This window comes from Xenopus laevis, chromosome 3L (assembly GCF_017654675.1).
Source record: "Xenopus laevis strain J_2021 chromosome 3L, Xenopus_laevis_v10.1, whole genome shotgun sequence".
NCBI classification, from domain to species: Eukaryota; Metazoa; Chordata; class Amphibia; order Anura; family Pipidae; genus Xenopus; species Xenopus laevis.
In genome coordinates, this window is record NC_054375.1 from 143,580,762 (window position 1) to 143,869,119 (window position 288,358).

Sequence of the window (288,358 nt, forward strand, 5' to 3'; positions counted from 1 at the left end):
TAATCACACATTCCACCTATGAACACAGATTAAAGGGGAACTAGAACTATTGCGGAATGAAAATTTAATATAAGGTTCATCATATTAAACTCAAACGTTTTTAAATGCAATCAAACATCCTGCATCGTTTCTGCAATAATCAAGTTTATCTTCACTATCCCTTTCTCAGCATCTGTTTCTCTTCATTCTCTCTTCATGCAGCAGTTGGGTGTCAGACAATCATCGACAGTTCGATCCAATATATCTCAAAGCCGGGCCTTCTTTTCCTAGCAGACGAATTAGCTCACTCCAGTACAAACAAAAGAACTGCCTTTTGCACAAATCCTGCATGAAGAGAGACATGATGTCTGGTGATTTTAATAGAGTGACCTCTAATACATCTTCTAGGCAAAAGGAGCCGCCCTATAAGATATATTGGATCTAACTGTCAATGAATATCTGACACCCAACTGCTGCATGAAGAGAGAATGAAGAGAAACAGATGCTGAGAGAGGAATAGTGAAGATAAACTTGATTATTTCAGAAATGGTACAGAATATTTAAAGGAGACATTTTGTTTAAAAAATAAGAATGTACCAGTGTGTTATAATTTAGATATAGAAGAATTGTGCTTAAAAATGTAGTGTTTCAGTCTGATTTGTTGAATATTTCTACAAAAACCCTAATCCCTCCCGTCTCTTCCTCCTCCCTGAATTCGAAGGCTGTGCAGGGGAGCCTGCGGCTCTCTGCACTGTAGGACAGGAACCAATCAGCAGCTAGCAGGACCTGATAGGGAACTGAAGTCTGTCTGTGATTGTGTGACTGCAGGGCTGTGATTGGCTGTCCACCCTACTGTGCTTCTGGCAGGGACCGTTAGGACACGCCCACCCCTCATTTGAAACAGACAGGGACCAGAGAACATCTATAGGGAGCTCCAATAAAGGGGCTATTTTTGAATACAATATTAATTTTTAACAGCAACACCATATATTACTTATAATGGACTACAAAATGAGGGTTTCTTCATTTATCCTATATGTTACCTTTATTTGATTGTATTTCTAAAGTTTCTTATTGAGTATGCTGAAGCTTATTACATTTTCGAGATAGTTCCCCTTTAATAAAGATGTAATGAATTCTAGGATCTTTTTTTCTGGAAGCACAGGGCTCACAACTATGATACTAAGCAGCAGAGAAGCACTGAAAGGGACAAGTGAATATTTCAGGTATTAACATGCAACCCTTGCACGCATGTTAATGTATGTTTTAGAGGCTGAGGACATTTATGCAATTTATTAAAATTGCGTTGGCAAATGTATCAAATGCAAACATTATTTTAACAATAGAATATGCTAAAAATCCCCGCATATACGTTAAAGGGGTTGTTCACATTAAAACGTACTGTATAATAGTCTGAGACAATTTGCAATTGGTTTGCATTTTTTATTTGTGGTTTTTGAGTTATTTAGCAGCTCTCCAGTTTAATTTTGGCAATCTGGTTGCTAGGGTGCAAATAACCCTAGCAACTATGCACCAATCTGAATAAAAAAACTGGAATATGTATAGGGGAGGATCTGCATAAAAAATAAGTAATAATACATTTGTAGCTTTACAGAGCATTTGTTTTTACACAGGGTCAGTGACCCCCGTTCGAAAGCTGGAAAGGATCAGCAGAAGACCGCAAATAATTAAAAAACAATACAAAATAAACAATGAAGACTAATTTAAAAGTTGCCTAGTATTGGTCATTCTATAACATATTAAAAGTAAGTTCAAATATGAACCACCCCTTTAAGATCAGTTATCTGGAAAACACCAGGTCCTGAGCATTCTGGATAACAGCTCCCATACATGTACTAGAAAATAGAATTATATATTCTCTCATTAAGCAAACTTGTATTTGTTTTTAAAAAACTTTATATAGTGAATAAAATACCCCCTACTATAAAATATAAGGATATTATAAGTCACCGAGGAGTTCCATGATCATATAAAAAGCACAAGGCCGAAGGTTTTTATAGAGGAAGGTTACTTCCAATATACTCATTTTCCAACAAGGGCTACTTTATTTATTATAATACACACGTTTTAGTGAGTCATGTAACAAAAATGACATCCGTTTATAACTGATGACATCATTAGTCACCGTTTATAAGGACATAATTTACAAGATATTCATGGATTTTGTGTATTATATATGGACACACGCAGTCGAATGTCCTGAGTCTGCCAGGAGACCAACTCTGGGTACAAACAACAGCTCGGCGACAGAGAGGCTTGGTATAACCTGGGACGTACCATAGTTACTCCAAGGGTGCCCAAAAGGTAGATTGAGATCTACCTTTAGTTGGTGATCAGTAGATGTCAAGACACTGTCAACAGCTTGTCTAAATTATCCTCGTTTTATTCTTTTCATTCAGATATTTATTATGTTACGGTAACATAATATTTACCGTAGTTTTTTTCTCCAAATATAGTAATATCAATTCTTTTATTAATCAATATAATATTTTCCATGGAACAGAATGCCAACAGTGATAGTATGGATGTAGATCACAATGGGATAATATCACTAAAAGTAGACCTCGCATTAGTAAAGCATGGGCACTCCTGAGTTACACTGTGGAGGTTAGTGGGAAAAAAATAAAGCCACTCACCATCTGGCAGGTCCTCTATACATTCAAAGGTAATTTCAAATTGGAAAGGGTTGTGGAAGGGGCAGGGGTTATCCAACACCACCATGTTGAGGATCTGTACTTTTGCCATGATGCCTCTCAAGCCGTAAATACCAGTGAAGTTCTGTCACTAAGGCTAAAGATATAAAAAGTAGGTTTATTATTCACATTAAAACAGTAAGAGAGAGAGAGACTTATAGACACTTGCCACCAATATTTCAGCAAGGGTAAAGCATTAAGTAAGAAACAAATAGGAAATTAGTTTGACTATCAGCAGAGAGAGATAGGCCTGCAACGCTTTGCTCTTTCAAAGATATTAAAATATGTTCCTTATATGATTTGTTTAAAAGAAAATTATACCCCCCTCGAACAATGTAGGTCTCTATAAAAATATACTGCATAAAACAGCTCATATGTAAAACCTTGATTCATGTAAAAAAAAAAAAAAAGTAGGGATGCACCGAATCCAGGATTTGGCCTTTTTCAGCAGGATTCGGTCGAGGTAAATGTTTTCCCCCTTCCCACCAATAATTTGCATATGCAAATTAGGATTCTGATTCGATTAGGCTGGAGCTTTCGTGAAGGATTCAAGGGTTCGGCAGAATCCAAAATAGTGGATTCGGTGAATCTCTAAAGAATTATTTTTATAATATACTTTTTAGTAGTATGTGCCATTGGGTAATCATAAATAGAAAATTGCCATTTAAAAAAATAAGGGCCGCCCCCTGGGATCGAACAATTCACTGTGCACACAAACTATACATGTTAGGTCACATGAGCCAATTAACAGACAGTTCTGTCTTTTGCTTCCTCACTTCTTCCTGTTACAGAGCTGCAGTATTTCTGGTCAGGTTATCTCTGAGGCAACACACAGACCATCACAAAATGGTGGCTCAAGGCAAGAGATGCAAAAGTGATCTTTAATTAATTTGTTTAAAAATAAATAAAGACAAGAGTTCTTTCTGCAAGAAACTCCATTCTGAATTGCAGAATTGAACTTAAAGCAGTTATTTTCTTCTGTCCCATCCCACTTCAACTTGAATAAAACAAACTAAATACCTTTACGCTACAAAAACCCTTTCCCCTCCTCCAACTCATCCTCCTCCATTTTGAGAGCCACATTGGTCATGCACCCCAGAAACCAAAGTCTTTGAACTACCCAGTTTGTTCAACAGGGGGTCCCTCTATATTTCTTACAATAAACCTTCCCCCTCTCATTCCTCAGAATCAGTTGCAGAGACATTACTGGGGAGATCCTGCCATGCTTGCTTAGTAGGGGATGCATCGTATACATCATGTTTTGTTTTGGCCAAATGCAGCTAACCCAACAAAAACTTGACCTATTCTAAACCAGAACTAAAAGAAAAATGCAAACTCCATCTGTAAACTAGAAACAGTTGCCACGTTCAATTGACCAGAGCTTTAAAGGGCATGTAAAGGCGAAAAAATAAAATCCCATTTATACTTTCTTTAATGAAAAAGAAACCTATCTCCAATATACTTTAATTAAAAAATGTGTACCGTTTTTATAAGAAACCTGACTGTATGCAGTGAAATTCTCCCTTTATTTACTGCTGTGGATAGGAATTGTCAGATGGTCCCTAACTGCTGAGCAGGGAAACAATCATACTTATGAACAGCAGGGGGAGCCCCCGCCTTACTTCCCAGCCATGCAGAACTCAAGCAGCTTTGTTTGTTTCCCTGTAGAGCAGTCAGCGACTTTATAGAGATTTGTAATGGATTTTATTTTTGCCTTTAAAACAGATAAACTGGAATTTTATTTGGAGGATTTTTTGCTGCAGCCACTGGTTCTGCAGAATTGGAGAAAGTTCATATTAAACAATACAAAACCTATAAGATTAGATTACTATAAAATCCAGATTACTATTTTACTTGACAACACTGGACTCAGTGCAGTCTGCATATTCTGATTATTAATCAGTCTTGCTGCATCGACTTCTGTCAGATATTATTTGACTTGTGCTGTTTTGATAATTTATGACGATCCCTAAGCAGCCCAGACCACACTGAGCATGTGCACAGTCTTAGTCTTGCAAAGATGTATAACAAAGTTACAAGGTGGTGACCCCCTGTAGCCAACTTTGAAAGCATAAATTATGTTTGATTAGGCTTGTGGTGCAGTAAGTTCATGTTTATATTTAGTATACAAAATACAGCATTTCTACCCTTATTCTATTTTACACTTTACTTCCTCTTTAATGGCCCATGGATTTAAGGATTTGAATTTGATCTGGCTTAACACTTATGGATTTAACGGAATCCTGCACTGAACTATTGCTAGCGAAGGCCACAATACGAAGGGACTCGCTACATGAAGGCAAATCTGAATTTGCTTATGCAAATTAGGGGTGGGGAGGGAAATCGCGTGACTTTTTGTCTCAAAACAAGGAAGTACAAAATGTTTTCCTCTTCCCACCCCTAATTTGCATATGCAAATTAGGATTCGGTTCGTTATTTGGCTGAATCTTTCAAGGCGAATCAAAAATAGTGGATTCGGTGCATCCCCACTTTTTAAGCCACTGCTTTACTTGGAGATGGATCTCACCATACCTGAATTGTGGCATAATTACACACTACCCTGTTCCTCTCCATCACCCATTGCACAACAGCCGTTGCACTGAAACTCCCAGAACCGACAGTCATGCTAGAAGCTGTACTCAGTCTTACTACAGGGTTATGGAAGACAGTTCATAGTACAAGCTAATTCAAAAACTGGTCTAATTGCATCTTAGGAGTCAGGAAGGAATTTTTTTTTGGAGAGGCTTCAAATAGGGGTTTTCATCTTTCTCTGGATCAACTGGCAGTTAGGAAGGTTATATATGGACTTAAAGGGCATATAAAGTCTAAAATAGAATACGGCTAGAAATGCTGTATTTTGTATACTAAATATAAACATGAATTTACTGCACCACAAGCCTAATCAAACAAATAATTTATGCTTTCAAAGTTGGCTACAGGGGGTCACCATCTTGTAACTTTGTTAAACATCTTTGCAAGACTAAGACTGTGCACATGCTCAGTGTGGTCTGGGCTGCTTAGGGATCATCATAAACAAAGCTGCTTGAGTTCTGCATGGCTGGGAAGTAAGGCGGGGGCTCCCCCTGCTGTTCATAAGTATGATTGTTTCCCTGCTCAGCAGTTAGGGACCGTCTGACAATTTCTATCCACAGCAGTAAATGAAGGGAGAATTTCACTGCATGCAGTCAGGTTTCTTATAAAAACGGTACACATTTTTTAATTGAAGCATATTGGAGATAGGTTTCTTTTACATTGAAGAAAAAATGGGATTTTATTTTTTTTGACTTTACATGCCCTTTAAAGGGCAACTAAAGTCTAAAATAGAATAATGTTAGAAATGCTGTATTTTGTATAAACATGAACTTACTGCACCAGAAGCCTAATAAGACAAATTATTTATGCTCTCAAAGTTGGTGCAGGGGGCTGTCATCTTGTAACTTTGTTAAACATCTTTGCAAGACCCAGACTGTGCACATGCTCAGTGTGGTCTGGGCTTCATTTGGGAGGTTAAGTTTAGGGATTGTCATAAATTATCAAAACAGCACAAATCAAATAATATTTGCCAGAAGCTGATACATCAAGACTGACTGATAATCAGAATATACAGACTGCACTTGGTCTGCGGATACAAATCTCTACAGGCAAACAAAGAGCTGCTCGAGTTGTGGGAAAGTATGGTTGTTTCCCTGCAGAGCAGTTAGGGACCGTCCTATTCGCAGCTGTGAGAGCAAGTATAATGAAGGGGGAATTACAGTCAGGTTTATTATTAAAACTGTAGACATTTTTTAATTAAAGTGTATTACAGATATTTATTTTTCATTTAAGAAAGTAAAAGTGGGGTTTTATTTTTTTGCCATTACATCCCCTTTAAATTAACTTTTAGTATGATGTAGACCGTGATATTCTGAGACAATTTGCAGCTGGTTTTTATTTTTTATCATTTGTGATTTTTGAGTTATTTAGCTCTCCAGTTTGCATTTCCAAATTCCCCTAGCAACCAAGCACTAATTGGAATAAGAGACTGGAGTATGAATAGTAGAGGACTGAATAGAAAGACGAGTAGTAAAAAGTAGCACTAACAATACGTGTGTAGCCTTACAGAGCATTTGCTGTTTAGACGGGGTCAGCGACCCCAATTTTAAAGCTTGAAAGGGTCAGAAAAAGGCGGCAAATCAATTAAAAATAAATAATGAAGACCAATGGCAAAGTTGGGCATTCTAGAACATACTAAAAGTTATCACGATGAAGGTCAACCACCTGTTTTACGGTTGAACTTGATGGACGGGTGTCTTTTTTTTTTCAACCTAACTTGCTATGTATGTTTGTATGAGGCGCAACTGCCATATTGCACCTGCCAGGGAACTGCCAATATCTATTTATATCAATAGCTATCTATAATAAATACGTATATATTTTTTCCAGGGTTCTAATCAGAACCAAATGGGACTTTAAAGTTGTAGGAATGTGTATTTTTGATGTGAATAAGCCACTGATGGCCCAGATGGGGGTTCAAATGAAAGTAATTGGGGGGGGGTGCTTACAAATGAGACATATTAGCCACGCCCATGTTGTAATACACCAGATAAAGGCAATAATAATAATATTAATAATAGAAGTTGCTAGACAGAGAGTACATGCCGCCCAGCCTGTGGCCCTTTCAGTTCAAACACTACAGAGAGTTAGAGCTGAAGGGCCACACGTTGGACACGAGACATTTGGAAGCGTCCAAAGGTGACAGGGAAGTGAGGTATAAACAGAACAACAAACAGCAGCCAATCACCTTTTTCCGTCTCTCCTCCTTGTCCGGTATCCCCCGTTGGTGCGCTAACACTCGGTGCAGCTCTCTCACACACACCCCGCTCCTTCTTTCCCGCCCTCCGTTTTGTCTCCCGCGCGCGCCGGCGCCTCACTTCCAACCCCTCTCCTAACGCGCACCCAAAACCCGCCCCCTCTGAGCCGGAAGCCCCTCCTTCTGACTGACTCGCCAATGAGGTGGAAAAGGCGGTGCTAGGTACAGGTCAACCAGCGTGAAACGCATTACCACCCACTTATCGAAACAAGCTTATAAACAGAGGTATAAGGGTTCTACCAGAACCTTACACAAATATCTATGACTCCGCTTTACAAAACCAAGTCCATTAAAAAGGTCTTCGATGTCTAAAAGCCAACATTTATTCCATAACCACATTAAAGATGGCCGTTAGATTATACTGCTACGATCACGTGGACTGGGACACGCAGCAGCTCTTACTTTTGATTGGATAATCCTGTTTTCTTCCCGCGCGGCTTGACGTTTGTTGCCGCGTCAGGTGTTTTTTTTCCCCCTGTTCAGGCGTACGCACTTCCGGTTAAGGGAGTATTGCGCGGGAAGTTAGAATAAATGTGTGTGGTGGGAAGCGGGAAGAACAGGACTGTAACTATAGAGGAGGCAGAGGGCACTGCTAATCAATTATTGATTAGTATCTTTCATTTACGTTTATGAGAAGTGTCTTTTGCCAATGTTTTAGAGGCAGCGGCATTGATCTGGGGCTATTTTGAGTGGGCTGAAGATACTATAGCAGAGGATTCAGTTTAAAGGGCATGTAAAGGCAAAAAAATAAAATCCCATTTTTACTTTCTTTGATGAAAAAGAAACCTATCTCCAATATACTTTGATAAAATTTTTTTATAAGAAACCTGACTGTATGCAGTGAAATTCTTCCTTCATTTACTGCTGTGGATAGGAATTGTCAGACGGTCCCTAACTGCTGAGCAGGGAAACAATCATACTTATGAACAGCAGGGGGAGCCCCCGCCTTACTTCCCAGCCATGCAGAACTCAAGCAGCTTTGTTTATGATGATCCCTAAGCAGCCCAGACCACACTGAGCATGTGCATAGTCTTTTGGGCACATTTACTAAGCTCGAGTGAAGGATTCGATTGAAAAAAACTTTGAATTTCAAAGGTTTTTTATGGCTACTTCGACCATCGAATTGGCTACTTCGACTACGACTTCGATTCAAACTAAAAATCGTTCGACTATTCGACCATTCGACTACCTACTTCGCCAACTAAACCTACTGAGCATCAATGTTAGCCTATGGGGACCTTCCCCATAAGCTTTCTAAGCATATTTTGATCGAAGGAAAATCGTTCGACCGATGGATTAGAATCCTACGAATCGTTCGATTCGAAAGGATTTAATCGTTCGAACGAACGGTTTTTCTTTCGATCGAACTAAATGTGGTAAATCCTTCGACTTCGATATTCGAAGTCGAAGGATTTTACTTTGATGGTTGAATTAACCCTCGATATTCGACCAATAGTAAATGTGCCCCTTAGTCTTGCAAAGATGTATAACAAAGTTACAAGATGGTGACCCCCTGTAGCCAACTTTGAAAGCATAAATCATTTGTTTGATTAGGCTTGTGGTGCAGTAAGTTCATGTTTATATTTAGTATACAAAATACAGCATTTCTAGCCTTATTCTATTTTAGACTTTACATGCCCTTTAAGCAAGTTTTATGTTTTTACCAAGCCAATTGGAGAAAGTTGCTAAGGAAATCATGTTTTCAGCTAAATGTAGGGTCGCCACCTATTCTGGAAAAAAAATACCGGCCTTCCTATATATTTATCTTTATTCCCTTTTAATAGCATTGGGATCAACCATCATTTTTACTGGCCAAACCGGCAAAATACTGGCCTAGTGGCAACCCAGTTGATTCCAATGTTATTTATAGGGAAAACGGATAAATATATAGGAAGGCCGGTATTTTTTTTTCCAGAAAAGGTGTCAACCCTAGTTGGGAGGTATGCTAGTGCTGTGTGGGTTGGCTTGTGTTACCTACTCAACCCCTATGTGCTTGAACCCAGTTATTAATAGGGAAAATATCTAAATATATAGGAAGGACGGTATTTTTTTTTTTTCAAAAAAACGTGGCTACCCTATTTCCGCCACGTGTTTCAATGTCACGGTCTCTCAAGATAAAATTGGGACGTCACAAGGCAGAGTATATAATCCAGCCTGCCTTCAGAGCTGCTAATGTTCATGATTGTGGAGATAAAGCTGGTGTGAAGCTCAGACTGAGTAACAGGGGGACATCAAGAGAAAAACAGTGTGGATAGTTGAAGTAGTAGCCCTTGCGGGCAGTGGAGGAACTGTGGAACACGAAATAGAATGTGGAAAGCAACAGAGAGGGAAGATGAGAGATAGAATAGAGCTTAAAGCAATACCGACATGTTCCTATAAAAATCATATGAATGTGTCAGTATCAAGTAGTTGCTGCACCCGGAATATTTTCCCTGAAAGCTGCCCCCAGCCTTGCAAACCTGCTTTGACCCGACCCTCTGACACGGCTAAAATACCTTCTGTGCAGTTTCAGTGACGCTGGGCTGGGGACAGAGCAATCCTTCAATAGGCTAGAGGCTAGAGAGGAAGAGCCAAGCTTAAAGGAGAACTAAATGTTAATGAAAAATGTAGGCTAGAAATGCTGTACATTATGATTTGTGCTTCTGTACCAGCCCAAGGCAACCACAGCCCTTTAGCAGGGAATATCTGTGTCTCCAAAGATGCCCCAGTAGCTCCCCATCTTCTTTTCTGCTGATTCACTGCACATGCTCTGTGCTGCTGTCACTTACTGAGCTTAGGGACCCACTCAGTACACATAGAATAGAAATGTCACAATATAAGGCTGATTAGTAATTAATACCGATAATTACTTAAAAATTCCCAAAACGCAGATAAAAAAAAATGGAAGCAGACTACTGTGACTCTGCCTAGAAAATGCAAACCAACAATACTCAGTGACCAGGTAAGGAAGGCATAGAAACAATCAAGTCCAATGGTAACTCTGAAGGTGGTTGAAAGAACCACAGCTACGATAGGAGCACCATCCATGGGACAACCATAACCTGGACGCTGTAATTTATGGAGCATTGATGAGAAGAAAGTCCTTTTATTTCAAGGCCTGTTGGGTTTTGTCAAAAACTGTCCCCATTAAACCTGACAGATCTGAAATTTTTGCTAATAATTGTTCTAAAAACTCAAATTGTTAGAGGTATTAGGGATATTCGTTTTTTTTTCATTCAGGGGCATATTTATCAAGGGTCGAATTTCGAATTGAAAAAACGTAGAAATTCGAATTCAAAAAGGCCAAACTAAATAAAGTCAAAGGTTTTTTTTGGTCAAATAGGTCAGTTTTCGATCGAATAGATCTGTATTCGGCCGAATTGAATCATTCGAAGGAATAGGTCCGTATTTGGCGGAATTCAAATCATTTGAAGGAATAGCGCATTCGATCGAATTTGATTCGAAGTTTTTCCCCAAAAAAATATTGACTCCATATAGGATCTAGGAGGTCCCCCATAGGCTAAAACATCAATTAGCCAGGTTTTAGATGGCGAATGGTTGAAGTCGAATTTTTAAAGAGACAGTACATCGAATTTGGACTATTCCCTAGTCGAAGTACACAAAAAATAGCTCGAAAATCTTTTTTTTTTAAATCTGCCTCAGTGTTTTTTTCCCATTCATACTTTTTTAATTTGGATCTTTTAAAAACTTTCATGGCATTCTTGGTTTTAGAGAAATTGAGTTTAATCGTGGTTTCAACAAACTCTAATACCACTAAAATTCATCCTATAAAATATGGGCCTCCATGAACCAACCTGCATAGCTAGGAGAAGAGACATGAACATTAGAGTGCCCGTTTGCCGAGACCACTATAGAAAATAGAATAGAGAATAATCACAACAAATCACAATAGCAACTGTGTGAAAAATCCCAAATTGTTTTGTCTCAATTGAGTTCTGTTGCAGAGGAAAACATATGATTGCAAAAAATGCTCTTGTTCATAGCAACTTTTTTGCTGTGAACAAGAGCATTTTTTGCGATCATGGTCGTGAACTGACTTCATCGGCTTGAAAATTCGAAATAAAAAGATGCCAGTGGTCTGGGTTCAATGCCCGAATATAGGTCCTTCTTGCTAAGAGTTCCCGTTTGTTCTAAATTGTTATTTTGATTTACTGGTTTCTCTTACTTTGATTCTGACTTTGCTATTATCCGCCTGCCCTGATCAGGCCTGGATTTGTGGCAAGGCAACAAAGGCCTGGGCCCAGGGCTGTGCATATTAAGAGGCGACATGCCGCCCAGCCGCACCTTAAAGGGCATGTAAAGTGTAAAATAGAATAAGGCTAGAAATGCTGTATTTTGTATACTTAATATAAACATGAACTTACTGCACCACAAGCCTAATCAAACAAATAATTTATGCTTTCAAAGTTGGCTACAGGGGGTCACCATCTTGTAACTTTGTTATACATCTTTGCAAGACTAAGACTATGCACATGCTCAGTGTGGTCTGGGCTGCTTAGGGATCGTCATAAACAAAGCTGCTTGAGTTCTGCATGGCTGGGAAGTAAGGCGGGGGCTCCCCCTGCTGTTCATAAGTATGATTGTTTCCCTGCTCAGCAGTTAGGGACTGTCTGACAATTCCTATCCACAGCAGTAAATGAAGGGAGAATTTCACTGCATACAGTCAGGTTTCTTGTAAAAACAGTACACATTTTTTAATTAAAGTATATTGAAGATAGGTTTCTTTTTCATTAAAGAAAGTAAAAATGGGATTTTATTTTTTTGCCTTTACATGCCGTTTAAGCTTGCATGGGGCACTCAGGTCTAGGCGCACAAGAAATCTCCTGTGCTTCCTGTCTTGCGTCAAATTGATTGGTGTGCATGCGCAGGGCCGCCATCAGGGGGGGACAGGGGGGACAAGCGTACCGGGCCCGGGCATGAAGGGGGGCCCGGCAGCGCTGCATTTTTTTGAAGATCCGGGCCCCCCTTACGAGTGCCCGAGCCGTACGTCTTGCCTCTTCAGTGCCGAATGCGGAAGTGCCGAAAAGCCGAAGCCGATGCGACGAAAAGACCCGAAGTCACGGAAAAAGCCGAAGTCACGAAGCGCCGAAAAGACCCGAAGTCACGAAAACAGCCGAAGCCGAAGTCCTGAAGCAGCGCAAAGACCCGAAGTCACGAAAACAGCCGAAGCCGAAGTCCTGAAGCGGTGAAAAGACCCGAAGTCACGAAAGGAGGCGAAGTTGAAGTACTGAAGCCATGAGTTCAATTCTACTGAACACCAGTTTGTGTTTTTTTTTTTTTTAATCCCCTGGCCACCAATGTATTATTTTAATATTCTATAGGCCCCTGCCACCAATCTTTTTTTTAAAACTTTTGTTTTTGGGGCCCCAATTTTTTTTTTAACTCGTAAGGGGCCCCTTGCCACCATTGTTTTTTTTTGGGTTTTTTTTTTTAAAAAAAAATTAATTTTCTTTTTGGTGGCCCCAAATTTTTTTAACTTGTAAGGGGGCCCCTGCCACCAGTTTTTTTTTTTTTTCAAAAAAAAATTATTTTTTTTTTAAATTTTTTTTGGGGCCCCAATTTGTTTTTAACTTGTAAGGGGGCCCCTGCCACCATTTTTTTTTTTTCAAAAAAATTTTTTTTTCAAAAAAATTTTTTTTTGGGGCCCCAATTTGTTTTTAACTTATAAGGGGGCCCCTGCCGCCAATGTTTTGTTTTTTTTTCAAAAAAAAATAAATTTTTTTTCAAATTTTTTTTTGGGGCCCCAATTTGTTTTTAACTTAGAAGGGGGCCCCTGCCACCAATGTTTGTTTATTTTTTAGTTTTTTTTACATTTTTTTTTGTTGGGGCCCCAAGTTTTTTTTAACAGGGGGCCCCTGCCACCAATGTTTTTAAAAAAAAAAAAATTTTAATTTTTTTTTTTTTGGGGCCCCAATTTTTTTTATAAGGGGGCCCTGACCATCAATAGCTTTTTACAACTTGTGTGGGGGGGGTTACTTTTTTAGCGCTGATGTCTGTGTGGTCTTTTAACTGCGATGTGGGCGGGATATGGGGCGGAGCTTGGTCGTCAGTGTGGTCGGGGCCCAGGGGGCCCCAAAAATTTTGTTGTACGGGGCCCCGTGATTTCTAATGGCGGCCCTGTGCATGCGTGTAACTGGACAGGGGAGGTGGCCTCTAACAAGAAATCTGGCCCTGATCTTTTGCCTGCAAATCAACTGTGAACTCTTAATCCCTTGAACACTGTGAATCGGACTTTTCTATATGCAGCTTCCTCCATGGTTTCTCCTTCAACCCTCCTGAGCCCTTAGGCTACTGCCACCTTTGAAAATGACTACGGGAAAATCGATGAGCTCGTAGGTTTTCTTATCCAATCACCTATATCAAGGGTGTCCAACCTGCGGCCCGAGGCCCAGGATGGATATGAATGATGCCCAGCTTGAAACGCTCAGTTCCCGAAGAAACGTCATAATAATGTAATAAGTCTATTTATTATCCAGGTGTCCCATATTACAGTGTAGAGCTCCATCTGGTTATCCAACTGGTATTGTAGTCCTTTTCTGTGTATTTTCTTTCCTTTTACAAATCAAAAGTGTTTGTGTATTTCATGTGAGGCCCCAGACAATTTTTCTTTTTCCAATGGGGCCCAGGGAAGCCAAAAGTTTGGACACCCCTGACCTATATCCTTTATATCCAGCATGCAGAAGTGAATTATTGTGCCTACAAGACCCTTGAAATTGAAATTTTGCAATGTACATTCATTATTTATTTTCTTTTTATTACAAGATATTAAAGGAAACATGTGCTGTTAATATGTATGAATTTGGTTACAGCGCCACCTGCTGGCCATTTTCTGACCACCAAGTAGTCAAGGAAGTTGTCATGAGAAAGAAAGAAAGGCTGCTCTGATGTTTTTCTCCTTAGGAAAGATTTGAGAAAGGTTTCTCATTTTTTTTCCCAAGCAAAAGAACATCAGAGCAGCCTCTTTCTTTCCCCTGACAACTTCCTTGACTGCTTGGTGGTCAGACTGGTCAGAAAATGACCAGCAGGTGGTACTGTTGTAACAAGATTAATTCATATTAACAGCACATGAACGATTTCTCGAATGTAAAAAACTCGAATCAGTGTAACTGCCAATAGGCCTATGGTCTCCCTGCGGGGAGTAGTCAGGACCAAGGAGGAAGCTTTAGGAGTAAAGTCCAAGATTGCAGTACAAAAGGGTTCAGGCAAAGTCATGATCCAAATCCAGGCAAGAGTTCTAAGGCAGGCGGAATAAATCAAGGTCCAGGCAATATCAAAGTCCAGTAATCAATCCAAATAGAATTATAGAGCACCCAGGAACGTTAACAAATAGAACCTATACATGGGCATTGAACTGGCGTCCTAGGCGTTTTTTTATTTTGAATTTGGCACTGGACCGCATGATGTCATCATGCCGGCGTCACCGCACCGGCGCAGTTGCTGCTCACGTGGTGACTATGGACGCCACCATCTTGGTTTAGGCGCCGCAGGGAATAGACGCGCCTGCAGGCGCTCCGGACAAGGTTCGTGACAGAAACAACCCGAAAACTCAAATTGATTGAGTTTTCAGCGAAAAAAACCTCTAATCGATCGAGTTTTCAAGCGAAACCCACTGAAAAAAACTCACATGAAGGCTATTAACATCTTCCACTGGTTCAAGGGACCTCTACCATTGACTTCTACATGACCTCGACAGGTATTAGATGATATATTTTCAGATTCAAGCTATTTGTAGCTTCGGGGTATAATGAATCTTAAAAAAATAGTTATTTTTCAAGTTTTTGTTTTAACCCAAAATTTCAAGATTTGTCTGAAAAATACCCTTGAAAACTCGAATTTAAAAAAACAGCTCGACCTTCAATAAATCTGCCTCTTAGTATGTTATAGAATGACCGAATCTAACCAACTTTTCAATTGGTCATCATTATTTATTTTTTAAAAGTTTTTAAAATATTTTCCTCGGTTTTCTGACTTTTTTCAGCTTTCAAATAGAGGTCACTGACCCCTTCTTAAAGAAAAATGCTCTGTAAGGCTACAAATGTATTGCTATTGCTACTTTTTTTTATTACTCGTCTTTCCATTCAAGCCCTCCACTCTTCAAATTCCTGTCTCTTCTTCAAATCAGTGCATGGTTGCTGGGGTAATTTGGACCCTAGCAACCAGATTGCTGAAATTGCAAACTAGAGAGCTGCTAAATAAAAAGCAAAATGGCACAAAATACACAAATAATAAAAAATGAAAACCAATTGCAGATTGGCTTGGAATTTCAATCTCTACATCATAATAACATTTATTTCAAAGATGAGCTAAATTCTTTCCCTGGTGCCAGAATCTTTTCCTATTGTCAAATATGGCTGCAAAATTAAAACGGATTAGATTTTGCTGCATTTCTCATTTGCTCCAAATTACTGATAAATAAGGGCACTCATGTTTGCCATGACTAGCTTTTCATTTCAACTGCTTGATATATAATATATCACTATTGTCAGTAATCTATAGTGGAACACAGGCCCTTTTTGAGAGCTTCTCCGTTACTGACGTTAGACTTTTAGGTTGACAATTCCCTAGTTTCCAGCCTTCCTTAATTACTGTCTCAGCATCTGCTTTATGCTATTGAGAGTCCATGTAAATGAAAAGGAAGCGCCTAACAGTTGTGAGTTGTGTGCTTAGTCTTGGGTGAATACCATCTGTCCCAGGGGCCTCATTAACTTTGCCATTATTTAATTGTTTGAGTATTTCTTCCTGTGAAAATAAAGTGTCTAAGGGATTCAGCTGGTAATTGTACATTGCACTATGGTTTCTGACAATATGGTGTATGCCGTTGAACATAATCGAGATTATTATATTTATAATGTTTGAACCCAGGATGCTCCTTGCAATTTACTAATTAGGCATTAAAGTTTGTCCCCACATTCAGCACTCCTTAGAAGTCCAGTAAGCGGGTACTTTTTGTTTTGATGGTCGACAGAGGACGCGACCTAAAGACTGGATCTCGTTGATGCCGACATGTCGATCCGTTTCAAGGCTCAGTAGAAATGAAAGTGCCACCTCCCCTTGGGGCGGGGGAAAAAAGGTAAATATCTGTTCATTTTTAAAATAATATTTGCTACTGTATTTACTATACATGGGTCTCTCTCAATTATTTTTGAATCAATCCAATTTTGGTAAACCTGGAACTGGGGTTTGATTACGAGACCATATGGGGCGTTTACATTTCCTGTAACTTAATATAGTGAATAAAGTACCCCCTCTTGTAAAATATAAGGATATTATAAGTTACCGAGGAGTTTCATGACCATATAAAAACACGAGGCCGAAGGATACAGGTCCTCATATTTTGCAACAGGGGGTACTTTATTTATTATAATACACACGTTTCAGTGAGTCATGTGACAGAAATGACATCACTACTCACCGTTTATAACTGATGACATCAGAACTCACCGTTTATAAGGATATCATTTACAAGATATTCATGGCTTTTGTGTATTATATATAAATTTTTTTTCAAGAGCAGGAATGCACACTATTTTTGTTTATTTGAAAAAAGGTAGATGCCTTCATTCAAAAAGCATCACTTTTAACACTCTTGTAATACAGTTGAACTGCTGAGTCAAACCTGTAAAGCCTTCTGCCTTATAATAATCAAGTTGCTGATGCTTCCTTAGTGCAGCCGTGTAATTATCTCATATTATTTACAGCTAAATCCAAGGGACAGTTTATCTTAAAGCGATCTGATATTATGCTGTAAACCAAGCCCGGACTGGCCAGCTGTGGGTTCTGGCAAAATGCCAGGGGGGCAGATTTAAGATGTCACTATTCATGGGGTTGGCAGGGGGCTGTTTGGGCCTCTGTGTACCCAAAATGCCAGGGCCTATTTTGAATAGAGATTTATATTATGCCTACTCCTATTAAATTAGTACACATTGCAGTAAAGACCCTCATTACCTCCTGACTGAGTAAGTCTGCTGTTGTTCAATAGTTGCATCTGGTGGGTTCCATAAATGTAAGGAGGTCGTACATCTCCAGTAGTTTTCCAGTGCAATTGGAATAATGGCCACTGGGTGGCAGCTCAGGACAAGAACACACTTGCGTATTGACCAACTCAAATAGAGGTCCGTAAGCCGCGCAATGCGCATGACAGTTCTAAACATTAACAGCCATAAAGGCAGGGCCGGATTGTGGACAGGCTACAAAAGCCCAGGCCTAGGGTGGCAGAGAGCTGGCTTGTATTTTACTGTCCTGGCCAGTATTAATGATGGTTGATCCCAATGTTATTAATAGAGAAAAAAGACAAATATATAGGAAAGCCAGTATTTTTTTCCAGAAAAGATGACAACCCTAGCTGGGGGCGGCATGCCACACGCTGGCTGCATCTGAATTGGGGACTGGGCGGGAGATTTTGGCAGTTGTTTGAGTCTCCAGGCGGCAAACACGGAGCTGCGAGGGCAAGGGGTGAGCAGTGGTGGGGAGTGGGTGGGGTATGGGGGAGCAGGTCGTAAGCGGGTTGGTGTAGTAGGGGAGAGGGTCGGTTGCGAGCGGAGGGAGTGGGTCGGTGTGGGGGGAGTGGGTTGGGTGCAAACAGATCGGGTCGGGTGTGGGGGGAGTGCGTCTGGTATGGGGGGAAGTGGGTTGGGTGCGTGGGGGGCTGAGAGGCCTAGGGCACAGTTTTTAAATGTGGTCCAGCAGAAAGGGTGAAAATCGTTTATCTATTAATACATATGATGAATGGTATGTTGGTAACAGAGTTGGGTTATGGAGGGAACCAAAGGGTGCCTAGCGAAGGTTTCCTGGGACTGGGAGGAGGGGTGGCTGTATGGAAGCTGGGATTTCTGGGTAGCGTAATCCTGAATGGGGATTGGTAGGCATCGGAAGGGGAGGGTTGTTATAAAGAATAGAAGTGCCTTACCCTCTTCCCTTCTGGATCCTGGAGCGCTGGTGGAGCTGCCCACCACCCTCCCGTCAGTTATGGTTGTCAATATTCAATGTTACTTTGTATGTATGTATTCTGTTACAAAGAAAAAAAATATATATATATATATATTTCCATGGTGGTTCCTAAGTGGTTGTATTTGTTTGCACAGCTGGCGGGGTAAAAAACTGTGACCTTGCCATTTGTTATCGATGCTGTATTGGCTTTACTTACATGCCCATCGCGGCCGCGGTGGCTGGCATTTGGATAATTGATGTTTGGTGATCTAATGGCAAGTTTTTTGGTTTATGGTAAACGGAAAGAATAATAACATGTTTAAAATAAAAGCTGTGGCCGACGCTCACCCATTCAAATGGAAGTCTTTGTCTCCGTGTGGTACTTTATGCCTTAGCTTTAAGAGTAGTTACTTGCACACAAATCACTCATGCCTCCTAACAGTTAAAAAAAAGTTGGGGCCCCAAAAATTATTTTTTTTAAAAAAAATTGGTGCTAGGCTATCCCTTACAAGTTAAACAAATTGGGGCCCCAAAGAACATTTTTAAAAAAAACATTGATGTCAGGTTCCCCCCCTACAAGTTAAAAAAAAATTGGGGTCCCAAAGAATATTTAAAAAAAAAACATTGGTGGCAGGGGCCTATAGATTATATAGATTGGTGGCCAGCGGATTAAAAAAAACAACAAAAAAAAACACACATTGAACTCGTGGCTTCAGAACTTCAAGTTCTTTTCGTGACTTTGGGTCTTTTCTTTGCTTCAGGACTTCAACTTTGGCTGTTTTCGGGGCTTCGGGTCTTTTTGCCGTTTTGGCTTCGGCTATTTTCTTGGCTTCGGGTCTTTTCAACGATTCGAGACTTCATAACTTGCGGCACTTCCGCATTTCGGCTGTTTGGGACTTTGGCTGCTCAGCCTTTCGGCACTTCCACATTTCGGCTGTTTGCGACTTCGGAAGGAGGCGGCACGCTTCGGCGCTGTCTTTCGAAAAGTTCATCACTGCTGGGCCCCCATTCAGGCCCGGGCCCGGTACACATGTACCTCCTCTGCCCCCCTGATGGTGGCCCTGTGGCCAGTACAGTGCATTCCAACTATAAACATATTTGTACTGAGTTTCTTGGACAGGTATTTTGTCTAACATCATGCTTGGGTTGCCCTGGATCTCTCCTATAACACTTGGGTTTAGGTAAGTGTCTAATACAGGGGAATCTCATTACTGAGATTCAAAGTGGAATTCCCTATTAAGACAGGAAATAATTTGTTAATAACTTGTGATACATTGGCGAGGAGTTTGCAGTCTGGGACCATTAAGCATTTTTGACCCTCCTGTGAGATTAGCAACCACATTAAAATGTCCAAGCCAACGTCATCTTGCATTAAAATATTGTGTGTTATCTCAACTGAGTAATATTATCAGACCTGTTATCCAGAATGCTCGGGATCTGGGGCTTTCTGGATAATGGATCTTTCTGTAATTTGGATCTTCATACCTTAAGTCTACTAGAGAATCATGTAAACTTGAAATAAACCCAATAGGCTGGTTTTGCTTCCAATAAGGATTAATTATATCTTAGTTGGGATCAAGAACTGTTTTATTATTACACAGAAAAAGGAAATCATTTTTAAATATGTGGATTATTTGGATAAAATTGAGTCTAAGGGTCACTTTCCGGAGCTTTCCGGATAAGGGATCCCATAACGGTATCTTGTATTCCCATCCTCTATTATTCATCTAGTGGCCTGGTATTCAAACCAACTGATTGCTGCTATCAGCCACCCAAACAGCCAACTTGATCTTAAAGGGGTGGTTCAACCTTTAAGTTAACTTTTAGTATGTTATAGAATGGCTAATTCTAAGCAACTTTTCAATTGGTCTTCATTTTTCTTTTTCTTCTTTTTTATGTTTTTTTAATTATTTGCCTTCTTCTTCTGAGCTTTCAAAGGGGGGGTTCACTGACCCCATATAAAAAAACAAATGCGTTGTAAGGCTACAAATGTATTGTTATTGTTTTTTATTACTCATCTTTCTATTCAGGCCTCTCCTATTCATATTCCAGTCTCTTATTAAAATCAGTGCATGGTTGCTAGGGTAGTTCAGACCCTAGCAACCAGATTGCTGAACTTGCAAACCAAAAAAAAAAGAGCTGCTAAACAAAAAAAGCCTAAACACTCAAAAACCACAAATAATAAAAAAATGAAAACCAAATGCAAGTTGCATATCACTCTCTATATCATACTAAAGTTAATTTAAAGGTGAACAATCCCTTTAAACTGGGCAGCTGTGGAAAACGAAGAGCTAAATGACTAAATGACACTAAGGGGGTTATTTATCAAAGTACCATTTTATCTCAACATTCTCTGCTATAAACTCCACTTGGGTTTTTTATGCTTATTTATTATTACATTTTCCAGAAAATTTGCATCGCATGAAAAAATCAGATTTTCACGATTTTTTTGATTTTTTCACCCTAAAACTCAGATTTATTATGCTTATTTGCCGGAAAAATCAGAAAACTTCAGGGATTTGCACGAAACCTAGCGCACATGAAATAATCATTGGGACTTCTCGCATTGACTTATATGCAACCCCGACAGGTCTGAGATGCCGGATTTTCTAATTCTGACTTCCATCCTTGGGGTTTAATAAATTCCGAAAAAATTGTGCTTTTTTAAAAGTTCGATTTTATAAAAAAAAAAATCATGAATTTTTTTGGGATTTTTGCATTCAGAGTTTAGTAAATAAACCCCTTAAAATAATAAATGAAGAGCTGGAAACTGTGTACATCATGCCAAAGAACGAATACCCCCTTAAGAACTTTGTTTTCTACACAGTGCTGCTAATACAAGATTATTTACCAAACATGGCTTCCCAGAAATGCAAAACAATGGAATCCCAGACAAGCTCCTGTCTCCAGTCTCCCAGTTACTGTGTATGGGTTTATATAATTATGTGAGCAGATTGGGAACAGGGGATGACTGCTAGACAGAGAGCACATTATTACTAAATCAACAAAGAAACTGTTGAACGCCAGATGCAGCGCTTATTCAGAACTCACCTGCAGCACATATTTTCAGGATGCCCTCACTGTAGCACAGATGGATCTGTTAGGGCAGAGACACACGGACTCGGGGAGATTAGTTGCCCAGCGACAAATCTCCTCTTCTTCGGGGCGACTAATCTCCCCAAACTGACTTCCCGCCAGCTAGAATGTAAATCGCCGGCAGGATGGCACTCGTATTGATTTGTTTTCGGAAAATGAAGTGATCCGAGAGCCATCCTGCCTGCAATTTACATTCTAGGCGGCGGGAAGTCAGTTTGAGGAGATTAGTCACCATGAAGAAGAGGAGATTTGTCGCTGCGCTACTAATCTCCCCGAATATGACCATGTCTCTGCCCTTAGAGTTACCTGACCACTTATTGATCCACCAAACAGTGGCTGTGCCAATCCATTAGATCAGTGTTTCTTAACCTTTTTCGTAGTCGATCAAATTAAAGGGGTGGTTCACTTTTAAAGGGCATGTAAAGTCTAAAATAGAATAAGGCTAGAAATGCTGTATTTTGTATACTAAATATAAACATGAACTTACTGCACCACAAGCCTAATCAAACAAATGATTTATGCTTTCAAAGTTGGCTACAGGGGGTCACCATCTTGTAACTTTGTTATACATCTTTGCAAGACTAAGACTGTGCACATGCTCAGTGTGGTCTGGGCTGCTTAGGGATCGTCATAAACAAAGCTGCTTGAGTTCTGCATGGCTGGGAAGTAAGGTGGGGGCTCCCCCTGCTGTTCATAAGTATGATAGTTTCCCTTCTCAGCAGTTAGGGACCATCTGACAATTCCTATCCACAGCAGTAAATGAAGGGAGAATTTCACTGCACACAGTCAGGTTTCTTATAAAAACTGTACACATTTTTTAATTAAAGTATATTGGAGATAGGTTTCTTTTTCATTACAGAAAGTAAAAATGGGATTTTATTGTTTTGCCTTTACATGCCTTTTAAGTTAACTTTTGGTATGTTGCAGAATGGCCAATTCTAAACAACTTTTCAATCAGTCTTCATTATTTTATTTTTTTATATTTTTTTAATTATCTGCCTTCTTCTTATTTTGACTCTTTCCAGCTTTTAAATGGGGAGTCACTGACCCCGTCTAAATATCAAATATTCTGTAAGGTTACAATTTATTGTTATTACTACTTTCTATTACTCATCTTTCTATTCAGGCCTCTCCTATTCATATTCCAGTCTCTTATTCAAATCAATGCATGGTTGTTAGGGTCATTTGGACCTTAGCAACCAGTTTGCTGAAATTGCAAGAGCTGTTGAATAAAAAGATATTTAACTTGAAAACAACAAATAATAATGAATGAATGAAGACCAATTGCAAAAATCTTGGTTGGAAAGCCAATGCCGATCTCTTGTGGCTGGGTAGTTTCAAAAGCCAGGGCTCCTTGGGGATTTGAACCCAGGACCTCCCACAAATGAAGCAAGAATCATACCCGCCTAGACCAACAAGCCTATGCTGGTGTCTCGGCATGCCTGCTTTGACCACGCTGCCCACCAAACAATGTCCCGTTGCCTGAAGGTGGCTACTAGATTTCTCTCATGGCTCTGCTTTGTTTTAGTCAGGATTTCAAAGTACCACTCAAGGTTAATGAAGTGCATAACCTGGCCTATCCTTTCCTTCTGTTCACTATTAGCGACCCTTGTATTTCCATGTCCTCCCAGCTTGGCAACACATCTGGTGTTAGATAGAAAGCCTATGGCGATCTACATTGTCCGCGTCTTTTTAAATTCCAAGGCTTGTCTGGGCTTTATTCCCCTAGAGCAGGTATCCCCCAACCTTTAAAACCCATGAGCAACATTCAGAAGTAAAAGGAGTTGGGGAGCAACACAAGCATGAAAAATGTTCCTGGGGTGCCAAAAAAGGGCTGTGATTGGCCATTTAGTAGCCCCTATATTGGGGATCACTGCCCTAGAGTAATAATCCAGCATTGGTTATATTATGTATAATGGCCCTTATGGCTTCATTCCCTAAAGTGCCTCATTTCCCTGTTGTTGGGTTAAACCCCATGTAACGCTTTGTAACTTATTTACATACCCAATTCATTGGCCATAGGCTGATGACCACATCGTGCATCTCTGTAACAAAGTGCTTTGCAGGGAGAGGTCCTTCCTCTTTGGCTGCAGCAGTTGATCTGGGTGGTTGTTTCATTGAGCCTGGAGTCAACAAGGCCCCAGAAGTGTTTGGTCCTAAAGGGACAACCCTTTTAGTGAAGTCAGGGGAACAGGGACCCCATGAAAAAGAGTAGCTTCAAGCTCCACCAAGGAGGATTGACGAAAGTAGCTCTGGCCAGGCTCTGCTTTGCCTTTAGTGAAGGGACCACAGTACTGACAAGGGAAACAGGTTTATGTTCTATCCCTGTTCCACGTCTATTGTAGGGATCCAGACCACATGAGGTACTGACACCCTGGAAGGTGATACTTCAACTCCCCTGCTATTCCTTCAGTGGTGCTATTTAAAGGAGAAGAAAAGTCGCCTTGCGCTTGGGGGCACCCCAAGTGATTGTATTTACTTACCTGAAACCCCAGGCCAGTGCTCCTATCAGCAGAAAACTGCACCGGCCCAGGGTTCTTCCAGCGAGCACCACGGAGCGATCCTCTTCCGGCTTCTTCTTTCTTCAAATTTCTTGGGGCAAACACATGCACAGTTGAACGAAATAGCTAAAGTTCGGCTTTTTGTTCTACTGCGCATGTGTAGCCGCACTTTGTCTGCTTCTCCTTTAAATAGCACCAGCTTTGTCTGCTACATCTAGAGTTGCCACCTTTTCTACATTTGGAATCCGGCAGGTGGCTGTACCCATGACGTCAGAGGCAGGCTGATGACACAAAGGGGTGGGCCAGTGGCATTAAGGGGTGGGCCTCTGATGTGCCAGCCCGTGATTGGCCAAAACTGTCAGGAAGCAGGGAACAGGCTTACTCGGTTTTCAGACTTCTGAAAACCGGGCAGGTATTTTCGAACCGGACAGCGAGTGTAAAAACCAGACAAGTGGCAACCCTAGCTACAGCCTTCATTGTACCTGGCATTTTTTTCGGACTGCCTCATTTGTGAGTATATTATATATTATAAAGCCTGTTCTATTGTTTTGCAAAAACCCACCTTTTCCACTTTTGGCAGTATAGAGGTGTGGTTCAACAACACCCTCACATGCTCTTTCCACTTAGCGAAAGCCCATCCTGGTGGAAGAGGGCCCAGTGTAGCCCATGCTCTACCCCTCTAGTTGGTGTTTGTCTATTTAAGTTAAACTAGGGTTACACCTCATTTGTCAGTCTAGCTTTCATGTCTAACAAGTGTAGGACTGGCCCACTGGGATACCCGGAGAACTCCCATGGGCTCTCTTGCTTCTAATCATTTAACCAATTTTATAGTCATTCCCTATTTCCTTCTTTATGGGAAAAAATGCTTAATAATGAATAGATATAAAAAACTAGCAGAATAAAGAGGTTCAGCGAGGAGAGGAGGAATAATAGTTTCGAAAGTGGCCCATGGTCCAAAGTTTTCTGGTAGGCCCCTGACATCCCAGTTCGACTCTGTGGTGTAGATTTATCAAAGGTTGAATTAAAAATTCAAATTTTCGAGTTTTTTATATGGTCAAAACCGTCAAATTAGACTACGAAGTTTGATTCGATTTTCGAGATTTATCTTACTCTGGTTCTTTAAGAACTCAAATTCAACTTTGCACTTGGACCAATGATCATTGTAGATAAGTACATGATAACCCCATAGCTCATCTGTAGTTTATATTCTGAAGTAGGGGGTTACATTATATTTGCTATTGTTTCTGTTATGCTTTATTCATAATGTATAATATTTTCTGGTGTAAAATCATGCTTTGTAAAAAGCTTGAGGGGAAGTTGGAGGATTATACAGTTTAAGAGCCAGAAGCCTGTGCAGCACAATGGCCCTACAATAATTTGCACTATATTTATGGCTCTTTTGTATTATATAATAAAAATATACAGTGCTTAGTGATGTCATCAGTCACAATCAGTGGTGGTCGGTGATGTAATTTCTGTCACATGACTCTTAATATCACATCAGGCTTTAAGGTGTGTGAATGTTGCAGTGAAAGGTGGCCGTACAAGTTACAATTACGATCTGGTTAGCAGGAAAGATCGTTTTCATTATAAACTTTAAGATCTGAATCATCAGATATACAGGACAGGTACAAACAAAAGAATTCTTCCTCTTTGTGACGATTCAGCAGTTTCGATGTTCGGGAGCCTTTTCAAAAATTTCCATCTCTGCCGATCAACAAGATGACCGATATCCAAGTATTTTGCCGATATCGGTCGCCTCTTCTGCCACCATACATGCAGGGCCACCATCTGGGGGGACAGAGGGTACAACTGTACCGGACCTGGATGATTTGGGGCATTAAGGGGGGCCGGCCGCGATGCACTTACTTGGATAGCCAGGCCCCCATTGTCAGTGAGCTGCAGACTACTGAAGGGAAGGCAGGCGGTACCTCCAGTGCCTGCATATTTTTGTAACTGCTCAGATTTGCCAGTGAAGTGTAAGCCTCTGTAAATCCATATGGGTATTGGATGGGTAAAGTTTGAACCTCCAAAGTAATGTAATGGGTACACTCCAGGCCTGAAGTTTTCTCACTCACATCAACTTTTCAGGGAGTAAAACCTCCAACTTGTAGGGGCCCTGGCCACCAATGTTCAATTTATTAATAAGTTGTAGTAGAGTCCTACGTGGAACCAATTTTTGATACCCGAACCCAACCCACAACCTACACGTTGGACCCACTACCTGACCTGCAAGTGCCTTATCTGCAACCCGATCCACAACCCGCTGACCATCAAGAAACAGGAAGTTCTGTTTTTTGTATACTGGAAGTGACATCATTAGAAGTAGGTGTGGTCAGTAAAAAACTTTTAAAACATATTTAAAGGAATAAAGCTACTGATAAGATTTGAAACCCAACCCTCGACCTGCAGAACTGCCAACCCGTGTCTATACTTGCCCCCGAAAGTTCTACCTGCAACCTGCAGGTTACCTGTTTTTTTGCTGGTAATCCGTGGGTACTAGAGTCTCTGCAGGACTCTAACTTGTAGGGGCTCTGGCACTAATTTGTTTTAATAACTTGTATGGACCCTGGCCACTAATGTTCTTTTTATTCAACTTGTTGGGGCCCTGGAGCTAATTTGTTTTTATAACTTGTAGGGGCCCTGGCCACCAATACTCTTTAAATAACTTGTAGGAGGGACTTGTCACCATTGTTTTTTTCTTTATCTTGTAGGGGGCCCCGTGATTTATGATGCCAGCCCTACATACACGCACCGAATATCATATGACGCTTAATCTCGTACGGTAATATCTGTGCATTTGTAGCCACCTTTACAGTTGAAGACTCAATCAAGATCTGATACTAAAGTCAATTTGCAGCAAATTGGTACATCACCATTAGTTTATTAATGGAACAGAGTCCTGTGCCTCTTGCATTCAGCATGTTATTCAGGCAGATGTGTACTAATTATCCTGAATCCCTTATCTCATAACATTGTCAGTCTTTCAGCCATAGCTCCAAGAATATATAGTTGAAGAGTATCTAATTGACTTTCAAGCTGAGTTTCAGGCTTCAAAGTTTGGCAACTGCTGACTTATACTGACTCCAGATCTGGTATTGATCTTCCTCTAATAGAATGGTATTTTTCAGTTCAAGGCCCCTTGGAGACTTATCGTTTGCCCAGGATTTGCCTAAAGCCGGCCATAGACACAAAGATCCGATCGTACGAATCGAGGATTCGTATGATTTTCGGACCATCTGTGAGAATCACAAAATTTTTCGTTTCGGTTGTTTAGTCGATCGGACAGGTTAAAGGATTTCTGTCGGCTGCTGATAATATCTCTGCATGTATTGCCGATCTTACGTTTTTCAGTGGGAGACTGTCACCAGCTTTGTCAGACATAAAATTCATTGATGTCAGGGGCAGAACATCGGCTGATCTGCTCTTTTACTACTTTATTTGATCGGAATGGTTAGTGGCAGGTCGGGAGATGGGGAAGTCCGATCGTTTGAATACCATCTTTGCGTCTATGGCCAGCTTTATCTTATAACAAGGATAAACAGGAAAAAACATTGATATGTCAAATATTCAGCCTTAGTGCCTAAAATATCTAGGACACTGCTGTCTAACTTCTGTGCTACCAAGTGGAATTTTTCTTGCCTACATGGTGGAGGGCCGTTAATGAAAGCCAGTGTTGACCGCTCCCTGTTTTTACACCACACCCACTTTAAACCACAACCATGTTACCACAAGAACTTTTAAGATCATTTGCACTAGTGATGTGCAGGTCAAGAAAACCTCCTCTCACACCTGACCCAAACCCGTCCGCAACCAATCCTAACCCACCCACAACCAACCCAAACCTGCCTGCAACCAACCCAAACCCACCCGCAACCAACCCAAACCCACCCGCAACCAACCTAAACCCACCCACAACCCACCCCAACCTGCCTGCAACCCACCCAAACCCACCCGCAACCAACCCAAACCCACCCGCAACCAACCCAAACCCACCCGCAACCAACCCAAACCCACCCGCAACCAACCTAAACCCACCCACAACCCACCCAAACCAGCTTGCAACCAACCCAAACCTGCCTGCAACCAACCCAAACCTGCCTGCACCTGCCCTGCTCTATTTTTAGACCTGCTCTTTTGGTTTTATTGGCGCATGTGCGCATATAAAATCGGTAGCAGGAAGCCGGCAGTGTAGGGTTATAGTTGGGGAGAACAAGCAGAAGAGCTAAACCCAAACCTGCCTGCAACCCACAAAAGGTGTGCTGGCCTGCACATCACTAATAGGAAGCATAGGGCAGGCAGAGTATGGCACACACAAGGAGCATAGTGGAGGCAGAGTGTGGCGCACACACAGGGAGCGTAGGGCAGGCAGAATAGAATAGGAGACAGGGAAACCTATCAGGACAACTCTAAGATGAACAGTTCATATAGTGACACAGTGCTGGAGTGGATCTGACTCCCTGTGATTGTCTATGAGGGGGCTGCCATAGTCGTGCAGCAGGAGCCCATTAGCATTAGAAACTTTAACTGACAGGCTGAGATGGGACAGTCACATTTAGGAACTTCAACTAACAATTACTTACAAAAACAAACCTCTCAGGAAACAACATGACCTATACGTAACTTTTAATGTACATTAACATTTTAAAAAGTAGTTTTTTTAATGTCAGTATCACTTTACACCTGGACAGCACTGGTCCAGAACATCAAATCTGTTTTTAAACCTCTTCCAGCTGGGCTTTCAAGTGTATATAGAAGGACACATCTCCCCAAATCTCACCCTAACTGGCTTTCTGGCTGAGTCTAGAAACTTTTCATTTTATTTATATATATCATTATCCCACTGGTGCCCTGTAGTTGACTGACATCTCTGCTATGCCTTGTTTAGACAGTTCTGCTAAGATATAATAAATCTTACAGTAGCCTTCTTTGTGTAAGGCAGGTATTTTAGCACGAGCAGCTCTGCCTACAAGGACAGCAGGTCATGTGAGTGCAAGTAGGCCTGGCAGGCTTATGGCCCCTGATAATGGCCGCAGATGCTTGTCAACTGTATGTGCCTCTACTCACCTAGCTCTCCCCTTGAGCATGCTGACCTGAACAGCAACCTGAGTTAAGGCAGCTCAGGGCTTATGTGCTTGTCCTGCTTGTTATCCCAGTGACTGCTAGATACTGCTCTCATATTAACAGCATCTGCTGCTCATCCTGTCTATCAGTCTCGTAAACCGTCGGTTTGGAATAAAGACACAAACTCAGAAATCAAAAGGATTTTATTGGTGTGTTTTTTTTTTTTCACTCCACAAGTTGCGATATTCATTTTTTTTTTTTTATTGTTTCTTTTTTTTCTGCCTTTTTTTTTTGTAGAATTTTCCTTGCACGATTTCTGCTTTTCAGTCTTTCGTACGGTATTTGTTTTTTTTTTTGTTTTGTTTTTTTTTTGTTTGTTTGATTTTTGTTCGCTTGTTGAATGGCGTTTCGACCCATTTCTGGTTTTGGCATATGAAAAAGAAAACGAAGGAGGGAGAGGGAGAGAGAGAGGAGGGGTGAAGAGGTATTTAACCCTTTGCTCACGTCGGGGTCAGAGGGCGAGTTGGCAGACGATCAAAAGTAAAGAAAAAAACATCGGAAAGTAACGACAGTGGAAAAAGTACAAAACAGATATTTATGACAAGCGTATTTCGCAGTGTTGATATGCTGAGTGGTATATGAATGTTCTTCAGAATAAATATTTAAAATAGTTTACTTTGTTTTAATGCCCTTTCATTGTCATTTGCTATTTTATCATATCGTAGGAGACATAGGGGCAGATTCACTAAAGTGGGACGTGGCCGTTGCTAGCGACAATTCGCCATAAATCTCATCTGCAGGGACATCAACAATTCACTAACAGGCGTAGAGGACAATTCGCTAGCGAACGAGACCAACGCTATCGTTCGTTCCCACCCTATCGACAGGCGACTTTTCGCTCTGGCGAACGGTCGTTACTCCACAAATTCACTAAGATGCGAATTTTACTGAACTTCGCCCGATTTTACTTTGCCACCTCAACCAGGCGAACTGATAAAACAAAGCTACATCTTCCTTACTTATATGTTAGTGACATCCTATCCCGTATGCCGGAAATACATTCAAATTTTAAAAAACGCTGGCGACTTTTTTTTTTTTAAAGCAGGATTGCCTTCAAAATTCCACACTATTAAAGATTTTTATATGAGGAATTTTTTAAAAATAATTTGAGGGGCATGCCACATTTGTTTTAGGGTGGGCTCATGTCTAGGGCATTAGAGGATCTCTTTTGTCTTTATTATGGCTCATTGGACATGTGTTTAAAAAAGTGGGCACTTCAAGCATTTGCACCTACATTACTAATAAAGACGTCCATATGACTTTTAGGTACCCGCCCTATTCAAATCAACCTAAGCGTAAGAGTACTAGCGAAGTTTTGCTAGGCAATTTGCTCTGAAATGCTCGCACAGCCGGAGTAACGCTATCGAAAATTTGCCAGCTTCAGGCTGCAGAGACACAACTTTGCCTATTAGTGAATTAGCCAAGTCGTAATGAATTTGCACCTGGTGAAGTGGCGAAGCGGTTGCTGGCGAAAATTTGCCCTTTAGTGAATTTGCCCCTAGGAATTCAGAAATGTGATACTCGGTAAGAGTGAATGATGTATCAGAAGTAGTGACCCCCCCAGTCCAACACAAGTATTGTCCCCAGCTAACACCAATGAGTGGCTCTGGGTGTGACATCACAGTAGGGGCAGCCAATCAGACTACAATGGGGCTTGCACACCAAACTTGATTAGTGGTACCAAGCATCACATCCCATAAGCCTGAAATATCTCTCACTTTTTTTAAGTGATCTCTCCTAGGAACCCTACTTCTGTAGGCCAATGTCATATATAGCACAGTAACAAGGCCGTGCTCACTTGCCTATTCTAGAAACTGGCATGTCCATTACTATAGAGCTTCTGACCACTCCCTACCAAGGACAGAGACCCAAATAACGGGCAGTGAGTAACGATCTGTTGCGATAATCATTTATCTTTAATCCGTCCTCATGACGGAAGTTTCTTTCCTTCACAATATCTCTCTGTAAATATATATTTATGTATATATTTCTATTATTTAGAGCTGTATCTACCTGTACAGGCCAAACAGAAACAAGATATAGTCTATCTGTAGGTTTTGGCTTTAGCTGCGCGCTTAGTGACCAAACGGCAAGCAACGTCTATTCAGTTAATAGCCAAGGTCATACTGAGATATCGCTGCTGAATGAGCACTGTAGGGGCCTGCTCTTCAGTTGTGAATAAATGGCCCTAACCTAGTGCCCTATTGCACCACCCCCCGTACTTCATGGCCTTCTTTTAGCAGCACCGTGCTGTGTCTCTCTATTGTCAACATCATTCTGGAATTACATAAATGCTTTCACTTTTAGTTTAACAAAATACCAGTTAATTTGATCCCTTCTGTCTATTTTGTATAGTTGGGCGGTGACATATCTACGTCTCTGTCTATGCTCCGACCCTTCAGCTTATAAAAGTTCCTACTGACGTCTGTTGGCTCAACTGTGTAAAATGATGGTTGCCGTGCCTCCCTTCCATGGACTAAATAAATTAAGACGATAAAGTTACAAATACGTTTAAAAAAAAAAACACACAGAAATGCTGGGAGCGCGACGTTTTCTTTGGGCATGGCACAGATTAATCATGATCCTGCAGCAACATGGAGGGATAGCTTATGGCGGACAGGCCATTTTGGAAGCCAAGAAGCACTGCAGAAGGCAGATCAATATAAAAAAAAAAACAGAAAAACACCCCTACTGACCAGTTCTGCACCAGTGATAATTCTTGGGGGAATGTTCGCAGTAACTCCCCTGTTCTCTCCCTTCTCCCCCCTTAAGAGAGTTCGTTATTTACAGTTGTCGGAAAAGACACTCGCCTCCCCCATTGTTAAAAGTTCCCATGATCCTCCCTAAAAGAAAGGAAGAGGGGCGTTTTTTTGTGCTTAAATAAAGAATATGCAGGGCAGTTGCAGTCCATATTTCAGCCCAAACCCCCCCCCCATTTCCTTTTTTAATTTTTGTTGTCATCCCTGCGAAAGGGAAGAAGCTGTGGCCACACACTTCTTTTTTTGTGTGTGTGTCAATCAAAATCCATCCTAGCCTCGGTGACACAAGAGAAAAAAAAACGTCCTTCCCTTTCGAATGCGGCAAGTGGAGGCGTTTCGGGTGAGGAGTGGAAGTTGTGAGGGGCTTCTCTTTTCCAAAAAAAAAAACCTTTCAAATAAGAAGTTCAGTTCTGTGCATAAATCAAGAGCTAAAACATTTAAAAGGCTTCAGAAACTCCTTTCTTCCATTTTTTTTCTTTTTTTTTTTGCAGTGTGGAAAAAGATGGTCTTAAATTCGTAACAAGTACATATTTCTTTTCTGATTTCAAGACGAGCCACCCTCTTCGTATTCTACATCTATACTGCAGCCTCATCAGTCATTTGGCACCGCATTCCGTATTCTAATGGCTCCTTCAACTTTTTATATTATTGGTTCTTTGAGATATATATATATATACTTTCTATTGGCTGCTGATTCTCACTCTTTTTTTCTGGTCTTCTCTCTTCCGTTCGTATTTTCATTGGCTGGGTAGCAATACTGTGATACTGTCACCATGAATCCAAGGTTAAATCAGTAAGCTTGGCTAAGCTTCTTGGGATATGTGGTTATCGTGAAGAGGGGCATATTTTGGCACCCATAGCCTCTTGCCAAATGTGACCCTCCCTCGTCTACGCACACGCAACTTACCCGCTTACTTACTCACAAGGGCAATAAGAGGAAGTCCAAGTATTTTGAATTAATATTCTACCTGGTTTCCATAATGGTCCATGAGGGAAAACAGCAAATTGCCCTCACCCGGCCCCAACAATATAGCCCCTAAATACATGCCCCTCTCTCCATCTGACCCTGCTTTCTTCTATAGTAGAGAGAGAAAGGGACTGTATTTGATTGACAGGGGTGCTGGGGTTAGTGTCAGGGGCGGGCGAGTAAGTTCAGAGGCTGGTGATGAGCTGCATCTGGCCGTCGCCCTCGGGCACTGAACCCTCCAGGCCCAAAAACCCCTGGGGCATTTGGTAGAATGCCTGCAGCTGTCCCCTGGGCACTGACCCCAGCCGGCCAGGGAAGTACATGGCATCTGACCCAGTTGGTGGAGGTACCGCCTGATGGCATGGCAACATTTCCCCAGAGGGGGGAAGGCCAGTCTCAGGGCTGCTGTCTGGGTATGGGGAGTCTCTGAGGTTGGTCATGCTTGTATAGAGTGAGTCACGATTGGGGGAGTCACGGGGAGCAGCTTCAGCCTCTGACTCCTCCAGGTCACTCTGGTATAGGATAGACTGCGCTCTTTGTAGTAGGAGTGGCTCTTCCAAAGCCTTATACATGCGTTCCATCTCCAGTGTAGGCACCTCACCACCTTCTGGCACTGCTCCAGATGTGACTTCCTCTTCTGCTGTCTCTGCTGTTCCCCCATGTGATTTTCCTCGCAAGTTGCTATGCACTAGCTCGGAGATGATCATTTTTTCGAATGCTGCTGCATCCGCCAAATTTCGTCGCCCACCAAGAGTTCCTTCTGCCAGCTTGGAAGGATCAGGGGGAAAATCACCTGCCCGGAGGGAGTAACTGTTGTTGAAGTTGCCATTGAGTGGGAGTGGGGGGAGTGCGTCTTTTCCACACGGGTCCCGACTTAACGTATGCTCTGCAGATTAAATAGAGAGAGAAAGGCTTAAAAAAGGTGGAAGGTGCTCTCATATTACAGCTGTTTGTAAAAGTGCCTTGACTATTGGTAGGCGTGGATGCTTTATTCATGCACAACTCAAAGGATGCTTAGATATATTAACGTTTGTTTGGAAATCTCAATTATTTTGTAGCAGTTACATTGCCAGGGTATATATCAGATATACTGTATCAGGCCACTAGTGAAGAAGGTGGCAGCTTATGACTAAGTGTCAGATGGACACAAAACGTGTAAAGCTGAACATGGCTGTCTAAATAAAGATTTTGTTACCTTTTAACTGATGCTCTTGGTCTGATCTGCAAGTGACTTCCAGAGTGTCCTATACCTGTTATTGTTTCTAAACGGATTGATCGCTCCCTTGAGCTGAGGACCTGGGGCAGGAGCACCTGGGCCACTGTTTCACCTTGGTGAGTCTTTGACTTGAATTTTATATTTGTGTTCTGGAAGGTGGCGGTCAAACTTCCCACCCAGAGAACTTTGGACTAGTTTGGGAATTAGTTAGTCCAGTTGGGGTTGAAAAATGTCTCATTCATTGCTACAGCCATTAATAATCTGTTCCAATGCCTTTTTACTCTTATAACCTTTGAGACTGAACTTGTGTAATTCAGCAGTGCTATGAAAATGTATTGTTTTAATGGCCTCCCAACCTGTATGGAATCTGTGAAGTCAATGTCAAGGAGAAAAGAAAGAACAAATTTCACTGCCCGACCCACTGTAAAGGTAATCTCCTTCCTTCCCATATATCAGCTGTGTCAATAACATGTACTTCTAAATGGGTATTCTATACGTTATAATTAATATTCTGATTACTTTATTTATAGTTTAGACTACTGAAACTTTTTGACATTATAACCCATGGTACATAATTCTCTGAAGCGCATTATGGATGATGCAAAAAACAGATGACACAGAACAGGCGGCATTTAATTAACAGTTTGAGAAGTATTCCAGGGCCATTTGCTGTGCCCAAAAAAACAGTTTTATATGCTTGCCTTAAAGGAGAACTAAAGCCTAACTAAAGGAGAAGAAATGTTGTACATTATGTTTTGAGCTTCTGTACCAGCTCAAGGATCTGTGTCTCCAAAGATGCCCCAGTAGCTCCCCATCTTCTTTTCTGCTGATTCACTGCACATGCTCTGTGCTGCTGTCACTTACTGAGCTTAGGGACCCATTCACAATATACAGTACACATAGAATACAAATGTCACAATATAAGGCTGATTAGTAATTAATACAGATAATTACTACATGGCAGCACAGAAACCAGTGCAATTAGCATCAGAATTTAATAATCAGCCAACCTGTAGCATCAGCTTATATTACAGGGGAAGCTGATTTTCTGCTGGATAATTAGTGATGAGCCCTAAGCTTAGCTTCTCAACAGCCAATCAGAGCCCACTGAGCATGTGAGTGTCACAGACACTTTCAAAGATGGTGACCCCCTGTGACAAGTTTGAAGTCCTGGATCATTGCTGCTATTGACAAGCTGAAACTTTAGGCTGGTGCAGTAAGTTCAGTATATAAAATATGGCATTTTTAAGCATATTCATTTTAGGGTTTAGATCTCCTTTAACCCTCAAGCTTTTAATACAATATATGGCAAATAATAATGAATAATGATTTGAATAAATTCCTGTCTCCAACTCTACATTGCACTACTAGTGGGTACTCCTTTTGCCCCCTTATGCTCAGAAAGATAGAAATATACTTACTAGGATCCCGGAAACTTCCTAAGGTGAGCAGTACAGAAGGAGAAGAAACGGAAGAAGAAAGAAAAATATAATGATAAACGAGAGAGGCATAAGAGGTTTTGTAGAGAAAAGCTTTAGCCCAAGCCCAATAATGAAAAAAGTACTGAAATATTGGACTGGTACAAAAGCAAAATATTTGAATTACAATGAATTATAAAGATCAGGCAGGTTTAGAAGATCACCATAAAAATGTTCAGCAATTCCTAGTAGTTTTACAGGTCCAAAGACTTGAAATCATAGAGTTATTGAGCAAAACTACACTTCTCTAATCAGATACTAACACAAGGTGATGTAGAATAGTAATAATTCAGATTTTGGCTGTGCAAGTTTAAGTTTTGGCACCTTTTTCACCATATGTTAAGCAGTTGTGTGCAAGCCACATGCGGCACTTGGATGTAGGAACACACTTATTAACGCACAGTAAGAAACTAGTAGTAGTAGCAGCTGGTGACATTTCACACCTGGAAGATTTCACGTCAGTCTAATACACAGGCAAATTATACTTCTGCTCTAAGGTGTAATATTTGCTGCAGGCGTAAAAAAAATATCACCCTAAACTCCTTGAAAATTTATACAGCGTTTCGGAGAATTCTTTCCTAGCTAAATTTGTTAACACCACAAAAATAGACAAATTTGTTTTCACTGAGAAGATAAATACAAAAAAAAGGTAAAAACGAGTTGCCAGTTGAACTCCTCACGGGGGGCTCGTTTACCGTTGTGGCCGCGTAAAAAAAACGGATGCATTGGTTGCGTGTATTGACTCATGACCAAAGACACTCTCTACACTTCCCTACAGTTGCCTTAGTCTTGCCTTGTGAATCTCGTGCAAGTACACCCTCAAGCTTATCATCATTCCAGGGTGTCCACTGTGGGATGAATCAAGACATGCACCAGACTTGTGCCCAAAGAATCAGACATAGACATCATTTCGAAGCCAAGTGGGGGAAATGGCGGCAACAGAAGGCAAGCTCAATAGCTTACATTTTAAAACGTTTGGTCAACTCCTCGTGTCTACAACTGCACTGCCCTTGACTTCTACAGTATCAAGCAAACTAAAAACAAAATGGTTCATATGAAATGGACAAATTTGGGGATATCACTATCTCTAACCCCAGAGATCTACCCACTAGTGATGAGCGAATTTATTGGCCAGGCACGGATTTGCAGTGAACTTCTGTACTTCGCCTCCTTCCCATTTTTTTGCGAAACTGTGGCAAAAAAATTGCTACGGAAAAATTAGCTGTGACAAATACGTTTCGCGTGTAAAACAAACAACTTTGCCGCCCATTGCCTTTAATGCAGTTGGACAAAAAAGTCGCCACTACAAAATTGTTGCTGAGAAAAAAATGTTGATGCCTTTTGACTTTAAAGGAGAAGGAAAGGCTAAAACTAAGTAAGCTTTATCAGAAAGGTCTATATAAATATAGCAGTAAATCCTCAAAGTAATGCTGCGTTGAATCCTCTTTCTAAAGAAACACAGCATTTTTTCCCTTCTATTGTGTACTCATGGGCTTCTGTATCAGACTTCCTGTTTTCTGCTTAAACCTCCAGGGCAGGGCTTGAGCATGCTCAGTTTGCTCCTCTCCCCCTCCCTCCTCCCATCCCTGCTGTAATCTGAGCTCAGAGCTGTAAGTGAGTAGGGAGAGACTCAGGCAGGAAGTGATGTCACACCAAGCGTATATGGCAGCTGCTTTCCTAAACAAACAAAGACTAGAGCTGTTTACTCAGGTATGGTAAAGCATTCTGCAGAATAAATATAGCATTCTAGCTTGCACTATTGTGGGCTAATCTGTTGGCAATAAACTGTCACTGGCACATTTATCAAAGCTCCAATTTCAAATTTCATGTGAGTTTTTTTAAACTCTGATAAATTTCAATATACTCTAAATTTGATTGGGAGGTTATTTAAGGAAAAAATCGAATATCTAAAACTCGAACAAATAAACTCGAAAATGCTAATCAAATATTTTTTTCTCTCTCGAAAAACCTTGAATGTCAGGAAGGCTAATAACATCTTCAAATTGGTCACTGGACCTCTCCCATTGACTTATACATGAACGTGGCAGGTTTAAGGTGTCGAATTCGAATTATTCCAAGGGTATAGGTTTGATAAATCTCGAAATTAAAATTCGAATTGAGTTTGGATAATTCACAATTCGAATTTGAGAGTTTTGACCAAAAAACTAATTATAAAATTTGAATTTCCTATTCGACCCTTTATAAACCTGACCCCTGGAGTGAGAAAAAATGGTTGCGTGCATTTTTGTTTTCTGGATTTTCGCAAATTTTTCGCCGAAACGGGACAGATTCGCCTACCCACACCTTTAAACTTTCAAATGGATGTGGGCATCTTTCAAGGCACATCAGAAAAAAAGTAAACAAAAAATCTTTATATCATCAATGACGTTTTGCTCTTGGCGCCACTTTTACTCAAAATAAGGCGCTGCATTTCAAACAATGTCAATCGACATACTAGTGAAGTTGCGTAGTCTGCGTTACTGCATTGCCTGGTCACATTACTCATATTGATGTTTATCACAACGTAGAAATAAATGCGGGATATTGACACTAAAAGCAGCAAAACCACAAATGATATCGTTCGCCACTGAATCAAATAAAATTTAAACAACAGACGAGTAATTGGGAAGAGGCGTAAATCGGCTTGCTCCTTTTGTCTCTTTTTTCAACCTTCTTTATTATATTATTAAATTATAATTGGGTAGCTATAATTGTAGGGTGCCTGTGTAAAACATCTGAGTGTAGATTAATTATTCATTCTTTTCCAGAATGGTAATAAACCTCATGGAGGAAGCGTTGTTTCGAGCCTTGAGCTGTAATTCTTTCTCTTGCAAACACAGGGTAACATAAGACAAAAACACATATGGCTGTATGAATACAAAACGCTATAAATATACACAATATTTACACCACAGAAGCTTCCACATGTCGTACCGGTTGCGTTGTATCCTGGGGAGGAGGGGCTGAACCCCACAGATTCAGTGATCAGCGTGTTGTATGGGCTCGTTCCCACGCGACTCTGCAGCACTGGGTTTGTCAGCAAGTGGTTACCCATAGTGCCTTGGGGGGAGAAGAAAAGTTAAAAAGTTAAAAAAAAAATCACGATGCCTCTTCCGATTCAGGCTGTCCTAATATCTAATTCTTTTTTTCCTTAATTAATTAATTCAGAGTACAAACCTCTATTCAGCGTTGGGGTACTGTTAAGGTCTCCGGCGATGAAAGAGGACTCTGTTTGTTTCCTGACTGTATCATTCCACATTCTGCGTATTCGACTCTGGGTATAGTAACGGCTATTGACAGTAGATTTTAAGGTCCCATGTTCTGCCCCTGGACCTCTAACACAGCAATAAGAGTGTCTCAAACACTTACTATACTCCTTGTGCACCTGCAGGGAGAGACTCATGGTGAGAAAGAGATAGCGGGCAGGACACAATGATGGAAAAGATACTGTGCACGAAGGTGTCAATTCTTATTTTCCACACCTACGAAAGGTCATCAATCCTGCTTTAGATCCTTCAAGTAGAAAATCAACACAATTATCTGTTTGACTCAGCAGAGCTCCTTTATTACAGGGTCATGGAATCATTCTTTTTAATTTTATCTTTGTGTTAATTAATGAAAATATTAGAAAGGCATTGTATAATTATGTTTCATCCCTGCTGTCTGTAAATGCCTTATCTTGCCATGGTTTTTTTTCATGTTACCATTCTGAAGTATCTCCTCTAAGATGAGCTTTTAAGGGTAGCACAGGATCATGGTTTTATTCAATGCTATACAGATGGGATCTCATCCGAACTGACTACTTTGCTGCAGCTCTTGAATCAGCGACCCCACTTAATTATGTTTAGTGGAATAATCAGCAAAACTTGCATCAAACACCGTAGTTGTAACTAGAAGGTGTTGTACACGATGTTGTAGTGATAGCACTTACAACAGTGTGGGCTGTGACACAGAACTTACCTTCTTCTGCAGAGCACAATGAAAGATGAAGATGAAGAGCCCTTGAAGAGCATTGAAGGTGGTGAAGAGATAAGCCAGAACTAGAGACTCCTTATTAATGAAGAGGAAACCGAAAGCCCATGTAAGGCCAAGAAGGAAGAGCAGAGTGACTGCTCCAAGGGCCCAGGACCTGGGACAGATGAGAGAAAGACACGCAGGAGTAAATCAACTCAGGATTGAACAATTAGGGTGAATATCTAAGTAAAATTTACTGCAAGTCCTTACTTAATGTTCTCCAGGCGGCTTGAGTCTGGTTTAAGCACCGAAGAGGAACGGAGCATCTTATGGAGTGTAACCAGGAGAATCAGAAGGTTGACCTAAATAGACAAAGAGAACATTTTTGGGAATTGAATAATGTGATTTAGTGATAAAGAGTGTAAGAGAGAGAAGGAAAGATTTTTATGAGTAAGGGATTGAGATGATGCTTGAGAATGTTGGGTGAAGCAGTGTTACTGTACAAAAACATTTAAATACAGGTAGTTTGCGATCTGTTATGCAGAATCCTTGGGAAGTGGGTTTTTGCAGCAATGTGCCGTATGAGCTGCAGGGGTATGTTACCCTGCACAAGTCACTTGTGTTTCTGGTGTTTAAGAGATGGCTTGCTAGGAGGAATAGTGATAAGTAGGATGCTGTAGAAGACAGAGCAAAGCATTGTTTGTTTGCACCAGCATCCACCCACCAGGTCCAGAGCTACAGGGAAAGCAGCAACTAATCCTTGGGAACTAAGGAGAGATCTTTGTCATAAATAATTAGATCTTTTACTATAAAGGAAAACTATTGCAGATTAAACTGTTCAGTTTAGCATCCCACACAAATGGGAGGAGGGATAGGGCTGGAATGAAGGGGTAAGGGTAAGAAAGTGATCTCCGTGAACATCACTGTGTGGGGAGAGGGTCCTGCATCATATTTAATATCCAATGAAATGGCTCTCAGGCAGAGAAACATACAACAAAGATGTTTGAAGGCTGACTCTGGACACATGGCAAAGTAACCAGCCCTCCACAATTTATGAATATCAGAAAGAAAGGGTAGGTCAGAGCATCAATTTACGTTGCTTTTTAAAGTTGCCCAGTAGGTTCTAGTTAGAATGTAGAGCAGCACAAGGAGCAGAGAGAGTGTATATCAGAAAGTAAGACTGAAATTAGCATTTTGTGCTAAAGGGAGAATGCATAAATGTGTGAGGGGAAGAAGTGTTAGCATAGTCAGTAAAACAGAAAGATATTTACTCACCACAATAACAAGGGAAACAGGTCCAATGAAACTCCAGATGAAATAATTATCAACCCGCAACCAGCAACTGAAATCAACACATTGGAATAAATGGGAGAGAAATTCAGAACAGAGATTATGAATTGAAACAGTGAGGACTAGGGGACGGGAGGCAGGAAAGGAGGATAGCCAAGAATAAATGCAATGAGAATTGTAGAGTAATATGGATACTTTAAATGCACAGTACTACATGCAATATGATGGAACACGTCTGCCACAGGTTTTACTTACGCTTTGTCCGTCCCATAGCTCCTGTAGTCTATGGCCGCTGATATCCCTACAACAAGGGCCGGGAAAATATAACCACAGAGGTAGTAATATTTGCGTCGAGAGTGCTCGGTTTCAAACACCTCAACCAGCATAAGGTAGAGCTGCACTCCTTCCAGGCACAGCCAGGAAAATGCAGAAAGGCTGAAAAAATGCAGCAGACCGGCCAGGATAGGGCATACAACCTGGAAAATCCAAGGGAGGGTTTATATAGGTTAGTCAATACAAATGTAGAAAGATGGAGGCAAATGGGCACATTTACTAAAGAGAGGATTGTGTTGTTTGATAAATTTCAGCTAAAAAGACTGTTAGTGGAATACCTTATCACTGGAGAACTTTCGCTGCATTTCGACAGGCAAATTTTCTTTTTTGTAAATTCACTTATTTATCAAAGTTACCCTTTTTTATCAAAATCTATTTCGCCAGGTTCTCACTGGCAAAATAATACGATGAAGCTACATCCTCAATGACATCATATCGTGTATTCCAAAAAATCTCATCAGCAAGAAAAAACACTGGCTTTTTGTTATATTTAAAGTGGGATTATGTTTACAAGTCGTAACTGTTACATCTTATTTATACTTTTTTTTTAACATTTGAAGCTCATGCCACATTTGTTTTAGGGTAGGCACATGGCCTAGGTCAATAGAAGATCTCTGTCTTCCTTTTGATTTCTTGGACAGGCACTGAAGGTAGTAATTAAGAAAAAAACACAAAAATACATAAAAGAAGAGCGTATGGATAGAGATAATTTCAGATGTTTGTAAGAATTGAACATATAGAATTTTGTATTCTAGAAAGGGGAAAGACTAAAAACGAAGTCATGGAAGTAGTACGTCTCAAAGTTGTAAGTAGTAGGTCACCTGGTACTGAGTTTTGTCGATGCCGGTGAGGAAAAGCAGTTCAGCGAGGAAAAGGCTGATGCATAGGTTTTTGTGGATGGTGTTTCTGTCTGTCTGTAGACCTCTCAGGAAACAAAAAGTGGATATACAGATTCCAAGACAGACCAAGGAGATCACGATGCCCACCCAAGAGATGACGGAGAGCAGCAGGTCATTGATACGACCTTGATACTGAGACATGGAAAAAGAAAGAAGCACAGGTTGAAGGATTGTCATTCAGCTATGGATAAGCGAAAACTAATATGGATGAGATACCGACATATTAATATATTATGGTATATAAGAACAGAAACGGCAGAGAAATGATAAAAGCATATATACAAAACATTGTTCATCCTTACCATGTCTCTGTGGGCCATCAGCACAGCAAAGTTAGTCAAGTGGCTGCACGCACAGGTCGTGTGAGTCTTGTTGGTTTGAACCAGCCGGCAGCCCTGGGAGGACCAATAACCCAGCATAGATCGCTCAGAATAATTCCAGAAAGTACAATTGGCGTTGAAGTGATTCTTGGTCTGAGAAACAAGAAGAAGTTGGTCAAGACATCATTCACCCTCAGTCAAGCTTATCCTCCATGCTAACGTCATATCATCATGTGTCCAACTCATGTCAGGAATGATGGCAGGACGTTAGGTACGATGTCGGAATAACTAAACCAATATTAAGATCAGACACAATGAATAGTATGGATATAACAGACGTGTCTAAAACAACCAAAGCATCTGCCATTTTCCTACTTTACTTTGACATCAATATTTGATGTAAGTTTCCTGGGTAATACAAGTCTTTCTAGATTTTTCTATACTAATAAGTTCTTTATAGACACGGACAATGTCCATAATGATACCCTTTGTCATGTATTGCTAAGCCTTTTCTTTTTCTTAGGAAGTTTCCATGAGAAGTATTAAATCTTTCCTTTAGGTATGTACCAAATTCATTATTGATTATGAAGCAATTATTTTGTTCAAACTTTGTAGAGTTTTATTTTCCCTTTAATTTAATATGCAAAGTACAATTCAGGCACGGTTCAGTTTTCGGCTGAATACTGAACTAAATCCAAATCTTAATCTGTATATCCAAATATGAGGAAATTTTTAAAAATCCACAGAAAATTTGCAAAAGTCATAAGTCCAGAGCTTTACAAGTCACATAACTTAAGGGTTTGATCGGTAAGACTGAAAACGAAGGGGGAGTTTATTAAAGTTTGCTTTCCACGAAAATTCAAGTTTTTAAAGTTGTATTTTTGGTAAAAACTAACATTTTCAGGTATAAAAAAAACTAGAATATACACCATCTATATCCTGCCATGTAGGAGTCAGTGGCAGAGCTCTCTTGAACCATGAAGATGTTAACAGCCTGTTTGATGTTGGAGTTTATTTAGGAGGATTTTGACCAAAAACTAGAATGATTCAAGTTTTTTTTCCGCCACCAGCCAACCGAGGGAGTTCATGGTCCAAGAGCTGGTTGTGTCAGCCATACTGGGCTAAAGGCATCATAGTCCTAATTTAGGATGAAATAAAAGTTCTAACTTATAAAAAAGTTGTGCCCCCCTCAGCATAACTTACAGAACCAGCTCTCTGTGCTCTAGTAAAGTAAATGGTAAACCTTCAATTTGAGGAACATGTTTCATTGTCAAAAATAAAGTAACCACTGTCTACCTCCCCCCAATATAAGAGTTGAATATTTTAATTAACGTACATTCTTAGGAATTCATTTGGACCTTGAATTAGTTATTTATATTACTTTTTTTCAGCACATTAAGCCTTCGAGTTTTTATGGAATGAGCATATGTAGGTACAATCAAATTAGTCCCTGTATCTTCCCTGGAATTTTCAAGTTTTTGGCAATTAGATTCAAATGATTATCAATAGGAGGGTAAATCAAAGGCTACACTAGTTAGGCTACTGAAACAGACGATGATCCCCATTTGATTTTTCAATAGGCTGGCGAATTACAGGTCAGTATTTAGTGTCCAATGAAAGGCAGTGCTCCAGATCATGGTTGTAGAAAGCTGAACATTTCTAGCTTCTTCGGCTCTTGATCATCTCTCTAGCACGGCAAATAAATAATTAAAAATTGGGAATTCTGCAGACATCCTACCCCCCCCCATACTCGTATACATATACATCTAGGCTTTCTCACACCAAAGCATTTACCTAAGTAAACATCTCAGTAGCCGACACCTACAACGCTCAAACAATCCTTCACTCAACAGGGACATTCCTCCAGGGAAGCAGCTTATGAAATGAGCTACAAAAATAGCTACACAGCAGATTCTCCAGCACAAGGACAGACAAACTATGAATCACAGCGCTGACATATAACTGATCACAGTAAAGCACCAAGGACATTCGCATTTGTAGCGTTACTCGCTGAGCGCTCATGCCAAGTCAATTACAACATGCCTAGGTCATTAATTATTTCTGTGTGGTTACAAAAAAATATGAAAACGCTGGTGCTATAGTTCCATGAATGTCTTTAGCCGTAAAAATGTCTTCTCTCCAAATCTTACTCCAACCAGCTTCCATACTGAGCTACAAAGACATTGCTTTAAAATGCAACCATTCATCCCAAATGGCTCTTGCTGGCATCATCCAATGCTTTGGTCTTCCCTAAGGGGACATTCTTACAATTTCAGTAACCATGTTTTAGAATGACTGAACTTAGATATAAATATATATATATGATTTTAACTTTGTTAACCCCCCAATTTCTATGAAGGTGTTACTCATCATTCCAATTTAGTCTTGCATACCATTGTTTTTCTCTTACTGCATGACCACAAACCTTCTAACTTCTAAGAACCCTACATAATAGTCCTCATACCTTCTCAGTAAGTCAACGGTTGACATATCATATCAGCTAAAGGTGCATAATTGGGTTTATGACCTGTTAAAATGGTAAATGGAAAAATACGCAGATAGACAAGCGTAGCCTCCTAAGTTTGGCTTCAAAGAAATGCAAAGAATCCCAAGCCAGCCCTGATATTTCCATTCACTAGGCCCAATTCAGCAGGGAAATATTGATTTATGGCAGGCCTTCAATATCTAAAGTTGTAGTTGCTTGAATACCTGTATTTAAGGTCGGAATGTGCAAACAGCTTTCGGCAAGTGTGCCAATGAGGATATTATATTTGTGTCACAAACGGCACCCTAAATCCAGAACCCAAGCTAAGCTCCCTGGTGTCGGCTCTTGCTTCTGCCTTTAACAGCCGCCTTTCACATCGAGAGGAGCCCTCGGCTAAATGGATGCTGCCAGGTCTTACTAAGAGAGGAGCAAAGCTACAGGTTCTGGAAGAGCAAAGGGGCACGATCGTCTCACCAAGGATACTGGATGGAAGAACACAACTTGGAAGGCAGACCACAGCGTGGAACAGGCAGGCCGGGCCATCACAAGCAGAGTTAGAATAGTCAGACAGGCCGGATCAGGATCGGAGATACGGCGGACGCCCCCGCCGAACACTAGCCCACCAGGGAGGGCCACTGGACCACCAGAGTAAGCTCTATTCTTTACAATTTGCAGTTGAGAAACATTATTTATTTGCCTATATAAAATGGTGCGTTGTATGAGAGAACTAAAACATTTGACATGATTTCATGCCAAGAGCTTTGGAATCTTGGGGTATTACACAATGTCCACTTTATATTTACTAAAGCAAGTAGTCATGTCTGTTTCACCATGATTGTGGTTTTCAGTAGAATCCACTAGGATAAACAGGATGTTTCCCTCAGAAGTTGATTAAGACTTGTCCATGCGGATGATTCGATTGCAGTTTTGGGCAAAAGGCCAAACTGAACTGAATGGAATCACATATCCAGAAGAAAATAGGCGAGATTTGTTATAAACAGATGCAAGCAGTCAGATCCAGTCTATATGTGGAATCTGCTGACTATATGAATGCCCCCGGTGTTTAATGCCTCCTTCTAATTCTGAGGTCTAAATGGAATTCATCTGCCTAAGATGAAATAAAACCATGCTTTTATACAATCCAATAATAAACTACTCCTGACTTCCTTGTTGCCTCTATTCTGTAGATCAGAAGGCAGAATATATGTGACACTATTCTTTTTTACTTTAAGCATTCCATGGCCATTCTAAGAAAAACCTTTAGCTCCTGAGTGGAAGCATTAGTAACCTGACTGAGGGCTACTAACGGTTTAATAACCTCATCTTTGACTTGGTGTATTGGCACTAGTACATGACTAAAGTCACATAGGGGCAGGTTTAATAACATTGGAGATAAATATCTCAGGAGATATTGCCCATAGCAACCAATCAGATTTTTGCTTTTGTTCTTTAGTTTAAATCTAATTGCTATCTCCAGAGATATTTATCTCCAACGTTAGTGAACATGCCCCCATGGTCTTGTGACAATGAAGGGCTGTCAATGCTTTTGCAGGGTACTTCCTCGTCAACACACATAATGAGCAATGCTTGTATCTAATGGATATTATCCACAACATCTTCTCAATTGATACAAGGGTCTCAGCTTTTGTAGGCAGACACTTAGGCCCATTTATCAAAGGTCAATTTCAAATTCATGTGAGGTTTTTTTAACTGTAATAAATTCGAATATACTCGAAATTCGATTGGGAAGTTATTTAAGGAAAAATTAGAATACAGTGGAACCTCAATTTTACATCCCCTGATTTTAAGTTTTCCCTCATTTTACATTGTTGTTTTGTGATGCCACATATATATTATAAATAATACATTTCCCTGATTTTACATTTTTCTTGATTTAACACCATTTTTTTCTGGTCCCCTTGAAAAACATAAAATGGTGGTTCTACTGTATCTAAAACTCGAATGAGTATTACTGATCCGAAAAGTCGAATCCAATTTGAATCCAATTTGACTTAACTTGAATCCAGTTTTTTTCTCCGAAAAAAACTCGAATGTCAAGAAGGCCACTGGACCTCTCCCGTTCACATATACATGAACTCGGCAGGTTTTAGGTGGCGAATAGTTGAATCAAAATTATTGCTAGGGTATAGGTTTGATAAATCTTGAAATTAAAATTAAAATTCGAATTGAGTTTGGATAATTCCCAATTCAAATTTGAGAGTTTTGACCAAAATATATATTTTTTTTTTAGAAAATTTGAATTTGAATTTACTATTCGACCCTTAAAGGGCATGTAAATTCTAAAATAGAATAAGGCTAGAAATGCTGTATTTTGTATACTAAATATAAACATAAACTTACTCCACCACAAGTCTAATCAAACAAATGATTAATGCTTTCAAAGTTGGCTACAGGGGGTCACCATCTTGTAACTTTGTTATACATCTTTGCAAGACTAAGACTGTGCACATGCTCAGTGTGGTCTGGGCTGTTTAGGGATCGTCATAAACAAAGCTGCTTGAGTTCTGCATGGCTGGGAAGTAAGGCGGGGCTCCCCCTGCTGTTCATAAGTATGATTGTTTCCCTGCAGAGCAGTTAGGGACCATCTGACAATTCCTATCCACAGCAGTAAATGAAAGGAGAATTCCACTGCATACAGTCAGGTTTCTTATAAAAACGGTACACATTTTTTAATTAAAGTATATTGGAGATAGGTTTCTTTTTCATTAAAGAAAGTAAAAATGGGATTTTATTTTTTTGCCTTTACATGCCCTTTAATAAATCTGCCCCTTAGTCTGAGCAGTCTTCTTGTGGTCAGCTTCCCATCTTTAGATCATTGTCTCCTTAATCTCATACCATAATGTATCAAACCCGACCAAAAAACAAAAATAGTAAAGAAAAGAAAAGGACAATCGCTAAATTCCATGCTCGTGCACACAGGGTTCTCAAAAGATCATTACAATTCTCACAATAACATTACAAGACATCTTCCAAATGATGTTAAGTCCATCATCCTGTTTGAGATACTTGGTTGCTTTTATCCATTTCTCTACACCATCCTTTCTGCACCTGGTTTGGCTTTTACAATTTTAGCAGAACCACATGATGCATTCTAGCACGAAACGGCTTCTGGTCTTGCAGTTATTACTCTTTCATTATATGAAGTCAACACTTTCTAAAAAAGTAGTTAAAAATGATAGCATCCAATGGGGGATTCTCGGTATGGGTGTGAAATATATCAAGCTATCCATTTAATTTCTTTGTGTTTAGTAGTTCATGTAGGAACGGCCATGGTTAGCTGCAATTTGGTATCTTTTGTAGTTTCTGCTTTTCATTCTGTTGTCTTTTTTTTTTTTAGAGACGTGCTATTCTTATTTCCATGTGCCTCATTCTGACCCGCTTTTGCCATGTTTATATCCATTTTTCTGCCATTTCTTTCTAGAAATATATTTTTCTACTAACTTTTCCCATGGCCATGGTTTCTTTGAAGCCTAATCTGGTCAATAAAGTCTGCTCTGTCTAAAAGTACCTCCTTTTATTCTCCCATATCAAAGTGCTTCCCTTTCTCCACCATTACCTTGTCCCTGAAGCCTAATATCATTCTACAGCCCATGAAATTCCAATTTTCTCTATATTTAAATTAGTCCCTCTTCCTGTTTTAGTTTGTGCCATAGTGGTCACTTGTGGTTTAAGCTTGTTTCTCTATCATATTCCCCCTTCCAGTCTTTGTTCAAGTTCGTCTCTTTGTTTTACCTGTAGATGTGGCAGCGTAAATATAACTGGGTCCATTAGGAAGACTCTGCTGGACTCTTTGTTTATCGAAGCAGCAATAATCTGTGAGTTCACCACCAGAGGGTGTGCTGTGGAGCTGCTCTCTCCTCCGATGCGGACAGTAGAGTTCTCAGTGGACAGAAACAGACCCAGATTGTTGTAAAGGACAAAAACCACCTTCACCACCCCTATGGAGAGAATCATAAAAATTAAAAGGCTTGGCTAGATAGCATGAAGTAAATAAGTAATTAGTACAAAGTCTTAGGCAGAAAACACAAAAGCTTTAGATTGAAAGTTTAAGAACTAAGAAATATAGGAGTCATGGAGAGGGAAAAGCAAGTAAAACATTTGAAAAGGCAAAAGAGGAGAAAAGAACAAAAAATGGGGAGAGGAAGGTAGAAAAAAAAAACCAAACGAGAGAAAGGAGAGAATTAGAGAGAGAAGGTTAAGCAAGAAGGCAAATTGAGAGAGAAGAAATTATTTTAAAAACTAAAAGTTATTTGTGGGGCCTGAACAATGGAATGCACCATCTATTGTCTATGAATGATAAACAGCTGCAGCACTTGCTATTGCAAAGAACCAACTCTTAAAAAGCAAACATGAATCAAATATTAAAAACAGTTCTTTTCCTCTTTATCTACAACAGAGGAGTCTGAGTTACAGAAGCCACGTTGTAGCAGTATAGAAGGCTCAGCTCAAATAAGTCGTGATATGGTATTTGACTGTTTGGATAAAGCTACTGTGAATGGGGCTTGATGAGTACTTGGCTACTTAATTACCTTGGTTTAATGTTAGCCGAGCAGTTATTTCTGATTTTCTCAGACTTCCTCTCCAAATGGATTCATGGAAACAAACTGATGTCGTTTGGAGTTTTGTTAAGAGATTAAATTCAAAATGATGTTCTGGAGAATGGCATTGTAAGTAGTAATCAGCATGGCTTCATGCGGGACAGACTATGTCAAACATTTGTAGGTGCTTTTTATGATTTCATGGAAATTAAACGTTGGATGTGATGTGATCTGCTTGGATTTTGCCAAAGCTATTGATACAGCGCTGCATAACGACTGCTTTCTAAACGAAGGTCTGTTAGTGTTAATGATGTTGTTTGTACTTGGACTCAAGAACAGAGAGTCATTATCGGTGATACAATCTCTAATTGGACTAGGAATCAGAGGTAGTCCTCAAGGTTCTGTATGGGGTCCACTTATAGTTAATCTTTTTTTAATGTCTTAGATGAAAGGGATGGAAAGTACTGTAGTGTTTAATGGTTACACAAAGCTGTGTAGGACATCTGAGTCCATCTAAGAGGTGTCTTCTTAACCGAGGATCTTGACAACCTGGGCAGCTAAATGGTTGATGTAGGGTTGCCACCTGTCTGGATTTCACCCAGACAGCCCAGTTTTTGGAAGGAAATTAGGAAATCCGGACAGGACACTGAAAATAATGACGAGCCAATCACTGATTGCCACATCACCAGCTCCACACCTGACATCACCAGTCCCGCTCTGTCACTGGCCCTGTCCCATCACTGATCCGATCCCACCTCCGATGTCATCAGCCCCTTGCCCGATTTTGGGCAGTATAAAAGGTGGCAAACCTAGATTGATGATATTTAGGGGGTTATCTACTAAAACTCATTTTTTTTCTCATATTTTACTAGAAACAAACTCGACTTAACTCCCATCCACGAATTTGGCTAATTTGCCAACAATTAAACTGGAAAAAAACGGATCGAAAAAAAACCTCAAAAAATTCCAGTTTTTAGGAATACCTCGTATTTTTTAGTTTATAGATTCTAGAGAACACCCCAACTCCAAATACACCCAAAAATCATGAAGACAAAAAACATCTTCAAAAGGTTAAAGGGACGTCTGCCGTTGACTTTTACATGAAGGTTTTAGCAGGAGTATTTTCGGATTCCGATTTTTTGCTCGTTAGCGGCATAACAAATCTCTAAGGATTCAGGTTTTTTTCCCCTCTAATAAATCGAGTTTCTATAGTGAAAATTTTTTTTTTTTGAGAAAACAAAACTTGACCTTTAATAAACAGGGGTAGTGGTGGATAATAAACCAAGCTGTAACAGCAGTGCCTCTCAGCAGAAGCAAGGGCCAGGTATTGACCAGTATTAAAAGAGATATACTGTATATTTATGGGAAGAGATGATAAATAGTCTGCAAAGACCCTAGACACAAGGGCTAGAGCAATAAGGAGTATAGAGTTTCTCTCATTCAATAAACACTTGTTCTTTCTTTGCTCCTTCCCCCCAACACTCCCTTATGAATACAGTGCTGGTGAATGAAGGCAGCTCTGTATTCATCAGGGAAGAACAAGTCCATATTTGCTCCAAACCACCTAAGAATAACATGGCACTTTACACCTGTTTTTTATGCATTGCCCCATGAAAATCCCTAAGGGCTTTCATTGAGGTGCAAAAAGGTTTTTTGTTTACGTTGAGCGGTAAAATTGTGAAATTCTTACTTAACTTTTAGTACAAAAGAGCTAATCCAGGAACTAGTCCAGTTTGCAATTGTACAATAAAGCTAGAATTCTGTGGAAAATGCTGCACTGTGACTTTGTGCACTCGTTTAGTAAATGAGCTCTACTATCAGTAACATTCGTGGCTTTCTAGAGTCACCTCTTTAAAACCTTTGGCAAGGCAATTTATCTCTCTTAGGCATTCTATGTTTCAAGGTCTTCCCGTGTCTAAAAATTCATGCAATGCATTATTAGTGTTTTGTTATTTACAAACTAAAAGCTAAATCAGCACCTGGAAGCCAGTGCCCTTATATATCAGTGCGGTACATTCCTGACTCCCAAAAAAAGTTCTGCGCCTGCATTCCCACATCTGCTCTAAGGAACACAGTGCAACCAACAATATGAGTAAGAAAAATGGTTCACAGCCATTAATGTGATCTGAAGAGATAGTACTACTGTATGGGGTGGGGAGGATGAAACCTTAAAGGGGTTATTTCTTAAATCCAAATTTATTTCATATTTTATTATTATATAACCACGACCAAACTACCATGCCTGATTTTAGCTTAGTTATTAATAAAAAAAACGCAGTTGAATCGGATCGTGGAAAAATTCGATAAAATCAAGCGAATCGCTGAATGTTTTTGGCTGATTCGCTGGAAGTTTTTAAATTTTTTGCTCGAAAACTCCAAAAAGTCGGATTTTCGGGCTAAACCCAGCGCAGACCACTATAACTTCAAATTGAGAGTGGTGCCTTTCCATTGACTTATACACTATCGCGATGGTGGATTTTCAGATTTGGGTTTTTTTCAGCATCGGGGTATATTAAATCTCAAAAAATTTGAGGGTTTTTTTCCTCTAAAAATTTGAGTTTTCCAGTGAAAAAACCCCCCAGATTTTTGGTGATTTTAACATTTGTATTTTAATAAATAATCCCCTATATGTATGTACTGTTTATATGTTCCTCTATCTTATTAGCATGGGAGGGGAGGCAATGCTTTTAACATCACACAGAGCCACATGGAGGAGGTTAAAGGAGAACTAAATCCTAAAATGAATGTGGCTTAAAATGTCATATTTTATATAGTGAACTTATTGCACGACGCTAAAGTTTCAGCTTGTCAATAGCAGCAATGATCCAGGACTTCAAACTTGTCACAGGGGGGTCACCATCTTGGAAAGTGTCTGTGACACTCACATGCTCAGTGGGCTCTGATGAAAATGAGCTTCCCCTGTAATATAAGCTGATGCTACAGGTTTGCTAATTGCACTGGTTTCTGTGCTGCCATGTAGTAATTATCTGTATTAATTACTAATCAGCCTTATATTGTGACATTTCTATTCTATGTGTACTGTATATTGTGAGTGGGTCCCTAAGCTCAGTAAGTGACAGCAGCACAGAGCATGTGCAGTGAATCAGCAGAAAAGAAGATGGGGAGCTACTGGGGCATCTTTGGAGACACAGATCTTTACTGCTAAAGGGCTGTGGTTGCCTTGGGCTGGTACAGAAGCACAAAACATAATGTGCAACATTTCTAGCTACTTCTTTAGTTAGGCTTTAGTTCTCCTTTCGGGGGGGGGGTTCAGTTGATCTGCATAAAGGGATATAACATTACGAATGTTCTTTTCCCCTTCTGTCTGATGGGTCAGTGCCTAGTGCTCATCATATAATACTAAATGCCATGGTTTGCTTCATGTTCAAACAAGGTTATATACATTGTCCCAGGAGAGTGCAAGATAAGGGGTACAAAAGCTCATTTTGTAAATGCCATTATACACTGGGCCTTGGTCACAGCAAACAGTTCCATGACAGAAGAGATGTTCATATAAATGACCCACCCCAAGACACCTGCAATAAGCTGCCAAGTATCCGTGGTAGAATAACAGATACAGACCCATATGCAGCTCTTGTCTTTTCATGCGTAGGCCTATGGAAAATGATTACTCAGAAAATATTTAGATCACAAAACAAAAAGGCTGCTCATAAAATATAGAGGAACGCCATTAAGAGCTCTCAGAGATGCCTCACAAAACACAGGGACACAGGAAAAATGAAACCAAACAGGCACAAAATGATCAGACACCTCACAGTGTAGCTAGAGACCTCTCATAATATATATATACAGGGAGAGAGGCATTTCAGACAGGATCCTGACATTGAGAAATGTGTAGGAGCACTTGAAAGAATATACAGAGACTTCTTACCCCATAAATATACTCTTTGGGGCAAAGGCCTTTTATTATTTGTGTCATGAATTCTCCTCACTCTGGACTTTCCTTCTGCCCATAAATTATCCTGTGTCCTTTCTATATAGTGATGTGCCGCTTAACAATAATTACACAAATGCACTTTACAGCTTCTTTGGAGACACATTAGGGTAAGGGCACACGCTAAGATTCGGGGAGATTTAGTCACCCAGCGACAAATCTCTCTCTTCTTCGGGTTACTAATCTCCCCCCAAAAAGCCTTCCCGCCAGCTAGAATCGAAATCACCGTCAGGATGGCACTCAGAGCGCTTTGTTTTCCCGAAGTCATCTGAAGTTGCCTCACAAGGAACCGGGCGACTTTGTAAAACCAAGCACTCCTAGTGCCATCCTGCCGGTGATTTAGATTCTAGCCGGCGGGAAGGCTTTTGGCATTAGTTGTCCGAAGAAAAGGCAATTTGTTGCCGGGTGATTAAATCTCCCTGAATCTTAATGTGTGCCTTTACCCTAAAACGTACAGAAATATCTCAGGCAATTGAAGGGACCTCCTGGAATCTTTCAAAGATGTCCGACAAGATATTCAGTGTGACAAACTACAGTTTAGCCAAGTATATTGTCTATATCAGTGATCCCCAACCGGTGGCTCTCCAGCAACATGTTGTTCGCCAACCCATTGGATGTTGCTCCCAGTGGCCTCAAAGCAGGAGCTTATTTTTGAATTCCAGGCTTGGAGGCAAGTTTTGGTTGTATAAAAACCAGATGTACTTCGAAACAGTCTCCTGTAGACTGCCAGTCCTCATAGGGGCTATTAAATACTCAATCACAGCCCTTATCTGGCATTCCAGAAACATTTTTCATGCTTGTGTTGCTCCCCAACTCTTTTTACAATTGAATGTGGCTCACAGATAAAACAGATTGGGGATCCCTGGTCTATACGGTATCAAGAATCAAAACTCGCTTTTCGTGGGTATTATCAAAAGAGACAGCCCACCATGCAAATGTAATCTGATGATTTTTTGGCAGCCAAACAGGTCACCGAATACTCAGACCCAATCCACCTAAGACTTGGAGGAACAGCTCAGAAATGATTATGAGGGCTGTCACAATATAACTATATAAGACATACTGCAATTCTTGAAAACTCTGGTTGCTAGATGTTCAGATGCACAGATCATAAAATACCTTACAGTTGCCCTAATCAATGTTCATGGCACCATCCTGGCATCTTTAGGATTCATAATTCCACAGTACATTTTCCTATAAACATTTGCAAGTTGTAGGCAAATCAAAGCCCAACCTGAACGCCAGTGAGGGTGAAGTTTGGATCAAAAATGTATCTACACTAATCTATACTTTGATATTGTTGGAAAACAACTTTCCTATTTCCACATGCTTGTTATGAGTGATGGAGGTCTTGCCTAACTATTGGGCCAAAATGGGGAGCTTGGACTCTAAAAAAAAAAGAAATCACACGATTTGTGCCCCAGGTTGTTTTACTTGATAACTTGAAGAAGAGACCTGCACTGGTCTGTTTTTCTAAGGCCCACACCCAACTCATACCTGTGTACCATAAGCCTAACCCTGACACACTTACCCACCTTCTCAACCGCTGGATTTCCACCTGACCCCCTCACCACAGTGATCGTTGGAATTTACGATCACAACGAATGATTTTTACATTAGGTAGCTTAGTTTTTCATCCATTACCCCTTGAATGGCCGCCTGTAGCCCACCCCACTGCAGCGGATCTGGCACTCACGGGCTTCCTGCACAGTGACCACATGAAGTATAATCCGGTGAGTCCAATCACATTGCGGGTATTCCGCGGGTACCCGACCTGATGCAGGTCTCTAACTTGAAGTTCATTTAGATGCACTCTTTATTCTTCATTTCTTGTGAGGCTTCAGTTTTATTGTCATGCTTAAGTTACATACCAGTTACATTTCCGAGCCCAAAAAACTTTAATACAAAAATAAATTATTCAACCCTTCCGAATTACAAAATAAGGATTAACTGCAATTTGGGATATCCAACTGACTGGCCTCCAACTTCTATTGAAATACAACTGAGAACAACCCCTTCAATATTGCTTTTGGGGGCTGCTGGGAGATATAGAACAGCAATAGCTAGAGGGCCATAGCCTCTTAGAGATGCCTGTTAGGAAGAAAAGGTATGAATAGAGAAAGCTTAGATTTTTCAATCACCAATCTAGTTATTAATGTATTTTTGCTCAAGTTTTTAGATTTAGTTCAAGTGTAGAGCCACACTTTCAGCACACAAAAAGAAACAATAGTCTTGACTATCAAGAGACCAAGCGCAGGCTATCTATTCAGACAGCCCAAAGGCAATCTATCCAGCCCACGGGCTATCTATCCTTATAGAATATTCAGAAAGGCCGAGCCAGTTATACCCAGAGACATGTCTTAGAGAATATTCAGAGAGATGGCGCCCAGAATATCCAGAGACACCTTATGAAATAATTAGAGAGAGACAGCAAGCAGAATATCAACGAGGAAACTTAAAAGGGCTCTCATGCTATTTATCCACAGGATCATAACAACGACATTCCACATGGATTCAACCAAACTTGAAAAACCCATGGCGGCTCCATGAGACGAGCGAATGAGTTCACTGAATATCCAGGGAGGGGGCACATCACAATCTATTTACAGGCCAACCTCACAAAGTTCTATCCTGTCTCATAGATCACCACGTCCTAAAAAGTTTGACAATTCTTTTCCAGATTACGATGGAGTTTCTATAACACAAGGTTCCTAAATTGTGGAACTTGTCCCCCAGGAGTGGCTGGGGGATTTTTTTTTATATCTCTGTAGCTTTGTATTTTGCCAAAAATCATCGATACAGAACAAAGACCTTTCCTGGCAACATATTAAAGACATTAAGACAGGCTTAAAGGGGTGGTCCGCCTTTAAGGTAACTTTTAGTATGTTATAGAATGGACATTCTTAACAACTTTTCAATTGGTCTTCATTATTTATTTTTTATAGTTTTATAATTATTTGCCTTTTTCTTCTGACTCTGCAGCTTTCAAATGGGTGTCACTGATCCCTTCTAAAAAACTCTATTAGGCTAGAAATGTATTGTTATTACCACTTTTTTATTACTCATCTCTCTATGCAGGCCTCTCCTATTCATATTTCAGTCTTTTATTCAAATCAGTGCATGGTTGCTAGGGTAATTTGGACCCTAGCTTAAAATGCAAATTGAAGAGCTGCTGAATAAAAAGCTAAATAACTCAAAATCCTTAAATAATAAAAAATGAAAACCAATTGCAAATAAAAAAGAATGTCACTCTCTACATCATACTAAAAGTTATCTCAGAGGTGAACAACCCCTTTAAAGGGATTGTTATGTTTTACTTTTTATTTCTAAATTACACTGTTTACATTGCAAATAATTCACTTTACTTATGTTATTTTTGAACTAACAAATGTATTTTGTTAGCTGTAATATTAATGTGGAGACAGCCATCTCAGTACATTGTGACTGATCCTGAGCTTTGAGAAGGAACCAGCACTTCAGGATGGAACTGCTTTGTGGCAGCTATTGTTTCTCCCCTTAATATTCCCACCTAGTGGTAGACATGAGAATAGCACCCAAGCAGGAAAAGAGCAGGGGTTTTTAGCAATGCAAAGAAATCCTTCAGCAGAGGTGTCAGATAGCTGTTACCTGGTTAGTTGCCAATTGTTCGGTTGATAGGCTACTAATTGGCTGCTGCAGCGCAACAGTAAAGAGTGACTGAAGTGTATCAGAGCACAAGTCACATGACCTGAGGGCTCCTGGAAACTAACAATATGTCAAAATGTCTAGCCCCATGCCAAATTAAAAAATTAAATATAAAATAATCTGTTTGCTCTTTTAAAAAATGGATTTCAGCACAGAATTGTGCAGAAGCAGCACTATTAACTAGTGCAATTAAAAAAACAAACGTTTTACCGCGACATTATCTTTTTCAAAACAAACTGGGATCACTACCTCTCTTCATCACATTCATATTTATACCAAGCATCAACACATTCAGAAGCCTCTCTTGTCAACATAGTCACTCACACCTTAGTAGTGAACATTTAAACTAAATCCTCTGTGTAGTAGTGATGGAAGAATTTGTCCTAAAAAATTAGTGAAACGTGAATTATGACGCCCGCGTCAATTTGCGTCAATTTTGACACCCGCATTAAAGTCAATGGGTATCATAATAATGTTGACGCGCAACAGTTTCTGATGCGCATCCAAATTTTTTTGCCGCTGTCGAATTTTCGCCTCGGCTTTGCAAATTTATTTGCTGGTGGCGAAACGTGAAAATTCGCCGCAAATTCTCACCTGACGGATTCATTCGCCCATCACTAGTATCTAGTATAAGTAATTCTAAAACAACTGGATTTGCTGAGTAACACTACTCATCCGAGCAGCTTCTTCAGTTGAACTGTGAAAAGTCTTCAATGATTAGTCAGCCAGTCTAGTTATTTTAAAATTACTTATACTAGATATCCCATGGCCTGGATGAATGGACATCTTCATAGTCACTCTGTGTAGGATGTCTTATTCTTTTATACTATGGCCACAACTAAATTAACTTTGGTCCAGTAACGGTTTAAAGTAGTAAGTAAACCTTTAAAATAAGTGAATATAAAATTGATGAGAGTACTATTCTAAGTTCTTATAAAATGTAGATTTATTATTTATTTCTTTTAATTCCAAGATATTAAGGGATACATGTACTGTTAACATGAATTAATTTTGTTACAACAGCGCCACCTGCTGGTCTGTTTTTGACCAATCTGTCCACCAAGTAGTCAAGGAAGTTGTCAGGTGAAAGAAAGAAAGAGGCGGCTCTGATGTTCTTCTGCTTAGGAAAAAAATTAAAAACCTTTCTCAAATCCTCCCTAACCAGAAGAAGTTCAGAGCAGCCTCTTTCTTTCTCCTGACAACTTCCTTGACTACTTGGTGGTCAGACTGGTCAGAAAAAGACCCGCAGGTCTAAAATAATAAATCATGAGTTTATATGGTGAAAGTGCTTAGAATAGCACCCTCATCAATTTTACATTCCGTTATTTTAAAGGTTTACTTATCCTTTAAGCAAGCATTTTCCATATTTGAATCCAAGGCTATTTCGTTTTACTCTACAACCCACCATCAACGGGATATGTAAACCAAATGTATGCAAAGAGATGCTTAATGGCTCACCAAACATTTATAGACATCTCACATAATATATAAAAATAGAGACGGCTCTCTGGACTTAACTGGAAACCAATACTATAGGGATAAGTGAATCATAGTTTGTTTAGCAGAAAACTTGGCTGAGCACAAATCTCTCTTGAGGATCGAAATGCGTCAAGTGCTGCTATAATAAACCATTATTGGATTCTTCTAGATTCACGAGTTTTCCCTACTTTATTGCTTTATCACAGAACTTTTCAGATATGCAGTATATAAAATTGCACAAAAATGTGAAGGAGCTGCCCCCCATTTAGCTACAGAGCCAGTTCCAGTGCCAAGTTACATAAAACGAGAAAGTCTTAAAGGAGACCTATAGTATAAGTGAACCCCTTCCCTAATCTTGCAGGTAATAATCAATAATATATGGTGCTGGTTTCACTTTGGTCTAAAAGTTAATATCTTTAAACATGGCCCCTTTATTATAGCCCCTATCAATCTTTACTTGGTCCCTGTCCGTGTTTTCAAATGAGGGGTCAGGGGTGTCCTAACGGTCACTTTCAGAAGCACATTAGGAGGGGGACAGCCAATCACAGGCCTGCATGCACACAAGCAAAGATATGCTTCAGTTTCCTATCAGATAAACCTAGCTGCTGATTGGTTCCTATCCTACAGTGCAGTGTGCTGCAGGCTCTCCTGCACAGCCTGGGAAAGGAGGCAGCAGGAAGTGGAACAGATGGGCGGGTTTTAAGAAATATGCAATAAATCAGCCTAAAACACTAATTTCTAAAACACAATTCTTCTACATTAAAAAGAGTGTAATACACTGGCACATTCTTGTTTTTAACAAAAAATTGCATTTTATAACTAACCGCCCTCAGAAGACAGTTTTACTGTCAATAAAACCTTTCTCATGACGGATAAAGGTCAGGCTGGGAATGTATTTGCCTTCCTTGTAGTGATTTATTTTTCTTACCAGGCTTGCTGACTAAATTCAACAAATGATAAATTTATCCCAAGAAAATTTCCACCCATTAAAGGGGATGTTCACCTCCCAACACTTTATTCAGTTCAGTTGGTTTCAGACAGTTCACCAGAAATAAAGACATTTTTCCAATTACTTTCTATTTTCTATGTGTGAAAATGTTCTAATTTCTAATATTGAAGTGTAAAGTTTCAATTTTCACCTTCTAAAGCAGCTCTGGGTGGGGGGTCGCCGACCCTTCAAATTGTTCTAAATTGATACATTTAGTTGATACATTCCTTCTCTTTGTCCCTGCTGAGCAGAATCTCTGGGTTTCATTACAGGCAGCTGTTAGAATTGATACAATAGTTACTAATACTCCAAAGATGACGCTGAGAAATGGATCAACTAAATGTTGCAAAATTGTGACAGTTCAGAACTTTGGTCTTCTTCTGTAAAGCACCGCTGACACTGAGCTATTTGGCGAATGCACAGTTGGAGCCAGGCCGTTATTCGTGCAAACTGCCAGGTGACAAAAATTTCGTTGAAGGGAAGAAAGAGGATCCAAAGAAGACTGAATATACGGAATATGGCACCCATGAACTCCTCTGCATGGATATGTGAACATGATATTCAGGAATCCTTTTTGGGGAGGAAGCAGGGAGGGGGTGCTATCTATTTTAGTGAATGGGGCTTTTCTTATTGGGGGGATTTAATGCTCCTTTAAATTAAGATTTTTGAAAAACAGTAAAAAGCAATCGAAAAAAAAAAAGTCTTTATTTCTGGAGAACAATCTAAAAACAACTGAACTGAAAAAGTGTTTGGAAGGTGAACAACCCTTTTATAAACAAACAACAACAAAAACGCTTGAAAAGGAGAAATGTGTAGCCCTAAGACACTGTTTTCTGGGGGGGAAATAAGACACCCTCACCTGTAAGCTAAAAAGCTAAAATACTGTACATAAGGATCAAAGATGTACTGGATATGTTCTTGTATGGCATGACTTGATGATTGCTGTCTGTAATTGGTAGTATCATGTCCTAGTACAATCTCTACTGCATTCCTTCATGCTGAGCTGGGGGAGTATGACAATTTGAGATGCAAGGTACTAACCCCTGCCTGGGGTTCTGGTTGGTTGAGACCAGAGTTCACCCCCCCCCCCCTATTTGTACATAGTAACTCCTATATCAGAGGTGGACTAAAGCATACTATAAAGCAATAAGCAGAACTGCTAGCTGGGACATTTTGCTTTGCAGATAACAATCTATAACAGTGACCCCCAACCAGTAGCTCATGATCGATATGTTGTTCACCAACCCATTGGATGTTGCTCCCAGTGGCCTCAAAGCAGGTTCTTATTTTTGAATTCCAGGCTTGGAGGCACGTTTTGGTTGTATAAAAAACAGATGTACAGAACCTCCTGTAGGCTACCAGTCCACACAGGGGCTACCAAATAGCAGTGTCAGACTGGGATGCCAGGGGCCCACCAGAAAACCTTAAACCATGGGCCCACTTTTCACACTATTATTTCTCCTTTCTCCACTCAACCTCTTTATTCTCCTAGTCTTTTATATCTACTTACTATATTCTTCCATTACTATGCATTTTTCCGATAGATAAATAAATAGGGAATGACCACAAAATATGGTAAATGGATAGAAGCAAAAGGTCCACTGACACCAAGGCCCAACGGGAGTTTTCCTGATCTCCCGGTGGGCCAGTCCGACACCAAATAAGTGCTGTGATTGGCTATTTAGCACCCCAGGAGTGTTTTCATGCTTGTGTTGCTCCCCAACTCTTTTTACATTTGAATGCGGCTCACAGGTAAAAAAAGGTTGGGACCCCCTGATTTAGGCAACTTTGGGCGACTACTGAAAACGCATCGCCGCGTGTGCATTAGCGCAGGCGATTTTGCGGCGATGCATTTTCAAAAGTCGCCCAAAATTGCCTCAGTGAGGCAACTTTAGGCGACTATTGAAAACGCATCGCCGCGTGTGCATTAGCGCAGACGATTTTGCGCTGTAGCCTATGGGGAAAAGACGCTGAGGCAGTTCGGGGAGATAGTCGTGCAAAAGACGTGGCGATAAGTCGCCAGGCGACAAAAATCTCACCGAATCTCCTCGTCTGGCCTTACCCTAATACAGGTGTGGGATCCGGTATCTGGAAACCCGTTATTCAGAAATAATGGAATCTGCTATCTCCCACAGACTCCATTTTTATCCAAATAATCCACATTTTTAAAATGATGTCCTTTTTCTCTGTAATAATAAAAAAACAGTAGCTTGTACTTGATCCCAACTAAGATATAATTAATCCTTATTGGAAGCAAAACCAGCCTATTGGGTTTATTTAATGTTTACATGATTTTCTAGTAGACTTAAGGTATGGAGATCTAAATTACAGAAAGATCCGTTATCCGCGAAACCCCAGGTCCCAAGTATTGGGATAACAGGACCCATACCCGTGCCATTAAAATTTGACCTGTAATAGATTGGCCTCCCATTGTTGTATGTTTATCAAAGAATAAACAGAATATTCTGGAAGAGACCACTGTTTATTTGGAGTTCCCTTTCTCAGCATATTGTGGTGAATTATACAGTCACAAATATGCCTCCTGGTGTAACCATAGCCAGAGTAGTTGGTTAGGTAAGGCAGCTATTACCTAACTTCAGTTTGAGTCTCTTAGATACTGATTAACTTCGCTAGTTATAGATCGTATACAAGATTACTGAATGGAGCATATAGAAAACAAAAGTCTCTCTTGGTGGCAATAAGAGGAGATTAGTATGAAACTAGGAAAGTATTTATACAGAAGGTATGGGGTGCACAGAGAGACATTAGTACAATACTCCCACGGGCTCTTTATAGGTTTCACACAATAACATTCCCCAGGATTGAATTTTTAATATTTTATAACTGAATTATATGAAAATACATTGCAGCACATTGAACATTGTCACAATTCAATATGTAAGATGTGCAGAACTACAGATTTCTTTTTCTGCCTTTATCTTTTTATAGTCAAAAGTTAGACACACACTGAAAGACCCTCTCATATGATGCGGTTGGCAGACGAGCAGATTTTTGCCTGATATTGCCACCCAGATGGTGGGTCAGATTGAGATAATTGGATCACTTAAAGGAGAAGGAAAGGCCTATTTACTTGGGGGTGCCAAAATTAAGGCACCCCCAAGTGATTGTATGTACTTAACTGAAACTCCAGGCCGGTGCTCCTATCAGCAGAAAACTGCACCAGCAGTTATTCCAGTGAGCTCCACGGAGCGATCGTCTTCCTTCTTCTCTATTCAAATTTCCTGGGGCAGACACATGCACAGACTTCTTTGTTAAAGTTCCACTTCTCGCGCTACTGCACATGTGGACCAACAAGAAGAAAGCAGAAGAGTGCAGGACTGGTGCAGGACCGGTGCAGTTTTCTGATGATAGGACCACCAGTCGTGTTTCAGCTAAGTACCGTATATACTCGAGTATAAGCCAAGTTTTACAGCCCCCAAAATATGCTGAAAAACTCTACCTCGGCTTATACTCGGGTCAAGCGCAAAAACGGTTGCCAGAGTCTAAGAATAGTCGCCGGCGTCCAAGAATAGTCTCCAAGAATATTCACCGTCGTCCATGAATGGTCGCCTGCATCCAAAAACGAGACGCCGGCACCTCCAATGGGAGCAGAAACCCTCAATTTTTTGATTGAAACTTACCAGAAGCTGCTGCATTTCTCACCCTAGGCTTATACTAGAGTCAATAAGCTTTCCCAATTTTTGGAGGTAAAATTAGGTACCTCGGCTTATACTCGGGACGGCTTATACTCGAGTATATACGGTAAGCACAATCACTTGGAGGTGCCTTATTTTGGCACCCCAAGTAAATAGGCGTTTCCTTCTCCTTTAACCCCTGGCCCAACTGTTGGATCATCAACTTCCCAATGCGGTCTGGGATTTTCAAACTGATGACCAGAGCCTGAGGCCATAGTTTTGGCTCCATATAATATCTCCATATAATTTCCACTAAGCTGTCTGGATATGATAATTGTTTATGAACCTACTCCAGGAGCCAAAAGGTTCAGTATCTTTGTAACAGTAATGATACAGGCCTTCAAAGTTCATTATTAAGTTTATTTATTAGTTTAGTAGAAGTGTCACAACACCACACATGCTCATTGTGCTCTGGGCAGCCGTCGAGAAGCAAAGCTTAGGGTTCATCTGAAGTCATCAAGCAGGAAATGAGGTTTGCCTGATGCTACAGGGCTGAATATTAAATTCTGAGGCTAAATGCATTGGTTTCTGAGCTGCCGTGTTATGATAATCTGAATTATTACGTAATCAGCCTTGCTTCATGACATTAATATACTTAAGTCTGACCCTAAGCACAGGGAACTGACAGCAGCCCAGAGCATGTGCTGTGATTCAACAGAGAAGAAGATGGGGAGCTACTGGGACATCTTCAGAAGAAAAGATCTTTATTGATAAAGGCCTGTAGTTGACTTCTGCTGGTATAGCACCTCCCAAAATATGTACGGCACTTCTACCCTGCTTCTTTATTAAGCATGATTTCTCCTTTATAAAATAACAATTTTAGTTTTTCTCTGAAAAAAATGTTATGCCTAAATTATCTCTAACTGTATTTTATTTTCCCAAAAAGTTGAACATAATAGACATGTTTTTCTTCTGTTTAGATGCATTCCTATGTGTTGGCACCCAGCTAGAATTAAAGACAATATATATATGGCACACAATGCTGTAGAGAAACATCTCACCATTTCGACTGTTCTGCTTGATGGAGTTAGCAGAGAGCTGGATGGAGCTGAGACTGAGATTGTCCTGAGGAAAGATCAGCTCAGTGACCGAACCCTCTGTATTCACCACCGAGACTTCTAGCACTGTAAGAATGCAAAGAGAGAGAGCAATGAGGATGTTGAGCAAAGAGACAAAACACAGAGTATGACAGAATGCAAGAAGAAGGAAATCCCGAAGGAAAAGTCAAAAAGTTGAAGAAGTAACAACATATATCAGAGTTCAGAGCATGAAAAGAGATTCAAAGTGAAGAGATACACTAAAGGGAAGTGCAGGAGAATGAAAGAAAGAGTGAATGAGCAAAAGGTAAGAGAGAATAGACTCAGAAGCTAAAACACATGATCAAGTTAGGTTGGCTTTTGCTTGTATGTTACTGAAACAACCACGGTATCTTTTATTAAACTCAATGGATCTAAAGAGGTCCCTCTTCCGCCTGTATTTCCACAATTGGATAATTCTGTCTCACTTTAAGCACCTATTTAATTTTTTGGACATCTCAATACCATGCAGCTTTCTATATCCTATGATCTCAAAAGTGCAAATCTCACTGCCCCCTCTCTTCGATTATTTCCGAATTAGACATACTTGTAAATAGGGATGCACCGAATCCGGGATTCGGCCAGTATTTGGCCTTTTTTAGCAGAATTCAAATTACATATGCAAATTAGGGGTGGGGAGGGCAATCACATGACTTTTTGTTACAAAACAAGGAAGTAATTTTTTCCCCCATTTTTCCATTCCCTGCCTCTAATTTGCATATGCAAATTAGGATTCGGATTTGGTTCGGTATTCAGCAAAATCTTTGATGAAGGATTCGGGGATTCAGTGCATCCCTACTTGTAAAGCCCACTTATTGAGACATGTAAACATCCGCACTCTCTGTGCATCTAAATGAATCTTCAAACTATATTACAATGTCAATAATTCCCCAAACCTTTAAGATTGCCCGGGTGTGTCCCAGGTTGTACTTCCTAAACTTTCTCAGGAGGACTAAGCTTACCAACATTGGTAGGAGATTAGATGTGGGTCTTCCACTGGTTCTTGCACATGACTTGGTCGTTCTTGCTAATTATGAACAAACTGATCTCAGAGATCAGATAAACTCGTGTTTGATTTGGGCCTCCCTAATGTACTGTCTAGATTTTTGTCTTTTGCCCTCTTATGCAAAGAAAATGTTTTTATGCGTTGGTCAATAACATCCTCACCAACCAGAGATGCCGCATAATTGTATTTTGATTCAACCACTTAGCCCCATAATCAGCACTTTATTTAACTCTTGCTCAACTCTTGTCCTTACTCAATATGTTGGAAGACTTCCTATCATCCCTAAATGACCCTTACCCACGTTGGGCCTAGCAGTCTGAAAACGTGCAGGCTCCTTGACATTGTCAGCCAAGAGGAAGGCTCCTTCTTCCAGTATGTCCAACAACATGGTCGCAGCATGTTCCTGCTCAGTTACATTCATGTCCCTCCATGATGGCAGCGCCTCTGGACGCAAGAGGTTATCAACTGTTTCTACCACTGCCTGTGAGAGTGAGAGACATAAGAGTTAATAGTGCTGCTCCAGCAGACTTCTACACTGAAATCTGTTTTTCAAAAGAGCAAACTGATTTATATTTAATTTTGAAGTCTAGACATACTGTCAGTTTCACAGCTGCCCCCAGTCATGTGACGTGTGCTCTGATAAATTTCTGTCACTCTTCACTGCTGCACTGAAAGATAGAGTGATATCACCCACCTCCCTTCACCCCCAGCAGCCTACCTTGATATAATCCTTGCAAGTCCGCTCTCTTTTATGCATCTGTAATATAAGAAGATGGTCTATTAGATTGTCACAGGGTTGCAGTGACTGCCTATATGGTGAGAATGTGGTGCGCATACCCTGTTGTAGTTCTTTCCGGCACTCTCTCTCTCCACTGGTCTTAGGGCTTGGAGTTGAGCATCCAGAATGTCTAAAAGTTGGTCCAGTAGACGCACGGATGATGTGACATCGCCGGCATATATCTGCCCCCGGGTGTGACGGGCCAGCTCCCCTGCAATATTAGCTGCATTCTCTCCACTCTTTATCTAGGGAGCATAAATAAGTGATATGAGAGAAGAGGAACCAGGGAGCAGTAGGCAGACTTAGTCTAAGCTTCCTTCCCATACTAACTCTAAAGTGCCAGCTATCTCCACATATATTGCCATAAAAACATACACCTCACACATTCCAACCACCTCCTTACCTTCTGTGCCACCTGGTTTACCCAAGGAGAGGTACAATTACTTAGGTCTGGACCACGTGGATTCCACACACCAAGTGTAGGCAGACAGAGAAAAGAAGCGGTACCTAGAGAGACCACAGAGTCATTTAGCAAATGTACAGATCACAGCGGAGCTATTATCACTTATACATGAGGAGCTTGCACCTTCCATCATCAAGCTGCTGAAATGCACCTCCAAACACCTTGGAATGCTTGGCAATTGTGGTGGCTACTTTCTAACCTTGGGGGGGTGATGTAGTAACATGTCATGCAGTAGCCATTTTATTTCATAACCTTTATAGTTTATGTATTTAGGGAGCTACAGGTAGAATGTCCATAAGATATAAAATATGGAGGTTATTTAGTAACATGGGCAATGCAGATGGCTTCCTTCATTATTCTTTCTGGATAGATAAACTGTTTCATGCACAAAAGTGGTGCCTCTTTAGGGACTGCACAGACCCCCCCCCCTTCTTATTTTTATATGCTGCTTTAACTCTTATTCAAAATGCACTAGACCAATAACCCTAACTGCAGACTGGTTGATATGGAGACCAGAGAAGTCTTAGGGGCTTATTTATCACAATCCATTTTTTCAGATTTTTTTAAGTAAAAAAAAGTCAGACCAAACTAGAATCCACGATTTGACCTTATTTACCATCGAAAAAACTTGATAAAATCGCTTCAGAAATAAAACTGAAAACATTAGTGTTTTTGCAAATTTTTCAGGTTTTATGGCCGAAATGCTCTAATTTTTAGTGAAATCGCTCGAAACCCACAATTTTTTTCGAATTTTTGGCTGAAACTCAGCACAGACCATGATATCTTCAAATTTGAAATAGTACCTTTGCCATTGACTTCTACAGGACTCCAACAGCTTGGAGATGGAGTATTTTCGGATTCGGACTTTTAGCAACCTCGGGGTATAATAAATCACGAAGATTTCTAGGTTTTTTTCCCTATAAAAACCTGAATTTTTTGAGTTGATTTCATTCGGAGTTTAATAAATAACCCGCTTAGTCTGTGTTAGTACATAACGCAATTGCACGTATGCTTTTGTAGTGCATAGATAAAGACATGAATGTTGATTTGTGTGTGCAGCTGTAATGAAGTGGCGCATAACAGAGTTCGGACCTTGATTGGGTCTAAAATTTCTAGTGAAGCCTTCGGTACGAGTGAGATAAGCTGGATATTTTGATAACGTTGGTTACCACTTTTGTAAATTCCAGGCTATCATTTTAGACACCTTTTAATTTGCAATACTGGGATATAAATACAGAGGGCTTAGGAGCTTTGCCAAAATAAGAGTGACAATGTGTGCTTGTCCCCATGGTTCTACATCATTACCCACCATCAGGGTTAGTGGCATAGACAAGGAGCTGTTATTGTTAGTTCATTGGATATGGACAATAACTATTTTCTGCAATGGACCCCTTTCCCAAAACTGTTTAGCCTAGGCAGGTGTTACTGCTGCTTATCATTATCTGTGGCCCTGGCACTCTACTTCCAGCATCACCAGCTGTACCAAAGTCCATTTCATGAGAGCACCAGCATGTCAACTCCAATAACATGTGGCAGGTTCATAAGATTTTAATGAGACAGCATGTCTACTTCCCTCCTGCCAGTGTCATGCATATATTTATACCTTGCCAGTCATGAACAATGTGATTATAGCAGACTGCTCTTATCGGCCCACTTCTGAATCCATACTTCCCTGGCAAGTGAAGGTCTAACCTTCAGTGCCTACTAGAGTTCTATCTCACTATGGAACCCATAACGAGCACGGAAAGTAGGTTTCCCGCACGCTTTATCCACTTTGATGAACAGACCCCCATACACTGGAAACGACTGAATTAGCAAATATATGAATTATGCATTAAAGAAATCTTGTTTTGCCCATTTCCAGCTGAGCATCCAAGAGTGTGTCGCTCGCGAGTAATACATGAATTAAGCGCATAAATAATAGATTGTGTATTTACTGGGAAACATAATCAAGAAATGTATATGTCTGATGATTGCTTCTACAATGATTTGTATGGAAAAAGTGGAAATACATTGAGCTGCAATAATAATAATAATCAAGTTGCTTCATCATGGGGTTCCCTGACGGTACCTGGGCTTCGCTGGAGAAATGCGTAGGCCATGGTTGGTCAATGAAAAGCCTTCTTTATGTCTCTTAACTACACTAGCCCTACCAGGATCCACATGAGGTTTAATGATAAAGCAGACCTAGTTATGAAGATAATTATTGTCCTTCTGCAGAGGATGAGACATTTTGAGAGTGTGGACTGCAATTTTGTGAAGGTTCATGTTTAAGCACATTTTTAGTAGTGTAAGGGGATGGGTAGTCTGGCTTGTGAAAATGATGTAAGTATGTACTGTATATTCATGTATGTAACTCTTGGGGTGTTCTGCTTACATGATTTCTCTGACTCAAGCCAACAAATTACTTGACCATAGAAGTCCACCATGTGATATTACAAATTGACGTCACTTAAGAACACACGACACCCTAGGCAAAGCAGTACTTCTGCTACCAACAATCAAGTTTTTGCTAATGAAGGCTCCCACCCTCTCACTCTAGTGAGTTAACATTTGGGTGGGATATCTAGTATAAGTAATACTAGATATACAATGACCTAGATGAATGAAAATCTTCATAGTCATATTTGGGTGGGATCTTTTGGATTTCTATTTTTAACTATATGTTTTTTTTTAGGTGGAAAGTCCATTTTGCATGTGTCTTTTCATCTTAAAATGAGGACCCAAGGGCCTCCACCTAATGGGAACTTATCTGTGAAATAAATCAATTTTTTTCTATATTCACTTCTAAATGGACCCACTGAACCAAAGGCAATCCTGCCTTCTCCAAGGCTGTAGCAAGGCAATTGTAAATTGGGTGGGGTGTAATTGAACAAATATATGTGACATGAAAAGTGCAGGAGAATTAGCACGAGGCTTAGCCAAATTAACTGCTGAGCTTATGTGTGAATTATAGAGTGCATAGATAAGTGTGGAATTGTGTTGCAGCTAAACAGTATGTAAATTACAGATTGCGATGTTGTGCCAAAACCTACCCTGAAATTAGAGACGGGAAGATTGCAGTAAGAAAGCAAACCAAATGGAACAGAATCATTCAGACTAATGGTTATATTCTAGCCACCTTGTACAGTTCATGCCAGTCTTCCATACTGTCCTCATATAACAATGATGGAAAAGCATGTGGAATGTTAGATGGGATGCCTTTATAGCTTTACCTCGTGTTCCCTTTGGACATGGTCTCTCTACTAGCATGCCTTGTTGTGCAGCTGGCCACTGGACCCGTCTCTCCTCACGAGGTGGGCAGTAGATCTCTGAGTAAGAATGCTGGTTGGAGGGAGGTGGCCGACGGGTCCCAGGTGTAGGTAGGTCAGGTCCTATAGGGTTTATCACCCCTACGGGGTGCGTTGTTAGAGGAGGGTGACGAGCTGTGGTAGTTATAGAGGGGGGAGTAGTAACAGTTAATGGAGGCTGAGGCAGTGTGGCAGTGACCAAAGGTGGGGTGGGAGTGACTGGACCTGTAAGACAGTGAGAGAAGAAGAGAGTCTAAGGAAAAGTAAATATCAGAATCCCAAATATTGCAAAAATAGAAGTGTATAAGAGAGAGACTAACATTTGCAACAGTAAACAATTAGGTAAAAAAAGTTGAAAAGAAAGTATTGCACGCCATTCCAGGTGACGAAATGAGTGTGGTTTTACTGGATCCATGAATGTATTACTATGATACCCGCTAAAATGCCATGCCATCGCCCAAGGGTTGCATACATGGCCTGTGGCCGACTATATTTTTCAAGCATAGTTTTGAATGGCTGAAAGTTGGCTATCCTCTAAAATGTGGTCATCTACATATTTAAAACTGTCAGTTTAGTGTTTTTCTCATTGTATGATGCAAGTACCAGCTTACCTTCAGCTGGGTCTGGAGGGCCAAACCTAAGTGCATATCGCACCAAAAAGTAATTGTTCCATACGTATAGCTGCCCATCTCTTGGATTGTAGTCCACTGAAGACACAAATTGGTATGGGTTAGGAAAATCCAGTCCAGTTCCTCCATTGCCTCCTAAAGGTTCCTCACGATTTGTGTGTGTGTTGAAAGCATATTCTACACGGTTCCCAGCTGATTCACTGTCGTCATCCACATACACTGACCTCAGAACATAAAGGACACCACATGCCATAAAAGCATTAGAAGCTGAACGTTTATCATATGCTGTTTCCCAAGTGCCTTCAAATCGTAGTGTGTAGGGGTTAAGCTGGCTGATCACCATCCTTCCACTGTTGCCTTCAGTTGCGTAGATAACCCACAATCCATTCTCATCCACAGCTAAGTCAATATCAGTTTTGCCACCCCATCGATAGGGTGAGGTGTCATGGTAGTTTGCTGTGGATATTATGGCCTCTCCACTCTTGATCCGTGTTCGCAAATCAAACTTGACAATATTGCGTGTACGTTCTTTGTTGTAGAAGGCAGCTCCATCATATACCACAAAGCCTGTGCCATCCACTCTGCTAGGTAGTCGATATGTTGTGGTGTGGCGACCTGCGGCATACTCCTCCCATGAAGCATATTCTGTTAATGTGTCTGTACGGTAGGGGATCCATGGCATTACATAGAGACGCTCACCAGCCTGCAGGGGATCTCTACACCATGCTCCTGATTGGTGTTCAGACTCATGGGTGGATGTGGCCTCCAGTATTTCCTGTAGGGTTCCCGGGCAGACGAAAACTGAAATAATGGGAAAAAGGGGGACAGGAAAGAGGGAGGAAGAGAGATTGATGGAATATGTAAATATGTAAGTCAAGGGGAAATGGATCAAGGGTAGATTTAGCAAGAGGAGATGAAATATCGAATAAAGAACAAAATACAGATGAGAGAGATTGATAGGAGGCAGCAGAAGTAGGCAATATTGAAGATGAAAAGAAATTAATTTGAGCAATAAGATGGCAAGAGATTAATGAGAAGGAATTGTGAAAGAGTGAAGAGAAACATGAGGATGGTGAAATGAATACCGTGAGAAAGTGAATCATGACAATTGAAGAATGTGGAAGACACCACATTGGATTTAACAAAGAAGAAAGGTAGAGCAAAACAATGAAGCACAATAAATGGGGTTGAAATAGAATGCAAAGTCAGGTGAAAGGATAGGAAAGGTGAAATTTGGGGGGTAGAGACAGGGAAAGTGGGGAGAAGATAAAAAGATTATGGTGAGCTTTGTGAACATTTTGCACCCCTGTAGTTTCCCTGTGATAATAGGAGAATGGTTCTGGGAGGTGATAAGGGTATGACAAGGGGAAGGAGAATTAGAGAGAGAATCAGAAGAGAAAACCCTCTCCTAATATCCAACCCACACCATACACAATGGCCTCTCTAATGGCCTGTTATTTCCAATCTTCTACACTCTCTCTAACTTACAGACATGAACACGTCTCCTACATATGCTTTTCATATACTATTTTGGCCACACCCACAACAGCTTATTTATTCATGCAACTTTTAGAGCAATGGCAGATGGGGCTGGTTTGGGTGCTTTTATTGCGCATTTTTAAGTAGCCCAAAAATCATTGTGCCCAGAACAGTCTCACGTGCCATTACCCTTACATAATGCAGCCCTTTCTCATCCGATCATACTGATTAAACATTTCTCTGCCCCCCTATTTTCCACATTACTGTGGTGTTCTCCCATTTCCATTTTAACATATATAGTTGTTGTAACAATGCTGTAGTGGTAGAAGGTTAAAAAAAAGCAACAAGTCACAAGACAATCTTTTAAACAATCACACAGTGGAGGAACCTCCACTGAGAAGCTCCACTGCTGGATCCTGCAAGCTAATTGGACAAAACAAAAGCTGTTTACTACAGCCAAACAAAATCTGCTTTTTAATTCAGTAGATGAATGTGATTGGTGTCCTCTGTAGATGCAGATTATTTAGCAAAAATCCACATGAAGGCCCATGTTTGCACCATATGTGATCAATGGCATCCTTTCAAGGAAAACTCCATATATTTGCATTAATAATGTTTTATTCTTGCTGGGATATGCCCCATCATATCATAAGCTTTCCTGTGGTTCTACTTGCAGAATGGCTGTTAGGATTTATAGGAACATAATTCTTCTTATACAATCAATACTCTATCCTGGATTCTTTCACCCACATGAATAGGGGAACCTACGGCTCACCCATCTTTAGCATTTGTTTTGTTCAAGCTGCTATCTCACTTGAAGAACCTATGGATGATCTTTACTCTTCTATATGGCTGGTAGAACTGCAGATACACTTCATTTCACCATCAACCATCCTTGGGTTCTTTCTGCTGTGTGGCTGAAGACCCTTAACACCCCCTGTCTTCTTCTTCTAGATTCAAGACTGGGTTGTGCAGTGCCCCACTTTTTTGCTTCTAGAGTTTATCTTCATTGGGATTTTTGACCCAAAATTTCAACATCAGTCTACTCTTTTCATAATAAAACCTTTTTTTTAACATAATATAGTCATCCCACTGCATCACTTTTCAGTGCCCTATATTTTATATCATTATTTTTAAAGGGTTTATTTCATCACAAAGAAATCCTATTCAATGGCCTATCAAACAGCCTCTACTGTCAGTCCAAAGGAATGGTAGGTTTTTAGTGCCTCCCATAGAAACGACTATGAGTTCAGAATGTTTCTTTGTGTCTTTCTGGAAGTTTTTGGTAGAGAAATAATTAATTTCCCTGAAATAAACATTATAGTCAGTGATGACTGTGTAGATATTTTCTCAGTCGCTAACCTCCACAACCCTCTGCATATTTTTATATGGCTGATCTCTTTAAGCCATTGCATCACTGTGAACACAGTTCCTATTGCCAAACACTGCCGGGGCACATTCTGGTCAGAAGGACCACTAGCTAAAGTTTCTGGATGTGGTTGAGTTTGTTTTAATGATGCATATTTCCCACCATATCTCACTGAATGCTTAACTCTGAACGTAAACCAACTGGTATGCCAAATACCCTATTTAGTTTCTCCTGATCTACCATGGTAGGAGATTCTTCTATAGGTCATCTAAAGAAAACCTTTTCTTTCTTCTGCCTGCAAATTTATTGGCAGCTGTGGAGAGATCTTCACAATCCTCTTAGGAATCTACTAATTTTTCCATGGTTGATGGTTTATGACTACATTCTCAGAACTTCAGGTTTTAGCCCTCCCTTCCTTAGACCGTTATGGCCATTTCAGGCATCTACTGCATATGATGAGTCCCACATTGTATACCCTACCAATGGATGTTTAGAACATCATCTTCAGGGCCTAACATTTCCCAAGAATGTGGTCACTCTCTTATTGTTTTTGCCCACTGCACACCAGATAAAAAAATTCAGACTCCTTTCTCAAAACATAGATCAGAACATAGCACCCAAAGCACGGTAAGACTCAGTCTTTTTATTTTGCCATACTAATACGCAGAGCTGTGTTATGAGAACACTTCTGTTAGAGTTCTATCTTCTTTTGTTTCACAGTCCCCATGAATAGCTTCCTTACGGCTATTGTTTTACAAATTAAGAAATTTTGATGCACATATTGGAAAAATATATATAGATAAAATAGATAGCATAAGGGTAATGATAGACGATATCTTCCAATAAGTTGACTGCCCCTGTAAATGTAATGTAGAGGCTTGAGCATTTTAAATATTCTCGGGGTGTTCTTGTAACAAGCTCTGCTTTTTTATTAGACATCTGAGAAAATGGAAAAAAGAAATGAAGTTAATTTCAGAAACCTGTAGAAAAAAAAAAACAATTGTGTAAGTTTCACAAATGGGGCGACGTTTGGTGAGTTAGATTCTGTCCGGTCACAAAGGAAGCTGTTAAAGTGACTGAAGTTGACATTAAAAATTTGTTAGATGCTGAGACACAGGAGAAACAGTCATGCAGTATCTGTCACTCCCACCTCGCTGAGTGAATGAGGCAGGCACACAGAGGGACGAGTGTTAGGGGCCACTTTTAGGTAGAAATTCGATATGGAACAACATTTTGCGATATCCCACCTTGGTTTACGAAGTAAGAGGCCTTACACTTTGAATTAAGGGGATGAAATTTATTGGCTATAATTAGAGTATAACAAACAATATAGGCATATGGCATTAAGGGGGTTGGGTATAGAATCATAAGGCAAAAGGAAAAGTTTCAAGGAAAAGACAACTGGGAAAAGAAGAGGAGTTATAAGGAGGGGTTATATGAAACAATTGGAGGAGTTATTAGGAGCAATAAAATATGGGGGAAATATGGAGCAATAGAGGGGCTATATGGAGGTGTTATTTAGAGCAATAAGAAGAGTTATAGGGAGCATTTTATGGCACAATAGGGGTTTTTAGGTACGACTATATGATTAATAGATTTGGAGCAATAGGAGGAGTTATAGGGAAGATTATATGGAGCAGTAGGAGGAACTATAGGGAGAATTATATGGAGCAATAGGAATAGTTATAGAGAGAGTTATATGGAGCAATAGGAAGAGTTATAGAGAGGGTTATATGGAGCAATAGGAGGAGTTATAGGGAGGAGTTGTATGGAGCAATAGGAGGAGCTATAGGGAGAATTATATGGAGCAATAGGATGAGTTATAGGGAGGGGTTTTATGGAGCAATAAGAAGAGTTATAAGGAGGGGTTATATGGAACAGTAGGAGGAACTATAGGGAGGGTTATATGGAACTATAGGAAGAGTTATAGGGAGGGGTTATGTGGAGCAGTAGGAGGAGGTATAGGGAGAATTATATGGAGCAATATGAATAATTATAGAGAGGGTTATATGGAGCAATAGGAAGAGTTATAGAGAGGGTTATATGGAGCAATATGAGGAGTTATAGGGAGGAGTTGTATGGAGCAATAGGAGGAGCTATATTGAGAATTATATGGAGCAATAGGATGAGTTATAGGGAGGGGTTTTATGGAGCAATAAGAAGAGTTATAAGGAGGGGCTATATGGAACAGTAGGAGGAACTATAGGGAGGGTTATATGGAACTATAGGAAGAGTTATAGGGAGGGGTTATGTGGAGCAGTAGAAAGACTTATAGGGAAGTGTTGTACAGAGTAATAGGGGGAGTTACACAGAGGTTAAGGTTGTACAGAGTATCAGGTGGATTAAAATGAATTAAAAGATACCTGTCCAAAACTTTTATAAGAAGCAACAAAAGCACCTGAGCATTTATAGGACAAGTCTCAAAAAAGCACAGGGTCAGGAAGAGGCAATATCTATACAATATCCATACTTCAAGTTTTGCAGTAAAGGTGACCGCTATAGATGGAGTTAGAGGCAGCAGTTATACACGTAGCAATAGAAAACAAATCAGCAAACATCAATCCCCCGGCCCAGACAAAGCCCCGTTGTCAATGATTTCCGTTTTAATACGCAGGTCTGTGCACAGACGGAAGGAGAGACTAGATTAATGAAGTTAGTAATCAGAGTACAGCACGAAGGAGACAGATGAGAGGTTAATTAACACCACAGGGTGCTGTATGTCATCAACGTACACCACAAACCCCCCCACAAACACTTTCTGAACCCCCCCAAATCCTGAGGGAGCAGCCATACCCCGCCTGAAAAATGTACCATGTGTTTATATATAATTTATAAATGCATTCAGAATAAATGATGCATGCAGAAATGTCTGTATTACACACGCACGCCTCTTCTATTCAAAAGGCATTGATATAAATGCAATATATATATATATATATATATATATATATATATATATATATATATATATACACAGTAGGTACTTTTTCCATAGAGAGCAGCTGTCTTGCCACCCATTCCTGCCAAATATGCAAGTCCTGATCAGGGATGGGATTCCCTTCCATAAAAAAGGGGGTGCGGGTGCCAAATAAAAAGAAAGCAAAATATATAGTTAAATAGTTAAATTAAGAGGGAAAGATAGCGTGATCTATACAGATAGAGAGGAGAAGTGAGAGTAGGAGAGAGCTGAAGGGAATAATTGAGGTAGGCCAGGTTTCTAGAGGTTGCTATGGAAACATGACGGATAAGGAGAGGAGGGATGAGGTGGGGGTATAGGCTGCAGACTATCGCACTGCTAACTGTCACCTTCCCATAGCATCATTGGTAATCCTTTCAGAACTGAGTCGTTGCAGAACATTACTCCATTTGCCCTTTCCCAGACATGTAAAAAAGGCAGTTTCCCATTCAAAAACCACTCAGGCACCTACCCCTTTAATCTGATTCATGAAAAAAATAATTGGAAAAAATGGACAGCTAATATAGTTTCAGTGGTTAACCCAACATTAGCCTCCATGGTTACATCGTACCCTCATTCGCGACCCACATTTCCCTCGTGTTCCAAAAATGCACTTCTAACCCTTAAACCTATGGCTCCAACCTGCTCACTAAATCTCATTGGCTGCTACAGGGTCTACTCCTTAAGCCCAAGGCAGTCCCTTTTGGGATGGTACGTAAAATAAATATAGAAAATATATATCAGCCTTGCAATCCTTAAAGGTGAAAGGAAGTAAAGGGGGGTAATGGGGTCAGCAAAAGGAAAGAAAGGACGAGGAGGGTGAGGTGGAGAGAAGAGGAAAAGTTAGGATTCCAACATTAATTATGGGCGGATTTAACGAGTCACCGTGAGGGTAACAGGAAGGGACCAATGAAATTTACCTTTTTGCTCCACTTCTATTCACGCGTCAGAAAAGAAAAAGAGAGAAAAAATATCAAATGAAAAAGAGGATAGGAAAAGGAGAGAAGATATTCATGAGTGTCATTTTCCACAACCTCCCTCCACCCCATTCATGGATTCCAAATATCCCTCCTCTCAATCCCAACCAAACAATTCATATTCTAATATACCATTGTGTGATGCAGAGGGGCAGTGGGAGAAGTGGACAGGGAAGTCCTGGGATCCAGGTGGAGGGCCCTGTAGAAAGAGAAGGATGAGCAGATGGAAACAACAGGGAAGAGTATGGATGGTGCAGGAGTAATGGAGGAATGTAAGGAAAATAATGGGGGGAAAATAGAGAGGGAGCACCATGATAAAACAGGGGTTGATGGATAAAGGGAGAGTGTAACACCAAGGGCGCAACTTGGTAAGGTCCTGCAAACAGCATAAAAGCAGGGACCATGCAGAAATAATGCTTGATGTCAGATTAATAAACATCAAGCATTGTGGCAGAACGCACACTAAATAAAAGTGATGGTTGAATCAGTGACATTAAAGAGAGCTATGGTGAAATAAAAATGAACATTTGGCATTGGTGGAAGTATATTGTGGAGGAGCTGACATGTAGAATGGAGGGCAGAGTGAAGCACGGGGAAGCGGAGGGAGAGAAAAAAGGGAAGAGGGAGAGAAAAAAGTAAGATGGAAGTAATGGGACAAACATGTGAAGGGAATAGGTGCTTAATGAAATAGTGATGAAACTAAAGACATCACAAAAAATTATACCCCATTTATTATATTACATTTATGTTCTTTTAAACAAAAAAACATAAGGGACATACCCTACTGTGTGCACAGAGCACTGTGTCTCTGTATATTTGCCACTGTAAATACTTATAATGCCTCTGTAAATTACACCACATTCTGGTGGGAATACTGAAGCTTTCCCTACAAACGGACATTTATTTAATGTTTTCCAGAAAACCAGAGAGCTGGAAAAATGTATATGGTGGGTGCAGTGGCTTCCCTGGTGACCACAGTACTGAGCAGCAATACAAGGCACGTCGTGTTGGAGTTTAACTTAATATATGGGGTTGTCCCCCATTATATTGGTTACATTTTTATCTTAACATTACACTATGACAATGATTTTGAGGCTTTGTCTAGGCATCAGTTTCTATATTTGCCAGTGTTATCCATAGTAAAGTCACTGGTGGATGCATGCCTTGAGTTTTCAGGTTTGAGGGACATTGGAAAGAGACAGTATGATGGGTCAATTTTTTTCTTTTATGGGTAGGAAGCTGCCAGGCTTGGCCTTCTCCATGGACAGTTATGGAATCTTGCTGTCACTTTATTACCATTGGGTCAGGGGTAAGGGTTTTCTTAATAAACTTTAAGTAGAATGAACCAGCCAATGGGAGGGTTGTTGCACACAATAAGCTATGTCTTCATACTTTACTTTGATATGAATAAGGGAATATCTGTGGACGGTAAGTTCCACCAATACGCAGGGTTTGTTTTTCATTTACACTGGCAAGGATCCTACAAAGATAAAAAGAAGGTAAAAACAGCAGGAAGATGGAGACGTAGGAATGAATGGAGATGTGAAAGATGTAGATACGGGGGCAGGCATGAGTGGGAAGGGACACACTCAAGGAATCTGCAAAGTAAAAGTTAGTGGTATTCATATATAAGCAGTAATAAAGTCAGATGACAGCAAGAGAAACAGGCAGAGAAACACAAATGACAGACAGGCCAAGATATTGCACTTTCTATCTTACAATCATGAGCCAAGGTATGAAATCTGATAGATCTGGGTATGGGACAGGTAAGTAGGAACAGAGTAGAGAGAAAAGGTAGGTGCTAAAGCTCAGGAGAAAGATGAAGACAAAAACATAATATAGGGGTCATTTACTAATGGTATATGCATTAATAAGGGCAAAAATAGTGCACTAGGTACAAAGAACTTTGCCATAATGGAGCCAGTTGAATACAGGACTCCCATATGGGGTGTTCAGGCGCATTTATGGAATAATAAACTAATAGTGTCCCACCAACATGCCATCACTTATGTAGTGGGCCCAACTTGCACCCGAATACACGGTATTGACTGCAGGCGCCATAGGAGAATATAAGCTGTAAGGTATGCAAAGATGAGAATTTTGTTGGCGTTAAGGTGGCAATATTTACACTAATATTTTGCCCTTGCACTTCACACTAGTAAATATGCCCCTGTAAGTCAAAGTGAATAGCAGGCACAATAAAGGCAGAAGTAGTGAGAGAGAGAGAGAGAGAGAGAGAGAGAGAGCAACAGCCCAAAAGAGTAAGAAGGAAAGCATGTGAGTGAGAGAGCAATGTAAAAGCCATTAACAGAATAGGGGAGGAAGAGACAGAGAGTGAGACAGCCTCGGCAGAGCATCCTGGGGATAGAACAGTTATGTTAATGTGCAGAGCCTGGAAATAAAAACAATGGGTTAAACAATTTATATCCACAATGCCTCCCGCCTCCGCACAAGGCTACGCACGGGGTGAAGCAAGCAGCTCTGTGCCAAAAGAAGGGCCTGCAGAGCGATGTGTGTCTGCGTGCAGAGCAATGTGTTCTACATGAGTGTGCAGTGGTGCTGAGCAAAGCTTCTCTGTGAAGAGTGATATTATAGAGGATTGTGCTTGTGAATCATAATCAGTAGTTTAATATATCCATAGGGGGCAGTGTGTATACATGTTCTTATCCAGCCTTACTGCTGTCTGATTACGTACCTACCAGGGGGTATATAGTAATAATATTTGCCCAGAAACAGTTACCCAGAGCAACCAATCATACACATGCTTTTTTACTTGTAAACGACTCTTTCACTAGTATCCCACCAATTGGTCTACAAGCGGATACCGTGCCACCGACCAACCGCATGGACGGTCAAATAGCACCGATCTGTTTAATTAAACCAATAGCTGTATATAAATCAGTAGATTAGTATGAAAGGGAGAGGAAGGTGTCGCTGCACAACTGCCGGGCACTTAGAAAGGACATTGAGCAGTAATGGAGAAACTGACCAAATTGCCCAACCAAATATGTGCGTTTTTGGCCAACAGCACTAGACTGGCGAAAGCTAATGTCTGAACTGGTTGCTATGGATAAAACATTGCTCATATTATTAAATTATATCCCCCATTTAAACCACTGCATTTAAATATGCCTTAAAATGTATGTGTGCGTAACCAGAGGAATGTACCACAGCACCCATGTTCCAAACTGTGCGTGTGCTTAGCTCCAAAAGCTCTTGTTTTCTGCAATATTTATCTGGTAGCCGATGTGACTGCTTTCTCTGACTGATGAAGTGTGTAAATGCAAATAATTAAAAGGACATACGAGTGATTTATATGTGCCATCGATTATGTGACTGCGTTGCTGGCGATTTGCACGTCTGACTTCAACTGTAAGTGATTTATATGTCCGGAAACCCTTTGACCACTGAAGGTGATTTATATGTTCAAGTGTGTAAGTGCGGTTCTCAGTGGGCTTGTCAGTGAGTCCTTGCTATATCCCTGGGATGTGGCTATATGTGTAGGGCACATTGGGGATATACACTAAACCAAGTGTAACTGGAAATCTTTGTAATACCTAAGCTATTGATTCATTGTAAAATTCTTGGACTGAAACCGATGGCAACAGAAGCAAGACAATGGTATAGTACACAATATATCTCTGTGGCTGTGTTTGCTCGGTATTTAAGAGTGCAGCACTGTATCAACATACATTGCTCTGCACACAAATACACAATGCTCCGCAGGGTAAATTTCAGGATGTTTTGAAGTGCGGTACAATTGCCCCCGTGGTGCCTAGAGGCTCTGCAGTCAGAGCGAGGGCTTTTCTCCCTCTTTCCCTGTTCCCTAAAATTTATAAAGGGTTTTTGTGGATTAGTTCTTCTGTGTGCACTGGCCTGAAAATGTAAAAGGTTAGAGGTCAGCGATACCTGTCAGAATAGATCAAACTCTAAAGAGGGTGATTACTATGTAATGCTTCCCATCACCCAAAAACATCCTAGCAAGGAAAATCATCTAGGCATGTGTCCCATCCCTTAATTTAACTTTGTCTAATCCATTTCGATAGGTGACCCTGCCATGCACTGGATTACTCAAAGCTAGGGTGGTGAACCAAAAGGTAAACAAGAAAAAAGTGAAGGTGAGGATTAGTTGCAGATTGAGGAGTGCAAAAAAAAGGGAGATGTAAGTGGTTATAAAGCAAAATTGGAAAACCATGAGAAAGGTGCCGTGGCCATGGGAGGGAATATCTCTAGAGGTAAAGACAGAGAAGTGGTGAACTGGATAAAAGAATCATGTGATATTGATGAAATACTGATGGAAAATGAAAAATAATGGCAAAAATGAGAATAAAAACCTACCCTGGGTGGCCCTGCGTAGTCAAGTAAATCTAACATTCTAGTCATTCCTTCCTAGGATGTTTTATACAGTGTGTTAAAGAAAAAAAGAAATATGTGCTGGTATTTTTCCTTTCTTTGAGCCAATATGAAAATAAAGAGATGTAGAAGGTAGTAGGATACTATTTATTGCACCAATGAACGGTTTCAATCAGAAGATCTTCAGCCTAAATATGAACAACAAAAAGTAACCCAGTAACCCAAGCCTGGTCCTAGAAACCTTCTTAAATAAAGGCTTCGTCACTGAGTTCCACCAGAAGAACCCACTGGTTGTAGAGATGCCACACACAAAGAACTCCATGTTGGGCAAGTCCTTGAACATAGAGTCCTACCTGAATAATCCATGCCATAGAAGATTTTGGTTCTCGAATTCCATATTATACAAATACAGGGCTGTCTTTAGAGCCCAGGGGATAGGAAAGCTTGCTAAGAGTTTCATGTGAAGAACACAACACCTTCATCGTAAGAGTCCTACTTGATGAAACCCATGCAAGACTGCAAACATACAAAGGTTTAAAGATAGAAATACACCTGAAGAACCCCATGAGGTACAAAAACTTTAATTCCTCCTTAAGAAGCTGACATAAAAAAACACCAAATGACATATCAAGCCTAGGGCTTCACCTAGAGAAGAACACTGGCATATGTTTACAATCAATAAAAGTTATCATACTACCATTTCCATCTCCCTCTGTCCATGCTTTATAAATATATATATGAAGCTTTTCAAATTAGTCTAGGATCATGAGCTGCTTGATTGGTTCTTGTGCTGTGCAATCTTAGCATGTACTGTGCTCTTCGCATGTTTCTGTGGGTTGTGTTGATGTCTCATGTTATGTAGTAGGATTTGATGCTTCCTATTGCATGTTTTTAGGCTCATAGCTAATAGGGCATTATTTCTTCTTATTTATGGTAATGCATAGATACTTTGTTTTTGGGGGGTGAAGCACAGAACCCAAACAAAACATAATTGGGTTCTGTCTTCTGGCAGAAACGTAAGTGGCATTCATGTAACTTCTACATTCATGTATTTTAAAGTAATTTTTTTTTTTTAGTGGTGGTTTTGTTGAGTCGCGTGACACAAGTGACATCACGAAGCACTGATTATAATTGATGACGTCACTAAGAATCATTTGTAAGTAAATATTTTAGAGGTTATTCTTGTGTATTATATACAGTGCAAAAGCGTTCAGGCTGGAGAATAATGATCATAAATCTTACACCGCAATGTTGTTCTCTGATATTTTTAGATTTAAAGCAATGAAACTCATACTTTGTTTATATAATATTGCTTTATATGGCCACTGAAATATGTATTCAATCAGCACACTTAAGTATTCTGCTTTAAGTTGTGTTAAGTATACTTCAACTTTCCAGACTAACTGAAAGTTATTTTGACCAACTCTTATAGGGACATGTTGTTCAGGTTTGTTGGATTAAGGATTGCCCCACAGTGTGTGTCTATATGATCAATACCAGACTATGGAACTGTTAAAGGAACAGTAACGTCAAAAAAGAAAAGTGTTTTAAAGTAATGAAAATATAATGCAGTGTTGCGCTGCACTGGTGTTTGCTTCAGAAACACTACTATTGTTTATATAAATAAGCTGCTGTGTAGCAATGGGGGCAGCCATTCAATGGAGAAAAGGCTCAGGTTACACAGCAGATAGCAAATAAGCTCTGTCTGTCTAATGGTGTTATCGGTTATCCATTAGTTAACCTCTGTCATGTAGCCATTTTTCAATTTCCGCCATTGCTCCACAGCAGCTTGTTTATATTAACTATTGCAGTATTTCTGAAGCAAACACATAAGTTTTACTAGTGCAGGGCAACACTACATGCAGGCCCGGACTGGCAATCTGTGGGTTCTGGCAAATGCCAGAAGGGCTGCTATAAAGTGCCATAGAAAGTCAGTATTTAGTGGGCTGGTGGGGGCTGTTTGGGCCTCTATGTGGGCTGATTGGGCCTCTGTGTACCTGAAATGCCAGGGCCTATTTTAATTCTCAGTCCGGACCTGCCCCACACAATGCCACACATCTCAGATAAGGGCTTCAACTGTAACAGTGTAGGACTGTCACCTTTTTTTGTTTTTGAGGTGGATCAATGTTACTTTGGCCTACTGTTTTGGATTGCAGGCCATTGGTCCACATATGGGGTCCTCTTATTGATGTGCCAAACTCATATTCAGATGGAAATGATATATTTATTGGGTAGGCTTTAAACAAATTCTATTGGATGAGGACAAGTTGATGTGGTCCTCTGCTTACAACTAGGCCCCCATTATTATCCAATCAGTGGCCCAGAGGCAAAGAACCAAATCATAACGATCAAGCTGAGTGTGTTAGTGCTCAAATCTGGTAAAGATTTGCTTACTTGGTGACCTTGCCAGTGCAGATCTAATAATGTATACCCGGCTTTACTGAAAGGTGAACGTTAGCCCAAGCATCAATGTTTAAGCATCCAACTAACCTGAAGAACCTAGTAGTCTCTTACTTTGTATAGAAGGTCCTGGTTCAGGCTGCTATTACTCAGTAGGGTTCCAGAACAAAGCAAGGCTTGTCTGGTGATGGCAGGTTCCTTTAAGGAATGTGGAACCCATAAATTAACATTGAGAGACATAAAAGTGAAAAAGAGGTATAAGTAATTTCCTTAAAAGTCAGTAAAGCTGAGTCTCTATTAAGTAAACATGGACCTCTTAGACAAGTTGCTTTGGGAAGACGTAGGACCAATACATATCAAAAAGGACCCCAAACTATACCTTTTAGGTCAACACTGGGCATAGATACTGTATCCAAAGTGACTGATGAAAGACAAATGAGGATGAAGGAAAATTCCAAGGCCAAGTAAACAAATAAGTGTAAGCAAGTGCAGAGTGGGTTCTGGGAGTGATCCAAGGCTAATTAAAGTATAACTATTAGTGCAATGGTAATACAACTGACCGGGCCAAAAAAACTTCAAATATACAAAAAAAGGATTCATCAGTGCACATTTCCTGGTCCCATGTTTTAAAAGTAATTTATTCTGTGCAAAGAGTCTTTGGGCTTTGCGTCTAGAATGGACCACTCTGCTAAAAAGTACTGTTGTTGAGTATTGCACCAAATGACTAGGAATGAGATGCATAGTGACTAGCTAAATTGTGTAAGTTTAATCCTTGAAATATTCATGAGGGAGATTACTAATGTTTAAGGTTAGCTTGGGTTTTATTATTATTTCATCAGAAAAATCCTCCTACAATGTGTGCCCTGTTTGAAGTGGAGTGTCCCAAAGAAGTATACCTGGATGTTAGCAGTTGAGTGCAAGAGGTGTGTGGTTTTTGGATGTTACATCCTCCTGCTAAGGGCAGTTTGTTTGAAGATCTAAGAGTATTGGCCTTTTTAATTGTCAATTCTCATGGAAAGAATGGAAGGCTGTGATGACTCAACCATCACCGCTGAAGGTATCAAAAATTCCATTCGCCATGAGGTCAGAAAAAAAAGAACTTTGATGTCCTGGAGTTATCTATCCTAAATCTCAGCATTGTGATATCTGCATGGAAAAAGTTTTTCTGTCCTGCTGTGCGATATTAAAGCAACAGATGATATGAAAAGAAAGTGCGCTAGGCAAGATAAATGGTCATTAGTGTTAAGTGTATTGGTATATCTACAGAACAGAAAAAAGAAAAGAATTTATGAAGCTGTACAACTTTGATATGATTTCTTAAATTCACAGGATGAATGTCCCCCTGTGCTTTTTCGGTAATTAAATGGTGGTTCTGGGTTTTCTGGTGTCAGAGGACAGTGGAGCTCATTTATAAACACTGGGCAAATTTGCACCTGGACAGTAACCCCTAGCAACCAATCAGAGGTCTGCTTTCATTGCTCAATTTGCAGCTGGCTGAAAAAAGCCACTCACTGATTGGTTGCTATTGGTGACTGCCTAGGTGCAAATTTGCCGGTGTTTATAAATGAGCCTCAGTCTGTGTTATAATGATGTTAGGACATTGGAAAGCACAAATAAGAAATTAATTTTCCATGCTACACTCATTAATGCCCATCAAATTGCTCACTTTAAACTCTTGAGGAGGAAATCAGGCTAGTTTGTACATACCTACCATCATGATCAACATGTCTACCAAAAGCAAGAGCCATTTAGCAGCTTTTAGCAACCCACTTCTGACTCTTAAAAGGGCCCTGTTTTGCCACTTCATATGTCAGATGCCCAAGCAAATGCTTTCTGCTTAAGTCTTTGGAAGAGCTCATAGCCACCTGGTATCCAAAATTTCACAAATGGTGGTAACTCTGCAGTAGGGCATCCCAAATGATGCATGCCACCATATATCCACCATATTCAAGTACCAGTGCACTCTTCAAGCCGGCCAAACCTCCTAGATAATCTTAATCCACTTCAATATATTAAAATAGATAAATCAAACAAAATATCCTCAGACCATGATACCAACTACAATCAAGAGCAACGGGGTTCCGTTCCGACCGGGCCTCTTCAAACCAGTTAAAAACGTGGATTTTTCTGCTTCAGAAATGTGATAGCAAGCAGACCAAACTGGAATTATCAGGGCAAGTTATAACAAAAGAAGTAAGTAAATCCCACTTTACTGAACAAAATATCTGATATCCATTGCAACCTTACAAGACATCATAATCTAGATAGGGAGAGGGATTCCCACTACCAGTCAGTGAGCCACATCTATTTTACAAGTTAGAAATTTAGCATTTTATCAAAATCTTTAGGATTAGGATAGACGTATTTGTTTTCCTCAAAAATGACTCAAATATACAGTTATATAGATTTTTGAGGATGCACGACTGGCTGGGCATCTGGTTTGTGTGGGTGAATGTGAAGAGGAACAAAGTAACTATTCCAGCACTTTCGTTTATCTCTGTCTCTTATTTCCACAATCACATAACCCCTTTATTTTACCCTAACAATATCTTTACCTAAGGCAGCTGCTCCTTCCGTTGTCACTCACTAGGGAATAGCAGCAAGCAGAAACAGTATTTTTAGAAATCCAAAACCAACCTGGTTTTAGGCGTTTTCGAAAATGTTTTGTAAAGTGCCAACAAAACTTACTAGCTGTGTTATGTTCTGCCCATGACTTATACCAACCTTCTTGCAAGAAACTCAATGGTATAAATCTGCAAAGTATTATAAAGAGTAGAACTCCACAGTAGAGGAACTTCTTTCCCCCAAAGACTAGAACAAGACCCAGTAGACAAGACCCCTATTGTCCAAGGTGGCAACTCAAAACTGTTGTGATAGTGACAGATGGTTGAGAGGCTGGTGGAATGCAGATATATTTATCTTCAGCCTCTCACTATTATTGAGGAGGTCTTTTCATATCTCTGGCTGATGTTCCCTTACAAATATTACAGGTTTTATAGCTTTTTGTACCACCTCATATTACTCGCATAGAAAGAAGTGTGTGAGACGTATCCTGAAGACCATGCAGTGGACCTTCAGTAAGTCAGTAGATAAAGGAAAGCAATGATCCTTACCCCACCTATATTTTGAATACACATATATATGGAATTGCACCCAATCTAAACCATACCATAGGTAGTATAGACGTCCAAGTAGCACACATATGGACATAAAGCCAGTCGGTACCATGATGTGTCTATCTGAACCATAGTATAGGCATCTAAGCACTTTAGATCAACTCCAAAAACAATGGGAAGAACATGCCCTGCTATTCACTATGCTCTGCAGCTTCATCAGTTAATTAACTTCATCAATTAAATGTGAATGACTTTTATTCCTCAGGGTACTCTGGGCATGGTAAGATAAGTCGCAAGTTGCCTTGCTGTAGTCCCCCAGCTTCATGATTCTATCCTATATAGAAAAATAATTGGTCCAAACAACCAGTGGCACCTAGTAGTAAATTAATAGTATGCCCCTCCCCCTATCTGTGTGGCTTGCCATATGCTGGAAGATATATCTTCCAGCAGATTTTCAATCAAGACATTAGTAACTGCAACCACAACTGGGCATACGCTGTCCACATCAATGAATGTGTGCTTTGCCATGACTGTATTCTTCCACTGTTCATTATACTAAACTACGCTGAACATTTAGTAGGAAATATCTATATAAATAAGTCAAATCAACTGGGCTTGCTGTGTTTTTTCCTTGAAGAATTTCACCAGTCATCCGGAAGACTGGTGAAATGTCTTCAAGAAAAAAAACACAGCAAGTCCAGTTGATTTGACTTATCTCTACAGATGTACCATGACCTGGATGAATGAGAATCTTCATAAACAATTAGTAGGAATAGATAGATGAGCTTTCTAACCAATGCCACAAGCACAAGTGCTGGAGCACTAAGGGGCGCACAATATTAGGGCCATAGAGGGGGCACTTGTACCAGTTGCATTCTAAAGCGAAGGTTCAAGTCACAGTTCTTATGAAGAGGAAGAAAGTCTTCTTCTTAAAGTCTGCTGTCAACACAGGTACAGAGAACCCCAGCCCCTTGCATGACTCGGCTCTGCTACTTCTCAGTTGGTCACCGTGCCGCCATCTTTGTCTATATTCCCAATGGTGCCTTGTGTTGACTGAGCAGCAAATACGCATTGCAGTGATTTTGCTGAGCAAATATATGAGCACATATTTGGCACCAGCACATATATGAACATGTGTTGGTTCCAAACACTTGAATTTGCCTTTCATTGTCCTTTTAAAACAAAATTATATGGCAATTCTAGAATTTAACCTATAGTTTAAGTCTACTACTTTTTTTTGGGGGGGGGGTCTTGCTTTGCCTGCTATATTCTGTTTTTAATATTAATATCCTTGACTTTGAATAATCTTGAAATATAATTTTCTTTCGGTTCTCTCTGTGCTGCATACTGCAGGTGTTGTTCTGTGCGATGGTTATTATGTGCTGCGTGATAATCACTTGTGTAGTTTCCTTTGGGGTTTTCCCATCCCCTGACATTTGTATATGGAACCCTGAATTTTGACCAGCACTGTGTATTTGAATGCAGGTGCTGAATATTGTCGTTGGGAATGAAGTGTCGCTTGGAGATTTTATTAATGTCATGTCTTGCTTCTGTTCAGATTGTTGTGTTCTTCTACATTATCACTTCATAGTGCTTTGTGTTACTGAAGATCTATGTGTTTATGATACACTTGTCGCCTGTGCTGGACTTGTGTATTTATTGTGCAGTACAATCTCGGTGTGTGTGTGGCCATTTCATTATTATACACAATGTGCTTTGGCAGTTTCATTCTGTATACTCACTGTATGGGACGCAGTCATACTGGACTTCCAAGTACTTGTAGGTTCCTGGACACGGATCAGGAAAGGAGTCTGATCCAGCAACAACAACACACTGCGTGCGATTGTTGCACCTGCAGCGACAAAAAACATTGTACAGTGTTAACACAACATCGTTATTTGTAAATGCTTTTAAAAGAGAATGACTAGAGAACGGCAAGATGGATTCAGAAGCCATACACACACAGAAAAATGGCTTAGAAATTTGTTGAATAATTTCCAATATTCCCTGACCATATTTCTAAGACCAGGACAATTTTTGCGTCTTTCAGCCACCGCAGTGGTTGCATATAAAATAATAATGTCAGTTTCCTACTGGGCTATTATCTTTGACTTTAAGGGGCCGATTCACAAAGGGTCGAATATCGAGGGTTAATTAACCCTCGATATTCGACTGGGAATTAAAATCCTTCGATTTCGAATATCGAAGTCGAAGGATTTTAGCGCAAATAGTGCGATTGAAGGATTATTCCTTTGATCAAACGATAAAATCCTTCGAATCGAATGATTCGAAGGATTTTAATCCAACGATCGAAGGAATATCCTTCGATCAAAAAAAGTTAGGCAAGCCTATGGGGACCTTCCCCATAGGCTAACATTGACTTCGGTAGCTTTTAGATGGCGAACTAGGGGGTCGAAGTTTTTTCTTAAAGAGACAGTACTTCGACTATCGAATGGTCAAATGGTCGAACGATTTTTTGTTCGAATAGTTCGATTCGAAGTCGTAGTCGAAGGTCGTAGTAGCCCATTGGATGGTCGAAGTAGCCCAAAAAACACTTCGAAATTCGAAGTTTTTTTACTTCGAATCCTTCACTCGAAGTTAGTGAATCGGCCCCTAAGTATTTCTTTTTTAAGTTATAACTGAAATGGAATAGTGCTTTCTAATCCCCTTGATTTTATAAACTAATATGCTGTTGACTTGTGATCAAAATACTAGTCCACCAAGGTAAGGCTCATGGCACATCAGGCGATTCTGGAAACGTACCATCAGAGATATGTCTGGTCATCAACTATGTTGTCTGATAATGATTTGAAGGACAACCACCAACCAACAGTGCGGGCCAATTACTACTTCAAAAATATGCCCATTAGTGTTAATTCACTTTGGGGTGCCCCTTGCCAATTTGATTGATGTTAGATAGAGATAGGTAGGGGCAGGATGAGGGGCTCCTACATGTCTGTGTATTCAGGGGTCGGGTGAAGTCCTCTGCATTTCATTTTGGACAGTTTTAGCCCTTTACACCCTGCCCTGCACATTGTAAATAACCCCCAACATCAGTTTGAAGAAAATATTTCCTAGCCATCAGGGAGTAAGGAAAACATTTTCTTTTTGCTGCTCTAATACAACCGTTGGCAAGAGCTATGGGTGTTTCTTTCCATTTCTCTGGATGATTGATGCCGGGTGGGCCACCGAAGCTTTGAACCTGATGGACAAATGATCCTTTTCAACCCAAATTAACTATGTTTCTGTGTAATGAATGTACATCCCCGCTGGGTTATGTAAGAACAAAGTGAGTGGTAATTTTACAGGTTAAAATGTTTGCCAGAGTGATGTCAAACGTGACAAAAGCAGAAAAAATACTTTTATTAGCTGTGAAAAATGGCAATTCAGCTTGTCTTTGTCCACTTAATGTCGCCTTTTGGGGGAGTATTGAGCGTGCAATCAGCATTAGAGAGGAGAGAGCGGAATCTGGTGTGCTTATGTGAGTCATTGAAGTCTGAAGCAGAATGGAGAAGGGGATAATCTGCATTCAGGAGATTTAATTTTCATACAGATGTACTTTGCACATTTATGTAAGGGCCAGTGTGCACCTATTCACTCAACACAAAGTATTCCAGGTCTAATCGTCCTCAAAGTTAAGGGCTTAACCCCCTGGAGTCACTTGGGTTAATGCCAAACTGTATCTCAAACCTAAGGAAATCATAGCACATATTTTATTGGAAGAGATTATAAAGAGGATGCTGATATTTATTTTTCTCAAGAGGAATAACATAGGAGATCCTGCTGTTCTCTCTCTCTCTCTCTCGGAGGCTGAAGCGGAACCACAAAGCCCTTGCTATTTAGTAATCTCCTGAGCTCTAGCCAAAGAAGAGTATAAACAGCACAAGGATCTGTTGCAACTCACATACACAGCAGAGACCTCTTTGACCTATTGTACTAAATCCCAGCAAATACCTCACTGGACAATGACCTGAGTATGACACTATTCACTGAAGTTCAACAATATCCAAAGAGCAGCGGATGAAGAGAATTGACATGATAAAAAACGTTTCATTAGTCTATGGTAGTTTCAATGATAAACCAAGTTGATCTGGGAATCTTTTTGGTGTATAAAGAAAAAAGGTCTTGCTGACCTTTACTACTACACATGCTCCCATGGACTTTCAAGGGCTATTTTTTTTTTATAAATCTGTGCCTAATGCTGGCAGCTAGTAATTATAGGGCTCCCTTGACCAGTTAGTGCCGGAAGATGACTAAGGATTAAGGGGCAGGCAAAACGTACAAGGAACTTGGAGATATCACTTGTTTTTCAATTTGGGTTAATGCCAAACTGTATCTCCAACCTAAGGAAATCATAGCACATACTTTATTCGAAGAGATTAAAAATGGGATCCTGATATTTATTTTTCTCAAGAGGAATAACATAGGAGATCCTGCTGTTCTCTCTCTCTCTCTCTTTCAGAGGCTGAAGAAGAACCACAAAGCCCTTGCTATTTAGTAATCTCTTGAGCTATAGCCAAAGAATTGGAGTATAAACAGCACAAGGATTTGTTGCAACTCACATACACAGCAGAGACCTCTTTGACCTGGAGTGATTTGCATGTCTCCGCCCATGATGCCTTATGGGAGAATCAAAACTCTCATTTTTGGTATCTAGGCAGTGCTGTGTGTATGGCATGAGACAAGTAAATACCTTCTGATTCCAGAAGGCATCACTCTGCACCTATTGTACTAAACACCGGCAAATACCTCACTGGACAATGACCTAAGTATGACACGATTCAAGTTTAACAATATCCGAAGAGCAGCGGGCTGAAGAGAATTGACACCTTGAAACTTTTCATTAGTCTATGGTAGTTTCAATGATAAACCAAGTTGATCTGGGAATCTTTTTGGTGTATAAAGAAAAAGGTCTTGCTGATCTTTACTACTACACATGCTCCCTTGGATTTTCAAGGGCTACTTTTTTTAAATCTGTGCCTGGCAGCTAGTAATTATAGGGCTCCCTTAACCAGTTAGTGCCGGAAGATGACTAAGGATTAAGGGGCAGGCAAAATGTACAAGGAACTTGGAGATATCACTTGTTTTTCCCATACTAACTAGGTTCAACCTAACTGGCTCTTGGATGGCCCCCTTATTTATACCTCACTTCACTTGAATTTCCCAAGACACTTTCTTGGAGGATATTGTCTTACAGCAGTCTTCAGATATGATCACTCCTATTTGATGCCCCCAAATTTCCAATTCTAACATTTTGCTATTTACAGAATTGGCAAAATCTGCTCCACAGACAGTTCAGTGGAACCACACATTCACTCTTTTATGCGTTACCTCCACTTATCAGAGACAGAGAGATACTTCCAAAGAAAATACAAGCTGTGCATTGACTCCGACTTGAGTAAAGGACAGCCACACTTCGAGAAGAGTATTTATACCTATATGACACTAAGGGGCAGAATTTTTGAGTTTCAAAATTCACATCTCGAACATGGAAAAAGTCCTAATTCGAAATATTCGCCACCTAAAACCTGACGAATTCATGTACAAGTAAATGGCAGAGGTCAGTTGAACCGTTTGGAGATGCTAATAGCCTTCCTGATATTCTAGAAGAACACGATTCGTAGGCATCTAATACAATTAGAATTTTCGGGGCGGAACCATTCGATCTAATGTTAGACATTGAAATTTTTTCTTAAACAACCTCCCAGTCGAATTGTGAGTATATACGAATTAAAAATTCGACCTTTGATAAATGGGCCTCTAACAGCATGATGTAGTCAACTGCTGCCTCCACCATATGATAGCATCAGTTGCATGGTATATTCTAAGGGTTAATGCTTTTAAGTTCTCAGGTTCAGCATAGTTAGAAAGTTCCCAGATATGGACATCATCTGCTATTATCTCTTGCTGAGAGGTATATCTTTCTGTACTGAGAAAACTCCTGCGACAGTATCAAATTAAAACACTTGATAGCTTTCTAAGTCAGCAATGCCAAAAATAAGGCCTGCGAGTTATATCTGTCCCTTCCAAAGGACTTCCAAAGGGGTTTGGGCCATCTATTATAATGCTACATTTTACATGGACACTAATCCCAAGACAAGTTTGCTAGGTAGGTCTAGCCTCAACTACTGATAGCAACCAATGCTCTTTTTATGACTAAGTTAATTAAACTGCCATCTAGCATGTGCCCCAAAGAGTTGCCTGAAGGGTCTGGCCACATGGGCAGATTCCGGGAGATTAGTCTCCTCTTCTTCACGGCCACTAATCTCCCCGATCTGCCTTCCGCCGGCTAAAATGTAAATCGTCTGGGGGCAGGAACACGGAGCACTTCGTTTTCCGAAGTCGCCTGAAGTTTCCTCATGAGGCAATTACGGGCGACTTCGGAAAACAAAGCACTCCATGTGCCTGCCCCCAGGTGATTTACATTTTAGCTGGCGGAAGGCAGATCGGGGAGATTAGTCGCCGCAAAGAAGAGGAGATTTGTCGCCTGGCGACTAATCTCCCCGAATCTCCCCGTGTGGCCAGACCCTAAGGGTTAGTTCACATGAGGAGATTTTTTTGCCTGGCGACTAATCGCCTCTTCTTCTGGGCCTGGGCCTCTACTTCTGGGCCTGCAATAAAGTACACGCGACGCTTCATTTTTCGAAGTGAGGCACCTTCGGGCAACTTATCATTATAACGGATGGGAAGACACGCAGTGGCAGTTCGGGGAGATTGTCACCCAGAAGAAGAGGCGTTTAGTCGCCAGGTGACAAAATCTCCCTGAATCTCCATCGTGTGAACTAACCCTAAAGAGTGGGGCAAAGTCCCATGTAATATGCATCTTCACTTAGCTTAACAAATGTGTTGTCCTAAAGGCCAGTTAACCAACCACAATGGCTCGTCCTTCCCTTTACTCATAGTTAATGACCCTTTTACAGGGCCAGTGGTGATTTAGTGAGTCAATTAAGAAGCTCAACAAAGAGACACATACTCATAATGGCAGTAATGAACCAGCAGGTGACCACAGCTTAGGGTGGGAGAACAAAAGCCGCTGTATTCTAAGAGCAAAATAACCACCCCCCACACACCTCAAGGAGCAAGTTCTATAGTGAGAATATACATCTAGGAGACGAACCACCATGATTCTTGCTATCTGCTATTAGATGGAAACACTCAGTCTTAAGGTTCGGTGATATTATGAGTTTATATGATCCATTTTAGGATGAATATATTGGAATAACCAATAACCAAGGGTGCTGCTCATTGCCTCAGTATGACTATGGCCTTTAATTATTAACGAGTTCTTAAATTATTAACAAAGCCTACCCTCAGATGGAGACAATACACTTTCTCTTATTTTCATCTCTCCGTGCTTATAAACCGGTAGGAGGAAGAGAAAGGTTAGGCAACTGGAAGAAATAAACAAATCGAACTAGGAATATATTATAGCTAGCTGTGCATGTTAATACACTTACCTGGGAATATGCTTATTTTGCCGGAGATAACTTATTTTCAAGAAAATTACATTGCAAACAAATGCAAAATAAACTAAGATAAATGGGGTATCTGCTAGAGAAATGTAAAGACATATAAATAGAGAAGAATGTAGAGATCAACAGCACGTGGTTTAAAGAAGAACTAAACCCTAAAGAGTAATATAGCTAAAATTTGCATATTTTATATACTGCACTTATTGCACCAGCCTAAAGGGTCCGCCTCTCGTTAGCAGCAGTGATTCAGGACTTCAAACTAGTCACAGGGGGTCACCATCTTGGAAAGTGTCTGTGACACTCACATGCTCAGTGGGCTCTGAGCAGCTGTTGAGAAGCTAAGCTTAGGGAGCGTCACTAATTATCAAGCAGAAAATGAGGTTGGTCTGTAATATAAGCTGATGCTACAGGGCTGATTATTAAATTCTGATGCTAATTGCACTGGTTTCTGTGCTGCCATGTAGTAATTATCTGTATTAATTACTAATCAGCCTTATATTGTGACATTTCTATTCTATGGGTACTGTATATTGTGAGTGGGTCCCTAAGCTCAGTATGTGACAGCAGCACAGAGCATGTGCAGTGAATCAGCAGAAAAGAAGATGGGGAGCTACCGGGGCATCTTTGGAGACACAGATCTTTACTGCTAAAGGGCTGTGGTTGCCTTGGGCTGGTACAGAAGCCCAAAACATAATGTACAGCATTTCTATCTACTTCTTTAGTTAGGCTTTAGTTGTCCTTTAAGGTGTACGGCAATGGTAAATGGGGTAAGCTAATAAAAATCTGCTACCCTCTGTGGATCTTGTGCCATTGATACCAATGAGAAGTGTTGCAGGGAAAAGGCTTCTATACGAAGGCAAGGGCAACATGTACAATATTGATGAGTAGGAATAGATTGAAAAATCCACGCCCAAACATAACCTGCCCTTTCTCAGCCTGGACAGTTATGCCATCATAACCTGTGCCTGCTCATCTCTGATGTCATCAGATGGGGAGGTATGAGGCAAGCAAGAGTATACTGTATAACTGAACGATGGCTGGCTAACCACCACCCAACTCACCACTCAGTCCAGGCAACACTAGCACTCAACATAAAAATGGCCCATAATGTACCAGTTCTACCTGATATTATTATTATCCTTTATTTATAGAGCACCAACATATTCTGTAGAGTTTTACAGAGATTTTACATCACTCCCTTCAGTTCCAGTCTAAGGTCCTTTTCACGTTCACATGCTAGGGCCAATTTTATCAGGAGCCAATTAGCCTGCCTGTATGATGAATTGCAGGGTTCACAGATACAAGGGAGCCCAAGAATTAGCCCTGGAATTAGCACCTGCCTTGATGATGTGCTACTCCCTTTGTTCCCTTTGCATGTTGTGCCTATATTGGAACAGCACCACTTCTCTTAAAAATACCTTTATTGCAACATTTTAGGGCATTACAGCAACGTTTCAGGCCACGTTTGGCCCATTTTTATTCTTCATAAGAGAAGGGGTGCTGTTCCATTTTGGCAATTGTGTATACACTAATGGGAAGTGGACATTGGAGGAGCCTGCACCACACAAAGATTTGAAGTGTTGTGCCGACTACTTTCTACCATGTTGTAGACTGACTTAAGTCTAGTGTATGACATAACAATTCTGTGGTCAGGGGCGTAACTATAGAGGAAGCAGACCCTGCAGCTGCAGGGGGGCCCAGGAGGTATAGGGGCCCCATGAGGCTTTAGTTCATATACAATTTCAATAAATATTGATAAAACAGGACAACTTCTGAATATGTTGGGGGCCCTAAAATGAATTTGCTGTGGGGCCCAGTAACATATAGTTATGCCACTGTCTGTGGTGCAACTGTTCAGAGGGAAATGGCACACAGATTCATTTATGTTGCATGACAACTGCCTAAAACTCAAGTGCAGCGCATGTGGGTCCAAACAGCTGTCACTGGAATCATTGGGGAGCTATTTCCGGTGCTTTGCTGCCCATGGCAGACTGCCTGGATTTGCACCATAGCTATTGCCCTGCTATACTTTGCAGCAAGGATTGTATTGCCTTTTATTCATGCATTTGAGTATTCTCATACATAATATGATTGAAAGTAGGGATAAGTGAACTATTTTGCCGCCTTTTGCCACGAAAAAACACCCATAAACTCAACTAAATAGTAAAAAAATGTTGTGTTGCATGAAAAACGCCTATTGACTTCAATGGCAAATGTATTGCCATTCCCCTAATTTTCTGTGAAAATGGCTAGATTTGTCCATCACTATAAGGTTAAACCTGGAAATGAAATGTAACAAAATAAATACACATTTTACAACTTACAAAGTTGACGATACTTGGAGTAGGTGGCCCCTGGGCAGTGCAGATAAGCTGGGGCCCTCAAACTAAGGAAAACGACTTAAATTGGGGATGTAATATCATCGGACCTCCTGGTAGACTGAGATCATTCTTTTAGAGAAATACAGGGACAAGGAGAGGTCACAGACTCATTGGATCATGTTAAGGCTCATATACTATGTGAGCAAGGTGGAATCCATTTATGAATACCCAAGGGACCCAGTTCAGAAATAGGTCACCATTTTTACATTTTTTAATGCACAAAGATTCAGTTTCTACTGCCATAGTAATTCAGGGCCCCTGGGAATCACGGACCTGGACGTTTAACATCTATTGATGGATGCCTTGAAAAAGAGTTCATAAATGATTACTGTGGAAGAGTTTATAAAAACATTATGGAGGACAAGAATGTGGGTCAGGAGCCAGACTGGCTTTATGACCTTCATATTTAATGTTAGAGAGAGGCTGGTTGTTCAAAGAGTTTTCTATATAATCAATGGGTAACACTTATGTTAGGATACCACTGCAAATACTTTCATTTAATCTAGTCGAACCCTCAAAACATCCTTAAAAAAGGGATGAAAATCCCCTCTTGGGCATGAAAATCCATAGAAAACATAGATAGGTTGTAAAAACAACACTTCAAGTAAAAAGGGCTCAGTCTTCAGCCATATACACAATAGGTATATACTGCCCTGCACATGAGACTGAGCAGCTGGCAAACAAAACTGCATGTGGGTGGCTCCAAGTACAGACTATAAACTAAACACAGATGTGTAACGTTTGTTATCTTAAGAAGTCATAATAGTAAATGGATTATGCCTGAATCCTCTTCTGATGTTAAAACCCCTTCAGACAGGATAAAGTCCTTAATGGGTCAACCCTGCCCTATTATCGTAACTGCAAAAAAATTTCAAGAGAAGCATTAAGCTAATGGTCCACAGGTCACCTTCTCTTTAGTGATGCTAAGTGGAAGGATGCTGCCTTATTTAAATGTATTGCTTTCAAATGTACAAAGTACACCAAGAGGTCCACTGCAGGTAGACCTCAACCTTGCTATATGGTTATAGAGCAACCAAAAATATTGGTCTTTGTGGGACATCTATAGCAACATCTGAAGGTACTTCGCACTATCCAAACCCAATCTCCTTTCTCACTACTCAAACTTTGTGCCAAAACAAGGAGGTGGTTGGGAGTTACCCAGAATAATTTACTGCAAAATTAGCCAAAGGCTATTCTAACATTCAGAAATAACTTTAAAATGACATTTTTAATGACTGTATATTGGAAAGTTGTTTAGAAAAACATGTTCTTTTTTAGGATAAAAATTTCCTCTTAAATAATTCATATGTTTTGTTTCCTTCACAGTATATTCTTTTAATAACTAAACAATGAATGTAAAACGGGGAGTTGGAAGTTAAAGTGGCCATACAGGTTACAGTTACAATTGATCGCAGGAAAGATTGTTTGTTTTTATTCAGGGGCGTTACTATAGAGGAAGCAGACCCTGCGGCTGCCGGGGGGCCCAGGAGGTATAGGGGTCCCATGAGGCCCTAATTCATATACAATTTCAATAAATATTGGAAAAACAAGTCAACCTCTAAACATTTTGGGGGGCCTGAAAAATAATTTGCTGTGGAGCCCAGTAATATCTAGTTACGCCACTGGTTTCATTACAAACATTAAGAGGTGAATTGTCAGATATACAGGTAGAAACAATAAAATTCTACCTTTATATGACGCAGTATTCCCTTTGCCGATGTTCGGGAGCCTTCAAAGATGCCCGTCTTGGCTGATCAACGAGTTGACCGTTAGCCAAGTCTTTTGCCAATATCGGTCGCCTCATCTCCCACTATAGAGATGTCACCACTGGGTTCCATATTTAAAAACGCCCAGTTTGCTCCATCAGCTTTAGCAGAAGATTGTCTATTCATGGTTTAGGGGACAGCAGAGAATTCGGATACAATAGAACACACCACTGAGGAAGATTTGTCCAAGAGAATATTATTGGATAGCCCGCTTAAAAAGAACCTATTTAGATTTAAGAAACAGAGATGACATTGGCCCATCTAGTTTTCCATTTATTATGTTCTTTTAAAATTATTTCTGTTATTTAATATATATTTGAAGGAGCTATTATGTCTGTACCAGATTGTTCCGTGACATGAGAGTTTGCTAGAATAACCAGTAAATTGTAGGTGCTTTTTGGTCCTAGGAAAAAGCAACCAGGCTATTCCCGCATTAAATTCATGTGTACTGGAGAAGAATCTAGAAATATTCTTGGCAGCAACAGATACCATGACAATGCTCAGTGCTAGGTTATAAAAGCAAAATATCCTCTGAAATATGACTCCTTATAAATTCTTCCTCTGGTTCCAGAAGAGAGTGCTGTAGACCTGAGAAGACTACAAGTGATGGGAAGTCAAACAAATAAAGGCAGGGGACAATACTAACTATGAGGGACCACTAAATAAAAATATATTGTATAAACTGAATACTGAAAGAATTAAGCCATAGCTTGGGAAGTGAAATACACGGGGTATTGTGCATATATAATAACATATATATGACCAGCTGGTAGAAGGACACACGGTGAGCCTTTACAGTCAAAGAAAGCAAGTGGAGCCACACAAAGCAAGTGAAACCAACACAAAACATCCCCACCGTCTCCAGCTGATCGTAGGATGCAGGAAGTTCAATAAAAGCTGGAGCTTTGCAGGTTGGAAATCCCTTGTTTAAATGCTAATAATATCTATTGATGTTGACACAATACAGTAATATGTAGACTGACATTTTGCCAAGGACTGTTTAGGTCACGGGGCCCTCCTCTGTCAGTCACTTTGCCCTGCCCTAATATTACTTATGTTTAGGTTCCATTCGTATGGTGTGAAGTGTTTCTGCTGCTTGGCCTGTATCTGGATCCATATAAAGCCAATTGTTGAATGATAGCTGATGGTAGTATGTTGCTTCTGTGAATGCCAAGCAGTAATATACAGGGTTACTCTGTTTTCCGTTCTATAAAAAGAACGAAGGTGAAGTGCCATGAATTTAATATACATGTTATAAACACCAATGTGTTGGTACAATGGTATTCAGATCCCAATAACCACTACTGCTTTAGGTCATGTCTGATTTTACCTTGGCCTGCAGTTATTGTCTGAATTGCACACAAGTGCAGGGTGCATGGGAGCAAGGGCGCATTAGCAATTAACACCTGCCTTTAGCTGATTATGTTCAGGGTCCTCTTAGCATGTTGCACCTATGGAGCTATTGAACTGCAAGTCGCTAAGGCAGTTTCTGGTGCTGCCCGCACAGGTGTGCCAAAACGGATGCCCTACATTGACAAGTACATTTGATCGTTATTTATCTCTCATTTAAAAAGTTTGCATGAAATATTTCCCAGCACTGCCCTAAAAATTCCCATATTTAAAGAAAAAACACTTTGCAATGTGCACTAGATGCCACTCAAATAAATTGTATTTAACTCATTTATTTGCTGCTATTTAGAGCTTTTGTGACTATTTACTGATTTTGCATCCCGGGGGGATTTGCTTGTCTATCAGCAGCACAAATATAATGTATCCAAGGCTTATATTGCCGTCGTTTCTCTGCATTCAGACCGAACAAAGACATTTCTGCAGATATTTTATTCATTTCTGTCCTTCTTCTTGTACAGTTCAATAGCTCATTACAGGGAAACTAAAGCCCACACTCCAACGGCAGCATTATGTGTTATGTAAAGGCAGTAATTGAAAATATATATTCTTTTCTCTGCGGTAAGTAATGTAATTATTGCACTCTGAGTATCTGGAATCTTGGAGCATGGTTCCATTACAGGCTCAGTAACACAGTGGGCTGCCTGTCTGTTAACATGGAGTCAACCCCACTCATCTAATCTTCTACGTACAACCTACCTTGGCTCCTGTCATATAACTGTGTAGAACAGGGGTCCCCAACCTTTTATTGTACCTGGGAACCATGTTCAAATGTAAAAAGATTTGGTGAGCAACACTATCTTGAAAAAAGTCCCTGGGGATGCCAAATAAGGACTATGATTGGCTGTTTGGTAGCCCCTATGTGGACTGGCAGCCTACAGGAGTTACTGTTTGGCAGCATATCTGGTTTCTATACAACCAAAAATTGCCTCAAATTCACAAATAAGCACCTACTTTTGAGGCAACTGAGCAATATGTTGGTGGTCACTGGTGTAGAGTCTGGTGTCTGGGTGGGTGCCACATACATGATCTCAGTACCAACATGATCCCAAGTCATATTTGTAGTAATAGTCTTTATTTATTTAACACTAACAAACAACAGCAAACTGAAAGATGCAAAAGGAACAGGGAGGAACAATTTATTGACCAAGGGATTTCTCCAGGTTGTCAAAGGTTATCCAGTATACACTGGACAATTAACAATCACTTCCAAACATTTACATACAGAACCCACTGGATTATCTCCCAACATTCTTCATTTAAAGGACAGCCTTGATATATCAGGCCCCATCTTGTTAAACTTCATGTCCTACTCCTTTTCAGGCTGATGAACGAGTGGTATGCATTGGCTCAATAAGGTAGCCAAGCTATCCACAGAGATTCCTTTGCGATGTCAGGCTCATCCTCATAACAAGTACGACATGTTTAGCATAACACTTGAGCAGGGCTGGTCCTATCACATGTGGGGCCCAATTGGGACCATGTTGGCGGGGCCCCTAGACAAAGTGTTGCTGGCTACTGACACACCAAGTATTTAGGAAAATAAGGGCATACAGGCACAAAATAGAAAGGAAAGGGGCAGACAAGGTAACATAATAGGGGCACACAGGGTAAGAGAGAGAGGGAGGAAATAGGAGAGTGGACTGGGCCAATTAGTTTGGGGCTGGGCCGATTCAGCTTGGGAGCAGGCTTGGTTGGATTGGGGGCAGGCAGGGCCTATCAAGGTTGGAGGAAAGCTGGGCCTATGAGAGTTGGGGGCAGGCTAGACCTATGGATTTGGGGATGGGCTGGACTCTCAAAGTTGGGGGCAGGCCAGGCAGCATCATGTGCTGAGGGAAATATTATCTGTGCTGCCCTGTGGTGCGGGGCCCCCCAGAGGTGCGGGGCCCAATTGGGCCCAATTGGTCCAATTGGCCTAAGGCCGGCCCTGCACTTGAGCACCTAGATTGTGTTTTAAGCCTGGTCTCACAAAAGTTCCATCTTGGAATCACAGTGAGCAGCAGTTTTGACAAATGGTGGCAATCTATGGAGGCATTCTTCCATTAATAAATTCCATAGAACAGCCAATGCTATTGCACTGAAATACAGAAGCTATAGAGGAGGTGGTTATATTTTCTTCTGGAGCTAAAGCCAAGATGTACAAACAGAACCCTGCAATGGCTTGTTCTTCCCATCTGATGTGTGGTCATCCAAATTTCTCTTTATATGGGATTTGCTACACACTTTGCCTGCACCCACTTAAACCTGATGGAAGTCTAGGTAACCTTCCATTTACAGTAGTCAAAATGTATATTACCCAGTGTGTTGGCATGTGTGTTACAGTGTGAGTAGTGTCTGTGGATATGTGTTTGTGCCTGTATACGTGCCAGCGTGTGTAACTATCTGAATGTCAGTCTGTGACTGGGGGATAAGGCTGTTGCATCAGCTGAGATCAGGTGTCATTAAATAGCGGTTTCTGGAGAATAGAGCAGTCCCAGGGAGTGCAATGTCATTAACTGTTTCTTTCTTCACTGTGCTTCTTCCTATGGGATATGTAATACTAGTTGCATTCAGAACATAACTACTCAGGCAGCCCACTGAGGTTCTTCTAGAGCATAATCCCCAACCAGTGGCTCGCGAGCAACATGTTGCTCACCAACCTCTTGGATGTTGCTCCCAGTGGCCTCAAAGCCGGTGCTTATTTTTTTCAAGTTTTTAAGGCATAAAGACTAAAGGGCAAATTTTCGTCAGCAAACGATCCATCCACACTTTGCGACACTTCTTTAGGCGCAAACTACTTCACTAAAATGTAAAGTTACGTTTCAGCAGCCGAAAGCTGGCGAAATTTCACTAGTGTTAATCTGTCAGTGTAGCGTTCAATTCTGCCTGGCAAAACTTTGTTAGTCCTCTTACGCTTAGGTCAATTTGAAAAGGGCGGGTACATATAGGTCGTATATACGTCTTTATTAGAGATGTTGGTGCAAATGCTTGAAGTGGCCACTAATTATAACACATGTCCAAGGAAGCAAAATAAAGACAAAATAGATCTTCTAATGCCCTGGACATGAGCCCACCCTAAAACAAATGTAGCATGCCTCTCAAAGTGGTTAAAAAAAATTGTTAACACAAAATGTTTGATATTTAGAACTTTTGAAGGCAATCCTGCTTTAATATATTAAAAAACGCCAGCGTTTTTTTTAGAACTTTCATGACTTTCCGGCATACAGGATATGATGTCACTGACATAAGATTGAGGAGGATGTAGCTTCATCTTATCAGTTCACCAGGTCTAAGATGGTGAAGGAAACTCTGGTGAAAGTGGTAACGTAATGGAAAATTCACACTTTACTGAATTTGAGGAGTAACGATCATTCTCCTGAGTGAAAATTCGCCTGGCGATAGGGCACGAAACTATGCTAGCGACGGTCTCTTTCACTAGCAAATTGTCCTCTACGCCTGTTAGTAAATTGGCGATGTGCCTGCGGATGGGATTTGTGGAGAATTATTGCTAGCGGCGGCCATTTGTACAAACAAACAGAGTCTTCTGTACATTGCCAGTCCACATAGGGGCTAACCAATCACAGCCATTGTTTGGCACCCCCTTGTGTTGTTCCCCAACTCTTTTTACATTTGAATGTGTCTCAAGGGTATAAAAGTTGGGAGTTCCTGTTCTAGGGCAAAGCACAGAGGGAACCAAGCTTTGGCCCCTAGATTCATAGGGATCTGATTAACTCTAATATTTTCCATAAGTTTTGGGTCGTATTTGTCCAGTTGTATTATTATTATTAACATGTATTTATATAGCGCCAACATATTGCGTAGCACCGTGTTGTATATCTACAACACTGTCTTCAGACATTGCATTGCCATTCACTTGCCTGCCACAATAATGGACAGAATGGACCTTTCCCTCCTCTAACCTGCAGAGCATGAGGCCTGCCTCAAAACAAGAATTTATATTAATTTAAGCAAGCAACTAAAAATCAGCAATTCCACTTCTAGGAATTCTAGGATGGTCACTACCTCCCTTGGCCAGTTAATCAAGTCATTTCCACTTAGCCATCAACACTTATAATGCTCAGATTTATTGTCTCCTCTGTTAATCAAAACCCAAATCTCTTAACTCTGCTTGATTCTTGTCAGCCAATTCAGCTTGGATGTCCCAGGGCTACCTTAAATTAAATTTGTCCAAGACAGAATTGGTCCTCTTTCCTTACCCCACCTTCAACAACCATAACATCTCAGAAATCTTTATTACAGTTAACCTCCATTATTCCCTTCATATGCCAGATCAGGTGCTTGTGATTGTGCTTTCTCCTTCACTCCTCGTATCCAATCAATAACTAAATCATGTCACTTTCACCTAAGGAATATTTATAAAATACGACTGTTCATCATGCAGGATGCCACCAAAATTCTAATTCACTCTCTCATCATGTCACGTATTGACTACTGTAACTCTCTATTGATCGGCCTTCTCCTCCAAAGGCTGTCAACAGTTCAGTCCATAATGATTGCTGCTTCTTTTCTAATACACCTCATAAAACCACTCTTCCTCTGCCGCTAACACTTGGGATAAAGCTTAACCTACTCGTGTTTGAAGCAGTTCACAACCCTTCCCTACCCTATATTGGTGAACGTATCTCCATGTAGTCACCAATCTTTTCATAATGCTCTTCAAATGATCTACTCTTTAATATCTTTCTCATTGTGGTAGATTTACTTAAGGGCGAAGTGGGCTTTTCTAGCAAAAATCACCAAAATGACAATTTGCAGGGACATCACCAATTTACTAACAATTCTAGGACATTTCACCAGATGAATTTTCACTCAGGCGAATGATCATTACTCTGCAAATGCAAAAAAGTCACTAACTGTTAAATATATGTTATTTACACTTTTTTTTAAACCATTTGAAGGTCATGCCACATTTGTTTTAGGGTGGGCTCATGTCAAGGACAACAGAGGATCTTTTTTTGTCTTTATTTTGCTTCCTTGGACATTTTTAATAATAAGTGGCCATTTCATGTCCATCAGCCTTTATCTATTGTCCAGCCATTATCCAAGCAACCCAGCATTACTCGATACAGAAGAAGGTGAAATTGAAACAGAAGCCTCCATATTAGGAGTGCATGCTACCAGGACTCCAAAAGACCAACTAGACTTGTCCCTAGATCAACATTTTACTAAGAGAATTAGGGGGTGATGTCATAAATAACAACAAATCAGCAGGTAGAATTTAGCGGTCACCTGTTTAAAAGCATACATCTCATTGGTTGCTATGGGTTACCGCTCCTGGGCAAACTTAGTGCCTTTTATTACATATGGGGGTTAATATCTGTAGCCTTGTATTTTCTCCCTTACTAAAAGCCACCCAGTACTAAGGATGTAACTAGTGATGGGCGAATTTGCGCCGTTTCGCTTCGCCGAAAAATTTGCGAATTTCGAAAGAAAAATTCGCAAAACTGTGCCGCCGTCTGTTTTTGACGCCGGCGCCCGTTTTTGACGCAGGCTTCCGTTTTTTCGAATTTTTGCCGTGAGTTTTCGCGAATTTATTCGCTGGCCGCGAATCACGCAAATTCTCCACAAATTCGCGCCTGGCGAATAAATTCACCCATTCTTCTAATCTCAAAGGATGTCCTTGTGTTTACGCTAAAGGTCTGCTGGTGAAGAAGACTCCAGCCCGGTTAGTTTTGTGCACCCAATACTTTCTGTATTGGAGCCAGTGAACAAGCACAGTTGGGGTGCCAGTGAGTAGAATGGTATGGTGGCAAGTGAGTCGCCTACTGGGGGGGATGTTGTTGGTGAGTGGTGGGGTAAGCAAGAATTCCTTCTTGTCTTGGTTGTCTGTACCTTCTGCCGCACTTTGCTGTAAATGACCCTCACTGCAAAAACGCAAGATAATCATACAATCCTGCATATTGTGCATAGTGTCAATTACAGACAGCATACCAACTGAATGTATATTTATCTCATATAAAGACATATTACGCCCAATTAATGGCTTTTTTTTCTTTCAACCACTCATGTATACATGAAATTTCCAAAACTGTCAATAAATAGATTGACCGATAGATATATAGATATAGGGTAATGTTGGAGGTATTACACCTAATGTGACTATAGAGCTTCAGCACAGCCCTGTACGATGTATTTTTATAGGATGATCAGGGATAATACTTATACTTTCCATAGGAAATTTTACATTTTGCACATAAACTCACAAACACACAAAGAGACGCACCTTTGCGACATGATTTTGAAGGCATCGGGCAGGTAGCATTGAACATTCTCCATCTGGAATGGGTCTGCATCGCAGATCTTGTCATCAGTCCGCCCATAGTTAGCGTTCTCCACCATGATAACGTCACTCCCCGGGCACCGCAGCTCAATTGGGTAGCCTTCACATGCCAGCTCCCGGCGCATTAGGCCAAATGGAAGAGCCGCCCGGCTAAGGCCTGTCAGAAGAGAAAAATAAAATCTCCTTAGCTAAAGAACATACCTAAGAAAGATACCAGTGCTGTCCAACTGTTTATTTTGACCATAAAAAAAGTTGCTTGCTCCTTAAATGAGTCACCACTGACCCGGTGCTCTTTTCATCAATATTAATTTTCTGCCTTATAGTTACAGATTCTCATTCATGGAATATTCATATTTATAGCTCTATTTATTCATAAGTAATAAACCATTCACAAGATGAATTTGGTGTAATTTTCCATCCTGAGAAACACCTGGCATGAGTCATATCAAAGCTAAGGAGGAACGGGGGCTAAAAATGCTAGATGACCCCTTCTCTACATGATGGAAAAGTGTATGGAGAATCAGGAGCTGCTTTGATTTTCCTGCTCCATTATAATAAACTTAAAGGATGAGTAAACCTTTAAAATAAGTGAATGTAAAATTGATGCGGGGGCTATTCGAATAACTTTTGCAATGTACATTCATTATTTATTTATTTTTAATCCCAAGATATTGAAGGATACATGTACAGTTAACATGAATGCATTTGGTTACAACAGCGCCACCTGCTGGTCTTTTTCTGACCGGTCTGACCACCAAGTAGTCAAGGAAGTTGCCAGGAGAAACAAAGAGGCTGCTCTGATGTTGTTCTGCTTAGGAAAAACAATTAAAAACCTTTCTCAAATCTTTCCTAAGCAGAAGCGTATCCAAGGAGCAGGATAAGGCAAGGCTTATAACGATACAAAATGGTGTAGGGGTGCTCTATTCAAGAGTATACATCCCCCCTCTTGCCCATACCTTAACTTAGGAAGGCAACAACAAAACCCTGACCTATGGCATCGTACTTTGCACTACATTACATATCTGGTTGGTGCACAGCCATTCCCCTGGGGCAAGGGGATTATAGTTTTCTGATAAAATAAAAGGAATAGGCATTTATATAGCAAATTATATCAAACACATTCATTTCAGCCACTTTTTCCATAGTGTGTTGGAGTTTAAACCCCTACCGCATTTTGTATCGTTACAAGCCTTGCCTTATCCTGCTCCTCGGATACGCTCTCCCCAAGTTAATTTGCATGGCGGGGGCGCAGATGGTGCAATTGTCACGTTTATTTATTTATTTAATCGTTGATGCGTTGCACAATTCCACATCTCAGAACAACTATGTGGAAAAATCAGAAGAGGGATGCAACCAACTGTAAAGGTAATGCCCTACAGGGCAAATATATTAGGGTAAACAAGAGTAGTCCCAGCTGTAAGGAATGGATGCGTCTCCACGCTTGTCCATCAGCTCTGATTCCACAGTGGCCTTATTAATGGCTGCGACCAATGGCGCCGTGGTCTTTAAACCAACTATATGAAGTCAAAAAATTGTATAAAGAAATGCTATTTTTCTGCAGACATTTACAATGCAAATTTCTATGTTTCCCGTTAAAGACGTGGAAGGCGGATCAGGCTTTCACAAGCATTCTACCACTTGGCTTATTTTATATATACAGTATATATATATTTATGCTACACAGAAAAACGAGAAGGCTCACTTGTTAGAATAACATTATGATCATTGAGTAAAATAATTTTATCACCTTGAAATTAACATTATCAATATTCAAACTCACCAGTATATCATGAGTATCATACTCATTTATTTAATCAGAGTAGCACAGTGGAGCTCATGGACACCATCTTCTGCATCTTCGGTCTTCTTCTGTAAGGGACCTCCGACACTGAGCTATTTGCCACATGTACAGTCGGAGGAGTCCGATATCCGTACTAACTGCGCAAGCGTCAGAAAATTCCGTAAATTGCCAAAGGGAAGGAAGAGGATTCAAACAAGACCGAAGATGCTGAAGATGGCGTTCATGAGCTCCACTTTGCTACTCGGCATAAATAAGTGAGCAAGGGGACTATCTAGGGTAGTGGATGGGGTTTTTCTTATTGGGGGGTTTAGTTCTCCTTCAAGTTTAAAACTTGAATCAAAAAATTCTCAAAGACCTCTACGAGTTTGCCAGCTGTTAGAGGTTTTTGCTGAATATTTCGTTTTCAAAAGCTTCAATTTTAATTCATGATTTTCGCTGTTCAATCATCAAATCACAGTAAACACTCAAATTCTAATATTGATAATTTTGTCCCTTAGTAAGAGGCAGAGATATTCACACACTATTTGCAATTGGCCTCATTTTTTATTCTTTGGTGGGGTTTTTTAATTGCTTAAATTCCTTTATCTGGTTATTGGGGCCCCACCTACCTTAGGACAAGATATTTGTTTGGGTGGCTGATTATGAAATGAATAGGAGAAGGGCTAAACAAATCTAGCCTTGGGATTAGTCTTTGTAGTTGCTGGGGTCACTGACCCATGTAACCAATTTAAGTTTCAGGTTGTGAGCAAGGATACAAATGCTTTAAATAATATACAAATAAAAACTATTGGTTATAGTGATACATCTAATCAGAAGAAGCATCAGTCACTTAAAGGGGTTGTTCAGATTTGAGCTAACCTTTATTACGATGTCGTGATATTCTGAGACAATTTGCAATTGGTTTTCATTTTTTATTATTTGTGATTTTTGAGTTATTCAGCTTTTTAGATTATCAGCAATAACAATACATTTGCAATTTTACAGGGCATTTGTTTTTAGATGGGGGTAAGTGAAAGCTAGAAAGAGTCAGAAGAAAAGGGCAAATAATTAAAAAACTATAAAAATAAATAAATAATGAAGACCAATTGGAAACTTGGCCATTCTATAATATACTAATGGCGAACCATCCCTTTAAATGTCTTTTCCCATTTGGAGAGAAAAGAGGGGAGCACTCCTGTTAAAATTCATGATATCAGCAGTGTAAATCTGCCAATATCATGAAAATGTTAAAAAATAATATAAATTGCAAAAGTGCTCAGATGAGCAATTGTATCTTACGTTGTTTATCTATTGGAGTCTATTTCCCCATTCATTTACTTCCCAGTAAAGATAGAAGCTACAAGGCTCATTTTTTAGGCTTAATTTCATGCTAGGGACTTTCCTGAACAGATGAATGAAACCGATACTGATGATACAGATAGAGCCCCAAGATGAGACAATCAGATGGAGCTGCCATGACAACTTCTTTGCAACCTTCTCAGATGTTGAGAGACTACCTCACCCCAACTCATGCCTGTGGTGTCCCAGGGAAGTCATAGTGAGATCTCAGTGGATTTGTCTAATACAGGAAATGTGGTTTCCTTGCTAAAAATAGTATGGATTAGAAGCAGTAATATTGGTTTGAAAATCCACTCTTGCGTTTATTTAGAGCAATCAATCGCCCCGGACTAAAATGCCGGCGTGAATGAAGTCTTAGTTGGATCAATTGATTTCTCCGACTAAACGAAAGCCGGGGCCAAGGCTCGAGCTTGATGGACGCGGTTTTATTTTTAGTCTCAATGATTGTGTTACTATGTTACTTTTCCTCGTAATTTTACAGCTTGTCGTCTGCATTGTAATAAAGGGGAAGTAGTGCCTGATTGAAAATGAGCTGATGTATCTGCCCAATGATTTGTTACTGCAACTGCAAGAGAGTATTGATAATTTGTCACTTGAATTTATGTTTGGTGGTGCTTGACTGGTGTAGCCTCTCCATCACCCAACTACCCCTTAAACCCCACTCTCTCTTGTTATATTACCCCATAGGGCAGGCAACCGGAACCCTCAGCCACACCTCCAGGATCCAAAACCTTAAACCTCACATGAGCAATTGCCATCCTCATTATCTGACACTGTTACAGTACAGTACAGTACTGTGAGTGCACATGTTCTGATTGGTAGGATAGGAATAACCATCCCCTCTCCTTCAGATTTACATCTGAATTTAGCCTTCAGTGGTGGGCTAGGTGGTTTTAAAAAATTAAGAATTTTTCAATATATAGTCACTGGAGCTGAAGTTGCAGCCCTTAGCACAGGCTTTCAGGTGCCTATGTAGAAAACATGGCCGTGTTTAGAAAAGAGTGGAGGGCATGTTCCAACAGTCCCTGCACATAAGCACAGTCAGATGTAGGTAGCCAAATCCAGTACAAAACCAACAGCTTTTTGCTATAAGTGGGTACATTGTATGTAAGCAAAGGGAGAACAATAATATAAAGTGTTACCATCACTACTTTGTCCAACTGCCACCACCTTGTCCTCCTGCCACTTCCTTGCCCAACTGCCACCACATTATCCTCCTGCCACCACCTTATCCCACTGCCACCACCTTGTCCAACTGCCATCACCTTATCCCCCTGCCACCACCTTGTCCTCCTGCCACCATCTTGTCCAACTGCCACCACCTTGTCCTCCTGCCACCACCTTTTCCAACTGCCACCACCTTGTCCTCTTGCCACCACCTTGCATTATGACAACTCTATCCCTCAGTCAGCTCATACTTTTGCTACACAATAACAATTCATTCTCTTGCTTTCCTCTTTTCCTAGTAGGTTTTAGCTCAGGGAGCCTCAGCTGGAGGCCAATATCATTCTAAATGAATCTTGCTTAGGACACTGGGTATAATAATAACAGATAATCTTTCAGCTGTACAGAGGAGCTGGACAACGATGCCTCATCAAATAAGGCAATGGCCTTCGCTAGAAAGCACAAAAGAAAACTGTCTGACCAAAAAATCTAATACTTTTCCATAAAATAAAAAGCTACTTCTGTATCCAGTGAAGCTATAAAGAGACACTAGGGTGTTGTATGTTGTTGTGCTCTATGTTTACAGTCTGTCTGAGGATGCTGGGTCTTTTAATTCACTCAACCTGAAGACTATGAATTTGATACTCTTGGGGCAGTTCCTTTCTTTTGTTATTGCATTCTGGACAATCATGGTCCGTGTCTTAGGTTGTGTGAGGTCTCTGCCTGCATTAGCCTTAAAGACTATGGGCTTTCAGATAAACCCTGTGCTGGTTCCTGCAGCTCCTCTTGCAGACACATTAATAGTGTTCTTGGTGCCAGAAATCCTGTAGCATTACATATTCTCCAAAAAAAGGTGTGAACTTATCAGCACAACATGGAAAATGCTGCCAGTCTTCCTCTGTCATTCAGCGCCACCCATTGTTATTCAGAAATTTTCCAAGATTCATCGCAAGGCTGAAAGCGGTTTCTGGTCAGACAGATTCTGCCAGTCAGCAGAAATGCAGGCAGTAGGCCATAGGTCTAAAAAAACTGCCTGGCAGCTGGATTTGTTAAAGCTCAGGGTGGCACAAGTGCCATCTGCATGCACAAATACATTCCGACAGATGAAGAGAGACACCTAGATAAATGGGTGCTAATGGCAGAAATGATCGATGTGGGAGATACAACACGGTAGCGGTTCACATTAATTAGAAGTCAGCATCCTAAAGGAAGTAGTTGTCATTCAGGATATATATAATAACCTTCGGCTGCCGGACACCCAATGCTCAGATTATGTTTTTTTCAAAAAATATAATTATTTATGATCTTATATATTGCAAGATTCTTTCACCTCATTTAACAGGCAGGTACCAGCCTACCGGGCATGTTCTTCTATATCTGTAAGGGGGAACATGTGAAGTAGACAAATGCACTTACAGTGTGTTCTTATGTGGAGTGCAGACAAGAGAAAATATATTATTTTAGGATGGTTCCATCCTTGTATCATATATTGATGTGATAACTGTTATTACAATTGTCACTCCAGGGTGGATATTAACAAGGCTGCTGTCAAGGGACATTATATATTATGCAGAATTTTACAGCACTACTGATATTCTCTTGTACATGCTGTGAGCAAACTTTCAAGCTGTTCTTCCCTTGTTTAAGATGCCTATATAATACAGAAAAGCCATGAATATCTTGTAAATTATATCCTTATAAACGGTGAGTTCTGAGGTCATCGGTTATAAACGGTTTGTTCTGATGTCATTTCTGTCACATGACTCGCTGAAATTTGTGTATTATAATAAATAAAGTACCCCCAGTTGCAAAATATGAGGATATTAGAAGTTACCTCGGAGTTTCATGACCTTTATAAAAATACTCGGCCTTCAGCCTCGTGTTTTCATATGGTCATGAAACTCCTCAGTAATTTATAATATCCTTATAATTTACAAGAGGGGGTACTTTATTCACTATATCAGTTCCAACCTTTAGGATGCTGGGCAATCTCTCTAGCTGGCATCTTATGAAGGTCAACAACATTTTGTGTCCTTCAAGGCACATACAAACCAGATATAAGCCAAGTATTCAGAAAACAGATTGAAAAAATAATTCCTTGAGGTTGACAAATATTTGCCAGTTGGTTAATCTCATCTGGACTATCAACCTGCACCAGTCTCTTGACTTTGTGTCTTCATCGCTCCAGTAGGGTGAATCCTGACACACAAGTACTTAAAGTGAACCTGTCACCCAGACATAAAAAGCTGTATAATAAAAGTCTATTTCAAATCAAACATGAAATCCAATTTCTATTTTTTTATTAAAGAATTCATAGCTGTTGTAAACTTATTTAAAAATCTCAGCTGTCAATCAAATATTGGCTGCCCCTCCTCTATGCCTAGGCATAGAGGCAGGGCAAGCAATTACTCAGCACTTCCTAGATGTCACTGCTCTCCCCACATTCCCCTGTTCTCTTCACCATTTAATTGTGTAGCCAGGACATGGGGATGGACATCAGGTCCCCCATTCTGGTGCACAAACAAGATTCTGAGATGATACAAGGTTTGTCTTAATAACAGTGTCCACAAAATGGCTCCTGCCTGCTTGTTATAATTATGAATTCCCAGACTGAAGGAAACAACATTCAAATAATTTATACAGTGTAATTAAAGTTCATTTTGCTTGACAAACATGATAAAATAGAATTTGGAATCATTTTTTTGGGTGACGGGTCCCCTTTAAACGGATTCTGTCATGATTTTTATGGTGTCATTTTTATTCCTAAATTACACTGCCAATAATTCACTCACATTAAACAATTTCATTTCTACTCCAACAAGTGTATTTTTTAGTTGTAATATTGGTGTGTAGGTGCATCTCAGGTCATTTTGCCTGGTGCTTTCAGAAAGAGCCAGCACTTTAGAATGGAACTGCTTTCTGGCAGGCTGTTGTTTCTCATACTTAATGTAACTGAATGTGTCGCAGTGGGACTTAGATTTCACTATTACGGGAAGAGACACACGGGAAGATTTAGTAGCCCGGCGACTAATCGCCTCTTCTTTGATCGACTAATCTCCCCGAAAAGCCTTCCTGGCAGCTAGAATGTAAATTGCTGACGGGATGGCACCACTTCCTTTTGTTCTTTTGTTAGGCTGCTGGGGGGGGGTGATATCACTCCAACTTGCAGTACAGCAGTAAAGAGTGACTGAAGTTTACCAGAGCACAAGTCACATGATTGGGGGCACCTGGGAAACTGACAATATGTCTAGCCCCATGTCAGATTTCAAAATTAAATATAAAAAATCAGTTTGCTCTTTTGAAAAACAGATTTCAGTGCAGAAGTCTGCTGGAGCAGCACTATTAACTGATGCATTTTGGAAAAAAAAAACATGTTTTTCCGTGAAAGTATCCCTTTCAATGGTGAACTGCTCAAGACTACAAGAGTACCATCAAATGGGAAGACATGCAATATAGACAAAGCTGCACTACACTAACAAAAGAAAGGCTCATAGGAAAGAGATAAGGATAATTGTGACTGTACAGTCAGTAAAGAAGTCTTAGACAAGACTAACGCTGAATTTAGCACAAAAAGGTCAACGGCGAGGTCACCACGTGAGTAGATCTTCACCTGATTTGTCCACCTAGGTCCAACCATTGTTTCATAATAGGGGTTTGTGCAGACCAAATGGGAAAGGATTTGCAGTCCTGCTCTCTGGCAGATCCTATGCCTGATATCAGTCAGGCCGACTGTTGTCTTGGACCAACACACAATATCAGCATGAACATCTAGCTTTAAAGCCATCTATACAAAAGCTACTGAATATGCGGCAAGAGGGAAATGATTCTACATTGATGCCTTAGTATTTCTATTTGATAAATACAAAATGGAAAATAACAAAACAAAAGTATAGGTGCCCTTTGACATATGCAATGGGTTTTATGGCAGAAAGGGCACCAAGGTGGGTTTGAAGATACGCCTTCAAAACCCAACTGATGTTGTCAGCAGCTGCTGGAGCATCACAAGTTGTGTGGGGCTTTCCCTCTCCTATCCCCAAGCCTGATGTCACTCAAGCTAAATTGTTGGCACTCTATAAATAAGTCTTTGAATCAAAGGACGACAAAGAAGAATAAAATCTTATGGCAAGGCCCTCATTATTTTGGCTTTATGTTGTTGATTTATATTTAATAACAGGGGACTGTCTTTCACTGGTGTTGGAGCTGACATTGTTATGCAAGTCTAATGTTGCGCCCCGTATAAATGTCTTTTTTGTTTGTCGAGCCAGCAGAGATGGAAGCTTTATATAGATGACTTTTTGTTTGCCCGAACAGCAGGAAGTGAGTCCTGCAGGACACCATTATCCTGTGTCAGGCGCTTTGGCTTTGGAATCAAAGAGAAATGTGGGGGGTTTCTTCTTTTCATTGTGCTGCTGAAATATCACAATGTATACAGCTGACGTTTTTTTTTTACTTTGCCCCCTAAATGTTTATAGAACTGACAAGGATTGTCCCCGATTGTTGTAGGGCAAAAAGGTTCTCCTTAATCCAAGAAATGTAGTTTATCGAAAGCCAGAAAGGTGCTGCCTGGAGGCTTATCAATGCTAGCATACTTAGCCTTCCCAAACTTGCTTAAATGATTCTAATATTCCTGTACTGAAAAATCTACAGCTAAACACATAAATACACTGGCCAATTAGATACAACATATATAAAGCTGTCTTCAGGGTGGTGGTCCATGCTGGTATAGTAAGGTGAGATGGTGTCTACAATAGCAGTGGGATAATAGTCTCTGGGAAGGGAGTGTGACTGTGGGATAGCAGGTATAGTAGGGAGAGATGGTGTCTATAGTAACAGTGGGGATAATAGTCTCTGGGAAGGGAGTGTGACTGTGGGATAGCAGGTATAGTAGGGAGAGATGGTGCCTATAGTAACAGTGGATAATAGTCTCTGGGAAGGGACTGTGACTGTGGGATAGCAGGTATAGTAGGGAGAGATGGTGCCTATAGTAACAGTAGGATAGTAGTCTCTGGGATGGAACTGTGGCTGTGGGATAGCAGGTATAGTAGGGAGAGATGGTGTCTATAGTAACAGTGGATAATAGTCTCTGGGAAGGGAGTGTGACTGTGGGATAGCAGGTATAGTAGGGAGAGATGGTGCCTATAGTAATAGTGGATAATAGTCTCTGGGAAGGGAGTGTGACTGTGGGATAGCAGGTATAGTAGGGAGAGATAGTGCCTATAATAACAGTGGATAATAGTCTCTGGGAAGGGAGTGTGACTGTGGGATAGCAGGTATAGTAGGGAGAGATGGTGCCTATAGTAACAGTGGGATAATAGTCTCTGGGAAGGGAGTGTGACTGTGGGATAGCAGGTATAGTAGGGAGAGATGGTGCCTATATAGTAACAGTAGGATAGTAGTCTCTGGGATGGAACTGTGGCTGTGGGATAGCAAATATGAGGAGTTGGCGCCAGTAGAAGATGTTTGCATTGCTTTGTTGAGGTGAATGATAGATATTCTCCCTAAATTTTCAGTACTTTTAAAGTTTTTTCTAAAATCGAATTGCCATTGGATGCTGCATTTGCTGTAATCTTTGATGTTACCTTTTAAACAATGTTGCAAAAGTCTTAGCGGGTTATGTAAGAGAAGGCAACAAGTTTGACCAGGAGCAGTAACCCATAGTAACCAATCAACAGGTAGAATTTACTAGTCACCTGTTTAAAAGGAACCATCTTATTGGTTGATATAGGTTGCTGCTGCTGGGCAAACTTAGTGCCTTTTATTACATGTGGGGGTTAATTCTCCAGCAAAAACAGTCTGTCTATTAATCAGCTGTCTTGTTTCAACAGAGAGCCATCAGGGCAGAGAGTAGAAAGCAACAAACACTGCTTTCAATAGCATTACCTATGCAATTTACTTAATCATATAAAAATTGTAATGAAAGTATATTGCGTAGGTGCTTAGAATTATGTTTTTTTTATTGGGCAAAATTTTATTATTTGAGTTGACGTTCCCTTCAACTAAGCTTCAGGATAGGCTTCCAGGAGTATCTTGGAGAGCAAATAGACATTCTCCTCAAATCCTACCATAACTGACCTTTACGATAAGCTCCCAGGAGTATCTTGGAGAGCAAATATGCATTCTCTCTAAATCTTACCCTAACCCACCTTCAGAATGCACTTCCAGGAGTATCCTGGAGAGCAAATAGACATTCTCCTCAATCATACCATCACTGACCTTTACGATAAACTTCTAGGAGTATCTTGGAGAGCAAATAGACATTCACCTCAAATCATACCATAACTGACCTTTAAGATGAGCTTCCAGGAGTATCTTGGAGAGCAAATAGGCATTCTCTCTAAATCTTACCCTAACCCACCTTCAGAATGGACTTCCAGGAGTATCCTGGAGAGCAAATAGACATTCTCCTCAATCATACCATAACTGACCTTTACGATAAACTTCTAGGAGTATCTTGGAGAGCAAATAGACATTCACCTCAAATCATACCATAACTGACCTTCAAGATAGGCTTCTAAGAGTATCTTGAAAAGCAAATAGACTTTCTCCCTAAATCTTACCCTAACCTACCTTCAGGAAGGGTTCCATGTGTATTTTGTCCATTCTCCCAAAATCCAACCCTAAATTACCTTTAACCTACCTCTTCCATACATTATTCTAGGCCCCCCAGTTTCAAAACCACTGATCTGAAATTATATGGCAACTTCTTGCTCACAGACATAAAAAAAACGACTATTTTTTAAGACAGACCTAGCGTATTCAATGCATTTCTACAGACCAGACATGCTTTTTCAAAAATTACATTGTAAAATCAGTTTAAGTTTCTGATAAAAATTGCAGCTCTTGAAACAGCTGCACAATCTCTTTTCTGATTATGTGATAAATAAATGGCATGTGTCCACGAAATGTGATTACAAGCCAAAAATGAAGAGCAAATCATTTACCAAATTCCAAAGAGTTTAATCCTTAAACGATTCCTATTACTGATACATGGAACCTGATTTTTATTTTTAGTTAGAAGTTATACAAGCTCATGAAGCAGCCAACAATATTTCTTGATAATGTGGTTACTGTGTGGAATTCATGGGGGTTGGGTAGGGATTACCAGATACGTTTGACAGTGAGACTTAGCATGTTTCACTAAACTGATAGGTGGAAGCTCAGCAATCTGTTGTAGCATTTACTACAGGTTGTCTGCCTGGATGAGTTGTGGTGGGGGCATTCTGGATGATGGAAATTCTATGGTACCAAATTTATTGATTTTGCATGTTATAAGGTTTTTAGAGGAGGCCAACCAGGGTGTGGATGGCTAAAAGAAGCCAAAAAGCCCTGCAATGAGCAATAAATGCAGCACAAACCTTATTTAAACCTTCTTTCATGCTTCACACTATGCATGGCATTGACTTACAACCAAGTTGTAAGCCAGGTTTTCATCCTCAAATTAATGACATTGAGCTGAAACATGTTTGTGGTCCTCTATGAAGCTAGAAAGAATCGAATTAATTAATTTAATTATTAAACTAGTTTAATTGGAGTTTGGAAAAACGCCTATTTTGATGGCCAGATCCCTTAACAGGCCAATGGCACATGGATGGTTTTGGTGGCTGGATACACCATTAGGAAAGTGAAGCAATGAAAACATATATCTGCATTGGTAACATTATCACGTTCGGGTTAATGAGTGCTCTCGGCATATTTTGTTCTCACGAGAACATGAAAAATACAGACTTGGTCCTGGGTATATCATCTATTCATACAATAATAGTGAGAGGGGGCAGCAACACGGCCTTTTCCCTCAGCACACTGATGATTTGTTACTTGCAACAGGCCTAGAAGATGACCATTCCCAGCAAATCCCAGTAGAGCATAAACATACAGAATTAATTGGGTGCCAGTGGTTCTTAGCTATGTAACAGATTTCTTAAACATACAGTACAAATAAAAACCAAGAGGTAAGTCCTTTGTATTAACCCTAAAGTAACTAAATCAAGTGAAATAAAAATCAACATTTAGAATTAATATACTTATACACTCAATTTGCTCATCTGAAAACAGATTGGGGTAAAGGTTTAGTCTCAGGTATGACCCCCTCAGTGAACTAGATAGTGGATGACTTCCATGGCGGAGCACAGTAGATTGGATTTCTTTCCATTTTGCAATATGTAGGCTTAGCCTGGGGATTACTAACCCCAAACTACTTCTCCTTGCCTCTCCTGGATGGGTGAAGTTGGGGTACACAGATCTAGTCTATCACTTTCTGAGGGATAGCCTTAAGGGTTTGAATTTCTTCAATTCCCTCAGCCTCAAGTCCTTCTACTGCAGTCCCAGGTGGAGTCTGAAGAGAAAGAATGATGGGTTCCCTCTCCTTTTATAGACTAGGAAGTCAAGAAATTCCCTTAACGCAACTGTCGGTTTGAGAATACCTCCCATTCACAGGGCTATAGGTACCTCTTTGGGACGTCCTGCATGGTAGGGAAAGTTAAATTATTTATATTCATACAGTAGGAAGTGTAATGTCACATGAATAATAAGCTTTGGACTCCATTATTAAATAAGCCACAGGTCTGATAGTAAATGACAAAGCACTGTCAAAGCTTGTCTGAAGGATCAAACAGCCATTATGTATTGACAGTGTTCCTTTTAGGCCATATTTCCTGCAGGATAATTTTCATTAAAGGGCAGCTAAAGGTTCAATGAATCATTGCCTTATTTTAATAGTCAAAGGCTCCCGTGTCTCTTTTAGCTCAACTTATTTTAAGATTAAGGCCTGCCCTGCCCCCAACTGGCTCAGCCTCCTATGCTTCATGTCTTTTCTGCCTCTGGGTCCGTTTACTAAAGTGCGTTAAAAATATTCGCACAATTTATAGACCGAATTTTCACCAAATATGTCATCCCCAGTTTACTAACCTGCGGTAAATTTGCAAATTTTCTTGCGCAAGAATAATTGTTCGCCAGTTATCACATTCGCTGAAAATTACGCTACGTACACATTAATGCTTGGTTTACTAAACAGCGAAATGTGCTATAGACAAAATTAACACCAGAATATTCGCAAACTTTTACCACCACCTATGTAGTGGCGTAAAAGTATTTTTTCCGCCAGAAAATTCTCAAGGGGCAGGAAATATCCCATAATACTGTTTTTTTTACCCATCATTCTTTGCTGACAGGAAAAAATATTCTCAGCGATAACATGCGGAAACTTAGGGGCAGATGTATGAAGGGTCGAATATCGAGGGTTAATTAACCCTCGATATTCGACTAGGAACTAAAATCCTTCGACTTCGAATATCGAAGTCGAAGGATTTAGCGCAAATCCTACGATCGAACGATCGAAGTATTATTCCTTCGATCGAACGATTAAATCCTTCGAATCGAACGATTCGAAGGATTTTAATCCAACGATCGAAGGAATATCCTTCGATCAAAAAAACTTAGGCAAGCCTATGGGGACCTTCCCCATAGGCTAACATTGACTTCGGTAGCTTTTAGCTGCCGAAGTAGGGGGTCGAAGTTTTTTTTAAAGAGGCAGTACTTCGACTATCGAATGGTCGAATAGTCGAACGATTTTTAGTTCGAATCGTTCGATTCGTAGTCGTAGTCGTAGTCGAAGGTCGAAGTAGCCCATTCGATGTTCGAAGTAGCCCAAAAAACACTTCGAAATTCGAAGTTTTTTTAATTCAAATCCTTCACTCGAGCTTCATGAATCGGCCCCTTAAAGTCAGATTTACGGCACTTTAGTAAACGGACCCCTAAGAACCATGTATCCAGGGCTGGTACTTTGCGTGGCTTTAGGCTTATTTCCAGTAGCGTAAATAGATATTACTGGACCCCACAGCAAATTATTTTTCAGGCTTCCAAAAGGTTTTGCTTTCTCTATAGTTACACCTCTGCTTATTTCCATCCCTTTTGTCTGATGGAAAACAGTGGTGAACAAAAATCCCATCTCCAGAGGTGGTGACAGACAGACAGCATTTTATTTGTCCACCACCATGTGCCATTGGCCTAACTAGATGAGGAGGGTCCGAGAATTTTTTTTTACCAAACTGCAATATTGTTCAACCTAAATTCCTAGAAAAACTCTCTAAGGATAACTGGGTGAAGAAGTCGGACTGCTGATTGGTTCAACATAAAAAAGTGATCAGCAACCTGACCTCTGATGCCCCGTAATGACTGAAGGTGGCCATACACGCCTCAATATTTATCATATGAAAGATCTTTCATACAATAATCTGTGCATGTGTGGTGGGAGACAATACAACCGATATCGGTAAAAAGCCTTGGATATCGGTCATCATGTTGATCGGGGAGGACTGAAAAGAATAGCTAAAGAATTATTTTTGTTTTTACCTGACGATTCAGCCCTTAACGTTAGTAGAGTGAACAAAAGATTTTTCGTACGACCAATGGTAATCGTAATTGTAGCGTGTATGGCCACCTTAAGTTCTAACAGATTGAGGGGCTGCAACCCTAAAAATAGGGTTATCTCCAGGCTAACAGGTCTGCAGTTGCACATGAGACATTTCCAAATTTTGATGATATCCCTTTAAAAAGCATGGGCTGCTGTCCATGGAGATGATCCAGTGTTTAATTTGGGCTTTAGTTGCATATTAAACAATCATACATTGATGCCAAAGAGATAAATATTGGAATCTAGTCAACGCCATAAATGGAATGTATTTACACATTTCATATGTCTGAAAGGGAAACCATCTGGTAGAGACACATATTATGGGGGCTGCTGTGTGATATGCAAGAGATAGAGATCATGGGGCATGTGGAATTGCTTTGTGTTTTGATAGAGAATGGGTACAAAAGACAAAGAACTAGGACTTTCAATTTTATTTTTATAATTCCACTAATGCTGAAACCTGAGAACCTTATGATTTAGCAATGGACTGCAGTTTCCCTATCCAATGTCTTAGGCAGGGGATAAATTAAATTAGGGGAGTATTGGCAGACAACATCAAATTTTGTAAGTAATTAACTGGGAACAGGTCATTTCTTAGTGTGTGAGGCCAACACATGCTATGAATTTCTACAGACACTTTGCTGCTGGGCTGGAACAGCTCATGAAGAACTCCCTAAAAGTGGGTATTTTGTGTTGATGCCATACACCCAATATGCAGGAAGAGAAAGAGAAGAGAATTATTATTATTAACATGTATTTTTAGAGCGCCAACATATTGAGCAGCGCTGTAAAATAAATGTGTTTATACAAAGAGATCACATGAATTACATAGATATAACATGCAGAGTTACAAACATAATGACCAGTACTGGTACAAAAGATGAAGAACGCTCTGTGCAAAAGAGCTAACAATCTAAAGTAGGGATGCGCCGAATCCAGGATTTGGTCCGGGATTCGGCCAGTATTCTGCCTTTTTCAGCAGGATTCGGATTCAGCCGAATCCTTCTGCCTGGCCGAACCAAATCCGAATCATAATTCTAATTTGCATATGCAAATTAGGGGTGGGGGACGTAAATCTCATGACTTTTTGAAACAAAACAAGGAAGTAAAAAATGTTTTCTCCTTCCCACCCCTAATTTGCATATGCAAATTCGGATTCGGTTCAGTATTAGGCAAATCTTTTGCAAAGGATTCGGTGGTTCGGCCAAATCCAAAATAATGGATTCGGCGGATTTGGTGTATTATGAGACATAATAAGGTGTGGGAGTGGGAAAGATCAGAAATAAGCAGGTGAGAGATGTAGCATAGGGTATTGCATTTGGTAGCTTAACAGATTGAGAATAAGCTTCTCTAAATAAGTGTGTTTTAAGAGATCTTTTGAATGCATAAAAATTGGGAGACCAGGGTGAGAATTCCAGAGGAGGGGTGCAGCTCTTGCAAAATCTTGAATGCGAGCATGTGAGGAAGTAATGAGAGAACAGTTGAGGAGCAGGTCAGTAGAGGAGCATGGTAAGTGGTTGGGTGAAAATCTATAGCTGAGTTCAGAGATATAGGTTGGGGCACAGTTATGAAGTGCTTTGAATGTCAGGGTCTTAATTTGAATTTTATTCTGAAAGGTAGCAGAAGCCAGTGCAGGGATTGGAGTTGCATGGCAGAGGAGGAGCGATTGCTGAGGTGTATAAGCCTGGAAGCAGTGTTCTTTATGGACTGGAGAGATGACAGTCTCTGGCAGAGAATCACTCTCTGGCTTTAATAGTATTAAAAGGCCACTTAACCTTGTTTTTTTTATGTATATATTATGAACAGCTCAGTGTATAATTAGTTCCTTGTTGCTTTGTTTCCACTGGCCTATATTGTGTTATAGACCCAGCTCTCAGTATCTGCCATGAATAAGGCTCCATTGTTCTTATACTCTCAGATCACAAGCTTTTATCTGCTGTGGTGGTTTCCTTACCATACTAAAGTTCTATTAAAAGGTCAGTGTAATATTGTATAATATAGCTTATAGTATATGTATTCCCATTGGATAATATGGTTTTCAGAAGCTAAATGATCATGATTAGCTTTTGCAATAAGCATCTTTCAGACATGGAAGGGCTGTCGCTTTAATGATCCCTTGGATAAAGAGCACGCTGTTTTTAAACCGCAACAGAGCCGGCCGGTTTAATGCCCTTAAAATAAAACTGGCAGTATTTGTTTCCTGCTTAATTAACCAGGCATTTTTAGAGAATCCAGAGGGTCACTTTATGTTTCATAGACAAGGGTGACCTGGATTTATATATAATAAAAATATAATAGTTGTTACACTCATTTTGTTTTTCTCCCCAGGTGCCTCTTTCATCCTAGGGTCCAAGGCAAACACCCTCCCCTACGACTGTGTTGGATAAGAGGGGGCTACATTGGGAGGGTGCACATGTGGTGCTAAGTAACCGTTTCTGCATGCGGTGCCCAGTAAGTGTATTTAAATAAAACCATATAAGGGGCTGTTGTACATGATTGAACTCCTGCTTAGAGCAATTATGAGTCCAAGCAGGAGGAAAATCGTATGTTTCTAAGCTCCAGCTGATGCCAGTCTCTAGCCTGTGCCAGGGAGGTACCAGGCAGACACCACCGAGGGGCTGAATTATTAACAGTGAAAATATTTGTATCCTTCCTCATTAGCTAACCAAGGGACTCACTGCTTTACTAGGGGATCACCCACCTCTATGTAAGTTGCTTATGGGAGAGAAGTATTTAACCAGGGCTTAAATGGGAACTGTCATAACTATAAACATGCACCCCATTAATCATAACGCCAAAACATCTAAAAGTAAAATGCCTTTTTGCTCTGACACAGCACACATTTCTGTTGGTTTATATTCTTGGCACATAGGATGTTTCATGTATTATGAGGGTTTTAACCTTGGAGACATAATCTGTTAAAGGAGAAGGAAACCCAGTCGGCGCAAAAACGCTCTCCCCTCCGTTGCTTCCCCTCTCTCCTCCCCCCTGGCCTACCTGTCTCGCTGGGCAAATGCCCCTAACTTGTTACTTACCCTTCTGCACAGGTCCAGTCTACGGAGTTCACCAACGCCATCTTCTTCCAAGCGATCTTCTTCGTGCTTTGACCGGCATTTTGGCGCATGCGCAGTAGGAGCATTTCGCCGGTACAGATCTACTGCGCATGCGCCAAAAGTCACAAAGTGAGACAGGTAGGCCAGGGGGGAGGGTGGGCAACACACAGGAGGGGGGAGGGTTTTTGCACCGACTGGGTTTCCTTCTCCTTTAAAGAACTACAACCCCCAGCATCTTCCTGGCTGCCTATCCATAAGCAATCGTGGAGAACTGTTTTGCTTCCTATTTCCCTGTAATTGGCTGAATAAATATCCCTCGCCCCCTTTGTTGTGACTGTCATGTGTTACAGATGGTCCATGAATATCATGGCACTGATTACGTATATATTATTCGGAGACACAAGAAGCTGAAATCCGTGGACATACATGTATAAGCTTTCTGCCTTCAGCAAAGGGGAGTAAATAGTAGGGATGCACCGAATATTTCTTGTTTGTCAGTAGAAATGTAGCCTATGATTCAGAGTCTCATGGTGAGACAAAACTCGTATGGCTTTTGTTTTTATACACAATGTAAAAAAATTTTTTTCGTATTATTTAAAGGGTTACTGTCATGGGGAAACATGTTTTTTTTCAAAACGCATCAGTTAATAGTGCTGCTCCAGCAGACTTCTGCACTGAAATCCATTTCTCAAAAGAGCAAACTGAATTTTTATAATTCATTTTGAAATCTGACATGGGGCTAGACATATTGTCAATTTCCCAGCTGCCCCAAGTCATGTGACTTGTGCTCTGATAAACTTCAGTCACTCTTTACTGCTGTACTGCAAGTTGGAGTGATATCACCCCCTCCTTTCCCCCCCCCAGCAGCCAAACAACAGAACAATGGGAAGGTAACCAGATAACAGCTCCCTAACACAAGATAACAGCTGCCTGGTAGATCTAAAAACAACACTCAATAGTAAAAGCCAAGTCCCCCTGAGACTGATTCAGTTACATTAAAGGGATACTGTCATGGGAAAACATTTTTTTTCCAAAATGAATCAGTTAATAGTGCTGCTCCAGCAGAATTCTGCACTGAAATCTATTTCTCAAAAGAGCAAACAGATTTTTTATATTCAATTTAGAAATCTGACATGGGGCTAGACATATTGTAAATTTCCTAGCTGCAGAATTTAGTAATGGGTGGAGGGCACACCAATTCAGCAAATGCTGTAGGTAAACAGTGCAAGAGGTGCAAACATCAAAAGGGTACCCCTACAATGGGTACCCCACAACGTAACAATATATAGATAGGTATGCACACTCAAAAGAAGGCAAGTATGGTATATTTAAAATAAAGTTTTACTTGTTTATGCAAATAATACACACAAAGCCACAATAGTAGGCCTGTATAATACAATACATAAGCTTACATGGTATATACCTAACGTTTAAACATAGCCACAATTACATAACAGTAAACAGTAAGTATTACAATTATACAGCAAGGAGCAGATACACCTACCACCAGTATGAGAATGGCCCCAACGTTTCGGCGTAAGCCTTTGTCAAGGGGATTCTAGCTGCCCCAAGTCATGTGACTTGTGCTCTGATAAACTTCAATCACTCTTCCCCCCCAGCAGCCAAACAAAAGAACAATGAGAAGGTAACCAGATAGCAGCTCCCTAACACGAGATAACAGCTGCCTGGTAGATTTAAGTACAGCACTCAATAGTAAAAACCCACGTTTCTCTCCTAAAGTGCAGGCACAAGTCAAATGTCCAGGGGCAGCTGGGAAATTGACAAAATGTCTAGCCCCATGTCAGATTTCAAAATTGAATGTAACAAAATCTGATTGCTCTTTTGAGAAATGGACTTCAGTGCAGAATTCTGCTGGAGCAGCACTATTAACTGATTTGTTTTGAAACATTTTTTTTTTCCCATGACAGTATCCCTTTAAGTATGAGAAATAACAAGTCGCACGACTGGGGCAGCTGGGAAACTGACAGTATGTCTAGCCCCGTGTCCGATTTCAAAATTAAATATTAAAAAATCTGTCTGCTCTTTTGAGAAATGGATTTCAGTGCAGAATTCTGCTGGAGTAGCACTATTAACGGATGCGTTTTGGAAAAAAACATGTTTTCCCATGACAGCATCCATTTAAACTTCTGGCTCCTGGATTCTACTTTTTGGTGTTCCGGATTGGTGCTTGCCTGCAATTACAATTTCCACTGATTGCTTACCTCAAAAAAAAAACAGGAAGTTAGAAATATGTTTACCTCTGTTTAGCCAATCATGTGTTTGTTTTCAAACAGGTGACCAGTAAATGCTCCCTGTCGATTGGTTGCTATGGGCAACTAAAACTTCTGCACGCCCGGTAGCTTTTAATACGTTACCCCCCAAGTGTTCATAATCTCCCTTTAGGTGACGTTGTCAGGTCCCACGTGTTATTGTCTGCTCCACTTTGAGGATTTGTTGGCATAGAGACAAGATTAATATATAATAAAGAGGAGGGCATGGAAGGAGCAGCCATTTGTGACAAAACATTTGATACATGCTGCGCCCCGCATTGACATGAATGTAGCAGATTGTTCCTGCCGCAAAGCTTTTAAATAAAAGGTTCCGTGCATACTGTATATCCTCCCCTGTGTGTTTGCCATTTGATTTGCCAGGGAAAATAGCTGCCTCCCACATAATTATGCATCTGTTAATTATAGGAAGAATTTTATTTTTTTAATTTTTTGGTGTCATTATTGTAAAACCAGCTAATCCCTCTGCTGCCTTAAACCATTTTGCAAAAATGTCTCTGAATAAAAACTGCATATATATATATATATATACTAATAATCACTGTATTTAAGCGCTCAGTCTATTTCCCTTTAATAATGAAAAGGGCACAGGGACGCACTCTGCAACCTGCCTGGCTGACATCTAAGAAGGTGTCTAATAATGCAATAATTGCAGGTTATATCACAGCCACTAAATTAAACCTCAGCAGAAAAAGTCAACTTTTTTTTTTTTTTTTTAAACCGGCGGAATGCGCTGAGGCCCAGAGAAGCCTGAGCGCCGTTTATTAGTAAGGGCTTCTGGGAGTTTTTACTAGTGGCGCTCCAGTGAGAAAAGTGCTATCGGCAGCAGGACTGAACGCCCAGAATCCTTTGAGTGATGCGTGTTATTAGCCGGAGTCGTGTTCCTCCTCTGATCTGTGAAGGCTTGTTCTGTATGAACAAAGCGCATCCCATTTCGGCTGCGAGCCTGTTACCGCCGGCAGAACACTGACCACAGAGTTTTGTCTGCATACAATATAGAAGCACAACAAAAGGAAACAGATGCCTATAAATGTTCTTAAGCTGTCCTACGCCATTAAGTCTCTCTGGAGGGCATTTAGCAATGCATTTGCTGGTTTAAATCTTGGAAGATGGGCTTAACTCAATAAGGAATTAGGCTAGAAATGCTACCACTTAGGTCTCCAGATTCTGGATCAGCCCTTCAGAATTGAAGATCTGTGCCTCTGAAGATGCCCCAGTAGCTCCTCATTTTCTTTTCGATTCACAGCCCATGCTCTGGGTACTGTCACTTTCTGATCTTAGGGGCCGATTTATATGGAATACGAATTGAGTTTTCCCTCCGAAAAATACTTGAATGTCAGGAAGACAATTAACGTCTTCAAATGGTTCAACGGACCATTGACTTGTAAAGTGAACGCGGCAGGTTTTAGGTTGGCGAATATTCGAATGAGAACTGTTTCCGTGGTCGAGGTGTGATCAATCTCACATTCAAATTGGGAGATTATAATTTGAATGTGTGAATGTAGAACACCGAAAAAAATGTGAAAATTTGAATACGAATTTACTATTCGATCCTTAATAAATCTGCCTTAGTATACAGTACAGTGTATATAAAAGTCACAATACAAAGTTCATTATCGATTATCAGAACAGAAAACACATGCTAATGATCTGATAACCCCTAGTGCACACAGCATGTGTACTGTCACTGACCCTCTTAAAGGAGAAGTAAAGGTTAAAACTAAGTAAACTTTAGCAGAAACGTCTATATAAATACACTAGTTGACCCTCAAAGTAATGCTGACAGAGTCCTCTGTGAAAAGAAACGCAGCATTTCTTTCCTTCTATTGTGTACTCATGGGTTTCTGTATCAGACTTCCTGTTTTCAGCTTAAACCTCCAGGGCTTGGGCTTGAGCATGCTCAGTTTGCTCCTCTCTCCCTCTGCCCCTCCCCTCACTGCTGTAATCTGAGCCCAGAACTATGAGCAAACACGGAGATACTCAGGCAGGAAGTGATGTCACAGCAAGCTAATATGGCAGCTGCTATCCTAAACATACAGAGACAGTTTCTAGAGCTGTTTACTCAGGTATGGTAAAGCATTATAAAGAATAAAAATGGTGTTCTATCTTGCACTGTTGTGCCTAATCTATTGGCAATAAACTGCGTTGGTAGCCTTCCTTCTCCTTTAAAGGGGTAATTCATCTTTAAGTTAACTTGTAGTATGTTATAGAATGCCAAATTTTAAACAACTTTTCAATTGGTCTTCGTTGTTTATTTTTTATAGTTTTTTAAAATTATTTGCTTTCTTCTTCTGACTCTTTCCATCTTTCAGAAGGGGGTCACTGACCCATCTAAAAAAAACAAATGCTCTCTACTATTCATATCCAAGTCTCTTATTCAAATCAATGCATGGTTGTTAGGGTAATTAAGATCCTAGCAACCAGATTGCTGAAATTGCAAACTGGAGAGCTGCTGAATTAAATTTTAAATAACTCAAAAACCACAAACAATAAAAAAATTATAACCAGTTGCAAATTGTCTCAGAATATCACTCTCTATGTCATACTAAAAGTTAACTCAAAGGTGAAAAATAGTGATGGGTGAATCTGTTGGGTTTCGGTTTGCCGAATAATTTGCAAATTTCCCGCAAAATTCGCGAAACGAAATGGCGAAAAATTCGTGAAACGACGTATCGCTTTTGACGCCTTTTTTTTACATCCGTTTTTGGTGCCGTTTTGTTTGACGCAGGCAAACCGACACTGGCGTCCATTTTTTTTGGACGCCAGCAAATTTTTGCGGCGGTTTCGCAAATTTATTAGACGGCAGCGAATTGCGGGAATTCGCTGAGAATTTGTGCCTGGAGAATAAATTCGCCCATCACTAGTGAACAACCCCTTTAAGATGGCCTACAAGGATCAGAAAATGGGGGGCTCCTGTGTACAGCTTTTAATCTCTCTTATAGGTCTCCTGAACTTCTGAGCTAGTACAGTGAGTTCAGTATATAAAATACAGCATTACTAGTGCCCTTCATTCTCCTTTAAATAACCAGCAGTAGATCAAAGCCACTACGGACACTTGATAGATACAGGAACATTGGAGTTAACTGTAAAATACCACCAACACCTCCAAGGCGACTGTGTTTTCCCTTGTTAATGACTGAATATAAAGTCTCACTTCAGTGATAAAACTGTGACTTTAGCTCCGGTTCTTAAATTACCACAAGCCAGATGCACGTGGCACAAATATTGACTTCAAGAGCTGCTTTCCATGCTGAGGAACTCTTGTGGATTGACTGCTCCAATACAGAGCTGTTCATCTGGAGAGCCATGGGCAATATGCATCTCTCCAATAGATTTCTATATTCTATGGACCCCAGACTCCTCAAGAACTCCACTGATCTTTTTCAATGACATCATCATTTTTTTTTATATTCAGGGCCCCCAAAGAGGTAGTGTAGTACAAAATAAATTTACAATATGGAAACCATAGGGCAGCACCGGTGTCAAGTTTGCATCTTGTCTAGTAACACATAGCAACCAATGAACAGATTGGAAAACCTATATTATTCCAAAATATGGTGGCCTTGGTGCCAGTGCCCCTTTAAGAAGGTACAGTACATTTGACTGCCTTTGGGATCCAAGATGGAGTCTGCTTCTGCAGCCTGTGCTGAAGTCATGTTTCAAGTATACTCTTCGTTGTCTGGTTTTTTTTTGGACTTGGATTATTCTGATTGCTGATTTGCCTGGATATTGGATCACACTTACTTGCTGCCTGCCCTGACCTCAGCCTGTGTGTGTTGGATTCTTTAGTCTGCCTCCTGCACTGTCCTTTGGCCTTGACTCTTGTTTTTACACTTCCACTGTCTCACTAGTCTGAAGTCCTAAAGTGGGGAGGTTATCTGTAGTTGCCACTGTGGAAAGACTGATGGTGCTCTTAAAAGGTCAACATACAAAGTCAATGGAGGAGAAACAGGTATTAGCACTCGCTTAGCTACACGCCAGTAGTGAATCCAATGAATATGAAAGAGCCGATACCTGTTATTGCAGCAAACGGGGTGATCCCAAATTTATTCCATGTTGCTAGTGACACTTTACACAAGATCAAACGTTTCATGACCACATGGCCCTTCCTCACTGAGGAAGCATTTCTTAGCGATCTTTCGTTAACGTTCATTTAGGCCTAGTGAAACGTCGTTAGTCCTCTTACGCGTAGGTCAATTTGAATAGGGCTGATACATATGGGCCATATATGCGTCTTTATTAGAGATGTTGGTGCAAATGCTTGAAGTGGCCACTAATTATTACAAATGGAAGCAAAATAAAGACAAAAGAGATCCTCTAATGTCCTAGACATGAGCCCACCCTACAACAAATGTGGCATGCCCCTGAAATGGTTCAAAAAAATTAAAACAAAATTTTTTAACAGTTACAACTTTTAAAGACAACCCCACTTTAAAATATGAAAAAACAGCATTTTTTTAATAATTTTTTGACTTTTCGGCATGCAGGATATGATGTCACAGATTGAGGAGGATGAAGCTTCATCTTATCAGTTCCCCAGGTCTAAGCTGGTGAAGAAAGGGGTAACGTAATGGAAAATTCATACTTTAGTGGGTTTGGGGAGTAACAATGGAGTGAAAATGCGCCTGGCGAAAGGGTGCAAAACTTCGTTAGCAAGTTCGCCAGTGAATTATCCTCTAACAACTATTAGTAAATTGGCAATGTCCCTGCAGATTGGATTTCTGGTGCATTTTCGCTAGCGACAGCCACTTCGCCCTTTAGTAAATTTGCCCCCTTGGTCTTAAGTTACCTCCATTCACAATTCCCGAGCAGAATATGTTAGTTGTACCATGCAAACTTCAATGCAAGTGCTTGGTAGGGGCATATTAGTGGCTAATATTCACATATTAGGGCACTTTTTTGCACAGTAGAAAGAAAAACAAGAGTTTGTTGCTCAAAGAGGGTAGATTGAACTTAACTTAACTCCCTGTAAGAAGAAACGTTTGCTTTCCAGGGTCTGCATCCTATAACATGTGATAGAGAATATTTGGGTAGGTAGAGGGTTTGTCTATTATATAGTGAATAAAGTACCCCCTTTTGTAAAATATAGGGATATTATAAGTTACCGAGGAGTTTCATGACCATATAAAAACACGAGGCCGAAGGCGGAGTGTTTTTATACAGGTCATGGAACTCCGAGGTAACTTCTAATATCCTCATATTTTACAACTGGGGGTACTTTATTTATTATAATACACAAATTTCAATGAGTCATGTGACAGAAATGACATCAGAACTTTATAACTTTATAACAGTTTATAACTGATGACATCAGAACTCACCGTTTATAAGGATATAATTTACAGGATATTCATGGCTTTTGTGTATTATATGGTGTTATTATATAGCCTTTGGCCTCGTGCTTTTATATAGTCATGGATCTCCTAGGCGACTTCTAATATCCTCATATTTTACAATGGGGGGTACATTATTTATTATAATACACAAGTTTCAGTGAGTCATGTGACAGAAATGACATCAGAACTCACCGTTTATAACCGATGACATCAGAACTCACCGTTTATAAAGATATCGTTTACAAGATATTCATAGCTTTTGTGTATTATAAATGGATTTTGCCCGTGTGTATTATAAATGGATAGTGGAGTATTTTAAAGACTTTACATTTGTATGCAATGCTGGCACTTTAAAGATGTGCGTGAAAGTAAATACACAGAACTGTTTATGTTTTTTCATATTGGAAACTGAAGGAACTGATTTATATCTGTGCAGCTTGTAAATCTTCTCTGCTCTTTTTTCTCAAAGGTCAAGGATGCTTAAAAAACCCTCTCTCCACTTTCAGTTTTTTTTTAAGAAAAGCACATATTTTCTTTGCATGGGAAAAGGCATTTCACTGTTAGATAACAAAGGCACAAGGCACTTGGCGAGACTGTGGGAGTTACCATAAAAAGGTTCACTTAATCCTGAATCCTCCACTTCCATTGACTTTCACTTGGGCATGGGTATATCTGTAGTTGCCCGATGAGTAAAAATATTTGTACAAGCTTTGAGTCGGTGATTCGAAGCAGTGGCCTACCTCATTTAACATGTAGGCTTTGCTGTTAATAACTCGGTTCATCTATGTATTGCCTTCCAGTTCAAGCAAGTAGGTGGAGACTGTGTATTGAGAACATATGGAAAGACAGATGGAAGCAGTAATCACAGTTGGTGGGTCATGCCTTTGACAAAATACAGTTAAAAAGAGGCAATTGCAAAGTATATGAATAGGTCACTTACAGAGTACTTTACCACAAATGGAAAAAAATAATTGCTGTCCTTTAAATGCAGCCGACAGCTCAGCAGAAAATGCTCACTTTCAGCCTTTGTAACAGTCAGTTGTACAGGTATGGGGCCCGTTATCTGGAAAACCATTATCCAGAAAGCTCTGAATTACAGAGACTCCATTTTATCCAAATAATCCAAATTTTTGAAAATGATTTCATTTTTCTCTGTAATAATAAAACAGTAGCTTGTACTTGATCCCAACTAAGATATAATTAATCCTTATTGGAAGCAAAACCAGCCTATTTGGTTAATGTAAAGGAGAATTCAATGGTTTTCCAAAAAACAACCCTACCCTCCACCCCACATTTTTGGAAAACGGTTGAATTCTCCTCTAATATTCACGTGATTTTCTAGCAGCCTTAAGGTATCAAGATCCAAATGACAGAAAGATCCATTATCCAGAAAAAAAAACAGGTCCCGAGCATTCTGGATAACAGAGCCCATACCTGTACTTGCAGGTTTCATTGTATTCTATGGTGGTGTCTACTATGCAAAACCTTACATGTTTGTGTGTATGGAATTATCTGACTCGGGTTGGTTGTTTTTGGATTCATTTGTCTTGTCAGTTTGTCCAAGGAACAACGGTTTAAATATTTATTTCAAGCAATCTGACGGTTGGATTCGAAGTATTTTGGTGACATTCACGCCATCATTAATTCGAGTGCCCCGTTTGATCTGAAATAAGGGTTTCAAAGAAACTGGGGAAACTGTCTTAGGACCTTCTGTATATGAGAAATCTTTTTTATGGTATAAACAATTATAATGTGCTCTGACTGGCTAGTTATCTTATCCAGTTATTATAAAATATATTACTTTCAACTCAAAGTTCGGGGTGATAATTTAGCGTCTTTGCTTATCTGCTTTCTTGTAGCAAACTATTCTGTGCACATCCAATCATTCTTTTAATTAAGCATAGGGGAATGTATATCAACACATGAGAAGCTGACAAACTGAATTTAGAAGTTACAAGGCCATGGCTCCCTGGGCTTGTCATTTCCGGAAAATGCTGTCTTGTTACTTTTCAAGCAAAGCCACATTTGGAAAGGAACATTTTTCAGCCTTTGGAACCCAAACCCAAGCTTTGGAGTCTCTTTCTACCGCCTTCTAAAACCATCTAAGCTTGACTGCTAGGATGACCTGTTTCCTGGACCTGAATTGTGCCGAATACTTCTCTCCATGATGACATTAGTTTGATTAGACTAGTTAAGTGCTACCCCTATCTCACAGTCTGTTGTTCCAAAATGGGTAGAATCTGCTTAGGTGTTGCCCCAAAAGTCCAGGGCCCTGAAAGGCTCTTGCTAGAAACCAGTCCCTGCAAAACTCTCCATGCTCTCCAAGGGAGCCTGACATTCAAAAAGAAGTATCATATAAAGCAAAGGTTGGCCATATTATATCTTATAAAATTGCAATCCATATACGGTATAACCCATAATAATTCTGCTGATCGTATATAAGGAGAATGGAAACTTATGCTGCTGTGCAATGCAGCAAAAATGGAGCAGGAAGCCTAAGGAATTATGAAATGAAGGGGTTAAGTTATACAAACATTACTGTTGTCAGCTTTCTCTAATATAAAAACATAGGGCTCATTAAACATGCAGATGAACCATGTTAGAAAGAAAAGATAATCAGGAAAGAAAATGAAGCATATATCTTAGTAGCAGTCAACTTTCAGTTCTGCACCACACACGAGCTACAACTGAGAAATGTCATCAATACTCTGATGCACTATTTTACCTCTACACGGCACAGGTATTGTGCTAGGCACTTACTCCTGTACGTAGTTATACATTCTCTTTTTTAATGTCACAACGACTGACATTGCGGGGCACATTTACCTAGGGTCGAATATCGAGGGCTAATTAACCCTCGATATGCGACCATCGAAGTAAAATCCTTCGACTTCGATTATCGAAGTCTAAGGATTTACCGCTATTCCTGCGATCGAACGATCGAAGGAATAATCGTTCGATCGAATGAATAAATCCTTAGAATCGAACGATTCGAAGGATTTTAATCCATCGATCGAAAGGATATTCCTTCGATCAGGAAATTGTTAGGAAGCCTATGGGGACCTTCCCCATAGGCTAACATTGGCCTCGGTAGGTTTTAGGTGGCAAACTAGGGGGTCGAAGAAATTTTTAAAGAGACAGTACTTCAACTATCAAATGGTCGAATAGTTGAACGATTTTTAGTTCGAATCGTTCGATTGGAAGTCGAAGGTCGAAGTAGCCCATTTGATGGTCGAACTAGCCATATTCAACCATTCGAAATTTGAACTTTTTTTCCTCTATTCCTTCACTCGAACTAAGTAAATGGGCCCCTAAGGGTGTTCCATCATGGTCCGAATTTATCTCAGTATTTCTAAGTTAGAAATCCGAGCAACTCCAATTGCCCAAATGACCTTGGTGATGGAAAAAAAATCCAGAAAAAATAGGGTCGGGCAAACTTCAGAGCTTTCCCCGGAAACCCTGAATTGTTCGTTGTTTCTGTGCAAAAAACTCAGAAAACTCAGAATAAATTCAGAGTTTTTTGCACAGAAACCACAAACTAATTGGATATCAGTATGGAGATCAGCAAAGACACTGGAACCTTCCCTATTGACTTATACAGGACTTCGGGAGCTTTTAGATGCCAGGGTTTCGGAATCTGAGTTTTTAGACCAGCGGACTTTAATAAATCTCGAAAAATTCATAGTCTTTTTTTCCCCTCTGAAAACTACAAATTATTCGAGGTTCGGATATTCAGAGCTTGATAAATAATCCCCTAAATGGAGGAGGCAATAAGGCTCAATCAGCTGGCAGAACCCACAATCCTAAGCTTCTGCCACGGCACAGATGAATGAGTGGAAATATGGTGGATGAGGTGGTCTGTTACTTTCAAGAAGAAATTTCTGAGATAGTGTTATTTACAGCTGAAACATAAAAACCAAAATTGGCAGAAATATTCTAATGTATTTATCTGCCAGAAAATGTGGAGAGTTGTGACTCCCAGGTTAGAGAGATCCCTGAATTAATTAGGTGTTAATTAGCTTTCTGAGGAATAATTAGATATAGGGGAAGAAATGAAAGAGGGAGGGGAGAGAGAGCAGGAGAGAAAAACAAGGAAGAGGGGGAGAGAGATTGAACTGGGTGAATAAAAAAGAGATAAAGAAAAGCAGTCATTAGGTGGGAAACCAACTAAAAGACAAATGTTTATTGGAACAGCCAGAATAAATGAGTACATCAGCATGTGCTAATTGGATTTTATGGGAAAGAGAAATATATAGGCGGGGAGGGGTATAAGTAATATAAGGGAAGAAAGCATCAGTCTACGTCTAACACAAATCCAGATGTAGATGTTTTCACGAGTACAAGTCTACAAAAGGTTGTGTATTCATGAGTATACATGAGCATGTGAGCTTTCTTCTAATGACTTGATGAGAATCTGCTTGTGTATACAGTCTAATGCAGTGATCCCCAACCAGTGGCTTGCAAGCAACATGTTTCTCACCAACCCCCTTGGTTCAAATAAGCAGGAGCTTATTTTTCAATTCCAGGCTTGGAGGCAAGTTTTGGTTACATAAAAACCAGGTGTACTGCCAAACAGAGTCTCCTGTAGGCTGCCAGTCCACTTAGCTCAGCCCTTATTTGGCACCCCCAGGGACATTCATGCTTGTGTTGCTCCCCAACTCTTTTAACATTTGAATGTGGCTTACAGTGAAAAAAAGTAGGGGACCCCTGTTCTAATGAGTGCAAAGTCTACATAAAAACATGATGAGATCAAGTGTCCATGAGTAGAAGTCTACATCTGTACATCATTATTAGAAATATATGACATGACTATGACTCTATATGGGCTCTCAAATTTAAGTATAAATGAGTATGAGTTAGTATGGGCATCCAAGGTAGTTATACATAAGTATGTGAGCCTAAATGAAAGCACGAGGGTATTAAAGGAAAAGGAAAGCTACCGAAGCAGTTCATTGCTAATAGATTAGCCACAATAGTACAAGCTAAAACACTATTTATTCTGCAGAATGCTTTACCATACCTGAGTAAACAGCTCTAGAAGCTCTCTCTGTTTGTTTAGGATAGCAGCTGCCATATTAACATGGTGTGACATCACTTCCTGCCTGAGTCTCTCCCTGCTCACTGGGATCAGATTACAGCAGGGGGGAGGAGGGAATAGAGAAAAGGGTGATGGAGAGAGGAGCAAACTGAGCATGCTCAAGCCCTAGCCCTGGAGGTTTAAGATGAAAACAGGAAGTCTGATATAGAAGCCCATGTGTACACAATAGAAGGAAAGAAATGTGGGGTTTATTTTGTCAGAGCAGCATTACTGGTGTGTATATAGACCTTTCTGATAAAGCTTACTTAGCCTTTTCCTTCTCCTTAAAGGTGGCCATACACATAAGAATCATGATCGTTTCGCAAGGAAAGATCGTTCATTTTCTGAATAATCAGATATACAGGTAATAATAATAGAATTCTACCTCTGACGATATTATCTATATCTGACGATTCAGTAGTTAACCCTGGACAACGTTCTGGCGACTTCAGGCGACTTGGCCAATCGACGAGCCGATCGATATCCAAATCTTTTGTTGATATGTGTTGACTTGACTTCCATCACACATGCACTGAATAGACTTTTCGTACAATAATATCTGGGCGTGTATGGCCACCTTTAGTCTAATGATGTAATCAGTTTACAAATATGCAGAAGTTTAATGAAACTGTTAAGCTGGCCATAAATACAGAGATCCGTTTGTTTAGCCAGGTCGCCAAATGAGCGGATCTCTCATTGATATGCCCACCCTGAGGTGAGCGCCATTGGGCTTATCCAATTGTGGGCCCTAGGGACCAACAATCGGATCACAACGAGCAGAATACAGGCAGTCGGATCGAGGACCACATCAACGAACCAATGCAGTCCTCGATCCAACTGGATTATTAACCCCACCCATAAACATCTGGTTGACTTTCGGCCTGATATGGATCAGGAAAGCTCGTCTGTGGGCCCCATACATTGCCCAATAAGATGCCGACTTAATCTGGCAGCAGTTTCTATCTGCTCGTGTATGTGGGCCTTATTATCATTATTATTATTATTATTAACATGTATATGCATGAGTCTAATGAGAATGTATGTTGCCAGTTTCCATGAATAAAAGGTCAACGCAGAGCACAGGATTCTAAACAGTATGTGAGTCTCCGTACAGGATATAGAATATGGTCTCATCAGTATTATTGCTACTTGCCTAAACTCAATGTTTAACAGAGAATGGTAGATAAAAGCCCTTAGCTTGACAGTCATAGCAGCACAATACATTATCTCACATGGATGGAAGACTAGAATGACACAAGCTGTATTTAACCTTTATATGAAAAAACATAACACCAGATGCCTGGAATATTTACAACATTTTTTAGACACCATAATGGATTAATATGCCAGTACTGAAACTGTCTCATCTATTTTATGTCCAGCATATTGCTTTTAAGGTATCATTATCGATGGACCTTTAAAAAAACCTCCTCCAACCCCCTGCCCATTCTTTCTTTGTTCAATTTCTTCTAATCAGTTCCTTCTTCCAGTCTCCTATATTCTGAGAACTGAGAAGAAATTGGATATTTGGCCTGTCTATATAGGCTACCTTTTTTAAGAATCAGACGAATTTCTTTCTACATAGCATTTTCGAATGTATTGTGAATTTACAGTAACTGTAATCTCTATTAGTATAATATGAAATATGTAGGGAATCAAGTAGCCCTTTTGTAAAATATAAAGAATATCAGACATCACAGAGGAGTGGCCATATAAATACAGGAGGCTTAAAGGGGTTGTTCGCTTTTAAATTAACGTTTAGTATGATGTAGAGAGTGATATTCTGAGACAATTTGCAATTGGTTTTTGGTTTTTATTTTTTGTGGTTTTTGAGTTATTTAGCCTTTTAATTCAGCAGTTGACTAGTTTGCAATTGCAACAATCTGGTTGCTATGGTCCAGATTACCCTAGTGACCATGCAGATGATTCGGCCAGGATTCGGCCTTTTTTAGCAGGATTTGGATTCGGCTGGATGCTTGTGCCTGGCTGAACCGAATACGAATCCTAGTTTGCATATGTAAATTAGGGCGGGTAGGGAAATCACATGACTTTTCATCACAGAAGAAGATTTGTTTTCACTTTTTCCTTCCCTGCCCCTAATTTGAATATGCAAATTAGGATTTGGATTCGGTTCGGTATTCGGACGAATCTTTCACCAAGGATTCAGGGATTCAGCCGAATCCCAAATAGTGGATTCAGTGCAATCAATGCTCAATGTGTAGCCTTACAGAGCATTTGATCTTTAGATGGGGTCAGTGACCCCCCATTTGTAAGCTGAAAAGAGTCAGAAGAAGAAGTAGGCAAATCATTTAAAAAACTATAAGAAAAAAAATATTAAGGGCAATTGAAAAGTTGCTTAGAATTGACCATTCTATAACATACTAAAACACCCCTTTAGGAATGAGTGCCTTTGCACAGGTCATGGAACTGCAAGATGACTTTTAATATCTTCATATTTTACAATGGGGGGAGGGGGGAGAGTACAAGAGCCATTAATATTCTGTAAATGATATCCTTATAAATAGCGCTTAGTCATGTCCTTAGTTATAACTCACATGACTCAATGAAACTTGTGTTATACAATAAATGACGTACTTCCAGTTGTAAAATATGAGGATATTAAAATGCACTATGGAGTCCAATGCCTAGGCCTTAGACCTCCTGCCTTCATCTGGTCATGGAACTCCTTGGTGACTTATAATCAGGGCCAAAACTAGGGGTAGATTGAGGAGGCATCTGCCTAGGGCGCTACTCACTTACCTCTTCTGCCTGAATTCCCTTGTTCTTGCTCTCCTGTTACTCTGGAGTCAGCTGAGGGAGTGGGGGGATTTATCAACACTCCATGGTGATGATTGGGTTGTTATGACATGATCCCCTTGGTCCTGACCTTGTGTGGGGGAAGAGAGGGCATTCAAGAGCAGGGGATTTGCCTAGGCCGCCCAGTTGGTTTGGTCCAGCACTGCTTATAATATCCTTATATTTTACAATAGGGGATACTATATTATTCACTATATAATACACAATACATCATTATAATTAGTAATGTGACACACATTGCATCACTAAGCTCTGATGACATCATTAAGTGCATTTTATATGACAATTGTGTGTTTTAAAACAGTATAGAGTGGCAAAGCTGGCCTTTTAAGCCATTTCAGCCAATCAGACTCTTGCTTTCATCATTTGATCAGTAAAAAATAACATCTGTTTGGTTGCTATGGCATGTTGGACCATTGGAAATTGTTACTACAGGACATCAAGTGGGAAAAGGAAGCCAATTCATGAGAATATAGTGAAAACATGATAGAGAAATGAAATGAAGACTTGAGAGGACTGCAAGATTTAGTGGATGTCAAAGCAAGAGATGTAGAATAATATAAAGAATATGGAGCTAGGGCTGGATACGTAATACAATAAATATCTGAAAATAGAAGTATTGGAATAAATGACTGTATGGAAAGCAATTGTATGAGCAAAGGGTTGTATTTGATCAACCATTTTTCAATAATTTGGGAAATGAAATTCAGTATGTGAGAAATAGTCAGTATGTTCAAGAAGTAGGGATGCACCGAATCCAGGATTCGGTTTGGGATTCGGCCAGGATTCGGCCTTTTTCAGCAGGATTCAGATTCGGCCAAATCCTTCTGCCTGGCCCAACCGAATCCTAATTTGCATATACAAATTAGGGGTGGGGAGGGAAGTCGCAGGACTTTTTGTCACAAAACAAGGAAGTAAAAAATGTTCTCCCCTTCCCACCCTTAATTTGCATATCCAAATTAGTATTTGGATTCGGTTTGGTATTTCGCAAAGGATTCTGGGGTTCGGCCGAATCCAAAATAGTGGATTCTGTGCATCCCTATCAAGAAGAGATGGGGGATGATATAGAAACTAGGGATGCACCGAATCCAGGATTCGGCTTTTTTCTGCAGGATTCGGATTCAGCCAAATCCTTGTGCCTGGCCAATGCGAACCCTAATGTGCATATGTAAATTAGCACGGGAAGGGAAATTGCATGACTTTTCGTCACGAAACAAGGAAGTAAAAAAAAATTCCACTTTTTCCTTTCCTGCCATTAATTATGCAAAATAGGATTTAGATTTGGTTTGGTGTTTGACCAAATCCCAAATAGTGGATCCCTAATAGAAACTGGGTTAACATGCAAATAGCAATGAAATATTTGAGGAGACATGCAAGGGTACAGAGAAGGATTTCTATGAATTTGAGGAAGAGGAGGATTGGAGCCCTATGCTGCATGGGAGGAGTGTATGTGTTGGAATGGAGAGAAAAAGAAACAGTTCAGGGGAAAGGGTTAAGAGAAAAGAAGCAAAGGAAAAGCTCTTAATGGACGGGATGAATGGGCAAGTGGTGCAGATAGCAGGAACAAGTGGGAACAGAGGAATAATTTGTGGAAAACTAATTTCCCTTAAGAACTACAGATGTTGCTGGAGAATGGAGTCAATATAAATCCAGTTTAGGGCTATTCATGGTTTCTAAGTCGGCATATTATGTCAATTATCACCCGTCTAGGGATCGCTGAAAGAGGAAAATATTTTAACATTAAACGTGTTAAGAATGTGAGTGTGCAAATAACTAGATGGGGGAAGAGGAATGTTCTAGAATGTTGCGGATGCAATATGTTGATAGGTCAGTATGTGCAGTTGATAGAACTGATAGAAGAAGAAAGTCAAAGGTCTCTCACCTTGCGTAGAAGACGTCAGCAAAATGGCAGCTGAGCAGAGACCCCACAAAACCAGCCAGGCCCCCGCCATGCCGCTCTGCACAAGCCTGTCAGTGAGCGCTCCACTGTAACATTACCATGCCACTAGAGGATGCCTGTGGGGACAAGACAAATACAAGGGCCACAGATTAGTGTCACTAAACAACTTGCATATAAATCATTTCACTCATCATGCAACAGTGACAAGCCCCTGACTGAATGTGAACAGGAATGAATGAAACAGGCTGGGAAATACAGTACAGGATGAATATACAGTAGGCTGCGCTTTTCTTACACTCCCTGGCTGCACATTGCCGCCCTTCATGCTTTCTCACAGGGGTAACATGGTAATAGCCGTTGAGAATGCAAAGCCTTGAGGAACACCAGGGCGGCCATCTTGATTTGTTGAGGGTTAACTCTATTTCACACAGGAGGAGGGGCCGTGTGCCGCTCTTCTCTGTCTGTGTAAGTGTGTCACGTTCTGAGGGGAGGACGGAATGCAATGGCTGTATGCATTATATATATCGATGGATATATGGGGAGGGAGACTGTATGCTACACCATAACAAATTTGTTCTCTGCCACCTTCTTCTGTGTCTCTACCCTCCCCCATTAGTAATAGTGCGTGGTTTCCCAGATGTAGCTCTTTCCTCCTCCCCTCCTTTGCCTCTCAACCATTTCACCCTCTCTCATTCTGCCTTCCTCTCTACATCTCCTTCCCTCTCCCCCTTTCACAGCTCCACTTATTCTCCCCCGCACATGCACCCTCGTTCTCTCTAGCGCCAGCAAGTGCACTGCATCTATCATCCCTCCATCATTCGTTCGTTCTTTCAGCCATTATCAATCCATCTGTCTGAATGTCCATTCATCCACTATCTATCTATCTATCTATCTATCTATCTATCTATCTATCTATCTATCTATCTATCTATCTGTATATCTATCATCCTCTCTCTCTCTCTCTCTCTCTCTCTCTCTCTATCATCTCTTTCTATCTCTATCTATCTACTTATCTATCATCTATCTATCTATCTATCTATCTATCTATCATCTATCTATCTATCTATCTATCTATCTATCATCGATCTATCCTTCTCTAGATATCCTTCACGGCTTTAAAGAGATATTATAGATGAATATTCATCTTTATACAAGCATTGTCTTCCTTCTCTCCTTCCTTCTCCTTCCTCCATCTCCCCTCTCCAGTTGGTCCCTCTCTTCCATCCGTTAATATCCCTGCCTTGCTCTGCATTTCCCTCGCACCTCTCCCCACGCGCATATCCTCCCTCCCCCCTTCTTTATTAATCCTAGCACGCTCCCTTTCTCTCGCACACCTTTCTCCATCTCTCTTTTTCACGCTACTGAAAAACCTCTGCTGCTTGAGAATTCAGCATTGTGCAAAGGAACGTCTATCTGCCCCTGTATTCTCTCCCCCTAGCACCGCCAGTCTATACAAAGGAACTGATACTCACCCAGGCACATATAAATCGGATTGAGCGAGGCATATTCCCTGTGTGTAACTCATGCTCTGCCAGTGCACATACATACTGAGGGACACATCTCCATTATGACTGATGACCAAGGCACATTTTAAAAGGCATAAGACCAGTGTACATTGGTCTTGGTGATCTCTTCCCCTATAAAAATCCTCAGCTGGGGAGGCTCAGGCTGTAAGACCAATTCATTTACCAATAAAATGCAACCTGACAGGGGATGTACCATCCTATGAAAATTATAATCAATGGTAAATAGCTAGGAACACCAATGAGTACAAAAGGTTCAGGACCTCTGCTTTATGGGATTTACCATATTCAAGTGTGGTGGCTTAGCATTTTCATGATCACCATCTTTTTGAAAATAAATGCAATTAATTTATTATTGCGGAACTTCCTTTTTCAGTACTTATATATTGGTGGCCCCACAATCGATGTAGTTGAACTGAGAATGATGCCGTGTATTGACTTTGCGAGCATGCGCACACACACACACACTTCTTTTGTCCATCATTGCTACAGCACAGCCATTCCACTTTCAGGCAATAGTAAACAACTCCATATATCTATGCCTGTACTCACTCTGCACTGTGCAAAAGGACTGACACTTACTCAATACTCACTCTGCACTCACAGATCACTGTACTGCTTAAGTACAACACCCAACACCCTCTCTGTAACAACTGAGACATGTTCCATAGGTTGGCTGTGCCACAATGTCTGTTTTGTTCAGGACCACATACTACCATAGAGATCCTTCCACAGTCTAGTACAGGTACAGAGTGCAGAGCAAAAAGTCTGGGAGCACCTTTTGGTGCAATACGGCACCATGTTGTTAGGAAATTTCTCCCAACACTACACCCACACACACATACTGCTCTGCTACTGCAGCGCTCCCTGCTATTCTGCCAGTGTTTCCCTGATCTCCCCACACACGCACAGCAATTGCATTGCAACTGTCTCACAAAGCCCTGTCCCTGCTATACAATCTGCTCTGGTATCACTGTAGTGCACACAATGGGACGAGTGGAACAATAACTTTATACATTAATCCAAATCAGCCAGTTTTGGAGATCCTGAATAGTTTTTCTGAATGGGGGCAGGAAATGTGCACATTTGCACACAAACAATTAAATGGATGCAGACAGAGGTGAAATCACACCGACCAGACTGCAATTCCTTTGGAATTTAAAAAGGAACTGGGCAGATCCAGATATATTTGGGCACTCTATTACATGCACTACTACTACTTTAAAATTTTTTGAAGATTATGCTGTCCCTCAGTTAAAAACAGATTGCATTTCATTGTAGCATTCTATGCCTGTAGCTCTCCTCTACGTTATACATCCTTTAGCTTGCTCTCCTCTATCTTTCACATTCCTGTAGCTTGCTATCTTCTGTCATATAAACTACAAATTCTTGTAGCTTGCTCTTCTCTACGTACATATTATCGTAGCTTGCTCTCTTCTACCATTCATATTCCTGTAGCTTGCTCTCTTCTACCATTCATATTCCTGTAGCTTGCTCTCCTCTACCATTCATATTCCTGTAGCTTGCTCTCTTCTACCATTCATATTGCTGTATCTTGCTCTCCTCTACCATTCATATTCCTGTAGCTTTCTCTTCTCTACCATTCCTAATCCTGTAGCTTTCTTTCTGCTACCATTCATATTCCTGTAGCTTGCTCTCCACTACCATTCATATTCATGTAGCTTGCTCTCCACTACCATTCATATATACAGTATGTAGCTTGCTCTCCTCTACCCAGGGGCGATCCTGGCCCCTCCGCCGCCTGAGGCAGCAGCAGTTGCTGCCGCCCCCCTCCCCCGTGCGCTTACGTTTTTGCACCTGAGGGAGTCCAGGAGGGCGTCGGAGAGGGCCAATACGCTAGCACAGAGAGCCTAACTGTGCTCTCTGTGCTAGAAGAGCTGAATTTCCGGTTTGAGAACTGGAAATTCGGCTCTTAAAGTATCAGGAGCGGCATTTTTGCTGCCCCTGGTACCTAGTGTGGTGCTACCACCTGAGGCGACAGCCTCAACTCGCCTCATTGGCGAAGCACCCCTGCCTCTACCATTCATATTCCTGTAGCTTGCTCTCCTCTACCATTCATATTCCTGTAGCTTGCTCTCCTCTACCATTCATTTTCCTGTAGCTTGCTCTCCACTACCATTCATATTCATGTAGCTTGCTCTCCTCTGCCATTCATATTCATGTAGCTTGCTCTCCACTACCATTCATATTCATGTAGCTTGCTCTCTTCTACCATTCATATTCCTGTAGCTTGCTCTCCTCTACCATTCATATTCCTGTAGCTTGCTCTCCTCTACCATTCATATTCCTGTAGCTTGCTCTCCTCTACCATTCATATTCCTGTAGCTTGCTCTCCTCTACCATTCATATTCCTGTAGCTTGCTCTCCACTACCATTCATATTCATGTAGCTTGCTCTCCACTACCATTCATGTTCCTGTAGCTTGCTCTCTTCTACCATTCATATTCATGTAGCTTGCTCTCGTCTACCATTCATATTCCTGTAGCTTGCTCTCCTCTACCATTTGTATTCCTGTAACTTACTCTCCACTACTATTCATATTCCTGTAGCTTGCTCTCTTCTACTATTCTACCATTTATATTCCTGAAACTTGCTCTGCCTTTCATGCATATTATCATAGCTTGTTCTCATCTACCATACACATTCCTTGTTCATCTCTACCTTACATATTACTGTATTTGCTCTACTGTACCATAGCTACTCCTATAGCTTGCCCCCCAATAACATAACTATTCCTTCCGTTTGTTTTTCTCTATCATACCTTTTTCTGTAGCTTATACTCTTGCACCATACATAGTCCTGTAGCTTGCCCTGTAGTAGGATACCTATCCCTCAAGAACAACACACCAGAGAAAACAATAAAGAAAAGGGAAACACAGAAGGAAACCTTATTAGCCAAACACCACTTTGAGCTAAACATTTACTGCTCCAAGTGAGGTAAGAAATAAGGTATAATGTTTTTTTTTAATATCCACAATATTAAAATTTGGCTTGGTACTATGGAGTTTGGGGATCCTTGTTGCACAGTTAATATTATTCAAGGAAAGCATATTAATGTGATTATTATTAATATGGTTACTATGACTTATATTTTAAGCTATATAGTGGGGTTTTCCATATAACTGATCTTTCTGTATATCGAATCTTCATACCTTAAGTCTGCTAGAAAATCATTTAGATATTAAATAAGCCCAATAAGCTGGTTTTGCTTCCAACAAGGATTAATTATATCTTAGTTGGGATCAAGTACAAGCTACTGTTTTATTATTACAGAGAAAAAGGAAATCGTTTTTACAAATTTGGATTATTTCGATAAAGTGGGGAGACGGCCTTTTCGTAATTTGGCTCTTTCTGGATAATGGTTTTCCAGATAATAGATCCCATACCTGTACTTTACTTGCACAAATTCAAATTCTGCATTTCCCCAAATTCTGCAGTTGTTGTAGTGTCCCTTATGTGCATGTGCCACACAGGCATTTATCATGGCAGGGACACGCACAAAAAAGGGAAAGTTGTGCTCACCACTAATTTTTAAAAGGGTGCAATGAGGTTGTGACCACAAAATTCAAATAGACAAATACACACCAGGGATGACTTTGACGTAGTTGGCCAGCTTAAATATATTGCAATATACATGGACAAGTAATCCCTGTTTTGTTTAAAGGGTAAGGAATTTTTAGTAGTTTAAGGCACAAAATGTCTCAGTGTCCTAAATATATTGATAATGGGTTGAGTGCAGAGGACCTCTTGTGAAATTTGTGGTCACAACCTCATTGCACCCCCGCTTAGTGTTTTTAAAAATAAGAGGTGAGCACAACTTTCCCTTGTTCGTTATAATTTATACAGGAACAGTGACCAGCTCCATGTTATAGCTCACACCCTTCCATCTAGTAATGGAATTCTTAATGAATCAGATGAAAGTTGAGTGTAGGAACTGGCCACACCGCGGATGAGTTTGACATAGTTGGCCAGTTTAAATATATTGCAATATATGGACAAACAATCCCTGTTTTTTGTAAAGGGTAAGGCATTTCAAAGTCCTTGATATATTGAAAAAGGGACACGCACAAGTCACCCTATCACTGCATCTCCGATGCTGCCAGTAACTCCCACTGACATCTTGCACTGCTCCTTTCTCCCACACACATTTCACCCACTGCATTGCCTCTGCTAGTCCACTGCATTGCCTCTGCTAGTCCACTGCATTGCCTCTGCTAGTCCACTGCATTGCCTCTGCTAGTCCACTGCATTGCCTCTGCTAGTCCACTGCATTGCCTCTGCTAGTCCACTGCATTGCCTCTGCTAGTCCACTGCTGCTTTCACCCAACCCATTCTCTCTGTCCACCCTACTCTATGACATGTCAGCATGCACTGCTGTATATAGAGGGTCACACTTAAAAAATAACTCTTGTTCTTCCTTTTGCCACCTCTCACTATTTCATTTTCTTTCCCTCTGCCACCTCTCCCCTCTCTCACTCTCTCGTTCTTTCCTTCTGCTTCTCTTCAGCACCCCCTCCCATCTCTCTCTCTCCAGCTCCCTCCCACCCTCTCTCCCTTCCAGTAAATATTTCAGCACCACAGACAGTTCCGAATGTGAGACGCCATCATGAGTGGGAGGGGGGTCTATTTTCATGGGGAAGAGGAATTGCACCCTATAAGGGGGTTATCCAAAGTGGAATCCGAGAAATGTAGGTATATTAACATATCATAGGTCTCTTTAATATTAGCTATTCCCCATTGTACATAATTCTGTGACTTGCATGGACATACATAACAACATGAAAGCAGCCACTTTTAACGGAATGTCAAGTTGGTTTGAATTTTGGAGTTGGTATAAATCGCTAGACATTGGGCTATAGATGTGGAGGTTGGGTAGCACAGAGGATGGAATGATGTGGGACAAGGACTGCCCATGCCACCAGCAGCATAGAAGCAAATCAATGGAGTGCTTGTTGTCTGTGCACCCGCCACTCACATCACTCATTGGCTGACCGCGGAAGTCAGACAGACTTTAAGGTCTGTCTACCAAGGAATAGGTAAACAAATCAAAGATTTACTTCTAAGGAACCTGCATCATTCGATGGGAGACCTTATCATCAGTACAATACTGTTTAGTCTTATATTGCTAAAACGAACCCCATAATAAAGCTTAAAATATATCCTTATTGTTTAGTGATGTCGCCACTTATAAACAGTACTTAGTGATGTCACCTATGTTACTTGAACCTTCATGGTAAACCCTCCTCCTTCTTTAATCTATGAGGCTTTTGGCTGTGGATCTCCTTGATGTCTTTCAATATTCTTATATTAAACAACAGGGGGTTCATCATTATATATAATATATCAGATAAAATTGGTGACTAGTGGTGCCATTTACATCACAGCTCATTTTGTGTATTCCAAGGACAGTATAAGGATTTTTGAAGCCACCCTGGCGTTCCATGACCTTTATATGTTGCACTTCCCGAATCCCATCAAAAAAATGAATGGGAAACACACAACCTATATGCCATTAGCCAAAATCTCACAAGGAATTAAACATAACTGTGCAGGACCAATTAGAGAAAATTCTAGAAAATGCTTTATGTGAACGAGATTCACTATTTTTCCTATATTTTAGTTTAATTACACTAACAAATATAGAATGCAAAATATTTTGGTTTTGCCCTCGCTAATGCTTTAATTTAAATCCCATCCCACAAATGTTTCATTAACCTGTACTGCTGACGTACATAAATCTGCACACCACTCTCCCTGTGCCTCCATGTTTCTCTAATTAGATATCTTTAAGTTATTTCTCTCTCTCCCTCTCTGCCCTATCCACCCCCCTGTCTCTTGAGAGCTCACAATCACTGCAGATAAATTTAGCTCAGGAAACAATCTAATAAACATCCGCAGAAGAGCAAGACCCTCCCACGCTCTGATACGGGTAAAAAAGACCTATATGTGTGTGTGATTCAAGTGCTGTGTAGTGGGTCATGTCCAATACTCAGTAGCAGCATCCCGCTACCTACTCATAAAGGGCAACTATCCCAGTAAGGCCATTGGCTCACTGCTATGGGGCTTTATCATTATTTGAAAAGTGTTTGTTCCCCACCAACCCTACACTGATGGTTACCAGACTGTAGGGGTTGGCCTTCCTGTGGGGGCTCAGCTAGGAAAGGGTGAAATTGGACAATAAAGTCTTTTTGTTGTCCTTGATACCCTAGAAAACCCATACAGAGGGTCAATTGTGGTGCCCAAGCTAGTCATGGAACTATGGCTGCATGCATGATAGTATCTGAGCTTACGGGTCCTAAACAAAGGTTGGACCTCCAAGAGAAACTTGAACCAAAAAAGTCAACTCCTGCCATGTTTCTTCTGCAAGCTCCTTAGTTATATTTAACTGATTTTTAGGCAGTAGAGTTAGTAATTTTTCATTGAAATTGGTAAGTAGGGCGCATGATCCAATTCCCTTTCTTTAAACACTCTTGTTAGACCCTTTTAATAGTGGGACTAAAGTCAACATGCTCCTGTTGTTTTTGTTGATTTTCTCTTTTGGGTGTAACCATCTGTGAATAAAGGTTGTGCAAGAACCAACCTTCAAGTATTTTATGGATTGTGCTTTTCATCTGCCTTGGGTTGGGGCTCCAACCAAATAACACAAAGTCTTTTTATTTTGCTTTTCTGTATATAACCAACTTTGTAGTGGTTATGTGGGTAGCGTCTCGGGCATCATTTTACGAACGCATGACATTCAGGGGTTGTTGATTCAGTTATTTCTTCATCTTAGCAGACCATCGACTTTCTATAGACATTTTCATCTAAAATGACAATTCCTAGGTCAGAAAATCACTTGTGGTGGGGCAGGAATCAACCATCTCCTGTTGGAGAAGGTTATTTTGCTCTGCCCCATGTGAGGGTAACCAACATTCGAATGGATGCCAATTCTAGACATAATTAATTACAAAGAGAAGTTATTACACTACATCCAACGTTTATCAGCATGGCTGCTTATTCAATCTAAAATAAACAGAAAAAGAAAAATGCTTGATCCTGTAGACCAGGGGTGACAAAAGGTAGATCGGGATCTACCAGTAGACCTTTAGCTGTGATCAGTAGATCTCAAGTCTTTGTCAACAATCAGTTTGCCTATATCATCCTCCTGTTCAGATATTTATTACATTAAGGTTACATAAGAAATAGTTGTTTATTAAATATAGCAATATATATTTCCTCCTAAATCAATATTTAAGTAATATTTTCCATTGAAGAGAATGCTAACAATGATTGTATGGATGTAGATCATAATGGGACAACCTCACTAAAAGTAGACCTTGCCTTAGAAAAGTATGGGCACTCCTGCTGTAGACCGATGATGATGATGATGCTTGATTGATTTCTGTACCTAAAATCACTCTAGAGCGGGACAGAATTGTTGTAATATCTAACGTTTATATTAGGAGGAGATGCTTAGTGTTGTGTTTTACTGTCTGTGCCTGCCATTGTCAGCTGGGACTGGTGCCAGTTTCCAACCAACGAAGTTTACTGGAGGCATTCGGGTTGAATTGAATTTATTCGGAAATGCGAGCCAACACAGGCAGCTGTGGGGGTCAGTTGTTGACCCCCAAAACGGCTGCTGGATCCACACAGGGGTCGCATAATGCAAGCCCTTGTGAATATTTGTGTGTTCTGTTGTGGGAGCTGACTTATGCACAATGGCCATAGACTGGCAAAAAAAAGGGGGCTGCACTCGGCTGGAGGGAAGCAAGTTCATCCGTCAGCATTGTACAGATATCTAGGGGACACAGCAATCCTTATGCATTCTTATTAGATAAGTTGCCTATGTATTAGTTCAATCCCAGGAGGACTGGCAGCATATTCTTTTTAACCCCTGGGCTGCCTGCACATTCCTGAGCCCAAAGGCTGACAACAGACTTGGGACTTGGGATGGACATTGTTGCTGTAATCAAACTGCTCTCTTGCCATCTCCTCCTTCTCCCATGCTTCTTGCCTGGCTGCAGATAGATCTATTTGTCTCTAATCTGAGCCGAGTGAATAACGATTAACACAGCTCGTAATTACTGCCGACTCTGATCTACCCCCCAGAGCATCAATACGCCCCTTGCTGAGGGCAGGGAGGGAGCGTTGTCTCGGCACAGGGAGGGCGCTAGCAATGTATGGAGAGACTCTTCTCATGAGGCAATGCAGCCCAATTCAGATTCTAGAAATGCTCTGCCTTATAATACAGGGCCAGGCCGCCCAATATTAGTCATACAACGATATAGTCTGCTGCTGTATGTTACTTATACGCACCACTGGTGGGACAGTACCTAGGGCACTTCATGGGAATGGTATGCAAGTCTTTATATTCAAATTGGAGAGATGGTGCCTATAGTAACAGTGGGATAATAGTCTCTGGGAAGGGAGTGTGACTGTGGGATAGCAGGTATAGTAGGGAGAGATGGTGCCTATAGTAACAGTGGGATAATAGTCTCTGGGAAGGGAGTGTGACTGTGGGATAGCAGGTATAGTAGGGAGAGATGGTGCCTATAGTAACAGTGGGATAATAGTCTCTGGGAAGGGAGTGTGACTGTGGGATAGCAGGTATAGTAGGGAGAGATGGTGCCTATAGTAACAGTGGGATAATAGTCTCTGGGAAGGGAGTGTGACTGTGGGATAGCAGGTATAGTAGGGGGAGATGGTGCCTATACTAACAGTGGATAATAGTCTCTGGGAAGGGAGTGTGACTGTGGGATAGTAGGTATAGTAGGGAGAGACGGTGCCTATAGTAACAGTGGGATAATAGTCTCTGGGAAGGGAGTGTGACTGTGGGATAGCAGGTATAGTAGGGAGAGATGGTGCCTATAGTAACAGTGGGATAATAGTCTCTGCGAAGGGAGTGTGACTGTGGGATAGCAGGTATAGTAGGGAGAGATGGTGCCTATAGTAACAGTGGGATAATAGTCTCTGCGAAGGGAGTGTGACTGTGGGATAGCAGGTATAGTAGGGAGAGATGGTGCCTATAGTAACAGTGGATAATAGTCTCTGGGAAGGGAGTGTGACTGTGGGATAGCAGGTATAGTAGGGAGAGATGGTGCCTATAGTAACAGTGGATAATAGTCTCTGCGAAGGGAGTGTGACTGTGGGATAGCAGGTATAGTAGGGAGAGATGGTGCCTATAGTAACAGTGGGATAATAGTCTCTGCGAAGGGAGTGTGACTGTGGGATAGCAGGTATAGTAGGGAGAGATGGTGCCTATAGTAACAGTGGATAATAGTCTCTGGGAAGGGAGTGTGACTGTGGGATAGCAGGTATAGTAGGGAGAGATGGTGCCTATAGTAACAGTGGATAATAGTCTCTGGGAAGGGAGTGTGACTGTGGGATAGCAGGTATAGTAGGGAGAGATGGTGCCTATAGTAACAGTGGGATAATAGTCTCTGGGAAGGGAGTGTGACTGTGGGATAGCAGGTATAGTAGGGAGAGGTGGTGCCTATAGTAACAGTGGGATAATAGTCTCTGGGAAGGGAGTGTGACTGTGGGATAGCAGGTATAGTAGGGAGAGATGGTGCCTATAGTAACAGTGGGATAATAGTCTCTGGGAAGGGAGTGTGACTGTGGGATAGCAGGTATAGTAGGGAGAGATGGTGCCTATAGTAACAGTGGGATAATAGTCTCTGGGAAGGGAGTGTGACTGTGGGATAGCAGGTATAGTAGGGAGAGATGGTGCCTATAGTAACAGTGGGATAATAGTCTCTGGGAAGGGAGTGTGACTGTGGGATAGCAGGTATAGTAGGGAGAGATGGTGCCTATAGTAACAGTGGGATAATAGTCTCTGGGAAGGGAGTGTGACTGTGGGATAGCAGGTATAGTAGGGAGAGATGGTGCCTATAGTAACAGTGGGATAATAGTCTCTGAGAAGGGAGTGTGACTGTGGGATAGCAGGTATAGTAGGGAGAGATGGTGCCTATAGTAACAGTGGATAATAGTCTCTGGGAAGGGAGTGAGTGTGACTGTGGGATAGCAGGTATAGTAGGGAGAGAGGGTGCCTATAGTAACAGTGGATAATAGTCTCGGGGACACAGTGGGGGTCATTTATCAACACTGGGCAAATTTGCCCATGGGCAGTAACCCATGGCAAACAATCAAAATTCTGCATTCATTGTTCTATTATCAGCTGGCTATAAAAAGCTAATCACTGATTGGTTGCTATAGGTAACTGCAAATTTGCCCAGTGTTGAGATTATATTTTGTGTATAGATAAGTTATCAAACAATGCAGCGTATCCAGTGGCACTGCAGAGTGATAATGAGCATCACATTATATATCAGAATATGGAGTTAGGCTACACTGTCGGGAATCCCTAGCCCGGGGAGATACTAATGGCTGCTTCGGTAGATACATTTAGCAATTTATTAGGCAGGGTTTTAGCAGCTGATATGTTTTTAAGTTCATCCCAGATAACAATAATCAAATAGTGATTGGATCAGAGAGATAACAGGTTTCATTGTGGGAACAAGGATGAAATTTACTCACAGTCCCTCCCCTTTCTGTTTAAATGGGCCCCTTCTCCTATAGTTTCATTATATATTATTTTATCTGACTTGTGTAGTGGATCATGGACGGGATCTGTGCAAATGTCTTTCTCTAAACTCACTGGCAACCCCTGGAGCAGTGACCCTCCTGCATTATCTTTCTATAGAGATACTCAGCATCATTATACACAGCAGCCTGGTTATTGTCAGTGTATGGAGATACTCAGCATCATTATACAGAGCAGCCTGGTCATTATCAGTGTATAGAGATACTCAGCATCATTATACACAGCAGCCTGATCATTATCAGTGTATAGAGATACTCAGCATCATTATACACAGCAGCCTGGTCATTATCAGTGTATAGAGATACTCAGCATCATTATACACAGCAGCCTGGTCATTATCAGTGTATAGAGATACTCAGGATCATTATACAGAGCAGCCTGGTCATTATCAGTGTATAGAGATACTCAGCATCATTATACAGAGCAGCCTGGTCATTATCAGTGTATAGAGATACTCAGGATCATTATACAGAGCAGCCTGGTCATTATCAGTGTATAGAGATACTCAGCATCATTATACAGAGCAGCCTCATCATTATCAGTGTATAGAGATACCCGTCACAATTATACAGAGCAACATGGTCATTATCAGTGTTTAGAGATACTCAGCACCATAATACAGTGCAGCCTGGTTATTGCCATTCTGTAGCTATATTTACACTCATTGTACAATGTTGTGCTTATTATCAGGGTTAATTATCAGTACACGATTGTCACAACCCTTATATAAAGTTCATTATTGCTAGGGGAGTGACAATAATGTTGGGGGGGGTGCCCTTATACTGTATCGCACCTTTATTATGGGCACATATTGATAATTGTGATCATTACAGGCTATAGTGTGTTCACTATCAGTCCCCTGTCTCAGGATCATTATACAGCACTGTCATGCCAGAGAAGTGTTGCTCTGGAATTGTAATGGGAAATGCTGGAAACATTTGGTTTTGGGTCCACAAAGAGACTTTAATTAGACACTTGTGTAGGGGGGCCACACTAGTAAGGAGGGAGGGATGGTTCCTGGGGGACTGGAACATGTTTGGTATCATTCTAATCACCCCATGTCCCTATTTTCATTATAATGTTGGGTACTGGCAAGTCCCATTATTATATTGCATAAAACTGTCCTAAAAGCAACAAGGGGTCATTAAAGACATGGTCCTGGCTCATGCATAATGTATTGAGGGACGGTGTCCCAGCAGGCCATAAAGTGGGGGAGATGTACCAATGGTAGTAGTATGTGCCCAGGTTTCTAACTCTTGCCTCAAGAGGACACAAAGAAAGTCTAGCTTGGTATTGATAGGGGATCTCAATGTTTTATCCCCTTTTATTTTACTCACTGTTTGTATTTCTGGATTTTATGTAGGTCTTTTTGGTAACAACTTTTTTTTTTATAAATGCACTATTTAATTCTGTAATATTACATATAAAATGTAATTTCTTTTGTCCTTGTGCTCTATAGAACTCATGGCCCATTGGAAAGCTTGTGCCTAGGTGTATTAACTCTTTGGGGCAAATTCACTGAATATTCGCCAGTGACCATTTCTCCACACTCCGCACCACTTCACTGGGCACAAATTCACTACTCTAATTCACTAAAATGCGAAGTTGCCTCTCAGTAGCCACACGCTGGTGAATTTTCGCTAGCGTTACATCGGCCGGGGGAGCATTTCATTACAATAGCGTAAATTTCTGCCTAGCGGAACTTCATTAGCCGGGCATCCTAAAAGTCATTTGGACGTTTCTATTAGTGATGTTGGTGCAAATGCTTGAAGTGGCCACTTTTTCAAACACACGTCCAATGAGCCATAATAAAGACTCCTCTAATGCCCTAGACATGAGCCCACCCTTAAAAAAATGTGACATTGTTTACACATAAATCTTTAATAGTTCGAACTTTTGAAGGCAATCCCGCTCTAAAACAAGACATAAGATTGAGGAAGATGTACCTTTGTTTTATCAGTTCGCCTGGTCTGAGTTGGCGAAGTAAACCCTGGCGAAAGAGGCAACGATCAGTAAAATTCGCATCTCAGCGAATTTACGGAGTAACGACCATTCGCCAGAGCAAAAAGTCGCCTGGGATAGGGTGCGAACGAACGCTAGCGACGGTCTCTTTCACTAGTGAATTGTCCTCTACGCCTGTTAGTGAATTGGCGATGTCTCTCCAGATGATTTCTGCCGAATTGTTGCTAGCAATGGCCACTTCGTCCTTTAGTGAATCTGCCCTTTGTATGTGTGTGGAGAGGGAAAGTTACGTATTTACTGTTTATGCTAAATAACTGACACTGCTAGCAGGAGAATGTAGTTCACTGTAATGTAATGTTTACTGGAGCGCTTGTTGTACTAGTAGGATCTAATCATGACCGTAGGAGAGAGTGTTTGATGTATTGGTGTATTCTGAGTTATTACCTGTTATAGAGAGCAGGGGAATAGTCACATTAGGTTTCTATTGCTTGATAGATTCCAATCATAGAGGGTGGCAGTGAATTAATTTTCTGGGTGTTGGTATGTTTCAGGGTGTCTGATGTTTGTCTAACCTGCGTGTAAGGTAACTGAGTGTAACCCCTTGTAGCCACACCCAAAAATCACGTGTGTCTAGGGTTGCCACCTTATGGCCCGGTTGAATCTGGGAATGGGGCGGGGCTCTGGTGCTCCAGGGGGAGGGTTGTGAAGTTGGGGTCGGGCAATAACTTGGCGATTGGCGATTGCCTGATCGCCACTGTCAATCATAGGGAATCCTGCCCAGTTTTCCTAATTTGGAAAACCATGAGTTGTCTGGGTCAAAACTGGACCGGCGGCAACCCTATGTGTGGCTGACAATTGTGACAAGCACAATTCAGCTATTATCAGAATCAACAGCTTTCTACAGAGCGAAGGGATCAGTGTGAGAATGCCGAGATATTTGGCTTCATTAGCCGGAATGTTTTAATTGTCACTTCACAGGGATACCTGGCTCCATTAAACAGCTCCGCTAGTGATTCATCAGCGTGGGGAAAGTTAGCATCTTCTTTACAGGCAGAGCGTGCCAGTCCCGGAGTACCCAGATCCCCCAAATAATGATGTAGCGTGCTCATTAGCTAGACTCATCCAAAGTCATTACAGAGGACACGGAAGCTGGGATAGAAGGGGCAGGCGTCCTGTGAAAGCTGCAATTCAGCAGCATCTGCTCAGCCTCAGACCAAGCTATGGATGAGCTCTCTGGTGTAGGATAGAAATGTTCATATATTTATACCTTGGAGATTTAACAGTAGACAAGAGGGAACAGATTCTAGAACACATTAAGCCTTGGAAATAGAGAGCTTTGAGACTGCAGGCTGCTTGGGAGTTCTAGTTCCATTTTTAGGGTGCTGCATGTGAAGAATGCAGAGGTGAGTGATAATGACCCCCACAACCCCCCAAAGACAATTAAATCTTGAGATCAGCTATTTTATTTATTTATTAAAATTTAATTTCTGCATTTTTAGGAAGGAAAACATTGGATTGGGGAAATGCCATAAGTGCCTGTGTTATTGGGCAAATGGCATTACACAGGGAAAGCAACCCTATGCCATAAGACAATTTTATGTCACCAGGGTTCTCTCTGGCTTTAGTTACCCTTTAATATGCTATCAGGGTCATTGACACTCAACAAGCAGATGACAGCTTGGATCTGACTGCCAGCTTGCGAAGGAAACCTAACATTAGTCTATATTCCAAGTATGAGAGCTGTTAGGATCCTATGTCTTAATTGACGATATATTCCACACACCTTCTTCTTATGGTGGAGATGGAATGATAAAGATGAGATGATGTTGGCAGGAATGAAGTTGGAAAGTTCAATCAAACACTACTCTAAATTGTCACCGTTACTTTGCATGTAGTACATGAGCCAGATTGGAAAACAACCAGGGACTGGACCATTGCCATTTTGGAGTCAGGGAGGAATTTGTCCCTCTAAGCAATATTCCAGAGGCTTAAGATGGGGTTTGTTGTCTTCTTCTGGATCAACTGGCAGTTAGGCAGGTTTTCTATAGACATAAAAGGTTGAACTTGATGGATGTGTCTGTTACTAAGTTAAACTATAGCAGTGGCTTCCAAACTGGCCCTCTTATGGGCAGGGGACCGATTGGAGCAGTGGCTGATATTGAACCTTCATGTAGGGTTGAACTCATAAAAGAGTATGACAACCACTGACCTAAGGGAAAATACAGTATGACATGATGGCAACATCATTTAGGGGGGTTATTTATTAAAGGTTGAATGTTGAATGTAAAATACTCGATTGAATGCAATTGGGGAAAAAACTTGAATACCTCAAATTTATCGAGTTTATAGACTAAAAACCTCGAATACCTCTAATTTACTGAGCTTTCAAACACAAACCAGTGTAAAACACCCCTAATCATGAAGGCAAAAAACATCTTGAAATGGTTAAAGGGACCTTTTACCTTTGACTTTTACATGAACGTGACAGGTTTTAGCTGGAGTACTTTCAGATTCAGACTTTTAGCAGCTTCGGGGCATAATAAATCTTGAAAATTTTGAGTTTTTTAGGGAAACTAGCCTTGAGAAGTTTTAATTTTTCTAGAAAACACAACTAGACCTTTAATAACCAACCCCTTAGTATTTCTCAACGTGCCAACCATCTATTGTTGAGTGTAAATGTCTTTTTTAACAATAACTCAATGATCAGTTTGAAGGCCCTACTTCACAAAGTCTGTTTCCCTTGCCCTTTCTTACACTATAAACAGCTATGAATGTAAAGGGGTGGGGTCTTGACATATAATGTAAGACGTTTGCCATTATATGGAGGCAGCAGTTCATATCTGCAGCTAAAGGAGCAAACTCTCTCCAGTTTTAAGACAAGAAGGTAAGAAATTGTTGCAACGTGACCTAGAAAATGAAGCTCTGAGAAAGATCTGAAGCCAGAGAGAAGGCTCAGAATGGAGGTCAAGTACATAGAGAACTTAAGAAAGAAGGACATATATGATGGTATTGAGGTGAACAAGACTAAGAATAGAAATTCCTTGAGAAACTGTTGCAGATAGTTCGAACTGGGTACCATTCATTAATATATGCACAAGGCAGTAATAATGAGAATCATTGAATGTCAGGAAGCTCTAGGAAGTAACTGATATTACTAGATAAGAGCCAATGTAGAGGGTGCCAACACTGCAAAGATCTACCAGCTTACAAGTGTTTAAGCTCCAGAGTCTGGAAACAGCTGAGCTAAGAATTTGCCTTTAGCATGAATTTACTTATGAATCCCCAATTTCTTTATTTATCCCACAGCTTTTGTTGGCGGTGCTTTCTTGCATGTCCAATTCTTACACTGTTCTCCATTATATTCTGCTTCCAAATACAACGTCCTAGCCCTTTCATCTTCTCTGTGTTCACCACACTTCATTTATGCAATTTTTCACCTTCTCTTTAATTTTTTTGGAACTTTTTGATTACATAGATTTTCCCCAACCATGAGCATTCCCTTGGTATTAAATATTTACTTGTTTGATAAATAAGGGTGTCGCCAGCCGGAATTATACAAAACCCCTTTGTAGTCAAAAATCTACATATCCAGTAACTGTTTTGGTTCATCCAACCAGCACTAGACTAGGGAGAGCTATCTGTGGATAGGTTTATATCGGTTGATATATTGCTCCTCTTCCTACATAAGTCTGTTAGGGTCTAACAGATAAGGCCACTCCAAATCCACCCTCCGCCCAATGTTCGTGCTCCACAGCTCCCATGTGTACCACACCGCAGCCTCTACAGATGCTCTGCCACCAGCGTCCCAGATGGCACTCCAGGCTTAAAAACGGCTGTTTTACTGCAACAGGCTGCTGGATAGAGAAGCCTGATGCGATTCAGGCATGGCACCCTTAATCATAGGCCTCACCACTTTTTAGCCTGGTGTGCCACCAGGCTAAACAAGTCTGTTAGGGTCTAACCTCACTTTCAGATGGACAAATAAGTTGGAAATGATCATGTTTTGAAGAGGCGCAAAATCGGAAGATCATAACACTATGCAATTACAAGATGGCTAACGTAGGACTACAATAAAAGATGGTAAATACAGGGCCACAGCAGCAGACATTACATTTAAGACAATTGTAAAGACCTCCAAGCTTAGCATAATTTAAAAAAGGTTACGTGTCATCATTTCAGAATAAACAATGTCATCCATCAAGCACCCCACCTTATTATATATTGTGGCATATCCATTATTAATATTTCTTCGTGAAGGTCCAGCATGCTCCTCAGAGAGTGCATAGGCAAGCCATAGACATATCTCTCACTAAGACTGCACCCAAACAGAAATATATTATACTACTAATAATAATAATATAAATGAAATTAATGGGAAAACTGCAACAAAGATGGTTCATTAGTGGAGAGTAGTAAATGTTAACTATAAATAGATAACATTAAATATAAGGTCTAAGATCTAGAAGGCATAGAAGTCTAGAGGGAATTGTAAAATGCACATAGAATTTGATATTCAATTTCTGAATTATATATAAGGAGCCTGTGTATGGATTAATTCAAGTTAAGAAGCACTAGATAAGCAGTGTTGTAGAGTTGTAGGTCTGTAGGGAAGAGTCAATGAGAAGGCTTTGTACGTAGGTTGAAGACTTTTAAAGCAGTGGAAAGTTCAAAGAAGGTTTGTGAAGGAGGTGGGCCATGGACTCTCCTGTCACTAAGATATTTGTCATTTCAGTGAGATAGTGGAAAGTTTAGCCTACTGATTGAGGCCAGCATGAAAACATGGGGAAACTCTGTCACCAAACTGAACAGAAGCTTCATGATAAGCAAAGGGCCAAGGGGCCATTGAAGTCCAGAATGTTACACTGATACACTGAAGGTTTCTTCTCTGGTTGGACCAACTTGTTTGCAGGAGCAAGGGCAAATAAAGCAACTCCTCTGATGTTTCAAACAATATGACCACAAAGTTGCTAAACATTCTGTGGGCTCAGTATATTACCAAGTTGCATGTAGACGACTGGCCTGACTGACCTATTCTTATGGACTGACCTATTCTCATGGACTGGCTTATTCTCATGGAATGACTTATTCTTATGGACTCATCTATTCTCATGAACTGGCCTATTCCCATGGGCTGACCTATTCTCAGCAAGTTTGCATTTGGTGTTTCATTTTATTTTCTGTTTATTTTAATTTCTCTTTGAGGCTACAATTTAATTTCTTTTGGGGCATCTCTCCTATAAATCTTCTGTTATGATTTCCCAACCATAGCCTGTTTTCATATACCACTGCCTACACTATACTTAAACTTCCTTTTAGTAACAACTCTCTCGTTAAGCTCTTCTTCAAACAGTGAAGCTTGAACTCTCCCAGCTCAAAACTTTGTGTCCATATTGAGTGATTCTCCCTCCACCTTTCCTGACAGGTCAGACAATGCTCAGACCTTGGCCTTCTGCTCTGTTCGCTCTGTGCTTGCATTCCTTGGTAAATTAATAAAAAAAAAAAAAAAGCTTTGGATTGCATTCCTAAAATCTGCTGATGACACTGAAATATTCCTTCTCCTTCTCCATCTCTCACTTAATTGTATTTTCGCTATCTTCTCTTGGAAGTTCCCTAGCTAGCAGAAATCTGGCTAAAAATGAAATCACGTTTCTATTTTCTTACAACGTATTTCCAACCCAAATGCTTTCACCCAGTGTCTTGAACTCAGCAACTCGGGATACCATCGGAATTACGGCAACTATGACTCAACGACCTCATATTTATAGTTTGTCATATTCAGTCCTTCCCTCCCCAAGTACTGTACAAATAATAAGTATCTTGGTAGAATTAAATGTGTCTCAAGCCTTTAGATATTGGCTTACCTACTACTAAAGCCGTGCTCTTTGTGTAAAGTTGAAACCCAGGAAAATGGTATTGAAAAGGTAAAAAAGCAGTGTATGGACCCTGTGTGCCCATGGATATCAGGGAGGGCTGTAGCCTGTCTACTGTAACAACTTCTGGGATATTTTGTAGCAACTACCCTTGTCACTCATATAAATACCAATGGTAAAGTATAATAGCATTGACTGTTGGAATACATGGTCCATGATAAGATAAACCCCTTCTTATACTTATTATTGCCAGTGTTGTGGCCCTGATTATCTGCTGCTGAGTGGTCTACATAGAGGCCCACAGTCTGGATGTGACCTTTCAACGATTTTTTTATGGCACCACAACTGGCTTAAAACTGTATATGGTGTAACCCATCTGATATGATCTCCACTAGAAACATACGTCAGCTAATTAATGCTATACTTGAAAGAGTTGGGCAACACGGATCTACTGCATTCATAACTGCAACATTCCCCTAACATGCATTTGTCTAATTTTACTGCTATTTCTCCTCCAAAAGTTCTCCTCCCAAATCAATCCAAGCCCTCATCTCCAAATTTCTTTCAATGATACATTGCTTCCATAATAAGGATTATCCTCAAACTCCTTATGATACTCAATGTCATTGAAAAATAATAAAATTCTGTTTATGCAGATTCTCCCGTGAGTCACCCAGTCTTGGATGGATTCTGTTATCAAGTCAGCCTTGGCCACTAGTACCCTGGTCTTGAGGCAGAACCACTTTTTGGGCTCTTAGAGCAGTTCTTTGTTTTTTTCTGTGCTGTGGAGCAATATCTCTATGCTCTCCCACCTGTAACTCCCTTTCATTCCCATATACATATGTTCCCAAGTCTGAATTTGTGAGTTCAGAATCCAAGGAGCTTGTGTCAAATAAACTTTGTCATTTGCCTCAAGTGGTCTCCAGTAACTGAATTTCCACAACATCATCACACTTTCTTTGGCATTGGATATCACCTGTCATTAGGGTTTCCTTACTCCAGGTTTCTTTAATAGAAAAGCCACTCACATTTAAAAAAAAAAGCCTTTGTCCAGGGAGACATCAAGGTAGCAGGTATGGTGTTTATGACTACTAGATGCAATGTTGATGTCTCAGCTTAGAGGCACATTTATTAAAGGTCAATTCAAAATTCATGTGAGTTTTTCATAACTCACATAATTCGACTAGTTATATTTATATGTAAAACTCAAACAAATTTACCGACTCGAAAACTCAAATAGAATTCGAACCGATTTGACCAAACTCGACTTTTGGGGAGGCTTGAACTTTGTGGTTGTTGAATTGAGTGTTTTATTGATCCACAAAGTCTGGGACTAAAGGTGGCCATAGACGTAACAATTACGATCTTTCTTGGAAAAGATCTTGCCAAGAAAGATTGTTTGTTACAATACAACGTGTAGAGCTGAATCGTCAGATATACAGGTAGAAACACCAGAATTATACCTGTATCTGACTCTGCTCTACACCCAATCATGGATTACTTTGTACTTAACTGTCTAAAAGTGTCTATACAAGGGGAGATCTGCTCATTTGCAGAAGTTGCTAAACAAGCGGCTCTTGCACCAATATTGGGGTGATACGATTGTGGTCCATAGGGCCCATTTATCAGATAACAAGGCCAGGAATACAGAGGTGGAATCAAGGACAACATCAAATAAACCGATGCGGTCCTCCATCCGATGGGAATTTTAAGTCTTACTGACCGACGTCTGGCTAATTTGCGGCCATATATTGAATGCAGAAGCCCGTCGGAGGGCCCCATATTCTGGCCAATAAGCTGCCAACTTTGTCTGTCAGCAGTTTTTCTCGCTCCACGTATGGACACCTTAATCAGGACATCTCTCCTACTTAGAAGAGTGCCGAACCCCACTGAGAAATAGAGAAATCTACAGTTCAAGACGCCAGGGTGTGCTGGAGAACGCTTTGTGTCTTCACACAGTCAGTAGACCAGTATACGTTAAATGCTTCTTTATCTGGCTCATCATTATCCTCTATTTAAGGATGGTGTTTTAACTGTGCCCCTCTGATTATACATCTTAATGAACACTTTCTTCCCCATCAATTACATCAGGCACTATCTATATTTCATTTTGTATGAATTATTACTGAACACTTTTTTTAAAAGTAACCAATTAACAACAATGATAATAGCTGAGACTTTCAGCCACAATGGGCTTTTTGAAGAGCAGCCCTAATTTATTAAACCCCTGATTCAGTGCCCAAGCGATAGAATACTCCATGGTGCCAAAATGTTGTCTGAATAAATTATGTCTCTTCTGCAACTTTCTCTGGAATTTCTCTTTTTTTTTACATTTTCCAACTTCATTAGTTGCATCCTAAGAATTAAGCTCTTTGGGGTAAAAATATATCCCCTTATTGCTTGATGTTACCCTGTATTAATGTACTGTGGGTGTTCTAGTCTGGAAATTAAATTTCACTGAGGGGTTCTGTGATAATATAAAGGCACAAGGCTGCAGGCTGAGTTATACAGGGAACTCTGAGTATCACTCATTTATTATAAGGGATAATGTACCCCCTACTGTAAATGATAAGGATATTAGAAGTCACTGAGGGGTTCTGTGACCATATAAAGGCACAAGGCTGCAGGCTGAGTTATACAGGGAACTCTGAGTATCACTCATTTATTATAAGGGATAATGTACCCCCTACTGTAAATGATAAGGATATTAGAAGTCACTGAGGGGTTCAGTGACCATATAAAGACACAAGGCTGCAGGCTGAGTTATACAGGGAACTCTGAGTATCACTCATTTATTATAAGGGATAATGTATCCCCTACTGTAAATGATAAGGATATTAGAAGTCACTGAGGGGTTGTTCTGTGACCATATAAAGGCACAAGGCTGCAGGCTGAGTTATACAGGGAACTCTGAGTATTACTCATGTATTATAAGGGATAATGTACCCCCTACTGTAAATGATAAGGATATTAGAAGTCACTGAGGGGTTCTGTGACCATATAAAGGCACAAGGCTGCAGGCTGAGTTATACAGGGAACTCTGAGTATCACTCATTTATAATAAGGGATAATACCCCCTACTATCAATTATAAGGATATTAGAAGTCTATTAATGGTTATATGACCATATAAAGGCACAGAGCTGCAGGTTGAGTTATAAATTAAACTCATCAGTCATATATTATTAAGACTAATGTACAGTAAATTATGTAAATAATGTGCCGATAATGTACTATAAATTATATAGTAAATAAAGTACCCCCTCTTTTAAATTATAAGGATATTATAAGTTGTCAAAGGAGTTTCATGACCATATAAAAGCACAAGGCTGAAAGCCGAGTGTTTTTATACAGGTCATGGAACTCCGAGGTTACTTCTAATATCCTCATATTTTGCAACAGGGGGTACTTTATTTATTATAATACACAGGTTTCGGTTATACAGGTCAGAAAATTCGGAATATTTCTAAATAACAGGAACAGTAACATCAAAAAATAAAAGTGTTTTAAGTATTAAAAATATAATGCTTCAAAAGCTCTACAATAGTTTATATAAACAAGCTGCTGTGTAGCCATGGGGGCAGCCATTCAAGCACAGGATACACAGTAGATAACAGATAAGTACTACTATAGTTTATATAAACAAGCTGCTGTGTAGCCATGGGGGCAGCCATTCAAGCACAGGATACACAGTAGATAACAGATACGTTCTAAAGAATCCCATTGTATACTACAGAGCTTATCTGTTACCTGCTGTGTATCCTGTGCCTTTTTGCCTTTTCAGCATTGAATGGCTGCCCCCATGGCTACACAGCAGCTTGTTTATATAAACTATAGTAGTACTTATCTGCTATCTACTGTGTATCCTGTGCTTGAATGGCTGCCCCCATGGCTACACAGCAGCTTGTTTATATAAACTATAGTAGTACTTATCTGTTATCTACTGTGTATCCTGTGCTTGAATGGCTGCCCCCATGACTACACAGCAGCTTGTTTATATAAACTATAGTAGTACTTATCTGTTATCTATTATGTATCCTTTGCTTGAATGGCTGCCCCCATGGCTACACAGCAGCTTGTTTATATAAACTATAGTAGTACTTATCTGTTATCTACTGTGTATCCCGTGCTTGAATGGCTGCCCCCATGGCTACACAGTATAAACTATAGTAGTACTTATCTGTTATCTACTGTGTATCCTGTGCTTGAATGACTGCCCCCATGGCTACACAGCAGCTTGTTTATATAAACTATAGTAGTACTTATCTGTTATCTACTGTGTATCCTGTGCTTGAATGGCTGCCCCCATGGCTACACAGCAGCTTATTTATATAAACTATTGTAGAGCTTTTGAAGCAAAAACCAGTTTTACCAGTGCAGGGCAACAGTACATTTTATTTTTATTACTTTAAGGCACATTCATTTTTTGGTGTTTCTGTTCCTTTAAGAAATTTCTCCATGGAACAACTTCTAAGGAGCAGTAGAAGGTGCCAATAAAGAGATGTCAACTCCTTATCACAGATCCAACATTGATCCTATACTGGGTTGTGCCAGGCCATTGACTGCTCTTTCCCATTTAGAGACTGAATGGAATGAGCTTGTAAGTATGCCAGGGTTGGATCATTATCTCACTGATGACACGGAGCTTGAAGGAATTTGGGAGATAGGCATAGCACCAGCCTTGGGGTGACATTAGGGCTCAGCTAGATTAGTATCAGAAACTAGATACTGTAGGCAGATGAGCAGACAGCACATGCTGAAATATAAGTCATATGGGGGTTATGTAATAAAAGGCACTAAGTTTGCTGAGGCGCAGTAACTCATAGCAACCAATCAGCAGGTAGACTTTACTAGTCATCGGTTTAAAAATAGGTATGGGATCCGTTATCCGGAAACCCGCTATCCAGAAAGCTCTTAATTACAGAAAGTCCATCACCCATAGGGGCAAATTTATTAATGGGCGAAGTGACTAACGCTGGTGAAAATTCGCCAGTGTGACGTCATTTCGGGACTTCGCCGATTTACTAACGGGCACTGACGTAAATCCGCTAGCGAAGGAGATCGCTACTTCGCACTCTAATGCCAGGCGAATTTTCGCTCTGTCGAATGGACGTAATTACGCAAATTCACTAAGATGCAGATTTTACTGAACGTTACCTCTTGCGCCAGACTTGCCTTCGCCACCTCAGACCAGGCAAAGTGCAATAGAGTAAATAAGGGTTCCTCAAAAAAAATGTGAAAATTTTTCCAAGTCCCAAAAAAATCTGGCGTCTTTTCCTTTTTTCAGGCTGCAAAAGATCGTACATTTTTTTAGTGGACCCACCTTCCCCCCTACATTTCCTAGCATATGGCACATAAACTATACACTGGGATCATGTGTAAGGCAATATAACAACTTTATTTTATTTTATGTAGTGTAATGTATTTGCTGCAACATATACGTCCATTGAAATTTAACTTCCCGCCGTATGCAAATTAGGCATCGCTACAGCAACTTCGCTTTACTTTCTGAATTAACGCTAGCGAAACTTTTCCATCGTTCGGAAACCTACACGCAACTTCGCATTTCAGTGAATTAGCGTTGCCCTGGAGAAGTGTGGCAATGTGAGCGAAGCCGTCGCTGGCGAATTTCCGCAGGTTAGTAAATTTGCCCCATAGACACTATTTTATTCAAATAATCAAATTTATAAAAAAATGATTTCCTTTATTTCTGTAATAATAAAACAGTAGCTTGTACTTGATCCCAACTATGATATCATTAATTTTGCAAAGTGCAGATGCAGCCTGTCAAGTCTTTTGTAATTTGCACCTTAAAGCGGAGGTCAACCCAAAAATAAAAATTTGCCTATTAAAAAAAAAACCATAAGATGTTTTGCTTAACTCCTGGTTGACTATTTTCATTCATCCAGGTCATGGTATATCTAGTATAGGTCAATCTAAAAACAACTGGACTTGCTGAGTAATCAATGAAGACGTTTCACTACTCATCCGAGCAGCTTCTTCAGTTCAACTGACTGGTGTGGGAAGTTGTCGGCATATAAACTCTTCCACTAATCCAATCACAATGGCACATTGTAACTCTTCAAAGAGGTGACATCTGAAGAAATTCACAGAGGTGTTGATTCTGTGTAGTTACTGTGATAGGTAGTTACTGTGAGTAACAACTCCTGGTTGTTACTTTTTAAACAATGTTGCAAAAGTCGTAGTTCCCCAGCAAAGACAAGTCTGTTAATCAGTTACTTTGTCTTACATTGTATCAACAGTCTGATCCACCAGGGCAGAGAATAGACAGGGACAGCCACTGTTTTCAATAGCAATACAATGCAGACCTAGATTCCTCCCATGAATACAGGGTTGCCTGTGTTCAGCGGTTCTGTATTCACGATGGGAAGCAAACCACCTCTCACCTCTACATGTCCCCTCAACTTGCTTGTCTCCTTTAATCCATTATTATCTCATTAGAGTTCTGTGCAATCCCCGGAACAACGCAGAAGCTGACAATAGCCACAGTAAAGTAGGGTTGGCCATTTTAGGCTGATCATCATTCTGTGTGTGCAGACTCCATAAAATAGCTCTGAGCAATCAATATCTGGTCAAATCAGGTTGGGGTCAAGTACTGGTGACCTCTATCAGTGCGAGTGCAAAGGTCACAGTGATGGGGACGGCTGTATTAATCCAATCTTTCTGGGCAATCTAACAATTCTCAAGGGTCTAATGGTGGTTTTGGTTCAGTTCCTCCACCCCCTGGTGGTACTTGACTGTGGGCTGCAGGATCAGATATTCCCAATAATCTCCCAATAGGTGTCAAGTCTGGATAGAATGGATTGTAGATAAGCACTCATAGGGCTAAACTACATGGGAGATTCTGATGTGTGGACCAGATTTTATCTGCTCTTGCCACACAACACCATGCAACATCTTGCCATGCAACACCATGCGACATCTTGCCATGCAACACCATGCGACATCTTGCTATGCAATACCATGTGACATCTTGCCACGCAACACCATGCAACATCTTGCCATGCAACACCATGCAACATCTTGCCATGCAACACCATGCAACATCTTGCCATGCAACACCATGCTACATCTTGCCATGCAACACCATGCTACATCTTGCCATGCAACACCATGCGACATCTTGCCATGCAATACCATGTGACATCTTGCCACGCAACACCATGCAACATCTTGCCATGCAACATCTTGCCATGCAACACCATGCAACATCTTGCCATGCAACACCATGCAACATCTTGCCATGCAACACCATGCAACATCTTGCCATGCAACACCATGCGACATCTTGCCATGCAACACCATGCTACATTTTGCCATGCAACACCATGCTACATCTTGCCATGCAACACCATGCTACATCTTGCCATGCAACACCATGCGACATCTTGCCATGCAACACCATGCAACATCTTGCCATGCAACACCATGCTACATCTTGCCATGCAACACCATGCGACATCTTGCCATGCAACACCATGCTACATCTTGCCATGCAACACCATGCGACATCTTGCCATGCAACACCATGCAACATCTTGCCATGCAACACCATGCTACATCTTGCCATGCAACACCATGCGACATCTTGCCATGCAACACCATGCTACATCTTGCCATGCAACACCATGCGACATCTTGCCATGCAACACCATGCTACATCTTGCCATGCAACCGCAAGCAACAGCACAATATTTTGTTGGCTCCTACAATAGCTGTAATGTTAAAGGGGTTGATTAACTTTTAGATGATGTAGAGAGACAATTTGCAGTTGGTTTTCATATTTTATTATCTGTGCATTTCCTTAATCTGGTTGCTAGGGTCCAAATAATCCTAGCAACCATGCATTGATATGAATGAGAGATATGAATAGGGGAAGGACTGAATCGAAAGCTGAATAATAAAAAGTAGTAATAACAATACATTTGTAGCTTTACAGAACATTTGTTTTTTAGAGTGACCCCCCATTTGAAAGCTGGAAAGAGTCTGAAGAACAGAGCACATACTTAAAGTATAAAAAAGAAAAAATGAAGGCCAATTGAAAATTTGCTTAGAATTAGCCATTCTATAAGATATTAAAAGTTAACTTAAAGGTGAAGCACCTCTTTAAGTCAGATGAGATAAAGTCAGGTGGCTTAGTTTAGCCCTTAGGATTCCCTTAGCACAGTCCCCGTATTCAGTGTGATCATTCCAAAATGCAAAAAGAAGAAAAGAAATGTCTATTTTAGTGCTGCTTTTTTGGGACGTTCTCTTTTTATTTATATATGATATAGGTAATTATTAATGGTCTGTGTTACCTGAGTTTCCGTTTCCATACTTATTTAGCCTTTTGCATAGCTGTGCTACTTTCCCTCCTGTTTCTGCACACAATGTTTTGTTGACTTTTGAAAACAAACTTGCAAAACATGTGCAAATGTAATCTTTTTTTTTTTATTTTTTAAATCCAATTCCAGGGGATGGCACTCACTTTGTCCTAATTTTGGTGAGATCTCTGAAGAAACTTAAAGGGATACCGTTATGGGAAAAAAAAATTTTTTCAAAATGAATCAGTTAATAGCGCTGCTCCAGCAGAATTCTGCACTGAAATCCATTCCTCAAAAGAGCAAACAGATTTTTTTTTATTCAATTTTAAAATCTGACATGGGGCTAGACATTTTGTCAATTTCCCAGCTGCCCCAAGTCATGTGACTTTGACTTTTTGGAGAAGGATTATTGATAAATGAGTTCAATTCGTGGATGGGACTTTATTTCATTTTAGTATGTTATAGAGTGGCCTATTCTAAACAACTTTTCAGTTGGTCTTCATTATTTTTTATAGTTTTTTAATTATTTGCCTTTATCTTCTGCTTTCAAATGGGAGTCACTGACCCCTTCTAAAAAACAAATGCTCTGTTAGGCTACAAATGTATTGTTATTGTTACTTTTTATTACTCATCTTTCTACTCAGGCCTCTCCTTTTCATATTCCAGCCTCTTATTCAATCAATGCATGGTTGCTAGGGTAATTTGGATCCTAGCAAACAGACCGCTGAGACTGTAACCTGGAGAGCTGCGGAATAAAATGCTAAATAATCCAAAAACCACAAATAATAAAAAAGGAAAACCAATTGCAAATTGTCTCAGAATATCGATATTATGCTCAATGCTTTGCCCTTCTGTCCCGGGTCTCCATAAACGACCCTTCATATCTTTGAATATCAACGCAACTTTTCCAACTAATTTCAAGAAGCTGCAAACAAGAAGAATAACAACCAGATGGATCCTGGGGATTATATATATTTCCCATAATCCTGGGACAATAGAAGCAGAAGAAAAGCCCATGAGAAGAAGTCATGCGCCTATATAAAAATTAGACAAACCCCTGTTAGATCCCTGGGTCCCCAGAAACTCCACTGAATCCGTGTTCCATATGTTCCAGTTGCCATGAGTAAAAGTAGAATTTTTATTTAGCTTTACCTGGTAATTACTTTGAAGTGAAGCACCTCTCCAGCACGAGAGTCTAAGATCTAATGGAAATTTGGGATATTTATAATGTGAATAATCAGTATGATTAGTCATGAAGAGACTGCTCGAGCACAGCACAAAACAGGGCCCAGTAAACTGCCAGGTCTTTTTCCCTAAGCGGAACTTCAATGAGAACTAAAGCTTTAAATAAAAATGGCAAGAACATCGGTATTAAATGTCCTGGACTTGTTGTACCGGCCCATTGGTTCATCAAACCTACAGCAGTAATGATCCAGCCCTTAAGGGTTGCACATGAATCGTTCCGGGGAGATTAGTCGCCCAGCTACAAATCTCCTCTTCTTCGAGCGACTAAACCCCCCCGAAATGCCTTCCCACCAGTTAGAATGTGAATCGCCGGCGGGATTTCACTCGAATCGCTTTGTTTTCCAAAGAAACTATTGCCATCCCACAATTCACATTCTAGCCGGCGGGAAGGCATTTTGGAGGTGATTAGTCGCCTGAAGAAGAGGAGATTTGTTGCTGGGCAACTAATCTCCCCGGAACACTGCGTATGCCACCCCCCCTTAGTTTTGGGCTTTGCCAAGAGCATGTGCAGCACTGATTGGGGAAAATTACATATGGCATCTCTTTTTAGGTTCCCAGGACCATTATACAGTTTGTTCACCTTTAAATTAACGTTTAGTATGATGTCGAGAGTGATATTCTGAGACAATTGCCTTTCATTTTTTAATATTTGTGGATTTTGAGTTCTTTAACTTTTTCTTCGGCAGCTCTCCAGTTTGCAGTTTTGGCAATCTGCTTGCCAGGGTCCAAATTCCCCTAGCAACCATGCATTGCTTTGAGTAAAAGACTGGAATATGAAAAGGAGAGGCCTGAATAGAAAGATGAATAATACAAAGTAGCAACAACAAAACAAGCCTTACAGGGCTTTTTTTTTTTTGATGGGGTCAGTGACCCCCATTTGAAAGCTGGAGAAGGAGGCAGATAATTCAAAAACTATAAAAAAGGAAAAATAAAGGCCAATTGAAAAGTTGCTTAGAATTAGCCATTCTATAACATACTAACCATTAAAGGTGAACCACCCCTTTAACGTTAGTGCCCTGGTTTCCTATTCGCTCGTTTCAGCCCCGCTGTATAGTCATGTGATCACTAATGCCCACGCTGCATGTACACAGGGTCCAACCCACAAGCAACGGAACTGTTCCGCTATATAAGAAGCAGATATTTTCTTGTATTTTCTCATATCCCTCCAAGGAGACAACAGTTCTTAATCAGAGGTAATTGTATTCACTTAGGGAAATAGCGATTTTTCCTTGAAACAACCAAAAACATCAAGTGGTTGTATTTCGATTTTAAGAGAAATGGCTATATTAGAAGCGCTTTTGCTATGTCCCAAAGTCCAACATTTCATAAAGCTTCCCCATTAATATGGCAGAATACTCCAACATGAGTTCAATAAATCAATGCATTCTGCTTGTTTTTCAAGGAGAACTAAACCCAGCCATTAAGAAAAGCCCAATCTACTACCCTAGATCATCCCCCTCTCTGCTTTCTACCCTCATAGTACATTACTCCATAAAGTGCCCCATGACAGCATGCTCAATTATTTATGCAGAGTAAGAGCAGTGGAGCTGACGTGCACCATCTTCCGGTCTTCAGTCTTCTTCAGATCCTCTTCCCTGAGCAATTTCTAGAGCTCATGGGCACCATCTTCCGGGTCTTCAGTCTTCTTTGGATCCTCTTCATTCCCTTCGGCAATTTTCAGAGTTCATGAGCACCATCTTCCAGATCTTCATTCTTCTTCAGATCCTCTTCCTTCCCCTCAGCAATTTTCGGAGCTCATGGGCACCATCTTCCGGGTCTTCAGTCTTCTCTGGATCCTCTTCATTCCCTTCGGCAATTTTCAGAGTTCATGGGCACCAACTTCCAGGCCTTCGATCTTCTTCGAATCCTTCTTTGGATAGTGACAGCGTTGAGCTTAGACCGGTGGTTGTTGGGCTTTTTCAGTTTGCAGGTCATACCTTCTACCCTAGATCATCCCACTCCATGATTCCTACCCTCAATTTTCAGAGTTCATGGGCACCATCTTCCGGGTCTTCAGTCTTCTTTGGATCCTCTTCATTCCCTTCTGCAATTTTCAGAGTTCATGGGCACCATTTTCCAGGTCTTCATTCTTCTTCAGATCCTCTTCCTTTCCCTCAGCAATTTTGGGAGCTCATGGGCACCATCTTCCGGGTCTTCGGTCTTCTTTGGATCCTTCTTCAGATAGTGACAGCGTTGAGGTTAAACCAGTGGTTGTTGGACTTTTTCAGTTTGGAGATCATACCTTTGCTCAGGCCCCTCCCTTAGTTCATAACAAGGTTATAGATAATAAAATATACTAGTATAATACACAAGAGCCATGACTATCCTGTAAATTATATCCTTCTAAATAGTGCTTAGTGATGTCATCGGTTATGTAATTTCTGTCACATGATTCACTGAAACTTGTGTATTATAATAAATAAAGTACCCCTGTTGCAAAATATTAGAATTCATCTCGGAGTTTCATTTCCTGTATAAAAACACTCCTTGTGCCTTGTGCTTTTATATGGTCATGGAACTCCTCTGTAACTTATAATATCCTTATATTTTATAATGGGGGTACTTTATTCACTATATATAGTCACTAGTGCCAAAAATGTCTAGGGCCACCCATTATCATTGCAAATCTCACCCTTACTGACCTTCGAAATGGGCTTTCAGATGTGATCAAATAGACAATCTGTCAAAATCTTACCCTAAATTGCATTCTGTCTGAGCCCCTCCCCCCCAAGAGGGGGAGTCTCCACAGTGTGGGAAGGACTGGCTTTGGCAGTAATGGGACTGGCTTGGGTGGTTGAGGGACCTAGGCCAGTAGGTCAACCAGAGCTTTTAGGGCCCATTCATTTTAAAAGTAGGATGTTGTAGGGTAATTGTGCGTTGTTGTTGAACTATAATGCTCTCCTCCCCTGTATGAGGAGGTCGGTGATCGAGTTGTATTTCAAAAAGAATTAAAGGGGTGCAGCTAAAGCAACGTAGATGTCCCCCCAGCTACTATAGTTTTTGCTTCTGCATTATCATAGCTGCAATAAGGTGTGTGGCATTACTGAGCTCAGATATAGGGATCTATATACAGTATAGGGAACATGAATTCTGCATGTATATATGTGACCCAATGGCTGGGTGCCTGTAGTAACTACCCAGTAAGGCAGAGAGTATGTCAGCCAATCAGGGGGATTATACAAATCATCAGATACTTGTTACTACACATAATAGAGGACCACTCCTTCCCGGGTTCCCATTCTGCCTCCATCATTGCTCACAGTGTGTGCGGTGGCCCTGCTTGTGCTGGAATAATGCCGTCTCCTATGTACTCACACAAGTGCTGCAAGCTGAATAGAAATTGGTAATGAGCAGTGTAATGCGGGGTTACAAAATAATCCCTTTAATGGTTTCAATGCAGATCTCATCCTTGCCGCTTCCATGTCATTTCCCAGCATTTGTGATGTTTTATACAAAGCCATCCTCATCTCAGTGTGATATTCCACAACATGGAGGCCAACTGTCAGCGTGCAGAGGAACTCTCCTTCATTATACTGAGCTGGCATTCATTATCAGCATATAGAGATACTCAGCATCATTATACAGAGCAGCCTGTCATTATCAGCATATAGAGATACTCAGCATCATTATACAGAGCAGCATGGTCATTATCAGTGTATAGAGATACTCAGCATCATTATACAGAGCAGCATGGTCATTATCAGTGTACAGAGATACTCAGTATTATTATAGTACACAGCAGCCTGGTCATTATCAGTGTATAGAGATACTCAGCATCATTATACACAGCAGCCTGGTCATTATCAGTGTATAGAGATACTCAGCATCATTATACAGAGCAGCCTGGTCATTATCAGCGTATAGAGATACTCAGCATCATTATACAGAGCAGCATGGTCATTATCAGTGTATAGAGATACTCAGCATCATTATACCGAGCAGCCTGATCATTATCAGTGTATAGAGATACTCAGCATCATTATACACAGCAGCCTGGTCATTATCAGTGTATAGAGATACTCAGCATCATTATACAGAGCAGCCTGGTCATTATCAGTGTATAGAGATACTCAGCATCATTATACACAACAGTCTGGTCATTATCAGTGTATAGAGATACTCAGCATCATTATACAGAGCAGCCTGGTCATTATCAGCGTATAGAGATACTCAGCATCATTATACAGAGCAGCATGGTCATTATCAGTGTATAGAGATACTCAGCATCATTATACAGAGCAGCCTGGTCATTATCAGTGTATAGAGATACTCAGCATCATTATACAGAGCAGCCTGGTCATTATCAGCGTATAGAGATACTCAGCATCATTATACAGAGCAGCATGGTCATTATCAGTGTATAGAGATACTCAGCATCATTATACCGAGCAGCCTGATCATTATCAGTGTATAGAGATACTCAGCATCATTATACACAGCAGCATGGTCATTATCAGTGTATAGAGATACTCAGCATCATTATACAGAGCAGCCTGGTCATTATCAGTGTATAGAGATACTCATCATCATTATACAGAGCAGCCTGGTCATTATCAGTGTATAGAGATACTCAGCATCATTATACACAACAGTCTGGTCATTATCAGTGTAAAGAGATACTCAGCATCATTATACAGAGCAGCCTGGTCATTATCAGTGTATAGAGATACTCATCATCATTATACAGAGCAGCCTGGTCATTATCAGTGTATAGAGATACTCAGCATCATTATACACAACAGTCTGGTCATTATCAGTGTAAAGAGATACTCAGCATCATTATACAGAGCAGCCTGGTCATTATCAGTGTATAGAGATACTCATCATCATTATACAGAGCAGCCTGGTCATTATCAGTGTATAGAGATACTCAGCATCATTATACACAACAGTCTGGTCATTATCAGTGTAAAGAGATACTCAGCATCATTATACAGAGCAGCCTGGTCATTATCAGTGTATAGAGATACTCAGCATCATTATACAGAGCAGCCTGGTCATTATCAGTGTATAGAGATACTCAGCATAATTATATAGAACAGCCTGGTAATTATAAGGGTACAAAGATACTCCTCATCGTTATACAGCACAATGAGTTTAATATCAATGTATGGGTATATTAAGAAACATTGTACATTGTGGTATGTACAGACATTTCTTTCAGCACTGACGTATTATTGTGCTGCAGAACCTTGCCCAAACAAAGTAGCAAGCAAAGAACTTTCAGTGGAACCAGTTACTTCAGCCCAAACCATGGAAAACAGCCTCAATCCATTATTCTTCTTGAATCAAATTTTAGATCAGCATTAAACATTCAGGCAGGTAGCATTCTCCTGTTAGGTACCAAACACATCCTGATCCATCAGGCCTGCCAGATGGTGAAATGCTATTCATCATTGCAGACAATGTTTCCATTTCTTCAGAGTCCAATGGCAGTGACCGGTACCCCATTCCCGCTAATATTTGCCCATTTTAGGCTTGTGAGCAACTGTTCAGACATTATAAAAACATGCACCCAGCATATGGTGTTGCTAACTGAAATGACTTGGAAATTGGCAGTTAGTGTTCCAGCAAAGAGCAAAAAAAGGGTGTCTGGATACTTCCGGCCAAATATGTGTTCTGGATACTTTTGGCCATACTGTGTACTTAAAACATTGTTGTAACAATAACTCTTTTATGTTCCAAAGCATATTCAAGATAGTAAATAAGCACCCACCCTCAAATGTCATCCTAGCTGACCTTCAGTCCTTCAGTTCATTACCCTTTCCCCATTAATTTGTGCCTTTCATACGTTGGCAGATCAACACTTTCACTATAGAGAAACTCGGTATACTGTATGAGGTGGAGGCCCAGTTTAGGTGATTAGTAGATATAATTGCTTGTTTACTTGTTTACTTTTTGGATATCATTGGATCTAAAGCAGGGTAACAATCAGGTTTTCATATATATGTAACCTTTATATGAGTTAAGGGAGCTAAAAAAGAATACAATTCTGCGTATGCATATTCCCCCTGGGATGGATGGATGTTCTCAAGTTAGCCTTGGTCATTCATACCCTGGCCTTGAGGCTTGAGAGCAGTTCTTTGTTTTTCTGTGCTGTGAAGAGATAAATCTATGCTCTCCCTTTTACCCCTGTACATTCTCATGTCATACGTTCCAAAGCCTAGAAAAACTATGTGATTCTTTTGTTTGGGGGTTTGACTCTTTCAGAATTCACAGAGCTCATCTAAACTTTGTCTTTTACCTCTTTTAGTGTCTTCGGTGGTCTTCGGTTACTGAAATGTCATGACAGAGCCCACCTGAAGGTCAATTAGGTTGAGATTTGGGGTGGATACCCCAGATCTGTATCCTTATATATAATATATGTTATGAGCTCATCAGGACCTGTCCAAATACTAAACACCAATAGTCTGAAAACCACTGGACTTGAGCATTGAGCTCTTTAATAAGAATGAAGGTAAACCCTGTGCTAGATAAGATACAGTATCATATTAACAACGGGTGGATACAACTTAGGTTACAATTTACTCAATGTGTGGGTAGGGGTGCACCCCACTTAACAAATTTAGGTGCTCCTACTATCTGTTTGTCTTATTACTCGCTGGACTGGTTACATTACTCTGAATTTATGTTTTCTATAATAACCCAGCCTTTGTTTTTCAATGGCAATAACTGTTGAACAAAGTGTTCACCTTAAATGCATACATATTCATAGAAATTAGGGCATTGTAGGCCACTCCCTTCATCCACCCTGTCACACCAAACAACAAACATATCTGCTCCAATCCCTACCCCATTTCTTCTATGAAACACCCTCGAACCTGGACTGCCATGCCGAATTACGTTATGGAAATGGTAGACCCTAGAACACCCCTACCAATTTAATTCAATAGGAAAGGTGTGCCACAACCTCATTATGTGCATCAGAGAAATAATTATGGCAGAAGGTGTAGCAACATGTCTTTGCTAATGTGATAATATGAACAGACAAGGAAATGGAGAAATTAAATATTGTCCAAAGACAATTCCATCAAGTGTGATGGTGCAAGTGAATCTCCGGTCCCGCCTTATTGGTTCTGCAAGTACAGACCTGTGGCAAGGCCCGAAGCCACCATCCTATACTGTAATTTAGCCATTTTATTCATTATAAATAACTTATTGCTCCAGCTTATTCTTTGTCCTTGAGGTCAGCTAATTATGAAAAGAAACATTACAAAGTGCCATTTGTGGTATAGTTCTGCATGTTTAGACACTTCTTCCTTTATTCGACAACAAAAAATGGCACCTTTTCCTCTCAAGGTCTCTTTTTAATTAAAAACACAATAAAAAAGAGTGCGCTCCAAGGAAGGTACATGCAGAAACTGACAGTTTGTATAGAAAAGCTTATTCTTAGTGTTGGGAAAGCAGTGCCTTTCTAAGAGAAAATGTTCTATACTGGCATATTTGATTAGGCTCACTTTATGTTCTTCACTGCAGGGAATACTGTACCTTCCATTATAAAATATATACAAATATTCAAAGTACAGAGGAATTCCATGGCAAAAAGGGCTCAAGGTAACAGCCTAAACAAAAAAGGTTCAAAGTCTAAATCCTTGCAACAAACGTGATTCCACATGGTTAAACTAACCGTTACCATGAGAGTATATTGTTTCACAAATACAAAGAGAGTCACATACAACCCTGATGGGGCATTTCGAGATCCAATAAATGGACTCCTTTTCAAGGGCAGGCTCTACAAGTAAGCACATGAAATGCGTAGGGCCTTTGGAGATGTCAATAGTCACATTTTTTCCAATAAAAGTTGTACTTTCATACTGTATCTATGACCCCTGTGGATTTCCTAGAGTGCCAGGAGGCCCACTCTTGTCTGTTCATATCATTAACGGGTTTCTGCTCCCTAAGTTGAAGGTCTGGAGCACCTGGACCACTAATTCTATTCTGAGAGTATCTATATTGTTTACATGGTTGTTTTGAGAAAGGCTCTGTAAGTGAATTTAGAAATAATGACTTAAGACTATTCCTATGCCTTTAATCGGAAGGGTATTGCTATAGGTTACCTCATCAGAGCAATCATGGCTCCACCCAGTTATAGGTATAAATATTTATGCAGATAAATAAGGTCCCTCAGAAAAACCTATAGCTTGAATAGTTCTAGAAATACAGGGTATGCTTTCTCATTATTAACCTTCAGCATTTATACATTTCTTCAAGTCTATAGACCTAAACCCGCTGTGGTTTTGTCTATGTGCCATAATTCCCAGGTCTTCTGCAACCTTCAACACTATATATTTTTAGGGTGTGCTCCCAAAACACAGAGGAGGTGGATCTGTCATGTACTGAAAACCTGCTCTGATAATAGTCCTTGAGGACTGGTGTTGGGAGCCATTGTTCTAGAGGACTGACAGAACACTTAAAAACGAAATGTCACGGGAGTTTCAAACCTCTGCCCTTTAAGGAGAACTATTAATCAAGCCTACTACAAGGAATCAGTGACACGAGTCATGCTGAAATAGAATAAGTCCTCCTTGCCGAGCTCATGGGTAATATTGGGATATGTGGAGACATCAACTCCCAGACGGTGCAGTAGATCAGGAACAAACACAATCTTAGAGACAGAACGTCTTAAAGAAGACACTAAGCTATACAGAGCACGATTTAATGGCAAAGCTACCAGTAGGCTCTCCTCTGACAGCAAGATTCCCAAGAGAATATAATTAGAAAAAAGTAATATATATTAATCAGATAAATAAATCAATAAAAGCAATAAGATGTGATGAAAGACACCAAAAATCAAGACGTTATCGCCAGAAGTGCATTTTTGATGAGGACCTGAGATGGAAGAAGACATTTCAAAAAATATCAAGCTGGTGTGTTTGTTCTAATGTTCGAAATAAATCAATAGGAACAAATCCCAAATAAAATAAAATAAAAGAGCTGAAAGCAGGGGAGTTACTACAGAGGAAGCAGACTCTGAGGGGTATATTTATCAAAGAGTGAAGTTATAGTGAAGTTCCGCCACTAGCGTCAAATTCCGCCACTTCCCATTCATTTCTATGGGGTTTCTAAAGGCGTATTCATCAAAGGGTGAAATTTCACTTTCACCCATTGATAAATACGCCTTTCAAAATCCCATAGAAATGAATGGAGAGCTGCGGAATTTCACTCTAGTGGCGGAACTTCACTCTCTGATAAATTTACCCCTGAGGGTGTAGGGGGCCCCAGAATGTACAGGGGGTCCCATGAGGCCCTATTAATGAGCAATTTCAACATATATTGGTAAAACAGGTCAACCTCTGGTTATGTTGCGGTAGTAATAAGCAAATCTGACCCATGTTACTTCTCTGAACATTTGCAAAGTCATGCGTTATCGTCTATGGGTGTTTTCTCGCAGGAAAACACATCGAAATATTTTGCTCATCCCTAGTTGGGAGCCCAGTATCACCTAGTTATGCCACTGGCTGAAAATGTTAAATTTCTTTCAAAAATGGAAATTACAAGTAATTCATGTACAGGTTTCAATACTTATACTAGACATAAGGTATAAAACATTATGGTTAGTGATATTGGCAATTTATAGAATTTTTCTGTTAAATATACAATTTTTTTGGAACAGTAACACTGCTTAAAATCTTAGTTTGTATTATGTTCTAGAAAATATGCCAATTAACGTCCCAGTTGTTAAAAAAAATGCTAGCCCATTTAATTTCCCATTCCATTTTCCGTTTTGTTGTGATGAAGGGGCCAATCACCCTGTGTTATGTTCATTGCTTATTCAAAACCCACTTTCATCTGGGAGCATCTACTATAAATAACAGACCAGTTTCAGGTCACCGTGGCTCGTATACAGTGGCAGTGATAAGAACCGACATGAGTTAGGGACCTTCTTGTCACACTGGAAGTTTTTAAGTCCTGTCAACTGGGAAATTATAGCCTGAATTGAACTGACAATGGCATACTGGGGGATATTGAAATCCTTTTGGGTATGGTGGCATCTGTAATCCACTCTCTCTGATTAGTAATGGGCGAATCTGACCTGTTGTGCTTAGCCAAAAGTTTGCGAAATGGCAAAAAAAATCACCAAACGCATTGAAGTCAATGGGTGTTTTTTTGCACAACTAATTTTCAAACGGTGACATTTTTTAAACTGTGAAACATTTTTTTACTATCCATTCAAGTCTATGGGCATTTTTTTTCTCAGCAAAACTGTGAAATATTTCGCTCTTCCCTACTCTCTGTCCCTGGAACCGCAGTCCCTCATCTCCCTGTCCTTTAATTGAAGCTTCTCCTATCATTCTACCCTGCTCTGTCCTATATCTCCTCTTCAACTCATTACATTTTTCCCACCTACCCCATTTTTTCTCTACCTTTACAAACTTACCCCCTAGTTCCAAAGGGGGCAGGGAGGGGCTTTTTTGTTGGGTTGGGGAGTCTCCAGTTCGACCCTGCCCTCATTGATTTCCCTCTACAGTATACCCCTTTTTCAAATACCCCTGCATTATATTCACATAAGGAAGACCTATTGCCAATAGAGGACCCCCTATACAATGTTCTTTATTGACATTACTTAACAGACTTTACTCACCTTGAGTGGACACTATTGAGCTGATCTGATCATGGGCACGAGTTGGACCAGGAATGCAGGCAGTCGGTGCAAAGACCGCATCAACGAACCAATGTGGTCCTCGATCCGATGGGATTTTTACACCTACCTGATCTACATCAGGTTGATATTCTGCCAGTTATTGGTTGGGGAAGCCCATCAGAGGGGCCAATAAGCTGCTGAATTGTTCTGTTGGCAGCTTTTATTGGCCAACTTAATTTAAGCAAGCACAGAAGAGTATTTTAAATTTCCAGCCAATCCTTTGACCACTGACTTTAATATACTTTTTAAATAAAATACAATAATCCTTTTACTATTGCTTTTACTGTTTATATTACGCTCAACTTCCATTTTACCCTCTGCCTGATGCATGCAGTTGGGGTCCCTGAAGGTTATTCTGTTGGTGAGACCAATCCAAGATGGGTGTTCCCCTTGTTGGATGTCCATTCAGAGCAATTGACTCTTTAACCTTGCCTCTTTAATGTAACACATCCTATAGTTCTCATTGAGCAGCATCTGATGGGTGGAGATGCACTAAGTGGTGAATTATCTCTCCAGTTAGAGAGAGATCTCCGAGTCCTGTGTGTATTGTTTGTTACAAAGTAGAGAGAATTTTCCGACACATTGATAAATTGGTTTTGTGGAAGAGCATAAAAAAATCGGACAGCTGTTAGCCGCTCGGGAGTAGAATGAAGGCGCAGCACATCTTCCACTCCCCTTCCCTGATTAGCATATCCTTGGCCGCCGTTACCACTGGCTGTCGTGCATGATAAATGGCTTGACTAAAATACATAACTATTTTTGTAGAACTATACCCTGAAATGGGCATGCTTTAATGGTCAAAATGCAGCTTTATTATTATCAGCCTATAAGCTCTTTATGATTTTATAATACCGAGCATTCAGCATAGGTCGGCCTTTACAATACCTTTTCATACCTTAGCAGCATGATAACGCCTAGAACCTTCTGTCAAGAATATTTTTGTAACTGTACATTAGTAATGTCACAGATCACAATAGGAAATTATGTTACAAATGATGTTACGGCTGTACACCTCCAATAAATACTATAAGTGAGGGTTCTTTCTCTGCTAATGTGCAGGAATTTGCATTAGTGGCCCCTTCTAAAAAATAAATAGATCACAGAACATTTTCCCATTTCATCTCTTCCTTGGCAAGTGCATATTGATATATTTTGCTACCTCAGAGACCATGAATAGTTCTAAACTGGATTAACATTGACCCCTTTCTCCGGCAGCATTTATTGTTCTTAAGGGAAATCAGTTCCCACATATAATACCTTATGGGAACTCCATTCCCACCCCTCCTGGCTTACTAGAGCACTGATGATAAGACATATTGTACTAACTCAACAAAAATGTATATAAGGATACACAAAAAGACAGAGATCTCCAGGCGTAGGCCCTTGAGATGTTGGCAAGATACATACTCAGGCTGTGTTTTAAAATCTAGTTGGTGAAGCTCAGTCTCTAAGGTTTTCTATGTCAATTTTAGGAGTGATCCTAGGCTTTCTTCCTGGAATCTCTTCTACTATGTATACTGTATCAATGAGCAGTGCATCCATATCTCCCAACATTTTTGAAATAGAAAGAGAGACAAAAACATTTGGGGCACATAGCGCGGCAAACATTTTTTGACCACACCCATTTTTGTGACCACACGTCCTAATTACCATGTTCATTTTACAAAATTTGGCAGGTTATGAAAGTTAGAACGCGTTTCTGTGGTTTTTATATTTTATTACAGTTTTGCTAATGAAGGTGAATCGCCCTTTAAACTGCAAGTCAATTTCCCCAAGAGACCTGCTTATCTTAAATTGTTACAAATCCTTATTTCCTTAGCTTAAATTGTTACAAAAGTATCCAAGTGCACCTGGTGGCAGTTCTGGGCTCTCTGCCAATGGCCAATTAAGTTAGAATTATATTTTTCTAGCTGTTCAGTGCAGGAGATCAAAGAAAAAGTCGGGAAATTTCAGTAACAAGCCGGGACTGCGGGTTGAACTGTCAAAATCATGTCCCGCTCACATTGGGATAGTTAGGGGGTATGGTGCATCCTCTGAACCAAAATGCTTTTGGCTTTTGGTAGCAAGAACAGACACACTCAGCAGCAAACCCCTACACAGAAAAGTCTAGGCACACCCCATAGAGTGGTATGAAGTACCTCTCTCTCAGGTTGCCTTCTGCAGCCACACTAAGGGGCCGATTCACTATTTCGAAGTATTTTTTGGGTACTTCGACCATCGAATTGGTTGAATTCGATCGAAATCGAACGATTCGAATGATTCGAAGTAAAAATCGTTCGACTATTCGACCATTCGATAGTCGAAGTACTTTCCCTTTAAAAAAAACTTCGACCCCCTACTTCGGCAGCTAAAAGCTACCGAAGTCAATGTTACCCTATGGGGAAGGTCCCCATAGGCTTGCTAACCTTTTTTTGATCGAAGGATTTTCCTTCGATCGTTGGATTAAAATCGTTCGATTCGAAGGATTTAATCGTTCGATCGAACGAAAAATCCTTAGATCGATCGATCGCAGGATTAGCGCTAAATCCTTCGACTTCGACTTCGATATTCGAAGTCGAAGGATTTCAATTCGAGGGTCGAATTTCGAAGTATTTTTAACTTCGAAATTCGACCCTTAGTGAATCTGCCCCTAGGTGTCTGAGCAGAAACATTTTTAGAAAAATCACTTGTATGGTCTGATAAGAATCTCCACCCTTAGGCTGAAGGAACCATCATATAATAAGGGAAATCAAGTGATAAACCTAGTCAATACTTTCCCCAAATTGAATCTTGCAATCTTAATGAAGGGAACAAAATACATATAAAGATATTTTGGGAATAGCATTGGAGAACACATGAATCCAGGCAAGTATTCAGAGCACTCAGGGAAAGGCTGGAGATAAATATGCCAAATTAGAGCTTGAGGAACAATTATTGAGATGAAAGAGATGATGACAAAAGAGGGCAATTGGGGTGGTATTTTAAGTTGAAGATTGCTTAGTCATGTCTAGGCATTTGATAAGAATTTGAATTAATCCTGGGATCAATAGAAGTTTGGTAGAGAAAATGGAACAGAAAGGTGCAAAGAGTCCCATCAGTAAAGGGTCACTTACAAGTCAGTTTCAGATGATGGTGGATAATATGGGAATGACATCTTAGGCCTTGGTCATAGAGACAAATTTTGAAAATTTTTGCCAGAATATGGTCAATGCGTTAACAGTCACAAAGCCTTGGAAACTTCTGAAATTGAGAGAAAGGACGATACCTGAGATGAAAAAACAAGCTGGGCAGGAATTATCTGGTGTTGGGCTCAAGAAGGTTTGTCTGATTGTATTGATATCTTGTCCTGAAATTATCAGCCGAGGTTTCTCAAAGGTGAGGTTCTAGTTTTAGTGGGAGAGAGATATTAAAATGAAAATGTCTTGTTGGTCTATTTAAAAATAACTCAAAGTCATTTTTCTTGGTAAAAAAAAATCACCAATAGCCCATTAGGATCATATATAAACCCCCCCAAAGAGTGGATTGCTCTAACAAAAGCAGCAGGTCTCGCTGTCTCTGTACTTGAACATTAATGCTTGAATGACAGCAAATTGAGGGATGATATAAATTCAGCTTTTACCAATTTGGTTAACATTGAAAAAGGGACTATCTCAAGGTCCACTGGTTTGCATTGTATTTATTAATGACCTTGAAGTGGATATATAAAGTACAATTTCCATATCTGCAGATGACAACAAATTATGCCGGTTAATAACCTTAGATCAGAATATCGTTTTCTCCCCTCTCTCTTTCTCTGTATAGGGATTTGGATAAAATGTAGGAACTGGCAGATTGCAGATTAAGACTTTGGCTTCGCTACTGGCTGAAATACGCCTGCGGAGAATACGTTCCAGCTTCCATAAGCCTAATGCTATGTGATTCCATGAGAATTTCGACAGGTATGAACCGTTGCAGCTTTCTGTTTTAGTCAGGGCCAGAGTGTGTTTAAAGGGGAGCCCCAGGGAGAAACTTAGAGAAATACTAAACCTGGGAGGTCCTGCACAGCCCTTCAGTCAGGGGTTTTAGGTCAGGATTGTTAAATGTTGCTGAATTACAAATCCCAGAATCATAACAGCTATCTAGAGGATAGAGGCTGCCCAGCCATACTGCATTTTACAAAGCTGGAAGACTGCATGTTAACTTGGCAGGGAAAGCTTGTGAGTGAACCATTGGAAGCCCATTTTTGGCTGGACGCATGCTCCAGGCCTTGCTCCTAGAATTCCAGTAGGAGAGCAGGGGACAGTAGGAGCAGGAATATGATGCATTCAAAGGGAAATAAAACAAATTGAAGAGAAATGCTCATAATTTAGTTCTATTTCTTGTTCATCTAATTATGGATATATATAATTCTTTACCCCTACCAACCCCTACTCTTGAAGCTATCTTACTGCCATACTATGTCAAAATGAATAACCTTTAAGCTCACCTCTCTAGAAGCGAATTAATTACATTCCCAGCTTCCTCCCACTCCACCCTTCTTGACATTTCCATTACCAGTAATAATACAACCATTCATCAAATCCCAGGGGACCCCTACCTTTGCGTATCTCTGTGCTGCTTTCCCTCTCATCCCAAATATACAAGATCTAACCCAATCCCACTGCACCTCAATATTTCTGAAATTAAATCACCCTAACCTAATCTAGCTCTTAAACCAGTTAGACTGCCTCCTGCATAATCTATCATAAAAACCTCTGCCTGGCATTTGCCTTCAATAATTCTTCCCGCCATAATCAATACTTATATATTTTACTACCAGTTCATTATACAGTCAAGCTGAGAAGTCTCCGTATTCCCAAAACGTATCCACAATATTTTGCCTTCACTACCTTGCCTTCACTCATTATTGAATCATCAGTAACACCTAAAATGATTTGAATTGACATATGCGTTATTTCTATCAGCTACTTATATTTCCATACACAGTGCTTTGGTAACATCTGATAATATGGTGGAATGATTTTGCTGTTGGGCCCATTAAAGAAAAGTAAAGGTATTGTAACCCCATCTGGGTTAGGATAGACCTTGTCCAGTTAGGAAACAGGCAGACCAGCAGTTACATTTGCCCCTCTCTCCACAGGATGGACCTTCTCTACTTGGAAGTGGGGTAAAGGAATGGTGTTGTGTAACTACCCTTTATCAGGCAATACATGTAACCTACTGTAAATCCCTATTCAGCTTGGTGATCCCTACACTAGAGGCCAGTCTTGCCTGAGGGTAAAGCTACCCCCTTTGCTATCCATCATAGTTGGAGCACAGGCTGCTCTTGATAGTTAGTTCTATCTGCCTTTCTTTCCTAGAAAGTGCAATTACAGAGAACTCCCCTGTCCTGACTACACCTCCGGGTCCCTGTATCCACAACCTCTCCATCCTTGGGTCCTTTACTTTACTGGGGCCTAATGCCAGGCTCCCTGCAACATCCACCCTGTTCCACAGGTGGAAAGCAAAAGAGGAAGATCCACTACCTAACCAAACACTGTATTGAAGTGTGAACGGAAATTGGTCATCAGCCTATTGGCCAATGATACACTTTACACATTATGCTAATAACTAGATACCTGGGATTTTGCCCAGCAACTAGGGAAATAAGGAAGTGTAGGGTCTTAACTTCACAGGGGAGCATCAACCCCATGGGTCCCTACAGTATATTGATGCTCCCCTGAAACCTAGGTTTGTTTTTAGTGAGACTGCTTTCCCCCCACTTGTTTCCATCCAAAGTGAGATCCATTTTTTAGAGTTTGCTGATGCAATATTTGCTCCTTTTCCCTTTTCTCCTTTGCACTGTAGCAAAGATTTGGCGAGTTGGGACTCACCTTGGATTCATGCATTGACAAAGCTTTGTTGATGTCTGACCTGTTGGCAAGACGCATAGTAAAGGTGATGTTGGTTGAATCAGTAATGACACAGGTGCAAGTCATGTTACCCGTATATCATTATAAAAAAGTTGGCTGAAGCTGGACTGGATGTGGGAGAAACATGCATGCACTCACTTATGGTTGGGACTTGGTCCTAAAAAGTAAGTTAGCTGATGTCATCAAAAGTGAAGGGTTTCAAAAGAAATAAAGGCTCTTCTATAGAGGAATGCATTAAAAGATGCCCAACAACCTTTTCTTGTCCTATACCATTGTTATTACTGCATAATATGAATTCTTGTGTCTGCAGACATGTTTAATCATTAAAGGGGAACTATTGTGCAAATGAAAATAAGAAGCATTATAAATACAATTAATTATACATTCTGCATTGTTTCTGAAATAATCAAGTTTATCTTCACTATTCCTCTCTCAGCATCTGTTTCGCTTTATTCTATCTTCATGTAGGAGCTGGATGTCAGATATTCATTGATAGTTAGATCCAATGTATCTTATAGGGGGCTTCCTTTCCTAGGCAGATGAATTAGAGCTCACTCAAATAACTGATTCCAGTACAAACAAAATCTAACAAAATAACTGCCTTTTGCACAAATTCTGCATGTAGAGAGACATGATGTCTGGTGATTTTACTAGAGTGAGCTCTAATACATCTTCTAGGCAAAATAAGCCCCCCTATAAGATATATTGGATCTAAATTTCAATGAATACCTTACACCCAACTCCTTCATGAAGACAGAATGAAGAGATACAGAGAGAGGAATAGTGAACATAAACTTGATTATTTTAGAAACAGTACAGAATTTTTAATAGATTTTATTTAGAAAGTTCCTTATTTCAGTATGAAGCTTATATTACATTTTCATTTTTTGCGATAGTTCCCTTTTAAAGACCCAAAAGGTCTCTTGTCCTCAGTGGAAGATTAAACAACACATGTTCATGGCGTGGGTTATAAATATTCCTACAAAATGAGAGTACAGGCATTGGAAAACAAAAGATATTACACTATAGAAATATAGTTTCTTAGAAGAATTTATTCATCGGTATTCATCTTTAGTCTTTTTTTCAGTTAAACAATTGTTTCATGAGTTGGTTTAGCTCATTCTCAGGATTGGATTTGTACTGAATCATGATCAGAGTATGGATTCTAGAGAATCCCCAAACTTTGCCAAAGCCCAGCTTGTTGTAAGAAGGTAATAGACTATAAAAAATGTCTCACTCTCTGCCTGAGCAATTAAGGGAATGGTATTCGACAACGTGAGAGAGAAGACGGCGGTGGGGGGGGGGGGTTTAAGCAGATGAAGGGATTCTGTATACCTAAATCAGTCAAACTGTGAAATTCACTGCCAAGGGAAGTTGCAATAGCAGATGGTAGGAATAAACAAAATGGGTTATACAGAGATTAATAATTATACAACTAGATGAAGGAGGTTGATCCAGAGAGTAATCCAACTGCCATCAAAGAGTAATGAAGGAATTATGTTTTCTGTTTGAGAGGAAGCTGGCAGGAGAATTGTGCAGTACACACAATTGTGTAGTATGTACACAGTTACAACCAAATATATCAATAAATAAATATCTAGCCTAAAGGAAAAGTCAGCTGGCAACGTGAAGAGGATGTCTAACGTTCCATTGCCCCATCCAGAAGAAGAAAGTAAAGTTGGGGAATGATGCGTTAACCAGTAAAAGATACTGCCTTTGTGTTCTTTTACTTGCAATAATGATCCCTGGAGGGGTAAAGTGGTAAACTCCAGTATGTTAATTAGAATGGGATATACACACTGAGCCAACGGTACCGTCCCTCCCCGATTCACCTCATCAAATAATGATGCTTATTAGCACAGCCTATATGCAATGTTCCTCCCCAAAGGAGTAGAGGAACTGGTAACCTGCTAGTAAATTAATTAGTAGAAAACAAATCCATTGATCCACTGTAACGGAGGAATTTAGTATCTGAGGATAAAAACAACTGACGCAACCATAAAGTGCAGCCTTTTGCTTGATTAGGTGCCTCCTTAGATTGTTGCCAGGCTGTAGCAGTGTTCAGTTTGTGGTTATAGGAGGCAAATTCCAGCCTGACTTGAAAATGGCAATGGTCATTCTTTGGGTCAGCATTTGATAATATGCATTTTGAACCAAGAATCATTATAGGCAGGCACTCTGGACGGGTGCAGGTTCAGGGCAGCTTATTCAAAGGAATAACATCTGACAGCAAAACAAAGAAGCCGTGTGAGTTTCATGCCTAGAGGGGCACTTCATCATAGACTTAATCCTGGCTTAATCCAGCCTATGATTAAGTGCCCCTTTAGGCATGAAATGTGTAAGGCTTCTTCATTTTTTTGTGTGTTGTCTTCAACCTACACTCATCAATAATGGGGTCTAGCGTTCCCACCTATTGATTTCTGGTTCTAAATCGGCTTCCTAAAATAAAAGGGCATTTGCTCCTGGGTCCCGCGTGCAACATAATGAGTTACTATATATACAATGTCTCTGGTCCTATAGTAAATGACTTTACATGTAAACATTAATAATGAAACCTTGTAATCTGTTTTGGAGAAATCCAATATTTTGTATATAGTGTTCATGGAGTGTTCCACAACTTGTCCAGCTTAATAGACACGGTTGTTCCCTAAAGCAAACAAAGTAGTAACTTGCTTACAACTGTAACAAACGAATTTGAGAATACAAAGTATTTAGCGGGACCCATTTATCAAGAGACAGTAATGGCACCTACATGACTAAACGCCAGCCCTGAAGAACAGGTCTTCATTAGAATTCCATCCTATGTTAAAGGTGCACATTTTGCAAGACGAAGAATGATTGGCCAGTTAAACCCCTCCCAAAATCCTATTTATTTTTTCCCTTGTTCGCTCCGTGTGCTCCTGAGCAGAATTTCTGACTTCAAGCACATTGCTGCAGTTAGGTGGGAAAAACATGGAGGTATGAAAAGGAACATGGCAGACGGCATGAAAATTTGGATTTAGCACCTCACAGATGTTTGATAAAACAGCTCTATTACTGTTCTATATTTTTTTAAAGGAGATAATAAGGTAACAGTAAGGTAATTAGCAGATGATTCATAAAATGTATAATTAGTATCTTTGCACTCTACAGGAGCAGCGAGTAGGCACATAACTACTCCCCTGGTGTAAAATAGTTTCAAAGTCCCAGTCTTTATCAAACCCAACAGCTAAATAACCAGTAGCACCTGTGTCTTAACCCCACAGTATCTGCATTTGGGACCTCAAATTGGTCCAATCATACTACATGTATTTTCTTCTTTAGGGTGAAGACACACAGAGCTACTAGTAGCAGCTACTTATCATGGCTACAAATAGACAATAGTGATAAGTGGCTCTGGTAAGACACTAAGGGGGTTATTTATTAAATTCTGAATGCCGAGTTGTTGTTTTTTACTATAAAATCTGAATTTTTAGTGGAAAAAAACCCTAAAATTTTTTGGGATTTATTAAAAAAAAGTCCAAATCCGAAAATCCAGCATCTCAGACCTGCTGACGATGTTTATAAGACAATGGGATAAGTCCTGCACAGAGAAAGTAGCAGGGCTAGTGATGTGCGATTCGGGCGGGTTCGGGCCGACTCCTGCACAAAATCTACAGGTCGCTGGGCGGGTCCGGGTCAAGCAGTTCTTCTGCTCTTCCCACCCGCGACCTAGCAGTTCCGGCGCCAGAATTTATAGACTTCTGCCCTTTTGTGACGTCACTGCAGGGTGGGTCGAGCACAGGTCTATAAATAGAGGGCAGCAGTGGGCCTGGGCCGGGCGCGGATCAAGAGGGATGGGTTAGGGTTGGGTGCGGGTCAAGAAATTCTCGATCACTAAGCAGGGTCCAAATTACTGATAGGAACTGATAGAAACACTTTTAGTTTAAAGGGCACCTGTTACCCTAAAATAGTCCCCATAACCAAAGTTGTGGTCTAAAGGAGCGCACTCTCCAGTTGGGGAAAGCAATAATTATTTTTTAAAAAATTTCCCTTGCCAGTGCTAGGACACATGTGTGCCTTAACATGACTGCTTGCAGGGGCAATTAAAAAAATATATACTTTCCCCCAACTGTAGTGGGGACTTTATTGGCCTGCATTTTTGGTGGGGAAAACTATTTTAGGGTAACAGGTGTCCTTTAAGTGTAAATGGCTATTGTGTTGTGTAATGGGTTCCCACTGATACAGCAATATGGTCCCACCTTCAGTGAGTTTAAGAACATTGTTTCAATAATTAAGTGCTATAATCAGCATAGGATATGTTCACTGGTCCAAAGTCCAGCATCAGCAAGGACAGGAAAGATGTGAGGCTAATTAGAAAGTATAATTAGCACAGAATATGCTCCAATCTCCCACCTTGGGCGAGGGAAGAAATGTTGTTTGTATAATTAGACAATAATTAGCGGCGAATATATATATACACTGTCCCACCTTCAGTGAGGGAATTGAAACTGTTAGCGAGTATAATTAGTGAAGAATATTTACGCTGGTCCAAAGTTCCACCTACAGTGGGGGGCAGAAAGTTATTTGTATCATAAGAATCATTAGCGCAGAATGTTGTTACCTTTTTCTTTCGGAAAGTCTAAAAGGCTGTGTTTACAGATCATGTCTAAATTCTGCATCATTTTTAAGCATTGACTTTCCTTGTGTTGGGTTTTCTGTCCCAAATTACATTGTGTCTACTGAAACAGCATCGCAGTGTCATGCCTACAAAACATACACACGGGTTCAGCAAATAAGAATTAAATACATAAGTGCTGAAACACTCATTAACTACAATGGGTGGGTGTTTGTTTATACAACAAGTACAAGACGTCTGCCATGATGCAGCAGATAAGCACAAAACACAACAAGAACGTTGACTTCCTTTTCTTTTTTTTTTTGCATGTACTCAAAAAGAAATAAGTGCCTTGTCTAGCCAACGGAATAATTGTCATTTGTAGTGGCATTTGTCCTTTAAGAAAAGAAAACGTGGAAGGACATTTCTGCTTCTTCCCAAGACACTTAAACAAAGTGATATAAAGCTTAAGAAATCGTTTTAATGATGAACTGCAGTGGGGTGGGGTGGGAGTAGGTCCTTGACAGAGGTTTGACAATGGCCACGTTCTGTCTTTGTCTCTTTGTTTATCTTTTTATTTTTGTGCGCTCAGTGTGAGATGCTGGAGACCTGCTTTATTACCGTGCCACCTAGAAGAAATGAAGCAAAAGGCTATTCTCCTAAGGCATTAATTAGTGTGTTAATTACCAGAGGCTACAAGCAGTGTTCTGCTGACTTGTTGATCTCGAAGCCAAGGAGGAACAAGTACAGTAAGCAAGCCATTAGTGTGAATGAAGTTCTCTTTTCATGAAGAAAGCTTAGCAAGGCTGCCAGAAGTGTTTCGGCAATTTATGGTGGACCTTCATTTCTCTTCTGATGTCTAACCTTTAGATGTGCCACTTTGATAGGCTGGCGCTACACAATCTGCTGTTATCTACTCAGGGTAGAAGCAAGAGGGATAATTATACTCTTTCCATCAATGCGCCCTTCTGATTCTCAGTTGGCTGATGAGCAAAATCACAAAAGGATAAGCAAGGGGGAGGAACTGCATATGCTGATGCCCCAGGCTGGCTTGGAGTGATGAGTTGCTGCAAGTGTCAACTCTTTTTTAGATCTGCCTTATGAACGAAAAGGTTGTCAGTAACCTCTTTTGCACATTAAATGCAAATGACTTTTTTTTGTATTTCTTGTCAACAAATACTCCTGTCAGTTAGTGCTAATGTAAAATGATTTGCAGAGAGATTTCAGTCGCTTCATATTTTCCTTTGAGGTTAGATATAATGCGCATCATTTCAAACATAATATAGTCAAGTCTTTGCTGTAATCACACCCCTAGGTCTTTTACAACCTTGAGTGGGGAAGAACAGGACAAGGATGACCCCTTAAACCTTTACTCTTTGCCCTTTTCTTGACATGGGCAGCATCAAAGTGTGGGTCACCCAACCATCACTACCCTTTCTAAAAAGGGTAGTGAGTAGTGGGTGGAAAAGGCCCGATTTATTACCAATTAATTAACCATACTATAACTTTACATTTAGTCAAACATAGTTAACATTAAATTAAAACCTTTGTCCAAATCAATCCCCTCAAATAGGCTGCTCTTGTGGCGATCACCTGTTCCCCACCATAATGAAAACCCTCAGACTATCACCCTATTACTTAACACCACTAACCTATTAATACCAGCTTATAGCTGGCTGCCCAATAGCCCACACAGAATAATGCCATTTGCCTGTAACCTCTTATATCCCCATAATCAGAAATCATATCTCCATTACTGCCCCTAGTATGGGAGGGTGGGACCTGAGCTGCAAAAGGTTAAATGGTGCCACTAATAGACGTCCAGCACACTACCACAATCACTAGAGAAACTATATCTCTCACAACTCATTGGAACTTAAATGTCTTACGGCACCCCTTCCTAGCCCATTCATGGCCCCTTCTCTCCCCTAAGCTTACATCTTTACTTTTTGTGCAGGCAAGTATCTTTAGTATCTAAAACACTCTGGGTTAAATGAGTTGATGTTTGCCCCGGAATAAAAATGCTTAGGACTAAGAATTCTCACAGCCAGGGCAGCATGCCGATCAGAGTCCAAACTACAGCCTAGTTTCGCCTTATTGGAGCTCATCAGTGCAGTCCAAGGTTTTCTGAACTGCACAAATAAAACCTGGGATGTGGAGTGATCCTTGGATTTTTTCTAAGAATTCCTACTTTACATACAATTAAGGGACATATATTATCAACAACAAAGGCCTTTCTTGAGGGATAAGGAAGTGATGCATAGTTGGTGGCCAATGCTACTCTTTTCTTACAATATAAAGAGAGTATTGCAAGCTAGGATGAGCTTCCCTAAAAGCTATACTTGAAGAGGTTGCTGAAAGTTAAAAATGAAATAGTCAGCCCATTAAGGGTATGATTTACAATTATCAAGACATACTCGGGACAGCCAACCTTGAGATTGTCTCACATTAGTTGTCAACCAATCTTCCATGGCCAAGGACCTTGGACAAAATCTCTCCACTATACACTATGAAATACATGACATATAACTCAAGAGCTGGAACTGGATCAATGTCATGGAAACTCAATCTCAATGAATCCTATAATGTCAGTAGCTCCGAACTCCAACTATTTCTTTTCCCTTATTTCTACATATTTCTAGTTTCACTACTTGACTCGCACTGAGCACTAGAGGTATGCAGACTGTCTTTACGAAATTAAATGCAAACCAAATTCAAAATGTAGGGAAATGGGGAGACATCTGATGGAACCTGAAGAGAGCTCCGAAAAAGTGCTGCATCAACATGGTGAGTTGTGCATGTGACTTGCTAATGAGAGAAGTGGTAGGTAAGAGTTCATTAGCAGAACCTAAGAAAGATTCAGAAGAACATTTGAGATTACAAATGTCAGGTGGAGTAGTGGTAAGGACAGGTTTGAAGGTCAACTACTGTAGTTTAAATGTTATCCTGCATAGCAGCAAGGACCAGAAAAAATGAATGGCAGAGAGGGAGAAATAGGACAGGGGGTTGTGCAGTGTATGATCTCAGTAGAGGTTCTCATGATGGACTGGAGCAGGAACAATCTGACGAGGGGGAAGGCTAATTAGCAGTGTAACAAAAGTCAAGATATGACATGATAGAAAAATGAACTGGACGTTTTGGTGGCATTGTGTGCGTGTGAGAGGAATGGAAGCGCTCGATGAATGATGATTAATACGAATAATGTGAGAAAGGTCAGATCTTGGGAATTCTTAGAGAGATTTATCACTTAAAATCATTCTTACATAAAAAGAAGACAAATGAACAGTGACAGATACTTTAGAACTATTTCCATTAAAGAGTTTAATTTGGCACCTTGGTTTTGCAGGAAGGAGCAGACAAATACAGTATTTCTAGCTCTGTTGGGTCTGCGAGTCCAGCGCCCATTTTTCCCAATGTACTATCTCGCTGGCTGATCAAACAGATTGCTGGGAGAACTTTATCTCTAACCTGACTAGTTTACCCCAACGCAATCCAGGTAGGAAATGGTCTGTACTCGGCTCCGGCTAATAGTATTCACATTAGCACTGGAAGAAACCCATAGCCCACCCATGGCCACCTCTAAGGGGCCAACAAAGAATAAAGAGTTGCTGTAAATAGGCTATGCCTAGAGGATACTATCTTCACAGTCATAGGTGTGAATGAGTTCTTTAAAAAGCACCACACTTGGAAGCTCACAAAGGGCTCACACAAAAAAAAGGAAATTTATGGATTTGATGCACCAAGCTTAGAATACTACATCAGCATTCAACAGCTTCAGGACCAAAGTCTACCGCTTACATCATGACTTGTTTTTTTAATACCCAGACAAAAACATCATCAATATATTTTAATTATAGACACATTATTGCACATTCATTAATATATGCAATAATTTTTTTCTATTGGTTTAGTCCATATACTGGATCACCTGATTAGAATCATACAGGAAAAGACATCTATCAAACAAAGAAAGAAAGGAAGAGAGGAAGGAAGGAAGGAAGGAAGGAAGGAAGGAGGGAAGGAGGGAGGGATGGAAGGGAAGGAAGGAAGGCCTTATAGCCTTTTGGGCCAATCACTCCATAACCAGACTGTCAAGCAGAATCAGACAAATGGCCTATTTAATCTGATCATAACAGGGGACACTTGAGTCATACACTGACTTATCCCTCATTAATTTGCCCTGACCTCTTCCCCAGCTTCCTATACCTCCCAAGATGCTCAGTGGGCCTGCTGAAGACCGTATAAGATAAATTCTACTGCAATTCATATAAACCGCAATTCTGCTGCAAAAGCACAAGATTCCCCATGTTAAAGCTTTGCACAGAGGCTTTGGTGTGTCATTATCTCTCCCTAATGGTCTTCTCTTGCATCTAATATGAGGATGAATGTGCTTCTCTCTGCATTTTCCATTCACGGCTTAAATGTGAACAGTTGCTTTGGTCAGTCAGCTCATTTGTAATACTTTTCCTAGTCTATGTAATTTAATGCACACAAATAGCATTTTATTTTCTATGTCGTAACATGCCTGCAAAGAGGAACTCTGGTGTTCTGACATATTAACTTCTGCCTCCAGGCAATAAAAGCATGGATAGATAATTCTAGAACAGCAAATGCACCAAACCCCGTGTATCTGCAGATTATGAAGGAAATCGAACACTCTGCACACTGAACCGAAATATAGCAGAGCCGGTGCCACCTTGAAAACAGATCCATAATCACCAAGAGCCATGTGTATGAAACAGATTCTATTACAAGGAGTTAAGAGCTAAAACCACATAAAACAGAGCCAGGGCACCTCCTATAACACACACATTTCCATAATGCATTTGACACGAGTGACATAAATACAGACCGATGACATTTCTAAGCTCTGTTCTGGGGTGCCCCATCATCTTAACAATCAAAATCAGTCCCTCAAACCTACTTTAATACTCTCTTATGTGTTATACTTAGTGGGCTGATTATACACTATACTAAATGGGCGGAGGAATGATTATGAGAAAATGATGATGTCATACAAAAAAGTCATTGGAGCATTAAAAGGGCCACCTTTGGTTCCCTGTAGAGGCAGCAAATTCTACAGCTCTCGGCATTAATTGCCTCTCCTCTGCTTTTAATTAGCTCTCCATCCTATGATAGTTTTGTGGTTGTTGTACCAGCAGAAGTACTAAATTCTCACTGTACAGAGCTGCTGTGCCATTTATAATGTATAGTGGTTTATTTAATGTTGTGCTTCTATCCCAGTTTACCCCAGTGCTGATGATCTTTTACGCTTCCCCTAGACCAGTGATCCCCAACCAGTGGCTCATGAGCAACAGGTTACTGACCAACCCCTTGGCTGTTGCTCCCAGTGGCCTCAAAGGAGGTGCATATTTTTGGATTTCCAGGTTTGGAAGCAAGTTTTAGTTGCATAAAACCAGACCCAGAACCAGAGCCTCCTGTAGACTGACAGTTCACATAGGAATTTTTCTTTATTTAGTCCAGATTTTGAGGCTGTCCAAAAAAAAACAAGTTCGCATAGGGTCTACCAAATGGCCAATCACAGCACTTATTTTGCACCAACCAGGAACATTTTCCATGCTTGCGTTGCTCCCTAGTTTTTTTTTTACATCTGAATGCTGCTCATGGGTAGAAAAGGTTGGGGACCACCACTTTAAATCATATATAAATGCCAGCTGAAGAGCAACAGGTTGCATGCCATGCCATTCATTTTCAATGAGGCTAAAAATATCAAATGTTTTAATATGATGGGGTAACAAACAAATAAAATTGTTAGAGAATATTCCCATTGACTTCTATACAACAGCTTTTAGTTGACATTTTTTTCTGGTGATTTTACACATTTTTTCTTTAATAAATCCTGACTATTCGACATTTCAAAAAAATCTTGCGTGGTTCTTTTTTGCTAAAATCGAAAAGAAAACTCCAATTCAATTTTTGATTTATCAGCCCCTTGGTGTTAGTTCTATGTTCATAATTCTGCAAAGCCCATGTATTATACACCGACGACCCAATATAAATGAGAAGCATGTAGTCAAACAAACAGTGGCATTTTAGCTTACAGAAGAATTTTCCTGGCTTCATCATCTGTGCAATCTGTGTTTTACAACGGCTAAGAATTAATTGGGTTACCATAGATTTGCTCCGATTGTATTTACTGCGATGCAATTCAGAGTACCTGCCAATGCCCTTAATGTCACCAGCAAGTGCAACTTGTAGCAATTTGTCATGGATGGATTCCAATTTAGAGAGGTCGGCAGAATCGAGTTGGGCTAGAGATGAGTGTTCTTGGGGGGATGGGCTTTCACAGATTTAATTATACCACATGACACCCAATCAGAATAATAGGGGTAGCGTGTGTCAGTTAATTTGACCTCTTCCACATATCTAGATGTCTTTTCCTTTAAGCCATGTGACTGTCAAAGGTCATTTATACAAGAAATAGATTTGCTTTGTTTCTATTGATTTGTTCATCTAGAATGATGGTTAAATGAGTGTAGTGTCAATTAATTTACACCAGGTGGTCCTCAGATCCATGCATATTTGCTCTTTAGTTATTAATTTGTACCATGTGACACAGAAGGTGGAATAAGTGGGTGCAGTCTCTACAGTATGTCTGGTGTTCTTTAATCCGAGTACGTTTTGCTTTACACAGCAAAATACACACACAAAATTCACACCAGTGGTTCCCAAACAATTGTCAGGACTCTGTATGGCGGCTAGAGCTCAGCTTGAAGACCAGTTATGATGAAAACTGGAGGAATGTCTTTTTGTTTTCCTAGATACCGCTAAAAACCAAGCTTGATGGTCCAGTAGGTGGTGAAAACATATTTGGTGAACTATATATTCTTAAAACTATGGATAAATGGCTGATACATTAGAGTTTTCATATATCTTTAATGGCCATAAGCTAAAGACCACATCTTGGACCTTACAGGTTGGCTTGAACTGAAAAAGTCACTCGAAAACCATGCAAAAAGCATACAATATGTGAAAAAAACAGAGAAAATACTACATTTTTAGAGAAGAAGGGAAACAAGAAGTTGAATCAAGAGAGGTTGGACATTGTAATGAAGGTTTCCTAAATGGTCTCCATCATCGTAGTCCAACAATGTTTATGTGACAAAGAACCCCAATTGCTATGTATGTAGTGATGTCTCAAAAGGGTGAGGACTGGGCGTAGGCTTTCATAAACATTTGAGGGTTGGGTGAAATTAGGTTGAGTACCAGAGATCCACCCACATCCTTCATCTTTTGCATAAGGAATTAGGTGTTTGCCCTTTCAGGTTTTTATCTTTGGTTAGAAATCTCATTCCTTCTTGCTAGGTGAACTCAACTTTTCTCAGGCTTTTGTAGGTATACCACCTCTTCATCCCTGATGTTATGTGTCTATGAAATAACAAGAAAATCCTGGGAGCTGATTCTCCATGAGATATCTTATTCATTTGAATTTATTATATCATCTAAACAAGTAGATATAAAGAGATATTTTGGTCTATTTACCCTGCTGTTGAAATCTTGGCCCTTAAAGCATTTTTGTTCCCCTTTCTTCGCCCTCATTCTTTCATTCCCTAACTGCCACTCTACTAAGGGTCTTCACTATACACAGGGTGATACACATTCACTTTTAGGTGAACATCTCTACATGTGTCTCTAGGAAAGACACTACATTAGCAGTAGAATGAAGGGACTTCAAATGATTTCATACAGTTTATCCTAATTTGTGTGTTCCTTTTTTAGACTCCATTATATAAATACAAAAATTGGGTATTCATTACTTCCCATGGGTTATCGAAAGAGTCATCAAAGGAAATTAAACCACAGCTTTATTACTAAATGCATATAATGTCTGTATGAATATCAGTGTGTGTTTGGGGGGTGCCCTGTCGTATTTGTAATGTGACCTTTGTTACTCTACTCACAGATTTTCTATAAAGACAATAAATGTGGCCAGCACTGCAATTTGCTGCATTTACCACCCTCCTATTTCTCTGTAAATCTCCCATTACCATGGTCATAAACATGTAACTAAAAACCCTAAGTGTTTAAAAATGTATGAGCTTTTGTAGAGAACATAATAACCGGTCCTGTGTGTGAAAACCATTCCTGATCATGGGCCATTATTTAGTGATTCTGCCCCATTGCAATGTCCGTGCACCTTTGTAGCAAAAGCAATTCAAGACATAAACAACAGATCATGGTCCACATGGGTTCATTGATACTGTCCTCGCACCTACCGCCTGCATTCCTGGCAGGGCCGAAACTAGGGGTAGGCAGAGTAGTCACATGACTAGGGCGCAACGCTGGGGGGGGGGCCCCAGAGACATACCTTCTCTGTTGCATACACCGTGTCCAGTCCCCTATCCTCCCGGTCTATTTTGGCTTCTGCGCATGTGCGTGTCGTTCCGTGCATACATGTCGTGCGTGCATCGCAAATGCACGGGCCAATCAGCACTTTGCACATCCAGCTGGTGCCAGGACCGGCCAGGTTGCCTAGGGCGCCTGCCCGCCATTGCCCGACTCTGATTCCTGCCATTCCTAGGTCCCACGATTGGATCAGCTCAATATTGCTCACTCAAGGTGGGCATCTCGGGGCAAGATCCGATGGTTTGGCGACCTCTCCTGCCCATGTATGGCCACCTTAATTATAGTTTCCACTTCTATTCTTATAATTTTGTTTCTTACTTCTGTCATAACTTCTTCTTACCAGTTGTATTCGTATTTCCTTTGGTCTTTTTCTTATCCTTTTTTGTGTCATCTTCCTCTGTATTCTTTGGATCCCTCTTTCTCTCCTTTCCTCCTTCACTGTGTTCTGACCTTTTCTGGTTTTCATTTGTCCCCATCTCTTTTTAAATCCTCTCAGTTTCAGTTTTTCCCATCTCTAATAACCCCATTTTCTCTCTCTCTTATTTCTTTTTGTTCTTTACTTTTCCATTACCTTTTTTCTGATCCCATTCCCTTCTGCCTTTCTTTCCGCATTCAATTTATGTACTGATCTTCTTCAGTTTGATTATTCTTCTTTACCCTTTCTCCATTCCCTTTATTTTTATTTTGACTCTTAATAATCTGTCCCCTCCATAGCACCCCATCTATTTTCTTTACAATTCTTTACTTGTCTCTGCACTTCTCTCTTTCTCCTTCTGCTCCCTCTTCTCACCTGTCCTCTCCCTCTTCTCACCTGTCCTCTGCCCTTATGATTCTCTTACTTGCCTTTAATTCTGAATTTTCCTTCTCTGCTTTATCCTTTCATCTATTTTTATCTTTGACATCTTTAAATGCCAATAATACTGTCTGGACTAAACCTTGTTCAATCTGTTACAGCCATTTACAACAGTGAGCAGCAACTGGACTGGATAAAGTCCTCCTGTCCATCTATACATCAGTGTAACTTGCAGATTGCAGCCTGTATACTCTTCTTATATAAAGTGTAACAGAGACAACATGGTTTAGTTGGGACCATAGTGGCATTAAATGCAGCCAAAACCAAAGCAAGAGAATGCATAAACTATGTACACAATATTTTTCACATCACATCTTTATAGCCTTGAAGAATGCACATTTAATTGCCTTTCTGTAACTGATATGGGGCCGTGGCTGAGGGACTTGGATCATGTGACTCTGGTGCCCATAGCTAGCGACCCCACTGCACCCAATTATACAACTGTACAAACATACCATTATTTTCCATAAACTTTATGAACACTCTTTGGAACAATGATAAATAGATACTTTCATCACCTAATTACTTCTACTTTACAATTGCACACACTTTAATAGTGCTCTGTCACACACACAAGAGCTCCCGATTGCCAGGCCTGGATTTGTGGAGAGGCCAACAAGGCCCGGACCTAGGGCGGCAGATTTTAGGGGGCGGCATGCTGCCCAACCACACCCACATTGGTTCAGAAACACTGGGGATGAGCAGCACATACAATCGATTTTTAAATTTCCCGTGCACCAATCCCCATTGCTCCAGTCCCAATGATGAAAATTTGAGCGAATAAAAGGGAGGGATGGGGGCGTCGAACTACAGCGAGCCTAGGGGTGCCTGCTGTGTAAATCCGGCTGATTGCAGATACCAAGACAAGTTAAAAGTTCAGTGGCTTCCTTGTTCTGTCTCTAGATCTCTAATATCCTCCACTCACATGGATAATTAGCTGGGCAACTGTGTTGTACATAAATATGCCTTTCAGAAAAAGGATATGTGAACCTTCTGGAATGTATATCCATGCCATAAAGCAAGGCAAGACTACAGTTTTATTGGCAGAATGATTTCAATATGCCTTTGACCTCAATGTCATTAGCTCAACTCAGACTTCCAACAGGATCCACAAACTTCAGACTAACACACATATATAGGTAGAGCAAGGCCCTGATAAGGTTTATGAGGTATGCCAGACATATATATCAATCTATCAATGGCCAAAAAAGTAGATTTGTTTTGAAATATTACAATTTCACCGTTGTAGTGTGCTAAACGATAGTGGCAGAGACATTGACCTGCTCCATCCCCTCCTGTTATAGCCATGTCCTGTCCCCAACAAAAGGAACATATATATGTATATACTGTATGGGACTCTCCAAAATGTTCTGAATGGTTTCAGTCAGTCACCAGCTGTGTAGAATGTTGAATTCACAAGAAACTCCAGGACTACTCAAGAACAATCATTTTTTTTCAATGAGTGACCCCCTTCCTCAAGCTCTGGAGCACCGTCAACATTGAGCTAGCCTTGAGTAGTCCAGGATGCTTTTGGAATTTGGACATAATAGAAAGTTGACTACTTTTCTGATGAGAACTGGGTATAATGTTATGCAAATCAGAATTTTTACAACCACTGCCACGGCCCCTGTGTTTCGATGAATAATCGGTGCTGTGGCCAAAAGTTAGGTCTTTGCTCCAGATACATCAACATTAACGCAATAGAACTTGAGCTGCACCATAAATCAGATGCAATTGTGCTTAAGTTCTCCAAGTCAACTTGGCGTCATTTCCAGTATTTGACCCAAGAGTACCCAAAACTTTAGCCACAAATGCACTGGGTCTATTGAGTGAACACTATAGTTACCCCCTGGTCTGGAAGTGATGGGAGCTCCAGGGTTCCACTGCATCAGTAGGTGCAACTGCACTCAATTTGGAACGGGAACCAGAAAGAACAATGCAAAAGTGCAAAGAGGGCCCCTTAATGCAAGTACCTTGAATGAATGGGGTTTTACTCACAACTGACTGCTGGGACATTAGGACAAAAACACAACTGCAGTATTGGGTGTAAATGAGCCCTAGTCTCTTTAATTAGCCTCCCAAAAATCAAATCTCACTCTCCACTGATGGATATAAATTTGCTGTAGATTTTCTCCCTCTATATTAATAGCATGCAAATTTCCACTAATGTCTGCAAAGTACAGGTATGGGACTTATTATCCAGACCTGGGGCTTTCTGAATAACGGGTCTTTCCATAATTTGGATCTTCATACAATAAGTCTACTAGAAAATCATGTAAACACAAAATAAAACCAATAGGCTGGTTTTTGCTTCAAATAAGGATTAATTATATCTTAGTTGGGATCAAGTGCAAGGTACTGTTTTATTATTAAACAGAAAAAGGAAATCATTTTTAAAAATGTTGGATTATTTGATATAATGGAGTCTATAGGAGACGGCCTTTCTGTTAATTCTGGATAGCAGGTTTCCGGATAATGGATCCCATACCTGTATTCAGAAATATTATCAAATACCCTCTCACATAGGAGCAAATCGTACTCTACGTTCATGGAAGAGGCCTTGAAGAAGATACAGCGAGGGTTCTAATGACTTGGATCTAGAGATACATTTATAGAAGGAATATAATATTTTATTAGCTACGTGACCCCACATGCACTCAGTGGCTGCTAGAATTAGTCCCTAGTAACGGGTTTCAGTAGTCTGAAACCACGGTAACCATGGAAACTATGAGAGCTCTGCCTGGTTTCTACAGTAACCGAGCGTTGTCACAGGCCTTCTGGAAACCAATGTAGCCATCTTTGCAAAAAAAAAGAAAAGAGTCAAAAGGCTTCATGGAAGAGGTCTGCCATCTTTAAATCTCTTTTTACCCACAATGGGCAGTGATTATTCCCATAATTATAGTGTAATTATTGTGTAAAATTAAACACAGACTGGGTGGGGGGCACAATTGCTACGAGGAGTGTGTTTAGGTGCAAGTACCTTATAAATAAATGTCATCAACAGGCAAAACAATTGCGTCCATTTTTGCCCTAAATAAGCCCAATAAAATCTCAAGCCTTATGCATCAAAATATGTTGGGTACAAGTTGATTATCAATTTAGTCACATTTCCTCAAGTCTCAGTACTCGCCTAGTACAAAGAATTTTGCCTCCTTTTTTATCAGAACTATAGGAAATGTAACCACCGATGCAAAGCTCGTAAGAACCAATGAACCGTTAGCATTCACCGGCCTGCTGGTTGGTTGTTAGGGGTAACTAGACCTGTCTGGGACAACATATGGATATATCGGGGCTCATTTATAAACACTAGGTACATTTGCACCTGGACATTAACCTATAGCTACCAATCAGTGATTAGCTTTTTTCAGAGAGCTGAAGCAATGGTGTAACTATATGTTACTGGCGGGACTGTATTTAGGTCCGATGCTGCAATAGGCATTGGACCTAAACATGCCCCCTACGTGACGCACGTGACATCAGCGCATCGCGCTGTGTGTGGGACATCACTTCTGTCAACCAGCCCGGCCCCCCCGTGCTTTCACCGGATTTGGAAATCCGTGGAGGGCACCAGAGGGCCGCCCCCTAAATACCCCTCTGGTTACTGGGCCCCACAGCTAATTATTTTTCAGGCCCCCAAAATGTCTAGAGATTGACCTGTAGTGATGGGCGAATTTGCGTTGTTTTGCTTCGCCGCGAAATGGCGAAAAATTTGCGAAACGGCGCCGGCGTCTCGTTTTTGACGCCGGCACCCGTTTTTGATGCCGGTGCCCGTTTTTGACGCCGGCGCCCGTTTTTTCGAATTTTGCGAATTTTTGCAGCGAATTTTCGCGGGCGTTTTGCGAATTTATTCGCTGGCGGCAAATCGCGAAAATTCGCCGTGAATTTGCGCCTGGCGTATAAATTCGCCCATCACTATTGACCTGTTTTACCAATAGTTATTGACATTGTATATGAATAAGGATCTCATGGGACCCCTACACCTCCTGGGCCCTATCTGTTACCTCTGTAGGTACGCCCCCTGAGCTACAGGTTGATTACTAAAATCAATCAGATTGGTTGCCATGGGTTACTGCCATTGTGTCTCATACAAGATTGTAAGCTCTTTTTGGAAAGGGCCCTTTTTACCTTTTGTATCAGTAACATTTCTGTATGTTTAATGTATACACCCATTTATTGCACAGGGCTGCCAAATATGTTGCCACAGGTTACTGTCAATCTCACCTATGGACCATAATAATCTTCTCTCAGGTTACAAACAGTTAAAAATGCTCAAGTAAGATCTGAAGCCTGGCACAAAGCAAAGGTCAAGGAAAACGAGTGCAAAGAATACAACTAACAGAGCTCCTACAGAACTGCACAGGGGGCATGGCCCTCAGATTATTGGGACTGGGCAGGTGGTAGAGCAACTGGCATTTCTAGAACTGACAGATGGGTTATGAAACTGGCACCCTTGGGGCTTGGCAGAGGCATAAAACTGCTGCCCTTCCAGGGCTTGAGCTTGGATACAGGCACAAATGCCAACAGGATTGGACCGAAACGACTCAATCTGCCACCTCCATGGTGCGAAAGGAGGGAGACAAAGGGTGTCACGCTACTTCTTGATGGAAATGAGAGACTGCAGATTATATACCATGGTATCCAATGACAATGACCAGTGTCAGACCAGGAGAGACTACTGCCAACTGATTAAAGGGCCACAATACTCTACAGTTTTCCCGCAGGGGTATGTTGGCTTATTTTTAGGGTACATCTCTATATATAGGCTATGAGCAAACATAGGGGGTTATTTTGATTCTAAGCCAATGGAAGGGCTTTAGTAGCCGTCTACAGCTGACCATACCCCTGGTCATTAGACTACGCCCCCCTACGGTCAGCAGTCTGAAAGTCAGAATGGAATATCAGAAAGGGAGACGATCAATAGCAAGATATGTGATTTAAAAAAAATTAAATAAAATGTAAGTATCACAAGGGATTTGGTTACTGACAACCAGATAGCATTTGAAGCTGCAGACTGCAGCTGCTTCTAATAGGCCCTTAATACTACATTATTTAATGAAATCAGTTTGCAGTCAGTGCAGGGCAGCCATGATATCCCATGAACTGGTAACATTAAAGTCCAGGGCAATACAAGGCAGATCCCATTGCACAAATACCCCTGTATCTGGCACCAAGTATGGAGCAGAGTGGAGCAGAGTGCAAAACTTGGTATAACCCTATGGCAGCATATCCTGATGTTTATGAGATAAAGTGACTGCAGTTGATGAGAATCCAGGCTCAGCCGCAGAGTTGGCACTGGCCCCAGAGCTTCACAGGGGCCCCTTTGAGAAAAAGTATATACAGTAATACACAGGACATATATAGTGTGCCGATTTCCCTATCCCCCTCTATATGGGGGTCCCAGCTGTCATGCATTACCAGGGGTCCCTAACTTCTCTAGCCCCAGGGTTGCTGCAGGTTCGATTCCCCGGCTGGCATCTCTAGGGCACACGGACACTGAGAGAGAGAAAACTGCACTCTGATTCCCCCTCTAACAAGTATGTCGCTATGTGTGCTAATTAACGGGGGAGTGTGAGTTCTGGCAGGGAAATTACTGGGTAACAGAACAGCACTAATTAGTCTGATTCGTTAATAAGCGCGTGACACCGGCCCTTTAAAAAAACATGGAAGGAGGGAGGGTCGGGTCTGAGGCCGAGAGCTAAGCTCTCTCTGTCATACATAAATGCACAATAATACTGCACATAAGTGAACATACTGGCACTTTATCTGTGCACATTGTGCATTACACACACTCGTTTACTTGTTACACTGTAGAATAGGATTATAACTGAGCGACTGTTGACTCCATTCATAAAAGGTACTTGCGCTCATACACACACCTTGTGCTTTTGAGTGTTTGTCAATGTACCAATGCCAATGTAGCCCTAGTCCTTTTTGAAAAATGATGCCTGAAGTTGGCAGTAATTCCTACGTACACTGGGATTCTGGGGGAAAAAAACACTGTATTGGAGGAAAAATCTAGTTATTTGCATCTGAAAAGTGCACTTTGCACCCAGCATTGCCCTTCCAGACCCCCGCACCCAGGCCCGGACTGAGAATTAAAAAAGGCCCTGGCATTTCAGGTACACAGAGGCCCAATCAGCCCACAAAGAGGCCCAAACAGACCCCACCAGCCCACTAAATACTGACTTTCTATGGGACCTTATAGCAGCCCCTCTGGCATTTGCCAGAACCCACAGATTGCCAGTCCGGGCCTGCCCGCACCCCCTTCAGGCCCCCAGCCCCATAACTCCTTCCTCAGCTGCAAAGTTCCCTCCTGAGGCCCCAGTCCCATAACTCTCACCCCAGTTGTAAATTTTACTCCGGGCCCAGCCCTAGTTGCAACCCCCTGCCCATACCTTTTCTCTTCCAGGGTCACGTCTGGGGCCCGAGAGGGATGTCAGGGGCAGTGGCAATCGTTCCACACGTGGATCGGGTCCGGTCCGACCCTGTTTGCACCCTGAACCATTCGTAATTCACCCTCTGACACGCGCTAGGGCACACTTACATGCTTGCAGTCACCCAAAAATGGTGGCAGTCACTGTGCAAATTCCAAACATGCCCCTTGAACTTCCATAGAATTAAGGAGGTGAAATACTGCATTTTGCATTAAACACATGGCAAATTGTGTCTAAAATTGCACACTCCACTTGCAGAAGTAAATGCCCCTTAGAGTAGTGGCACACGGGGGGAGTAATCGCTAAGTGATAAAACTTTACTGCAGGAGGCTAATCTCCCCAAAAATGCCTACCAGCAAGAATTTGAATCACCTGCAGGATGTCATACATAGGGTTGCCATCTTTTCGCCCGGTGCAAGATGGGAAGGGGCCGGGTCCGTGCGGCGGGGAAGTGACATCAGGGGCGGGGCTATGGCGTGGTGGTCAGCGGTTGGCCAGTCACCACGTCAATCATCTTGCCTGCTTTTCCTAATTCGGAAAACTTTTGACCCAGGCAGCCCTTCAAAAAACCGAGCTGCCTGGGTCAAAATCAGGCAGGTGACAACCCAAGTCATACTTGTCGCTTTGGTTTTCAGAATCTCCCAGGTGCCACCACCCTTACTGTATAATGTGCACAAAATGACACTGACACAGTACATGCACACACTAGTATACTAACCAGTGGTGTGACTAGATGTTACTGGGCCCCACAGAAAATTCAATTTAGGACCCCAAAACTAGGGATGTACAGAATACACTATTTTGGATTCGGCCGAACCCCCGAATCTTTTGCGAAAGAGGGATGGGAAGGGGAAAACATTTTTTATGTCCTTGTTTTGTGACAAAAAGTCATGCGATTTCCCCCGCCCTGCCCTTAATTTGCATATGCAAATTAGGATTCGGATTCGGTTTGGCTGGGCAGAATGATTTGGCCGAATCCTGCTGAAAAAAGCCAAATCCTGCCCGAATCCCAAACCAAATCCTGGATTTAATACATCCCTACCCAAAAACATTGATAAAGTGGACCTGTCACCCAAACACAAAAACCTGTTTAATAAGTCCTTTTCAGATTAAACATGAAATCCAATTTCTATTTTTTATTAAAGCATTCATAGCTGTTGTAAGCTCATTTAAAATATTTCAATCAAATATTGGCTGCCCCTCCTCTATGCCTTAGGCAATTGCTTTCACTTTCCATTCAGCACTTCCTAGATGTCACTGCTCTCCCCACATTCCCCCAGTTCTCTTCCCCATTTAATTGTGTAGCCAGGACATGGGGATGGACATCAGGTCCCCCATTCTGGTGCACAAACAAGCAAAGCTTGACTTAAAGGAGAAGGAAAGGCAAAAAAGAAACAGCCTGCGAAAGAAAGTCTGGTGCAGATAGAAATCACTGACCATTTTTAAAGTTTTCTCTGTGGTCTCTTGTTGAAGCAGCTAAGCTCTCTCAGCACTGCAGCTTGTGTGACGTCTCTCTTTTTTCCAGCTCTTCCTGCCTGTTGCCCGAGGCAGCCTTGAGGCGCATTGGGTTGAATTTCTTTGTTATACGCATGTACTGGGGAGCTGCTGATGATGATGCGCATGCAAATCACTATGTGCGCGTGTCATCATTGACCCTCATGGCCACGACCCGCAGCCAATCAGAATCAAAGTATCTGGGAGCTGGGGAGACATGCAAATTTTTATTTTTATTATAGTTTGGACAATTAAGAGGCAGCATCAAGTGCTTGCGGTGCGCAGCAATTGGGGAATACATTTATATACGGCAGGCAAAGGTGAGGATGCCATGCCATTTATAACATTGGTTTGTACAGAGGATTTATGATTAATTTTAGACGCTGGATTGGGGAATTGTATTACAGCACTGATGAATTATCCAAAGGTCAACAACGTTTTTTTGTTTTTTTTTTCTTGCATGCGCAGTAAGCAGAAAGAAGAAACGGAAGCCTACTCTACATCACTAAGATGGAGCCTGCGTGAATGCTTATGCGAGCCGAAACAGGAGATGGATTCCACACTATTGGAAAAGGAAATGTGAGTTCAAAACATAGTGTTTTAGTAGGTCTTTTGGAGTAGATTAAAGGGATCTAGGTAATCATTTTTGCCTTTCCTTCTCCTTTAATAACAGTGTCCACAAAATGGCTCCTGCCTGCTTGCTATAATAACGAGTTCCCAGACTGAAGGAAACAAGATTCAAATAATTCATCTATTGTCATTAAAGTTCATTTTGCTTGACTAATGTGATAAAATAGGATTTTGAAGAATTTTTTTGGGTGATGGGTCCCCTTTAAATTGACCTATTCTACCAAGGTATAATTATGTCAATTAGGGCCAGCGGTGGACGTCCCTAGGCTGTGCGCAATGCACTACATAGCGCAGGCACACCGGAGCACACCGAAGCATTGGGGAGCTGCGCGTCCCCAGTGCTCCTCAACAAGCCGCTGGGCGGCATGCCGCCCCTAACAATTGCCGTCCTAGGTCCGGCCCTTTGTGGCCTCGCCACAAATCCGGGACTGGGAACACTTGTGCACACAATAACACACAGTAAGACTGCGCTGGCACGGGACTGCATGCCACCACATTAGTTTGTGCAATGCATTCCCTAAGCTGGGAATATTAGGTTGGTGTAGGGTCACACTGTGTAGGGCACAGAAACACGAGAGCAGCTCTGAGCAGAGTCCCAGGACTGATACCAGCAAACTGAAAGCAGATTTCTGCCTTTGGTACAGATGGTGCCCATTAGCCATGACAACAGGGCCAACTACGGGGAGGGACACGATATGTGATCCAGGCTCAGCAGCCATCTTGTGGCACAACGAACTACAAATGCCAAATTAGGGGCACTGAAATCACCGCAAACCTACAACTCCCGGTGTCCCTGGTCACGTATGTTATGGGAATGCAGTAACACGCTGAAGGCATCAGCTTTTGAATTGTATGAGGGCATGGAATATGGGCAAGCTGCGTCTGTGGTTGGCACCTCATTAACACTTGACACAAACGCAATCTGTAACAGTTCAATTAAATGCACCCTACAAGCTGCACTGGTTTCTGTAAATCCATGCAGCATGCCTCTAAATGAATGGCTCATTAGCCGTGCAGAATATGGATTCTCTATGTTCCCATTTTTTAAGGGGTGACGTGGCCACCCTAGCTCTCTCAATGTTATTTTTGCACAAATCCTAGCTGAGGGATGCAGGTATAACTTCATGCCAAAATATTCCTATTATTAATATTCATACCCACTACTGACTGGGCTCCAACTACTTTCAAGATTGGACTAAATGTCCAAAAGAATAAAAAAGTTGTGTAGGGCTCCCGCTTTGTCTTTCAAGTTTGAACCCATATAAAACCCCCATCCTGCATGGCTAATTAGCAATACAAACTGTAATTTATAAACTAAAAGCTTTGGCTGCTACTTTCTCCAGTCAATTGGGATCTTCCCAGCGATCACAATCAGCACTTGCACCTTAGGGTAGAACTAATAAAAAAAATATAACATGCTGCTGTTTTTATTTTATCCTTAGAGGGTTTTATTTCTAACCATGGTAATAGCAGTTTCAGGAAAGAACGCCTTAAAAAAGTGCTAATTTGGTCTTGGTGCCTGAACTGTCGTTGGTCAGTGGCCTAAAGCCCAAGCCTTTCATTATAAAAGCCTTCATGAATTCCTAGTAAAATATTACATGTAACACCATGTTGAAACTGATGATAGATTGTATGAGAGATGTCCAACTGGATACCCACAAGGTATTTGCACCATCCAATACATTTTTATTGCTCACAGTTTGCTCGTGCTAATAGGTGCGAACATGTAATCTATCTTCTAGCCCAGCCTTTTGGACAGCACTGCCTTCTAGATTTATCCCTACTGTCAATTCATCATGATTGCTTGTAGTAAAGATGCCCAGAATTGTTGCTGCCCATCCACACAATGGCCTTTTGCACCAGTGAGAAGGCAGGCATATGTTCTGTTTGGGACTATTCCGATAGGATCCTACACAGTCAGAGACAGCTGTCACCATTTGGCAGGAGTATGGAAAATTTTGCAAAGATCTGTGACTCTCCAAGGAATGCTTAACTAGAACTCCCAGCAACGTTCAACAGCCTTGCGTAGAATACTGGGAGTTATAGTGCAGGAAGAACTATAGACCAGTAGACTGCAGAATCCAGCACTATAAGATGTAGTAGAGTTGACATTACATTGTTGACAATACAGACATTTTTATGAGGTTTCTCTGTCCTGTGTTAGTGCCCCTTAGAGAGAAGGGGATGTGGAACCTACCTTGTAGATCGTGTATGGTAATATAAAGAGTTGCCACATGTGACTCACCCACAGCAAATATGGCTAGAGTGGGGCTATGATAGCTTTCTGGGCTTCCCCTGAAAGAGGAGGGTGTGTATAGGTCTAATGAAAAGTAAATCTGGTTTGTGGTCTTCAACCCAGAGGTCTAACCTGTGCTATGGTTAACTTTAGTAGTTCATGATAGGTAGGACTGTGTAACCAGGCAGCCTAGGCTCCAGTGAAGTGTTGTAGTGGGTCAGTATCCTTGTGGAGCCCACAAGTGCAAGGACCATGAGTAAAGGTGGGAATGGCCCTGAAGAATTTCAGAATAAGTCCCTCAAAATGATCTACTGAGGCTTTAAGATACAGCCCCTGAATTGTTCCCATGAGTTTCCTGAAAGAAGAAGGTGCTGGGATGAATACTGTGAGTGCTCTAACACTGATGTGGGTAGCCAGATTTGTGTAGGGACCATTGTGGCACAATGTGATGTTGCAAATACTATCATGCAAGAGAAGACTATACACAATGATCAATATAGTGTGGTGTATCTCCACTTTGAGTGGGAATCAAGAAGACCTTTCATATATATAGTAGGGGATGAATAGTGCCCAGATCATAGCTGTGTGTAACTGTGTGAGCGCCCCCTATAGGAACACACTGTACTTAACACACTGAACAATGACGCTCCATCCTCCCTGGGTATGCAGCTTTAATTTAGAGGCACAGTTCAGACAAAAACCCAGAGAAATAAACAAATTCAAATGGAAAAAAAAGGAATTCTATGGGTTTTCCAAACATGCTTTTTATTACTGTATCACTAACATGCAAAAGTCATTGCGCCCCAGACCTATTTACCATATGTACCGCATGTGGCAGTACAGGCACCGCACCCACATTTTTAAAGAAAAAGGAGGCTGTAGGAACAAAAAAGGCACATGGAATTTTCATTCTTTAATTAAGTACAATAAACAGGGAGACATAATGCTTCTCCCTCTTCTGTAAATACCATTTAGGTAGCAGAGGGAATTGGTACCCATGGCTCATGTCGGTTGCACCTGTATGCTTAGCACAAGGTCTCCCGTGATTCATTTGCATTGTTCATTTGCATGGCTGCACTGTAAATAGCACAGATACACCGTGTGCAATGCAAGCGACTTGTAACCTGAATACAAACGAGATGGAGCCTGACCGAGTGCAGGTGCAGAAACTCCAAATCATGTTCATTCCAGCCACCCTAGTTAAGTTCTAATGCATGAAAATAACACGATGGGTGGATATTACTATTGATCATCATTATTATAATTATTATTACATATCTCTCAACATATGAAAAGAAAAGGCTGGGACAATCTATTCCATGAGCACAAGCTCAACCCAGCTCCACCCATTTTATGCTAAAGGTGGTTATACACTGTAAGTTGGCCAAAGGAGGAGATCTTTCCCCCCAACATGCCCATCAAAGGCGACCAATATCAAGCTAATGTGATTGTTCCACTCTAGAGCCAAACAATCAGATTAAAATGAAGGGAATAGATGCAGATGGATGGATGGCCGCATCAAATAGCTTTGATCGTACGGGGAAATCAAACCTGCTGGATCAACATCTGACCTTTTTTTTTTTTTAAACAGGGAGACATAATGCTTCTCCCTCTTCTGTAAATAAGGTAGCAGAGGGAATTGGTAGCCATAGCTCATGTCAGTTGTACGGGAAAATCAAACCTGCTGGATCAACATCTGGCCAATTTTTGGCCAAATATCAGTCTGGGAGGCTCATCAGAGGGCCAAAAAGCTGCTGAATCAAAAGAACCTGAATCGGCAGCTTAAATCTACCTGTGTATGGCTACATTAAGTCCAACCTCTTATTGTGGTCCACATATCAGTGATGTACTGGATTTGTCACATTCTTCATATACAATATTGAACATCTTAGTCAAAGCTCCAGCTCCACCCAGGCCATTACAATCATGGCTGTCCTACTTACAGTATCTAGGGATCGTTGAATAGTATAATATAATATATAAATATAATATATAGGGTACGTAATTAAGCAATATAGACTTACTTGGTTCTCCTGTGTGATCCTACTCCTCCTCTAAGCTGAGGGCATGGCACATACAAGATGAACCCCAGGTATGTAGTATTTGTTAGTGTTTGCCATTCAATCCAGCTGAGATTAGGCAGGTGTACTAAAGACTTTGCACTAGTATATTTACTGTAACTGCATCCATTTTGCACTGGAATCTAGGAGTGATACACTTAAAGGTACTTAGCCTTTGTTTGTCTAGTAAAGTACTTGCTCTTGTAAGCAAATCACATGATACCATTTGCCACTATCTCATTCATTCATTCATTGATGTGTCAGTGAGATATACAAAGACAACATAAAGAGTGCCTGATCTGATGCATAGACAGCATATTATGAACAGATTACAAGTAACAACGTGTATCTGATCCAACGTTCCCACTTTCTGTTCTACCCTGCCCTTTCCCGGGGTCCGTTATTTGGGATTGTCCTGCCTAAAATTCAGGGACATGCAGTATCTAGTATTGTGTCCGCAACTTTAATAATGAAAGCAAAAGCTGACTTCTAGAAGTTATTTTATTAGGGGGACACTTTTGAAATGACCCCTTCCCCAAACCTTTTGGTCTTGGAAGAAGGAAATAATATATGACTGGACTGGATGTATTCTTTTTTTCAGGGTAGGGAATTAAGCAGTGAAAAATAAGGCAACAGAGCATTGAAGACATGAAATTACATCCACTTGATAAACCCCATAGAGGTAACCTCAACGTTTGGTTATGGAAGAATTATTTGAAATAGATCTAATGGAAAACCACAACAACTTCAAAGTTTGATGAATAATGCATTTCCATGAACATTATTATCATCAAATGGCCCCCCATGTTCTTCATTTTAATATTTGTCTTTCTGCACGCCCTTCGCTCTGCACTGCAATTGATATTACTGATTTGGTCCATATATATATACATAAGTTGAAGGCTACTTACCATAAAGTGCGTTTTTCTTTTTAAGTGAATAGGTGACATCTGAAAAGGTTTTGGGACCAACTGATCTAAATCATTTGCTATGTAGCCTCAAAATTGGTGATCTAATGTGTGGCACAGGGTCTTCCAAACAGAAGTACCATCTCAGGCGGGTGGGATATTGTGTTGCCTTCATTCCGACTAGTAATTCAGCTCTACAAGTAATGAACTTTCATTGTGTTTGTCAAGCTCTCTTCCTTTTAAAATACCAGGCATCCCATCTAATTGAGCCGCCCCCAAGACAGGCTTAACTGAGCAACATTACCTTCCAATGTTTGAGATGCCTTCTAATGATCAATGAACGATCTTCCAGTTTAGAAGACTAAACAACACTGCCTACTACTGAATCAGGCTTCCACCACGTGAGTGGCGCTGCCTTTCATTGAGTAAAACGGCCTACTGTTATTTTCTTAGCATTAATTAGACTGGCACTGTCTTCCAATCAGTGTTATCACTGAGTAAAACTGCCATTCATTGAGCCATCGTGTTACATTGAGTGTTATTATGAGTCAGTGTATGCACTGGCTTGCCATGAATCATGTTACCATTCATTCAGTTAATGACGCTGGATTCCATAAGCAAAGTTACCGGTGAGTAAATGGGCCCTGCCTTCAGCTGAACGACAGTGTTATTCTTTGAGTTGTATTGCTTCTTATTGAAATGTTTTACCATTTCGGTTTTTTGGCTTTCCAAAAAATACTACTTCTTGTTGGGCAGAATTGCTACGTAGCGGATGACAGCACCAATTAAGAAGTCTTACTGCCATCCAATGACTGGTACTGCAATTCAATACGTCGTACTGACTTCCCGTGATATAATATAACCTTATGGTGGCTAATGCTGGCGTTTATTAAGTGCCATTCCCTTCTAATAAACATTTGTTCACTTTCTAATAGTCTCAGTATTTACACACTCTATACATCAATGGCTGACACATAGGCGTAGCATTGCTTTAACCCCACACTCATCAGCCCAGTCTCATTCAACAGGCAAGCAATGAAGAGAGCAAGATATCTTATGGGGACAATAAAGGTGCAGTGATTGATTGCCCACTATGTCGTATCAGCCAATGTTATATTGCACTTTTTCTACAGGCATCTGTTCCTACTTAAATCACCATCTGACTAAAATGCTGTTAACTAAATAATAAATGTAATGGTACTAATGTATATTCACTCGATGGCCTATCCCATGTAGTATGGCTTACAGGGTACAGACCATGTATTGAAACATGCCAGTTGAATAGTAGGATGGTCTGTCGATGTGGCCCCCCAATGTGGCAGACATGTCCAGATGGTCAGCAGTTTGGTTGAAAAAAGGCCATATCTGAGCCTGGCAGTACCATCAGGAAGATCTTTCAAGATTTGACAAAAAGATCAAGCTCACCGGAAGTGAATGAAGCTTGAGTAATAAGTCAAAGCTTCCATACAAGGGGCAAATTCACTAATGGGCAAATGTTAGCCAGTGTCAGCTTTGCACCCATTGCACCACTTGCCCAGGTGCAAATACTCTATGAAATCGCTAATTCACTAAAATGCAAGTTTCGTTCCAGGCGTCACACGCTGGTGACTCGCTAGCGTTACTTCGGCTGTGCGAGCATTGGATAGCGAAGATGCGGTAGAGTTCATTTGTGCCCAACGAAAATTGGCTAGTGATCTTGCGCTTAGGTCAATTTGCATACAGCAGGAAATTTAAAGTTGTATGGACATCTTTATTATAAATGTTGGTGCAAATGATTTAAGTTACCAGTTTTTATTACTCATGTCCAGGGAATTTTAATAAAGAGTTAATATAATGCTCTACACATGAGCCCACAGTAAAATTAATGTTCCATAGATTATAAAATGTCTGGAGAAAACCAGTTGCCCAAAAAAAGTTAGGACTTTTGCAGCCAAAAAAAAGGAAAAGTCATCATTATTTTTTTGAACTTTAATGCATTTTCGGCACACAAGATATGATGTAAGTGACAGAATATTGAGGAAGATTTCGCTTATTTTTAGCACTGATCTGAGGTGTCGAAGTCAACTCTGGCGAAAGAGGTAACGTTCAGTAAAATCCGCACTTTAGGGAATTTGCAGAGGAACGATCGTTCACCCGATCGAAAAGTCGCCTGGCGATAGAGTGCAAATGTGACGGTCACGTTCGATAGCAAATTGTCGCCTGCGCCTGTTAGTGAATTGGCGTTGTCCCTGCAGGTGGCAACGCTGCCGAAAACCCGTTAGCATCAGCCACTTCGCCCTTTAGTGAATCTGCCCCATAGACTGATCATGCACGTTCTTTATCTGATCGACCCATCTGCCAAATTGATGGTCAGCATATGAGGGGCCACACTTGGTATTCTTATTTCGTATTGTTTGTGGAAAGAGCACTAATAAGCTAAGGTTCCTCTTCACTTTCTAATCTGCAGATACACCATGACCTGGCCTACATGGTGCATCAGCAGGTGAAATGTCCAAATCTGCCAATTTTGCAGCCAACCGATTTCCATTGTACATGAATACTGATTGGGTACTGTGGTCCATCATACAGAAATTATTATTAAGTTACTTTTGCTAAATGTATGGCCAGCTTTATCCAATCTTCCAAGGAGCTCAGTCTTTTTGAAATTATTTTTCAGAATTGATACAAAATGGGTATTGGCATCTTAAAACGAGTAAAGCTGTCTTCCAATGTGGAAATCAGCCTTTACTCTGTAATGCATTCTTCCAGTGCGTGAAGTTTCTTCCCAAAGATTACCTGCTAATAAATGAGCATGCTGAATAAATTGTCACTTTGTGATTAATGAAACTGGCTCTGTGTAGGACTTCCAGTGACTAAAGTATTTTTTTTTAATGAACCACACTATAGTCAGTGCTCTAAATACCTAACGTTAGGTTGTGGATGGGTGAACTTTCGATAAAATTTGTAGCAACTGTTAATGAGAATGAATCCTAATTATAGTATAAAATGGCCCTTATTTCTTCCAGTCGGTAAGACCTCCAAAGAGTCAGGCAATGTTTTGATGAGTAAAGTGGAGATTGGGTCACTCAGGTGCAGATTGAATAACAACCATGCAATGACTATGATTGGTCTTACATAGTTACAGTATATAACAAATGGATGAGATTAAAAGAAGACCATCATGTCCATCAAGGTCAACCTTTCTTCCAAGTAAAGCCCACCTTACTTTTATTTGAAGGGAAAAAAAACCTTCTGACGTTGTCGCCAGTTTGACTCAGAAAAATTCATTTTTGACTCTAAAAGGACTATTCGATCAGTCCCTGGATCAAACTAGAATTAATTTCACTTGCCAAAAAGGCAACCAACAACATTTTTGTTCTTTTGCTCTCTAGTCAAAATAACTGTCATTCTACCAGTTAACTGCAGCTACCTTTCAGTCATTTCAGTGCTAGTCACAAATAAGTTACCCATAATTTAGTGATGCTCTACTGTTTCCATCCCAGGATGCTTTGGTGTATGGGCAGAATGCACTACTTGGGTGCATTCTGGAATCAGTATGGTGGTTATTGACCCAAAATGGTCATTGGTCTAAATGTCACATATTTATACTGAAAATCGGATGGTCTTGTTCTATGTGGGGCCTACATGGGAATCGCAAGCACCCTGCATCTGTATTTGTTCTGAAAATTGGATGGTCTTGTTCTATGTGGAGCCTATATGGGAGGCACAAAAACCCTGCATCTGTATTTATTCCTTGAATTTTACAGTTATTTTTTTTATAATCTACCCCAAAAACTTCAACAGATATAAAACTGTTAAATAGTATAGTTGGGATAAACGGTAAGAATTGGAGCAGCCTTTAAATGCAAAGGGCAGAACTGGGGTTCCATGAAATCAGACCGATCATTCATCAGAACATCGGGAGGTCAATTGAGTAGCCCTTTAACTTGTTGAAATGCAACCTCAAGCATCCCTGACAACCTCCAGCTTGTGCTGTTAGAACTGAAGTTCAACAATAGATGGGAGACCACAGGGCTGCATTTTTTATGAATGGCATTGCCATACATTGTATATACATTGAATGAGGAAGCATTCCAATTAGGAAGGCTTACATTGACAATGACTACCTTCACAAAGGCTGCCTTCATGTATCTAATCCAGTCTTCAATAAAGCAGAATGGTTCTTAAAGTTATTATTTTCCACTATGGGAACTGAATGTCTTTTGAGACAAGCAACCTTCCACTATGGTCTATTACCTTTCAATGCATGTCACTGCCTTTCTCTGTGTGCTATTGCTGTGCAATGTACTCAACTCTTAAGATACTTCCAAGGTGTTTGACTATTTTCCTGCATGCGTGTCAGACGACTTCCAGTCAATAGCGCTAGTTTGGAACGAGTTTTCTTGCCCTCACATGAGTGATGATACTTCGTTTTCCAATGAACATGACAGATTTCAAAAGAATTTGAAGCCTCTGACAATCAAATGAACATGAGCATTGCAAAAAGAATGAGACGTTGGACTCTTACATACAATTTCATCTTCCAGTGATTGCCAATGAATAATGAGAGAAATGAGACATTTCACAAAGGCATCTGATTTCCATCAGTGAGTCTACTTTTAAATCCTTTACAGCCATATAGTTTAAACACCCAATATTTTTTCCAATGGGAGAGGTCGTTCAAGAATGGAAAGGCAGGTTTCTTTTACCTCATATTGCCTTGGAAAAAAAAATCAATGTCAATGAGTTCCACTTGGTGAGCCTACCTTGAGATAGATGAGCCTTACTTCCACTGAGTAGGCAATTAATGAGTTGGTTTCCACCAAATGGGACTAAGTGGCAACATGATTGGCTTACCTTGTACAGATTAGGCTTACATAACTGGGAGTTTGCCTTCTAAAACTTAAGGCTGTTTGTATATGATTTAATAAATTATCTTTCTTTTGATAAATCAACCATATTTTAGATGCAGACAACTTCCTGATTAGAAGGACTTCTTTTAGAAAACAAGCCCATGACAATATGCGTTATTGCAAAGAACGTGTCCTTTAACAGTGAGAATCCCTAGTGGCCGAGTTTGTTGTCCACCTTGTGATTACTTCTAATAAGATGGGCTGGTTGTTTTTATTTGCAGTCAAAATTCGGTTTCTATGAGAGACAGCCCTCTCGCAGGAGAGACTGAGGGTAGTCACATCCATCCAATGGATAAAGCTGCTCTCACTAGGGAGAATCCCTCCCCAATGTATTAACCTGCTTTTCTGCAAATAAGACAGCCTTTCCGTGTTCATTCGAGACGGTCAAGGTTGGAATGTGACTACAGCCCCAGTGCATGAGAGAATACATTACACTGGATCCAAGAGGATCTCCCAGCGAGATAGATGACCTATCAATGAGTCTTACTGGTTATGAGCATGACTGCAAGTCAATCTGTTAGATAGATTCCCTTTAAGGAAGACTGCCTTCCGTGCAGATAAACAATGTATTTATGCATGCATTGCAGTACACACAATCAGCCCATTCATTTACTTATGCAAATATCAAGATGAGCAGCCTTACAGTCGACAATCATGCATCAGTGCAGATGTTAAATAAATTGCACATATATAGTTTGATGTTTAATACACTATGAACGTATATAATCCCCCTTTGTGCTTTATCTGGCTTTGTCTCTTTCTATCATTTTAGCCCAAGGAGCGAAATTACGCTCAAAACCCTTTATTCTTTGCCACTTTCTGATTTCATTAATTGTATCCTCCAACATTCTATCTATATATCTATCTATCTATCATCTATCTATCTATCTATCTATCTATCATCTATATATCTATCTATCTATCATCTATATATCTATCTATCTATTGATCTATTTATCATCTAAATATCTATCGATCTACTTATCATCTATATACTGTATCTATCAATCTATTGATCTATTTATCATCTAAATATCTATCGATCTATTTATCATCTATATATCTATCGAGCTATTAATCATCTATATATCTACCTATATATCCATCATGCATCCTCTTAGCTTCATGCACCTGTACATATGACAAAAATGCCTTTATATTTCTACAAACACACACACACACAGATGAAACATAGACACATATGAAACATTATATCGGATATACGGACATTAGAATACTATCATTAACAGATGAACCTCATTTATTCAACACAGAAATACGGAGGAGCAAGGCTGTTATCATAGATGCATTGACTTGATATGAGAAGACATGGGTGCCCGTATATGAGGCATGTGCTTGTAGAGATGTAGGCAGCCATATATGAAGACAAACCCACACACATGTACAACATGATCACAGTGACACAGAAGCTGCCCGCTGACAATGAGGATCCTTACCTTGTTCTGCTGGTGCTTCTCCAGATGTGCGGTGGGTTGATTGCTAGTCACCGATTCAGCACTATGGACATGATACCACCAGGGGAAAAGCCTTCTGGCCCAGGCCCCACGTTCCTGCTTCTGTTAGCCCAGGGGTGGCTAATGTCCAAGAGCTGAATGCTGCTGTTTCTTGAAGGGATTGTAGTCCAGGTCTTGCGTGGAGAGACTGTTGACACTAGTCTTTGATTCAAGGTCCTTGTCTCATCTGCTTCCCATGGCACCTTTCCAGAAGTCCAGTAAATGGCCACCGCTTGCGGGCAACTTCCAATACATGAGACCAATTCCAGGGTGGTAGAAATTCTGGTCAGGCGTTAACTGTCTTCTTCCAGCTCTGTGGCCGCAATACTGTCTGACTGGAACACGCAAGGATAGCTACTCCCTTCTCAAATAAGCCATGCGTTTTTCACATTTAGCTCTTTTCCCCTTCTTCGGACTGGCAGACAGTTCTGATTTTGGAGCAGTCAGATTGCAGTATATCCTAACCACTAGTAGTAGCAATGGCCACCCACCCCGTTTGTATCCTCTTGGCCTGACCACAAGTTGGAAAGGTTCCTTCTTCTCCTAAGTCCTCTATAATATATACACAGAAGAAATGGTTCTTCCAGCCGAAAGGTGCATGAAAAGCTTCTCCTGCTCACTGGTCAATGTTGCGTTTTCTCTGCAATTTGCCAGTCCAGCTTCTTTAATGGTGACCTTGCCACCTTTTGAAAGGTAGCCACTGGTGAATGGTTCCAAGCCACCGCGGGAGAGATCTATAGCCTGCGAGCCATAATCATGGTGCTCTGATAGATGTCATGCCAGGCAGGAGAGCAGCACGAGCCACAGCAGGAATAAATGAGCACAAGTCTCGGGTTTCCAGTACCTTGCTAAAACAAAATCAGTGTGTTTATTTCCCCCTGCTGTCTCTTTTGCCACCAGCACTGTATTCCCACTGTAGCTCCTCTACACCTGTTTAGCTGTCTCTCTCCCCCTGCTGGCTGTCTCTTCCTCCCCCCCTTCCAATCACTGCTGATATCACTGTAGGTTTCTGCTCATCTCTCCCCCCAAGCCCAGTCTGTCTGTATTTACCTCACCTCTAGGTTTTGATGTTCCCGGTGCTTAAATTCCCTTCTCATCCTGCATTTCTCTCTCTGTCTGTGTTTTTGCTGCGACTGCTGCTTCTCCTCTAGCCTCTGCCTATTGCTCTGACATTTCTCCCCTCTCTGCCTGCTGCATTCTTGTTCTCTGTCTCAGATGCCTTGCTTCTCCCCTGCATTCATTTCTCCCTTGCCTGCTACCTGGGTGTCTCTATTTCTCCCTCACAGGTTCTGATTCTCTTCGACTGCTCCTCTTCTTTCAGTTTTTTTTTTAATCCCACGTAAAAGAAAAAACAAAGAAATAAATGAGAGATTCAGGGGATGTTTGGCTCTCCCTGCCCCTCCTCCGTCTCCCTCCCTTACTCTCCTCCCTCCCCCTCACTCTCCTTAACCCTCTGCCTCTCTCTCTCTCTCTGCTCACTTCACCTTTCCCTCTCTCTCTCTCTCTCTCTCCCTCTCTCTTTCTCTCCCTCTCTCTCCCTCTCTCTCGTCTACCTCTTCTCTCTCTATCTTAAACTTCCATTTTCTTGCAATTCACATCTTCTTGCCTTTTTTCCAGCAACCTCCTCTCTCCAGTCCTGAATGTTTCTCTTTTTTTGCTTTCCCGCATCTTCATTTTCTTCTCCCTTTTTATCCCTTTCTCTATCTCCACCCTCATCTCCCTTTTACTCACCCCCTCCTCCCTTATTCTGTATTTGTCGTTCATTTCATCTGACTCTGGCTCTCCAGATCCTTTTCTTTCTCATCCATTCTCCATTTTTTTCTTCAATCAATTCATTTTGCCTTTTACCTCTCTGTAATACTCTATTATCCCCATATTTCTTCTCTCTTTTACTCTCTGCTATTTTCATTCACTGTCTTCCCTTATTCTTTCTTTTCCTTGTCCTCTCTGTTATTTCCTTATTTTCTCTCTTTCCCTCTCTCCATTTTCTGTTTGTTTCTTTCTCTTCTTTATCCCCTCTTCTCTCACCCAACTCTCTCCTTATCCCTCACCTGCTTTCCCTCTTCCCCTTCATCGCATTCTCTCTCCCTCTGTCTCTTAAATTCATACCTTCTCTCTTCATCACTCGTGCCTTTCTATTCTCTTCATATTCTCTCCCCCTCTCTTTCTCTCAATCCCATTTCACCCTCTCTTTGCATTTTTCTTTCTCTGCCTCTGTCTCAACCTCTCTCATTTCATATATATTTTCTTTATCTTCAATAAATTTCTCTCCTTCTTTGCATTTATCTTTCTCCTTCAATCTTTCTCTCCTCTTTCTCATTTCATATTTATTTTCCTCTCTCTTTATCTCCAGTTCATTATCCCCTCTCTCTTTTTATCTTTGCTTTTTCCTCCCTCTCTTCTCCCCTGTCTTTCTTCCATTTCTCCCCCTTTCTATAAACCTTTCTCTCACCCAGAGAGGATGGTGACATGAAACAAATAAAGACACATACAGTAGATGGATACAAAGGCTGAGGCAGTAGTTCTTATATAAGTGTGTTCTTGTGTTAGAGTGTAAAATGCATATTCACATCACTTGTAGCCGGATGTGTACAATGCATCCCTCCAGCAGTCGCTCTACTACAATATCAGTTTTGACACAACTGTTCACGGCTGGCAAACCAAGCTGGGAGTTGTAATTGAACAGTGGCTGGAGGGGTTACTGGGCAAACAATGTTGTATTATGCAGGAGCTGCAGGGGGTGGGTTGGGAGTTGTAGTTGAACAACATCTGTTAGGCCTCGGGTTCTTCGTGAGTGATTAATAGCATTTACCTATTTAAGTTAAAATAAGCAAGTTTTGCACTATTCATTGGCCTTACACACACTCAAAGGATCTATTACTCCCTCCTGCTGCCACCCCTCACCTCTGCAGCAATACACGAGGCTGGCACAGCAGTTCTGCCAGTTCACACTCAGCCTTAGAGATGTCCAGACCCTGCCTAACCCTAGAGATAAAGTGTTCTGAATCTGAGCGATTTGTCATGCCCTAAAGGTGCCAAGGTCTTTATCCTGCCATGTTATACAGATGCCAGGCTGCTTTCAATGGCAGATGGCAGGGGGTGATGTAAGTGAGAATGGATTTAATCCAGAGTGACTCTATTTATTCAGGAACATACTGCCAAAAAATCACTGTATTATGTTCTTCCAAAAAGCCACCTTCCTTGAGAGACAAATAGCTTGCTTTTACAGAGAAATGGAGTACAAATACAAGAAGCCAGTCCTTCAGTATCCCCCCTCTGTAACTATGAGAGTTTTGTTATTACAGACCAAATTCTTGCAAATTGTCACGTTTTACTATGTATAAATAGTATACAGTTCAATATAGACTAAACATTGACACAGACATGGGTTATTAACAGGTAGCATTTACCAGTCACCTGTTTAAAAGCGCTTCACTAGTTACTAAAGGTTACCACAGTTCAGTCCAGGGTATTTTATCCAACTGTTACTATAGGCACCATCTCTCCCTACTATACCTGCTATCCCACAGTCACACTCCCTTCCCAGAGACTATTATCCACTGTTACTATAGGCACCATCTCTCCCTACTATACCTGCTATCCCACAGTCACACTCCCTTCCCAGAGACTATTATCCACTGTTACTACAGGCACCATCTCTCCCTACTATACCTGCTATCCCACAGTCACACTCCCTTCCCAGAGACTATTATCCACTGTTACTACAGGCACCATCTCTCCCTACTATACCTGCTATCCCACAGTCACACTCCCTTCCCAGAGACTATTATCCACTGTTACTATAGGCACCATCTCTCCCTACTATACCTACTATCCCACAGTCACACTCCCTTCCCAGAGACTATTATCCACTGTTACTATAGGCACCATCTCTCCCTACTATACCTACTATCCCACAGTCACACTCCCTTCCCAGAGACTATTATCCCACTGTTACTATAGGCACCATCTCTCCCTACTATACCTGCTATCCCACAGTCACACTCCCTTCCCAGAGACTATTATCCCACTGTTACTATAGGCACCATCTCTCCCTACTATACCTGCTATCCCACAGTCACACTCCCTTCCCAGAGACTATTATCCCACTGTTACTATAGGCACCATCTCTCCCTACTATACCTGCTATCCCACAGTCACACTCCCTTCCCAGAGACTATTATCCCACTGTTACTATAGGCACCATCTCTCCCTACTATACCTGCTATCCCACAGTCACACTCCCTTCCCAGAGACTATTATCCACTGTTACTATAGGCACCATCTCTCCCTACTATACCTGCTATCCCACAGTCACACTCCCTTCCCAGAGACTATTATCCACTGTTACTATAGGCACCATCTCTCCCTACTATACCTGCTATCCCACAGTCACACTCCCTTCCCAGAGACTATTATCCACTGTTACTATAGGCACCATCACTCCCTACTATACCCGCTATCCCACAGTCACACTCCCTTCCCAGAGACTATTATCCACTGTTACTATAGGCACCATCTCTCCCTACTATACCTGCTATCCCACAGTCACACTCCCTTCCCAGAGTCTATTATCCACTGTTGCTATAGGTACCCTCTCTCACTATTATACCTATTTATCCCCATAGCAGTATCTTAGTGATGTCCTTGTCTATACCTGGGTGCTTAGTAAAGTCTTGTGCGTTTTAAAAAATAATATCCTCCCCTGCTGTTAAATATAAGTATATTACACTATGTAGCGCTCCCTTATCCTTTATATATATATTTGAGTCCGTGTGCCTTTTTTGTTAACAGAGAATAATTCAGTGGGTTCTAATACTCTTATCATTTACAGTAGGGGGTACATTATCCCTTATAATACATGAGTGATACTCAGAGTTCCCTGTATAACTCAGCCTGCAGCCTTGTGCCTTTATATGGTCACAGAACAACCCCTCAGTGACTTACAATATACATGACTCCCTATATGAACATATCATGTAGGAGTGTGTTCAGGCATCTCTTAATGTTCATATGTGAATATACAATATAGGCATATATCTTTGGTCTCTGGGTAATTCTCTGATAATACTCTGGCCTTTCTCTGTTTTTAATTTGCAGACATTTGATGGATGGTTTAATATGTTCTGCTTTAGCCTTATGACATAAAACCTGCTCCCAGATATGAAAATCCTGCACACAGATAGGGATTTAAAAATATCACACAAACACACACCCAATCCCATACACAGACACAGACTAGCAGAGAAGCAGAGAAAAACTCTTCAACCCGTTGGCATTTTTCATATTTTGTTGCCTCACAACGTGGAATTAAAATGGATTGTTTGAGAGTTTGCACCGTTTCATTTACAGAACATGCCTATAACTGTAAAGATGTTTTTTTTTTCTTGTGAAGCAAACAACAAATAGGACCAAATAACAGAAATCTCCAGCGTGCATAACTGTTCCCCCCCTCTAAAGTCAGTACTTTGTAGAGCCACCTTTTGTGGCAATTACAGCGGCAAGTCACTTTGGACAAGTCTCTATGAGTTTCCCAGCATCTTTCCACCGGGATTTTTGCCCATTCCTCAAGGCAAAACTGCTCCAGCTCCTTCATGTTGGATGGTTTTCAATTGTGAACAGCAATCTTCAAGTCTGACCACAAGTTCTCAATTGGATTGAGGTCTGGACTTTGACTAGGCCATTCCAACAGCATTCCAACACATTTAAATGTTTCCTCTTAAACCACTGGAGTGTTGCAGTTTAGCAGTATGCTTTGGTCATTGTCCTGCTGGAAGGTGAACCTCCATCCCAGTCTCAAATCACAGGCAGACTGACACAGGTTTTGCTCAAGAATATCCCTGTATTAAGCACCATCTTTCCCTTGACTCGGACCAGTTTCCCAGTCCCTGCTGCTGAAAAACATCCCCACAGCCTGATGCTGCCACCACCATGTTTCACTGTGGCGATGGAGTTCTTGGGGTGATGGGATGTGTTGGCTTTGCACCAGACATAGCATTTTCCTTGGTGGCCAAAAAGTTCAATTTTAGTCTCATCTGACCAGAGCACCTTCCTCCATACATTTGGGGAGTCGCCCACATGCCTTTTGGCAAACTCAAAAGATGCCTTCTTATTTTTAACTTTAAGTAATGGCTTTTTTTCTGGCCACTCTTCCATTAAGCCCAGCTCTATGGAGTGTACGGCTTATTGTGGTCCTATGGACAGATACTCCAGTCTCTGCTGTGGAACTCTACAACTCCTTCAGGGTTACCTTTGGTCTCTGTGCTGACTCTCTGATTATCTTGCCCGGTCTGTGAGTTTTGGTGGGTGGACCTCTCTTGGTAGGTTTGTTGTAGTACCATTGTTGTGGTATCATGTTAGAAAAGGTGAGTTTATACTGACAGATCATGTGACACTTAGATTGCACAAAGGTGGACTTCACTTCACTAATTATGTGATTTTTGAAGGTAATTTGGGTGCAACAGGATTTTTTAGGGGCTTCATGGCAAAGGGGTGTTGTTATATATGCACATATATTTTTTTTATATATTTTTTTTTTCTCATTTCACTTCACCAATTTAGACTATTTTGTGTAGATCCATCACATAAAATAAGATTAGGAAACATTTAAATTACAGGTTGGAATGTAACAAAATAGGTAGAAAGCCAAGGGGGTGAATACTTTTGCAAGGCAGTGCATATCTCCATATACTGTAACTGCATGCTCATATACTGTACAGGATAGATATGAGGAAAATACTTATGCGTACAAATATTTATTATCCAGACAGTAGGGAGAGATGGTAACAGTGGGGTAATAGTCTCTGGGAAGGGAGTGTGACTGTGGGATAGCAGGTATAGTAGGGAGAGATGGTGCCTATAGTAACAGTGGATAATAGTCTCTGGGAAGGGAGTGTGACTGTGGGATAGCAGGTATAGTAGGGAGAGATGGTGCCTATAGTAACAGTGGGATAATAGTCTCTGGGAAGGGAGTGTGACTGCGGGATAGCAGGTATAGTAGGGAGAGATGGTGCCTATAGTAACAGTGGGATAATAGTCTCTGGGAAGGGAGTGTGACTGTGGGATAGCAGGTATAGTAGGGAGAGATGGTGTCTATAGTAACAGTGGATAATAGTCTCTGGGAAGGGAGTGTGACTGTGGGATAGCAGGTATAGTAGGGAGAGATGGTGCCTATAGTAACAGTGGGATAATAGTCTCTGGGAAGGGAGTGTGACTGCGGGATAGCCGGTATAGTAGGGAGAGATGGTGCCTATAGTAACAGTGGGATAATAGTCTCTGGGAAGGGAGTGTGACTGTGGGATAGCAGGTATAGTAGGGAGAGATGGTGCCTATAGTAACAGTGGGATAATAGTCTCTGGGAAGGGAGTGTGACTGCGGGATAGCAGGTATAGTAGGGAGAGATGGTGCCTATAGTAACAGTGGGATAATAGTCTCTGGGAAGGGAGTGTGACTGTGGGATAGCAGGTATAGTAGGGAGAGATGGTGTCTATAGTAACAGTGGATAATAGTCTCTGGGAAGGGAGTGTGACTGTGGGATAGCAGGTATAGTAGGGAGAGATGGTGCCTATAGTAACAGTGGGATAATAGTCTCTGGGAAGGGAGTGTGACTGCGGGATAGCCGGTATAGTAGGGAGAGATGGTGCCTATAGTAACAGTGGGATAATAGTCTCTGGGAAGGGAGTGTGACTGTGGGATAGCAGGTATAGTAGGGAGAGATGGTGCCTATAGTAACAGTGGATAATAGTCTCTGGGAAGGGAGTGTGACTGTGGGATAGCAGGTATAGTAGGGAGAGATGGTGCCTATAGTAACAGTGGGATAATAGTCTCTGGGAAGGGAGTGTGACTGCGGGATAGCAGGTATAGTAGGGAGAGATGGTGCCTATAGTAACAGTGGATAATAGTCTCTGGGAAGGGAGTGTGACTGTGGGATAGCAGGTATAGTAGGGAGAGATGGTGCCTATAGTAACAGTGGGATATTAGTCTCTGGGAAGGGAGTGTGACTGTGGGATAGCAGGTATAGTAGGGAGAGATGGTGCCTATATTAACAGTGGATAATAGTCTCTGGGAAGGGAGTGTGACTGTGGGATAGCAGGTATAGTAGGGAGAGATGGTGCCTATAGTAACAGTGGATAATAGTCTCTGGGAAGGGAGTGTGACTGTGGGATAGCAGGTATAGTAGGGAGAGATGGTGCCTATAGTAACAGTGGGATAATAGTCTCTGGGAAGGGAGTGTGACTGTGGGATAGCAGGTATAGTAGGGAGAGATGGTGTCTATAGTAACAGTGGGATAATAGTCTCTGGGAAGGGGTGTGACTGTGGGATAGCAGGTATAGTAGGGAGAGATGGTGCCTATAGTAACAGTGGGATTATAGCCTCAGGGAAGGGACTGTTGCTATTGGACCAGCACCTACACACACTCACTGCACTAAGAACTGGGAGGAAGAAATTCTGTCCAGTCCCCAGTACTACATGTGTCTGCAGGAACAAGGAAATATAGATGGGGCTGAGCAACATGTCATCCCAAAAAACGTGTCACTGTAAGACTAGACCTTTGTGGCCTTCACACAAATTCAGGCCTGAATTGGAGAGTATTTAAAGGGATATTGTCATGGGACAAAAAATTTTTTCAAAAAGAATCAGTTAATCAGTTAGTGCTGCACCAGCAAAATTTTGCACTGAAATCCATTTCTCAAAAGAGCAAACAGATTTTTTTATATTCAATTTTGAAATCTGACATGGGGCTAGACATATTGTCAATTTCCCAGCTGCCCCAAGTCATGTGACTTGTGCTCTGATAAACTTCAATCACTTTTTACTGCTGTACTGCAAGTTGGAGTGATATCGCCCCCTCCCTTTTCCCCCCCAGCAGCCAAACAAAAGAACAATGGGAAGGTAACCAGATAGCAGCTCCCTAAAACAAGATAACAGCTGCCTGGTAGATCTAAGAACAACACTCAATAGTTACAACCCATGTCCCACTGAGACACATTCAGTTACATTGAGAAGGAAAAACAGCAGCCTGCCAGAAAGCATTTCTCTCCTAAAGTGCAGTCACAAGTCACATAAATGGGGGCAGCTGGGAAATTGACAATATGTCTAGCCTCATGTCAGATATCAAAATTGAATATAAAAAAATCTGTTTGCTCTTTTGGCCATGCCATGGGGGCACCCATTGGAAGCTGGAAAGGGAGAAAAGGCACCAGATACACAACAGATAAGCCCTGTAGTATACAATGGGGTTCTTCAGAACTTATCTATTATGTATTCTGTGCTTGAATGGCTGCCCCCATGACTACACAGCAGCTTGTTTATATAAACTACAGTAGTCTTTCTGAAGGAAACTCAACAGTTTTACCAGTGCAGGACAACACTACGTTAAATCGTCATTCCTTTAAAAAACTTTCATTTTTTCATGTTACTGTTCCTTTAAGGCGATGGGGACAGCAGTGTTTTACATTTTCCTTGCAAAGCAGAAAATTAGATTACCATTATACAATCCCCTCCCTTCACACTTTGTTGCGGCTGTTTTGTAAGCAGGAGTCCTTTAAGCAAATCTTCTGTTGTTTATGAAACTCTGAATAGTTTCATGCACAAATAAAGTGATCATGTCCTTGTAAGCATTACGGTGCTTCATAAGGTCAGAGACTAATGCTTTAAGGAACAGCACATGATTTATCAAGATATTGCTGCACTGTCAGGCATGGAAAAGTAAATGTTTCCTCTTGAGACAAAAGACTTGCAAGGAACATAGGCTGTAATTCAATTTCTTGAAAGATTCATGAAATCTATACACGTCAGTATAGCAATCAGTGCGCAGCCTGCCCGAGAATTTCTAATTAGCGAATAATTTTTTTTCTTATGGCGACTTTTTTATCCTAATGCATTAAAGTCAATTGGTGTTTTTTCTTGACAAATCTGAAAATTTTTACCGCAGTTTCACAAAAGAATTCGCACTTGGCGAAATGCAGAATTTTGCCACAAATCCATGGCTGGTGAAAAAATTCGCTCATCGATATTTCTGACCCCAATGCCCCTGACTGAGGCAGGACAGTCCTGAATTTCTTACCCCAAGGAGAAGGGATTTGCAGAAAGTTGGTGTGGTTTTGGGTTGTCTCTTTTGCTGGCGCCTAAACTCGAACAAAGAGGGTGGGGCAGATAGCATTGGGGGTGGAGCAGTGGTAACATAAGAGGCAGACATATTGAAGTAGGTGGAGTTATGACACTAGCATGGGGTTATTACATCACTAAAGGCCCCCATACAAGGGCATATAAAAGCTGCCGACAGACCGAGTTGGCAGCTTATTGGCCCATGTGTAGGGTTGCCATCTGCCCGGTATTTTACCAGCCTGGCCAGTAAAAATTATGGTTGATCCCAATGTTATTAATAGGAAAAAAAGATAAATCTATAGGGAGGTCTGTATTTTTTTCCAGAAAAGGTGGCAACCCTACCGGTGTGTGGGGCTATCCGACGGCGTCCCGATTGATATCTGGCCGGAAGTTGGCCAGATGTCGATTGGGAAAAGTAAAAAATCCCGCCGGATCACGGCTGCATCTGTCCACGATCCGACCGCCCGTATTGCCTCCATTCTGATCCGATTGTTGGGCACTAGGGCTTATCATCGTATCAGCCCGATGTCGCCCACTTCAATGTGGGCATATCGGGGAGAGATCCTCTTGTTTTGACGACAACTTGTGTATGGCCACCTTTAGGGTCAGTCCACATGAGCAGATTCGGGGAGATTTAATTGCTTGGCGACTAATCGCCTCTTCTTCTGGGCAACAATCTCCCCGAACTGCCTTCACGTGTCTTCACGTCGGCTATGATGAAAAGTCGCCTGCGCTAAAGCACCGCGGCGATTCGTTTTCCAAAGTAGCCCGTAGTTTCCTCGCGAGGCAACTTCGGGCAACTTCAGAAAAGAAGTGCCGTGCCGCACACTGCGTCTGCATCCGACAGTTGTGTCATGTCGGATCAGCGATGCGACTTCATCCGACATTTCTATCTCTTACCTGATTTCCGTTGCATGCGATTTGACGCGGGCGTCGGATCGCGCCATAAAACATCCGTGTCGTCCTACCCTTAGTCCAATAGCTCAGACCAGTCAGCCGCATAACAGATCTACCATGTGCCAATTGTGTTTTTTGACCCTATCAGTATTTACTGATACATATTTTAAGAAAAAAACGTTTTAGGAGGGATATATATTATTCATGTTATACCTGGAGGTACCATACAGACAGAAATCAGGCAGGCTGTATGATTCAGCTCTCATTGATTGCAGCCTCCTTTCAGCAGAACATCTGACTTAACCATGTGTGTCCTGAGAGCCATCACTAATCACCGTACCGGCACTGGGCAATATTTAAGATTTGTCGCTCGCGGTTAAATCTGTGATATCGCTAGTGATATGTCTCCCAAAAATGACTGGCCATAGCATAGCATTATTATTACTCACGGTGATCTGGCTTAATTGTGGGAAATTGCCTCCCTTTGCTTTTTCCTGCAATTAAGCCAAGCTGCGAGTAATGAGTTAACTTGCAGCAATCCTAATGTTATGCTATAGGAAGTCGCCTCCTGCGACAGATTTTACTGTATGCCATTGCCTTTAAACTGCCACAACACAGTGTACAATGGCGAGTTGGCACCTCCAGACTTTGGCACAGTGGTGTAACTAGCCACCAACGGGCTGAGTGCAGAATGTGCACTGCCCCCCCCCCAAAGCATTGCACACCAGCGTCGGACTGTGCATTGGGGGACTATTGGGGCTGGGACACCAACGGCCCTCTTGGTAGCCACCAGGGCCCCCTTCTGACCTCCAAACTCACATACTTCTCTTTTTAACATGGACGGCCAATTGGGGTAGCCGGCCTGGGCCCACCGAGTTTTTTTACTGGTGTTCCACTGAGCCTGTTGTACGCCGATGCCGTCCCAAAAGCACTCCCCAGAAACTTCCCTCAGTCCTGCTGCCTGCAATAAGCTTTATCACTGCACCTGCGAGCCCCAAGGGGATACAGGCCCAGTCGCACCCCTGGTAGTTACACCACTGCTTTGGCAGCTTTCCTGATGATCTACCTGACTGATATCTGCCATCATTTGCTCAGATATCTATTGGGCAGGTTAGAAATCCCGTGTTGCACAACAACGTACACAACTATAGACTAATAGAACTATATTCTACTATAACCATTTCCTCGCCTCCTGCATTGTTACCTCAATATTAGGCGCAAAGCTGTTCTATTTTTTTCTTTTTCCTCTCTTTTCTCTTTGGTTTCCCCCTTCCTACCTTACCCACCCCATGCTGTTTGCAGTGTTCTCCCTTGTTTCTCCCCCTATTTTATCCCTATTCTCTTCTTATCTTTGAAGGGGAAAATAAGTTGTATCTCCTGCTGCCCTATTTAATGCTACTATTGCCCATCTAATCATAACTATGTGATTTCAGACTATCCTTAACAATGTAGAGACCCAGAACATTTTGAATGTTTGAATGTATTTTGCTTTTGCTGACTCTATAATAAAAATATTAGTTACAAAAAAAAAGAAAAAAAGAAATCCCATGTTGCAGTCCTCTGCAAACAACAATATTAGATGCAAATGAATCATATAATTTTTGGGATTTCATTTTTCATTTTCCCCATTTCTACATTATTATTCCCTCCATCTTCCCCTTTAGGGCTGGGTCACACAATGTATTTACAATGTATTTTTGAACATTCCTGCCGTGGTGCAAAAGCCCCAGTGGGAAAACCAAGCCTACTTATTCACACCTATTGGTCAGGAGGATTTTTAAGTTACCCATGATTCATTCTACTTGCCCATATACCTCTGCGCCAAGTCAAGTTTCCCAGAAACCACTGCGGCATGACATCACCCCCAGCATCTGTTTACTTGTGTTTAGCCTCATTATTGTTGCACATCCTATATAATAAAGTTGAAGTGTCTCTGCGTCCAGTCCCTGTGTCCGTGGGATTGCACTACTGCGCATGTGCCCCACGGACAGGGCCGGAACTAGGGGTAGGCAGAGTAGGCGCCTGCCTAGGGCGCATTCATAAGGGGGCGCATTTTTAATGGGAATTTTCTCCGTTTTTTTTTTTTTTTTAAAGTTTTTTTTTCTTTATAAAAGTTGCTATATGCAATTTGACCCACGTGTGTGACTTTTGTATGGTGCTGCGCTGCACATGATTGGTTCCAGAAGGTTAGTGCAAGTGCTCCCGCTCCTGCAGAGATCCCCAACCTCCCTCTAACGTGCTGGCTTCCAGTGGCGTACTTCTTTTCAACGAGCGGTGGTGTATGCGCTGTTGGAAGCGGCGCATCCAGTCGACATCACCACCAACAGTAAGGAGGAGAGCTGGGCTGGCGCAATGGTGTGGCGCCGGCGCGCAATGAAGAGAACTGGCGCTGGAGAAAATCAGACGACTGGGCTGGCCTTATTTTTTGATGGTTCCTGCGGGCACAGGTACATGGGGGCAATGTTTATTGCTGGCACAACAGGTACAGATTTGGGGGCATATTTAAGGCTGACTACTGGTACAGGTACAGATTTGGGGGCATATTTATGGCTGACTGCTGGCACAATTACAGATTTGGGGGCATATTTATGGCTGACTGCTGGCACAATTACAGATTTGGGGGCATATTTATGGCTGACTGCTGGCACAATTACAGATTTGGGGGCATATTTATGGCTGACTGCTGGCACAGGTACAGATTTGGGGGCATATTTATGGCTGACTGCTGGCACAGGTACAGATTTGGGGGCATATTTATGGCTGACTGCTGGCACAATTACAGATTTGGGGGCATATTTATGGCTGACTGCTGGTACAGGTACAGATTTGGGGGCATATTTATGGCTGACTGCTGGCACAATTACAGATTTGGGGGCATATTTATGGCTGACTGCTGGCACAGGTACAGATTTGGGGGCAATATTTATATAAATGAAAAGTTTCATCAAAGTGTTGGAAGGTTTGTTTATTAAAAAACTTAAATGGTAAGGTGGGAAATGGTAATACAGGATGAGGGGGGTGCTAATTGAAGTCCTTGCCTAGGGTGCCAAACTACCTTGGCCCTGCCCACGGATATGTTCTAGCGCCCGTTAATTTAACGGGCTTAATGTCTAGTAGTATCATATTCTGCAATAGACATTTCTAACCTAAATGGAACCAAATTCAATTTCTAAACAAAAAACTCCAACGTTGCCTGACATCACCTATTTCTCGTATTTCCCCATGTCTATTGCTATTGTACTCCGTTTAATTTGGCAGAGCGTTCTCCCTTCCCTCCAGCACAGAGAAGCCCCTCAGCCATGCTCATCCACATTACTTTCAGTTCATTACTCAACATAAACTGGTGCCCTCCGGCCTCCCTCGCCTTCTCTCCAGTCAAGAGTCACTCTCGCTCCTTTCAAGCGTCCCTGGCTGTCTCTTTTCATAAAGGAAGTGAGAGGCCTAGAATTAACCCCCTGCTTCCTCCTGTTTGTTCTGAACTTCCCTCTCTTGCCCGCCTTGAGGGGCATTCATACATGTCTGCAAATCCCTGTGAATACAATAGGGGCTTTCAGTGGGTGATACCAGAGCGCGTAATGGCTCCCACTTTGAAAGCAGGCGCCCCACAGAGCAGGAGAGGAGTGCCAGATGTAACCTGTATCCTCTGTCATGTGTCAAGCAACAGAAGTGTTTATGAGCTGGAGAAAGGGGGCCCTCGGCTGTGAAGGATGCGTTAGGGCCCCTTTTTTAAGCAATAAAAGGAAATCAGACATGCAATCACACACCCAAACACACACATCTAAATACCCATCAGCAGACTGTCTCTCTCCCTCTACACAGTCTCACACACACCAGCAAACTGACACCGACACACTGTCACGCACAGCGCAGACACACACAGGTATCACCATCTGGATTGAATTGTCTCCCTGCCGTACAAAATGAAGGATATTTTAGACACATGGCTTTATTAAAATTCCACGCTGTGTGTTTGTGTGACTCTCTGTACATATGTGGGGGGGAGCTGCAGCCGTTTGCGCCTGGTATTGGCACTCCCCCACCTTTGTTTGGAATAATTAGTTATCTCAATCGCAGCCTCAGGTGGCTCTGGAGCAGGATGCAGAGTTTATCCGTCTGAGTAGGCCCAACATGTCGCCATGGTAACCACCTGAGCCGCCCCCCCCATAGTGAGAGAGAGAGAGAGAGAGATAAAGGCACAAAGAGGAAACCATAGGGAGATGGGTATATACAGCCATATACACACACTCACTCCTGAGCCGGCCACCATTGAAAAATGTAGGCACACATATATACACAACAGGGCTGCCATTTTCTGTACAAAATGAGTCCCTTCCTACTGGCCACATAAAAAATGCATGTTCTCACTGGGGCCATGGGATGTTTAGCAGTATGTTGGATTTTAGCCCGTTGCCACGTGGGGGAGGGGAGGATGAAGTTCATTTTTTTTCATATGCATGCTTTTGTGAACATATTGAACTAAAAATAGATAAATATGTGTATTTGGGTGTTTGTATGTATTTATACGAGTGTATTTTATATGTGTGTGTATACAGCAGTTAAAATAAGTATTGAACGCGTCAAGGTTTTTCACCGTAGTGGTCCTAGCACTCGTCTGCCCGCACTCCCCACCCCGCGAGTCATGCACCCAATGCGCCAGTGCTCCTCAGAAAGCGGCTGGGCGGCATGGCGCCCATAATATTTTCCCGCCCTAGGCCTGGGTCTTTGAGTCCTCTCCACAAATCCGGCCTCCAATCAAAAATCCGGGCCTGAATCCTGCCTCCTATCAAAAATGAGGGCCTTAATCCTGCCTCCAATCAAAAATCCAGGTCTGAATCCTGCCTCCTATCAAAAATCAGGGCCTTAATCCTGCTTCCTATCAAAAATCTTGCCCTGAATCCTGCCTCCTATCAGTGCAAATTAAAATCAGCTGGTTTATTACTAATTGATGGTCTATAAAAAGGTTTCTCTCATTACCAAGGTATCACACAAGAAGCATCTCATGATGGGTAAAAGCAAAGAGCTCTCCCATGACCTTTGCAACCTTATTGTTGCAAAACATACTGATAGCATTCACTGAGGGCAGAGTCAGTCTGGGCCGTTAGAACACTGGGAGAAAACATGGTGGGCGACAGCCCTCATGGGCCCCTGCAGACAATATACAAATATTGTCCAGCTTTGGAAGGTACTGTCAAATTTTAATAAAATGGACAGAAAATAGGTATATAGAGAGGCAGATATAGTTATATTTAGTATAGCTAAATCTAAAAACAAATGGACTCGCTGAGTAATCAACGAAGACGTTTCACTACTCATCCGAGCAGCTTCTTCAGTTCAACTGACTGGCGTGGGAAGTTCTCGGCATATAAACTCTTCCACTAATCCAATCACAATGGCACATTGTAACTCTTCAAAGAGGTGACATCTGAAGAAATTCACAGAGGTGTTGATTCTGTGTAGTTACTGTGATAGGATTATCCAATGCGTCATGCAACTCCTAGAAAGAGGTGTTACTTGTGAGAGTTGCATGAATATAATATATATAATTATATTCCTCAACCCTGTGTCCCCAAAATGTATTATTGGTAAATATTTCCATTACTTCTGGAGACAAACAACAGGTACTCCACTTTTTGGGGACATAATGGGCTTTTTGTGATGCACTTTAGGGGCCAATAATGTACATGTATGAGATCCATTAATCAGAATGCTCCATATTAGGGGAAGGTAATCTCTTGTAGGGGAAAATTTACTAAGCGGCGAAAATTCACCAGCGATGGCTTTGCAGGCAGTGCAACATTTCTCCAGGCGAAATTTCGCTCAGACAACGCTAATTCACTAACATGGGAAGTTGCATCCAGGGCGCCGAACGCTGGCGAAGTTGCACTAGCGTTGGTTAATTTGCATACGGTGGGAAGTTAAACCTGAATGAACATATATGTTGCAGCAAATACATTACACTACACAAGCCCAGGAAAGCTTAATAAAAGAAAATAGAGTTAAATTGCCCTACACATGAGCCCAGTGTATAGTTTATGTGCCATATGTTAGGAAATGCAGGGGGAAGCCGGGTACCCCCAAAAAATTTTACGCTCTTTTGCAGCCTATCACCCTGAAAAAAAGGAAAAGATGCCAGCGTTTTTGGGACTTAGAAAAATTTTCAACTACATTTTGAGGAACTCCTATCTACTCTATTGCACTTAAACTGGTCTGAGGTGGCGAACGCAAGTCTGGCGCAAGAGGTAACGTTCAGTAAAATCTGCATCTTAGTGAATTTGCGCAGTTACGTCCCTATGCCAGAGCGCGACTTCGCTTGACAATTGAGTGAGAATGAGCGCCAGCGTCAGTCTTTTTCTCTATTGAAGTTACGCCTGTGCCCGTTAGTAAATCGGTGAAGTACCGAAATGACGTCACGCTGGGGAATTTGGCCAGCGTTAGTCACTTTGCCCTTTAGTAAATTTGCCCCATAGACTCTATATTTCCTTTTTCTCTGTAATAAACAGTAGATTGTACTTGATCCAAATTAAGATATAATTAATCCTTATTGAATGTATAACAAATCTATTTGGTTTATTTACATTTTAAATGCTTTTTAAGTAGACCTAAAGTTGGGAAACCCATATGACGGAAAGATCACTTATCCAGAAAAGCCCAGGTCCCAAGCATTATGGATAACATAGCTGTACTGGCAATTTGTGATATATATATATATATATATATATATATATTTATGTGTGTGTGTGTTTTGATCCATACAAGGTCTGTGATGACCAAAATGTTAATTGGTTTATTGATTGATTAATTGATAGATTGATTTAATGAAGGCAATGCCGGAATAGGTCCCAATATACATGAGCACTGTCTTTCTTATACAAGATACTCTCCGGGCATGAAGCTCCAAAACTGATGTGTGCAGCAGCTATACAATTATATATATAGAGAGAGAGAGAGAGAGAGAGAGAGAGAGAGAGAGAGAGAGAGAGAGAGAGAGAGAGAGAAAGAACTGTATAGACAAGTTGGGGGCAGGGATTCCATTTTGAGAATAAAATGTCTTGAATGCTGAATGTGTTGTTGAACTGCCCTGTTCAGTCTTCAGTGTTTAATGGTACAGTCAACAATGCACAATGCCACACACACACACACACAAACACGCACAGATTCAGTCTATCTCCTGCTCTGATTATTTCTGATAATTGAATTTCTGGAAGCTCCATGGATCATCTCCCCCTCCAGGCAAGTTACTAAGCAACTTGGCCCAGCCCTGTTGGTGTGTTGGGGATGCTCTGCTGCTATCTATGTGTGTGATCGTGTGTATTGTCTGACTGCAAGTCTTGGCTTGCGCCTTTCATCATATGTACGTCTGTGTTTGTGCATCGATGAGTGGGAAGGGCACATTATGAAGAATGAGAGTGCAATTATTTTCCCAAGCACCAGAGAAATGAGGATAATTAGCACTAGAGTGTGTGTTGTGCAAATACCAACACTGTCTTTAGAGAGGTGCAAAGAGATTTGACAGTTATGACGTTTCCACCAGGTCTAGTAACCCATAGCAACCAATTGAATGTATGCTTTCAAACCAGTGTCCAGTAGATTTTGGTTGCTTCATGGAAACTTTGCAACTTCAATGGCATCATCCCATTAACGGTTATAGCTGTGAAGAACCCCTTCATGTAAAACAATTGGGAGTTGGCATTCTCTGGGAAAACACGTAGTCGTTGGTGTGGGACCCAGAATTTGGCTAAGGGGTCCTCTTTCGCTGTACTGAGCTGTATGCATATATATTTTTTTTATGGTTGCTAATTAAATCTAAGCAAACAGTCCAACATTTTGTTTATGATGAGTTGTAAGTTGGCCATACATGACCAGAGCTGGTAGGACAGTTTGGCCAATTAAGACTTTACTTCCCAACTACCTTAGCAATATCCGACCTTTGGGATCACAGATGGTCTCAGACACCATACAGATGGGCACAGAGATGAAGAAACAAAGAGGAGTCCCATTTCCTCCTTGCCTCCTGCAGTTCCAATGTTCCGCCTGTCAGCTTCAATGAGTGGAACAAGTGTATGACCTCATTTATGTGTATGGCCAGTCATGCAGTATCTGTCCATTCAGGCCCCCCGAGTAGATTGGTCAGACACCATGACAGCTCTTCCTGTGTATGGCCACCTTTCCTTATCCAATTCTTGCCTTCTACCAATGAGATACAAATATGCAAATTAATTAGGTTTTGATGCAAAATAATCTATGCCAATGTTTTAATGGACAAATACTGGAAAAGTAAGGACAAATAAACTTTATTTATAAATACGGTCTAGTTTTTTACCATGTTTCGGTAATTTCCAATCTATTTGGTAGTGAAATTAATAACAAGGAAATCTGAGAAACTCATTCTAAGATGCTGGTAAGTTCCAAGGAATACGGAACTTTGGCCAACCCATGTCAAAAGAAGGGAAGGTTTCGGGCCCCACTTACAAAAAGACAGAATTAGGCATGATTAGCAGTCTAGGGGTATGGCATGATGTTATTGGGGATATCATCATTCAGGAGGGGCATTAAAGGACAAATAAATATATAATATTAGGGTGCCAATTAGTTAGGCATCCTCAGTGAATACAATGGGTAACATTTAACGCTGGCTCAGAGTATAGTCTATATACAGAGCCAAAAGATAGGGCTACCCTGCACTCAGAAGGATCCACAGGGTCACAAAGTGTAAGTTGAAAAGTGTCTTTATTAATCATAATTAAAAATATAAATGCATCTCCACAGGCCCAGGGTATAATCCTGCCAGTGCCAGAGTGCTATGGTCAGTGGCGTAACTACCGGGGTAGCAGGGGGTGTGATTGGGCCAGAGCCCGTACCCCCTCAGGGCCCCCCGGCAGCTTGTGCGCCACTGATTCCAGCGGGAAAATCACGTACAGAGGGGAGGGGGGGGCCCGGCCGCATGTCCCGCGACAGGGTCAGCCCCCCTCTAGTTACGTTACTGGCTATGGTGTCTAAGGTTCCAGTGGTCCCAGTGATTTTTAAGACCAAAAACATGTGTGGTACAGTAGAAGCTATAATTTTCGCTATACTATGTATGTGGGTTCACTGTACGGGACCCAGGCAGCTCTATACCCCGGGCCAGTGCATTTTTTAATGAAGAGGAGATTATAGTCACAGGGGGGTGCCTAACAAATTCACACCACTCAGTGATTTAGAATTGTGACTCTTCATAGCCTGCAGAGAGGGATATCAATACTGTGACAGATGTAGATTTAATATGGGGAAATACTAAGCAGAAGGCCCAGTTACCAGTAGAATACACACACATATATATATATATATATATTGCATTTAACATGGTGTGTATCATTGGACATCAGTAGTGCAGTACTACTTGATATGCTGGCACATTATAAATAAACACAGATGATGGCAATAATAATGTGAGCTCTCTGCAGGTTAATCCAGGCAGGATTAGAGAGGATATTTTCTTTCCGTGCGCTAGCATTCATTGTAATGTACAGTATGTCAGTCATGCACGCACAATGCACGATTGCCTGTTGAAAACATCTAAGTAGGACTTTATCACTCAGAAGGTAATAGGCCAGAAGAGAGGAGGCTTTTGTTCTAAAGAAGGGTCTGTGGAAAGGGGCCACTCTGGGAAATCCCATCCCTGGTGCTGTAGAATGCCAGGGACTAGAGTAAGAAAGAGAATGTAACAAAGCGCTTTCACATTCTGTAGAGCTAGGTTACCCTACACTGCCTATGGAATCCACGTGCTGCATGACTGATATCTAAACAGCATAGAAGCCGATTTCACTGTTTTCTAAGCAGCCGGACAGTGTGCACTCAATAAAGCAAAGGGATGTGCTTGGTATTAGCCAACCACTTTACATTCAATATGTACAGAAGTGATTAAAGGAGACATATAGGATAAATGAAAAAACCCTAATTTTGTAGGCAATTATAAGTAATATATGGTGTTGCTAAATATTAATATTATCTTTAAAATTGCCCCTTTATTAGAGCTCCCTATAGATGTTCTCTGGTCCCTGTCTTTGTTTCAAATGAGGGGTGGGCGTGTCCTAAAGGTCCCTGCCAGAAGCACAGTTGGAGGGGAACAGCCAATCACAGCCCTGCAGTCACACAAGCATACAGCTTCAGTTCCCTATCAGGTCCTGCTAGCTGCTGATTGGTTCCTGCCCTACAGTGCAGTGAGCTGAGAGCTGCCGGCTCCCCCTGTACAGCCTGGGAATTCAGGGAGCAGGAAGTGGAAGGGAAGGGAGAGATTATAAGGGTTTTTGCTGAAATATTCAATAAATCAGCCTGAAACACTACACTAATTCTTCTATATCTAAATGAGTATAACGCACTGGTACATTCTTATTTTATACACAAAATGTCTCCTTTAAGATACCATTAAGCAGGTGTCTCAGTAAATACTAAGTACGGCACAAATGTATATATATATATATATATATATATATATATATATATATATATATACTGTATAATAAACTAGAATATATTCCAAAATTATTCCTCCTTGTCAGTGAACTAAGATTGTGTTTCTAGTTTTGCTCACAGATGTATAGATTAGAATAGGATATGAAAATCAAGTCTTTGTAGACTTCCTGTGTCTGACTGCTTTCTGAGTGACGTCCCTTTTCCCTCCCATGTGAACAGTTGGGCAGAGCTCTAGTTTTTTTTATCTATTATGAAATCATGTGACCTGTAGCGGACTTTGCAAAACCACAAGCATGGCCGATCCAGCACAGGACGCCTCCCAGAGGTGGGCTTGTTGATAGGGATGGGCGAATTTGACCCGTTTCGCCAAAAATGTGCCATTGGCGAAATGTCGCCGACCCCCATTAAAGTCTATGGGCGTCAAAAAATATTGTCCCGCAGCGAAATTTTTTTTTGTCCCACGTCTTTTTATTTTACTGCACGACGCCATACAAGTCTATGGGCGTAATTTTTTCGGCGAAACAAGGGCGAAAAAATTCGCCCATCCCTACCTGTTGATCCCGCCCCCATTTGCCAAGTTTTCTTGCATCACAGTGCGTTAAAGGAACAGCAACAGCAAAAAATGAAAGTTGTTTAAAGGAAAACTAAACCCCCCAAAAAATGTAGGTCTCTATAAAAAGATCACATAAAACAGCTCATATGTAAAACCCTGCTTCATGTAAATAAACCATTTTCATAATAATATACTTTTCTAGTAGTATGTGCCATTGGGTAATCATAAATAGAAAATTGCCATTTTAAAAAATAAGGGCCGCTCCCTGGGATCCTACGATTCACTGTGCACACAAACATACCAACAAACCATACTTGCTAGGTCGCATGAGCCAATTAACAGACAGTTCTGTCTTTTGCTTCCACACTTCTTCCTGTTACAGTTAGAACTGCAGTATTTCTGGTCAGGTGATCTCTGAGGCAACACACAGACCATCACAAAATGGTGGATCAAGGCAAGAGATGTAAAAGGGCAAGATTTACTTAAATATATAGACCAGTTTGGTAAGATTCTTTAATTATGCCACTTAATATGATATAAACTGTTGCTTAAATGTTCATTTTGGGGGTATATTTTTGCTTTAAAGCAATTCAAATATAGTGTACTGATGCCCTGCACTGGTAAAAGTTACTGTATGTGTTTGCTATGGTTTATATAAACAAGCTGCTGTGTAATCATGGGGGCAGCCATTCAAGCTGAAAAAGGAGAAAATGCACAGGTCACGTTACAAAAAACAGCTAAGTTCTGTAATGGAATACAATGGGATTCTGCAGAATGCATGTTATCTGCTATGTAACCTGTGCCTTGAACGGATGCCCTCATGGCTGCACAGCTGCTTGTTTATATTAACTACAGTAGTGTTTCTGAAGCAAACACACCAGTTTTACCAGTGCTGTGCGATACAACATTATATTTTCATTATTTTAAAACACTTTCCCCTGTTGATGTTACTGTTCCTTTAAGGGGAGGCCCCATTGCTAGTGCAGTGAACACAATAGCATTCTCTGCACTAGAAGAGCCAGAATTAAAATGTAAAAAATCATAATTTCTTCTCTTAAATTGACTAGGAGCAGCTTTTCACCATCCCTGATTGGTGATCGGCGAATTTGAAGCGTTTCGCTTCGCCAAAAAATTTACAAATTTCCCGCGAAATGGTGAAAAATTTGCAAAACCTCTTGTTGTTGATGCAAGTGTCCGTTTTTTTTTACACCGGCTGTCCGTTTTTTTGACGCTGGCGAATTTTCACAGCGGTTTTGCAAATTTATCCGCTGGCCGTGAATCGCGGGAATTCTCCATGAATTCACGCATGGCGAATAAATTCGCTCATCACTATCCCTGATAACTTGTGGGCTGCTGTGGTCTGCGGTTTCTCAACTCGCCTCATGGCAGAATGGCCCCTTCCTGAAAGTGGTTGATCAGATGGTCACGACTAGGGTTGACCTTCGCCCCTATACAAACCGGGGATGAGGTGAGCCTGGTGACATTGGGGGTGGACAGATGATGTGAGGAATTGTCCAGTGAAGTGAAGGTCCGGGGATATGACCGTAATGTCAGACATAGCAATTGCTGATTGGCTGATTGCCACACCATTCAATGTAAAGCCCTGTCTGGATTTCCTAATTTGGAAATCCAGACAGACAGTTTTCACCCTTCCAAAAACCAGGCTGTCCAGGTAATACTTGGACAGGTGGCAACCTTAGTCACAACAGTCTTAGTGGGCCCCAGGTTCCCAGCCGGCCTCTGATGATCTTCATTCACAATGGCCCCAGAGTACCGAATCATGGACCACATTAAAGGTCAACCACAATTCAACATTCGACATGCGCCTATAAATGGAGGTTGTCGGAGCTGACTCCCGGCAGAGTAAGGTTGGGGGGGGTAGAGCGGAAGAAGAGTTCAACCCAAACCTGTCCATGGTCTGCAAAATGTGTGTGGAAGTCAGCCCAAACCCAATCGACTTGTGGATCCCAGAGTTGTCGGCCCGGCCCATACCCCAAATCACACTGGAGGTTCTCTTGGTGCAGCATGTTTAACAAACAAAACAGTCTGGGGCATTTCTATTTCCCTGCATGTATCAGTAAGGCTTTAATGTGCAATAGACATATAATTGAATTCTTATTGCAATCGCTATTCAAGATCCCGTTGCTCAGGCAACCTTGCGACAAGCTTCTTTTATCACGTTGGGTTTTAAAGAAGTGGTAGCCAGCATCAAGGCTAAAAGGACCCTAAGTGTGGTCGCTACCTTCTCCGCTCACTTAGTTCTCTTTCCTGTTAATAACAATTACAGCAAGAATCTGCTCCCCAGTTTGGACCTTTAAATACATATTCCTATAGACGTGAATATAATGAGCGAAGAAAGCTAAGCTAAGTTGCAGGCTAATTACTGCAGATATTAAACATGCAGTATAGCTATGGGATCCATTCTCCTGAAGAGATGATTAGAAGCGAGGTGCTGCAGCAGTGAGTACAAAATGTTCCATGGAGGCAGGCAGTGTTCACTTAAGGGCGCAGTTTGGGACAAGTAATCATAATGTGGTGTGAGATGAGGGAGACGCATCGTTATATGGGCTTGACCAGAACACACCATTTCAGAAAAGCTTGATTTTCACTCAACTAAAGCATTAATGCTGCACACCGATGTCGTCAAGGAGAAGACGCACGAGAAAAAAAAATGACTCCTGCTCACAATGCAGGCGGAGAAATGTACCCATCAGTAGGGACCAGAAAAGAACAGTTACAAGAAAAATAAGACAGACACAGCTTAATAAAAGGTTAAGTATACACGTAAAGTGACAACATGGTATTTATTTTTAAAGGGAAAATATGCTTATCTACTGTAGGTCTCCATATGTGTGTGGGTAGCTCCCACACACACATTTCTTCTATATATTATATATATATATATATATATATATCACATTTATTGGCACTCACCATTCATCGCATCAATTGCCGGGTGCTTCACTGCAATATTAAAATTCAAACAGTAGAAAGCACTCACGGCATCATATTATGTGAAAAAAAAAATAGTCTTTTATTTCTACAACCCCATGCCAACGCGTTTCGGTCCGCACAGGACAGTCATCAGCGTCATCCTGTGCGGACTGAAACGCGTTGGCATGTGGTTGTAGGAATAAAAGACTATTTTTTTCTTCACATAATATGATGCCGTGAGTGCTTTCTACTGTTTGAATTCTATAAGATACAGCGGACAGCGGATGTGGAGAATACAGGGGCTGCGTTCACTTAGGCTTAGAAAGTCAGGACAGGTGCTGGAATTAGGCTTCTTGTCTAGGAAGAAGGAATCAGGAAGTGGGGAATGAGCAAGGCATTGTCAAAATTAAGTTTCTAGGGTATTTAGGCTGCCAGTGGATCAGGATGTTCTGGTGCCAAAAGAATGAGCATTACTTTATTTATTTTCCCATATTGTTTGATTTGAAAGGTGCCTTGTTATGAAAAAAACAAGGGTATTAACCCTTCTGCCATCTGAGTGAATTTCCACAATATATTCATGTTTTGCTCATTCATTGGCTGCACCCTCATATCCAAATGATTGTATCGATTATCATCAGTCTTAAAAGGGTTGTTCACCTTTAAAGGGCATGTTAAGTAAAAAATAAAAATCCCATTTTTACTTTCTTTAATGAAAAAGAAACCTATCTCCAATATACTTTAATTAAAAAATGTGTACCGTTTTTATAAGAAACCTGACTGTATGAAGTGAAATTTTCCCTTCATTTACTGCTGTGGATAGGAATTGTCAGATGGTCCCTAACTGCTGAGCAGGGAAACAATCATACTTATGTACAGCAGGGGGAGCCCCCGCCTTACTTCCCAGCCATGCAGAACTCAAGCAGCTTTGTTTATGACGATCCCTAAGCAGCCCAGACCACACTGAGCATGTGCACAGTCTTAGTCTTGCAAAGATGTTTAACAAAGTAACAAGATGGTGACCCCCTGTAGTCAACTTTGAAAGCATAAATTATTTGTTTGATTAGGCTTGTGGTGCAGTAAGTTCATGTTTATATTTAGTATACAAAATACAGCATTTCTAGCCTTATTCTATTTTAGACTTTACATGCCCTTTAAGTTATCTTTTAGTATGATGCAGAGAGGGATAGTCTAATGCATTTTCCAATTGTTTTCCATTTTTTATTATTTGTGGTTTTTGAGTTATTTTGCTTTTTATTCAGCAGCTCTCTGGTTTGCAATTTCAGCATTTAATCTCTGGTTTCCAGATTACCCTAGCAACCGTGCACTGATTTGAATATGAATAGGAGAGGCCTGAATAGGAAGATGAGTAATAAAAACGTATGTATAACAATAAATGTGTAGCCTTACAGAGCATTTGCTTTTTGGATGGGGCCAGTGACCCCCATTTGAAAGCTGGAAAAGATGAGAAGAAGAAATAATTCAAAAACTTTAAATAATAAATAATGAAGACCAATTAAAAGGTTGCTTGGAATTAGCCATTCTAGAACATACTAAAAGTTAATTTAAAGGGGAACCACCAATGTTCAGCTAATTTAATAAAACACACTTTTCACTTACAGTGCCTTTGGTTTGGCTTGACTCCACCTGTTGGCCCAGGATGAGACTCTTGCATGGTGCTCCACTCTGGGTGCATAAAACCTGATGTGGGCAAAGGAACAGGCAAGGAATATAACTGCAAGGGGCAGATGAGGGAGCAGGGTCCACAACCTAAGCTGCATGGGAAGAAGTTCTGTGCTTTAATACCAACAGAGTAAGCAAGGCATAGATTTTTCCTCTTTCCCTCCCATTATTGCTGTTTAGGAACATGCAGGGATAAAAGAGGATCTTCTTATGAACTCCCTTTGTAGCCCCCTCCGCTGGCCCCTCTGTGATCCTGCCTGGATCGTATTCCCTAATAACACTTTCATCTTCAGGAAAACAGCATCAACCTCTGCCCGATGTAGCCGGTGCATCCAACGAGTAATCCCGAAGGAACTCCATGCAGCTCTCACTCTCGCTATTTAGCATTTACTTTAAAGTAGTATGTAATATTAAAGGGAAAGGATCAATGGGAATCGTTTTTTTCCCCCAGAACACTTAAATGGACCCGTTTTGTAACATGGTGCATATATACCCAATGCACTATCCCTGGGCACACAACATTTTTTGAGGCATCACTTGTTAAAGGTCATTGTTGGTAACCCTAGGCTACACTGCTTGGTTGCTATGGGAAACAAGACTGCAGCATGTACAGAATTTAGAAATGCCTTGGCAATGTAAGCAGCATACATAAGGCAACTCTCTCTAGAACCAGCTCTGTCCACTCCACTTGCAGTGAAATTTCCATGGATTTCTGCCCTTGAGCTGCAAGAGAACATCTGGAGCCCAACCTTGGTTTAGTAGTGGAAAAAGACTACTACTCCTACCCATATTTACAAACCAGGGATTATAACCCAAGATCTACCTTCAAATTTGCCAATTATGTACTAATTAGCAGTTTATTATTTTTGCAATTTTGGGAAGGATCATGCTACCAGGTAAGTACAACCTGCAAATTCTGCAGATTCTGTTCTGGTTCAGCGGGTAACTCACATATTAAGGGAAAAATACACACACCAAAAACATACAGGCAGGTGAAGTGAAACCTGATGAAGCTGACCCTAGTGTGGTTTGTAAGCTCCACTGGACAAGACCTGTAAATGAACGGGATGTAGTATGTTGAACAAAGAAATGGTAGGCAAGCCAGCCTAAAGGCCACTTATTGTAGATTGTCTTTTTACATAGTCTTGGAAGTGTCATTTCAATGAGATGTTAAGGGGCTATATCACCTGACCCCCTTTTTAGATATTTATGGAATAAAAACTGTACAACAATGCGGGATGGTGGCTAAACGATGGACCTCAAGGTGGGGAGAAAAGTCCAAAAACCACTGCCCTAACCCAAGGCAGAGCATGGCCAAATGCATTGGGTCTCAGCTGGATTTTATGGAGAACACTTTTTAAGAAATATTTGATGCTGTATCTCTTTGCTGACCATAGTGTAGATTGTAAACTCCACTGGACCTGTAAATGAACGGGATGTAGTATGTTGAACAAAGAAATGGTAGGCAAGCCAGCCTGAAGGCCACTTATTGTGAACTTTGAGTAGATTGTCTTTTTACATAATCTTGGAAGTGTCATGGAGGTGTTAGGGAGCTATATCACCCTGTGTATGACCTTCTTTAGATATTTAAGGAATAAAAACTGTATGCGATTTGGGGTGGTGGCCAAACGATGGACCTCAAGGTGGGGAGAAAAGTCTAAAAACTACTGCCATCACCCAACATCAGAGCATGGCCAAATGTATCGGGTCTCAGCTGGATCTGATGGAGAACACTTTTTAAGAAATATTTGATGCTGTATCTCTTTGCTCATGTAATTTCAACAGAACTCACTTTCTGGGTTTTAAGATTTGGATAAGAAAACTGTTTACTCAAAATAGAACTCATCAATTAAGGTTAATTGGATGTTTGTATAAATTAGGGTTTCTCAACTCCAGTTCTTAAGTGCCTTTTTAAAGCTATCCCTGCCTGGGAACAGGTGCATTCATCATTAGTGGCTCCATCAGTCTAACTTCTTCAGCTGTTCTTGGCCAAGGGGAACCTTCCAAGCTGACCTGTTAATTGTACTCAAGCACATCAGATGAGATACTCAGGCACAGATCTGAGGGCATGAAGGGTTTTTGTCGTGTTTCATTCTAAGCTTTGCAGTAAAGTTGCTGTAGTACAACAGCAGCATAGGCCATGATGCAGAGTAGAATATGATGATGTTAGAGGTAGAACTGGAACAAGAAGCTATAGCCTAGTGTTGCTGATGATCTATTTGATTGTTTTTGATGGTTCGTTCATTCTTACATTACCAGCTAATATATCTGATAGCAAAGAGTTAGCCTAACCTTCATGCGTTCTTTACCACAAGCTCCACTAGAATCCTCTCTAGGAATCAATAACTGCCAAGTTCTTTCCCAGGTATGAAACTCGTTGTGCTTCTTGTTCTTTGCCATCATCACCCAGTGGGTCAGATCCTAGATCTGACTGAAAAGCTGACTCTATTTTTCCATTGCAATGAATTCTCTGGCCTGGAGGAAACATTTTAGAGCAGGTTCATAATGCTGCCTATCAAGTGGCCAAAGGTCTATCGAACTCTCTTGCTTTGCTTATCAGATCAATACAGTGGAAAAATATCTGACCAACTTCTCAGTCTAGACTGGAGTTTTCAGACTTATTTGGCTCACCTTGCATGTTATGGTGCAGTATTTGTTCAGGGACCACCCAACCTCATTATAAGATTACAAGTATATAAAAACACTATTGTATTAGTCATCTGCCTATAGTTCCAACAATATCAGCCTGTAGCAAACCCTTCAGTCTGGGTTTGCTATAATAACTGGAACAGCAAGTATCCATCTGAAATAATACTCTAACTTGCCCTGTGGATAAGCCTCCCCTATAAGGCTCAGATGTCCCCTAGGTGGAGCATGCCCACATTTTGGATGGTGTTGTTCAAATACTGGCTGTTAATTTGGGTGGTTTTCCTAGCATAAGCAGGCATACTTTATATATTTATATATTGTCCTTGAGTTTGAAGGTGAGCACCATTTTAGCATCCAATTATTAGCTTGAGAAACTTTCCCAGGCAAGAACAGGGGGAGATATAGGTGAGGAACTATTGGCTCCTTTTAGCAGGTCAGTGCAATATTTATACTACCCCTATATGTAGCCTGCAATAGCATAACTCAATATTACTGGGCCCTACTGCAAATTATTTTTGAGGCTCCCAAAATATCTTGAAGATGACATGTTTCACAAATATTTCTTGAAATTGTATATGAATTAGGGCATCATGGGGCCCCTATACCTCCTGGGCCCCCTGCAACTGCAGGGTCTGCTTCCTATATAGTTAAGCCCCTGGTACCCTGTATTTGTACCAAGAAAACAAACAGTTTGTTGAAATGTAGCAATGGATGCCTCTTCCTTAAAATCCTGTGCCGTCCCCTGAGGGTCTCCTAGGGAAAGTAGTGAACTGTATATCTTCTGTTGGTCTCACCATGTGTTTTTGTATCTGTGTTTGCTATATATGTTTGTAAATGATAGAACTCTAAGCAATGTATACCCGTAGTGACTTGATTTTTGTTTACATATTTGTTACAATATTTTTTGAGTCTACAAAGAGCATTGCTGGCTTGTTTTCTAGGTGCAGCCCAGAGCGGATCGATATAGTTAAGAATTCTGCCATTGCCTAGAAGTCATTACCTTGGTTAAAAGGAGAGAAAATCATGTGAAAGTACTGATCAAGTGTCATGGGGTTCGAGTGGGTGGTAAGATATAGAGGGGAAAAATAGCAATAAAAACACACAATATGAGCTGTATCCAGGTAAAGAATTGAGTTAGTGTAAAGATATTCCTTATTTCATTTGCTCTTAAACCCCACAGAGTTATTTATCCTGAGGGCAGTTCACTAGCCAGACGGGTTGGAGTCTTTGTGTGCATCTGAACGATTCCCAGATCCTTGAAAATCATTTTTGCAATCATTTTCCCATGTAAACTGTTCTTAGATACATTCAATAATTTTTTTGTCTGTTGGGGGCAGGGGGCTCACTGCTGAGCTATGTAAGCTATAACACAATGATTACCTTCAGGCAAGGAGTCTACCCTGAGACAGAGTACAGCTAATTTGGAAGAGGGGTGAATCGATCCATTAGTGATGTTTGACATGTAGCTGAACATTTTCTTTGAAACAATTTCCTTGCAGAAGATTCTTCCATCTTTATTAGCATCTTTATTAGCATCTGCCCCTTTTATTACACTCCCAAAGAGAGCAACTTTATTGTGCTTTCCAGCCAATCTTCCGCATGTAGCAGCCACCTTTGGCCTCGGGAGGAGCCCTCAGCTACTCAGATGCCGCCAGGTCTTAACTTGAGAGGAGCAAAGCAAGCGTTCTGAATGAGCAAAGGGGCACGTTCGATACCAGGGATAGGATGGAAGTTATAGTCAGGCAACAGGATTAGACGATAAAGCATGGTCAGGCGGGGGTCGGTACAGGAAGAGTTCAAGAATAGTCAGGCAGGCCGGGTCAGTGCAGGCAAAGTACAAAGAATGGTCAGGCAGGCACAGGTCAGGATTGGCAGAATTCAGCCAAGTCAGACAGGCAGGGATCAAAACTAGAAAATATGCAGACAAAATCACACCCAGGAACTAAACAAGTTAGACCTAACAACGGGCCATGAATTTCTGCTTGAAGCCCCTTCAAATGTTTGAATTTTGTGCCAAAAGAGGTGATGACATCATGCGCACGGCACATAAAACCCGAAAGAGGAGAGAAGATCACCACGACGAGCGTCCCCGTCGGCCCATTGGACCACCAGGGTGAGTCTTTACAGGCTTCTTCAACTTTTTGTTGCTTTCTATTTAGCCACTTTGGTATCAGGTGAAAACCAGCAATCTTCTCAAATTTTCATTGTTTGAGAAGTTTCGAAGGCTTTCTACACCCATACTTTGTCCATTGTTTGGTCAACTCTCTTTTTCTGCCCACTGGAGAAGTGGTTTCTTCAACTTTATGATGAGTTCTATTTAGTCACTTCGGTATCAGGTGAGAGCCAGTATTCTCCTCAAATTTTCAAGTTTGAGCAGTTTTGAAGGCTTTCTACACCCATGTATTGTCCATTGTTTGGTCCACTCTCGTTTTCTGCCCACTGGAGAAGTGGTTACTTCAACTTTATGGTGCTTTTTATTTAGCCACTTTGGTATCGGGTAAAAACCAGCAATCTCCTCAAATTTTCAAGTTCGAGCAGTTTCTAAGGCTTTCTACACACATGCATTGTCCATTGTTTGGTCAACTTTCTTTTTCTGCCCACTGGAGGAGTGGTTACTTCAACTTTATGGTGAGTTCTATTTAGTCACTTTGGTATCGGGTGAGAAAAGTTTGAGCAGTTTCTAAGGCTTTCTACACCCATGCATTATCAATTTTTGGGTCAACTCTCTTTTCTTCCCTTTGGAGAAGTGGTTACTCTAGGGTCGTTGTCTAATTGTGTTTGGGGATTCTTGCATTCTTACATGAATTTTGCAAGTACTTGGACAGTTTCGGTCTGTTTATTAAACTGTTGTAGTGTTTGCTATTTCAGCACATTTGGAAGGTTCCGTTGAACGGGAATGGCCTAATTCAATGACACACACCCAAAGTTGAAAAAAGTTATTATTGTCATCAAAGGGAAAATTAATGACTCAAAATTTTAAAAGTTGTCAAAACCATAAAATGTTACTAAAAGCCCATGACTTTTTATGACTTCAACAAAATTATCCAAACTTTAGAAAATGTAATTGATAGAAAGTATAAATGTGCCAATAAAAAATTATTTGGGATACCAAAACCGATCATGAATTTTTGTAGATCAAGGTTGGGAACAAGTTTAATTGAAATATTCATAGAAGATGATCTTGAAGTTATAAATAGGGGTAAATTAGGGATGAAGGGCTGAAGTCGGAATGTATTAAAACTGTGCTGGTACCAAAACCATTTTATTGGAACCAGAGTTTTAGAATAAAGAGTTTTAACTGACGTTTTATAAAAAGGGCTCAAAATAACAGCAATATAGCTACAAAAACTCACAAGTCCTCTCACCTAATCTCTATTAAGCTCCTACTTGAACTGGGAAAGCGAAAAACCCGGTCAGAATCGGTCTTTTGGCTTTGCCTCAAGGGGGAAAAATGCTTCTAGTCTTCCTAATGACACATGGATCAGTCCCCAGATCAACACACACCAGGATATATTAATATTTGCAGCCTTGTGTTTTCTGTGATCAGATTTCTGCTCAAGTGCCTCTTCTCCAGTTTAAACATGGCAGCCGTGCACAAGCTGTGTTCATAAAAGAAAATGCCTCATTATTGATTTAGTTGCCCTTTCCAGGACTTTCTCTACTTCCCTAATATTGAAGATGAAGCCTTACTAAATGATTTACAAAGAATCTCATTTATAAAGTCATGCAGTGAGCCTCTATCCTTTTTATGCAGGACAATATTGTGCTGAGTGTTTGGTAAAGCTACAGGATCATTAACAAACGTACCTGCAAGAGCGCATATGCATGGACTTCATTAAGGTTCTTGCGTCTACATTTTGCAAACGGTTGCTCATATGCGCATCCTGTCTCTTCTGATGAATCGTGACCCACTGAACCTAGTGATGCTGGAGAACCCTGCAGATACCTCCACCTTGTTCCTGCCAGTGGCTCCAGGGTTAAATAGGTGCACTTGCGCCCACTGAATTGGGTGCAAACACAATATTAAACCACACACCAGAAGTGATGTAAATCCCATGCTGCAAATGCTAGATGCAACTTGCATCAGCTTAAGTGGACTCTGATTAGGTGGCATGAAACGAGTAAGGCTATTTGTTTATGATTGTGTATGGACTTTAATTTAAACTAAAATGCATATAACGTCATATTTGGGTGGTCCGGAATTGTGCCAGCCTGTATCCTGTGTGTCTAACCTGGTTTAGCTCCCTTAAGATGAAGGTCTGGCGTCTGGGGCTTGAGCACACAGTATAAAGGGGTATGTGGTCAACTCTTATCCCTACATAACTGGGGTTTTATTATTTGAGGCAATTGCAATGGACACAACTCAGATGTACAATACAAGAGGTTCTAGAATGGGGTTATATTGAGAAATAGGAGGAATTAAAGGGAGGAGTTGTGTGAAGCAATACAAGGGGTTATAGGGAGAGGTTAGATGGAATACTATGAGGAATTACAAGAAGGAGTTATATGGAGCAATAAGAGGAGTTATGGGAAGGGTTGTGTTGAGAAATGTGAGGAGCTATTGAGATTAATAATATGAACCAGTATATCAGGACTTATAGGAAGAAGAAATATGGAAGGACAGGAGACTCCAAATAACCTAGGGAAGCCTGTAAGAAGTACTAGTGGAAAATATAGGAAGGAATGGTGGAGCTAAATGGAGAGTTATTCAGAGCAGTATGAGGACTTACTGGGAGGAGTTATATGGAGCAATAGACGGAGATATGGGAGGGGTTGTTTTGGGAAATGGGAGGAGCTATATAGAAGAGTTACTTACAGTATATGGACCAAAAGAAGGAAGTATTGGCAGGGAGGTCATATGGAGTGATAAGAGACTCCATGGAACCTAGGGAAGGCTCTAATCAGGGCAGTAACTATAGAGGAAGTAGACCCTGTGGCTGCAGTGGGGCCCAGGAGGTATAGGGGCCTGATGAGGTGCTAATTCATATACAATTTAAATAACTATTAAATAACAATTTAAATAACTATAAATAACCTGGGGGCCTGAAAAATTATTTGCTGTGGGGCCAAGTAATATCTAGTTGTGCCACTAAAGGGTACAAGTGATAGGGGCTAGATAAAGCAATACAAGGGGTAATAGTGAGAAGTATATGAAGAAGTGAATAGGAGAGTTAAAGGAAAGAAATAGGTGGAACAATGGTATGGGTTATATGGTGCAATAAGATGGGGTATAAGGAGAGGTTTTGTGGAGCACAAATTACACCAGGTTATGTGGTGGAACAGGGGAAGATAGAAGACAATGCTACTTGGGGCAACTGCGGGTGATACAGAGCACAAAAGGTTAACATGGGGCTGAGAGAATGGGTTAACAACCAGAATCAAGTTATGGAGCTTGTTATAAGGGCAGAGAAATCATTTGTGAAGCTCATGCAAAAACTTGCCTGCCTGTTAATCCAAAACATTGCATCTGCCAAGGCCACAACTTGAGAGTGAAATAGCAAATTAACAATCTGTGCATCTTGGCTTGGCGGCTGAATGACTCGTTCTGTGGGCTTTTTTTTCCAGGCATTATTTTCCCTTTGTTATTTGAGAGATCCCTAAATAGATGCCGCTTTGGGGAGGAGGGGGAAGCAGCTAAACAAATACAGAGAATGCACCTGATGGAGGTGAGTGAATGAAGCACTAATGCGACTCTCAATTCTACAGTCAGGATCAGCAGTGCTCAGCCCTGGCCTCCTGTTCTTGTAACATCCGTGACCTTGAAACACAAGAGAAGGGCTCACTGTTTGTTTTATATGAACTTTCCCTTTCCTCGCCACATTCTCACCTTCCTAATCCATCTGTAAGATCATATCCGCTCCATCTGTTTGCAATTTCTTCCATTCTTCATCATTTCTGCCTTCCAGACTGAAGCTTTTGGGGCTGATTATTGGCGTGCTGATCCCAAAGCTCTTTTGCCAAGGACGAGAAGGAACGACGGTATCACCGACACTAATGTTACAGGGAAAGGGTTAAAATTCTGTTCTGTTGGGGGGGGATCGCTAGGGCTCATTTATGAACGCTGGACTAAAGTGCCTCAGTGCAGTAACTCATGGAACACAATTAGATGGATTTGCTTTTATTATGCTAGCGGCAGAGCAAACTGCTGATTGTTGCTGTGGGATACAGCGCTGGGGTAATTTTGCCCAGTGTTAGTAAATGAGCCCCAGCTGTGATGTCAATAAAGGACTGAAGGGGTCATTTACGTCCATAAATGCAGATACGCTCGTCCAGTTCTCCCTGGAGTCATTTGTATATAAGGCCCCAGACACACATGCGTATTTATCGAGCGTTTTCGGTATGGTCTGCGTCGCAGTGCTGACCACCTCTTATACACTAGTGTTATTGTGCCATTGCCTAAGCTTAAACCGCCAGCTTATTTACGTGGCGGTTAGGCTTTTTTTTTTAAAAAAAACGCAGCAAGAACGCTCAGTAAGTCCGCGTGTGTTTCCGGGGCCTAAAACTCCTTTCATTAAAGGGGTGGATTGCCTTTAAAGTAACAGTAACATCAACAAATGAAAGTGTTTTAAAGTTATAAAAATATAATGCAGTGTTGCCCTGCACTGGTAAAACTGACGTGTTTGCTTCAGAAACACTACTATTGTTTATATAAATAAGCTGCTGTGTAGCAATGGGGGCAGCCATTCAATGGAGAAAAGGCTCAGGTTACACAGCAGATAAGCTCTGTAGAACATAATGGTGTTATCTGGTATCCACTATTTAACCTGTGCCATATAGCCTTTTTTTCCATTTCCACCATTGCTACATAGCAGCTTGTTTATATGAACAATAGTAGTGTTTCTGAAGCAAACAGATCAGTTTTACCAGTGCAGGGCAACATGATATTTTCATTACTTTAAAACATTTTTTGGTGCTACTGTTCCTTTAAGTTAACTTTTAGTATGTTATAGAATGGCTAATTCTAAGCAACTTTTCCATTGGCCTACATTTTTTATTTTTACGTCGTTTTTTTAAATTATTTGCCTTCTTTTTCTGACTTTTTCCAGCTTTCAAATGGGGGTCACTGACCCCATCTTAAAACAAATGCTCAGTAAGGCTACAAATGTATTGCTAATGCTACTTTTTATTACTCCTCTTACTATTCAGGCCTCTCCTATTCATATTCCAGTCTCTTATGCAATGTGCATGGTTGCTAGGGGAATTTGGACCATAGAAAGCAGATTGCTGAGACTGAAAACTGGAGAGCTGCTGAATAAAAAGCTAAATAACTTTACAAATAATAAAAAATTAAAACCAATTGCAAATTGTTTTAGAATATCACTCTCCACTCATGCACCAAACACCAGAAATGACGTCAAACAGATGGGAAACTTTCATCACGATTGTCCCTAGTTCACAATAAAATACAAGAGCAACTGCTTTAATTGTGATGTGTAGGATGCCATTGCGTCAATCACAACACCATCTTGAGGGTGCAAATAAAGACAATCGAGGTCCCATAGAAGTCAGTGGGAGCTGTGCTGATACTTTTCAGAATTTTTAGAGGTTTTAAAGATATTCATATTTTTTTTGGGATTGTTCAGCACTTCCATTTGTACTTTTTATATTCAGATCTTGTCACATATCTGTACATTGATCTTGAGATGAAAACACCAAAAAAGAGATAAGGACCTAGAATCATTGGTACCTCCCAATTCTGACACCCTTGCAGTCATTCTACCTTTCCTTGTCCCTTAAAGGGATATTGTCATGGGAAATTTTTTTTTTTTTTTCAAAACGCATCAGTTAATAGTGCTGCTCCAGCAGAATTCTGCACTGAAATGCATTTCTCAAAAGAGCAAATTTAATTTTGAAATGTGACATTGAGCTAGACATATTGTCAGTTTCCCAGCTGCCCCCAGTCATGTGACTTTCTCTGATAAACTTCAGTCACTCTTTACTGCTGTACTGCAAGTTGGAGTGATATCACCCCCTTCCTTCCCCCCCCCCAGCAGCCTAACAACAGAACAATGGGAAGGTAACCAGATAACAGCTCCCTAACACCAGATAACAGCTGCCTGGTAGATCTAAGAACAACACTCAATAGTAAAATCCAGGTCCCACTGTGACACATTCAGTTACATTGAGAAGGAGAAACAACAGCCTGCCAGAAAGCAGTTCCATCCTAAAGTGCTGGCTCTTTCTGAAAGCACCAGACAAAATGACCTGAGATGCACCTACACACCAATATTACACCTAAAAAATACACTTGCTGGTTCAGGAATGAAATTTTATATTGTAGAGTGAATTATTTGCAGTGTAAACAGTGTCATTTAGAAATAAAAACTACATCATAAAAATCATGACAGAATCTCTTTAAGTTCGAGGCTGATTGCAAAAGAAACACTGAAACACTAAAAACAGTTTCTCAGTGGACTTCTCTCTCCACAGTAGTTCAAGAATCGAGATAACGAGGACGGCAACAATATTAAAATTCCACCGGTTAAGTGATGGTATGATTGAGGGCAGTGGGAAAGATGGATGTGGCTGATGAAATAATGCTAATGAGATTATACTGATGAAGATGATCAATGATGATAATGACGATGACTGGTGATGGTTTTGTGTGCACAGATAATCAATACGTTCTGATCTCCTACACATATAGCATAGCAGCACGATCACCGTAGGGCAGGACTTCTCCTGGGATCTGCGTCTATGGAAAAAGAAAATGCTTGCGTAGGCTCACCAAGATAAATGAATCCCATTCATACCATGCACACGAGTCATATACATTGAATATTGGCGTTACTTTGATGCCAGAGATACTGTAAGAACCTTGCCTCAAAGGGTACCACCTGGGGTGGTTTTTGATTTTGAAGAAGAGAATTTGTGTTTTAGTTTTACCAGAAATTCTTCTGTTTGAGCGTAGGAGATTACAACTGCAGTTTCTATACTAACTATAATTTTCTATAGTTTCTATGTTAACCATCCCATTCCAGGGTAAGTGCTCAGGGGTCTGTTGTTCCAGCTTTAAAATGCCAAGCCTTGGAGACATGGTCTTATCTCTGGAGCCACCTCTTCTTAGGGTCAGGGCACACTTCTTTGTCTCTTCTTCAGGGCGACTAATCTCCCTGAGTGCCAAGATGGCACTGAGTGCTTCATTTTCCGAAGTCGCCCAAAGTTTCCTCGTGAGGCAACTTTGGACGACTTCAGAAAACGAAGCGCTCAGAGTGCCATCCTGCCGGCAGTTTGGGGAGATTAGTTGCCCCGAAGAAGAGGAGATTAGTTGCCTGGTGACTAATCTCCCCGGATCTGAGCGTGTGCCCTGACCCTTAAGATGTTCTCCTCTTACCTAATGGGAAACTATAGGTTTAACAGGGTTGATTGGTTGATAGGGAATTTCTTTGGCATATGTGCATTCAAGTCATAGGAGAAATGCAGTTCTAGAAGGAAAAAAAATACATACTGAAAGTATGAATATTAAAATTAGATTATTAGTTACTGATCCGGGTAATTATTTTAGGTAAAGGGAGCATAATTATCCATTGAAAGGATTAATTACCTTGCTCTAGTCCAGTGGTTCCCAAACTGAGGGACTTGGACCAGTGGTGGGATCGCTAATCCTAAAGGCCATTTAGGCTGAGATTTGTGGAGAATGGGCGTTTTCTCTCCTGGATACACCTGAAAGCTCAGCTTGAAGGTCAGTTAGGGTATCATAGTGAAGATAATTATGTATTTGCTGCCCTAAATATTCCTGAAGCTATTACTCAATCACTGATATACTGATGGTTCCATATTTCTGTAGCCCTGTTATGAGCTAAGAAAACTCTGATGGACCATGGCTAAAAAGAGGACCTTCAAGTGAGGCTCGAATTGAAAGTTTGACGACCATTGATCAAGTCTATATCAATTTGGAAAAATTCAAAGTCTAGGTCTACAAGGGGCCAAAATCAGCCTGATAAAATCTGATTCAGCCCCTACCGCGGGTAGTAGTCTCCTTCTTCTTTCACATCTGGACCATTGTTTCAGCTCTGGTGCAAACACCCTCAGCAGTTTTCGGAGTGAAAATCCAAAGTCTCCAGTTTCTTTGTAGAAGCCGGAGCTGATATATTGGTGCCAGACACAAAAGAAGAAGGATGCTACTGCCCATGGTAGGAGTTTAAAGGAACAGTAACAACAAAAAATGAAAGCATTTTAAAATAAATAAAATATAATGTACTATTGCCCTGGATTGGTAAAAGTTATGTGTTTGTTTTAGAAAGACAACTATAGTTTATATAAATAAGCTGCTGGGGGCAGCCATTCAAGCTGAAAAAAGAGAAAAGACACCGATTACTTAAAGGATAAGTAAACCTTTAAAATAAATGAATGTAAAATTGATTAGAGAACTACGAACTTTTGCAATGTACATTCATGATTTATTTGTTTTTAATTCCAAGATATTAAAGGATACATGTACAATTAACATAAATTCATTAGGTGACAACAGCGCCACCAGCTGGTCTTTTTCTGACCAGTCTGACCACCAAGTAGTCAAGGAAGTTGTCAGGAGAAAGAAAGAGGCTGCTCTGATGTTCTTCTGCTTTCTCCAATCTTTCCTAACCAGAAAAACAAGCAGCCTCTTTCTGTCTCCTGACAACTTCCTTGACTACTTGGGGGTTAGACTGGTGGGAAAAAGACCAGCAGGTGGTGTTGCTGTAACCAAATTCATTAAAGGGGAACGCCAGCTTCCAAAAGAAAATTTGATAAAGAGGCCCACATAACACAGAACCCCCTAATATTCCCATATTGTTAACTGTACGTGTATCCTTTAATATCTTGGAATTTAAAATAATAAATAATAAATGTATAAAGCTATTCTAATCACTTGTTAAAGGAGGAGAAATGTTGGGGAAATAAAGTTACTTTTTAATCCACCGCTGACCTCTGGTTTGTGAAAGTGCACGTAGCAGTTTTGAAGCTAGACCTCGCTAAGCTACGGGTTCGGGCGTTGCACCCGAGCCAGAGTCTTGGAGCGGTGAGTAACCTGACTTGAATGCTTATGAGAGTAACAATTTAAGCGACTGGTCCGGGGCATTTGCACCTGGACCCACCCAGTTAAAGGCTGAGCGATTTTAAGGAGGATTTTTGTGTGTTACCGCATTGTATTAGAATGATTGGCTGCAGGGTTAGAGCATATCCAAAAAAGTATTGTTTATAAATATGCTTAGAATAGCACCCTCATTAATTTTACATTCAATTATTGTAAAAGGTGTACTTATCCTTTAACAAGCTCTGTAATAGAATACAATGGTATTCTACAGAGTGTATATGTTATCTGTTATGTAACCTGAGTCTTGAATGGCTGCCCCATGGCTACAAAGCACCTTGTTGATAAAATCTATAATAAGATTTCTGAAGCAAACCCACTAGTTTTACCAGTACAGAAAACAGAACAATATATTTGAATTACTTCGAAAAACTTTTATTTTTTAGTGTTAGTGTTCCTTTAATCGGTCTGGGGATTTCAGCAGGCTGATTGTGGCCCTAACCTAAAGGTTTCATTTAACAGATATGCCTGCTGCATGTGTTTCTCTTTAAAACTGACTCTTCAATGTACTACAGTTCAACACTGATAGGTGATTAAAACCAGGTGATTTGGCACGTGAAATTACCAGTCTGGCCTTTATTAAAAATGTGCTGTTCTTGAACATTCCAATCCCTCAATCAAGATCCTATGTCATTCTTTATATCCGGTATGAAAATTTATTTCCTTCCAAAGCCTTTTATTCATTGTTTAGTACAAGTCATTTGTTAAGCATAAGGTCCTTTTGCACCAACAAGAACATTCCCGGGACAAGGGCCTCCTAGTGAGAATATCTATCACCATACAAAGGAGATTTATTGAACCCTTTGCTTTAGTAGTAATGCAAGTGCATGTATTTTCAAAAACAGGAGTGTCTAGTTACAAGTTTAGGATCATAAAATTGTCAGGCCAATGCTTTGGTCTTTGCAATCTCCCCCTATAAAAGCTACAGGACCAATATTTTAGATAGGAGACACTTTTATCCAGGAGATGTGACCATGCACAGAGGTGCACAATACTTGCACTTGTGTTTTGTATACACAGGTATTAGTATATCTATTAGTAGAGTCACTCGGGGTGCCACCCTCCCCAGCAACTGTACCTTTTACTTTCCATTAATAATTAATAATAATGTTACTTGATCTGGCCACCCAAGTGGAGGGCCTAATTGTCAACAGATGGATCGCAAAGGAGACCCTTGTGTACCAGATGCAGAACCAGTGGAATTTCTAGTCTGCCCAGTCAGTATCAGACATTAAACTGATAGAAGATACTTTTGGGCCCATATGTGGCAATAAGCCTGGCCATCTATGGGCATCTTTAAGATCAGGCAGACCTTTCATTTCCCTCTGAAAAAACATCCATCGAGTTTTCAATGGGGGTTCTGTGAGTGGGCAGGCAGCTAATTACGCTAAAGGCCCCCATAAACGGGCTGATAAAAACTGCTGACAGAATGAGTCGACAGCTTACTGGCCGATGTGTGGGACCATCCAACAGGTGTCCCCGATCGATACTGAAAGTCGTCCAGATGTTAATCGGGTAGGGTAAAAAATCCCGTCGGATCGTGGCCACATCTGATCATTGATGTGGTCCATTCTGATCTGAACATTGGGCCCTAGGGCCCAATATTGGATCAACGCCCACCTCAATGTGGGAATATCGGGGACAGATCTCCCTGTGTAAGGCCACCTTAAGAAGACAAACACCTGCACAGTCAATAGATAATTCCCTACAAACTTATGAAAGCAGTAACATGCTGCTTTGTCAACAACTACTACAGTCTTCCAAGTACAGAAGCATACTACTATCTATAAGTCATATGGTAACGACTGTGCACTACTCCATGTATTAGCAGAGTGCTTTTGTGGTCAAATATTGGCTTGCCTCTCCATATCTCAACGAGGTTACAAAATAAATGGTCTTCAATACCACTGATTGTCTTCAAGGCTTGGCCCTTTTCATCCACAGATTTAAGCTTTAAGGGTTTGTAACACATTTTGGGAACGTCTGGTGTAACTGATACAAACAGTGTCAGACTGGGGGTCAAGGAGTCCACCAGAAAACCTTAGTCTGCAGGCCTACTTCTTAAACTTTTTTCCTTCTCATATTCTTACATATTCTCATCTATCTTTCCTTCCATTTCTTCTCTTTGTTCTCAAATAGAAATGGGGATGTAGTATAGGCAAACAAGACAAATTATTAGGTGAGCACGGACACCTGTTCCCACCAGGCCTTGTTGGGAAGTGGAATCATCTCAGAATACTTTCAAATGATATAACTACATGCAGAGGCATAAGTGACATAAAGTGCATATACAGTGCATGGATATTTGATACAATAGAACAACAACAGTTCAATAACAATGCAAATACATTATGAATAAACACAACCTGAAAAGAAAATTTCTAATCCATAAAATGCAATTGTATACCACTAAAATGCTTCTTAATCCTAATGTTTCTATCCCAAGGCCAAATAAATATGCAAACATTTTTTTTTTAATTTGATGCTTTTCCATTTTCTAGATACATATTCCAACTATGATTATCCCAAATGGAGCATTGTAATGTTAATAACAAGGGATTGTCACCACCTTGTGATTATCTACGCAACAAAGAAGAAAATTCATAAAAGACAGCCAACATGATTGAGCACCTACTTCATAAAAACTGTCAATATACGCAGCATAAAATATTAAAGCTAATTGGATTTTTTTTTAAAAAAAAAACTGAGCAGACTGAACTCCTTGTTGAACCTGCAATGGGCAAAAGAAGCCATACGTTGGTGTATGCATCTATATTTTGAGGCATGTTATAACATTTATATGTATCGTAAAATTATCTCCTTAAGTATCTCCCTGGTGTATTTCCACAGCCAGCTTTAGGGTAAGCTAGGCTTTAGGTTAGGGCCTATTTTCTTCATGTTCATGACTGGAATATTTTTGAATTATTTTTTAAATGACTGAAATTAATCCATTGAGACTTCATATTTCGTCCCATGTCAACTGACATTACACAGTCCTTGCCCAGCTCACTTTGCAAGTCAATGGCCTACGACTACGTGTCTTATATAAAAGCAGTCAACAGTTACAGTTACCAAAATTATTTCCTTCCATTTGTGTGTATCAGTTATGTGCTTTGAAGACCCATCTTAGCATGTACGTATACTACTGCTGATTATCAGCACAAGTCTGGCTTTTCATGGCAAAAGAGTCATGTGCCTTGCAGTTGAGTTGATATCATGGCATTACAAGACCCCAGCTCATCTGATATAATTGGAGTCTGGTTTGTCTCCGGGTTGTATAGTTCATTTACTCCGCCCGAAACATGTTGTGTAACTCTACCTCCCAATAAAGACTATTGCAGTCAACTTGCTGCATTGGGTTTGTTCCACAACCAACTACATTATTGATTAGTTCATTTACCACAAAGCCAAGATGGCCCTGGAGTCATTGGGGCAAATTGACTAAAGGTCGAATTTTCGCCTGCGAAGGCTCGCCACTTCGCCAGGCACAAAAACGCTACCACTACGCTAATTCACTAAAATTTGAAGTTGTGTCTTGGCCGCTTAACGCTGGCCATGTTCCGCTAGTGTTAATTCGTCCGCATGAGCATTTCATAGCGAACTTTCGCTAACGTGCATTTCTGCCTAGCGAAACTTTGTTCGTACACTTTGCTCAGGCCAATTTGAATAGGGAGGGTACATAAAGTTTGTATATACATCTTTATTAGAGATGTTGGTGCAAATGTCAACGTTCAAGGAAACAAAATAAAGGCAGAGAGATTTTCTAATGCCCTAGACAGGAACCCACCATTTTATGGTAAAATAAAATTTTATAACAAAATATCTTAACAGTTACAGCTTTTAAACACAATCCCACTTTAAAGGGTTTCTTATCATTTTTATAATCTTCAGGATACAGGATATGATGTCACTGACATAAGATTGAGGAGGATGTAGCTTCATCTTATCAGATGCTGGCGAAGGAAACTCTGGTGAAAGGGGTAACGTTATGGAAAATTTACACTTTAGTGAATTTGTGGAGTGACGATCATACACTTGAGCGAAAATTTGCCTGGCAAAAGGGCGCAAACTTTGTTATCAATGTAATTTTTCACTAGCAAATTATCCTCTACGCCTGTTAGTAAATTGGCGATCTGCCTGCAGATTCGATTTCTGCAGAATAAGCGACGGCCACTTCGCCCATTAGTAAATCTGCCCCATTGTGACAGTAGAAGAGCATCACTTTTTCATGGCCCCAGGATAGGTTTATGGCTGTGGCCCCCCTCTCTCCACTACATATCAGAAAACAACATAAAGCATTCTAAAGCTTCTGGGCCTTAGTTCCCCTTCCCTGCTCCTGACTTGTTAGGTGCCAAGTCAATTTTCCAAATATCTTAATAAAGGGTAACTAAGGAAGAATTGGGCCTGTAGTTGCTGAAACCTAAAAAGCAGCATCTCAGGTTCTGTCTGTGGCTGAATACAAGAATCTACCTACCTACCTTCTTCCATACAACCCTCAATTAATTACTATGCTCTACATTAAATATGTTCTATATAATTGCTCTGTGTTACCAGCATGAGCTCTTCTCTCCTCTCACACCCACTGCCTTGTCTTAAACCTTCTTCCCTTGTTGAACTCCCTCCTACCCAGCATATGCCGAGCGCCATGTGTGTCTACACTTATATTAACTTAGTAACCGAATAAAGGAACATTCCATTAACGTCTCACTGCAGTAATCTGCTAGCTAATGAATTTATATTCTTTATTCAAGCACTGTCTTTAAACACATCGCCCCATGCTAGATGTCTCTGCTGTTTTTACCCCCCATCATAATAAAAGCTGTGTCAGAGGCCTATTCTTCCCAGTGATTGAGAACTTATTACAGTTGCTATATATTCCCCTCTTTATGTACTGTATTGAACAACCACGTAAAGCAAAGTAGAGAATGTTATTAACTATTAAGAGAATGGGGAATATTCTTGTCTTTCAGCAATGATTTTATTGGCCCATCCAGTTCAGATTCCTTGGGGCTCATCTACCAGAAAGGTGATAAATTGCTCTGCTGCAGTAACCCATAGTAACCAATCGGCATTGAGGTTTGATACGTTAGACAATGAATACAGTACTTTCGGTAAATTGTCTATTCTTGGGCTACCCCTTGCCTCAAGCATACTACTTGCCAGAGGCTGGATGATTCAACACACTTGATCATAAGTATGAATGTATTAATTTCAAATTGCGTGACCCATTAATCCATGGGGAATTTAGTGACAAGTGTCAAGTTTTATTTCGACTGAACTGAACATATAGACCAATAATTCCTCAATCTTTCTCGACCACTGCTGAGATGAGCGCCAAGTATTTATTGATGAGCTGGAAATAAATGGCGAAATGAAACCAGAAAGACAAAGAGGAATGAAAAGGGGAAGAGAGAAGGGGAATAAATGACAAAAAAAATAGAATAGTGGGGAGACAGAAGAGGATAAGACAACTGAAGGAAGGGAAGGAAAGAAAGACAGAGGGAAACAGAAGATAAAATGGTCAAAGGGAAAGCAGAAGAACTTGGAGGCAGAAGGGGAGAGAATTAAATTAGGAGAGTAAACAGGCTGAGTGAGGATTAAAAACTGAGAGAAGTAAAATGTGATAGGAGGTGGGTATTGCTTGACATTATAACATCTCAAAGACATGAATAGTGGAACCTATGTACCACAGATGTGCTAATGTGGTGCCACTATTCAAGAAGGGATCCCATCCTCATCCTAAACGCTATAAGGAGGTTAGTCTGACATCAGTGGAAGGAAAGCTTTTGAAAGGAGTAATAAGGGGTAAGATACTTGAAAATTGCAAAACACAATACTATGAGTTTCTGCCAGCATGGTTTTATGGTTAACAACTCTATGCCAGACTCATTTAATTGCCTTTTATGAGAAGGTGAGCAGGTACCTTCACTCTGCAATGGCAGTGGATGTGATCTACTTAGGCTTTGCCAAAACATTAGATACGAGAATAATATCAAAAGCTATTGTGATACCAAAATCTACAAATAGTATATTCATATATATAGTTTATATATGTAAGCGTCGGTATAGGCATGTGTATATATGTGCCTTGGGGATCATTTGGAAGGATTGAGTTTTATGCACTATGGTCTTTTTCAACCCAACGTTACTATGTATATATAATTTAACTATAAAACTTAATACAGTAAGGGCCAGTGTTGGACTGGCCCACCGGGATACCAGGAAAACTCCCGGTGGACCAAGGTGTCACTGGGCCCTCCTGCTTCTAAACATTTGGCTTATTTCATGGCCATTTCCCTATTTCTATGAGAATAAAGAGGCTAAATAGACGGAAAAATAAGTAATAGTATGTAAAGAAAATAGAATAGGAGAATAGAGGTTGAGTAAGGAAAGGAAGAAATTAATACTTAGAGTGGGCCCCTGTTCTAATGGTTTTTGGTGGGCCCCTGGTGTCCCAGTCCAACACTGGTAAGGACTCTTTTGAGATATTACACTGTAACATCAGGCAGGAGGACATACTGCTGTTTAGTTGTTCTGTGATAGAAAAACTGTGTTTACAACTTTCATTTTGAGTTGCAGGAACAAAGAACATAGAGACAGGTATAACGTAAGGTTTCCCAAACTCAGAACTAACTCCAAGGACCCGGTCACGGCTCACTTTTCTGCTTATAACAGCCGCCTTTGGCTTTGGGAGGAGTGCTCCACTACTGAGATGCTGCCAGGACTTAATGTGAGAGGACAAAGGAGAGATTTCTGAGCAGGCTAGGGAACCGAACGTATGCGGAAAGGACGGGGGAGCAGTCAGCAAGACGTGAACAGGCAGGGTCAATACCTGACAGGTTATGCAGTAAACAAAACAGATAACAGAAGAGTAGTCAAGGTCACAGGCCGAGGTCAAACCAAACAGTAGTGTGGTACAAAATCAGGATTCAGAGAATAGTCAATATACAGGCAGAGATCGGTACAGTTGGCAGAATGGCAGAGTCATGAACTGGCAAGGGTCAGGAACAAGAACAAACTAGAGAAGCGCGCCCAGGTACTATAGGAATAGACCTTTACATTGGCCAATTGGAAATAGGACGTTTGCATCTTTAAATATTTGAATTTCCCACCAACTGCGATGCAGCGCACCAAAGAAAGCCGAAAATACCCAGCCTCGCAAAACCCAGAAGCGCCATTCAGGAGCGGCGCAAGGAATAAGCAGGTGGCGGACGTCCCCTCAGTGAGCATGATGGGCATCTCCACCACCCCACTAGACCACCAGGTACTCTTACATCAGGTTTAAATCAGGCAAAATCCCCATCATTGGCATTGTTGACCCTGGAGGGTTACCCTTGATAATATGATAAAGTATGCTGGAATGTGTCGTCCAGATTAAGTGTGATAGACAACAGTGTTTACTTCTCCTTTACAGTCATTTGTGGTGTAAAAAAAGAATTATGCTGACTCTATAGTATGCCAATAATGTTGTTTCATATGAGCTTCTCTTAAAATGTTTCTCTGACAATACTTTTAAGAAATAAAAGCCTTCCGTGCATCAGAGCGGAATGCAATCCACGGCAGCCAAAGACAGGACATGGGATGAACGTTAATGCCTCATTGTAATGAGACTCCTTTCCTTGCCTCTGCCCGCCAGTGGGGCTTTGCTGTCTGTCTCCCCTCCGCTTGCAACTCAGGTCACATCTACGGGCAGAGAATCTCCTCCCTGGTGTCTTTTTGTTTTGACTTTGCGCTTACAGGCCTGGAACCTTTTCTTAAAAGTTTCACAGTCTTCCTAAATGTGCTGTCATCCCTGTCAGCAACTGGGATTTCCTCCTGGAGGATTTTTATTTAACTTGAATTTGGCCCCATTTAAACACACATTGTATCCTCGCAGGTCTCTGGAATGCTATTGTATTGATTTTGTCTGGCATTCAGCCTAAAGCAGAGGTTCCCAAACTGAGGGGCTCAACATAATGAACAGAGGGAGCCAGCCTGAAGGTCAAGTCAGGGTTGAAGTTGAAGGTGCATGCTTGTTGGTTGTCCTAGATACAACTGGAGCTATAGCCAGGCAACTATAATCGTGTTATGGGATAATGAAGTCCAATGTTAGGCCACAAAAAGGCAGTTGATTCAAAGGAGACATCAGAATCTATTCTGTTCTTCCACCTAAGCAGTCAAGGAAAATAAATAAATAAATTGAGTTTACAGACGCAAAAGAAATAGCCACACAGTTTTGCAACAGTGAAAAAAAATATTATTGGAGTAAAAAGACAAGACAATAGGTCAACTGTAGAGTCCTACATTCATTGGTTCAGTGGGTAGTTAGAGACGAAGGGACTTAAAAAAATATGGGCCTTTGGGGGCCTGGGACGTTTGATAGCAGAGAAGTCAACCTTTCCACTTTCTTTTTTGTAAACTTCACGTCATTCTGCCCTGTCGCTCTCTTGACACAGGTTGGTGTTGCTCACACGCATTTTCTTGGGTGCCAGTTGTTCTTAAACAGGAGAAGCAAATTATGGATGAACAAAATGAATGAAATAGGGTACACTTTGTATTTGATCATCTAAATATACATTGCACATATATCATATCACATCAGAGTTCCTTTCTGGCCTTATTGTTGCCTTAAAGAGATTACACACAATATCCTTGTTCCTAAGGGCAGAGACACACGGTAAGATTCGGAGAGATTTCATCACCCATTGCCTCTTCTTCAGGTGACTACTTCCCGAAAAGCCTTCCCACCGGCTATAATCTAAATCGCCGGCGGTATGGAACTCAGAGCATTTCATTTTCAGAAATGTTTTCTTGTGAGGCAACTTCGGACGACTTCGGAAAATGAAGCGCTCCGAGTTTCATACTGCCAGCGATTTCTATTCTAGCCAACGGGAAGGCTTTTCGGGAAGATTAGTCATCCGAAAAAGAGACGATTTGTAGCCGGGCGACTAAATCTCCCGGAATCTTAGCATGTGCCCTTACCCTAACAAATGGGGTCTCAACAATCTGTAGGTCCACCTGCTATTACTTACATTGACTATGTCACACTCCTTGAGAAACTACCCTCCCATCAACTAGAAGTCTAATTTAAAGCCCCTCCATCCCTGCCTTACACTACGGTGACTGGTCTACTATATGGTCCTCTACTTTACTAAGGCCTCCAGGCTCACCTCCACTTCCTTCTTTGAATGGAGTCCAAAGACAAAGAACTCATGACCAGTAGAAACACATCCTTCCCACATGCTTACACCGTAAGTTACACCCTTCCCAAACAACCTTTATAAATCTAGAAGATTCTTGGAAAAATCATGAAGGTTTAAGGGGGAGGTCCAGTCCCAAATGCTGCACCTCATCCTGAGTTCCGACATTTATTATACCCAGGAAGGGATTTGCTCAAGTGTCTTTAACCAGATGACAGGCAATACTTTATATAAAATATATTTCTCCTTTACTGATACCTGTATATTATAGAGCACATGCTGTTATCTGGAACAACTAAGGATAGACGGATCCATATGAAGAGACCATACCATGTACATGCCCAACCCCAGAGTGTTAGATGTCCGGCTTAACCCCTGAAATGTAATGAATTTTGGAGTGCAGATGGACCGATTCTCCCAAAGCCTTTTAATGGGTGCGCAGCCTCCCAATCTGCCGTCAGGTCTATTAACTCAGGTTAAATCTGTATGTGTTTCTATTGATTTGGTATTTGATACAATGCCACATAACTAATTACTGCATAAAAAGCCCTATTGGTCTTGGAAATTCTATAGGCAGTTATAAATGGCGTATCGTATGATTCTGTGTTAGTAATGATTTCTTTCATTTGTTCATTAATGACTTAGCAGCCATGCCTCCGTGTTTGCTGACGGCACAGAAAATCTATGCAAGATACATCAAGGCTCATTTACTAAGTGTGGCAAGGTGCAGATCTCCAGGGTTTTGCCCCCTGTTGCACCTTGCCCCCCATCTTATCTAGTGAGAAGATCTCATAAATTCTTCTCGGTAAAAATAGACACCGTTGGGCTCATTTACTAATCAAAAGTAAAATGCAAAACATTGCTGAACTTTTTTTTTTACCCTTAATGCAACATTTTTTCCCAGACTCCCGGCATAATAACAGGTGTCTCAGTGATGGCCAAGATGGAAAGATCTGTGTCAAATAGAAAACTGCACCCAGATGGATCCCAACAGACTTGAGAGTCTGATTTAGGCACTGAAAGGGGCAGTACTTGGTGAATTTGGAGGTGTTTTGGAAGGTTGTGGGCATATTTGGTTGTAGTTGGATGTGGCCTGGGCAGTTTGGGTGCATAGTCCACCAACATGCTCTATGGTGCCCATTCTACTAGGTTGGCAGGACACACCACCAAAGAACCTGTTAATAACCCTTGGTTGCAGGCAGTGGTGGATTAATGAGATGTAAAAACCCCTAGGCTACACTTTTCCCAGGCCCCATTTTACTGCTACTCCCACAAGTTTAGAAATATACAACAATTAATCGGGTGCACCTGGAAACACAAGGGGCCAGTTCTAGTTCTCAGATTTTCATTATTATTTTCATTTTCTTTTATATTTGTTTTTATCTGTGTCCTGGGCCTGGGTCCAGTTGAGACGGGTACATGGCCAGTACCTGCTGGGAGATTAGTCAGCCAGACAAGGTTAGGCGCTTGTATGGCAGCACTGGAACTCTCTAAGACGTGTCAGGTTTGTTAAGCACCAGTGACATCACGCTTTGTCTAATCTTCTAGCAGGTACAATGTGCTCATCCCGACCGGACCTAGACCCAGCAGTGCAAAAACATTTTTTTTTAAAGAAAAGAAAAGAATAATTGAAAAAGCTTGATGGACCCCTAATCATTCTGGGCCTCTAGGCTATAGCCTAGGGCACAGGGTCAGACTGGGGGGGGCCCGGGGCCCACCGGGACTCCTGCCCAGGGCTGCTGTCCAGGGCCCCCCTCTGGACCCCCTACTGCGACACCACGCATGTGCAAAGGAGAAAATTGTTTTGGTTTTTTTAGGACCTGGAGATCGGGAGAGGGGGTCTGGCCCGGTTTTTTCCCGGTATCCCACCAGGCAAGTCCGACCCTGCTAGGGTCGCCTATTCATTAATCAACCCCTGGTGGGAGTAGGTTTGTCACCTTTCCCCCCCAGTAACTCCCGGGTTGGGGTGGGGATGTTGTGGGCAGTTTGAGGACATTGCAGGGGTAGGTTGGTGGGCGGCGCTGTGATATGTCAATCAGCCATTGGCCAATCGCCACATCAATTTTAGGGAATCCTGTCCGGTTTTCCAAATTAGGAAAACCGGGCAGGCAGTTTTGACTCACCCAAAGACCAGGCAGTCTGGGTCAAAACCTGACAGGTGGCAATCCTATGTGGGAGGGCCCTACTAAATAAGAAGTAGAAGGACTCATGATTTCTGATGGAGGCTCTAAAGACAAGCGTTAGTTACCGCACTTGAGGAACAAGATTATGTAACTAATAACATAATTATTAAAGGGTTATGCAGGCATGCCCGGATGTATTGGAAGAAGCTGGGGCTGGATCTGGGGAAACTGGACAGGCCAGGGAATTTTTAATTATGGCCATGACTTTTATCAGTGCAGATGCTGCATCTCTTGCAATACAGTGCTTCTTTATGCACGGCACCAGATATCATTTGAATATAAGCAAGGGTCGGGCATGGTTTGCTTTTCACTGACACTTATTGGATGTGAATAAAGAAATCTGCACTCTATAAACCCATTTTATGTTTCATTTAGGTCTTTGTGTATCCTGATTTCCAGCACAGCCAGTTCTCAGGGTCTGAAAAGGGCAATTTATCCCATTCTTCTCAGTGACAGAAGTGAAGAATTGGAAGTTCTGTATTTAATTGGGGTTGCCATGGTTTTGTCAAGAAACTTAACTGGGCAAAACAACAATTAACTGGTTGACTGGGTATCTCTAATGACACATGGCAGTTGATTTTTTTTGAGTGGTAAATATTAATTAAGCTGATCACTTGATTAGCAGTTTATCCATTCTCGCAAAAAAATGGCTACCCCTGTGTAGCGAAAGGGATAATATTCCCAATATGTGAGTTGGAAATGGACTCTGGAGGTTTATTGGGGTTCTGACTGATCAACAGTTTCAATTAATATTTATGAAAAGTGTCTCAAAGATTTGGGGGGCCCTAAAATCTATGGAAATCATCCCATTAGTGTGATCGTTCCAGTAAAAGAACATGATTTTGCTGACATTGTTGGAAACCATCTCATTACCCTCGGGGGGAATCGCTCACTAGTGCTCTTTGTTAATTACTAATCAATTGTAATGTGATACAAATGTATTAATATATGGGAAATGTTCCTATTACCTAATTGTTTCTGTGTTTTGCTTTATAGGCTGAAAATTGCAGACAATATGAAATGAATGTGGTGATCAGACTGTTATAAAAATAACAGCTCTCCAGGGACGGTCTGCTATTGATGTCTGATATATGACTGTCCCGTCAGATCAAACCTGAACGATATCGTCGCACAAACCGACAGCTCTTTTGAGCTTTATAGACAAAGTGTCAGAAATGAATAAATGAATGATTCGCCGGGACAGGCTGGTAAATTTTGGCCTGGGGTGGAGAGGGGCGATCAATCAGGCCACACACAGACACCCCATGCGAAAACACAAAACATAAAGTACAATCACAAGAACATACATATATATATACAGTATCTATGCTATATGGCAATTGGTTGTCAATTTTTTTTTTTAGTTCAAGCTCCACTTGAAAGTCAAACCTTTGGCCGCCACCACCATTTTCCACTTGAAGGTTGAAGCTTTGGTCCGGACCCCACTTAGCTCCTGAAATACAAATATCATATAGGAATATAATACACAAAAGCCATGAATATCCTGTAAATTATATCCTTATAAACGGTGAGTAGTGATGTCATCAGTTATAAACGGTGAGTTCTGATGTCATTTCTGTCACATGACTCACTAAAATTTGTGTATTATAATAAATAAAGTACCCCCAGTTGTAAAATATGAGGATATTAGAAGTTACCTCGGAGTTCCAGGACCTGTATAAAAACACTCGGCCTTCGGCCTCGTGTTTTTATATGGTCATGAAGCTCCTCGGTAACTAATAATAGCCTTATATTTTACAAGAGGGGGTACTTTATTCACTATATATTCAGTCATGGTTTCAAGAATCTCTACAGCTCATACATATTGACCCAAATTCTTGCCTAGTCTGAACCCTCCCTTCCACTGCCCCATCTCCCCAAGGGGGGATCAGCTCCACAGTCTGTTGCTCTACAAAAATTAGAGTTGCACCGAATCCAGGATTCGGCCTTTTTGAGCAGGATTCGGATTCAGCCAAAACCTTCTGCCTGGCGGAACCGAATCCGAATCCTAATTTGCATATGTAAATTAGGCGCGGGTAGGGGAATCACATGACTTTTCGTCACAAACGTAAATTTTTCTCAACTTTTTCCTTTCCTGACACTAATTTGCAAATGCAAATTAGGATTCGGTTCGGTATTCGGTCTAATCTTTCACCAAATTCAGAGATTGGCCGAATCCCAAATAGTGGATTCGGTGCATCCCTAACAAAAATGGCTTTCCAAACTGGAGACCATAATCAGTGAAAGGGGCCGGCCAATTGCATTGTAGCATGAAAGTTTAAGATGAATGCTTATATGTATCTGTCAATAATATATCTATATGATGACTGCAGAAGTGGGACAGAACCCAAAAAGTCTCAAGACTTTGAATGAGAGAGATATGGGTAGGAGTTATTGGAATGAGCTATGGGTATGGAGGGAGCAAAGGTGTTAAAGAAAGGGAGTAGAGGTATAATAGTGGAATATATATTTTGGAAGAACAAAGACAGGGATTGAGCAGATGCATTAGATGGAGCTATGGGTAGTAAGGGAGTAGATATAATAGGGTGACCTATAGGAAGAGAGGGAGCAAAGATATTAAAGTGAGATAAGGGTAGGAAGGGAGTCGATATATCAGAGTGATCTAAGGACAGGGATTGGGCAGAGGTATTAGGGTGAGCTGTAAATTGAAAGCAAGCAGAATAAGCTATAGACAACATTGTAAAACTGGTATTAGGGTGAGCTATGGACAGGAATGGAGCAGAGATAAGAGAGTGTGCTATGGACAGGAATGGAGCAGAGGTAACTGAGTTGTCTATCGGTCAGTAAGGAACAGAGTTAATAGAGTGAGCTATGGGTAGGAATGGAGCAGAGTTAATAGAGTGAGCTATGGGTAGGAATGGAGCAGAGTTAATAGAGTGAGCTATGGGTAGGAATGGAGCAGAGGTGTCTGTGTGAGCAGTAGATAAAAACTATGCACTGACTTCATCTCATGATACAAGTACCTGGGTGTAGTCAGATCTCACACTATAGAAGCCATTTGGGTTGTTGACTGCCAGTTAAAACACTTGAGTATCCTTGTTATTTAATTATAACTGCATATATACACACTCACACACATACACACATACACACAACTAGACACATATATACACACTCACACACATACACACATACACACAACTAGACACATATATACACACTCACACACTCACACACATACACACAACTAGACACATACATACACACTCACATGCATAGCCACAACTAGACACATACATACACACTCACACACATAGACACAACTAGACACATATATACACACTCACATATACACACAACTAGACACATATATACACACTCACATACATAGCCACACACATATACACACACACAGACCGGTTCTTTAGGGTTTTTCCAGCAGCTTAATTGCAGAGCTTGTTGTGACTTGTACATTAATAATTCTGTAGTATAAAGCTGGGCCTGTTTAAAATCCAATTCTCTGTTTATGTCGTTGCTGTGAGCTGGAAAGCCTTGAAAAGGTTTAATTGCTGAAAGTTCCATTTTCGGATAGCTTGAAGGCAGGAGCAAAGCCTAAGGAATGCCTGTATGGGATCCAGAAATGAAGATAATAGGCTCTTGCATAAGGCTGCATGCTTAATAGTCAGAATAATGATGAAGATGATAATGAGGATTAATTTACGTATATTCAGTGCTTCTTTCCCAGGGGAGCTGAAGGGAGAGATGTGTAAGTGTAGAAAAGTGGAGATTGAGTAACTAGAAAGTGATTGCTCCATATCTATATATAACATATATATATTTATATACTATATGTGTGTGTGTGTGTGATTGGGCCTTTGTGTACCTGAAATGCCAGGGCCTATTTTAATTCTCAGTCCAGACCTGGTACCTTTGTCAACATGAAGCCCAAACCCCACTGCAGGCCAACTATGGTAGCCACTATGCCCCCCAGTAACCTTACTCCATCTCAGCTATTATTCCTCTCATTATGACCACAACATAAACTGGGGCTCATGTATTAAAGGAGAACTAAACCCCTGTTATCACCACAGGATCACTGAACAACCCCACCCCAACTGCCCCAACCAGACCCCTCCAAGTGGCCCTGCTAACGTTCATCATTCTAATGGCACAAAACTATTAAACTTGTAAGGGGGTGGATGAGCTGGTTGGTTCTGATTATGGTTTGGTTAAGGACGTATGAAAGAATGTTACTGGCTAATGAATGTAAAATAGGGATAACATATGAATAGGAAATCAACAATAATAGGTTTCTCATAGTAGTTGCAGAATTAAGTTTTAGTGTAATTGATACCCTGGCCACCAGGGGAGCTAAAGGGGAAAAAGTATAAAAGGAGCAACAGTGAGAGAAAGGGGAGGAGTTCCAAAAGGGCGTGACCAAGGTGACAACAACCTGCAGAAGAGGAGTGAGGAACCACCCGGCAAGCTGAAAGGTAACTTAGGGGTGGATTTATGAAAATGTGATTTTAGAGCTTAATAAATGAAAAACAACATTCTGTTCATTCCAATGGGAATTTTGGAACTGTATTTATCAATGGGTGAAAGTTAGAACTCACTATTTACTATCTACTCACTAAAAATCCCATAAGAATTAATAAGACATGGGTGAGTTTTTATTTATGAAACTCTAAAATCACAGTTTGATACATCTGCACCTTAGAGTGAGGAATTTTTAAAGGTTAAGTAAACCTTTAAAATTAGCGAATGTAAAATTGATGAGAAAACTATTCTAGGAACTTTTGCAATATATAGTCATTATTTATTTCTTTTTAATTCCAATATAGTAAAGGATGCGTGCACTTTTAACGTGAATGAATTTGGTTACAACAGCGCCACCTGCTGGTCATTTTCCCAACATTCTGACCAGCAAGTAGTCAAGGAAGTTGGAGAAAAATAGGCTGCTCTGATGTTCTTCTGCTTAGGAAACAAATTAGAAATCTCTCTCAAATCTTTCCTAAGCAGAAGAACATCAGAGCAGCCTCTTTCTTTCTCCTGACAAATTCCTTGACTACTTGGTGGTCAGACTGGTGGGAAAAAGACCAGCAGGTGGCGCTGTTGTAACAAAATTCATTCATATTAACAATACATGTATCCCTTAATATCTTGGAATTAAAAAATAATAAATAATGAATGTACATTGCAAAAGTATTTAGAATGGCACTCACATTCACTTATTTAGAGGTTTATTTATCCTCTAAGTATAGTGGGCACTAGGTAGAATAGGAAAAGTTTGAATGGGCTGTTAATTGCTCCAATGAGGGCAAAGAGAGGAAGTAGTCTTCCAGTTGAATAGTCCAATAGCGAGGGAACTGAGTGACAGTTCAGGGATAGAAAAGTCAGGGTCCAGGGGCTTTGGGTCAGAATCCACTCGAGGCAAAGTTTGGAATAAGAAGGGGGGAGAATGTTGAGTTGCTAACAACAGGTGGGGATGGTGATCCCATGGTGGGTTATTGTAACTTGTGGAAATTTTACTACAAATTGGAATCTCCTGCAAGGCCTCAGTTACTGTAAGACTGGATGATGGTGTGTCATACCAATGGTACCACCTGGGTGCTCCTCCTACAAACTAACTACTGGTAGGACATTATGGGCTACTTCACATGGGTCAGACAAAGAGCCTGGGAAAAGTCCCACACTCCGCATTCAGCCAGTCATTGCCCACAGGCTCAGTGCAGAACCAGGAAGTGAAACTGGTAGCCAGTGCACGAAAACAATTACATTTGTATAGTCTGAATTTCAGTGGCGCTCTGCAGAAGCAACAGTGCTCTCCCTATAAACCTGTTATGTTTATGATATAAAAATAGGAATCAATCGCTATTATGGTGTGATTAGACTCTCCGCTTGAACGAATCGGTTAGAGTGCAAATAAAGCGTGCGGAGCTCTGCCCCTCCGCAGACACCATCTCGCTCTAATAAATATGCAAATGCAGCCTGCGCTTATAAAAGCGTGACTACATTACTTTAAAACGGGATTATTCTCTGGATTATTTTTGGATTATCCCGGCATTAATACACATGGTCCTTCGGGGTAGGATTCAATTAGGTGTGATAAAAATACCGATATCATTTTCTGCGCACTCAAGTGTTTCTTCTATTTATATCTGAAGATTCACCTCGAAGTGATTCTGTTCCGTGAGCGTGAATACAGGATTAGTGGGGGGGCTGCACTAGATCAGTCATAAATAGTGATAAGTAGCGGTGATTGTTATCTGGTTAATCTCTTGACTCCCACAGAATGTGTATTTTATGTGTATTTTATGGCACCTGCTTTTAGGGACCTGACCGTGCTCCACTAGAATTTACATTTCAGGGTAAATCGTTGATCGTAGGGTTGCCATCTGTACGGATTTCATCCAGACAGCCCGGTTTTTGGAAGGGCTGACCAGGTAAAAAAATTTCCAAATTAGATCATTCATAAGGGACATTGAAGTGAATGACATGGCAATCAGCCAATCGTTGATCGCCACATCATCAGTCCCGCCCCTGACATCACCCACCCTGCCCCCCAACATCACTGGCCCGCCACCCCACGTCTCCAGCCCACCGCCTGCCCGTTTTTGATAAAAAAAGATGGCAACCCTAGTTGGTAGTAGTGATGGGCGAATTTGCGGTGAATTCCCACGTTTCGCCCCAAGCGAATAAATTCAACAGCGTCCAAAACAAACATACACCAGCGTCCGTTTTTTGGACGCCTGCGGCGTTTGCAAATTTTTCTCCATTGCACGAGTTTCCCATGAATTTTTGGGCAAAATGGGACAAATTTGCCCATCACTGGTTGATAGTGATTCAAGGCTCAGACTGCTGGTGGGAAAGGTTCAAGGTAGAGTAGAGGGACAGGTTGTGGGTTGGTGGCAGCAGGGATGTATTTCTATATAGACACCTGAGGGCCCCCCTGACTTGGTTGTCAACTTTAGAGGGGTGGGAGAGGGTTACCAAAGGCACCAATTGGGGCAAAATTCCTGACCTGCCCATCACTATTCTTTGATCTATGTCACACATAGCAGGAGGACATAAAGCTTCAGCATCTATAACGCATAATTAGATTCTATGTTTTTGTAGTATATCATTTTCACTTAAAGGAGAAGGAAAGCTACCAAAGCAGTTTATTGCCAATAGATTAGCCACAATAGTGCAAGCTATAACACTATATTTATTCTGTAGAATGCTTTACCATTCCTGAGTAAACAGCTGTAGAAGTTTTCTCTGTTTAGGATAGCAGCAGCCATATTAGCTTGGTGTGACATCACTTCCTGCCTGAGTCTCTCCCTGCTCACTCATAGCTCTGGGCTCAGTTTACAGCAGGGAGGGGAGGAGGGAGAGGAGCAAACTGAGCATGCTCAAGCCCTAGCCCTGGAGGTTTAAGCTGAAAACAGGAAGTCTGATACAGAAGCCCATGAGTACACAATAGAAGGAAAGAAATGCAGTTTTTCTTTTGACAGAGGACTCAGAGCAGCATTACTTTGAGGGTTTACTGGTGTATTTATATAGACCTTTTTGATAAAGCTTACTTAATTGTAGCCTTTCCTTCTCCTTTAATGGGTCGTTCACATTCCAAACACTTTTTTCAGTTCAATTGTTTTCAGATTGTTCTTCAGAAATAAAGACTTTTTTCAATTACTCTCCATCTTTTGTTTTTTACCATTTTTCTAAAATCTAAGTTTAAAGTTGAATGTCCCTGTCTCTGGTGTTTGAGTCTGACAGCTCAGTAATTCAGGTGCAGATTCTGAACTGTTACAATTTTGCAACATTTAGTTGATCCATTTCTCAGCAGCATCTCTGGAGTATCAGCAACTATTGTATCAATTCTAACAGCTGCCTGTAATGAAACCCAGAGATTCTGCTCAGCACGGACATAAGAAATGTATCAACTAAATGTAGCAATTTAGAACAGTTTACAGGGTCGGCGACCCCCCTCCCAGAGCTGCTTTAGAAAGTGAAAAATGAAACTTTACATTACAATATAAGGAAAATAGTCACACATAGCAAATAGAAAGTAATTGGAAAAAGTCTGTCACGGCCGGCACCCAATACCAGAACAGGTGCCAAGTACCCTGGTCTCGGCTCGGCTTCACCAGTAGTGTGACCACCGTTGGGCTTCGGGAGGAGCCCTCAGCTTACTTGGGTGCCACCTGGACTTAACGAGGGGTACAAGGCGAGATGTTCTGGCTGGCAGAGGGGCCCGGCAGGTAGATTTTTTTGGGCCGAAGGTCACGGTACAAATGGAGCAGGCAAGAGAATCGTCAGACAGGCAGGGTCGAGGCAGGCAGATATCAAGAATCGTCAGGCAGGCAAGGGTCAAACCGGGTAATCAAACAGATGGGGTCAGGCAGAAAGAGTAATCGAGATGCAGGCAAAGGTCAGGATTCGGATATCAGAATAGTCAGGAACAGGCAGGGATCAAAACCGGAATAACAGATACAAATTTCACAGGAACAGACAGCTCAAGGCTTCAGGAACCACCAGAATCAAGATTCTATCACGGGCACTGGCTGGGAGTATGAATGGGCCTTAAATACCTCCAAATTTCGCGCCGCGCGCGCCCTAGAGAACCAAGATGGCGCCGGCGCTGGAGGCCGGAACAGGAGCGCGGCGGCGTTGCGGCCGTCCATGCCGCCGCACCACTAGACCACCAGGTAATTTTATTACAAAGTCTTTATTTCTGGTGATCTATCTGAAACCAACTGGCATAGTGCCGAGAGACTGGCGAATTGCTAATGTGGTGCCTCTATTCAAAAAAGGATCCCGTTCTCAGCCTCAAAACTGTAGGCCAGTTAGTCTGATGTCAGTGGTAGGAAAGCTTTTCGAAGGGTTAATAAAGGATAAGATACTGGACTTCATGGCAAAACATAATATTATGAGTGTGTGCCAGCATGGTTTTATGCGTAATAGATTTTGCCAGACTAACTTAATTTCTTTTTATGAGAAGTTAAGTAGAGACCTCGATTCTGGGATGGCAGTGGATGTGATTTACTTAGACTTTGCTAAAGCATTTGATACAGTGCCACACAGAAGTTTACTGGTTAAATTAAGGAATGTTGGCCTGGAACATAGTATTTGTACCTGGATAGAGAACTGGCTAAAAGATAGACTACAAAGAGTGGTGGTAAATGGAACATTTTCTAATTGGACCAGTGTTGTTAGTGGAGTACCGCAGGGCTCTGTACTAGGTCCCTTGCTTTTCAACTTGTTTATTAATGACCTGGAGGTGGCCATTGAAAGTACTGTTTCTATTTTTGCAGATGATACTAAATTGTGCAGAACTATAGGTTCCATGCAGGATGCTGCCACTTTGCAGAGTGATTTGTCTAAACTGGAAAACTGGGCAGCAAACTGGAAAATGAGGTTCAATGTTGATAAATGCAGGTTATGCACTTTGGCAAAAATAATATAAATGCAAGTTATACACTAAATGGCAGTGTGTTGGGAGTTTCCTTAAATGAGAAGGATCTAGGGGTCTTTGTAAATAACAAGTTGTCTAATTCTGGGCAGTGTCATTCTGTGGCTACTAAAGCAAATAAAGTTCTGTCTCGCATAAAAAAGGTCATTAACTCAAGGGATGAAAACATAATTCTGCCTCTTTATAGGTCCCTGGTAAGGCCTCATCTGGAGTATGCAGTTCAGTTTTGGACTCCAGTCCTTAAGAGGGATATAAATGAGCTGGAGAGAGTGCAGAGACTAAGTGCAACTAAACTGGTTAGAGGGAGGGAAGACTTAAATTATGAGGGGAGACTGTCAAGGTTGGGGTTGTTTTCTCTGGAAAAAAGGCGCTTGCGAGGGGACATGATTACACTTTACAAGTACATTAGAGGACATTATAGACAAATAGCAGGGGACCTTTTTACCCATAAATTGGATCACCGTACCAGAGGCCTCCCCTTTAGACTAGAAGAAAAGAACTTTCATTTGAAGCAACGTAGGGGGTTCTTCACAGTCAGGACAGTGAGGTTGTGGAATGCACTGCCGGGTGATGTTGTGATGCTGATTCAGTTAATGACTATAAGAATGGCTTGGATGATTTTTTGGACGGACATAATATCAAAGGCTATTGTGATACTAAGCTCTATAGTTAGTATATATATATATATATGGGTATATAGAATTTAATTAAAAGTAGGGAGAGGACTCAGGCCCGGACTGGCAATCTGTGGGTTCTGGCAAATGCCAGAGGGGCTGCTGTATGGTTCCATAGAAAGTTACCATATAGTGGGCTGGAAGGGGGCTGTTTGGGCCTATGTGGACTTGGAATGGCAGGACCTATTTTGACTCCCAGTCCAGGCCTGGGAGGGGTGTGTGTATGGGGCTGGGTTTTCATTTGGAGGGGTTGAACTTGATGGACTTTGTCTTTTTTCAAACCAATTTAATTTAATTTAACTATGTAACTGAACTGACAAAAGTGTTTGAAGGTAAACAATCCCTTTAAAGGAACAGTTCAGTGTAAAAATAAAAACTGTGTAAATAGATACTGGAAGCAAAACCAGCCTATTGGGTTTATTTAATGTTTACATGAATTTCTAGTAGAGTTAAGGCATGAAGACCCAAATCACAGAAAGATCCATTATCCGGAAAACTCCAGGTCCCAAGCATTCTGGATAACAGGTCCCATACCTGTACTTTCTATTTTCTGAAACATGTTATGATGAATAAATTTATTTGTAGCAGAGACTGCAGCCCGTTTGCCTCTTCCTTCTCTTTGTTGATTCAGAACTTGAGAATGGTCTTTATGGTTTTTGAATTATTTTGCTTTATTTCAGCAGCTATCTGGCTGCTTGGGTCCACTTTAACCTAGCAACCAGGCAGTGGTTTGAAAGAGAGACAGGAATAGGAATGGAGGAGGGTCTAAATAGAAATCTAAGTAAGAACAAGTAATATAAATAAAATTGTAGCCTCTCAGAGCTATTTGGCTGCTGGGGTCAGTGACCCCCATTTGAAAGCTGGAAAGAGTCAGAGGAGTCAAATAATTAAAAATTTATTAAAAATAAGCAGAATTCCGATTTGATTAGACATTCCCAATGCTCAAAACGTCATTATGGATCTATCGATCAGTCTTTATTATTTTTGGAATTATTAAACCAAATAATGAATTTCCTATAACTGGATACATTCAGTACAACTCATTCCGAATCAAATTTAGATCAGTGATAAATATTGATATTAATGAGTCGCCAGGGATGTACCTGGAATCATTGCCCATTGCCTTTTATGGGAGGCACCGATAAATATCAGTATTGATTGTTATTCATTAGATTGATGAGGTCGGCCTGTTGGATTGTTCTCATCTATTGAGTGTGAATGTCTCTGAATCCCTAGATCAACCTTTGAATCAGCTGCCAGTTTGAATATTTTGAGGGGCGTCAAATTCCCTTTAAACGCAAAACTGTTTTTTTTTTTATATTGCTTCTGAGACACAGTCACAGTATTACAGTATTCATTACAACCAGTAGTAGTACTCACTCATCAGTCTCCACCCAAGAGTACAATGTCCAGTGATGATGCTCTTTGTCACTGAATCTCTGCTCTTGAGCCCCTATTCTGGCTGGTTAAGCCTAGAGTACTAGTCTTATTTGTTCTCCTCAATGGAGTTGGCTGTTCTACTATTGACTCCAAGACAGTCTCCAAGCCCTAGATTATGATAGGAGCTAGACCACACATTTCTTTTTCATTAAGCCACCATGTCTAAGACTCACTGACACTATTCACCGCCTTCAGCAAGTGAAATAGAGGTCGAAGTCTTGGATCCTCTCCTCCTCCTCCTTTTATAAGCCAAGGAACCCACCTAACAACCATGGTGAGTAAGATCTTCCCAGCTTACCCATTGCATGCTTAACCAAAGAAAGGGCAACTACTCCCTTTAAACTGTCTTCTGCTAAACTCAATATCTAGAGTTAATGATTATTAGGCATTTAATGAATAAATTAAATAACTAAATCCCTATTTCCATATATTTAGAATTTTAGCATTTTATTCTGCTGAGGCCCTGAAAATATAGATGATCAAATGTTGGCAGGGTCACATGTTCTTCCCTTGTTGATTCCTTTGACATGTGCACTTTGTCTAAACTGTGGCTGAATGCACATGATTCTGTATAAGAAATGATATTCTTGGGATCTGTAACGATGGCTTACCCTGGTGGTCTAGTGGCCGGCCACATGCATCCTTCTCCTTTGGTACGCGCGGCGAGCACTTCCATGTTTTACGCGCCGGCGTGATGACGTCGAGATTCAAAGGTATTTTAAGGGGCTTTTAAATACAACACATGCCCGTTGTTAGGTTCTATTTATTGGTTCCTGGGTGTTATTTCTATGTGAATCCTGTTGATTAGGGATGGGCGAATTTGACCCATTTCGCCAAAAATTCGCCGCTGGCGAAATGTCGTGGACGCCCATTAAAGTCTATGGGCGTCCAAAAATTTTTTTTTTGACGCACAACACCATACAAGTCTATGGGCGGCATTTTTGCGGCGAAACAAGCCGAAAAAATTCGCCCATCCCTACTGTTGATCTCCTGGTTAGTGAACCTTGTCTTGCCTGACTATTCTGAACTCTGTATCCTGACCCTTGCCTGTCTGTTCATTCTGACCTCTCCAAGCTGACCCTTGCCTGTCTGATTATTCTATGATCTCCAATTCTGATCCTAGCCTGTTTGACCATTCCTAGAACTCTGCCTGCACCGACCCAGCCTGTCTGACTATTCTTAACTCTGCTTGTGCTGGCCCGGCCTGCCCTCCATGCTGCATTGTCTGGTCTGTCTTCCAAGCTGTATTTCTTCCATTCAGTATCCTTGGTGAAACGATCGTGCCCCTTTGCTCATCCAGAACCTTTGCTCCTCTCTTAGTAAGACCTGGTGGCATCCAATCAGCTGAGGGCTCCTCCCGAGTTGAAAGGCGGCTGTTAAAGTCAGAAGCAAGAGCCGAGACCAGGGAGCCTAGCATTGGTTCTGGAATTAGGGTGCTGAACGTGACAGAATCTCTCTATTACTGAGGCTCTCTCGAGCCCCTATTCCCCGTGGAGAGGCCTGGGGTAACTAGTCTGGATTATTTTCTGTTATAAATGTGTTAAAGGGATTCTGTCATGATTTTTAAGATTCACTCTTCACTCTACAATATAAAATTTAATTCCTGTACCAACAGGTATATTTTTTTTAATCACAATATTGGTGTGTAGGCGCCATCTTAGGTCATTTTGCCTGGTCATGTGCTTTCAGAAAGAGCCAACACTTTACGATTAAACTGCTTTCTGGCAGGCTGTTGTTTCTCCTACTCAATGTAACTGAATGTGTCGCAGTAGGACCTCGATTTTACTATTGAGTGCTGTTCTTAGATCTACCAGGCAGCTGTTATCTTGTGTTAGGGAGCTGCTATCTGGTTACCTTCCCATTGTTCTTTTGTTTGGCTGCTGGGGGGGAAAGGGAGGGGGGTGGTATCACTCCAACTTGCAGTACAGCAGTAAAGAGTGATTGAAGTTTATCAGAGCACAAGTCACATGACTGGGGCAGCTGGGAAACTGACAATATGTCTAGCCCCATGTCAGATTTCAAAATTAAATATAAAATAATCTGTTTGATCTTTTGAGAAATGGATTTCAGTGCAGAATTCTACTGGAGCAGCACTATTAACTGATGCGTTTTGAAAGAAAAAAAATTTTTTTTCCCATGACAGTATCCCTTTAAGCTCCTGAAAAATACAGAAAGGTTGATATGAGGCAGCAGTAGACTGGAATGTGATCTTCCATATACTGAAGTAAGCTGAAGAAGAAGCAAAGCAGGAGGCCTGTTATTACTGTTAGTAATAACCAAAAATAACAAGGCTGACATAGTGAGCTGTCAATCTCATCGGGGCAGGATTTCAAGAGCCAAAGAAAATACTTCAATAATATATTATTGGTCATATATACCCCCTCCCAACAGCATCCCATGTAAAGGAGCAAAGGGCCCCAGCACTGTATCAATATACAAAGACAAAACATATGTGAAAATCTGACACGTTTCCAACTTATTCCCGGTGCCCCCTGCAGACAGCATGCCTATCAATAAATGCTAAATATGCGGAAATGTCTATAGGATTTGTGTGTATTTTTTTTCTTCCAAAATGCTTCAAACAGACGGCAAAGGTGTGAAATACAGAAATGTGTCAGAAAACAAGGGAGGGGGTCTCATTGATCAAAAGTGACGTTTTTTTTGTTTGTTTTTTTGGATAAGTCACTACATAGGGACTTGCATTCATTTGCCTGATAAATGTTCCCAGCAAACGAGCTGCCGAACACACTCAGCAGGTGTGAGAATTGAAATTTAGAATGTTACCGGGGAATGGCATTTCCCTTGTCAAAGTCTGTTACAGGCCTGATATAAATCTGGGAAACAAAGGTTTAGCGAGTGGCAGTTTAACCCTTACTGCTGGGAGTACATTTCTCTGGCTGCAGCTTTCAATGGGATTGGTTTATATAGTCAGCCTGCCTCCTTTCATTGGTACCTGTAACCCAGGATGAAGACTAGGGCTGCCCCAAAGCAACCTGGAATTTAAAGGGATTCTGTCATGATTTTTATGGTGTTGTTTTTATTACACTGTTTACACTGCAAATTATTCACTCGGCCATATAAAATTTAATTCCTAACCCATCAAGTGTATTTTAGTTGTAATATTGGTGTGTAGGTGCATCTCAGGTCATTTTGCCTGGTCAAGTGCTTTCAGAAAGAGCCAGTGCTACACTATGGAACTGCTTTCCGGCAGGCTGTTGTTCCTCCTTCTCAATGTTACTAAAGGAGTCGCAGTGGGACATGGATTTTTACTATTCAGTGCTGTTCTTATATCTACCAGGGCGCTGTTATCTTGTGTTAAGGAGTTGTTATCTTGTTACCTTCCCATTGTTCTGTTCAGAGTGGGACTGGCCTGCCGGGGCTCCAGGTGCAAACCCGGTGGGCCTCAGCCTTGGTGGGCCCCATGTCCTCTAATAATATTGATGCAATGCCGCGACACAATTGAGTGATCGGGCGGTGGGCCCACCGCCCCTG

At 40.9% G+C, this 288,358-nt stretch overlaps 2 protein-coding genes across 5 annotated transcripts in view; both read right to left on the reverse strand.

Annotated features, from left to right (window-relative positions):
• Window positions 1–7,567, reverse strand: part of asf1b.L (anti-silencing function 1B histone chaperone L homeolog) — a 12,604-nt gene extending 5,037 nt beyond the window's left edge. Inside the window, 2 exon segments of the mRNA NM_001086841.1 lie at window positions 2,637–2,790; window positions 7,474–7,567. Coding sequence (NP_001080310.1) covers window positions 2,637–2,745 — 109 coding nt within the window. The 5' untranslated portion in view covers window positions 2,746–2,790; window positions 7,474–7,567.
• A 24,159-nt stretch (window positions 7,568–31,726) lies between these two features.
• Window positions 31,727–223,038, reverse strand: adgrl1.L (adhesion G protein-coupled receptor L1 L homeolog). Of its 4 annotated transcripts, XM_041587187.1 has the most exons (23): window positions 221,576–223,038; window positions 141,613–141,746; window positions 106,392–106,605; window positions 88,885–88,994; window positions 77,217–77,231; window positions 70,475–71,293; window positions 69,789–70,088; window positions 66,514–66,617; window positions 66,170–66,355; window positions 66,051–66,089; window positions 65,630–65,813; window positions 64,252–64,374; window positions 48,644–48,849; window positions 42,388–42,558; window positions 42,008–42,217; window positions 41,109–41,329; window positions 40,839–40,905; window positions 39,834–39,925; window positions 39,570–39,738; window positions 38,787–38,994; window positions 38,544–38,669; window positions 35,553–35,570; window positions 31,727–33,801 (listed from the first exon to the last, which is right to left on the reverse strand). In XM_041587187.1, exons 2-23 carry the CDS (start codon window positions 141,680–141,682, stop codon window positions 33,101–33,103), a joined length of 4,353 nt encoding a protein of 1,450 aa, XP_041443121.1. In that variant the 5' UTR covers window positions 141,683–141,746; window positions 221,576–223,038; the 3' UTR covers window positions 31,727–33,100. The 4 variants fall into 4 exon arrangements, with proteins under 4 accessions (XP_041443121.1, XP_018109118.1, XP_041443122.1 ...); XM_018253629.2 differs by lacking the exon at window positions 77,217–77,231; XM_041587188.1 differs by lacking the exon at window positions 35,553–35,570.
• Between the last annotated feature and the right edge of the window lie 65,320 nt (window positions 223,039–288,358).

Excerpts from the sequence above, each read along its gene's own strand:
- adgrl1.L (XM_041587187.1), bottom strand. The coding sequence starts at position 141,682 with ATGGCGGGGGCCTGGCTGGTTTTGTGGGGTCTCTGCTCAGCTGCCATT. Across the intron at positions 64,375-65,629 it reads GACTGCTAGGCCCAACGTGG|TGCTAGAAGTCTCGGTGGTG; the intron begins GTAAGGGTCATT and ends GCATTCTTACAG. Across the intron at positions 48,850-64,251 it reads CAAGCAGAACAGTCGAAATG|GGGTGGTGAAGGTGGTTTTT; the intron begins GTGAGATGTTTC and ends TTCTCTCCATAG.